This window comes from Phodopus roborovskii, unplaced genomic scaffold (genome assembly GCF_943737965.1).
Source record: "Phodopus roborovskii unplaced genomic scaffold, PHOROB, whole genome shotgun sequence".
Classification (NCBI taxonomy): domain Eukaryota; kingdom Metazoa; phylum Chordata; class Mammalia; order Rodentia; family Cricetidae; genus Phodopus; species Phodopus roborovskii.
In genome coordinates, this window is record NW_026126514.1 from 21459468 (window position 1) to 21707454 (window position 247987).

Consider the following 247987-nt stretch of genomic DNA (forward strand, 5'->3'; position numbering starts at 1 on the left):
CTTTTCTGTTATTGCTCAGGCAACCATTCCATGATAATACACACACCACTCATGTGGTGCATCATGAAACGAGCTAATCCTTTAGTGCATTGGAATGCTGGTCACAACGAAGCCATGGCCACTGAGCACTGGACATGGCCATTGAAAGCACCCCTATATCCTATTTTTATTTCACTTTGCCAAGTTCATGAAGCAAATTCCTCTTTCTCTCTCACTCTGGCTTTTCTTCCTGCCCCAGAGGAACGATGCTGTGGCTGTAATGTCTTCTAATGCACTATAAACGCGGTGATGAATTGGACACAGGCTGGCTTCTTCTGAGTGGGAGTCCATTATCCTGTCACAGCGTTCCTTTCCTGTAACTTAATTTTTATTGTAACAAATGACTAAGTACCGAAAAATGAAACACTGTGATAGGCCAAACTCAAGTGGCCTTCTGGTGGTAAGTGCAGTGGAGAGGCAATTGTTTACAGCTGCCTGCCACGGGGCTCTCTGCTGACATTCACTGCCCAAACTGGAGTTATCAAAAGCATTTCCTGGCTGTTTATGGAAGCCCCTCATTCACAGTGACTGACTGATGATATTATATAAAGTGCTTTGCAGATAAAGGCAACGCTAACGGAAGGAGGGAAGAGGCAGGTTCACAAACTTAACTTTGCCTTAGGATTACCTGGAGACATCTTTAAACTGAAACTCAGGGCCCAGCCTCCCACCAAAGGGCTCCCGTGTCACAGTATGCAGAGGTCTTGGAAGGACATTTTCAGCCATTGTCTCTGCTGATGGGTCGCTAAGATACTGAGGGACCTATTCATCTAGAGCTTCTGGTAATCTATCTTCTCCATAAATGTCCCCTGTCCACTTGACCCCTACTTTATAACAAAGCACTCCCTACCCCCCTCAATTCTTAGAAATTGAGTTGATTCCCTCAAATCCAAATTCCCATCAGAAGATGATCTAGTCTCCGTCAATCCATTCTCCCTTGGTTTGTTTTATAAAGTAACACGTCTAAAAGAGAAAAGCCATCTTCTTGGTGCCAGTGAGGACAATATCAACCCAGAAACCACATACCCCCAAATCCAGTAAGTTTGGTGTGTAATTAACTTAGAGCTCCTTCTGCATTAAAAGGCATAAAAGCCACCAAATTCCTGAAGTGAGTCTATGACCCAGGAAGGGCAAGGACCACTATCCTCAAAGAGTACAAACTCCGTGGAATTGCCTTCATTAATATGAACCTTCTGTATCAAAAGCTGGTCGGTTCAGAACCTGCATCAAAACTAAGTGGAAGGTGAGAACAGACTCCTTACTGAAAGTTATCCTCTGACCACATGAGCGTGAGCACCCTTACACACACACACACACACACACACACACACACTAAAAATTGAAAAAGGCTATAACTTTGTCACTAATTAATAATTTGTAATAGAACTTATCTCTGCCATTCTGAAATATTAGCATATTTTCTGATGTTTGTGATTTAACAAGTAGTATAGTTGTACTTCCCCAAAGGTATGAAGATTTTCATAAGAAACACTTAGGAGCAAAGAGACCCTCTGGGATTTGTGCCATGATTTAAAGGGAGGGACATTTTGGAAGCAGAATGGACTGAACCAATTCTAGGAGACCTAGGTATCTCTGCATTAGTTTATCATCCTATTAAACCTTTAGAAAGGGTGATTAGGACAGTGAAAATTGTCATTTCCTTTGGAACTTGAAGCTGGCATAGTTTTGAAATATTCCCAGATTCATCTAAATAAGGGCATAGCTACAGATTGCCATTATGAGAGTTTCCAACCATTAAACTTCCAGTTACTGATAGTTCAATACAACTCTTTCCCAACTCTATCATTTCACAAATCTAGAGGAGCAAGAAGGATGACCTCTCTCTCTCTCTCTCTACCTATCTCTATCTCTCTCACTCTGTGTGTGTGTGTGTGTGTGTGTGTGTGTGTGTGTGTGTGTGTGTGTGTGAGCTCAAGGCCAGCTTGGGCTTTATAGTGTAAACTTGAATGAATGAATGTACAAACCTTAGATCACCTGGTTTTCAAAGGAAAGGTAAACTTTGGAAATAATCATTGTTAGTAGTTACAAAATAATGGAAGACATGGCAAAGAAACATGAACTATTTTGCCAATACCTGATCAATTGTTGGTATTAGACAAGTATCTTCATGTGCTTCAGCCTAATCACAAGCCACGAGGTGTTAAACGGGTTAATGGGGTCTCAACTCATTGCCAACTAATTATCTTTAAGTTGTTGTCATCACTTACTAACTGTTATGCTCTTCTGCCAGCTCCACCACTGTGGAGGCCAACCCCAGAGTAATTGCCTCCAAACACCCCCCCACACACCAGCCCAGTGTTGCTCACCCCATTGCTGGGGGGTGGGGGGTGTTGAGGCTGAAATCACTGCTGTCACCAACACCTTTGCACACACAAACACACACACGCTTGCACGCAAAAAGCTTTTTAGGAACTTTCATCTTTTAAAAGGGCAGGAGAAAAATCAATAAAGTGCTGGCCTGGTCTGCAGGAGGGACGGGCTGAGGCAGCATGGGTGGCTGAGCTGTATGAGAAACAGATGTAAAGCTCCCTGGGACCAGGGCAGGCCATTGTCTTTACAACCAAATCAACCAGCCAATTGGAAGCAATTCATGTCCCTACCACCCTTCCCCAAGCGTTCCCCCCATCCTACCCGCCAAATGACAGTCCCATCTGGATGTTGAGCCCAGGAGCAAAAAGGGGCATCCACCCAACCAGAGAACCTATGATTTAAGTTCACACTTCACCCAAGCAGGATGCTTCACCGTGATTCATGTTGTGGTTTGAATCGGCAGGGAAGCTCTTGCTTGAACTTCTGGTTTTGTACATTCTGCCATCAGGCAAGTTGAAATTCATCTGTTGCCATTTATGTCCATTTTGTTTCAAAAGTTTTATTTTGCCTGGCCCAGGCATCCTTTTAGAGTTGGTTAAAAAATGTGGACCTGGCACAATGGGTACTTGTTGGTGTGGTCTCTTAACCACAGTTAGATCTTCCAGAGTTCAGGATGCCAAATGGCCCCTGTCACTTGGGAAAACTGGCGGTTTCTCATGAAAATAAACAGGCATCTGCTTCAGCAGCTCCACTCCTGGGCATTACCTAAGAGGAATGGAAAGATGTCTCCACAAAAGTAATTATGCAGGAGTGTTTGTTGCAGCATTACTCATAATAGCTCTGGAATTGGAAAACAAACAAATTATTCATCCAGGGGGGAAAGGGGAAATGGCAGATTGAACATTACTGTGTAAGACAGCTGCTCAGCAAGAAGAAGGAATGAGCTACTGACACAACACAATAGAGGGAATCCTTGAGACACTGGAAAGAATATTCTGTGATTCATTTCTACGAAGCCTGCTGGCACTCAGAGCTGGTCTGCAGTGAGAGAAGTCTGCAAGAACAGGGTTGACAGGGACAGGCATGAAGAAACTTTTGGGGATGGTGAGGATGTCCTGTGTCTGGGGGTGTGGAGATAGTGGGGTTAGTAATGTGCTTGCAGTACAAACTCAGTTACCTGGGTTTGATCCCTAGAACTCACATAAAAAGCAGGGCAGAGGGACATGTGTCTATCGTCCCAGCTGGGGATGGAGAAACAGAAATTCTGGGGCTCCCTGGGTAGCCAGCCTAGCCTAATTTGTCTTAGATCCCAGTGGGAGATACCAAACAAACAAACAAACAAACAAATAAATAAATAAATAAATAAACAAGGTGGATGGCATCTGAGGAACTATACCTGAGGTGGATCTCTGGCTTCCACATGTACATGTGTGGACTCACATGTATGTGAACAGGTACACACACACACACACACACACACACACACACACAGACACACACACACACACAGGAACGCACACACAGACACGTTCTGTATCGTATATGGAATGATGGCCAAGTTTTTAAACACAGTTTACAAAATACATCAAGCAGAACCCACAAGGTTTATTTATGGTATTATGTTGTATATATATCAAGGTAAAATAAAAATGTAGGTATCTGGGAAATACAATAGGAACAAATTGAGGAAGAAGAAGTCCAGCGATGGGAACGGGAAGCTGCTAAGAATGCGTGGGAAACTAAACTTACTAAGGAGGAGAACAGGCTAGAATGTGTGTAGAAATCCCTAGCCAGCTACCCGTGGCTGTGCTTGCAGTCATGATTGCTTACTGAGCACGAAGCACTGTTCTGACCACTCTAGCGCACGTTTTCTTGTTGACTCGCTTTGGACTAACTGCAGTCCATGTTCACGACACATGAACATCACCGACCCTTGAAAAGCCAGATTAATCAGTGTGTCCTCCAAGGCCTGTCATTCAGACACAAACACCTTGATTATAACCTGCTGCCACCCCGCTGTTTGATCCTCCCTTCCACTCTCTCATCTTCCTCCCTAAAGCCTGCGGATGGCTTATCTTTTAAACACAGGTGCGCGCGCGTGTGCGCATACATACACACACACACACACACACACACGTGCGCACACACGCACATGCGCACACACATGCATGCACACACACAGAGCAGGCGCTCAACCACTAAACTCCATACATGTCGCCATATCTGATCTTACGTATAATTTTATTGATGTCATATAAGCATAAAGCTCAATGTTATTTAGCTCGAAGTCTATGGTAAATGTTATGCATAATTTTTGGGGGGCTTGCTTCTTTTTCTTTAATATTATGTTGCTATGGTTTATGGAAGTTATTATGTATCTTTGTATCATTTAATCTTTCCTACAGACCTGTGAGACAGGTGTTATCCACATTCGTAGAAGCTGAAGTTGGGCCTCAAATAATTTAATTAATACTTTCAAGGACCGATAGCTAGGAAGGGACAGAAGGTTCAGCCCTAAAGCCCTTTACCAAGATGCTATGCTGTGCTCTCCTTTCTGTGGCGCCATTATCTGTGGAATATGCCTATCTATGTCTACCCACAGTTCTACACATTTGTGTGTAAACATAAAAGTCATCAGTGAATGCAGGTTATGAGTATGTGACAGAATCATCCAAGTCCATCTAATAACATAGAGGTCATCATACTCTGAGATATAATGATAAATGTGTGCATTAAACTTCAACTATTTATCCTCCTAAAAGTCAGACTATCCCAGCTCGAGTTGTCTTGGGGAAAGCCTTTGGAGGGTGTGTGTGTGTGTGTGTGTGTGTGTGTTCATGTACATTTTCTGGAGAGTGTCTCAGAACAGTATACTTATTTTATTTAATCTCATATACTAAAAGGGCAAATGCACAGACGTTGTTTAGCCAAGTCCTTGCTCCTCACCTTATAACTGTATACCAGAGGCCATGGAAACTGGATCACCCTCTCAGGATGCCATTACAGCCAAGCAGAATCTCATTAAAAATCAATTCCTTGGGTCCATAAAGCCAGTTTATTTTATCTTCCTGGAGTGCCTGCTGCTAGCAGTTACATAGTCCCATTGTGTGGCAATCTTGTCTGTTAAGGACATCGAACAAAACAGCTATTTAAAGATTTCCCATTTTATGTTAAACTTTATAATTTTACAGTAGTTTAAGTTTTCAGGGTTTGCTTTGGAGTTTCAGGTATCCTGTTACATGTGAGAAGTAACGTTGCCAGCCCCAGGGCCCTGTTAATTAAATATTTGCCTTTATAAACTAGATGCTGTCTGATGTGAAAGTGCAGGTTTTAATGGAACAGAGGGAGCTGCAGGGTTTAGAGAGTTTAATGTATCCCCCTCAACTTCCTGATGGCTAGGTGGCACCTAAGGTCTTCATCAGCAAGGACACAAAACTCAGGTAGAAAGCTTTCTTCTTTGTGGTGACTCAATCCAAGTATCTCTAAATGCCCTGGGGACCCATATGTATTGGCTACATTTTATAAATGGGGAGTTGAAAGCCCATAGAGATCCCATGACCTGTACAGGTCACACTCTGAATCAGCAACAGGGGCACAAGAAATTGGAGAGGCTACTCCGTCCACATCTGGAACCTTTTAACTCTCTCAAGCCCCTTCAGTGGGTTTAGAGGCTGGCAGATTTCAAAGGTCAGTGACCTTTTGGGATAGTGCCTGCCAATGAAACATACAGGCTTAAATTCCTTAGAGTTTGGCTGCTGGGCTCCATAATGCGGGGTCAGAGCTCGTGCTGGAAAACTCCGTGTTGTTTGTGTTGAGAGCAATGAGAGGTGGCAAAGGAAGGGTGGGTTGGGATGAGGTAGTAAGTCATTAAGGACAGGGCATACACCAAGGGCTCATTTCATGCCTCACGTAGTTGGCCGGCAAACGCATGTCATTTTTTTTTTTTAATGTCAAACTTCAATGTAACTTTTAAAAAGCCTTCAGTGGAAGGGCTGCAGGCATAACCTACTGGGTAAGAGTGCTTGCTCTGAGCTCAGGAGGACTTGAGTTCCACTCTTCATCATTCACATTAAAGCTGGCCATGGCTACACCTTCTGTAGCCTGTAACCCCAGTGTTGGGCACGGCTCCTGAGAACTTGCTGGCCAACCAGCTTAACCCAAGTGACAAGTTTCCAGTTCAGTGATGCACCCCATCTCAAGGCAATATAATCATATAGGAAGATGCCTGACATGCTTTTCTGTCCTCCTCATGTGTGTGGACATGGACACACACACACACAGACTCCTCAGTGGAAGGTAACAGCACTGCTCTTTGTTATGAACTCTTAAAAACTGACAAGTGCATTTCTCAAGAAACCGTTCCTGGAACAATGTCTCCAGGATGCCTCTGTAACATGTTAGGTCTGCAACAGGGCAGTTGACAGTAGCAGGGTCAAAAGGTGCTTGTTCAAGTAGAATTGTGTTCCACACACTTGCTTTCCTTCCTGGAGACTTACAATCATGCCATTACTTTAGCAAGTCTAAATAGTCCTGCATGGAAGAAACCTCCGGCCATGGACTTTGATGCAACAAAGCAAAAATAAAAGTAATCAAGATATTTCTGAGAAATGAGTAATCCTTTAATATTAAACTAAGGAAAAACAACTATATCAGCTATTCGAAGTTCTGTCTAAAGTGGAAGGCACAAAATTCTTCCAGTAGGAAGGAATCCAGTGGGTTGGACCAAGCCTCCGCATTTATAGAGAAGGAAGCATTGGACAACAAATAACTTGAGTAGGTCGCGTGGTCAGAAAGCAGGAGAAAATGGACTGTCTTTGGATTCTCTACTTCCTGAGCCAGTGTAGACTGCTCATCATTCTGCCACCTTTCATAGGGCCACATCCAGGAATCATCTATGAACGCAGACATGGTTGCCATGTGGTTGTTCTGTGCCAGTGTTTGCCTGAGGAAACACTAAGCCGGAGAGGAGGCCTCACATGGAGGTCCTCAGGAGAGCTCTTGAAACTTGAAAAAGGCAGGTTGGAGGGGGAGGGGCTTCAGGATGACTACAGAGTTGAGGAAAGTTACAAGGCGTAGGCAGAAATGACCAGATTCTGCAGCTGTATGAAGAAAATAGGACTTTTTTTTTGTTACTGGGACCCATGGTAGGCACTTCAGGAAGACTTGAAGGAAGAGACTTTCATGGAACTCTTTGGTCAGTGGCGGGACTCAAGTGAAGGCAAGTGGACACTTGCCTAACGAAAGGCCAAGGTAAGTCTCGTAAGAACGTGGACCTGGTCATCGCTCTGCATCCCGATGGTTATAACCCTGCTATCTCGCTACTAGTACATATCAAATACAATGGGCCCACATTTCCACCCAGGAGTTTGTGCATATGCGGAAACATCTGGGGTCCTTGAGCTTTGTTAAAATGCACCCTGGGGCAGGCAATCAGTGGGTAGAAACGATGTTTGATGGCAAAATGGAATAGAAGCCTGATTCGGTGAGCAGAGAGGCGGAGGGGAGTGGAAGGGGTACTTATCCAGGCCAGTCGAAGGAGAGGGAGCCTTTACTTGGAATCTTCCCTTGGTGATGTTTTATCACAGCGTGGTTTCCCGTCTTGGCTGAGAAATGAAGCTGGGAGGAACAGCCTGGCCCAGGATCAGCTCTGACACATTTACAATAATGGAAGACATCTTTCCCTCATAACTTGAAAAACATGAAAGCAGATATTGGCTCTGAGTATGTCTGATAGTCTAACTTTATTTCCTGTCAACAGAAATGTCTCTGATTTATATTGGATCGTCAACTTCACACACTCTTGTTCCACTCATATTGAGGACCCATAGAGAGATGTAATACGCGGGCCGTGATATATGCCTTTCCAGCGATGCTTTCTGGCCCAAAGGAGACCTTGGGGACTGGGAAAGACACCAGCGTTCTCACTCTGCTGACACTCAATCTTCCCATGCATCCTTTCGGTGAGGGACATCACCCGTGCTTCAGCTGAGCTCCGTGCTGGCTTTGATCTCTGAGCACCTAGTGTATCTGTCCCATGATGCACAAAGTTGGCTGGCCTGCATCCAGCAGTTGCAGGGAGATGCCGCCTGCTGGGGAGTTTATCCGCACTGGCATCTGGTGCGTTATTTTATCCTTCCAATATCTAGTACATCAGGGGAGAGAGTTCTGAAAATTTCATTTTCTCCTCAAAACTGATCGATGCTTTGGGCAGTGCAAATTGAGTGATGTGCTTTTTGGTTACTGCCTTTGTATGTCATCTGCCTTTTAATTCAGAGCCATCCTTCCCACTGCTCTGTTGTGATACTATGTGATGCATGGGGTCGAAGACGTCATCAGTCATAATGTGTGCCTTCACCGTATGTGCGGCTGAGAAAGAAAATGTTAACAATTAGAATACAACTCAGCCATTTCTTACATTTAAACTTTAGTGTTTTGCCCCCTTTAAAGGATCCGACTAGATTTATTTACAGAGTTCTTTTATGTATTAATACATTTTTGAAGACACAGAAAGGAAAAATAAACCAGTGGACACACCAAAGAGTCAGGAGGATCAGGAGTTCAAGGCCAGCCTTAACTAACTAGCAAAGTTCAAGGCTGGTCTGGGATATATGAGATTGTGTCAAAAGAAAAATATTTGAGAGGTGGTGGTGGTGGTGGTGCACACCTTTAATTCCAGTACTCAGGAGGTAAAGACGGGAGGATCTTTGTGAGTTCATGGACAGCTTAGTCTACAAATCGAGTTCCAGGACAGCCAGAACTACACAGAGAAACACTGTCTCAAAAACAACACCAACAACAAAAACCTGAAAGAAAAAGAAAGAAAAGAAAAATATGCATAGAGTAAATCGGCTTAAATTGGCTAAAGCTCTTCTGAAACACTGAGCCAAATGCTCTGAATCCTGTCAGTGAAAGAAGCTTCTGTGTCCATTTGATCGAGCACAATGCAATGTTTTGCCCCGATTCAGATGGTAGGGCACAGTATCAACTGTATTACTACTGTTGCCTGGCTGACAGTAAGTCTGGGTACTAATCCCCTGAGTGTGAGATGCCACGGATTAGGAGATGCCAAGAATTTAAGACATGCCTTGATGTTAAAGAAGTTAAAATGGGGGCGGGGAATGTGCACCTTGCAGGGATGAATATGGTTTGCTTGTGTGTTAGATCATGGTACCTGGTCCCCTCAACAAAAATTCAAAGTATGTTATAAAAATTTCTATTTCTTCACTTATAATTCCAACCTCAGAAAAATGTGTAAGGCTTAAAATCATTCCAGAATTATTCCAGAGACAATTGTTTTGATCACTTCAGCGTTAGCAATTTCTAGGACCCCAAGTGAGCAGACTCATGTCCCTTCTAATAAAAGGTCCCAGTGTTTCCTTTTGGAAAGAAACAGAGTTTAACATTCCATCGCACCGGGAGGCAAATTCATATGGCTCCTGGGAAGGCATCCGCCAATATTCATCAGTCTTTTATTTTAAAAGTGCAGTTTCTAATATAAAAAGGACTTACAGTTGGGCATGGTGGTATATGTTTGTAATCCCACTGCCCAGGAGGATGAAGCAGGAAAATTGCTACTCAAGGCCAGCCTTGGTTACATAGTAAGATGCTGTCTCAAAACCCAGAGGCTGCAGATTATGGATTAGTCCAGAGCACTTGTCTAGCATGTGCAGGGCCTAGGGTTCCACCCCTGGGATGCAGGGGGCAAGAGAGAGAAAGGGATATTTATTTTTCAAAATCATCTGGTAAGAGAACAGTAGTGGTGTTTCCCGTTCTTTGTGTCTATGCTTACAACAATCAAATGTCAAATGACTGGTACTTTCCCAGCATTAGAGTGCAAATCCACCCTTTGCAACATAGTTCTAAATCTTATTTATTCTGAAAAGAAAGTGTTTTAGAGGGAAAAAAAAGGTAGCAGACATTGAAGAAATAGTCTATATCATTTGAGTAAAAACTAAAGGCAAACATACATTGTATTTTTCAGCAAATTAATTGGAACACATAAAATTTACAGAATTATCATGCAGTTCATAAGTACTCATTTTATTTACCTTCAAGAATTTTACTTATTTATCTATCTATTGTTTATTTACTTTTTGTTTATTTATTTTTATTGGGAGGCATGTTTGTTCCACGGAGCATAAATGGAGGTCAGGGGACCACTTTGTGGAGCCTGTTCTCTCCTTCTATCTTTACAAAGGTTAGAGATCAAACACAGATCTCCAGGCTTGGGTGACCATCTCCTTTATCCCCTCTCTGAGCCATCTCGATAGCCTGTTTTATTTATTTTTTATTTTTTTTGAGACAGGGTTTCACTTTAGCCCAGGCTGATCTGGAACTCAGAGCACTCTTTCTGCCGTCATCTCCAAAGTTCTGAGATTACAGGTTGAGCTATCACATCCAACAGGGATTTTCATGTGTGCAGCTAATATTCACATGGACTTAAGGCAATCTAGTAAGAGCAGTGCTTTCCTGGCCTGACCGGTGGTTCCATCTACTTCCAGAAGAGGGCAGTAGTGCATATCTTTGGAACCTGATTCTTGGCGCGATGAGACATGCATGCCATAGAAATCTTAAACTAAGATCTGTCAGTTAGGTTCCAGTCTCAGTCCTGAGCGGGATCAGGGAGCCCGCACTCAGGTGACTAGAAGAGACCTGATGGCAAATTGAAGCTTTCTCTTCCAAGGTTTGCGATGTGCCTAGCAGCAAAATATGCAAGGACTTGGGCTGTGCAAAAAGAGCTGAGTTCCCTCCCTCCTCCTCTCTGAAGAAAGAAAAAGAGGAGGAGTCGGGCATCATCTGACGCAAAAGTCACCTGCCACACTAACACTGCCCAGGGCTTGGCTTCCTTCAGATGCCTTAGGCGTGCCAGCCTCGCCCTAGTGCCCAGCCTGGGTATGTCAACTTTCCATTGGAGTGCTCTGGGCAGAGATTCGCCTGTTTTTATTGTTCGATTTAAAGAAAATGCTGGATTAGTTCCCCCCCCCCCAAGTGTAACAAGGCACACAATGTTTATGGATGAATTATTGTAACTTTGTGTCCATAGCACTGAAAGTCACCTGGACATAGCCCGAGAGTGTAGTATTAGAAGCTTCATGAGTTTGTCATCAGCACTGAGTCAATCCTCCAGCGGTCACTGTTTTGCAGTACTACAGAGAGTGTGTGCTATATGGAACACTTAAGAAAGGAGGATTGGAATGGAGAGCTGTGTGCCCACCTCCCATACAGGCCCCTTTGTGTCTCGGGGTTTTTTTTTTTTTTTTTTTTTTTTCCTTATCTAAATCCATTGTTCTGTTAGCCTAGCTGTCTGCCTCTGTAATAAAATCACCCTGTCTACATTAGCTACACTAAATAGTAAGGCTTTCTACCTCCTTACTCTCGGGCCCCCTCCCACAATTCCTTTTTGTTCTTTTTCTTCTGTTGAATTAGTGTTGACATCTGTAATCAGTCACCATGAGCACAAAAATCAAAAGAAAAATAGACAGTGAGACCCTGAGTCCCTGAGTTGTCCCCTCAGCCTGAGGGCCCAATTTTAATCCTGGCCCCAGGCCACACTGCTTGAATCTGGTTGATTCACATCACATAACTTCAGCTTTCTCCTAGGTGCAAGAAGACTAGAGCAGTACCCATGTCCCAGGATTAACTGGGTGTCACAATGTGACAAGACAGGCAGCATGCTCAGAGAGTTGCCTAGGAACTTGATGACAAATGCCAGCTAATGGACTCCCAGGAGCCAGAGAGTTTCTGAAGTTCCCTGGGCTAGCTGGGATCCCTGCTTGTCTCTCAACTACCTTTGACCTTGGGCCAGTTTCTTTCTCCAAAGTTTTTGCTTTTGGATTAACAAAGGGGAGAAAACTTTGAACTTGTTGAGATCAAGCTGAAAACCAAGGCAGTTCACCTATCATGTTGTCTGGACATATTTCCCTGCAAGCTATTTAACTGAATTTAATGCTAAAAGGAAATTTTATCTTATTGCTGGGGTTTCGCCAACACTCATTGCTTAGCAGCCACAGAAACACTTGCCCAGAGCCTCTGGGAAAGAATTCTGAGATAGAGGGAAGCTTGGGAAGCCACTGTGGGATCTTGAGACTTTTCTTTGTTTTCCTCTTTTGATGGACTGAGGAGGAGAGGCCATTCCTCATTCTGAGGCCAAGGTCCCTTCCTAATTCATTGTTTTGGCTCCTCCATGGATTAGAAAAACTCCAAAGCCCTTTCTTAACTTGTTTTCCAGGATCAGAGGGAAGGTCTATGTAACAAAATTTTATAACTCCTTCCCAGAAACATATATTACTTTTAAAGCATAAAAATACCTTTTCCCTGTCTTGCATTATTCTTTTCCATGTACCATTTTCCTGATGTATTGAAGTGACATTCCATGGTTTTCGATGACTTGGAAGTTTATGACCCTTCTGTGGCAGATCAGACTAAACATAATTCGTTCATAACTACTTAGTGCTCAGGGAAATCAAGCCTGAACTTAAATAACTATGGTGTGACCTCTGTAGAGAATCATTTATAGTTTTAAAATTGCTATTGTGGAAATGCCAAGATGTGCCAAATGTTATAAACCAAACACCAGCAAGCAAACACCACAAGCTACTATTGTGTTTATTTTTGCCTTCCTTTTTGGGGAGTTCTCCATGATGCTATTTTTGTTTAAATGGATTCTGAGGTAATTTCCCAGCAGAGGAAAGCAGTGTTCCTTTTACATTTTATTATTAAATACTTCAGTAAGTAAAAAATTGTCCTTTATAAAGAAGCACCCCAGAAATGTAAATATTCCATTAACATACTGCAGTTTACCAGCGAAGACATGGGGTCCTTGTGAGCATAAAGGAACCATGCCACTATCAAGGCTAATGTAACCCATCTGCTGTTCATTTCAGCAAATTACTTTACAGAGGAAACCCTGACCAAACATTTAAGTTATCCAGATGAGAACTTTAAGCTTAGTGTTTCCTTGCTGTTCAGAATATGTGTGTGTCCACAGCACACTTAACCTTAAAATTTGCAATTTTTTTTACAGTGTCATTTCTGCATCTCGTTTGTTTCCTGAATTATGTCCAACACATTCAATTATAGGAAATGAAATGTTTCATGGTTGTAAAGTAATGGAATTATCAGTTTCCTCATTGTCATCTAACAACTATTTAAGGAGCCGTGTGTACTGGTCCAGGTACCAGGAATTGGCAATGAAAAATCGGAGGGAACAGGTTCTCGGCTTTCCCAGAGATAACAGCCTGAGTTGCACATGCAAAGGGCAACAACAGCCATCTTAGCAGAATGCTAAGTAAGAGTAGGCTGAGGGCAGGAAGTGGAAGAGACAAGGAAGGCTAGAATCTTGCGGGATGTTGGAAGCAAAGGACCTGAAGATCTAGAACAAAGCCAACTTTGAAGGCCTTGAAGAGCCCTCTGAGGATTTAGACTCCCTCCGGTACACAGTCATACCTGATTGTAAGCTGAAGCCTGACACTTGAGGTTTGTTATTGGGGCAGTGGCAGTAACAGGGAAAGTCAGCTGGACTCCTGATGGGGAGACTCCTCCAACTTCCAGATGAGAAACAACAAAGCCAGGCTGGGGCAGCAGTAAGAGATGGGCTTGACTAGCAGGGCCTTGGGGTACTGAAGCCACAGCATCTGGCAGCTGGAGAAAACAGAAACAAAGCAGCCAAGCAGGCAGTTCGGGTCTTTGACTAAGGGGGCACACCCATCAGGTTAAGTACCAGGAATGATCTTTGGAATCAGCAATGCCTTGTGCGGTGGTTTGAATAAGAATGGTCCTGGAGGCTCTTATGTTTGAGTGAGGGGTCCCGAGTGAGTGGAACTGTTTGGGAAGGATTAGTAATTGTGGTCTTGTTGGAGGAGGTGTGTCACTGGAGTGGGCTTTGAGGTTAAAAGCCCGTGCCATGCTCTGTCTTGCTTGCTGTCTCTCTCTGCCTCTTGCCTTTGAATCAGGATTTGAGCTCTCGGCTACTGCCTCAGCACCATGCCTGCTTGCCTGCTGCCGTGCGCCCCACCATAATTGGTCATGGGCTAACCTTCTGTAACTGTAAACAAGCCCTCAAACAAATGCTTTCTTCTATAAATTGCTTTGATCATGGTGTTTCTTCATAGCAATAGCAAAGTAGCTAAGACAGAGTACAAACTGCAGGAGATTGACCGTCAATTTGGCTCTGACACCCAGACAGGTGGACCTGGAGGACCTTCAGGTGTGTCTAAGATGTGGTTGGAAATGTGAGTTAGGAGAGAAGATAGGATTGGAGACAGGAGAGTTACCACTTATGTAGCGATCATTCAGTAATGTTTTAAAGATTCATGCAAAAGACCACATTATCTGGAAATTGTGTTGAAGTAATTGATAAGTCTTCAGCTTTAAAGACTTACAGGAAAAGATTAGGGTTTTAAATTCTATCACTCAGTCTTAGTGGGAAGTGTTGTGCCTCCTATTTTAGATGTGTTGACAGAAATGATGGACATTGGTCCAGTGATTAAAGCACTTTGTGAAAGAAAGATGACCCATGCAAATCCCAGGTGGATGTGGCAGCCTGCCTGAGATTTCAGACTCAGAAAGAGGACACAGGATGCAAGCTGGCTAACAAGACTAGTCATATCAGTGAGCTCTTGGTTTGATTGAGAACCCCTGCCTCAGTGAATAGAATGGGGGGACAGTGAATGAAGATTACCAACAACTTTGAGTTTTCCCATGTATGCACAAACACATGTAGCCCAAACTCAAAAACATACATATACACAGGCATGCATAACCCGAGTGCATAAACACATGAAGAAAAGAAAAAGAAAACAAAAATCAACGGGAAATGCCTTTATAGCTCATAACAAGAATGAATTTCTTTTTAAATGATGAAGTAGGATGGAGAATTCAGAAACAGATTGAGTGATCGGCCCATAACAAGACATTTGCATCATTTGGAAGAGCCAGAGGGCAGGGGGAAGGACCATGAGTTGTCATTTTCAGGGCAAGGCACAGCTATTGTAATTACAAACTCACAGCAGCACTGACAGCCAAGCATGGATGAGGAGAGGCCCAGGGTGCCTTAACCATCTATTTGCTGCCACAGATAAACCCATTAAGCTGCAATAGACATAAGCTGCAATAGACACTTCCAATTCAATGGTTACATGACAGCCCTGGCTAAATTAAATAGGTAACAAAACTAAGTTATGAACACAGGAAAAGTTCTGGTAGGAATGAGGGAGTGGGAGTCTGTAATAGGGATGGGAAAGAAATAAGAGAGGGTGTTGGAGAAAGTAATTAGAATATATATATATATATATATATATATATATATATATATATGAGAGAGAGAGAGAGAGTGTGTGTGTGTGTGTGTGTGTATGACATCATCTCACAACAAAATTAATTCCTTTAAATGGTGAAGCTGGGAAGTTGTTAAGACAAACCAGCAGATAAGGGTGCTGGCCACTAAGCCTGATGGTGAGTTTGAGCCCTAAGATTCACATAATAGAAAGATAGAATGGACTCCTGAGGTATGGAGAGATGGCTTAGCAGTTGCAAGCACTTGTTGTTCTTGTAGAGGACCCAGGTCCAATTCCTAGCACGCAAATGGTAGCTCATAACCATTGATAACTCCAGGCCCAGGAGATCTAATCTCTTCTCCTGACCTCAGGCACCAGCCATTGTACATGGTGCATATACACATATGCCAGCAAAACACTCATACACACACAATAAGATAATCTGAAAAAAAAAAAATGACTCCTGAAAGTTGTCCTCTAACTTTTACATGTATTGTGGATTGTGAACACTTGCTCTCGAGCATGTATCACACACACACACACACACACAAATAAATGGTGTGTGTGTGTGTGTGTGTGTGTGATTTGAGACAGGGTTTCTCTATATAACAGGCCTAGCTGTTCTGGAATTCACTTTGTAAACCAGGCTGGCCTCTCAAACTCAGAGATCTGTCTGCCTCTGCCTCCCAAGTGTTGGGATTAAAGTCGTGCGCCGCCACCACCATTCAGAAAATGTAATAATTTACAAAAATATTTAAGCAATCCATTTCAATGGCTGTCACAACTTCAGTCAGTATTAATCTTCTTTCTTTTGTTTCTAAGGAATACTACTTAAACTGTGTTTACACCTGTTTATTGTGTGCGGGTACACATGTACAAGGGCTCTGGTGTGGAGGACAGAGGACTTTAAGGTGTCAACTCTTTCCTTTCACTGTGTTGGTCCTGGAAATAAAATTCGGGTTGCCAGGCTTGGCAGCACGTGTCTTTACCTACGGAGATATGTATTTTTATAGAGTTTTGAACACAATAGAAAAATAAAATAGAAAGGAATCTATTTCTACCTTATTGGTCTTGATAGGTTAGTAGAAGCCCAGGCATTTTGATGGATAAGATGAACAAGGCCACACAGTGTTAAATACCTTGGGCTTCCAGAGCAAAGCCCTTTAAGAAGAACAAAATGTCATTATTAATGAACATCATTTACAGTTGTCACTAGTTATGGAAGGAGTCATTCACCATGGGAGCCTAGTGTGAGGAGTCAGTGTGGAGAGCACAACTATGAAGGCCCCTGACAACAATACCTTTGCTCCTAAAGAGAAGGTAAATTGCACTCTAATTGATTGACAAGACAAGGGTCTGGAAGACGGTGAGCCACTCTACTTCCATTGCATCTTCATAGAGTCCTGTCTCACTGAACACTTTTGTTTGTGCCTTTATTTCACAAAGTAGGTCAAAGTTTATTTCTAGTCCAACTGCTGAGGTTCACTCTTGTGCCTCACTCTTAGAAGACATACCTCAATTGGGAAACACACGATGATGCAATCAATTAGAATCTCGATACTGAACAAAAAAGCTACACACAGCACAGACCTGACAATTTTCTTTTAAACTTTCTGCTCTTTTGAAGTCTTAAGCACTAACAGCTAATTGTAATTTACAGTCTGAGCAAAATGCAGAGAAGCAGGACTGCTGTAATCACATTCTTTAATAACATTTCATACTAAAATTTAAAGGAGATTGCCATCTATCAAATTAAACAATAGTTGAAGACCGTGTATCCTAAACACAAGATGTTGATGTAGGTTCAAATGCTGTTTTAGGAAGTTAACAATCAAAGAGTAAGTTGATGTTGCCTGAATCTTACTCTGAAAGGTGATGTTCCAGCTACAATGTAACTCTGTTAATAACACGAGGCAAGTGACTGGCAGTGTGTGTGTGTGTGTGTGTGCCTTTAAGATCACAGTTCAAAAGAGCCAAGTAATGTGATAACAGAGAAAGACAAACACAACCTTTATTCTCTTCCAAAATCCTAAAAACAAGGCCTGGAACTACGATTTAATCACAGGACTTTAAGCTCCATGGTCTCACATTAAAATTTATAACAAAAGACTCGATGTTCTACAAATGATAGCAAAACACAGTTACCTTCAATTATATAGTGAGAAAAAAAAAGAGGTGGTCAACCAAGAATTCATCATAAATAAAACTTTCTAAAAGTACATGCAGTGATCAGCATTTCATATTCAAAAATCACAGTATGTGATCTGACATTAAATTTTATCACATTCAGAAGTCAGAAAGCCAGCACACTGAAATTACTAAAGAATTTTCTGATATACATTAAAATGAGACAAGATTATTTTAAGTCACCTTTGACCTGGACAATCTTAGACAGACATGCTGTGCACCCAAGACAAGTATCAACTACAAAGAATGAGGGAATGAATGGAAATTATTCAGTACAACTCAATCTTTGACTGCCATAAAAATAAAACATACTTCATGACCATGTACTACTGCCTTTGAGGAATGAAAGTATACCTACCCATAACCTGAAAATATCTGCACTGAGGAGCTAGGACCAGAGACCCTGACAAATACCAAGAAACTGTTTTCTTCAGGGAGCCTAGAAGATGGTATAATGAAACATTTTATTTTTAAGTTCTTTTACATTGTTGTTCCATAAAAGGAGGACTTTAACATTTTAAAAAGTCCCTTTATTGTACCTGTATTCATATAGCTTTATACTGTGGGCAATCAAATAAAATCAGCTGAATGATTTTAACATTAAGGCAGAAACAATCCTGAGTCTACTTTGCCTAGAAAAATATAACTCTTGGCATTCTTTAAACAGGATCACTAGACATGGATTTCATTTGTGACTACATTAAAACTGTGTTTAAGATAGTTCTTTGTGAAAATGATATGAATGAATTAAGCATTAAGCATAAAAAGAAAGAAAGAAAGGAAGAAAGAAAGAAAGAAAGGAAGGAAGGAAGGAAGGAAGGAAGGAAGGAAGAAAGAAAGAAAGAAAGAAAGAAAGAAAGAAAGAAAGAAAGAAAGAAAAAAAGATGAGGAGTCAAAAGAGCCTGAGCAAAGAGGCAAGAGACACTCAGGGTCCCAGGAAAACAGCTTGCGGCTAAGATCATTTGTAACTCAGTTTCTAAGGTTTGGACACTCCCCCCTGAGCCACGAGAACTGGCCTTGCATTTTCAAGTTTTTACAGTGTCTTGTGAAGTTTGCTTTTACATTCAGTTACGAGTTGGCACACTCCTGCCCTGCAGATCTGCATGCTAGTTTCCTAGAGTTAGCAATTATTCTCATTCATTCACAGAATGGAAGCTTCCTATGTGTTAAGACCAAACCGGAGTACTGTGATTGTCACTGTTCACGGTAACAGATTATTACTGGAAAAACCCGAGTGCTTCCTGGCTCAAGACTCCCAAATTCAAGGGCACAGAGGCTCTTCAGGAAAGGCAGACTCTTCAGTGAAGGCTGCCCACCCTGGCGTTCTTGGGTCAGAACCTGAGAGGCTCAATGCCTCTTCATCGACTTATATTTTAACAAATATGTTTCCCCACTCCTCCAAGTTTCTGTAGGCCATCAGTGGGTAACACTCTTCATCCCAGCCCTTTAGTAACCTACACATCCCTCCCAGAAATACATGTTACTGAAGGAACAGAATCTTAGACCAGAATTAGGATCCAACTGCTGGCTGCTGGTCCTAACTAGTTCCAGTCCAGGAATCTCCTGTGTCCTTTGCTCTGGAATGCTATAGACCTGACACGTCAACTCAGTAAGCCATGAGGGAGATGGGGAGAAATCATAAGATCTGGCACTCTACAGTTCAAATCCCAGCAGTGTCTTATCTCTAAGAGGAAGCGGGTTATTCCTTTCTCCAGGCCCTTTGCCCACATGAGACAATCGGTGAGCTTGAAGTTGTTGTGTTAAGGAGCAAAGGATCACCGCTGAAAGCGGCTTGGCCAAGAAGCAGGAGAAAGGGTCTTAGGGAAACAGCATCACTCGTCATCGTTGTCGTCGTCATCCTGGTCCTGGTAGCGAATGTAGACGACCAGCATGACAAAACCCATGAGGATGCAGAGGGAGCCAACGACCAGGTAGGCGATGCCCAGGAAAGGGTTCTTGCCACCCATCCATGAGATGTTGCTAAAGATGATGAGCTTATGGCCTCCGAAGGTGCGCACCGGGTAGTTGTAGGTGATGTTGACAATGTAGGCACCCCGGGGCAGGCCGGCCGAGTAGTTGCCCTGTCGGATGCGCGCGTACAGCTTGCGGAAGGTGGGTAGCGCGGCCGTGCGCATCCACACCACGAAGTCCTGGTTGATGAAGCCGGTGTTGTTAGGGTCCGGACTGAGCTCGTAAACCGGCCGGTGCCAGTTGGGCGGTGGCGCCGTGCCGCTGAAGGCCAGCTTCAGGCTGCCGTTCACCAGGGGCGGGTTGCGGAACTTGACGTGGTAGTCGGTCCACCAGGCGATGGCGGTGCGGTCGAGAGGCACCTCGAAGTAGGGTTCCCCGGGCCGACTCTGGTGCCACAGCGTGAAGGAGTCGTTGAAGAGGCTGTTGGCGATGGCGCCGCAGGGCGCGATGGGCAGGCCGGTGGCGCTGAGCTGGTAGGGGGCGCACTCGTTGGCGGGGTGGCGCAGCGCGCTGGCCAGGCCGCTGAGCTGCGCGTCGTCGCGGGACACTCCGTAGCGCCGGTTGTTCTGGTAGAAGTTGGACAGCTCGTAGTAGAGGTACACGGGGCCCGGGAAGAGCTCGGGCAGCGAGAAGTACCAGGAGCACGAACAGTTGGGTGGCGGCGCGCGGCCCTGGCCCTCGGCGGCGCACAGCGAGCAGTTGCCGGTGCCGGGGTTGCCGGTGTAGTCGTACTCCAGCTCCTTGATGCCGTTGGACGAGTAGAAGAGGCCCAGGCCCAGGCCGATGAAAGCCAGGCCGGCGCAGAAGAAGAGCGGCAGCGTGATGCCGGCAGAGAGCAGCGGCTGCCAGGCGGGGAGGCGCTGCTGCGTGAAGGCTGTGTTGTCCGGCTGGTGCGCGCCCCGCGCCGACGCGCTCCAGGTCATGGCTGGGTCTCAGTCCCGGGTGGGCGGCGGGGTCTCAGGCCGGGGCTCGCTCCCGCCTCCGCGCGCTCTCCCACTGGACGGCTGCTCCCCGGCCCCGCCTCCCGCCCGCGCAGGTGCGCCCGCCCCGCCTTCGGCGCAGGTGAGGTGGATCGCCAGGTGCCCGGGCGTCCGCCCAGACTCCTCAGTTCCGCCACCGCCCAGGTGACCCGAGACGGCTCCGCCCCTGTGCATGGCGCCCTTCCCAGGTGAGCAGGGCGGGCTTCCTCAACTCACCAGGCCGGCTCTGACTCCTGGGCCCTCTACGGACAGCGCTCCCCCCTCCTCAGCCCACCCCACCCCAATTCCACTGTGAGCGATGGGATCTGAGTAGCTCATAACTTTGCTCAGGTTCCTTTCTGCCTTCCACAGAGCCTGGGCCACTTTCTCCCAGTCACAAGCCTGCCTTAAACCTTAAGTTCCATCCCAGAGCTCACTCCAGGGTGGGGTTCGGTTGGCTTGATTATTTATTACCTTGTTAAGGTTGTTAATCCTCGCTATTTAAGGAAAAGCCGTAGTTGGTTTTCAGTTAGTTTTCAAGCACAAATTGTAGTGCCCTGGTTATTACATTATGGTAACTCTGTTTCAACACGGGTTCTTATTTCTCTCTCTCTATTGAAGGGACAGTCCTTTTCTAGCCAGAGGTTCCAGTCTGGCTTAATAACTATGAAAGGTGGAAAGTTCTGGAAAAGTTTGCAGCCTTTGAATGTCTTCTCCAGCTGGTGGCAGAAGGAGAGGAGAGGAAAATCAAGGAGAGGAAAAAATGCTGTGGGCTGCATGCGACTTTCTTTTCAGATTGCCTGCTTGACCAGCCTGATCCAAGGGGACCTAACTGATAGCCACAGTCAAGGTCGTTTGCCATGCTAGGCCTAAGCATGTTGACCTAGAAGGATTTATAAGCTACATAAAACTACTTAGCTCTTCGTGTCGCCTAAGATTCTGTTTTTGTTGTTTGTTTTGTTTCACTGGTTGTTAGAATACACAAGAGCCTATTTCTTGTATTCAGTTCTCCTCAGCTACTAAAGTACACTCACTTCTCCAGCTCATAAAGTGCAAAAATAACTTCAATGCCTTCTCCATCACACTTTCACACCTGTTTTACGTATTTCACTCAGTACTCATTCAAAATCCATTGAAACTTGGAAAAGTCAAAGTGCTTGCTAAAAATAGTTTTAAAAGCTGCCTTCCAAGTCTTCACCACTCTGCTGGACAGTGTAGAAGACAAAAGGAAGTTAGACCAAACTGAAGCCTTTGCAGTTCAATACGGCACTGTCCCCGGATGTTGTTGTTTGTTTTTGTTAACTTGGCACCAGCTAGAGTTATCTGAGAGGAAGGAACCACAGTTGACTCCATAAGACTGGCCTGTGGCAAACCTCTGGGGTCTTGTGTGGTTAATGGTTAACGTGGTTGTGCCACCTCTGGGCAGATAGTCTGGAATATATACAAAAAGAAAGGGAGCGAGCCCTCGGAAGCAAGGCAGTGAGCAGTGTCCCTTCCGCTTTGGTTCCCATCTCCAGGTTCCTGCCCTGCCTCCCTCTGATGGACTGTGATGTACAAGTGCATTGTGAAATAAGCCCTCCCTTCCCCAAGTTGCTGTTTGCCATGGTATTTTATCCCTGGAGTAGAAAACGAAGACAGGCACGTACTACTGAGGAGTAAGAATCAAAACAGCCAATAGCTAGTGTTAAGCTGTATGCAGGAGACTGACATTAAAACTAAAAAGCAAAATTACTTTAGCAGTGGAAGGTTGGTTTTGTTCTGTTGAGTGTACGTAGGTTGGAAGTGTTAGCTGTTGGAGAACACCGCAGAAGACCTAGCTGTCTTTAATTCTGCTTCCATCCCTTATCCCCTAAGAGAGGGCATTCCACACTCTCAACAGGTCAATAGTATGGGCTATTCTCCCTTACACTATTTTATTTTTTCTGACACAGAATAAGCAAATCTCTGTGACTTCCTGTGACTTCTTCCCACCCTTCTGTCTGATTCAGGCTGCAGGAAGGAATCCAGTTCTCATAACTTTATCTCATGGATCTTCGGTCTCCAACTGCATGGCCACCACACCCCTGCAAGCTCACTGGAGGAACTCAGGGCCCTTCCTCCACATCTCCTCCCTGGATGGCTCAAAGGCAATCCTTTACTCATTCTGCTGATCAAGGTGACAAGAACAGAAAGGGGAGAATATTTCAGGGCATAAAATGGCCAAAGAGATTGAACACAGCTGACAAGTCAAGTGAAATGGAGGATGGAAGGGAGTCATTGGCTTTGTTTCTGAGGTACCACTTCAGGGGTGGGAGAGAGGGGAAGTGGGCAGTGGGCAAAGGCAGCTCTTTAGATGTCTGTAAAGAGAGAAGAAAAGCCAGTGATAATGACCTAGAAGAACTTGGATCCTAAAGGGAAGACCTCTTTGTAGCTGACAGAAATAGCATGCTATTTTGGGGTAGGGGGAGATGATGGCCTACACAAGGTGTACTAAGGCTGTTGTAGGCTGTAGGTCCTGGGTCCAGGAAGCGAGTGCCTTGCTGGTTCTGAAACCAAAGGGTGGGAGGTAAGGACAGAGGAAGAATACAACTGTACTTTAGGCTCAGCAAGTTTTCATTTAAGAAGTCTTTGTAGCTAGAGCTGATGACACATGCTGTAGCCTCAGCATTGGAGAGGCTGGTGTAGAGTGGGCCCTGAGGCCAGGCATTCCTTTCTGTATAGGAAAAGGTGATATCAACTGCCTAGGAGAAGAAAGGGATGGCTGAAGGGGGGTTGAAGAGTTGGGTAGAGGGTGTCTGTTAGGACTACACGAAGAGATACCAGCCAGTGAATCTTGCAACTCAGGCTCAGGATAGCCCCAGTTTGAGCGGGTGATGGTGGTGGTGGTGGGTGGGTGGTGGTGGGGTGTTTATGGATAAATAGAAAAGAAAATGTTCAACATCTTATAATCCCCCATGGAGGGGCAGCCGAAGTGAATAGTCTTAGTATTTAAGAAGCACAGTAAAGAAAACCGAGCCAAGTTGGTGGTTCAGAGGAAGATGAAGGTCCAGGCCTGTGGGAAAAAACACTCTTAACAGGTTCCCCTGGGCTGGCAGTCCTAGGTGAAGTTAATGGGCCGACGGCAAGAAAGATGAGTAAGATTGCCTGTGTGAGGTGGGATATTGAAGACTAAGGGAAAGTGGTGCTGAGATCCATGTCTGCAAACTCAACCACGTTTAACTGGAAGACATTAAAGGAAAATAATTTTGTCTGTGCTGAATGTGTTCAGACATTTCTCATGTTCTTCCCTAGACAATATAGGACATTTCTAGTATTGCAAGAACTTTAGAGGTGGTTTAAAGTATTCAGCTGGCAGTATGTGTATGTTATATGCAAATACTATACCAGTTTATATTGGGTAATGAGCATCTGCAGATCTTGGCATCCTTCAGGGTTCCTGGAACCAGTGTCCCTAGGACTTGAAGGGATGGATGTCAATATGTGTCCTATTTCCTGTACCAGCTTGTGAATTCGGAGAGGCTATGTGCCCCTCAGAACTCATTGTATGACATAGGGTCTGGTCTTGGACCGTTCTTTTATTATACATTTTATTGTAATGTATTAAAAGCTGCTTGGTTCATGTGAACTCTTTAGTACCAATCATGTGAAGAAATGATTCATTCTGAATGATTCTTTATTGTATCAATCTTAAGAGAACTCAGAGGGGGAAAAAGGAATTTCATCTAAATACTCCTGAAATTATTTCATTCTTTCCTTCTCTTTTCTTGGTTTTAACCAAGTAAGCATTTAATTTTAATTGGTTGTAATTAGCATAAAGTAAAGTGTTACTCTACTTGCCAAATCACTGCCTTTTGGAATAAAATGAAATAGATCTTTTCTATGTTCCTTTGTGTTTTGTCTCCTTTACTGTCTTCTTTGCTTTTTTGATTCTATCAACCCTTTTCCAGCTTCTTTTTTCTCCATCCCTGGGGATGCAGCCCCAGGCTTGTTTGTCATTTTCCAGTAGTTCCATAATTCATAGGTCTGTCACCTTTAATTGTTCTCCTGTTGCTGAACATACAGACTTTTACTTTTTCAGCATTCCAAAGTATGTGGTAGTGAATTTTGCGTATAATTAAAAATATTTTCTAAAGTAAGAAATGGGCTTAAAATTCAAACTCTTAATATATGTACAGTAAGATTCTTTCAAATTGTCACACAATACATTTATTTTGCTACTTTAGCAAAATTTTGTCCTAAAAATCTATTTTTAACCAAGGGATATGTTTAGTCTGTGTTAATAAGCTGTCAGATACTGGGAGAGTCATATGATAATGGGAAAGAATGTTGGCCTGGCATTAAGGAAGTCCAGTTTTACTCTAAAGTGAGGAAATAACTGTGGTACTATAGTCAAGTTGCTTAATTTTTTTCTAGCCTTTTAATTGCTTACCTGTTTGAATGTATTTATCAAAATGATAGTTAATATGTATTTCTGTGAGATTTCTGTTCCTAATCATCTGTGCTGGCTAGTTTTATGTCAACTTGATACAAGCTAAAATCATCTAGGAGGAGGGAGCCTCAATTAAGAAAATACCTTCATAATATTGACCTGTAGGCAACCCTATAAGGCATTTTCTTTTTTATTATTTATTTATTTATCTTATTTTACATATTGATCCCAGTTCCCTCTCCCTCCATCCATTCCTCCCTTCCTCCCATTTTCCACCCTCTCATACCCCCCTCCCTCAACCACCCTCCCATTCAATTCCCCTCCCCACTCCACAGGGAGGGTGATGTATTAGGGCATTTTCTTAATTGGTGATTGATGGGGAAGGGTCCAGCCCATTGTAGGTAGTGCCATCCCTGTGCTGGTTGTCCTGGAGTCTATAAGGATGTAGGCTGAGCAAGCCAGTAAGCAGCACCCTCCATGGCCTCTGCATCAGCTCCAGCTTCCAGGTTCCTGCCCTCACTGCTTTTGATGAAAAACTGTTAAGTGGAATTGTAAGATAAATAAACTCTTTCCCCCACAAGTTGCTTCTGGTCATGGTGTTTCATCAGAGCAATAGGAACCCTGACTAGGACATCATCTTAAAAGGCCTCCATTACAATCACCCGTTGAATGAAAAAGCTACCAGTTATTGAGTATCTTCTGTAGGTCATCACACTTTAATTATTTCATCTATTTCAGAGCACAAACCAAAACCAGCATAATGACTAATGTGATGGAGATTGCCCAAGTTCTCACAGTACTAAGCAAGAGATAAAAGGTTCAAAGGTCACCTTAATTCTAGGGTCCTGAATTTCAACCACTACACTACAATACCTTGGCTTATTTTCTCCTAAAAGAACTCAGAAGACTCCAACTTTGAACAAGTTTGCAGTACTGCAAGTAAAAATTTAAACCCCAGAGATGACAGAATCATTCCATTTTATTTATGCAAGGAGTCCCAGAACATCGGAGTGGCCTTTATTTTTGTTTTTGCAAAGCCAACTTTTGCATATTTCTCTTGCTAAAGTAAAAATAACTTCACTTGTCTGGCTCTACTAAGGTCTTGCATGTATTTTATTTAATTCATGACTATTTATGTTACAGTAATGGAGTCTGGGTTTTTAATTGGTATTCCCTTATATAGGTTTATACTGCTTAAGATTGATGCCTATTACTCTGCCCATGGGGCAGCTTTTATTTAAAAGGAATCAAATTAAATTGCTTCATAAAATTACAGCATGTGTTCAGAAAAGTTTCTAAAATTCCATGTGTCTGGACTTCAATTTTCATTAAGAACGCATTCAGCAGCCTTCATTTTTTGAAATGTTATAGGGTAGTACCCCCTAGTGGAAGTTCTACAGAAACTGTAGTTAGCCAGCACGGAGGCAAAGGAGGTTCACACCACACACACACACACACACACACACACACACACACACACCCCTACACCTTGGGGGTAGTTCTTTATCAACAGAGTTACTGCAAAACAATGGAGGTCAAACAGTGAACTCTGAGTACAGTTGGGTGGGATGAACAGCAGGGGACAGTATAAGATGAAAATTAGGACCAAGATCAGGCACCAAAATGTCTTAAATGACAGACAGAGGCATTGAGTATGGAATGGCCAGATTAAAGGACAGCAGATTAACCGGCTAAAATGTGAATGGTCTCAAACTATGTAGAGAATTTGCCCATAGGGATAGTGCTTGGTGAATTGATAGGAGAGATTCCATATAAGGGAGGGGCCAGATCTGAATCAGAACGGAAACAGGTTGTCTTAGGTCTCAGGTAAGAGGGACTCAGCACTCATGGTGAGGACTGGAAATGGGAAGGGGACACCCAGACAGGACATCATCTGGAGAACCAGTCTGCAGAAGAGGCTGTCTCTTCGGCCATGCTGTTCCTGATGGAGTAAAACTTGCTAGTTTAGGGAAAGCATCACCTCCATGACTACAAGCTGGCTCTTTAACTCAATGCAGTGCCTATTGGAAAATTTAGTACTTCCCTATGTATCAGGAGTAAAAACATTAAACATTTTAAAGGTTTTCATCAGGTGGTGGTGGTGGTACAAATCTTTAATCCCAGCATGTTGTAGGCAGAGGCAGACAGATCTCTGAGTTTGAGGTCAGCCTGGTCTACAGAGTGAGTTCCAGGACAGCCAACACAAACAGCGCCCCTTACCAACAGGAAGTAGTTTGGAAAGAACGATGCCCAAATTCCCAAATATTGTCTATAAATGTTTGTTTTCATTTAAATGGACTTGGTTATATAAAATAAATAAAAAAAGACCAAATATTATGATGCTGATTCAATCCAGCAGTATATATCTTTAGTATTTTGTATTTGAGTAAAGCTTGTCTTCTCTATGTGGGTTATTCATGGTGCTTTATTTTATATTTTTAGTTTCTACTGTACGTTGTTTTTCTTCTCTATTAAGTTCACTCCCCCTCACCTCTCCCACCCCCCAATCTTACTCTGTAGCTTTGCCTGGCTTTGAACTTGTGGCACTGCCTGCCTTTGTCTCTGAGTTCTGGATGTTTTCTTACTGTTTGGGGATAGAATATGAGAAACCTCGATCGACTTATTTTCCAGTTCTGAATTATTCACTCTGGTGATTCTTTGAGATGATACACAACTGCTTGAGTGTTACAGAACCTAAGTGCATGTCCTCCAGAGGAGAAGGTATTCTTTTATTTTTAATTTTCTGTATAAGCAAAATACCTGGGCCCGCAAGTTCAGCATTGATGAAGGTGAGTGGTTCTTGCAGATATTGTAGTGTGGCGTGAACAAGCTGGGAAGTGATGGTAGTTCTGGCTGTCTTTACTAGGGAACCTGAGAGTGTGGGAGGCAGGGTGTAAGAGCTGACCAGACAGTAGAGTGGATGCGGAAGCTCAGTCTATGTAAGCAACACTGCCCGGTGTGCTGGATGCAGCCCTCCATGCACACTATGGCTTCTGGCTGCACCCCGGGTGATTGCCTGAAGTGTGAAAAAATCCTCTCCAGTGATGATTCCCTATAGTTCAGGTGAGGCTCTGGACCAGCAGGTCCCAGCATCTGTCCACTCTCCACAACTCTGAAGTTATGGTCAGTTGTGAGCCATCATTCTGATGTAGAAACTAAACCTGGATCCTCTGTAAGAGCAACAAGTGCTCTTCATTGCTGATCCCCCTTTCCAAGCCCTGCTTTTCAGATTTTAAACACTGTGAAGTAGCCCTGAGTGCCATGATTAAACATCTGTTAGGCTTTGGGACACAGTTGCTGTCAGGTCAGCTAGATCTTCTGCTGTGTGTTTAATAAGCAAGCAAGCCAGGGAGCTATTGACAAGTTCTTATTAAGTCTGTGTTACCAAACAAGGCATATGGTGGACAGAAGGTCTGGGCATGGTAGGTATGTCATGCTCAGGTTCTTCACAAAGAATAATCTGGGATTCTTCTAACAAGGAAATATACAATGAAGAACCTTAATACCTTTACCCTGCAAAAGTCTTAAGTCTCTTATATAAACACTTGCCTATTTAACCCATAAACTAGTATCAGTAAAGCTACCCATAGAATAAGACTATACCTAGGTGGTGTGTGTGTGTGTCTTTGTGAGTGTGTGTATATTTGAATGTAGTGTGTTTGTGTGTGTTAAGAAGTTGATGATTTTATTTAGAACTCTCAGCCCTTCTTTGTGAAAATAGATTAGAAAAGACTTATCTCTGTATTTCTTGTAATTGGAATTAGCACCATATCTGATCCATCAGTATTCTGATCCATGAAGTACATCTCTATTACATGCATGATTCTTTTAAGCTACTGGGGCTGGGGGCGGGGCTGGGTAATCTATATTGAGTTTGTGCATTGTCTTAGTTTGAGTTTTTATTGCTATGAAGAGACTCAATGTCTACAGCAACTCTTATAAATAAAAACATTTAATTGGGGTGGCTCTCTTACAGTTTGAGAGGTTCAGTCCATTATCATCATGGTGGGGAACATGGCATTGTGCAGGCAGACATGGTGCTGGAGAAAAGTCCTACATCTTGTAGGCAACAGGAAGTCAACTGAGACACTGGGCAGTATCCTGAGCATAGGAAACCTCAAAGCCCAACTCCACAGTGATCCACTTTTCTAACAAGAGCACACCCACTCCAACAAAGTCATACCTCCTAATAGTGCCACTCCCTATGAGAATATGGGGGCCATTTACATTCAAACCACCACATGTGTCTTGGTCTGTAACTGATTTCAATCCCCAGAATCAAAGAGTATGGAAAGATTGACTAAACAATGCAAACATTCTTAGCTTTTTTTTCTCTCTCTCATTAGATTGCTACACAAAGGTGACAGAGGATAATAATGAATGGTGGGTTAGCCTGGGGTTAGGGATAGCCTGGCACTAGCATCATGTAGAACACTGACCCCAGAGTCCTGGAACTAACACGTTAGTTAGAAAACTGCATGATCAATTGGCCATGCAGTAGAAAAAATGGGGTAGACAATCAAGAAGGAGGAATTTCTCATTAAAAATACAAACACCAAGATAGATGCCTTCCCTGTCTGTTTATGAAGCCATGGATGTTCCAATTCTGTGTTGAGAGTTGGGGAGGTGTGTATGTCTGGGGAGTTGTTATAGTTGTGACTCAAGTGTGAGAGTGGAAGGTTGTAAAGGGAATAGAATAATAATAATAATAAAAAACCCACAAGGTAATGCTCTTTGAACTCCCAGATGGCAATGGGAGGGCACACATGGACACATTACACATTTATATCATAAATAAATAATAACGTGTCAAGTTTCTGTTAGGACAAACCCCTCAGTGCCTGATTGTTTGTAACTGTATGGACTGACTTTCCCACCCTTGTAGAGGGCCTGTCAACTGTTGCCCCAAACAGAAACTGGTATCATGTGGCCCTTTTCACTCTACCCTAAATGACAGGAACAGCACACCAGAGCTTAAGAGTTTGGCAGGCTTGCAAGCAAGCACAACAGGAACAAAAAACAGGCTTGTGAAAGGCTGGACCTAGAACACCCCCACCCACCCACTTCAGAAGTGGAGAAAGTCCCATTTCTCCCCATTGCTTTCCTACTAGTATACATACTCCACCTCTGGCTATTCTTGGTATTACATCCTAACATTAGGGCAGCAGTGCGCCCTCTGCTGGCACATAGAAACAGGTACCACTAGCCCAAGGGACCAAATGACCCAGTTCCTCAAATACCTGAAGATAAAAAAAGACAAATGCAACCATTTTAGTGAGCTTGCTAAGATCATAGCTCTCTTTCAGAAGGGACTTGTGGGTGATTATAAATCTTTTCCAAGTTTTCAAAATGTGCCAGCTAGTATAGAAAGTGCTTAGAAATCTTGGTCTCTGGCTCACAAAGCATCCCTCTCTGCTAGTGAGCTGTGTGAAGGCATCTCCCACATAGCAGCCTGTCTCTGAACTGTGCTTCATTCCTGGGACAAACTTACCAAGACAGCCCTGCCTTTGTCAATGCCTGTTAGCAGTGTGGAAGATCTCCTTCCTTGGAGGTACAGGCATATTGATAATGAACTAGGAGGCCATCCCCAGTTCTGTTTACTTATATTGCCCTACTGAATGCCTGTATCTTGACCATGTTCTTAACACAGTGTTTGGTTGTAGATAAACATTGAAAATTACTCCCAAAGAAGTGTTTCAGACATGTCAGCATTTTAATGCTATCAGCCTACAAGCAACTTCTCCTTTTCATATCCGTCTGTATGTTCCAAGAAATAACTCAATGAACATGAATTCTTTCCAGGAACAGAGAACACAACAAAGATTTTTGTGTCTTAAGAAAACTTAACAGGAGACGAAAGCTGGTCTCGGGTGTGTCTTTAGAGACCTCTCCTGTTTGACAATGGCTCTCACGCCCTCTGAACGGAGTCCCTGAGGGGATTTAACCCCTACCCCTGTACAGGCACTACGTGCAAGCATGAAGATGGGAGTTTGCATTTCCAGAACACAAATAAAGTTGGGTGGGGTAGCACGTGCCTACCCAGAGATGGGAGACGGAGATGGAATTCTTGGCAGCTCCTGGCCTGATGGCCTGACGTATGTAGCAGTAAGCACGACGAGACCTGGCTGGAACAAGGTGGCAGGTGTTAACTCACACCTCAAGCTTCTGACTTCTACATACATGCTTTGGCGTGCGCGCACACACACACACACTCATATACACACATATTAAAACAATAAATGAATGGCTAAATACATAAATAAAAATTCCCCCCCCCCCCAGAACCAGAGTGGGAATAATAGTATTAATTCTTGGTCAGCTAGAGAATGAAGCCACTTAATTATGGTGGAAACTTAGCTTTTCTGCTCCCTTCCCTCTTTGATACAGTAAGGTGTCACGTGTCTGGCTAGCGTTAAATTCACTATGTAGCTAGAGCTAACCTTGAATTTCTGATCCTCCTGCCTCTGCTACCTGGGCGCTGGGATTACAGGTGTGCACCACTGTCCCTGGGTTATGTAGTGCTGAGGATCAACCCAAGTGTAATCTTGCATGTATTCACGTATGCATCTACCGACTGAACTACATCTCGGGAGACCTAAGCTTGAGAATGAAAAACTTTATTTTAATTTTCCTCAGAGGTGCTCGACAGAGTGTCAAGAACGCCCCCAAAGGATGGTAGTGAGGCTTAAGCAAGGCAGTGCAAGGCAGTGTATGTGTGTTTGTTACTTTTCTTGTGCATGTGATCAGGAAGGAGAGAGGTTGGCAGGGTCCCACGGGCACTGCAGCAGGAGCTCAAGGTGGCTGGTTACATAGTATCTGCACTCAGGAAGCAAAGAGAGGGCAGCAGCTCTGCTTCTAGAAGTCCACAACCTTCCAAATCAGCCACCAGCTAAACACTGTTAAGTATTCAAACGTGTGGGCCCATGGGGACATTTCAACCACAGCAAAGCCCAACTGAGAACATGTCAGCCTCCGCAGCATGCAGCCACAGTTCTTAACCTCATCCCCATCTCCTGCCACTCTGTGAAAATCATTGACTAAACCCTCAATAAATAACTTACTTTTAGCCTAAATTCTCCTCTGTCCCCCCTCCCCTCCCCACCCTCCCCTCCCCTCTCTTCCCATATGCCCCTCCTTTTCTTCTTGTGTTCTCTTTATTATTGTCTTGATTTTTTTTTCTTTTTTTACTTTCCCAGCATGGAACGCCCTTCACAAGTCTGATAAGCCTAGAAGTTAACTTAAGATATATTTTCGTTTGTGCACAAACATTCTACAAGGCGACACATGATTTACACTCATGTGTAGTCAAGAAGAACAAACAAACGAATATGCCAGGTTTGCACATCATATTTCAGGGGATTTTTGTTGATTTAAATACCTTATACCATGGAGGAGAGTCAAATGGCATACTTCATTTAAAAAAATTCTTTAAGATTAATTAAAAATTAATGATTTTTATTACTTCTCAGGTATACAATGTATTTTCATCAGATTCTCTCTCTCTCTCTCTCTCTCTCTCTCTCTCTCTCTCTCTCTAGGGTTTCCTCTGTAGCTTCGGCGCTTGTCCTTGAACTCACTTTGTAAACTAGGCTGGTGTCAAACTCACAGAGATCCACCTGTCTTTGCCCCCTGAGAGCTGGAATTAAAAGTGTGTGCCCACTACCTGGCCTCTTTACTCTTTTTTATATCCCTCCTAGAGCAGCATATGTTACATCAGTCTTATGTGAGGCTGTCAATTCATATAGAGTCTGAAACAAACGGTGTTAGAAGGGCAGAGATGACAATTTTGAGGGTGCCACTGAGCTAGGAGGCGAGTTTAGGGTTTTGTTCTTGGGAGGGCAAGGTTAGGTGCTTTTTAGGGCAGATTCGTGAAGACAGTGAACAGAAATGCCCTTCCCACCCCTTTACTATGTGGCTGTAATTTCTTTCCCTTGTGCCCCTTAAGTAGCATGTGTGAGGAATGGAAAATTCCTTTGACCCCAGGGCTGGGCTATGGAAGGGCCACAGGTTGCTGCTTTCCAAAAATAGACCCAGCAGAGATAAACTCATTAAATCACACTGTCATCCCCCTAGTCTCGAGGTGCTTCGGGGACTGTGGTGGCAATAATCATGGTGTGTGCAGAAGACAGGCCACATTTTTATCTTACAAATACTAAGATAAAGTTTCCTATGGAACTCTTTAACTTAACCACTCTTCAAAAAATGAAATGACCCTAGTTGAACATACTGTTTTATCCAAGGTATTGAGAATGATTGTATGATTTTTAAAAAGTATATAAAAGTTATAGCTTGATAGAAAGTCCTTCAACTTACAATGTGCCACAGAGTTACTGTGTATGTGGAGGGTAATCTGTCACCTACATGGCAGTGATTCTGAAAAAGGAAAAATTTTTGTCTACAAAATCAGTTAACTGAACAACTTTAAGACTTGAAATGTATTAGATTTTACTTTTATCAGTTTTGTTTTTTGTTTTTTGGATGCATCTTTCTCTTATGGCTTGTGACCATTAGATGGCGCTATGCATTTCTAAATATGAAAAGCGCTGGAAATTCTAGGCTGCGTGGGACTCATAGGCGTTATTAATGTTTTTGTGCTATTGTCTCAATGAAGATATAAACATTTTAACTTTAATATAAATATCCAGTATTTTATGCATATTTAACAGAAACCCAGAACAATCCCACAGTCTCAAATGAGGTTTAGAAAATCACATAGAAAATTATTTCCATGAGACACTAGAACAATGCCTCTCTAAGCCGCCTCCCTAGTCTCAGGACCTCGTGTCTCGTTCCCTCTCCTTCTGAGCCCCATGCTGGTGACTTTTTACAGATGTTGATAGTTTGCATTAGTTTAGCCAAATCCTGCCATTCTGAGGATTTTACTATTTGAAATGTCTACCTGCAAAGAGAGTGCAAATTCATTTACCGAGGATGTGAGGTGAAGTGTGAACTTTGGAAAACCTGACACTGGTTGACTTTGCGAGAAATTAACCCCCGGAGGTAGCTTCATTACTATCACCTGTAACCAGTTAATGGAAGATGCTGTAAGGAAGTTTCCCTCTAGACTTCATCCCCTAGGTACCAGCCTTACGATGCTGGGAGTGTCCCCTCCCCCCACATCCCAATTCTTGTCCCCATTCACTCCAGAGCTCCACACCAGATACATGGCCTCTCCTCCCACACCTCACTGAACATCGTCCTCTGCAGCCAGGACTGCAGAACCTCCTGGTGATGTTTCCCACTCTGTACCTTCAGTCCAAGTTTCCGACGCTTCCACTTAGAAGTCCCTGGGCATTCTGGAAGTTCAGTCATCTGAAATGAGACTCATGCCTGAGTCTCTGTGGGGGTGACAGTATTTCCCATGCAGCTGCCTTAGGCTGAGACCTGAGAGGTAAGCCCTACCTTCCTTCTATTCTTACCACAGTATGCACACTGTTCCAAGCCTGCTCACCGTTCAGCTCACCTGCTCTCCAGTTGTTGGCATTCACTACCCAGGTCACATCGATAGTAACTGGTCAAACATCTGGGGTTTGATCTTACAATACGCTGTAGCCAATGCGATCTTGGTATATATAATGTCTGGCACCTGACAAAAACCTCTGATGGCCTCTCACCTTCTGAAGTCAGATGTAAACTCCTTGATGCTAAGGTCCTGGGCCAGCCCTGTATCTCTGGCCCCGTCTCTTCTGTCTCTGTACTCTGTTGTAGGCCAGGCTTCTCCAGCACTTTCAAGCAGTTTGCTCTCTCCAGACTCTGCTCAGGTCTCCTGGTTTTCATTCCTACCTTCCCCTCCCTGCTCCATTTTCTGTAGAGAAGGGATCCTACCATGACCATCTCTACTTAGAGTGGGTTCTCAGAGGCCCTTGGGGCCCTCATCACACTATGCTGTAGCTGTTGGAGGCTGTTTATTCTTGTGATTAGAAGAAGCATATCTATCCTTCTTGCCATGTCTCCACCAATAGAACCCAGTGTTAAACATGCAGTAGGCACTAAGTAAATACTTGTTGTATGACTGAAGACCTGCCTATACTATCACCAGTCCACAAAGTCTCTTCTCTACTCATTAAAATATTTTATTTCATATTTGCAGTTCTGAGAACTTGAGGCCTTGCATATACTAGTCGAATCCCCCATCACTGAGCTACATGCCCAGTCCTTTACTCACTCTTTCTAAGCCAGGTCACCTGCCTTAGCTGACCCAGGAACACATGACTACATCTGTGATGGCTGTGGCACTTTCTAAGACCCAGTGGGAACACGTACTTTCTGTGGACACCCTGTAAACCCTCCCCTTGGCCTGCACAGCCTCCTCAACTGTTCTCTGATGGTGTTCACAGAACATTTTTTTTTCTGTTTCTAAGAATCATGCAGCAAATTGTGGTTAGGGCAAAATAAAGTTTTCACTTGGTTTGAGGGTTTAAGCTGGCACAAACCTTCCATTTTAGTGCTTGAAAACTATCTTATTTAGAGTTTAAGGGTTTGAAAACCTCAAACATTTACTTGAAAAAAAAATCTGGTGTGTTGGGTGCATTTGCTAGACTTTCAGGTGGGCACACTGACCTCATCAAAACCCCACGTTCTTGAATCAATTTGTCTTTAATAAGTGTAAAAACTTCATCGTGCAAGCACTACTGTATAAGCAATCTGCATGCATCAACTTCAAGAGAACCCCTTGAAGTAGGTGCTACCAACTGTCACTCACATGTCAGAGACAAGAAAGATAAGATGCAAAGAGGTTTATCAGCTTACCTAGCAATGAGGAGAGCATCTCAGTGTGGGCCGTGCAGTTGGCCTCCAAATCATAAGCCTCATCTGCCACACTCTTGTTATTCTGATGGGAGCTTTGGTCTCCTTTAATAAAACCTGTAGACCTATTTCAACATGTTGTTTGCTATCTGTGACTAAAAGGGAAGTCTGTGTCCACAAACCCCCTTCTTCTCTGCCTGCTCCCCCAGAGGAGCATCTATGTCCAGAGCCCTAGAGTAAACCTGCATCCATTGCTTCGCTCTCATCCTCGACTCAGCTTTCTTGAGGCAAGCACAGATTCTCTCCTCTTCACAAGTTGACAGCCATCTTCACTGCTGTTCCTGCTCATGTATTACTTGTAGCTAAGATGTGTGTATGTGTGCACATGTGCATGTAAGGTGCACATATGCATGTAAGTATATATGTGCATATGTATGCATAGTGAATGTATATGTGTATATGTATGAATGATTGCATGTGTGTATACATGTATGTATGTAATACGTATGCATGTATGTGTATGTATGCATGCATACATACATATATATGCTGAGATGTATGTAATATGTATGCATGTATGTGCATGTATGTATGCTGAGAAAGAGAACAGGGAGGCAGAGCTTACAACTTCTTGGTGGTTGCATATGGGTTACACTGGCTAGCTTTCCTGAGGTGTTGGAAATACTGTTAATCATACTGTTAATCTTTCAAAGAGCCAAGATTTTACCTGATTTCCTGCTCTTAATTATGTCCTCCCTCCCTTCTACTTATTTTGGGTTTAATTTGCTCTTTCCCATGGCTTTTAAGAGTGTTATTTTTCTCCAGTGTAAATGTAAATATTTAAATTTCCTTTTAAGTACTGTGTTATCTATATCCCAAATTTTGGTGTTTTTCCAAAATCACTTGTGACTTTTTTTTTTAAACTCAAGAGTTATAATCATGTTGGGAAATTTCCAAATATTTAGGAAGTTTTTTAAATATATATATATTTTGTTTTGTTTTTAAAGTTTTACCATGTTATGTTCATGTTTCAACACATGATACTGATAACCATCCCATATTCTTTGGGTAAGTGATTTAGTGAGAAGTCAGAGTAAAGCAAGAGAAAAATGAGTAGGAGAACATTTAGCATAACAGGAAATGCTAGCAGAGAGAAACCCAAGCTACAGAAATGAGCAGCACCACAAATAACTTTTTCCCCTATCAATGCATGTACATAAATACATGTGTGCACATACATATACACATGTACATACACACACACACACACACACACACCCCTAGTTGTTTAAAGGGTTTTTGCTCATGAAGAATTAAATATATGACAATAATGATAAGGACAGTTAATGAAATTATACTATTATGAAGTTCTTCAAAATTTTTTATAATGTTTATCTAGTGTATGCATACATGGATCACACTACACGGGGATGAGAGAGGCAAACCTGAAGAAGTTGGCTCTCTCCTCCACTATGTCAGTTCCGGGCATCAAACCCACAGCATTAGATTTGGAGGACAGCGTCTTTCTCCACTTCACCAACCCCAGCTATAATTTCTAAATTATTTATTTATTTAATTAATTAACTTTTTTACACTCTGGCTCAAGTTTCCTCTCCCTCCTCTCCTCACTAAATCACTTACCCAAAGATATCTTTTGTGATTTTCATTTAGAAATTATTTTATTTTTACAATGTGTGTGTGTGCATATACACGCAAGAATTCAGGTGCCCTCAGAGGAGCACAGGCCCATTGAACCCTTGGAGCTGGAGTTGAGAATGTTTGAGCCACTGGATGTGGTGCTGGGAACAGAATGTGGGTCCTCTGAAAGAGCACTATGCAATCGTAACCTCTGAGCCATCTCTCCAGACCTGTTTTCATTTCTGAATGATTTTTAAAATTCTGAATGGGAGTCTGGGCTGATAGCCATCCCATTCCATAAACTTTCCTCTATTTCTAATGAGATGAGAACTGCCACTCAGAGTATTGTCCTTCTCATCTCACCATTTACACTTTATCTTTGTGTTTTAGACTCTTGCCAATGATATAGTTAGGTGTAGATTTTTGTTGTTATTGCGTGTTTGTACTTATTCTGCCTGGGAGTTTGTGGACCCTGGCCTAGCCTCTCACATAGTTGGATCCATTGGCCTTTCCAGCCAGGCTCAGTATTCACTTGTTGAACATTTCTGTAGAAGACTTATAAAGACTGGATTTTTCTTGCCATCCTTTAAAATTTGTCAAGCTCTACTCCATTGGGCCTTTTTTAAAAATTACTTGTCAGGGCAGCCCTTTTTCGGGCTTTTTGTTCTTGCTTTTTGTTTTGGAGGCAAAATTTCACTATGTAGCTCACGCTAGCTTCAAACTTAAGATCTGTCCTAGTTAGGATTTCTATTGATGTGAATGACCATGGCAACTCTTATAAAGGAAAACAATTTAACTGAGGTGGCAGCTTACAGTTCAGAGGTTCAGTCCATTGTCACCATGGTGGGGAGCATGGTGCTGTGTAGGCAGACATGGTGTTGGCTACATCATGGAAGTGGTCTGAGTGTCACACTGAAGGAAGCTTGAGCAAAAGAGACCTCAGAGTCTACCCCACAGTGGCACACTTCCTCCAACAAAGCCACACCTACTCCAAAAGCCGCACCTCCTAATAGTGACATTCCCTGAGTTTATGGGGGCCAATTGCCTCCAAATTATCACAAGATCCTTCTGCGTCAGCCTCAAGAGTGCTGGGATTTCCCCCTCCTCCTCGTTCTCCTCATTTTCTTCCTCCACCTCTTTCTCTTTATCCTCATCTACTTCTTCTTCCTGTTCTACGTTATTGTTCCCTCTCCTCTTCCTCCTCCTCTTCCTCCCTCTCTCTTCATCACCTAATTCTGGGGATTTAACAAAAGGATTCATACATACAAAGCACACACTCTACTACCGAGCTACACCCTGACCCTGAAAGACCTTTATTTCACTTCTGTAGCAGGCCATTGCCTTCATGATTATTTTGTATTCTTAATCTGACCTTAATAATCATTAGTTTAGATATAGGAATACACCTCCATGGCAAAATGCTTTCTAGCATAGGTAGGCCCTGGGTTCAATCCCCGGGAACTAAAAATATTAGTTTACAGAAGTTCACTTAGATTATTGCAACTAATTTGTATAAATGATAACAATTAATAATTAACATAAATTATATCTGTGGAACTCTCTTAACCAAACAGTGAAAAACATTTGTCATGAGTTTAGTGCTAAGTTTGGGTGGAACAGTGTGTATTCTAGCGCGTTTCTATTTAAACATTGAGATAATAGGGCTGGGAAGATGGCCCGGTTGGGGAAGTGCTTGCTCTATAGTGTAAGGCCCTGAGTTTGGATCTAAAGCAGCCATGTAAAAGCCAGGCTTTGCCGTGCCTATCTATAACATGTCATAGTTACTCTTCTGTTGCTGTGACAGAACACCATGACCAAGTCAACTTATAAAAGAACATTTCATTTGGTGGCTCACAGTTCTAGAGGGTGAGAGTTTATGTCCATCATGGTGGTGGTGGGGGAGGTGGGCATGCAGCAGCCAGCAGGCAGGCATGGTGATTGAGCAGTGGCTAAGAGCTTACCTATGGTCCAGCACATGAGCCTACGGAGGCCATTGTCATTCAAACTCCCACACTGGGGGAAGCAGGGATAGCAGGAACACTGGGGCATGCTGGCCAGTCAGGTAGCCAAATGGATAAGTTCCAGGTTCAGGGAGAAACCCTGTCTCAAGCGAATGCCCATGTGCAGAGCAATAGGGCAGGACCCATTGTCAACCCCCAGTCTCCACAGGTGTATGTGAAGCTGAGCATTCGCACACACATTCAAAAAGTGAGATACAATAAAATTATAAGACAAATGTTCAGTATAAAATTTTGTTCTCTAATATAAAAAGAAACTGTTACTTTCTTTACAATAACAAAAATAATCCTTTTCACCATTAATAATTTGAATGATGTATCAAGAGAAAATGCCAGAAACAAACCTGCCCAACACTGCATGTTTTAAGAATGCTAATAAAAAACATTATGTTGTAACTTATGTGCTTTGCCTTATTGCATAACAAAGCATATCAAAGCAATGTAAACGATAATGCTGCTGCTGTATGAATCAATCGGCCATAAGGCCTGCTAGGTAGTGGCTTACTTGAGAGTAGAGTCTGGAGAGCTCAGGCTCCAAGTCCTAAGAACTCAGAGAAAGCCTAACAGTCAGCTTGACTAGTACTTGCCTTCCCATCCCATCTCCTGAGCACTGTAACAGTTTTGGTCTGGAGTTTGGTCAGCAAGTCTTCCCACACAATCTTTCTGTGTATTCTTAATTTTACTTTCTAGCTCATCTTCCTGCTGAAATACTGCATATAATGTGTATATATACATGTAATACACATATGTATATATACAGTAAACATTTAAGTATATTAAAAGATGTGGTAAATAGAAATATATTTTTAAAAATATAAATATGTATTCATGATTTATTAATTTTTATTTAATGTGTATTAGAGTTTTGCCTGTATAAGGGTGTTGAATCCCCTGGAACTGGAGTTATAGACAGTTGTGAGCTGCCATGTGGGTACCAGGAATTGAACCGTGGTCCTCTGGAAGAACAGCCAGTGCTCTTAACCACTGAGCCATCTCTCCAGCCCCATTTCAGAAATCTATTATCCCATGCTCTAACTTTCATGCCAATTATAACATCTCTGTATAATTATTAATAGGGACAAAAATGCAGCTATGCAAATTTTAACCTAAAAAATACAATCCTAACACACTGAATCTTTTGCCGCTGTCATGAAAACAGACCCAAACGGAAGAGAAACAGTGTGCATTTTTATGGACTCATAAACGCTGGAGCCATATCACTGCCTGCCATCGGTTATCTCAAATGGAATCCAAGCTTTTACAGTCATTTCCTAACTAATGCTGACAACCCCAGGTGTTTCCTGATTTCAGTTGTTCCGACTCCGAACAAAAAAAAAAGAGTAAGTCAGGGAAACGTGTAAAATTCCTTTGTGAGCTTCCTTTCTGTGTAGCAAGCCCATGTTTCAACTCAGTGTGCCGGGAGATTCTGTATCCCCGTGCCGTGTGTGGTCCTTGAGCTCGCGATGTCCCTTCCTCGTGATATGGACCAGCACTCTCTCCTCCCTGTTCTGTCCTGCCACTGCTTCATGCATGTCTCTGTAATTTGCCTTTGACTCACAATTGGTGAGTACCTTTGGAATACAGGATTTCAGCGCCTCCCATTGACTCGATGGGGCTCTTAATGGCTTTTAGTCTCATCAGAGGGTGCATGGTGTTCAACCTGCTGCAGCGAGGATGAGATGGGCAGTAGGAAAGAGTGGTCCCTGGAGGCAGGGTCTGTAGCACTCCCCATAAGGTTGCCTCCTTTAAATTGCCTCCAGTCTCTCACTTATGGAAAAGTGTGATTTGTCTAATTCAGCCAACAACTTTGGAGGACGCAAGCCTATGTGCTTGAATGTCATTGCGGCTGGTGTTCAGGAGGATCAGATGGCTTGTGAAACACTGTCCACAGTGCCAATTACTGGGTCATCCAACTCCCCATGCCACACCGAAAGTGTTGTCAGGAACGCCCTCCGAGTAGCTTCCCAGCTTCTGCGGCTAAAATTGATACTTCATAGCTGCAATTTTGCTATTGTTATGAATCGTAACGTAAATATTTGGTATTCAGGATATCTGATATACAACCCCTAGGAGATCAGGACCCACAAAACCCCAAAGGGCAAAAGCCTCAATTCTGAATTTTACCTATTTATTTAAGTTTGGTCAGGGTTTTTTATTGTTTGCTTGTTTTGTTTCTGATTACTTATTTTGTTTTTTAGACAAGGCTGGACTAGAACTCACAGAGATCACCTGCCTCAGTCTCCTGAATGCTGGGATTAAAGGTGTACACCACCATAAAGGCTTTGCTTGTTTTAGTTTGTGTGTGTGTGTGTGTGTGTGTGTGTGTGTGTGTGTGTGTGTGTGTGGTTTGCATGCATGCAGGTGCCTGCGGAAGCCAGAGAGGGGTTCAGATCCTCTGGAGCTGGAGCTGGACCACTCAATGTGGGACTGGGAAACATGTAGCTCTCTGGAAGAGAGTAGTAGATGCTCTTAACTACTGAGCCATCCTTCCAGCTACCCAACTGAAAGCTCCGAAGGAAGTGGCAGACAAGCAGGAATTTGGCCATAGGAATATGTATTGGCCAGTGATATAGGCTTTTTGTTGTTGCTATTGTTATTTCTCTTCCATGAGAAGGACAATTGGTGTTGATGTGAAATTTTCACGCTTAGGCAATATTTCAAGGGCAGGAGTCTGTTCCACACTCATATTATGAACTATACGCTCTGGGAACAGGGCTCAGTTTGAGTCTTCAATTACTAAAAACAAGATAATATTCAAGTTTTACCTAAAAGATAACAGGAAATGATTAAAAGTTAATGATCAAAGTTGGTCTTATTATGGCTTGTGTGCAGTTATAAAAATTTTAACATGAACTCCAAACCCTTTATTATGCTGCTAAAGTTTTCATTACAGGAAAAACACAAAACAGAGATAATTGAAGAAAATCCCTCTAGCAATGCAAACACTTACACAGTTAATTTCTGTTTACCAGGCACTGTTCCAAATGCATAGAATAACTTCTAGAGTAGATAGGAAAAGTAAGGTGCAGTAAAGAAACACAGAGCCTAAATTCTGGGTTACCAGAATCTACTCATGACCCATGACAACCATTGTTCACATTGAGGGCTACACCCTTCCAAAACTACAGCCACATATCACCTATACATATTTTCTGTCAAATAGGATTCCACTGGTTCATACCATTTGGTATGCTGTTTTGAACTACGTATGAAAAGAATTTAGGATAGCTAATGTAGTAAGGAAACAGTTGCGGCTACATCCTGGTGAAGGCTTTCAAATGAAGCTTACCCCATTCACATTCAAGTGACTTTGATGGGACAATCATCTGAATTGCTGGAAAATTTTTGTATGTTAAATTTTATCACTCTAAAATGGTTCAATAAAAGGTGTGTGTGTGTGTGTGTGTGTGTGTGTAGGTTCTTTTAAATGACCTAAAGGTAATTCTGGAGACCTTCACAATCCATGGATGATGGTGTTGGCCAGAATGGAATTAGTGATTATATGGAGAGGCAGAGTGGACCAGGGGAAAGCCAGTGAACAGTGAGGGTACTAGTAGAGTAGGTGAGCATTTTTCTTTCCCAAGTTTCTCACACAAGTGACACCAGCTAATAACCTGGTTGATACTTGTAGTTAATTACCACTTGGCTCCTTAATGGATCGGAACCAAACCAGACAAGTTAATGAAGTTAATGGGACAAGCTGACTATAGGCAGTATTAATAATAGGGTTAGAGAAAAATGATTACTATTTTAAGTCGTGTTCACTTGCTTCTTTCACAAATGCCTTTTTTATGTGATAAGAAAAACATTAAAAATGAAGGTATGCATAGTAAGTTTTAAATTTTAATTTTAAGGGAGATTCTTGCCTTACATGACAGGCTTTAAGTTTGGGGTGACTGCATGCAATTAGTTTTGAATCCCCTAAACTATTTATCTTTTTATTGTGTATGAAATATGTTTTCTTAATTGACAAAACTATAATCAGGCCTTTATGAGTCTGTTTCTCCATATACTATCATAAGGTTTTCTAGGGGCGACACCCAACCTCTAGAAACTCACAAAGATGATTCCAAATGTGACATTCTAATCTTGACAGACTCAGCTGGGTGAGTTATGTGAAGAAGTAAATCGATCACCAGAGAGATTTGCATTTTTTCTCTTAGGCACATGAGATATTTAGCCTTACTTGATTTCCCTGTTACGAAACTAGCAGAAGTGTTTTATGGGGCTACTGCTCTTGATCACTGGGCTAGGACACAGTACATAATGTCACGAGCTCGATTGTTCTTTACGGACTTGTTTAAGGGGCTGTTCTGCTCTCCCTCTGGGGACCCGTCTTCCTTGAGTGGGGTTTTAGGGCGCTTCCTTCAGTGTCCTCAGAGGATGTGGAGTCTGCCCCATCATTCAGGCCTTCTCCCTTCAACTTCCTTTACTGGTTTCCTTTTTCCTCAGGGACTGTTTATCCTTCACACACCCTGGTGGCCAACTGTCAGGACCCCGAGCTAACAAGTCCAAACCTCTCTGATCTCACTGTTCTGCCCAGTCTCCACTCTGCCCCAGTCATTCCCAGTACTCGCTGTCACATCCAGAGGCGTCACAATGACATAATCAGGTGTGGGTCTCTTTACTCATCCCCTGTAATTGTGCACCACTTTTCGATATGAGGCTAGTGTCATTCTCCCATTCTGAGAAGTTTTACCTTTTCTGTGAATTAGCTAGCGTTTTCTGTTCCTTTCGGAACACTCAGAAGTAGGACATCGTGGCCCTCTTATTCAGACGTACCTTTGCATGCTCGCAAGTGGATGCAGGCCAGCACTGCGTTGACCCCACTCCCATGCCACTGTGGAAAATCTCCTTCTTTTCCTTGAATTCAGAACCAGCAGTAGTTTTCCAACCTATTGGAATCACTCCAGCATGAGGCTTAGGCATGCATTTGAAAGAATGAAATGGGTCAAAACCCAGCTTAACTATATTAACTATGATCACATTCATATAAATCTTTTGACCCTGGATCCCCTTATTTGTGAAGCACCGAGTCCAAGAACACTGTTATTGTTGTCACTGGGATCAAGCAAATAAAGCTTGTCAAATGTCTTGTTAAAATGGTGGGTGCTCAATACATCATGTCAGGATAGCCAACATCATAGCCACGGTATAGCACCCACCCAGCAATGGATCATTCACTTTATGGGACTTGGTTTATCTTCAGAACCTTTTGAGATAAGTATATTTATTACTTGCTCTTAAGCATAACAATCTAACATCTGTCCTCATTTATTTTGCAATATAATATTTTATTATGTATATTTTGTGTGCTTTATAACTATTTACATTTCATAGTCCGGTTTTAAATGTTATTTACCCTGCTTTTTTTGTTAATTATATGTAGTTTTAATAGTTGCATGATAGTCCATTGAGTTGTTACTCTAGGATTTCCTTACACATCCAAGTGTCACTAGATGTTTGCAGTAGCAGAGCCAGCTTTGAGTCTGTTGAGGCTCACTGTTAGATTGCTCCCTACAGGTTCTGACATCTGAGAGTAACATGAGGTAAGTTTTGGCCTGGCTGTGACATTTACTAAGGCATTGTGAGAAACTTTCCTTAAGGAATCAGAAAATTGGCAGTGATTCAATCAACCAAGCAGCTCACAGGAAAAAAAAAAATCATCAAAACAAGTGTGCTAGGAATCACATACAGAGGAACTCAGTTACCATGTGGCTAAGGAGAAAGCACTAACAGTTACAGGAAAAGGACCTTCCAGCTTACAAAGCTGGGGCAGCACAGATTTCAACGTGGCCACACAGACAGGGCTCTATTGCTTTATTGCATTATATATTTGTAGTGATCTGGGTGGGTTACACACATCAAGGGCTTCCTGATTGCCCCGCCTTCCTTCCACATCAGGGCCAGATCTGGAGAACAGCTGTTATACAGGTGAGGCTTGGGTTAATAGACAGTCCTCTCTAATGGAGATCTTCCATCTGTCTAGTGTCTCCTGGAAGGCACACATCTTCCTGGAGGTTGACTTGAAGATGCTGGTGCGGAAAACCTTTGTTCTGCCAGGGCTGCTAAGCTGTGACTCTGGGAAGCTGGAGCGGTTGGTGGCTATCTCCATTGGTCATACAGAAGAAGCCAGCTACTGGAGGAGGAAGTCAGGAAGGCAATAAGAGAAGAAAAGGCAATGGAGTGGTTCGTGCCTTTAATCTCAGTACTCTGGAGGCAGAGGATGGTGGATCTCTGTGAGCTCAAGGCCAGCCTGGTCTATGTAGAAAGTCCCAGGCCAGCCAGGGCTACACAGAGAGACCCTGTCTGAAAATGAGGGAGAGAGAGGGAGGAAAGACACAGCACGTGGTGAGAGAGTCTAAGAAGGTAAGGAAGCCCGTGAGTGCCCTGAGAGACAGTCTGGCTAACACCAGAGGTGACCTACACTTTGCCTGTGGCTTTTTTTTTTCTTTTTGATCTAACTATCTTACTCTAATACCTGACTTTAATCAGACTATTTTAGCCAGCAGACTAAAACACAAACACAGATGTTTCTGTGCCTCTTGAGCCAATGTCTGGCTGTGTTCACCAGGCTGGCCTCGAACTTGGGTTTAGGTCATCCTTCCACCTCAGCCTTCTCTCAGCTGGGTCTAGAGGCACAAGCGACCACACGTGCTCAGCTGGCTACTTCCTTTAAAGCAAGGCCCATCCAGGAGGGCTGGGTGCTCTCTCTCACCTTGTCTTGCTACGCATTCTCCCAGAGCCCTCTCCAAATTCTCTCCTCTTCCGTGCACTCTCTCCTCATTCTGACCGAATCTTGTGGTGTCATCTCAGCATCTTCATGTCTTCATCTCCCCCCACCCCACCTCAACCCCCTTTGGATGGTCTTCTGTTGCCTTCCCTCCACAGAACCAGCGGTTTCCAAACCCCTGTCCATTGCCAGAACCACAGGGCACCTTTACTCCGGGCTTATGTAAGCCTGGCATCATTTGACCTACCTGAACACTCCTCTCTGCTTGAACCCTTTTTCCTGTCCACGACACGCTCTTGCCCCCCCCCCCTTGATGCCTGCTTCTCAGCACCCCTGCCTGCTTCTCCTCCACCTATACATACCGGGGTTTCTGCATAGCTCTGCCTTTGCTCCTCTTATTTCTCTTGCTCCATTCTAATTGTCTTTTCCCTGTCGCAGAGCCTCACCCAGCATTGTAGCTTCCATTACTATCTATATACCTCAGCTCCCAAATTTATGTCTCTAGCCCAGACTGTCCCTTGGAGTGTCACAACTGCCTAGCCAATTGCCCAGTTTCAGATTTCCACTTAAATGTATCAAACATACATCAAACTTGACAAGTTTCAAATTGAACTCTTCATCTCCTCCCACAAATCTTTTTTTTTTTTTTTTTTTCCTCTCCAGCAATGTTTCTTAACTCCTTAATGGCTCCCCAATGGACCCAGCAGCTTAAGCTGCATTCTGCAAGTCACGCCAGATGCTTACCTGTCCTCATTCCCTCTGTTTAATCTAGCTCCCAAACCTGTCAACTTTACTTCCTTAATACTTCTCCAATTCATCTATTTATCTCCATCTCCATTAACACCAGAAAATCCCAGTCAACAGCAACCCCCTCACAGGATCCCTCACCATCCAGGTTGATCTTCCAATATATTGGCCACACAGCCCAAGAAACAGTTTTAAAACATAAATCTTGTCAGCCCTGACTCTTCCCTTGCCACCACTGCACCGGGGGCTTCTAAGGTCACCCACGGGGGATGTCTACAGACTATCTCCTGACTCCCCTCCCCCAGTCTGTAGGTGTGACCACCGTTCACCGTTTCACCATAATCTTACCTATTTGAGCCTCACCTTTCCGGTCTCCAGTTTGACAGTCCTCTCTGTTCTCAGTTTCACCATAATCTTACCTATTTGAGCCTCACCTTTCCGGTCTCCAGTTTGACAGTCCTCTCTGTTCTCAGATACTTCAAACCCAATCCTGCCACTGCTTACTTTCCTACAGGGACCACATGGCGCAGGGCCCTCCGCCTTCTCCGTCTCTACACTTGCCACTTATGCTGTTTTGTATTTGTTGTTTGCAGGCCTGGCCCCACAGGAGTAGCAGGCACATGGCTGTCCTGCCCCTGCCCACTCTGGTGCCTGATAAGGTGACCACGAATGTCTGGCTTTCCTCCAACCCGAACCCCAGGTCAGCTGTGTGGATCCCTTCCCATGCTGACAAAGCCAAACAGCAGCAAATCCTTGAGTGGTTCTCAAGGCGAGCCAGCTCTTTGGGGGAGGTGACAGAGTTGACTCACTAGGTAGACTTGACCTCTTCCCTAGGAGTCCCTCCAGCATTTGCTAGCATACTTTACAGACCTCTGCCTGAACCGAAGTGACCTGCTACATCCTTGTCCCACTCTTTCAGGAAGCTTTGGTATTTCCAAGAGAGGCCCTTCCCATCAGCCTATTGTTCTTGCTTCCACACTATCCTGTGAAGCTCTTACTGGTGAGGCCTCAGTTCACCAATGTGAAATGGCCCAGAACCTTCTCAAGGAGCCAGTCCAGGTTCTAGAAAGGGGGGGAGGGGGGCTACAAAGACCAACTTGTTTCATAAGAACCAGTAGGGTGGGGATGTCATTAAGTATCTTAGGAATGGCCTAGACTTTATGGAAGGCAAATTGGTTGTGGCTGGCCTTCGGGGAGCAAGCTTTGTGGCAGAATGGATTAGACCAAAAGGTGCTCCTAGTGGACAAACCCAGCAGAAGCCAGGAGATGAGCATGTTCGGAGTCTGCCCACTCCGACAGTAATAACCTAAAGCATTCCTAGAAGAGGTAGATTCAAAGGTCTCCGTGCATCAGGGTGGTGCTTGTGAACACTTTCTGTCCTTACGATGCAGGACCGGGTGGACCAGTAACCACTTCTCTCGGAGGAAGGGACTTATTACACCCTGGCCATGTCTGTCTCCAGCAGAACCAACCTTTCCTGCTCTTTGCGCAGTGACACACCTCTCCGAGGAAGGAGGAGTACGGGATTTCCATCATTATCATTGCCCTATTAAAAAAAAACACATACACACACACACACACAAACAAAACAATTAATTACTCTCTGCAGGAAAGGCGCATAAACAGGATGAGTGTAAACTGAATCGTGGGGTGAGCCATCCCTGTAAAGATTAGGGTACCTCCCCATCATGTACCCGCCTCCAGGTCACGGCTTAGGGTGGGAGGTAGGCTCCCTGCTGCTGATCTTCCGCATCCTCCGGCTTGTCAACTCTCTGGGTCTGTCTGCCACGCCTCAGGTGTTTGCAGGCGGCGGACCACGAATCCTTTCTTTTTGTCTAGCCTCTCAGAGCAGCCCCCAGACCGAAACTCACCTCCAACCTGGCAGCCAGGAGCCGAGATCCAAGAGCACTCACGGCCTGGGCTGCCCGCAGGGGGCGAGGGCCTCCTCCACCGGGTCTTACGCACCCACCTCGTAAGACCCGGCTGCCTGCGGCGCGCCACGCCCCCGGGGTCCGGAAGGCGCAGCAGCTCGCTCCGGGCTTCTGAGAACTTGGAGCCTGGTGGCGCGCTGCTCGGCCGGGGATGCGGCGGCGGCTGCTTCCTGGTTCGCAGCTCGCCGAGTGGGGGAGAGCGTGAGCCCGCGGAGGCGGGGGCAGGAGGAGCGGGCGGAGGCGGGGGCAGAGACGCCAAGGCTGGAGCTAGCCGGACGGGTCGCTCCTGCTCTCCGGGCGGACGATCTGCCGGGCCCCGGAGAAGAGGCGAGCCCCGCGCGATCCAGACAGACGGTCGGGAGCCCATCAGCCCGCCGAGGGCTCGGAGCCCGGCTCCCCTCCTTTCCACCTCGGGAGAAAGGGCGGGAGGGAAGGAGGGGAGGGGAAGGTTCTTCGGAGGAGGCGGAATGGCCGGTCGCGGGGGGCTCGGGCGCTGCTTCTCCCGGGAGCTGCCTCCACGCCTGTGGCTGCGGCGAGGGCTGCCCTGAGTCCCGGCTCCCCGCTCTCCGGTGCCAGCTAGCGAGGCCCCCACGGGGCTCCGGCAGCAGCGCCGGCATGTCGTCTGGCACAATGAAGTTCAATGGCTATCTGAGGGTCCGCATCGGAGAGGCTGTGGGGCTGCAGCCCACCCGCTGGTCCCTGCGGCACTCGCTCTTCAAAAAGGGCCACCAGCTGCTGGACCCCTACCTGACGGTGAGCGTGGACCAAGTGCGCGTGGGCCAGACCAGCACCAAGCAAAAGACCAACAAACCCACCTACAACGAGGAGTTCTGCGCCAATGTCACCGACGGCGGCCACCTGGAGCTAGCCGTTTTCCACGAGACACCCCTGGGTTATGACCACTTTGTGGCCAACTGCACGCTGCAGTTCCAGGAGCTGTTGCGCACGGCGGGCACCTCGGACACCTTCGAGGGCTGGGTGAGTAGCGATCGTCTCGCCCCTTCATGTCTGCGGGACCTTTCCTCCTTTTGTTTGTTTGTTTGTTTGTTTTTTAAACTCACCAGGGTCCAGCTTTCTCATCGCTCCGCCGCAGAGGGAATTCCCTCTAGACTTTGGTCCTTTCCCAGGTGACCTGCACTGTTGGCGGGATAGCCGTGCTGTGGGTGTGTGCGGGCACAGGTGTGACTCTGGAAAGCCGGTGTTGGCACCAGCGTCTTTGTTAACCTGGACTTTGTGCGGAGGGGAAAGCCTGGCAGCGATGCAGAGCACCATCCTCCTCCTTCTCGTCCTTCCCTCAGAGTAGGGGGCTTAGGAATCTGAACTCTCAGCTCAGGGGTAGACATTAAAGACAGGGGTGATAAGAAAGTGAAATGGTTTGAGTAAAGTGCTTCAAGCACTTCTTAGGAGAACGCCATACATTCTCGCGAGCATTATTCATAGTGTTTATGGATGCATGTTGGTTCAGCCACACAGACGTGCACACGTGTTTCAGCATGCACATCCATTACATCCCAGAGGTACAAAAGCTACACTGGCAGTGATCAGAATGAGTGCATGGCTTTGCACCCTGGCAGACTTTTGTTTAGCTTTTTTTTCCGGGGGTGGGGTGAAATTTCGCAGTGTTTGCTATGAAGTTTAGTCAGCCTGGGGTGCACGAGGGCTGCAATAGTGTTTCCAAACTGTGCCTCTGAGAAGAGGTGGCCAGAGCACCTTAGGTTCGGTTGTCCTCCTTCAGCGATAACATGTAGCTGCTCGCAACTTCTTACAGGCCCTGGCTGTTCCCATAGGTCCCTGGAGACAGAATTTCTACTGTAAATTTCTAGAGTACCTCACACAGTGCCAAACACCCTTATTTCTTAATCCTCCTCACTCTGCCTTTGTGATGTGATGCTGGTTATTGTACTCACTCTGAGGTGCTGAGATAATTACAATGAGGTGGTCTGGCAAAGTGTAGTATGCCCTAAAGACTCTTAAGTTTAATGATGGTCTCAGTTCTGACAGGAGTGGTTTTGGAAGCCGAGGTGAATCGGTATTCAAAATCTGCTTGAAATTCTCTAGTGGTGGAACAAGATGGATAGTGACAGAGATTCATTGAGATATGTATTTTATGCTTTGGGGTGTTGTTAATTTTTACCATATGTTCTGTAATAGCACCAAAGGCCTGAAAGGCTTTGTCCTTTAAATGGAAGTTAAGGGGAAAAAAAAAAATCCATGTTTTTTTTTTTTTTAACCTCAGTTTTCAAATTATGGGGTTAATTTCACCTCAGCCTAACTTTCTTTTTGGAATTTAGTCCTGGGCTAGACAGGACCCGATAAAATACAGTTAAAAAGTAACTTGGTTGTTGGTTTAAGGCAGGGTCTTCCACAGTAGCTCAGGCTGGCTTGAATTTGGGACAATACATTTGCCTCTGCTTCCCAAATAAGTTTATATGTTGTCTGTAAGTTTCTGGATATGGAATCGAATTGAGCATGGGAATTTTGAACTAGTGTTTGGTTAAGAGTTAGGCTGGGCAAATCTCTAGAGGAATTAGGTGCTGGAGTTTGGTGGTACAGGCTGGCCATCAGCCATGATAAGCATGGCTTAATGGAGACAGCCCAGATTAGCCTGCAGGTTTGAGTCCCGTGGGAGCTTTTAAACACCTCTGCTTTTAAATATGCTAGATAGGGACCTCTGGTTACAGACTTCCTAGGTGACAGGAAAAGTAGTTAAGTTCGAGAACATAGAGCAGAAATGAAGACTTAGGCATGAGGCTGTGATAAACCCTCAGTGTAGGGTTAGCGAACGAGGAGGAGCATAGAGCTGTTTATTGTTGCAGGGGATGAATGAAGATTTAAATGTGAATTAAAGTTCAACACCTATATTTGCTTAAAACTATGCCTAGACGTTTAACGGGACCCACTGATAGCATTCATGGAAAACGTCAATGATAAGATAGGGCCAGCATTTAAAAGACCAGTGGTTTGCCATGAATATCTTATATTCACTTAGATGGCGATATGTATGTATGTTCTAAGAGTTTTGAAACTTAGGATAGACTGACTAGAATGTTTCTTTTCTTGTCAAAAAAATAGATGAGGGAGCTGGAGGGATGGTTAAGATCTGTTCTTCCAGAGGGCCTGGGTTCAATTTCCAGCACCCACTTGGAACACTTGTCTCTAACTCCAGTTTCAGGGGAGCTAACACCCATGGCAAAACACCAATGTGCATAAAAATAAAATAAAACATCTTTAAAGGAAAAAATACATGGAACTATGTGGAATGTATTCTTCAAAATTATCTTTTATGGACAGTAGAAATATCTACGTTTGCCCATCAAATTCAAATGTGTAATTTGTTCACCATTCAAGTGAAAGAATAAAAATTATTCTGGTTGCAAGTAGAACTACAAATTTCTGACCTAAAAAAAAAAAATCTAGCAACTGTTGGATCATAAGAACGTTTACTATAAAACAGTTTTTCCCATTAGAATCACCCAAGAAACCTATGCTTCACTGCCCTAGATACTTTCCAAGTACCAAGAAGGTAACCAGTAATACTGACTTTATTATGGCCTTATTGGTGTTGTACACCTGGTGCCTATCCCGGTGTCTGACGAGGGATTTTTATTAACTGTATGGTCATTTCACTCAGTATATATAAGATAAATGAAAGTGGTAAGATACAGGTAAATTAAATGGAGATCAATCATACCAGGCACTGAGATTAGTAAGACCTCAAATCTCAGATCTGTGTTTTCACCTTGAACCCAAAGAGCAAATTGAGCTAAGAGTAAGGAAGTTGGTAAAGATAACCGAAATTGGCCAAGTAGAAAACAGGAACTCAATAGAGAAAAAGCAGAGTTTTTCTCTTTTTCAGTTGATAAGCCTCAAGCTATAATGGTGAAGATGAGAGCATGCAGGACATAAGTTACCACCGATCGGAATGGAATGAGAACATCACTACAGAGCCTGCCAACATTATAAAGGCAGATACACGTGTGTTATACACAGGGTTATGTCAGCGAGCACTGCAGTTCAGATGAAATTCATAGGTTGCTTTAAAATACATAAACTGCCCAATTCTTTTCGAATAACTTAAGTGGTTTTATAACCATTAAACTAATTGTGTTTATAGTTAGAAGTCTTCAACAATACAATTCAGTGTCCCAGATGGCTTTAATAATAACTTATATTATGTACTTAAGGATGCATTATTATCTGTTTTATACAGGTCCTTTCAGAAAATAGAAGAGACTGAAATGTCTTAATTCATTATTTGAAACAACTCCAAAGCACAATGAAAGCATTCCAAACCAAGACAGCTGCAGGCAGGTATCATCCTTCATGACCTTAGATGCAAAAGCTTTCAATTGTAGTCAGTTAAATCAAACAGCATAGCAAGCAGATAGTACACTGTAACCAAGTGAAGGTTATATACAGGACTATAAGGCTGATTAAGTGTTTGTAGAACTACCCGTGCATTCCTTGTGTGGACAGTGTCAAAGTGAAGGCTTGTATGATCACCTCAATAGATAGAGAAAAAGAACCATCCATTCAGGATAAAGTTTCTCAGCAAGTTAGAAACAGGAAGAAACATCTTCACCCCTATAAAGGCCATCTATGCAAACAGTCTTAGTGGTGATAAGAGTGAATAATATTCCCCTATGATCAGGAATAAGACAAGGGCATTGCTTGATCTGCTTTTTCCACACTGTCCAAGAGTACAACAAGGAAGTTTAAAAAAAAAAAAAAAACCAAAAAAAGTGTACGGATCACAGAGGAAGAAGTAAAACAATCTTTATTTGCAGACAAAAAAAGAAAAAAAAAGTTTAGCAAGTTTGTATGATCCAAACTAATGTACAAAAACCAATTGTATTTCTATATTATTAGTAGTGAACAACTGGAAACTGAAATTAAAAATACCACATGTAAGAAAATTGAAGATGAAATTGGATGAATTAGAATAGATGCGAGACTTTTTCAGTGAAAATGATAAAACATTGCTGAAATAAAGATCTAAGTAAATGGAGAGTATGATGTATTCATGACTGGAAGGGTTCTGAATTATTAAGAATTCTCTTCTTCCAAAATATCCAGTAGATTTAAAGCAGTCTCATGATCTCAGGAAGGCTTGTCGTAGAAATTGATAGACTGATACTAATTTATATAGGGATATAAAGGACTTATATTGGTCTAAGAATTATTTTTAAAAAGAACACATTAAAGGATTTGCACTATCTGATTTTAGAGTTTATTGTAGTATATAGACCTAATGTAAGAGCCTGTCAGATTTCCGTAAAAAAAATTATAGCAGAAAAGCCTTAATAATTTCAAGTTCATCACAAAAAAGACGAAGGGAAGATATCAATCCTAAAGCCCCAATTATTGAAAAGATAAAGCTGTATAAAACTAAAGAAAAATTACTTCTTAAAAGATGTCCAAGACTATGAAAACATGAGCCAGTGCCTGGGAGTAAATAATTACATAACATGAATTAGGCAAAGCACTTGCAACAATAACTGTAAAATATTGACAGCAATCAGAAAATCCCAATTTGTGCAATTAAAAAGTGGGTCATACATAGTATTTGAATAAGTACCTCTGTAGGAAATAGCATATCGTAATATACTCCATCATCTGAATCACTAAGGAAATGCAAATGAAAACAAAACACAACAAAACATGAGTATGTTCCCACTGGAAAGGCCATGCCCATAGCAAGTGTAGGTTAGGAAGGGGCAGCTGTTACCAATGTCAAATACCGAAGCTTGGAAAACAGTATGGCTGTCTTTTAAAACAGGCAACATGTACTTATTGTATGCTTTATCTACCCTTAGATGTTTAGCAAGAGAGATAAAACCATTCATAATAAGACTTGTACGTGGTCATTCACAGTAGTTTCGTCTGCGATGGCCCCCAAACTGGAAACTCGTAGGCAGCAAACAGGAACACTGAAGTAAATTGTAGTGTATCCAAACCAATGAAGACTGACAAATCAGTGAACTAGGCAGCAACATGGCTGAATCTCCAGGGAATGCTGCTCTGTGGGTCGGCTAGACTAACTTCTCTCACACCCACCCTCCCCCAAAAGAACACACAGTCAACGATTCCATTTATGCAAAGTTCTGGAAAGTGAAATTAAGTCCATGGTGGCAGGAAGTACATCCCTGGGTATCTGGGCAAGATAGACTATAATGGAGGCACAGGTGAATTAATTATTTATTATATGGACAGCGATGGTGAGTTCACACTTAACCTAAATACGCCAAAGCTTATCAAGTACTTCACTCGACAGATGTGCCCCATATTATATTTCAGTCATCCTTCTGGAAGACCGCAGAAAAACACCCAAGATTTATCGTTTTTATATTTTGCTGAAAGCGTAAGAAGGGTGCTAATGATGATGGAATTGAGCCAGTTCTGACTCTGGGAAACAGCATTGCTTCCTCGGAGCAGGAGCCTAGAAAACCAAAGCTTAATAAGACAAATTTATTTAATTAATTTCTGAGTTTTTAGACAGTTTCATTTTATAAATTGTCACTCCAGTACTTTTTTTTTTTTTTTTTTTCTGCTTCTTCTAGAACTTGTTTGTTTTGTATAATTTCTTGGACTTCAAAATATACAAAGTTTGCTTCCGGGCACTGTCCACTGCCCCGCCCCCCCCATGTATTTGCTTTTGTTTTCTGATATCTAAGACTTGATGCTGGGTGTAGAGAACTCGAAGGAGGCAGGAGGGGCTGGAGGCTGCGTCATGGAAAGACCTTGGCACCCCCTCAGGAAGGAAGGACCTGCTTGGCGGGATCCCAGGCTGTTTTCCTGTTCAACCTCCTGAAGACATTCTGTTCTGTGTGGCCATGAAGGGTGGCTTTCCCAGTTTCTCTCCGAGATACCCGTTTGATAGTCTTCTCCGGTGAAGCCGCCTGGTTACCTGTGAGCAATCATTGATCGTCTTTTCACTTGATTGCTGGATCCAGCGGCATGAATTTTTTACACCCCAATTTTTCTATATTTTTCTGCCACTGGGTTTATTCTCTTTTGTACTTTGTAGTGCAGTTATTCATTCTCATGATTGATTTTTTTTTCTCCCTTCTAGCCAGCTCTAAGGAGTGTCTAACACTGATTACGTGCAGTGTTTTAGGGGAATGTGTTTTCAAATCTCTAGGGAGGTCTGTTCCAGTGTCTGCATTAGCTGTCTAGTCCTTCCATTCCGTTGGAAGATGAATTTGCTCTGGGAGGGCTGGCTGCTTTGTCATGCCGGTTATGGCTCAGATGGATGGATATCTACCCTTCTGAGGAACATATTCCCTGTCGGGTTGTTTTGTCACCCTTAATTGTACTACTCTTATCACTCTCTAAGAACATCTTGTCAATCAATTCATTATACCCCCTCCTTTTCAGTATTGGGAATTGAACCCAGGGTTTCACCCAGACTAGCCAAATTATCAGTCACTGAGCTACACCGCTAGTCCCCGTCCCCCCTGTCTGTCTATAGAGCATAAACTCTTGGGAAGCAGGGTACTATTCTAACCCCAGTGCTGTGAATAGTTTGTGGTATGTGACACTGGGTATTTACCCCCCCCCAAAAGCCCAAAAAACCCAAATATATAAAAAAGGAAATTTCATGTATGTATTTTGATTATTTCTTTTTCTTTAAACATGTCATCCATCTTTTAAGCCAATTGGTGCTGTACCTGTTTATGAATGGCATACCCACGTGAGCTTGAAAGATTGGGTTGGATGTTCATGCCCATGGAATATGTTTGTAGAATGGGAAATGCTATGCATGGTGGGCTGCCTAGTTTTCTGGTATAGGAGGGCCCTAGTTTTATAAGAAAATGAGCCAGCAGGAAGAGTGCCCCCATGGCCTGTGCATCAGGTCCTGCCTCCATCTTTCTGCTTTGACTTCCCTCAGTGATGGACTGTTGCCTGCAATATGAAACAAAACCTTTCCTCCCCGGGTTGCTTTTAGTCATGGTCTTTATTACAGCAACAGAAAGCAAACAAACACAGATGGAAAATGCCTTGCTTCATTCATTCTTAAGAGTGTGGATTTTGCATTGGTAATGCCTCGTAGTTTTTGAGCCCAGTGTTAAATCTGGAGGCATACATAAGAAGTGCATATCTGCAGATATAGAGCTCTGAAGATTGGTGGGAGAGCTCCTGAGGTTGGTGGGTGGAGCCCGAACCGTTGCCTTGTGTAGTGTGGTATCTAGAGAGCATCTGGAAAAAAGACTAGCGGTGGCAGAAGTGGGCACATTTTTTTATGAGGTGGGCAGCAGTTAGAGTAAGGGAAGTACCTGGTGTCTTCTGTAATTTTGTTTTCTTTTTTATGCAACATGGTAGTTGGCTATCATGTCCCCCTTGTGGTTAAGTTCCCTCGTGTATTAGAACAAAAGAGAAAATGGAGCCCAAGTAGTAACAGTCTCTTGACCACTGCTTTCCATTCTTACTGTCATAATATCCAGAGTGGCCTTTCTCAGTTGCCACCTAGAAACTTAAAACTCTTCCTTGGTTTCTCAAGCCAGATTGAAGAAGCCTAAAGTATGTAAGTTGGTTTGGGCTGTGCCCCTTCGTTTTGTGGCTGTTTCCCCCTTGAGCCAGGAGTCTCCCCGCTCCGGCCCACACTCTAGAGAGTGTGACCCCTTCAGCTCTGCATAGATCATTCAGTGTGCTAATTCCTAACCATGCTTCAGGTCTCATCGCAGACACTACTGTCTTAGAGAACCTTCTCCAACCTGCCCAGTTCTGGTTCATTGCTCCTTCAATACCCCCTTGGCTTCAAGGTCATAGTGGGCAAGGGACTAAGCATCTTCTTTGATCTTGAGGTAGCTGGTGGACACATTTCTATCTGAAATGTCAAGGCCCAGCTGGGCATACCCACCACGGAGGGAGAGCTCTGAGCTCTGCTTAAGAGTCAGAGGGTGAAACAGACAAGGCCCATTCCTGCTTTGCTTGCATGACAGAAAAATCTTCCCTCAAAAGGAACAAGAATGCTTGACCCGATGATGCTCTCCAGGTGACATCACAGGTGAAAGGCCTTCAGTACCTCTGACCCCTCAGAGGTGTTTCCATCTTTGGAAACTGTGGGAAGGAATTCAGTTCTGTTATCTGTAGATAACCCAGTACTTCTGACTCCCACAGACAGAAAAGCAGTCAGTGCTGTATCTGAATCCTAAAGGACCCCATGTTCTGTGTGCATCTTTAGAGAGTTCTAGCGGTTGAGCTGAAAAATCACCTGGCTCAGGACTACCACAGGGAGCCTGGCAGCTGCCGGGCCTGCAGATGTACTCACAAATGTTTTTACACAGAAACGGAAGCCATTTAGCTCTGTGACACTCCAGTTTGCCATGGACTCCGCCACTCCCTGTTACGAAAGCAGCCCTTTGACTTGGTGCCTTCTCAGTGCTGGGAGGGTTTGAGTTTGAGACACTGTAGCCTATATCTTTATTTTCAGGATGTGGGGGCCAAAATTCCAGTCCAAGCATTACTGTTGCTGTGGCCCACAGGAAGTGTGTCACACAGACTTGCACGAGTCAATATCTGTATGCTCTGCATGCGTACAGAGATGTACTTACTTAGATTTATTAAGATATTTATTAATTTATAAATATGCTACATCTGTATTTATCTAGAGACCTCTTTAGATCTGAAGAGTTGTGTCCTGTTCAAGGAAGCTGGCTACCTAGTAATTATGTTGGGAAATTAGTATTGTATGAACTACCCCATTAGAAGACTCTTCATTTTATTATGTTATAGTGTGCAGGAATGAACCCAGTGTTTGCACTTACTAGGCAAGCACCACTTTGTATTTTAGTCCACAGCTTATGGCATAAATGAGGACTGTGCTGTAACAGGAGTCAGGAGAACTGGGCTCAGCGTGTGACTTTGTCCCTTGTCAGCTGGGATCTCAGGCATGTCTCTGCTTATCAGAGTGTCAGCTTTCTGGCTCCTATCACCAGAGGATTGCACCAGGCTATCCCTGAGGACCCTTCCATCTGTATAGCCTCTGCCTTCATGCTTTAGGCAATTATGTCATTTACTCCCTTTAGAGGTAGCTGGGTTGGTTTTAAGCAGTCGATATGAATTATGTCTCATCAAAGTTAGTGATTCCTAAGAATTAAATTGGCCCCAAATCTAAGTTGCTCAAGTTTGGAGAGGATTTAGCTTGTGTGTGGATGATGTTGGTGTTATTTCCTTGGCTTAAAATCAGACTGGAGTAATTATGGTAAGGCCTTCTTTCAGGTCATGTGGTTGTATTTCTTAATTTACACTAATGCTCTTCTTGCTCTATGGGGCCATTGTAATTATGTCCCTGTTATTGTGTGTGTGTGAGAGAGAGAGAGACAGAGACAGAGACACACTGACCACAAAGACAAAGAGAAACAGAGGGATGGAGGGAGCAAGAGAGGGAGGGAGGGAAGACAGATTTTGATAGAAGTCACTCTCATTAGCAGGGTAATTAAAGCTTTGTAGCCTCAAAGTGTCTGTAGCCACCAGTCTGTATATCCTCCCTAGGTGATGACAAATATGATAAATCACTTGCAGGACAAATGCTTTAATTAGATGAAGGAAGGAGCCCAAGGGTATTGGCTGTCACAGCACTGCAGTGCTGCGTTGAAGAATTTTGTAAGGCAGGAAGTGTTTGTTGAGTACCACCCAAAAGGTTCCATCACAGTTAGGGTGCCAGGTCTGCTTCTGTAGGACCTCACGAACCAGAGCCCTGGCTGTCAGAGCGCAGGAACTTGTGTGGTAGAAAGACCCTTCATAGACGACTCACCAGAAGTGCTTTTACTATTTGCTGCCTTCTTGTAAGTTCCTTTGGTTTTGTGTTTCGCCCTTGTGCACATTTGACCTCACAAGCAGCGGAATGCTTAATGGGTTACCAGCAGTGTTTGGTTTGTGCTTGTGGTTAAAATGGAAGAAATTTGCCAGAGGATAGAACCATGGTTAACACGAGCCCCTCATAATTGCATTAATAAGTCGCGAGTCATTTGGGGGCCAGTGTGAGCATGTTCTGTATCCAGCCCTGTGAACTTAATTTCAGACCCAGGCTTCATTCTCTGCATAAACTAAAAACACAGGCTGTGTTTTCATTTTTAAGTCGTGTTTGTCCCATGGTCAGGCACAGTGCTGTCCCTGCATGCCTGTAGCACTTACCTCGGATTCCTTGCTGGACTTTGCCTTTGTTGCCTGTGACGTCAGAGGCGCACGGATGGATTGAGTGCTGTCTCTTGTCTAGCCTCTGACTTTTGCAGTTCCATTGAGCGATGAACACTATGCTCTACTGTGCCCCCTGGAGACCCATCTACCAGTCAATGCTCGGGCTGGATTCGGGCTTGATTCGGGCTTTGAAGTTCTTCTCGGAAGAGCACCTAAATAGTCATGTATGTGTTAGCATGGTTTCTAAATGAAAAGTTCATTTATTCACCAGGCTCTCAGACAGGTCAACACGTTTGTCTGTGTGCCATGGTGGCTGGAAGAGTTGAAGGCAGGGTTTAGATTTAGCTCAGAAATCATTTCAGTGCCATGGTTGGTAAAACCATGTACTCTGTTTCTAGAAAAATATGGTGTGCTTTTTTTCTGAGCACATTCTGGGAATAATGTCACCTGATTAGTGGCCCCATGATTCCTAACTTTGGATAGACAATGCCAGGTAAAAACACCCAATTGAAATGTATCATCACAACTCAGGCTTTTGTTAATCCTGACTCCCAGGGTGTGGCTCTAGTGTTCTTTTCCCTTGTGTTGGAAGACACCTCCACTCCTATTAACTTTAGGAGACGGTTGGGCACTTTAAAAAAAAGAGGGAAGGCTGTGCTTTAAAAGCTGTTTTCCCTTAGTTCTGGCTCCTGGTGGACTATAGTAGATAATAGCCAGCTTTAGGACCTATTTGGTCATGTTATTTAAGTATTTTCAAAAGCCCCCGTATTTGAAGGGGAGCTTTGAGGTTTGCAACAGATAAAAAGTATATATAAAAAAAGTAAAACTAGGACATGTTGAGTGACCTTGGTTTGGTATCTTCTGAAAAATCTAAACTTTCCCCTGTGAGATGAAATAGGGTTTGTCTGTTCTGTAGCTTTGCTTAAACCATTTGCATTCTTTGGGAGCTGTAACAGCATTGTGGTGTATGGATGTCAGTGCAATCAGTGGCGTGGGTGGCAAGTTTGCATTTCTCTTACCTTTGGAGTTGGGGGTCTTCTATAGCCTTGGTCCCTTAAACCCAGCAAGATGAGGTTGGGAATTGAACTGACTGGACATCATCTGGGAAGCCCTCCCCTAGCTAGTGGGAGGCCACAAGAATCTGGCCTTCTGCACTTTAGGCTAACATTCTTTCTTTGCTGCACCTAGTGTGGGAAGAGGCAGCATGAATGCTCAGTCACTCACAGGTGTTTGCCAGGCACTACTATGTGCCCACGTGTGTTCCAGGGAGGCCATATGGCAGTGTATACATGACCCAGAACTGTTAGCTCATGAGGCTGCTGCCTGGACAGAGAGAGGTCAATAGTAGGAAAGGAGCTCAGTTGGTAGAAGTTGCCTAGCAGGCAGGTAGCCCCAGATTGGATCCCAAACACAGCAGAAGCTAGGTATGGTGGTATATGCCTGTATCCCAATCCTTGGGAGGTAGAGCCAGAGGGATCAGAAATTCAAGGTCATCTTCAGCTTTATAGTGAGTTTGAGTCCAGTCTGGGTTATAGGAGTCTCAGTGTCAAAAAACAAACAAACACACACACACACACACACACAAACAAGAAAACGCAAGGGAGCAAATGGCTAAGAGATAACAAATTGTACAGAGGCTTTAAGTGGGGAAGTTAAAACAGGGTGGTATTAAATGAGAGAGTCAGGGCTGCTTGGCCCAGAGTAGTCAGAGGAGAGCACACTGCACAAGGGGACAACTCAGTCATGACCAATGACAAAAACAAGCAGCCGTGTGAAGGTTAGAGGAAGGGTCCCAGGCAGAGACAGAGCAGCCTGGTGTATGAGACCCAGTTCAGGATGGTGGAGATACAGCCAGGCAGCTCAGAGCCACTGTCTAACACTGCCGCTTTAGGTGATAAGGGACAAGACCCTTCCCTCTCTGGCTGTGAACTTTCTTCTCAGGAGAGGGATGCTAACTAATGCTGGCATCCTGTAGGTTTGGTGTCAGGGTGAGATGTCACATCATACCTCAAACATGCCCAGCACAAAGAAGGACCCCAGGGAACAATCGCTTCACTAGCTTTTAATCTAAGAAAAGAAATCACACTGGCCAACCAAAGTTGCTCAGAGGGTTGCTTTTAGGACTTTCTCAAGGCGGCCATGAGAAAGTTTCCCAGGCCTGGGGTTGGGGGTGGGGTGCAGCCTTGTGGTTGTTTCTCAGAGGACATCACAAAAGCCTCTGTTTATCAAGCCCAAGGATCTGCTCCCTCCGTGTACCTGCTTCACAGTACCATGATCACTGAGGGCCAAGAGATGTGGTGGAGAAAGAAGCGAGAGTTGAACTTTGTTCTACATTTTAAATTTTCTCATTGATTTGTTTTTCTTCTGTGAACTCATAGATATTAATGGAAGGCTTTCATAATGTAAAGGGATAAGATACTTGTATTACAGTGGTACAATTGATAGGGCCCTAAGGTGGTTGTTTTTTTTTTTTAATAAAACTAAATTTATAGATGAGAATTAATTAACATAAATAAGATTCTTATTAAGAATAGCTACATATAGTTTATTCTTGCTTACATTTGAAAGTTTGCTTACTTGGTTGGTTATAACTTTATGATTCATCTCTGGGTAATCTTGAATGGTTTTGGGTAAGGTCAATTTTTCTATAATAGTTCCCTTAACAATTTCTGACCTCCCCCTGAAACAACCAGTTTGTTTGTGTTGAGTATAAAAAGACACATGAACATTTGCCTGAGTCACATAAGTTGGGATGCAGCATCTTTGTGGAGTAATTAACACAGAGATGCAGGCTTTGAGGACTCTTATCAGACAGCTGCCGCCTGTAGCAGTGCATCATCCAAGTGTGATGCTTGGGTTTCATCCAGATGCAGGTTCCACTGTTAGTTCTGTTGAAAACAGTTTACGTATTTACACAAAATTTTAGTGTTACAAGGGAGTTTTGAGTGCTTTCTATTTGAGGTTGAGTAATAGAAATCAATAGGAACCCCTAGCTATCTCTAGAAGGAAAGATGGCTTCCTAGGGATGTGGGGTAAATTCTGTACAAGTCCACTCAGAATTCTTGCAAGGACTATGGGAAAACAAAGTTCCCATTGCATATATCTACACAGCTGGCCCAAATGAGTTGATGGAAAGCTGTCAATGGAGTCTTTAGGTTTAATTATTTAGTATTGGACATATTGAAGGCTCAGAGTTAGTATAAATCCACAAGCCAGGAAGCAATAAAGGTCGCAATATTTAGTTGCAGAAGCCTGAAGGAGCCCTTTGAAAAGCTGAAGCAAACATTTTTATTGTTGCAATTAAGGGGAGTGATTCTAAACAACGTCTTCCAATTGGCAATAAAAGATATTTCTTTTGATTCAAGTCTGAAGTCTAATATTCATCCGGCTGCATTGTTAAGTCATGCTTTCAAGGAGGAATTTAAAAAGTGGGCCATTTGAATGTGGGTTTATGGATGAACTCAAGGACACTGAGAGTGCCGATTGGGTTTCAGAAAATTTGAAATACTTTTAGTCCTCATTTCGAATATGATTATCTGTACTTTTGTCTGTTTTCCGGACACTTGTTTTGGGTCTTCAGTGTTTCTGTTGATTTTATATTAGCATTTTCTGAGCTTTCCTTCTTTAACATTTCAGAACAAAAGTTCATTTGCTCCCCAGTAGGACACAATAAGGTTTAGATTTGGTGGAGTTGTTCAGAAGTCTCTGTGAGTGGATTGAGTTCCGTCCCTGCTGGGCCTCTTGGCTTCTTATCATTCGTGTCCTGTACCTGGATTGTGGATATATTGATTTGCTGTGGCGCTGCTGGGGCAGATGTCTGGGGTGAATGAGAATGTGTTTGTGGCTCCTTGCCCTGATGTTGGTCGATGACCCTGCTATTTTCAGACCCCAAGCAGTGCTCTCTGTGTGAACACTGGGGACCCTCAGCCTCCTCTCAGCATCTGGTAAAGTGCCTTTACGTGGTAAGGTTCTGCAAAGAATTGCAGAAGGAAAAAAATCCTCACTGCTCTCAATTCTTGCATCCAAATGGAGACTTAAGCGTCTTTCAGATGTAGACATTAGTGTTGTTTGGAGGCGGGGCATGTGTGATGTCCTAAGAAGCCTGGGGAATAGCTCATAGAGAGTTATGTCTGTGTAAATAAGTACAAATGGTGCATGAAAAAACTTGCTAAATTCCTGGTCCTCCAATAAAATGTTAATAACTTCAATTTGAGTAATAGGATATAGATTTCAAGCCGGGAAAAGTTGAGAGGTTAAACATAGCCCATTGCATCAGATATCTAGAACATATAATACACACACACACACACACACACACACGCCTCATGAGAACAGGACACCCGTGAGAGGCATAAGCTACACGGAGGTACAGCTGTGAAGCGGTGGTCTCCATCTAAACTTGTGGTCCTTAAGCTATTCTTGTCTCCCAGATCTTCTGAAGCTGCTGCCTCTCTACTCCAGTTTGCCTTTTCCTTCAGAACCAAGTTTTTCAAGGGTCATTTGACACCATTTGTTATAATTTGGCTCTGTAGGATTTATTTATATAAAATTTTGATTTATTCATTTTTAAATAATGTTAGGGTGTTCTTTTAGACAGGGTCTTGCTGTATAGCACTTATTGTCAAAACACTGGCTGTGTGGCTTCTAGACTGGCCTCACATTTGCAGCCTGGGGTAACAGTTGTACATCACTCATTGTGACTCACAATTTTTTCTTAAAATAGAAAAGAAAAAAAATATAATGATCCTGCAAAGTAATTCCTGTCAAGAAGTCACATGAACCTTTTCACCAGGATTCTTTCCATTGTCACTGTTTAACAAGTGTGAAACTTACATTCATTCATTTATTTATTTCGTACGTATGTGTGTGCTTGTGTGGATACCTGTGTGTCAAGGATTTTGTTTATGTGTATCATTGTGTGTGTCACCTGAGTGTTATGGTGCATGTGCATGTCAGATGGAAATATGTGGGAATGCATTCTCTCCTTTCATTCTGTGAGTCTCAGGGATTGAATTCAGGTCCTTGGGCCTGGTGGCAAGTATCTACCCACTGACTCATGTTAACAGTTTCGAAGGGAACGTGTGTGTGTGTGTGTGTGTGTGTGTGTGTGTGTGTGTGTGTGTGTGTGGGGTCAGGTCAAAAGGAAGAAACTGCACCAGAGAACTGGAAGACATAGTTGTCTCCCTTCAGCTCAAGCTCCTTGCTTACTGGCCAGCTTTCCTCAGGCTTAGGCAGGCCCTTCATTTCTTGACCTTTCTCTTAACCAGGCCACTCACAGTTCAGGGAGGTTCCAGACTAGAGTCAGAGGTCACACAGGGGAGAATGGTCTCTTTCCCAGCGCTCAGGTTCCCTGTAGGGAAGTGTGTTAGTGTTCCAAGAAGGCTGGAGCCCACAGGGCCAACACCCTGGCTGACCTGCAGACCCTACCCTGTGGCAGACTTGCTTTCATTTGCTGGCAGTCCTGGGGTGGGCCATCTTCCTCTCCTGGGCAAACCCTCCCCCATTGCTTTGTGGGATCCCTCTGTGTTCTGTCTGGACTGAGCGCCCCCCTTCCCTTCCCTTCCTTTCTAAGCATATCCAGGCCACCAAACAGCCTCCCTGGCTTTAGCTGAACAAGTGAGCCAGCCCTGTCTAGGCCGGGCTTGCTGCCTTTCTGAGGTGGGCTACAGTGTGTCTCCATCCTTCCCCCAAGGAGACACTACCTTAAAGAGCCATCTCTGTATTACTTCCCTGCAGTACTCAGTCTTCCCTTGGATGAGGTGTGAGGTCGGTGTGAGGTCTCTGCTCCGGCAGAGCCCACGCGTGCCCACAGCCTCCTGTCGGTTGCTACTTCTTCCAAGTCTTGGTGGCTGCTCCTTTCTCTTTTGGGTTCTTTGAGGTTTTTATTATTTATTTATTTATTTATTTATTTATTTATTTATTTATTTATTTGCTTCTGTGTTTCTCCAGTACTTATTGCTAGGGTGCTTTTCTCCTTATTTCCTATTGCACCTTTCCCATCACCCATCAGACATCCTAAGTACCGATGCTCCCTGGGGTTTTACTCTGTCTTACACATTCCGAGGGTGTCATCTGTTAGGCCCTTCATTGTATTGCCGTTGCCCCAGGGACTTCAAAAGCCCCCTGTCCCATCTTTTCTCACTGAATGTGACTGCTGCTCCTAGACATGAGAAGGTGCAGAGAGGGCAAAGGGCTTTGTATTCTTTCTTCTTTGACTCCTAACAGGCACCTGCATTTCCCACCCGAGGCAGGACAAGAGCAGACCACTCTGGGGTCTAATGCGCTTCTGCGCAGGCCCACTTGGGTACACTTTGAACACCTCCAACTCAGCATGTCTGTGATTAAACACCCATGCACACTGCATGCTTAGCCTGCTCCTCTGCCCATTTCCCATCAGAACCCACTTACCTCATTCCAGTCACCTGGGTGTCACTGTGTATGTTTCCTTTCCCCACACCTTCCCTCAGTTCACTTTATGGACAGATTCGGATGAATTAGATTGCAAACTATTTCCCGTGTAAAATTCCCTTTCCTGCGAGCATCATACTTTTTTTTCTCCCTCATATCCTCATCACCTGTGTGGATTATTGATGAACCATAGAAATGATCCCCAAACATATTGTCTTTGTGTGGATGATTGAAATTGACTTAGAACTGTTCTTCATCAAGAAGCTTTCAACACTAACCACTTGTGCTGGAGATCTTCTTGCTTGCCTTCTCTCCCCCCTAGCCCCCGGAAGTTCAGGCTGCTGGGGAAGATCCCTATAGGCTGGCCCTCAACACCTCTCTTCCACCTCCCACTTGTCCAACTTCCCAGTTCATAAGCAGATTAGCTTTTGTTGCCTCTGCTCATGTTTTGTCCACTTCATTTTTAGTAACTATTGGAGGAGGAGGGCAGGGGACTTGTATAACTGTTAGATGGGGCAAGGGAGGTTCTGTAGGAAAAGGTGTCACTCTCTATGTAACACCCAGAGGCAAGCCTGAGCATGCAAATACATCTCAACATGTGCCTTAGTTCTTAGGCCAGTGTTCTCTGGGGAGCCCGAGGAGGTTGTGCTATGGTTGGGGGACGGCACAGGCCCATAATGTCATCATAGGGGACTGAGTTCAGGATAGAATCATCTATAGAGAAATAGGGGATTGTGACCTTGAGCACCCAGGGAGGACTTCTTGGAAGAAGTGGGTCCTGGAGTCTTGTATGTGTGTGGTGGGGGCGCGGTTGGTATTAATCAGGCGGAAGGTGGTACACGCACCTTTCCTCCTCTTCATCTCGAGGATTTGAATTTGTTACCGGAATTTAGCCCGTCTTTCTTTTCATCAGACTGGCACTAGCTGAGCATGTTTAGAAAGTAAATGTGCCTCGGTCACACTGTTGGTAGGAGGAACTAGCTTCCCGAAGGCACAAGTTTGGCCTCTGACACAGCTGCCCCTCTGGCTACACTGAGTTCATGTTGGTTGGACTGGATACCTTGAAGGGAGGCATGAGAAAGGGTTTTCTGCTTTTGCCGCTGGAGTTGGCAGAAGTCTGTGGGAGACCTGTGGGTAGTCTTCTGGGGCTGAAAGCCCTGATACCTACCTCTGTAGTGCAGCTTGGCTATGTTATGGGAGGAGCAGGGGAGAGTCCAGCTGTTCTGAAAGGGACTGCCAAACTCATTTGCAAGTGATGGAAGGCCCATTTTAACCTAAGCTAGTAATTAAAGGCACATGGAAGGATGGTGAAGGTGGGGTACACTTTTTAAAACATATAATGGTACTCTCCTTATTCATGTGAATGTTGATGGCTGTGGCTTGTCATTTCCTGGTATCAGAAAAGGCTTGGAGAGCTACTCTTGGATTTTGAGTTGATCAGTAAACATTTTTCCAGAGCTCTGAAGATGCCAGAATGTGTCCCACCTATCTTTAGGCTTTGTCCTTCAGTTAATGACAGACTTTTTATCTCTGCCTATGGGCAGTTAATGCTTGGCTTAGTTGGAATCTGAGTTACTGGTTCTAGACCTGCCTTTCTGTCGGGCTTTATTCCTTCCTATTGTTGGGGCGAAGCCTTTGTTTTTAGTTTTTTTTTTTTTTTCTTCAAAGACCCAACTTGATCAGAAGTACTGCAATGTAAGTGTTTCCACAGGAACTTTGCCCTTGTCAGGGTCACTGTTGTGGCTGTGCACAGAACCCACAGGGCGGAGGCGTCACAGTCCCCGACGAAAATATAACAGATCTTTCCATTCCTCAGTGTGAATTTTCCAGTGGGTTCTGGATCCACCGTGGTGTCGCAAAGCCCAGGGTTTACCTGTTACCACATGAGGACTGATGAGGGGAGGTCCTTAATGGTTCATTGAAGATTACCATCTAGAAAGATGGCTTCACGTTCCTTTCCCAGTGAGGGTCACATGAGGCACATAAGGGCTGTGCAGCGTCCTCCTCCACACAGCCAGGGAGCTTCGGCCCTGGAGAAGGGGGCTTTGTCCCAGTTTCTCTGTGAACCAGACACTGTTCTAAGTGAGGTTCTTTTATTCCCCCTTTGTCCCTGCTTTGATACACTTACCATGGTTTACTTTTTCCTACTGCTTGCAACGTAGCCTGGATACTACTCAACTCTTTTTTTATTATTGTTATTGTTGTTATTATTAGCAGGTTCTCCCATGTGCAGACTGGCCAACAAACTGTAATCCTCCTGCTTCAGCCTCCCAAATGCTGAGCTTGCAGCCCCATGCCTGTAGTTGGTGTTTACCAGTAATTGCTGTGAAGGGGTTGCCAAAATGACCTGGTTTGGGGCTTGATAAATCCAAGGACTGGCTTGGAGCCTAGAGCACTGCCAGGAGAAGGGCTTAATGCAACCTCAATTAAGAAATGTCTCAAACAGTTTTAGCCTGAGTGAGAGCTCGGATCTTAAAAGGTCAGGCCTTTGGGGTAATGGTGACTGTGTTGGTTTTGTAAACTCAACACCTGGAAGTGAGGAAATCTCAGCTGAGAAAAAACGCCTCCATGGGATTGTCTGTAGGCAAGCCTGTGGGGGACCTTTTCCGGATTAGTGGTTAGTTTGGGAGAGCCCAGGCCACCGGACAGTGTCACCTCTGTAGAAGTGGTCCTGGGATGTATAAAAAGAGCAGGCTGAACGAGCCAGGGAAGCAGATGGGTGAGCTGCACTCCTCCATGACTTCGGCTCCAATTCCTGCCTCTAGGCTCCTGCTGTATCTCCTGCCCTTAGTTTCCTCCGTGATTGACTGACAGGGAAGCACAAGATGAAATAAGCTGGTTCCTCCCTAAGTTGCTTTTGGTCATGGCGTTTATCACAACAAGAAAAACCACAGTAGGACAGTGGCCAGCAAATAGGACACTGGACTGGATAGGGAAGACTTACCAGTTGATTCTCTCATAAAACAATGCAAGGATTAAACTGTTAGGTTCCATTTGTTCTGGGGCAGAGATAAAACAAGGAGTAGAGAAGGCAGGGTGGATGACAGATTTCTTTATACCCTTCCCTTCCATCAAACATAATGTGAGAGTTAAAATTTAGCCTTTTGTCATTAAGCAATATTTTGAGTAATGTTTCATTATATAACATCCTGTGACACACTGCAAAAATGTAAAATTTTGTCTAAAAATATATATGAGTACAGAGAAGTTTTAAAGCATGTTGTCTATGACTTTGTCAAGCTGGAGTGAATAGAATTGCTCTGAAGAGCAAGAAACTCATCCAGGATAGTCAGAACAAAGGCTTTCTAGGTGTGTCTCTTATGTGTGCAAGTCTAGTCTGGGCTGTTGGCCTTTCTGAGGTCCAGGACCTTGACAGCCAGTTGTCAAGTGTGAGTCCTGTGCCCCCAGAACCTTGACATCATACCACACAGGACCTACAGACCCTGGTGGGTGTTTTCCCAATGGAGTGTTTTCCAGCGAGCCCTGCCCCTACCCCCAAATGGTGAGAATACCACCCCAATGCCTTAGAGCCTGCCGTTGAAGGGTGGTAACTCGTGTGTTCTAATGTGGTTGAAGAGTGTTGGAGATGGGAGAGCAATAGCTTGATTTCACAGGGCTAGTGAACTGGCCAAGACTTTTATTGAGAGCCACTGCCACAGCCCTTGTTTATGATGCTGGATGTGTACCAAGAGAGGGAAATAAATGTCACCTAGCATGACCAGGCCCATGAGAAGCAGGGCGGAGGTTTCCGCTAGATGGTACCTGGCGTTTCTCAGCCACACTGGTACAGATGTGTCCTATGAAGGAAGAAAAGGCAAGCCTGAGGTTCACTGTGTACCAAGTGTCCCCATGAAATAACCGAAGCTACTGGTGTGACATACTGAAAACAGATGTTAGTGGCAAATTTATAGCTCCTGCCTCTTCCCCTTCTCCCCTTTTATTTGTTCAAGAGCTTCATGTTTATGAAAAACTTACTGAGGGATAAAAAGCGAGTGGGTCTCATGGAGTAAGTGCTGGGGGGTGCCTTGTGAGCAGGCCACAGAACCTGCTGTGGGTGTGGCCTGCTGTGGGACCATCAAACAGCTGTAGGTACAGCCCAGCCCGTAGAACTGGTTTGCTTGTGAATGAGATGACTAGGATGCTCTTATGACCCCTGACCTTTGCTGGGGTGCTTCTTCTTTCTCCCATGGCCTGCCTGTGTGGCCAGGCACTTTCAGTAAGCTGGAGGAACCTTGGTGGCCACTCGGGACTAAGTTTACTTTTGTTGTTGATGTTTGGTTGGTTTTTAATATGGGGAGCTCTTGGGTGAGTGGCTGAGGCTAGACTGCTGGTTTCTCAGTTTCCTACTTGAGTGACCTTATGAAGCTGGCTAAGAGGACGTCTTTCTATTTCTGTCCCAACAGTAGGCCCAGTGCTCACGTGCCTTCAGTTCCCTTTTCTAGTCTGTTTCCCAACTAATCATTTCCCTCTTTCCACTGTTTCTAGGGTGCCGTGTGCTGAATTATTCACACAAATGGCCTTCCATCAAGTGCCCTTCCAGGAGCTTTGTTAGTGACAATTCTCAGGAGTCTCTGTGACTGCTGTCCCTTTGAAGCTAGAAGAAACCAATGCTCCCAAGTCACTTGTATTCATTTCTACAGCCATTAGTGTACTTGGTTTGTCTGGGCTGTGTAGGCTTAGACTACAATGGGGTGGGGGGGGGGAAGAGAGAGAGAGACAGAGAGAGAGAGAAAGAGAGAGGTGCACCATTTGTAGCCTTTGTCCATGCAGAGAGCACACCTTTCAGTATTTGTGTAAGGATAAGCCACAGATTAATGGACCATGGTGGAGAAACCACTACAAATTGTGCATGTTGAAGAGGAGACACATCTGGCAGTTGCCTCTGCCTTGGAACTCTGCAGTGTTGGAAGAGAGGAGAGAAGAGATGAATGGAGGGGGTGGGATGGGGTAGGATAGTCTGCCATGGTGGTAGCTTCTTGGGGGAAGATTAATTAGGTGTCAGGCTAAGTGCTTCACATGCATTAACTCATCTAATCCTCATGGTTCCTTGGAGACCTATAGATCATATTATAATCCTCCTCTCCGCAAGGCAGCTGAGGCCCAGGGAGGTTAAGATACTTGTCCCAAGGACTGGAGAGATGGCTTATGGTTAAAATGCCTGCTGGGCAAGCGTGAGGATCCAAGGTTGAGTTTCCAGCTCTCTTAAGAGCCAAGTGTACTGGTGTATGTCTATAACCCTGAGCTGGGGGACAGAGACAAGGAGGCTCTTAAGGCTCACTTGCTAAGTAGCAAAACTGGTGAGTTCCCATTTCAGTTAGGGATTCTGCCTCACAAAAGGAGGGGAGCAGGTGGAGAAAGACTGACATCAAGATTCCGTGTGTGTGTGTGTGTGTGTGTGTGTGTGTGTGTGTGTGTGTGAGTGTGAGCGCGCACGCGTGTGTGTGTGTGTCTGTGTGAATGCACACAGACACACATACACTCACGCATGCAGACATGCACACTCTACACTTACACAAACAATATTCCTGCTCCAGAAATGGGACATCTGAACTGTCCACTGCACTGCGAACTCCTGAGTATTTGCCTTTTAAGGTTACACCCCGGGGCTAGTTTGAAGGATGGGTCCGCAGATAGAAAGGTCACACCGTACATGTCCCGTACATGCCTCTGTAATGATGATTGGACAGAGCTGGAATTGACGTGCCTGTTGTTTAAGAAAAATTTGGCAGAATGGTGCCCAGGCTTTCTTAACAATTTAAAACAGAGTATAACACAAACTAAATTAACTTAGGGTTTACCTCCTCTTAACACTGGGCTGGAACATTACCTGTCTACCCACCTACCCACGCCCCCACCTACACACCTTCCTACCCACTTACCCAACCCCCACCCACCTACCCACCTACCCAACCCCCACCACCTACCTACCCACTTACCCCCCATCTTCCCACCTGTCTATCTACCTATCTACCCACCTTTCTTTCTTTTCTTTTTCCTTTTATTTTTGAGACAAGGTCTTACTATATAGTCCTGCCTGGCTTGGAATCATATATATATATATATATATATATATATCAATCAGGCTGGCCTTGAACTCACAGCCATCCACGGCTTCTGCCTCCTCAGTGCTGGTAGGTATTAAAGGTGTGCACTACCACCCTGAGCAACATTTCTATTTTTAATTTTTTTTTTTTGAGACAAAGTATTGTTATGTAGCCTCGGCTGGCCTTGAGCTCACTGTGTTAGCCCATAATCCTCCAAATGCACCCTTCTCTTGGCCCAGTTTCCCGAGTGTTGGGATTCCAGGCTTACATCACCATTTCTGGCTTGGTTTCATTCTTTTTTAATCAGACAATGGGTGGGTAAAGTCAGGGTTGACTGTATCGGCACCAGCGGTTGTGTGGAGTGTGGAGTGAGCTGCACAAACAGTAACCCGAGGTGGTGTGGAATTTCCCCACCTGCACTACTGGGCTGTTTTATTCTTTGGAACTATTTCAAAATTAACTGTCGTTTTGCCAAGAGGCTCACCACTTCTGTTGTTGTTTGGTGATGGAGACTAAAGCTAGGGCTTTGTGTATGCTAAACCCACACAGCACTGACCTATAGCCCAGTCCCAGGTCCTGGCTGGAGCAGGTATCTATCTGTCCTGGCTTATGCTGGCCATAGTGATGAGGAAATGCAGAAGCAGGTGCATGCTCACTTCGGTGGCTCAGAGATTTGAATTGTGTATTGCAGGGCTTCACGCTGAGCCCAGTGAAGGAGGAGGGCTTTGTCAGCAACAGCGATGAGAAGCAGGCAGCTACCTCTGCCTGCTTGTGGTTTGTGAACTTGTTCTGTCAATGTGGGCTTGATTTCAAGTCTTCCTGCAGCCCCATGACTTCACCCAAACAGCCGTTATGAAGACGCATCTTTAAGTGACTTGCTTCTCAGCCCTCACCTTTTCTTCCTGACCTTAGCTGGGGTTGTGGATGTCTCCCGTTCACAAATCATTGTCAGCGTTGTCTAGGCATGCATGGCTTGGGAGTTTAGCTTCTTCCTTTGGCTGCTCCCTTCTTTGCAACCGGCTCACAGATCATTGTGTCTTTCTGTGGCTGGTCAGCGATAGCCTGAGGACCAGGGACCGATGGCAAGAGGAACCGAGGGTGGACAATTTGGTTTGGACAATGTCATCTCATTTCATTGCCTTTGTGCCAGACTAAAGTGGGGAAATACGTCCTGGTGGGATTACGAAATGCCTTTTCTTTTTATCTCCTTGTTTTCCTTGGGATGGTGGGATGGGCTGTTGTGGTTTTAAGCAGACTCTGTGTGGTGATGTTACTCTGATTGTCTTCAGGACTCTGTGGAGTATAACTTAGTGCATGTTTCTATACCTTCTTTGGTTGTCTAGGGATCCCTGTTGACAGCCAGCCCTGCCTTGCTGGTCTTAATGTGCTGTTTCTGGGGCTGATGATGTTGGAACATCTATAGTTGATCTCCAAGCCTCCATTTTTGTGGAGCTCTGTACTCTGGCTCAGTCTCACCGACCTGGAAATAGTGGTTAGTACCAACAGAAGGTGAGACAGAAGACACCTGCTGTGAGTTCTTGAGGAGGTGCTGGGTCACTGTCATTATATCTAGGCCTCTGTGCCAATCTCTGATTTATATGCCAGAGGCCTAGAAGCACTCATGACCTCCCTAGCACTTCAGACTGGCAGAGGATGCTGACATTAAAGCTGCTTTCTTCCTTTAGCGTTGTTCATTCAGTCAGCAAGGGAGGAGACAACTGCTTTTGCTGAAATAGAAAGGGAGAGAGGGCCCCGGTTTTCCAGGGAGCAGGTGAACTAACTCTTTAATGAGCGTGGCTGAGGCAGTGGGATGGGGGGGGGTAGTTTATAGGCCTGGAAGGAGCGTGTTTCATTTGGGTTCTCAAAGTTGATTCATCTAGGGCCAAGAGAGCTAAGGAGCCCACAGGGGAATGCCCAGGTCCTTCCTGTTCCTCCCTCAGAGAAGGCTCCTCTGTAGTTCATGTGATTGGCAGCCCTCTGTCTCTGTCAGCATCATGCCTTCACAGGGCCTCCTGTGAGGCTACATTCCTGGTAGAGGGCATGTCTCCGTGGGGTGTGTCCCAGCCAGAGCAGGCGTCTGACTGCCCGTGTGGTCCAGGTTTACTTGCTTTTGAGATCTGTTGCTGGAAAGAATAATTTGAATGACTAGAATGGGTTGGGTGGGTGAGAAATATGCCATTTCAACCACAAGTGGCCTGACAGGGTCTGATGACTGATGCAGGGGAACCATGTCTCTGCCTCTGATGCTGGCCTTGGAAGCAGAACACCTTTTTCCTGTCTTCTTTCCTCCTCCTCTTCCTCCCCCTCTGTATGCAGACCGGAGGGAAGGTGGGTGCAGGCTTCTCTAGTTCTTTCTGGGCCCCCATAAAAAGGCAGAAGTTTTATTGGCAGCTTCTTAATTGTAGTTGGCTGTGAGGAGATGGGCTGGGCACCAGCTCTGGTATTTGACTTCTGACCTTTGCTTCTTTATGCTTACCCATCCTCCAGGCTCAGTTAGTCAGCCCTCAGCTCCCACCATCCATTGCACCTTATGGTTGTGTAGCAATGAGCTCTATTTGGTTTGCAGTATTTACATGTTGATTTCTCACTCAGCCCATGACTGTCAACTTTGTGAAGGCTAGGGCACAGTCCCTCAGGAGCCTCTGTACCTGTGTTCCCAGCATAGTGCTCCGCCCACAGTAGGTACTTAGCGTTTCTTGTGTCTGTTACTGTTTGTTGCTGACTGACAGTGTTTCTTTCTGAAGCCAGGGTCCAGCTTAAATGGAATCTTCCTGAGAGGATTGATGAGATGGGTTTTGCTCTTTAAATTGGAGGCTTGAGCCCCCTAAGAAATAGTTTGTTTGCATAGCTCTTTACGGAGTTTGAATGTTTATTCTGTTTCGTGTGCACTTTCTGCTTTGAACCCCATAGTGCCTTTCTGAGTTCTGTCACTGACTTTATGCTCAGAGAAACAGGATGTTGTGCAGGTAACTTAAGAACAGAGCTGGGGCCTGGTGAGTGATCTCAGATTTCAGATGCAGTTGGCCTTTCCCCTATCTTATGCTTCCTTTCATACTTGTTGAGTACCTACTGTGTGCCCATTTTTATCTTTATCTCCCACTAGTTCTGTTGAGGTAGGTATTATGATTTTACAGGTGGGGATTTACAAACTCAGAGAGTAACTTTTTAGGGATGCACAATAGTGTGTCTGATATGTCCTCAAATATTGGAGCTGGGTGCGTCAGAGGCAGAGGCTGGGACAGTAGCCAGCGTTTGTGTGGACCTTTGCGTACGTCCGCTTGCTTGCTTTCCTTGTCACTCCTATCCCTATTGTCTTTTCCCGTTCTTTCATTTTTTCTCTCCCTTCCCACCTCTCCTCCAGCCTCTCCAGGGCTCAGGGTGAGATGCTAACCTGTCCAAAGGTCACCAGTTGTTGGCTGCCACTCATCCGGAAGCACACCCACCAGCTTATCTGCCTGCCTTGTCCCCTTGTCTGTACACACACTACACAAAAATGCAGAGGCAGGAACCACCAGGTCCTGAGATCTGGAGATGTTTGTGGAGATGAGCCCCAGTCGCCTTGTAAAGGTCAGCCGGTGTGCCTCTTCAGTACTGCTCTAGACACCCAGACCATCTCATTACCCGGAAGAACCATTCTGCAACCACATCTCACCCCCGTCACTGACTCACCAGCAGCCCACCTAACAAATATCCCTTCCTATCTGGTGGATACAGGTCCAGTGGGTAACCCCACTTCTCTGCCTACACCAGTCCATTCGGGGTGCTTGGCAGTGCTGGACTGAGCCCTCGGAAAAGAAGGCAAGAAGGAGGCTGGTCAGTTCCCTTTCATGGGACAAGACAGGGCCATGTGGTCATCAGAAGTGTTGTAGCTATTCTTTAAAATGCCTTCTCTTATGTCATCGCTCATCTGTCTCAGACAGGTGCTACACATCTCTAGTAACGGTGTGATTTTGGATCTCAGAGTGCTGGGAATCTGGCCTTTGGGATTTGAGACTAGCAATAATTTCTGTGAGGGCTGTAGGTTATTTTTGGTCCTCCGTGGGCCAGCCAGCATGGCCCGAGATGAAGAAATGAGCCACTGACTGCTTCCTCTTCCTGCTGCTTGCTGGAGTTACCACTTTGCTTGGCATGGTAGGGTCCCAAGGTATGATTTTCACCCCTTCAGCCAGTTTGCCCACATTATGTCCTGCTTGTTTAGGAAGGGGCAGAGCTGCCCGGAAGTGATTCTCAATTAAAAATAAAGTGTTGTGATGATGATTCTGCCCCTCCCCTCCTTCTTTACTAACGGAACTACACTGAAACAGAGGTACATCACCCTGATTTATTTCCTCTTTCTTGGAGAGGGGATGAGAAATGCTGGATTCTGGAGCCATGTTTTTAAGTCTTTCTTCTCTTGTTTGGCATTTTTGGCTAAGGTCCTACTGTAGAGTTGAATGGCCTGCCTTTCCCTCTCTCTGAGCAAGAAAGCCTTGGGAAGGAGAGCATAAGCCTTAGGAAGGACAGGAGCAGGCACATAGACAAGTCACCATTATCTGTCTTCTCTCTGATTTTCCATGTTCTGGAGTTTGGAACTTGGATTCACACGGGACTTACCATACATGAATGAAAACACATTGGCTATCTGTGAAGTTTGGGGGACCATGGTTCCTCAGCCCAGGTGGGCCAACTTTTCCACTAACAGCTTGGCAAATAGTGGGTGCCTCACAGAGACAGCTGCTGCTGCAGCTTTCAGTCTGTGCTGTCAGACCACAGGGCCTGAGAGCAGCTGCAGAGCTTGGTGTGAGGAGCTGGGACGTGGGACTCTTGCAGTCTGAGGTCAGCTCCGAGGGTCCCCAGAGCCTGTCCGAAGCTCATCTAAAAGTGCAAGAGCCCCACCTCCAACTCTTCCTGCAGGCATAAGCATGTCACTCTCCAGTATGACAGAAGCAGACTAAATAAAGGCCTTTTTAAACCAGGTAAGGTGGCACATGCTGTCATCCCAACACCCAGGAAGCAGAAGCAAGAGGATTGTTACAAATTCAAGACCAGCCTGGTCTACAGAGAGAGTTCCAGGCTGACAAGGTCTACAGAGTGAGACTGTGGGAGAGAGAGAGAGAGAGAGAGAGAGAGAGAGAGAGAGAGAGAGAGAGAGAGAGAGAGAGAGAGAGAGAGAGAAAGCAAGAAATATGCAGAATTATATTTAACAAATCTATAGTAGTGCTTACATTAGGGTATCAAGGTATTTTCTCAAAATTTTAGAATTCTGTAAGAGAGTTATACTTTTAATGGATTTTTCTTGATTGCATTAGGGGAAAATGTCTGACAGTAAATTAAAATGTCAGTGATGGAAAAGAATTGTATCCTTTGGAATGTGGGAAGTAAGGTATCACTCAGTCCTTGATGTTCTATTCTAGATCTTAGGCTAGTTACATTCAGGATCACCAGCAGGAAGCCAGAGGCAGCAATCAAAATACAATGTAGCGATCAGTTATGAAACTGTAAGGTGTTTCTGAAGTAATGTTGCACTTATTTTTAAGAATTATTTTAAGGGTATATTTATTTATTTTATGTGTATGTGTGTTTTGCCTGCATGTATGTGTCTAGACTCTGTGTCTAGAGGTCAGAAGAAGGCATTGGATACTCTGGAACTAGATTTAGAGATGGCTGTGAGCTGGGAACCAAACCCAGGTCTTCAGCAAGAGCAACCAGGGCTTGAACCTTTTCTTCCAGTGTTGACTTCTAATGGGGCCTGGAAAGTGAGTGAAGGTAGGCTGAATGGGCTCTCTTTGAATTTGAATGGATGAATACCTTCAAAATGGAAGGGGCTAGCAATTTTATGAGTAGAATATAAGCAAGATGGTTAATTGTGTATTTTCATAAGTCAGGACATAGAGATCTGAAATAGTCTAGTCTCTACACTTCTCTGTTTTTCTCATTATAATACCCACCTTGGTTTACCCACATAACTGTGTGGCCACTGTTTTGCATGACGGCTGCATATATTTCACACAGTGCTTTACATAACTTGCTGTGTTTTGTTATTGTTTCTTTCTCTGTGTTACAGATAGCACCTCCCTCAACCTGTAATTCTTTTCTATTCTCTTTTGTTTCTGTAGCTTGGGTGGTTTTCTTTTTTCTTTTTCTTTTTTTTTTGGGGGGGGGGCGGGGGTTGAGACAGGATTTCTCTGTTTTGCTTTGGAGCCTGTTCTGGAACTCAGGCTGACCTCCAACTCACAGAGATCCTCCTGCCTCTGCCTCCTGGGTGCTGGGACTGAAGATGTACGCCACCAATGCCTGGCTAGGGTGGTTTTAAGGAAGATTTTTCTGACTCCATTGAGAACTTCCACCTTTCTTCCAACAGCATCAGTTGAGTGTCTGCTTGCAGTGAGTTCTGGAGGTGTAGAGGTGGATTTTAGAGCCCAGATGCACAAGCTGTGTGTGTGTGTCCTGGAAGCCTCTCCTTTCTCCTGCCACTCACTGGACTGGCTGAGCTCTTACTTCTGCTTGCCTATGACTATCAAAGCACTACAACATTTTCTTTTCCCACAGTACTCTGGGATCACTTGCTGCAGCTCTGCTGTCCTTTCAGACTCTAAATACTGAGAGCAGGAATGTGTCTGATTGGTTGCCCCTTTAATGCCTAGCATGTCATACCTGGCATATAGTAGGCCGTGAAATTAAATAGACAAGTATTTTGATGTGATTCCAGCTTTGGGAAACTTAGAAGGCTAGAGGTGAGCAATGGGCTGGATTGACATCTCAATGTTGCATATGTGGCCTACAGAAAATGGAAAATAAACACTTTTCCAGCTATTCCCTGTTCTTCTTTACAGCTAGGTCCCTGGAAGACTCCATTCCATCCTGTCATGTAACACCTGTGACTGCATAGCTCACCTGAAGCCAATTCTTCTCATGCCATAGATACGGTTTTTCTGTGTGCATCCACTCATGAGTCATTGCCCCGAGCGCTATGGACACTCACCTTTGTTGCTTTGTCTACATCAAGGGTTTCTTGTTTTTTCTTTTAATAGGTAATCATTTTTTTTCAACTCTTTCTTTTCTTTTCTTTTCTTTTTTCTTTTTTTTTTTTTTTTTTTTTTTTGGCTGGGCCTAGTCTAGTCTTCATGACTCTTTAAAATCTTAATTCTGAAGAAAAGATTGATGTCCTCTCCAGTAGTACCCATTCAGAGTTCTGTGGAAGAGGGATGCTAAAACGTAGGTTCAGGAGACTTTGAAGATTCAGTTTTTATATATGTCATAAATTGTATGTTAGATCAAATAGAGAAGTTTTAAAAGATGATCATCAATTAAATATTTAAGTTATGTGATCCAAGCTGTTCTTATATTTTACACACACACATACACACATATACGTGTGTGTGTTTGTGTGTGTGTGTGGTGTCTATGGAAGATTTTTGTGGTCTTATAATGAAAGCTGAAAATCTTGATCCCTTTTGCTTTGACTTATGGGCTGTTTCCTGGGTGGCCTCAGCATCCATTTCTTGCCACCAGACGGCGGGGGGGGGGGGGGGCAACATCGTTAGTATTGCTCTGTCATGATTTTAATTTTTGCTAACTGGACATCTAGGTGAGCACCATTAAACACTTGCCCAACCCAGTGTGAGTTTAGAAGGGCCACTTGTGAGAGCAGTTGTCTCCAGCCCATAAGGCTCAGATGAAGTCTCCTGTAATCACAGATCTTCTATAGGATAGAAACTGGCAGGTGACTCACAAGGGGCGGACACCTGGAGCTCAGCCTGAGGGGAGGGTAGTCTTTCCGGTTGGTCTGCAGCACATTGCTAGCCACCTTTTTGAAGCATGCAGAGAACCTGAAGAGCAGGAAGTGCTAGTCAGACTGCGGAGCACTTGGCATTCCTTCATGGAAAGATGACAGCTCACACAGGGCGAAAGAGGAAGTGGGAGTGTAGCTGAGGGGCATGGAACAGGAGGGTGAGCTGACATTTCCATTGTTTTGCCGGCTGCACAGTCTTGTGAGGTGGGTTGTCTGCAGGTGGGGGGCTGGGAGGAACCCGAATCTGGAGGCAAGCATTTCCATTGTTGCTGGTCCCCAGGTGGATGTCCTATTGACCTTCCACGGAGGAGGGACTGGTATCCATTTCATTCCAGATTTTTTTGTGGTTACTGGTATTCCCCTCACACTGACCCCTGGACTCACTTTTGAGAACCAAGATTCTCCTATGCCAAATTGCCATGCAATCCAGAAGCCAAGAGACAGAAGGCTTCCACAGGCCATTTCTAGCTTTGTCACTGACTACTTCATGCTCTCTCTCTCTCTCTCTCTCTCTCTCTCTCTCTCTCTCTCTCTCTCTCTCTCTCTCTCTCTCACACACACACACACACACACACTTATTTATTCTGCACACGTGGAGTTCAGAGGACAGCTTGTAGGAGTTGTCTCCCTCCCTCAGTGTAGGTTGAGCTCAGGCTTTCATGTTTTAAGGCAAGTGCTTTCACTGCCTGGGCCTTCTTACCAGCCCACCACTGGTGTGGTTTGAGAGTCAGTTGATTTTTTTGTCTCATAGGCTCACACAGCAGGAGTCAAAGTATTTAACTGCCGGGTGTGTGTGTGTGTGTGTGTGTGTGTGTGTGTGTGTGTGTGTGTGTTGGTTCCGCACTTTATTAGGGCTGTTCTGGGACAGTTGCAGGGGGAAAGGACGTTATCTTCCTTGGTTCTGTTTCGATGGCTGGAGCCCGCTCTCTCTGAGGGGTGCTGTCAGTGCGCAGCCAGTGGTGAGCAGACTGGAAAGTGGAGGACCTCCAGTCCTGTGACACACCTACCAGCGCACCTGCCCATCCTTGGACAGCATGCTGAAGTCAGGACTGCTTCCTCCCTACTGGGTATCAGGCTGCACTGGGCAGGAGGGTGTGGCCCTCTCCTCCTCTTTGTTCCATCAAGTGTTTACTTCACACAGCTGCCCTTCTCCTTCAAGTCTCTCCAACCCCCCGACTTCACAGATGACTTTGCATCTAACTTTATCGAGACACCTGAGAATGGTTACGTGGCGTGGCCTCCAGTCTCCCATTTGGTGCCTACAAACTTATGTGTAATCCCAGTCACCACTGTCTGGTTTTCTCCAGAGATGGCCCATCTGCTTGGCTGTCTCCTACACCTTGCTGTATTAGTCAGTGTTTCTTCCTTGGCCATAAAATGGTTGGTGTTTCCCATCTCTGCATGTCTCATGCCCAGCACTTGCCTAACCCAGTGGATATGCTGCAGCCCTTGTTGTACCAGTCAATATGGCCTGCCGACTGTTAGCTCTTGCAGAGTCTTGACTCATCCCGTGGACATGCTTCTTTCTTGCTGTCTCTCTGCCCAGCATTGCCTTGGCGGGGTTCTAGTTCTTTGCCCATACACCATTTTTGAGTTTAGTTCAGGGAAGGTTACTTTTCCCATGCACCCTAAGGTTTGGAACTTCATCTGTTTCCTGGGTCTTCATGGCCATGCACAGGCTGATGGTCCCATGTGTCTCCTGGCTTTGGAGCCTGGAGTCCAGCCGTCTGTTGGTTACAATGATGGTATCTGAATAGGCTTCAGGAGCTGTCCAGGTTTGGAACGCGTCACCGTTCCTCCCAGCCCTGTCTGTCTGCTGGGTTTAGATTGCGTTGCAATGGTTCTTACTCAGAACTAGATCTGAATGGTGGCTCTTACTAAATGTCTGATCTTGAGCAAGGCTTTTATTTTCAAAGTTTCAGTGTCTTGCATTTAAATTTTTAAAAATTATTATTAGTGGTGTGTGTGTGTGTGTGTGTGTGTGTGTTTGTGTAGGAGGATGTGTTCCTGTGGGATTGTACATGTGCCATGGCATGTGTATGTAGGTCAGAGGACTTCTTCTATCTTTACGTAGGTCCTAGAATCAAACTCTCAGGTCAGCAGGCAAATGCCTTTTCCCTTTGAGGTGTGTCCTAGGGTCTCTTTGAAATAGGGATGACACTATCTACCTCACAAGTAGCCATAAGGCATTTGTACAATGCCTAGTGCAGGGTGAGAGTGTGATACAGGTGTGTGGCTCCTGGCTGTATGCTTTTTCAGTTAGCCCCATTCACAGAGTCATCAAAGCTAATAATCCGGGAGTCATCCCTAATGCCTGTTTTCTTTTGCTCCCACATCCATCCGGTCACCTGGGGTAGCAGATTATAATTACAGTTCATTTCCTAGTTCTGGAAACTTCTCAGGTCTCTCTTTTTTTGGTTCCCATTGTAGCATCTGGGTGCAGGCCCTTGTTACTGATCTCTGTGATGAAGTCAGTCTCCTGCTTCTCTTGACTTCTGTAAATCTCCTCTTTAGTATGCTACCAGGCAGCCCCCCCCCCTTCTGAAGGCCAAGTTCTTTGAGCCGGCATTGTAATCTCTCTCCTCACCACTCCCTGACTCCTCATTTGTACTTGAGCAACAATTCCTGCATTTCCCACTCTTCGGCCGGCTTCCCACCTTGGGGAGCCTCAGGGGTTGGAAAGCCCCCTTCCTGATTTCACCATATTAATTCCTCATTCTGAAGACTCAGTTCAGATGTTACCTCCTCCTTCTCTGATTCTTCAGGGAGAGCTCAGATCACCCCTCACAGAGAGAGGTCTGTCATTCTCTGGGCTCATGAACTTACCGTTATTGTATCAAAATATGTTTATGTGCCCTTTCTCCCAACATCTAAATCAAAAAAACAAAAACAAAAACAACAACCAAAAAACAACCCCACCCAAAACAATAACAACAACAGCAAAAAAACAAAACAAAACAAAACAAACAAACAAAAAAAAACCACCAGGAACTGAGCTCCTCAACTTAGTATGTCCAACTTCATGATTGACACATAGAGGGTACCAATGAGATGTCTGGTAAATGAATTCTGGATGACATTGGTTTCTGAGGCAGGGGCTGGATCTTGATAGTTTCAGGCTGTGCTTGGAACATCCATAACTGAAGCTAACATTCCAGTACTCCTTCTATTGGCTCTCCAGTCCTAAAGCCTGACACTGAGATTGTCAATCTAGCGATGTCAGAGTGATCCTGAGAATTATTCATAAGCAAAATAAAATATTTCATATTGTAGGTTTGTTTCTTAGTTCCCCCCTCCCTTTTTTTCCCTTCAGGACACTATTTTAGGACTCTGGCAAGGTTAACTTATTCTATTTGTATAAGAAATTCCATGATCGATCCCATAGGTAAAATTTTACTGACCAGGGTTGAACTACATTGGAACCTCTTTCCCAGAACTTTCCAGAGATGTGAAGTAGACTGATTTACATGAGAGACAGCCTGCGACCTGACTTTCTATTTTTAAAAGGTGAAGAATGAGCCCCTAGAAGCTGTGGAGGTTTTAGAATTGTGCTGCTCAGTATTGTGGCCATATGTGGCTGTTTCAGTTTGAATTGAGGTAAAATGAAGCAAAATGAGAAACTGCCATTGCAAGTCGTCCTCTGTGTCCACACATGGGTGGCAGCAGCCATTTTGGATGTCTCAGATGTAGAACATATCCATCAGTTCAGAGTGTTCAGTCAGCCACAGCTTGGGATGTGAGGATCTTGGCAGATAATTCTGGAGCCACCTTACCACAGTGGGAGTTTCTCAGAGCCACGGCACAAGAATTCTTCCAGGGAACACCATATAGTTACTAAATCATTTTATATGGCATTGGATTACTATGCCTTGTGATCATCTTTAGGGACAGCAATGTTCAGAAAGAAATGAACATGGCATTCATCATGTAGTGTTGTCTGCTTGGAAAATGCTTTCTTATACAACTCAGAGGGGAAGGAGGGATGCAAATCTAGCAAATGGAATTGTTTTTCTCTGTTTTTCATTATCATAAAAACTCAGAGGCTAAAATGATGCCTGGAACTAAACATTTACATTTCTTTTTTAAAAGCCACGTGTGTTTTCCTTGGACAAAATGATTGGTATTGTTGTATGCTATGGAAACACGACTTTACAAATTATCATCAAAAGAAAGGCAACAGCTTCAGCCTCCCTTTGCTTCCCAATTGCCTTACCCATATGGCTTCCAGGGCCGGAGGATCAAGAAGCAAGCAAAGGCTTATTGCAGCTGGAACCATGTCAGGATGTTCTTGCTATTGCAATTGGCAGCATCATGGACACACCAGAATCTTTTATTGTGGGGCAGCATTTTTTTTTTCCACACCAAATATCGTGAGTACCAGTGCCTGAGAGGAACAGGGGGATTGCAACACCCAGAATAAGAATGGCGGACCTTCGCATTCAGCTAATCTTCTCCTCCCCACACATACAAATAAACAAGTATTTGTTTAAAAACAATCATTTTAGTACCATGCTCCACACATGGTCACTTGTGCACATGCCTGCGCACGCTCACACACACATACACACTTGCTTGGTGTGTGTGCCTGGCATTGTACAGGCACATGTGTGGAGGTCAGAGGACAACTTTCGGAGTCGCTTCTCACCTTCCACATAGTTCAGGTAGGGTTTTTGCTTGTTGTTTCTCCTGAATCCTCCAGGCTGGCTGGTCTCAGGACTCTCCTGTCTCCTTCTGTTTCGGCATGGGTGCTGGCATTTGGAAGCCCGCCACCACATCTAGTTTTTTATGTGGGTCCTTGGGGTTAAACTCAGATCGTGTCCAGCTGGTGCCAGTAGTATTTTCACCTGCGGAGCCCTCTCGCCAGTCCCTCAAAGGTTTACTCACAGAAGGCAAAGCCTTTGATGATTGGAATATCCTTACTGTTTTGGGTAATATCAGTTGCTGAGTTCACCCATGCCTATGGAAAAATCACAGATTGCTTTGGGTTTGACTGTCCAGTGTTTGTTGCTTATCTACTTTACTACAGATTTGCATGGTCATGTATCATGTGGCTGTACCACAGAAGAAATGGGATAGGCCAGTGTGCCTCTCGAGATCAGTTTGCAACCATCAAAGCAAACGAAAGTGAGGTTCCTTTTTCTTGAATGCCTGTGCCACTTGGGTCAGTGTAATGGAAGACACACGTTTCGTGAGAGCTCCGTGATCCATCGATAGCCCTCTTTCATCTGATACTGTTAGTCCCTGGGTGAGAGGACTAGTAAGGAGAAGCATCAGTCTTAGAGAAGCAGGGTCTCCTAGAATGAGAGACATCCCATAGACAGGTGGTGTCAGTATTGCCTTCCTGTGATGAGTGTCATTAAGTTCAATCCCAAGACAGCCCGAATTCCCTGTGAAAACCTGGGCAGCCAGAACAAAACTTGTGGAGCAGTCATCTTGCTGGAGTGTTGGATAATGAGCAGGGCTGATTCTGATGAGGAGCAGGTAAGACGGGAAGTCCACTTGTGCCCTGCAATTTTCTTCTCTGTTGCCTACCCCTTCCCCTGGTCACAATGGCCCCATTTCACTCTCCTGATGTCTATAGTTACTCCAGGCTGTGTACTCACATCTGTAGGAACGTCCAATAAGAAAGGGTGCGAGACATCTTACGAATGTGGGTTATCTCAACATGATCTTTTCTGGTTCCATCCATTTGCCTACAAAGTCCACGGTTTCTTTGTTTGTTTCTTTTTCAAATGAGTATCCCATTGTGTATGGGCCACATTTTCATTATTTAGTCATCAGCTGGAGGATGTTTAGTTTGTGTCCATCCCCTAGCTGTTAGGAATAGAGCAACGATGAACTTGGCTGGTCAAGTATCTGTAGAGTAGGACGGCAAGTCCTTTAAGTGAATGCCAAAGAATGGTATTGCTGGGTAGTCTGGTGGATTTATTTTTAGCTTTTTGATAATTCTCCACACTGATTTCCATAGTGGCTGCACCTGTTTGGGATCCCAGCAGCAATGAACGAGGGTGCCTCCTGCAACCCTTTATTTCCCTAAATACTTGGGATGATGTGTGTGTGGTTTTTGTTTGTTTGTTTGTTTGTTTTGTTTTGTTTTTGAGAACTCTTTGTTTGGATCACAGGCCCATTATGGAAAAAATGGGGTGGTGGTGGCATACTCTAATTAGTAAGAACAATGGGAGATAAGTGTAGCATAAGGAAAAATAAGGGTAAAACATGTCAGAGTGTCTAAAAAAATCATAAGGAATCATATTATTAACTACCTAAAAATATGTATAATACATGTAAGTTGATATATAAATATATATCTACAATTTAAGTGAAAAATTTCCCATCTGGACTGACAATGCTGCCCCCCAAGAGCCACAGATTCTCTAACGAAAACCTCAACAGTGAGCATGAGAAGCCCTCTTGAGTTTTTAGTTAGGGTTGTCCAAGAGACTCTCAAAACATAAGCTATTGCTATTGTCCTTGTTCTTTCCCCCCCTGAGGTGGAAGGTAAGTCCCTCTTTCAGAAGACACCATGCACTTCAGACACAGGGCACAGAGGACCAGCTTTAGTGTTACCAGAAGGCACCATGCAGTCTTCCAAAGGAGGGAGGCAACCAACAGTGTCACTCGGCTGTGATGCCTCTGAACCACAGCAGTGACCAGCGTAACATGCTAATCCTGAAAGGTGTGGTAGGTAGCCAACAGCTCTCTAACTGAACTTCAGTTTGAGGCCCACCCAACAAGGAGGACATCATGCCTGGTGCGGAGGACCTAGACAACTACTCCTGCATAGGGCTAGTGAAGTTCTGGATCTTGGAGGAGATCCTACAAATGTCACTTTACCAGCCAACACAATTCCCAATGACATTCTAAATATTCATCTTTATGCCTGCAGACACCCTCATCAAAGACATCTCCTCTGCTATGAAGACCATTAGAAGAAAACCATAGCCAATCAAGATGCAGAATTGTGCAGCCAAGTCCCACCTCATGACACAACTCCTGCACCTCAGGGGTCATTGCAGATGAGGGGACAGAAAAAGTGTAAGAGCCAGAGGAACAGGAGGGTTTCTGTGAGGTTGTGTCTCCTAGAAATGTTAGAGAAGCTACAACCAGGAAGTTTCACCAGCTTGGCTGTCTAAACATGACCCGAACAAGGATAAAACCGGTGGGGATGCTAATGTGGAAAGGAGAAAACTCATGAGATCTCAACTATAGGCAAAGAACTGTAGGTAAATAGGGATGCCGAGAGTGGGAGAAATAGTCTTCCCCAGGGAAGAGCACACACAGTTTCCTAGTAAGTGGTCAGCCCTGAAAATATATACATGTAAATAACACGTGGACTGAGCAGTTTGTATTTATGTATGTAGGAACGCGTGCGCGCGCGTGTGTGTGAATGAAATAATGTTGGAAGAAAAAGAGGCCGTGAATTTGAAAGAGAGCAAGGGGCAGTGAACATGGGGTGGTTTGGACGAAGGAAAGAGAGGGGAATATATTCTTTACTGAGAGAGGCGGCATTGTGGGCAAGAGAACAGCCCATATGGAGCTGATGGACCACTCAGTGTGCTTGCCAGTGCAAGCATCTTAATGCTAATGGAGTATAAAGCATGCGTGGGGGTTTGGGAACTATGTAAGGGAGTGATGTAGGTGGGGGCATGGCTGGGAAGGTCAAGGTGTGTGCTATGAGGTCTCAGAGTGAGAACCACCGAAGAATTTTAACCAGGTCTCCCTTTGGGATGGGTTGCCATGAAGTTCAATGGGTCATAGATCTGAGGCTTGATGGCAGGAAGCTATTGGTGTAATAGGCCAGATGTGAGAAGATCATACATGCAGGAAAGTGGTGAAGGAGAAAGTGCGAGAGAAGATGGGTTTTATAAAGTGTCCGGGATGTGTAACTGGTCAAGTGTCTATAGGCATTGATGGGAAAGACACCAGAGTGACTCCTCAGGTCCTGGTGTGAATATGGACTTAGAGTCTGTGTAGGAGGAGAGATGGGTATGGGGGCCACGGTAATGAATGATTCTTTTGAAGGACCCATTGCACAGTTGAATGAATCTGAACCTTTGAGAAGATGGGGATGGACATCAATGGGACCACTTGTGTAGTTTAATGTTAGAGAATGCTAAGAGTTAAGGAGTAGACAGAGAACAGAGTCACGGGGGATATGTAACAAGAGTGGAGGGGTGAGTGGGAGAAGACTCCCAGAAAATACTCAGAGGAAGTATTGGGGTGAAGGTAGAGTGCATGGTGTCACAGGTACTGGGAAGAAATGGTTTTCAAAGATCTGGAGTTGAGACAGTCAGCCCCAAGTCAGCTTTACTGTGTCCTAGCAAGTATAGTGGGGTAGAGGCCTTGAAGACAGTGTCCACAGTAGTCTTGGAAGGAAGAGGGAGGTGAGTGAGGTGATGAGAGGAAAGCAAAAGAGAGCTGAAGAGATGCTGAGACCCAATGGAGGAGTTGAAACTGCGGGTTTGGGGCTGGAGAGATGTTACAATTCACAAAATGGGGACATTGAGGACTTTAATACAAAGAGTGCACATAAAAACCAAAATCAAACCATACCAAACCAAACGAGGTGTTCTTGTGCTTGCTTGCAGTACCAGTGCCAGCAAGGTAGAAACAGGCAAAACCTAGGGCTGGCCAGCTAACAGTCTGGCCAAATTCTCAAACAGGAAACTCGAGGTAGAGAGTCAACTAAGGGAGATACCTGAGGCTGACCTCTGGCCTTCACAGGTGTAAGCACACTCCTGTGTGTATCCTTGTCACACCATATGCACACATGGAATGTGAATATTCATACACACACGTGCACACACAAACTCAGATACATGTACACACACACACACACACACACACACACCATAGAATGGCTCAGGTACGTGACTTTAGGTTGTAGAGTCATCTGAGCTGAGGCAACAGATGATAAGATTGGCCCTGGGTAAAATTTTACCAGTTAGATGTGGCTGAAAGGCAAGACCAGAGAGAGAGGGCAGGGAGGAGTGGGTATGTAGGAGTGAATTTGAAAATAAAAGGACCCGTGGCCAAAAAGGGCCTATAGAACTAACAGAACACAGTTCCTCAACTCAGCCAAAGTCAGGTGTAACAGGAGAGAGGAAGGAGGCTGTCAAGGGATGTAGGTTTCTGGACACAGACATTCCAGGGTATGGCCTTGGGAGTAAGTGACAGATGTGGCCTGGAAGTAAAGACCTGTGGACTGGAGATCAGCGCCAGGGAAAATGACAGAAAGGGAACTTTTGTTCACCACTCACCGACATTGAATTCCACGGCTGGTTGTGTAGAGTAAGAGACTTCATTTGGATGGTTTGGGTTAGTGTGTTTCCATAGGTCTCACACGCTTGGAGCTGTCCTTTGGGATACAGAGGCAGGTCTAGGATAGCACCTTGGAAGACTCCTGTCCATTTGTGTAAGGTATGGAAAAAAGTCGGAGTTCCTGAGTCTTTTAGGAGGGAAAGTTTTGACAATGCAATGGGTATAATTTATGGTATTGTTTCATATGTTCACATTTTGCTTTTCAGTAATTTCATTCTGTTTGCAATTTAGTTTAGAAAGTTGGCTCTGGGAAGTATATTATTATTATTATTATTGTGGTTTTTCAAGATAGGATCTCTCTGTGTCAACCAGGCTGGCTTAAGCTCGGTGATTCACCTGCCTCTACTTCCCCAGTGCTGGAATTAAAGGCATGTGCCATCATGCCTGGCTGGGCAACGTAGTTAAAGCTCTCTTTTAGTTTAGTAAAAGGGATGGGAAGGGATGCATAGTTCACCCACTTCCCTAGATAATGTATTACTAACAGAAGTCACTGAAAATTGTAAAGTCTGTTTTAGCATTTTCCAGTGCTGGGGTAGGCAGTGGAGAAAGGCTGAATTATGTACATTTCTGTGTATTTCCACTTAAAGTTTCCATGTGTTTCTCCTTTTATTTATTTTTTAAGCTTAAGGCACCCATGTCTTCTAAGATGAAAACCAAAACAAATCATATTAGCATGTATTTTGTCATTTCTTATGACGCATCAAGTAGTGAGGACACACCGGTGAATAATCTCATTTCTGGCTCTTGGAGAACTTCAAACTGAGTCGAAGAAGCAGGATCCAAACACAGGATTACATAGGTAGTCTTACATGATTTAGTCATGCAGGCATACCCAGAGCAAGACACGTGTAAGGGGTCAGCAGGCAAGGTTCCCGTGGGGCGGTACACAGTGCAGGAAAGTGGCGATGACTGAAAGATGAAAACATAAAAAGTTATAGAGAGACCAAAGCCTGGGCATTACCACACCCTTGTTCTGCAGCTCCCACCTTGCCTTTTTGCCTCAATTTCTCAACCTGTAGCAGGCTGTCTGTGTTAGCTGATGAAACTGATTGCAAAGCTCTTTACAAATGAGGCCTGGTCCTCCCGACCTGTGTAGGAGTAGCATTTGCACACTTTGAAGGTGTGTGACGTTTTCAGTGAATAGGATTTTATTTCTGTTGTTCAGGTTCACCGAGTAAGATATAAAGTAACTATATGGCCGTATGACATCTCCTTTCCTACTTTCCTAATGAGAGGAGACTCATAAAACTGAAGAAACATCAAATGAAAAATGTAATATTAAACAAACAAACAAACAAAAACCGAAGGAACTTTAGCTGGGCTGTTAGATTAGGAAGATCATTCTCATGGTTTTGTATCCTTTTATATTTCTTTATTTAAGAAAAGGTCACAGTGACTAAGGAAACAACACAGAAAGGAAATCCAGGCTTCAGAGGAAAGGATTCTTTGACTTTGCCTGTTGACCTGGCCCTCCTTCAGGAAGCCAGCGGGAATAGATTGTAGGTTGGCTGATCATCACTTTTTGTGGGAAGCTCAGCTTGGCATCAGGTACTTTGGAGGCAATAGCTCAGAGTTCACAGTTTCTTGGGTGTGAGGAGAGAGGAGCCAGTCGTTGCAACCTTACATTAATGTTTTGAGAATATGAATGGTATTCATTAGGCAAGGAAGCTTGTATCCAGACTTGGTAATTAGTGCAAATCCTTATGCAAGCAATATTCTTCACCAGCCATGTTTCAAGGTGTGTGTGTGTGTGTGTGTGTGTGTGTGTGTGTGTGTGTGTGGAGTGTGTATGTGTGTCTGTGTGTACTAACCTCAGTTGCCAAAGGATCTGAGGCACTTGAGGCTCTTGCAGCTCCTTAATGCTGTTAAAAGTTGGAAAACAGTTCCCCAGATCTCCCCAGCCTTGGAACTGCTGAGAATGCCTGTCAGGACTCTTACTCCTGGCATCTTCTCAGCTTTAATGCAGCAGTAAGGGCACTAAACTTGAGGTTTGGGAAGCGGTGCTTTTGATTGTAGAGAACTTTGTTGATGTGTCCACTTTCTGACGTATCCCATTGCTTCTGGAACAATGAGAGCTTTCCCCAATGTCAGCACAGCAGAGACCTAGAGCTTGAGAGACAGTAGAAAGTATGGCAATAAGAAAAGAGGGGAAAGAGAGAGGAGAGAGGGGAGAGAGAGACGAAGACAGTGTGAATTATGTCTGTAGAGAAGAGTGGAATCAGTAGCTAATGCTCAAAGGGACCTAGGCCCACCTCTTCCCCAGTCTAAACTATTCACATGACAGCATCTTCAAGGGACATGGTACCCAAGAAACCAGTAGGAGATGCTGCTGCCCCAGGAGAGAGAGGGAGAGACCCCGTGCATCAGATGTTAGCTATGTTGTAGCAGTCACAGAGGTTCATCCAGGGTGAGGTCACATGGGTGAGGTCACAGTGCGAGAGGCACACCCAGCTATGCTGCCATTTGGTTCCGCTCTCCTCCCCGGATTTCCCTGTTTTTAGCATCCAGCATGGTATCTGGTGCATAGTGTGTACTGGATGAATAGCTGGATGAATGAGTGTTGATGCCAACTCCTTAACTCTGGCCTAGTTGAAGGGCCCGTGACCTGGAATCAGTTAGAAAGAATGTGATCTTCCCGGAGATGAATTAAGCCCTGTTTGTAACTTTGTGATTGACAGTAAATATTGTGTCTCCAGGTAGACAATAGGTCCTTGACCTGGAAGGCTTGGAAGAGCTTCCAGGTGTGTGTGACCCTTATGAAAATGGTGTGTTAGGCCTGGATTTCCCAGGTGAAAAGTCGGATGAGAAAAACTACATTGGTGGGGATCAGTTTTCCTAGGTTATCTGGGGCCATTGGGCATGGCAGCAACCTCTAATGCAATCTCTGCTGCAGATTCCAGACCCCAGCAGCCCACCATTAGCCTTTGCTTACCCATTACCAGCAATTGAAAGAGAGAAACAGGCTTTCTGAGATGGCTGGCCTTTGAGCCTTGTGTGTTTCTCAACAAAAGTAAAGGCCTGCTCCCTGATGTCTGTGGGATCCTGTGTGATGTCCGTGGCAGGCATACTTCTCCCATCCGATCTGTAAGAACAAGGGAAGAAACAGGAACTGCCGGTGTTTCGCCGCCGTTCAGCAGACACTGATGCTTGTGAAAAGTCAGCCGCCCAGGCCAGGGGTCAGAGGACTTAGGGGTGATGAGCGCACTGGCAACTGTACCCTCCTGAGGGAGCCTCCCATCTGTAAAGCTGGGCTGGTACTAATTTTATCTCCTTCCTGAACTGTGGAGCTAAAACTGCAGGGCCGCTGCCGAAAACTTTGTGCAAATTTTATTATTATTTTAAAAATTCAGGACAGGAAGATGTTTGATCATAGTGTCATTTTCCTCCAACTGAAACAAATTCATGGAAACCTTCACAGCCTTTCAAAAATGACGTTCTGTGTTCTGTATTTGCTTATAGGTACCCCAAATGGTGGGCAATCGCTGGTTATTGTTGCATGGATGTCCATACATGCACATATTTATCCATTATCCAGAAAATGTCCTGAAGCCTGTTGGCATGTGACAAGCCCTGGGAGACATGGATCGCACAGCCTGTACGACCCTTACACAGCCCAGCTGGGCCTCAGGTTCCCTGGCTTTGGCTTTGTGGAGCAGCTTTGCCCTCATTATGCTGTAGAATGAACTAGGATCTGCTGAGGGGATAAAAACCCTGGGGCAGTGTTGGGATGTTTCTGGACAGGTGTGTAACCAACCTCTGCTTTAAGCCTTGTGAAGATAAAGCAAGTCAGGGGTCCTCTGTGCAGCTGGCACAGCAATCATTTGCAGGATTTGTTACACTGGCGGCTGGCTCTCACCTGGAGCTCTGAGGCTGTGTATTTTTTTTGGCAGGTTGCCAGGAGGTGCCCATCCTGCTGGCCTTGAGAGCATACGTGGAGAACCACTACACTAGAAACAGCTTTGTAAAGTGAAGGGCCTTGGGAATATTCCTCCTGAGAAATTAGTCCCTTTTCCCTTTGCTTTAGAATTCAGAATTCACATTTGTGGCTCAACCGTAATCCAGTTTAAACTGTTTGTGTTTTAATTTGCTCTCCTGTTTCATTTCCCCTGTTTCAATTTTTCACATGTTTATTGTAATTGTATTACATATACTCCTGCATATTGAGTCCATTTTGTAGACTGCAGTACATAATACAAATATTATTTCAGTCAGTGTTATTTTCCAGGGCATTTGGTTTTTACATTAACACTAACTTTGGTAGGGTTGACAATCACCTGAGGAATCTGTTCACTGGGATGCTGCTTTATGAGGCCTGGTGTGGGTGATCCACAGCCTTAGTCTGTCCAGCAGGAGATTCTAGCCCAGGGGAGCTAGGTGGGCAAAGTTTTGACAGTCCTTACTCTCCAAATATTGGGGAAAAGAATAAAAGGCCGGGACTGAGTTGGAAACATTGCACCATGATTACTTTTGGATACGGCACTGTGGTTACGATTTTTCCACCGCCTTTGCACAAATCAGACAGTGTAATGTGCATGGTGTCATCCCCATTACTCAGCCTTAGCTGCAGAAACGTTACTCATGGTGTTAGATCTCGGTTGGCAGTTTGTAGCTGTGCTGCTGATTCTCTGTCCCCGACCGCACCCCAGCCCCACCCCAGGTCACATCTTCCCTACCCCCTCTATGTACCGCTTGCCCTTCTGCTTTCAGTCTGAGGAAGGAACTTCATCAATCTTGTCCGAGAACGATCCCGAGAAAGAAGTTATTTTGGAAAATGTGTTGGGTGCTCCTCCCCAAGGCTGTCCCTCCTTAGGAGTGTGAAGTGACTAGCATTTCATGTGGCCTTTGCTCAGCTTGGGATGCTGATGCCTGGCCAGCAGTGGGAAGATGGGCAAGGAACACCTGAACACGTGGCGATGTGACATGTACAGTTGGAAAGGTCCAGTTTTCTTTTGCATTGCTGCCTCTGGCTTTCTTTCCACCCATCTGGTGATGGTATCAGGTTGAACGCCTGTAGTGATCAATAACTAATTGGTAGTGATTGATGACTAATGGAGAGTTAAGTTTCTCTGAGGTTTACTTAGGTTTAGAACTGGGTGGGGGCAGTTTTTAGTTAAAAGTCACATTTCTTAAGTAGGTGCACATTGTAGAATAGATTTGGAGTTTACAGAACAGTTGGGAAGATGACACAGAATTTCATGTCACCCAGAATTCCACGTCGTCACACTGCTTTCTCTATGACTAGTGTCTTCCTGTGATGTGTCTCACCATTTATGAACCAATAACGGTACTTGCACTAATTAAATCCCATAGTTTCTCTGCTTTCCTTACATTTTACTTTAATGTCCCTTTCTGCATCAGAACCCCCTAGGATGCTGTAGTTTCTCAGGCTTTCATAGGCTTGGGTGTGCTTCCCAAATTATGAAATACTACCCAGGTATTTTGTTCAGTATCTTTCATTGGTTTGCTTCGTGTTTCTTTTGGATCTAGGGTTTGGGAAGAAAGACAACAGGGCCTGAGTGACAGATCTGATGACATCACAGTGTGCTAATGTACTGCCCTGTACATACACACATTCCCTGTACATACGCTCTTCCATGTACATGCTAATGCAGTGAGTGTACATACATACATTCACCCTGCCTGTTGTCACTGATGTGCATCTTGCTCTCCTGGCTGCAGTGGTGTTTGATGGGCATTTCCTATGGTTATTTTCACCACCCCATCTGTATTGTAGACTTTGAAAGGAAGTCACTATGCTCAGTCCACATTTAGGCTGTGGAAATTATGCTTCACTTCCTTGGCAGGATAATACATTTATAAGTAAGTTATTTAGAATTCTAATCTCTTTCCTTTTTTCCTCACTTATTTATTAATTGAACTTTTTTGTGTTTATGCACACACACACACACACACACACAGAGTCATGTATGAGTGCAAGTATGGAGGCCAGAGAGTGTTGTAACGTCTTCCTCCATCACGTTCCACCTTGTATATCGAGGCAGGGTTCTCAATGAAATCCAGAGCTCACCAGTTCAGCTAGTCTACCTAGATAGCTTGTTCCAGGAATCCCCTGTCTCTGTCTCTTGAATTCTGGGGTTACAGGTAGGCTTCAGGCATTTTTGTGGGTGCTAGGGATCCGAACTCCAGTCCGCATGCTTGTAAGGTAAGTACTTTAGCCAGTGAGCCACCTCCCAAGCTCTTATTCAGTAATTTGTGTCAGTATGACAGTCAACTGTACACGTTCCCAGTGTTGACCTGGGGAGCTTTGCCAGCTGGCTTCATTCTTAGCGGCGGGCATCTTGTCACGGTGAGAGTGTTGCTGTAGTGTAGTTTGTTTTTCAAGCATGTGTTTGTTTTCTCTGGTTCCATATTTATGTAGATGCTGGCAATCAAATAGGTCATTGGTTGCTTCATGTTGACTTGTTTTTGCTCCTTCTTAGAATCACCCATTTCTTCAAGTGACCTTGGTGTTCTTTTCTTGGAGAGTGGTATCAAACTCTAAGTCCCAGTTATTGGGGATCATGCTTGTAAGTCTTCTCAGCCAACAAACTGTGGAAATTCATGTCTCCTAACCCTTGCATATATGCTCATCTATTAAGAATTTCTATGTGTCCATCTGCATGGACTGTGTTCAGTGTGCGTTCCTACTTTATCTCTAACTCTAGTATGGTACCACATGGATTATTCTAGCCTTTCTCCCCTGCCTGCCTGGCTCTCACTACCATCATCCAATCACTTCTGGAATTGTTAAGCAATGTTTCTCAAGAAACAACATACCAGCTATTGTTCAGCACTTGTGTTGAATTCTTTTACATTTATTCTGAGTTTCTACATTGTCCTAAATTTACATAGGCCAGACTGCCCCTGCCCCCCCCTTCACTTGCTTCAGTGATGTGTGCATGTGTGTGTGGTGTGTGTGTGTGTGTGTGTGTGTGTGTATGTGATGTGTGCATGTGTTTGTGGTGTGTGTGTATGTGATGTGTGTGTGTGTGATATGGATGTGTGTGATGTGTGTGTATGTGATGTGTGCATGTGTTTGTGGTGTGTGTGTGTGATATGGATGTGTGTGTATGTGATGTGTGCATGTGTGTGTGTGATGTGTGCGTGTGTGATGCGAGTGTGTGATGTGTGTGCGATGTATGTGATGTATGTGTGTGATGTGGATGTGTGTGGTGTGTGTGTGTCTAATGTGTGTGTTGTAATGTGTGTGTGTGGAGGTTAGGGTCATGTGGGGTTTGTTTTCTCATTGCACCTTTATGTGGGTACCAGGGATCTTATCAGGTCGTCAGGTCTGTAGAGAAAGCATCTTTACCCACTGACTCATCTCACACGTCTTCTTAGATTTCATTTTAATTGGCTGCATTCACTGTGATGTAAAGTTGACAGATTTTGACAAATGTTATAGTATCATTCAGCATAGCTTCTCTGCCCCTCCAAAACAACAAAACAAAACAACAACAAAAAAACAGCTCCCTGCACAAATGGCCTCATGCCATCATTTGGCTTAACTGTCCAGTTGAATCTTGCTAGACAATCGCATATGAAAGTAGTTCTGGTTATAATTCCAACCAATTTTCAGAAACTTCCCTGATGGCAGTCAGCTGGCTGAAAACCTAGCTGGGTTGAAGCTGTGGTTGTGAAACTAGTTTCCCCCAAACATGCAGAAGGTGGTATATGGTAAGAAATCAGTAAAAGGGACAAGTGGATTTGATGAAACTTTCGTCTGACAAACAGTAATGAAGAGATTCATTAAAGAGTCACAAACGTGTTAGAATTCCAGGCACAGGGTGGTGGGGATGGTAGTGAGGCCTTAAAATCCAAACTACTTCAACCTGCCACCAACCAATTCAGGCGCTCACCTCCGGATGCTGGGCCATGTGGGGACAATACACTACTTCACTCCGAAGGCGATTGTGAAGATAAGTAAAAGAATATGTGTGAAGCATCTTAGGGCCCCACAGGAGACACAGAACTCTTGTGGACACCGTTTTTTCTCATTCGCTGGGCCTGTTCTCTCCCAGTCTCTCTCTCAGATTCATTATGGTTCCTGAGTCACTGTTCTTAAAACTGTATAATCTGTCTTTGGAGTCAACTGTTCTGCACTTCGCCTGCCCTTTTAGGGATGGCTCTTAGAACTCTCTCAGTTTCAGGCCCCGTTTCTCTCTGCCATGCATTTCCGTGTAATGATCTCCTTATACAATCAGTACATTTGAAAACCAGGGTCATCCCAAATTAGTTACCCTTCTAGAATCTTCCAGGGTAGACTTATCCTCTTTCAGATACTGGAGCCCTTTCCATCGCTTTGTCACCAAGTTCTCCCAGTACCTGCTCTGGTCTCTCCTACAGTCCAGCATGTTCCTCTCTTGACTTTCTCTCTAGACTGTTGCTTAGGGTGTTGTTAGTCTAATATTTTGAAATTAGCTTTTCAACTCTTAACCTGGTATCAAAAACTTTTAACCTAACACTTCCAAGTTTATCTACTGACATCATAAGACTTCACAGGGTTCAGTATTCCTTGCTGCATAAAGGAACCTCTCCCCCAGGCCTGCTGGAGATGAGGTAGGTTTTATGAATGGAGTCCCCATCTCCCATGTCAAATCTTCACTGTGCTTTGTGGCATTTGGCCTCTCCCTTTCTCTGAGGTCTCATGGCGCCAGATTTTCCACCCCTTAAAGAAGCATCTCCTCTGGTTCTGTCTTCTCCATGGATTTCTTTACCCCCTTTCCTGTCACCCCTTCTGAAGGGTTTTATGAATGTTAGTGATTACCTTTTGAGAAAGAGTCCCAAATACTATAATCTCCTGGCTTATCTCCACTCCACATTTTGCCTTTATTTCTAACTTCTTACCAGTTGTTTCTATTTCAGGACTTTTGTATCCAAACTTAAACTCATTTCCTTCCTTTCCCCCAGAATTCCCTGGGTGATTAATGGAAACAGAGTTTGGAAAGGGGTGTGTGTGTGTGTGTGTGTGTGTGTGTGTGTGTGTGTGTGTGTGTGTGTGCGTGTATAAAGGAGGCAGATGGTAAATATTTTTGGCTTTGTGGGCAATAACATCTTTGTCATAACTATAGTCATGTGTTACCTAATGATGGGATACACCCTGAGAAATATATTGTTACGCATTTTTGTCATAGAACATCATAAAAGGCAGTTACACAAACCTAGGTGATGAGGGTTATCGCCTCACCTGTCCTCCTAATGCTATCCAGAGACCCAAGAGATAGAAGGGTACAAGCAGCTGCAACATGGCAAGCTGTTTTACAGTCAGGTTGTTTTTTGTAAGTAGGAGTATATTTCCAAACAATGACAAGCATACTATAGGAATGCACAATCCAGTGACCTCATTGTCTGTTATCAAGTGTTACCTGTAAGACGTAATTGCACATGTTGTACTCTTATATCACTGATAGCACAGCATCTCCACAGACCCATAATGCCATATGCTGAGTCATCACCACCCCTAAGATGTCACTGAGTGATAGGAGCTCTTTGGTTTTATTATTGTCCGGCAGGACCACTGTCATCTCAGCAGCCTGTCCTTGGAAAATGTCATCATATGGTGCATGACTATAATCATGGCTGCCTTCAGAGCAAAGACACTCATAGACAATCTGAGACTAAGAAAGGTGTGGCTGTGTTTCAATAAAACTTGACTTAAAAAAAATTAGATGTTGAAACTGGCCCCAGGGCACCATTTACTGACATTTCTTCTGGGTCATTCAACCCAAGATTCAACCCCTTTGGCCTTTTTGTTCTCTTCACATGCTTTTCATTGGTTGCACTATTCTGAAATCATCCATATTTCTAGACCGGGACTTGCTATTGGCTATTTAGCAGATAACCCCACCCCTCCACCTGGTGATCTTCATCATTTTACCCGGTGCTGACTCCTGGTTCCCCCTTGGCCTTCCTCATGGGGTTGAAATCACCTGGGTGCTGCTATTCCTTTCTTTTCTTTTCCTTCTCTTGAATACCCCCTCCAAGCCCCATCTAGCGTGTGGTCTCATGTTGGCTCTGCATTCTCACCACAGGGTCCTGACTCTTGCACTGACCTTGCACTCCTAACTTGCCTTTGGGTCTCAGTGTAGGTGCCACTTCCCAGGAAGAACATTCTGGTGACCTTGTGCTCTCCATTCTCTTGGTCTGAGTAGAAATCATCATGTGTCTGACACTTATGCAGTTGGGACTGTGCCAGGATTGTTGTGTGTGTCATGTCATCCCTTCCGCCCTCTCCCAAGCTTCCAGAATAGTTAAGGACAGCCCATGGATGTTCAGTCAACAGAGGTAACTAAATTCTTTCTTCTAGCCCTGTTCACTCCAATGGAGCTCCTGGCTCAGTCAGTGGGATTAAGAATTGTCTCTGGTCCTGAGCATGCTATCACCTTTACATGGCATGTCTGGATGTTGCTCCCTCCTGGGTGTTCTTTTTCCCCCATTCTGATGCAGACTTAGTTCAGGTCAACAAGCATCCTTCACTATGACACTAAGATCTTTTTAATATGTATTCACCACCACCATCATCTTTCTGCTTTCAACACCCACATCCTGCGTGGCATATAAAGATGATACTATGACTTTGTTGATTGAAGCCTCTCAGCATGTCCCTGTCACCCCAGGGTCAGGGCCAGCCTCTAGCATGTCACTAGGTCATATTGGTCCTCGGTCCTGTTTCTGACCTCACTTGAACAGCCTGCATTTAACCATGAGTAACTCCTGATCAGTCCTCTGCATCTGTACCTGCGTGCCTGTCCCCTGCCACCTTGAAAACAGCTAGCAGAATTTCTAGGCACGTTCCCATCTCTTGTGGGATTTCCATTTCTCTTCCTCTAGAAAACCAAAGGGAGTAAAGATTTCATAAAATAGCTGCTGAGGTAGATATTTGAGCTTTTTAATGTGCTCTTAGATTGAGTCTTCCAAAGATACCCAGTGAATGAGCCATTAAGTAGACAGCCATCTAAAACACCTTGGCATGCTTAGATTTTTCTCTAATTATTTTCTTGATTTTGCTGGGGCCTTATAAGAATAAACAGCATAGAATAATTGTGATATTATTTATATCATTTTAAAATACCCAACATCTCCAGATTAAAATGTTAGTCTGGGGGTGTAGCACAAGGGAATAATTATTAATAATTATTTCACTGTGATATCATAGCCTAATATTTCTTTTTTTCCTGTGGCAAATACCTTTAAAAAAAAGGGGTCCAGTTCTAAACCCACAAATATAGTAGAAGAGCAGGCATGGGTGCATTCCTCCCCCCAATCAGGGCCATGGAGACACCCATCCCTTCCATCCGTTTGGGAAGGCCCCACCCAAAAGAAGAAGAAAAAAAAGACCTATCCAAAATACCAGAAAAGAGATGTGATGGATTCGTGCAGAAGTGTTCTTCTTCATGGGAGATCATGCATTCCTCCCCCCAATCAGGGTCATGGAGACACTCATCCCTTCCATCCGTTTGGGAAGGCCCCACCCAAAAGAAGAAGAAAAAAAAGACCTATCCAAAATACCAGAAAAGAGACGTGATGGAGTCGTGCAGAAGTGTTCTTCTTCATGGGAGATCTGCAGTAGGGAGAGTGTATAAAGCTAGTTCCCCTCTCCTATCCTGGTGTCTGCCCAGGTGTGAGCTCTTGAGGTGACTAGCTGGAGCAGAATAGCAGCCTGACACTCTTTCTGGTTTCAAGAGTGGAGACAGCATTTGACCTTTTTAGACTTGGCCTACTCTTTTTGGTCCCTCAGGGACACCATAAGCCCTGACTGCCCAGGTGAACCAGGGACATCCTCCCAGAGCCTCCATCCTTATTCGAAAGGGCTGCAGCATTGAATAGCCATGGATTCATGGGGAAGAATTGTAGAAGAAAGTTTTTGAAAACCAGAATGTGACTGTTTAATTTACATTTTCAGTCCCTCCAATGGTAGAGCCAGAATTGAAATGAGTGCACACGTGCACACACATACCACCACAGCATAAAATGGGTCATTTATGCCTTTAGTCCTCTGTTTGGAAGAGAGGGGGGAAAAATCACTTTCTGGTCTTCAGAGGTATCATCCAGTGTTGCTTATTGATTCTTGACTTCCTATTGTGTGAAAGAAACTTTGAAAAACTGATTTGTGTTTGTATGTGAAACAGTTCTTTTCTTCCAGAAGACAAACTTTTCATGTGAAAGGGTAGGGGAAACGAGCCTGAGCTGTAAGGAATCTCAAATTTAAATTTCTACTGACTCTGTGTGTTTAGCTGCTGGGAGTGACTGTGTGAGAGTTGTTTTGAGCCTTCAAAACATTTGTATTTTAGAAACAGAAGTGTTACCAGTCTCCAAATGTCTTTGCAAGTTTTAGAGCAGAATCCAGTGTTAGTGGGATGAGAAATGACCAACGGTTTCATCACTAAAGTAGCAGAAGTATTTCCTTTCATTTTAAATCAGTCATTTTTTTTTTAACGGTCATTGTTTTCTAGTAGTTTTCCATCGGTGGTCCTCTTTGTGTGCTTTCTGCACATAAAACTGAGTCTGAGCGCTGTGGAGACAACAGAAGGGAGCAGGCTCATGGTGTTTGCCTCAGCCGTCCCCCTTCCCCGCTGGAAATCCTTCTATTGGAGGGGTGTGTCTTGTCCTTGAAGCATGTGGTGCTGACTCGGGCTCCACAGCCACTACCTAACGGGACCTGAGCTACCCATCACTTCTCACCCATCCCAGTGTATATGTGCCTTCTCCTGAGCAGCTACTGCTCACATCAGGAGCTAGGGGGCAAGGCCATCATGCTGACTCCACCCCTCTGTTCTTGTGAGTAAGGGGGCAAGGCTAGAAAACTGGGGTGGGAAGAGGGTGACAAGCACCTTCAGGTGATGATGACATAAATCTTGCTGGGGTTCCAGGGAGTCCCTGATGCGGCGACCTCATGTGCAGGCTGGCATCGAGTTGAGCAGGAGGCAGGCACACAGAAGCATGGAGGGAGGCTGGTGAGGCAGCAGCGGGGATCTGTCCAGGATTTAAATCTTGACTTGGGGCCTTCCATGCTTGTGTGACTTTGGCTAGTTCTGAAACTCCATTGTGACTCCATCTTTCCTTCTGTTTAATGGGCATAGTGGCACTCAGCCTGCAGATGGTCAAGGTGAGAGATAATGATGGTCAGGGGTTTAGTACGGACAGGCGGAGTTCAAGAGGAAGCTGTCCTATTTTATTAGAGAGCACAGGAGCCCATCTCCTTATGGCTCACTGATGCAGTCCTGTAAGAATTGAAACCCTCATTGTAAGCTTGCTGATTTAGTCTTAGGGAAACGATGAGATGCTTCACCAATCTCAGGTACCTTTGTCGTTAGTGCGAGAACTTAAAAAGCAATAAAAAGGGCCACCTAGCCAATAATTTAATGTATACAGACCTTCTTCTCATAGATGTCTCTCATGCAGCCTGCAGGCACCCTAAACCTTTTGCTCAAATCAAAGCCTTCCCCTTTTTAATATGCCAGATTCCTCTGCTTAAACCAGGCTGAGATGAATATTGAAGACATGGCAGTTTCCTGCCTGTGATCAATTCTAATGCCTTTTGTGAAAGGAAATGATTGTAAGTTATTATCAGTTAATTAAATGAGTGTTTCCCTTGAGTCGTGCGCACAGGCTTTTAGTCAAGTCTGTTTAGAATCATGGAACATTAGGGCTAGGAGGATTCTGAGAGAACACCTCATGGAGGCTGAGCCAGGGATGAAAGTGACAATTTCTGCAAAGTGATGCCATTGTGGCACAGACATTGGCTAAGGGTGAGGGGGTGGGATGCTGACAGAGTGTAAATAACTAAGTGGTGGGCCATATACCCCAATATGTCTGAAGGACTGTTATTATTATTTTTACATTTATTCATTTGTTTGGGTGTGTGTGTGTGTGTGTGTTGCAGACATAGAGAGTTAAGAAGTCAGTTTGCAGGAGTTGGTGCTCTCCTTCTACCATGTGGATTCTGGGATCAAATTCATATTGTTAGGTTTGTCCAAGTGCCTTTGCCATCTGAGCCATCTGGCTGGCTGTTACCTTTTTAAAACAAACAAACAAACAAACAAACAAACACAAAGCTCTGTGTTTTGTGCTACATTACAGATTATCATTCCTATTTTATAGGCAAGGTCAAGTGGCCTTCCTTTCAAGCTTACTATACCAAATCAATCAGTATTTATTTACATCAAATCAATCGGTATTTATTTACACCAAATCAATCAGTATTTGTTGAGTAGGTCCGTGGTTCGAGGAATTCTGCTGAGCTTCTTGGAGAAGAAAGTGTCAGGAGCTTCCTGAATCGAACCTGCCAACTTATTTTATTGTGCTGAGATACAGATGTATGGAAATTTAGCAATTATTCAAGGAGATGAATGGCTGTTAAGATAGCAGTTAAGATCAGAATTTAAGATGGTAGGATCTGGGTGAGTGTCAGGGTCTCTCTGGGAACCTGACAGTTGTGCCTCGCCCCTGCTCCTGGCCATGCTTCTCCTCCACAGGTGTGCCTTGTGGGCCATCCCAGCTACAACCTTACTCTGGGAAATCCTGAGCATCTGGCAATGACCCCAGGCTGGGAGGTGTGAACAGATGGATGAACAGGTGAACCGAAGAAACAGAGGCTTCCCAAGTCTCACATAGCAGCAGCAAGGGTGTGGCTGTGTAATGGATGGAGGGGACAGGCATGACTTGAAGAGCAGGTTCACAGGATGGAATTTGCAAAGAGGGGTTTGGGAAGGTTAGAGGCAAAGCAAAGGAAACCCATGCATTCTTGAAAGCCTATAGGACGATGGTGTTTTTAGTCTGAAGGGCCCAGGAAGGTAGGGGATGCTGAGAGGCACTGTGGAAAGGGTTCTTGGATAGTCAGGTGTAGACATTCTTTGCTTGCTTTGTGTGAGTGTGTGTGTGTGTTTTGGAGAGGGTGCTCACATCTGGAAGACAAAGAATCCTGTGGATCCTGTGGAAATGGGATGATCCATTGCTGTATAGGTTGAAAAGACAGATTCGCAGGGTATGCCAAGCTAGAGTGGCTCCATCATGTTTAGTTTGGGAGTTTGGAAGAATGAAAGATTTAGTAATTCTGTGGCACCTGGACACTTGGATGATCGTGGAATCAGAGCCACTAAAGTTGTTAGATTTCACCTAACTCAGGATTCCCAGGTGATGGTTCAAGCCTTTCAGAACTTTGAAAAGCACCAGATGCCTCCTGCTCATCTCCCTGAGCTAATTCAGTCTACACGTTGTTAGCGGGGTTGTGGTGTTTGTGTATTTAACACTTCTCCCTGGGTCTCTCAGGGATGTTGAATGGCTTATCCAGGGTCACAGACAGAGAGGACATATCTATCTATGGAGTCCAATTCCCTACTGGCATTGCTCCTAGACAGATGCAGAGGATCCATTAGGATGGGGAGGTGAGGTATTAGAACAACATGGATTCCTGCAGATACAACCTACATATGTCTTTTCAAAGGAGGATATAGAAATGGCCAAAATGCACAGTGCTGCTACCAAGGACATACAAATCAAAGCCACAGTGAAATATCATTTCACTCCAGTCAGAGCAGTTATTACAAAAACAAAACAATTACAGGAGCTAAGGAAGAGTGAGGAGGGCCTTGAAAGAGTGAGATCCAGGAGCCATGGTCCCCGAGAGAGTCTGGAAGGAGACTGCCAACAAGACAAAATCCAACAGAAAAATCACCTGTGATGAACATACTTGTGCTTGGATGATGAAGATGGACTAGCCTTTGGATTTGATAGGAGGCTGTAAGAGCTATTTAAATGATGGAGGGAAGCAGACCATCACATTATAACAGATAGTATGCAGAAGGGATGTATTAGCTAAACTTTTGGTTTATTCACTTCTTATGACGTGAGTATGACTTTTGGGCGTGAGTGGTGGAAAATTCCATTCAAAGTGGCTGCATAGTGATAAAGGGGTTTATGAATTCAAACAATGGGAAACTCAAGAAGACTAGAGCATGACAGGAGCCACATGTTGAAATGATGTTCTCAAAACTTGGTCTCCTTCTGCCTCTAACTCTCTCCTCTAGTTTTGTGTGATATCAAGGGTGCCAGATACTTCGAAGCTGATGTCCCAGAGTGAAGTTAAGCAGGAAGTGAGACATTGTCTCTTCTTGCGTATCTGGAATTCCTCTTCGGATCTACTTGAACTAGCAGTGACCAAGAGGAGAGAATTACATTGCACCAATAGCCAGATACAGCGATGGTGTCAGTTCTAGGCTGGTGTATTAGTTACGTATTGCTCTTGTAGACTATATGGCAGAAACAGCTACAAGATGCAAGGGGTTATTTTGGTTCACAGTCCATCGTGGTGGGGGAATTCATGGCTGCAGGAAGCTTGAGGCAGCATATCCCATTACATCTGCAGGCATGGGACATGAAGTGATAAACCTCTATGTCAGCTAGTTTTTTTTTTTATTTTGTTTTTCTTTTATCCCCTCTTTCTTTAGTCCAGGACACCAGCCAAGGGAATGGTACAGCCCACATTTATGACGGGCCTTCCCACCTCAGTTAACCTAGTCTAGACAGTTCCTCACAGATCTGCCTATAGGCTTGTTCTCTTTACTGAATCTCAATCATGTCAAATTGACATTGTGAACTGTCACAGTCTGTCATTGTGGTAGTAGGGACTTGTGCTCTGATTGACTACTCCTAGGTTACAAGTGCACTCTGTAATTGGGGCAGGGTCCTAGCTGAACCAAAGGTCAAGAGCTTCTCTGAATGTTGTAGTGTGTATCATGGTCTGGAGAGACAGTTCCCACTAGAACTGCTGAGGACAGAGTGGAAATTATTGATCTCATTATATTTCTGCGCACCGAGAGCTTCCTGTGAAGTACAGGAATAAAACAGGCCTGTTGTTGATGTAGGCAGTCAGCTCTCAAAGGGGATGTGGAAGCAAACACCAGGAATGAGTGACAATAGCTAATCTATCTTACTAGCTCTAAGACCCTGCTTCTTTATTACACAGTAAAACCAAGTACATTCTTACATGTGCATCAAAATACAAACAAAAATTGCATGGTATTGGGGCTTGGGAAGATGGCTCAATCCACAAAGTACCTGATTCACAAATATGAGGGCCTGAACTTGGACTCCCAGCACCACATAAACGTTTCTATGCATCTAGAGAGGGCAGAGACAGGCGGGCTCTTGGAGATCATTGGCCAGGTATGAGCCCCACGTTCTGTCATTCAGTGTGAGACCATCTCTCAAAAAATAAGGTGGAGAGCAGGAAGGCTCCCCATGTTGACCTCTGACCTCCACATATACATGCATGCATGTATACACTTATGCACATATGTACACACAGAGGATCGTGTATACACAATGTTTTACAAGGCAGTGCTTTTCTTTACCCCCTTGCCGTGTTTCCGTTTCCTGTTCTGTTTGATTCTGCTTAAAAATCCCTGCCATGTACAATCTACTAACTCTTTTTCCAATCCCTAGGACTAAGCCTTAGCCTGTGGTTTGAAACCCTGCGCTGTGTCCCCTGTCCTAGCACATGTGCTTCAGATGGACAAGGCTTGAAGATGGGGCTTGAATCTGGCCTCTCATGGAGGCAACGATGAAGGGGGAAAGCGAGGAGGCGAGTCTGTTCTGTGCGTGAGAGCACCCGGTTCTAGGTGGTGTGGTCTCCTGACATCTGCCAGAGAGCTCCCAGCCCATTGGGATAAGGTGGCCATGTTTGTGGGCCCTCTGGGCATTGTTGGCACAGGCTCACATGCTGGTTGTGGGTGTAGGATGGCAGAGGTGGCCTGGCAGTCTGTCTGTCCGCAGGCTGTCAGTTGGCTGCTCCAGTACTAGCAGCGGTTTTGTGCTGTGTGGTTGAGTGAGTGTATGCATTCTTTGTCAAGGCCTTTCTGCCGAAGGTGAGGGAGTGGCTTTTAAAAATAACATCTTTTTGACTTGAAACAAGTCAAGGCGGAGAGTGGAGACAATTAGGTACTGACATCCTGTTTAGTCATCTCTCCAGAGATGGTTATTTTCAGAACCACTTGGTAGAGGCTCACAAGTTGTGTCAAGGTAGTTAACAAGACATTGTAAGTTAGTGTTCCTACACTATACCAGCAGGTTGAATTGAGCATGGAAGTGATTTACAATGTGGTCATCTCACTGGGCACAGATTCTGTGCAGAGAAAGGCTGAGTTTAAGGAATGGCTGCCACAGTTTAGAGGCAAAGCCTCTAGGCAATACAAAGTGGTCACATTGTATCATGTATGTAATTTGAGTGTGGTGTAAGAATAAAGTATATACAGTAATGACTTAGAGAAGACCAGTCCATTTTGAGGGATCTTTGTTTACCTGTAGATACAATAAAAGCAATGAGTAGCCCTGTTAAGGCCTATGATGGGAGGGGGCCCATAAATACCTCATGCTATTCCCGGATCTCTCAGGAAATAGGGAAGCTCTGGTGGTGGAGGACAGGGGCCCCCTGTTATGTCATGCAGTTTGCAGCTTATTTAAAGTGCTGTTCTGCTCCCAGAGGTCATCGTGTCTACACTTGGCTGGACCTTCTTCTTGTAGGTGAAAGGTCAAAGACAGAAGCGGGGGCCATGAGCTGAATTGGAAGGTTTTATTTGAGGACATTTGTAAATGCACACATTTTAATTCGCAAGCATCTCATGTTGCAGGGTTTTGAAATGTGAGTGGACAGTGAGTTTAGCATCCTATAGGAAGAGGTCAGAGCCTGCCAGCTCAGGTACAGGGAGATGCAGCAGGTCTGCAGGGCAGGATTCCATCTGTGAGGGATTTTAGAATATAGTCTCAATGTCTCAGCTGATAGATACCGTCAAGGCTGCTGAGCAGACAAAGGTAACTGGTCCTTGTCATAAACTCTACTGGTCAAAACAGGCAGAGACTCTTTGTACATTTTACTCCATTCAACTAGACCTTTGGAGTTGACTCAGTCACATTTGCTCATCGTCTTGTAGGTCGCCATTGTTCCTCCAGCTCACTTACTTGTCATGTGGTTTAATTGCTTCTACTAGAGATGCGTATAAGATATGGTGGCTCCAAAGGAAGAAGCAAGTGCATGCTTGGTCCTGTGCATCAAGCAATGCAGACGAGGGAGAGGAGGCGCTTCAAGAGGAAGCTTCTGAGTAGACTGTTTCCAGGCTTCACTGTTTCGCAAGATTTCACTCATTTCTTCGCCTCTCTACTGTGCAATGAAAGGTTTAGATTCAGTTTGTGCCTGTGATTTATGCATGTAGGCCTCTCTGTAAAGAATTATTCAAGATCCACAAAAAAAAAAAAAAAACAAGTTCAATATTAAAATATAATGTGCTTTGTTTTTTTCTTTTTCTAGGTGGATCTGGAGCCTGAGGGGAAAGTGTTTGTGGTAATAACCCTAACAGGGAGTTTTACTGAAGGTAAGAATGATTTTTGAGTGGTTTCTGGTGTATGTGTAGTTTTGGTCCATAATTAAGAGGAATGTCTATCAGTGGAAATTACAATGGGAACATTAAACTCCTGTTTGAACTCTGCTGCTCAGAAGTCTGCTGGTTCAGATTGCCAAGTTAAATGTCTTTGGTAGATCTGTCTCTCTTGGTTTTGTTACACACTCACTGACTTTTTGTTCACTGCGGGATTGCCTTGTTTCTTTTGAGTCATACCTATTACATTCTACTTCAGAGTCCTGGTTTTGTGCCAGGTTTTAGTTTGCCTCTAAAATAAGTTTGAGGATCCTGTTCTCTTTTTCATAATCTCCACTTTATTCTTGTCCCTTAAGAGAGTCTGTGCTTTAGTTGATGCTACCAGACTGCCCCCTGCAACCAAAAACCATTTTTGAAAATATCAAGGCAAAAATTATCTTTGGTGAAATGAAAGATCCAATGTGAGCAATTTGGTCTTCCAAATGATTCAGTAAATAACCCAGGACATCAGCTCTGGAGTCCAAGATGCAAAGCCATTCTGCTCTTCCGAGGGTTCCCTTGTGCTTTCCATTGGTTACTCCTGCTGCCCAGGGAGATAACTACCATCCTTTCTCACTCCATTCTAGAATGAGTGTAAATGGAATTGTATAGCATGTTATTTTGGGCATTTAGTTCCTTTTGCTTAGCATCATTTCTGAATGATTCATTCAAACATTGTATACATCAGTATTTTTATCATTGTTGTTAATCATATTTCATTACATAAGTCCAGCACCCGTTTGTTTAGACATCGGGGTTTCCCTGCCATCATCTATTATGAATAGTGCTTCTGTAGACATCCTCAAATGTAAGTTTTGTGAATGCACACTTGTCATTGCTGTAGGCAAATTGCTAAGAGTGGAATTGCTAGGTCTTAGAGTGACTGGTTTTGTGAACCTCACAGATGCTTTTCTGAAGTGGTCCTATTTTGTTACGCCCTCACTAGCAATCTATGAGTATTCTAGGCACTCCGTGCTCTTCCCAACTTGGTGTAATCATTCTCTTTAACCTTAAATTCTCTGGTTTAATGCTCTTTTGTGGCTATCATATGCATTCTGCTGATGTTGAGAATTTCTCATGTGTGTATTGGCCGTTTATATTTCTTTTATAGATGTGTTACCTTAAGTTTTTTGCCCTATCCTCTACACATTGTAAACTACTTACGATTTTTCTTTTATGCTAAGGATTAAGCCCAGGGTCTCATGCTCGTTAGCCAGAGCACTCCACCATGGAGGCAATCGTCAGCCCCACGTTAGATGAAAATGCTGAGTGCCTTTTTACTACAGTTGACTGGAGTTCTTGTGTTTTCTGAATGGGAAGCCTGTGTGAAAATACACAAGTGTTTGTCCCAGTGCCTCTTGTCTTCTTACTGGGGATTGCAATCGGGGTCTTGTGTGTGCTCTGCAAGCGACCTCCGCTCAGCTCATGCTTAGCCCTCTTTTGCCTTCCCTTTTTGAGATGGGATCTCACTAAGTTGCCCAGGTACACCTTTAACCTTGCCGTCCATCTGCCTCAGCCGGCTAAGCGTTTCATTTAGGTTTTTACATTATTTTAGAATTTGAAAGTCTTTAGTTATGGTAAAGCTCAATGTGTCAGCGTCATCTTCCATAATTTGTACATTTTGTGTCTTCTTTATGGAGTCTGTCGTGTGTGTGGGGGGGTGTTCACAGAGATAGTCACACGATTTATTTTGGAATCTTGAAGTTTCATTTTCACATTGCAGTCAACGTGTTACCTTACTGTCCATGATGTAACAGGAATTCAGAGCGTATTTACAGATACCAATCTTGTTATAGGACCACTTGTAGTAAAAGCCTCCCATTCCCATCGAACAACCACAGAACTTCACTTGATCACATGGATGGGCCTGTGTCTGTGTTATCTATTCTGTCATGTTGATCTGGTTGTTTGTCTTTGGTTAATACCACACCGCCCCTCCCCCACTGTCCATTTGTAGTAAGACTCAGGCTTAAGCAGTGTGAGCAGCCAAGCTTTGCTCTTGTTTTCTTCTTATTTAAGCTTATGTTAGCTATTCTCAGCATTTTGGATTTTGATGTCAGCTTTAGCATCAGCTCATTGCTTCCACACAAGAGCCTCCTAGAGTTTGAAATGAAATTGGGTTCATTCTCTAGCTCAACCTGAGCAAATTTGGCAGCTTACTCATTATAAATGTCATGAAATCAATGAACATGGTACATATCTCCACACAATGGCTTTGGGTGCTGCTCAGCAGTATAATTAGAAGGATCAGTATTTTATAATTTTCAATATAGAGTTTGCTCATGCTTTAAACTTTTTTTATTGCTAACTACTTGCAGGAAATGGTATTCTGAGGATTTCATTTTAAAAATAGTGTATAGAAAAGTGTGGATCTTTTCGGACATTGGCTTTATATGCTGTGGCCTTATTACTATTACTAAATTCACACTGCTTCTAATAGCTGTGTTTGTGTTGTAACCATGTTGTCTGTGAACAAACACAAGTTCATACGGTTATGCCATTTTAAATGCCTCTTTGTATCTCAAAGCCAATGAAACCTTGTCTTATACCTACTCTTTCTAAGGAGGAAGGACTTGCCATCCTCCTGCCCCAGCCTGCCAAGTAGTTAGAGGTAAAGGCATGCACCATCGTAATCGTATTTCCCTTTTCTTAAAATGGCAAAATGAAGCCCTTTCTAGTTCTTGTTTATATTTTAGCTCCTTAAAAAAAACTTTTTTTTTTTTTTTTTTTTTTTTTTTTTTAAAGAAGGAGTGCCTGTTAAATTCTGGAAAGTGCTTTTTCTTACTGAAAGTGTCCTATACGGGCCTTCTTGTATTCCTCCTTCTCTCTCTTTCTTTCTTTCTTTTTTTTTTTTTTTTCTAGAAAGTAGTTGCATCATTGGCTGATCCCCTTGAAGGCATAGACTCTTTCAAAACTGGAACTGTTCCATTTTTTCTTAGTCCAGAATAACTTTTATAGTCATAGGGCAAATTGCTCACTCACCAAGCACAGCCAATCTGGTCAGTCTGGTGATTCATTGAAAATCCCAAGGATTTTTTAAGTTCTTTTAACTTTTTAATGTTTCAGCTCCCGTATTTTAAGGACATTTTGGGTCTCCCTTGTACATACACAGTTAAGGAAGATGTTGACAGATTGAAGTTGTCTCTGTGGATCTGTCCTTTCTATTATTGCCTCACTGTCTGGTCATCTGGTGGCCCTGAATTTTACCATTCCATTCCTCAAGCTGATGTAACTGTGGCTTCTTTGTAGCTTGGGAGAATAATCTAGAGAAATGCTTATAAACATGGCCCACTACAGTTCCCTTCTCTCTGGTGTCTGATTCTCTTTAGTTCTGCCTGGTTTTGATTGTTTTTTGGTTATTCTATTTTCTTTACTTTTTCTTCTTAAGCAGTCTTTAATGAAAGCTGTGTATGAGACGCCCCTACTCCTGCATCTTCTCAATCATTTCTTCCTTGCATTTGCCCTTCTCCTTTCCTACTTGTCGAGACTTGGCTTTCCTCTCCAGGATCTTGCGGTCTTTGTCCAGCTTTAGCCTGGTGATACCCACCTTGCCGGGGTGGATGCCCACGTCGACAGTTGTGCCGTTAGCCTTTTCTCATTCCTCTTGTTTGGTGTAGATGACGCATTTCTTCCTGTACACCTGGGCCACTTTGCCAGTCTGCTGACCTTTGTAGTGTCCTCAGACAACCTGAACTTCATCATCATTTCAAATGGACATAGAACAAACATTGTACTTCTGTCTTAGCTCTTTGGAAAGAGGGGAAGACATGATTTCCCTCCGAATGTGAGAAGGTGCATTGAAATGCTGTTTGTGGTTCTTGCTTTCGTCAGAAGTCATGAAGGGATTGAACTTCATTTTAGCCATGACAATCCACTGAACACTCCTGCTTCTTCTATTTTCGACCAGCTATTTTAATGAACCAGCTAGTTCATTACAAGATTTTTCTACCGTTATTAAAATCCTATGGAGTTTTTTAAGGATGTAGGTTGTTTGCATATTTGGCGTTGACGTTTTGCAAATAGATTCCAGTAGCTTTGTGAAGCTGTGTTCTCCCTTCCTTTCTACCAACTAGTCTTGCTCATATGGAGAAATGGTCATAGGTTACGGTTTGCACTATGTTGGCTCAGTCCATTAAATGACATACATACAAAAATCACCCAGATGACAGTTTGAAGGTTTTCTGTTTGTCCTCAGAAATTTTCTTTTGCTTTATCTGGGGACAAACGAATTTAGTCTTTGCTCAGGGGGATAAAATTAATGCAGTATTACATGCACCAGCCGTGGTACAGAGAAACCCAGCAGCAAGAAAAGAGGCCAGAAGGGGATTGGGTGAGATTCTGAAAGTGTGCTGTCACCTTCCTGCATTGCTGGAGGGATGGATGCTATGGCAGGCCTGACTGTGCTGCAGACATTGTGGGGCATTTTTGAGGTCCACACTAGGTCTCTTGGACTAGATGCTACAAAGATGTATCTTTCTTAATTGTGCTGACCCAAGGAAACCTGATAAGTTTTAGTGATAAGAAGGAAGATATGGCAGATTATTTAGGGATGAGTTCTGTTAGGTCATAGCAATCTTATTCTGCTTGGAGCTGACCCTATGTCCATCTTTGGCAACCATATATATCTCCCTTTAAACTAGTCTTTCTTTCTCCCCGACTGCAGTAGGAGTACGGATAGCTGCTGCTGAGGAAGCCAGTAGTTCACAGACTAATGACGCTGTGCCAACAGAGCTTGCTCACTTGGGCCTCTACCCCAGGTGTGTTTTGCACATGACAAACAGACTTTAATGTTGAAACTTTAGGAGCAGCAGCATCTATGTGTGGGGTTTATTTTGGGACCTTAGCTCTGTTTTGTTCCTATGGGAGCAATGTCTTCTCAGTTTGAGTCCTACACTAGGAGTCAGGTTGAGCTTTCATGTGGCCTTTGTCTTGAGTGCAGTTCTCTCAATGCAGAGGATGGGATTCATACTCTCTCTCACTCGGTCACACTGTCTCCCAGTCCCCCTCCATCTTTCCTCTCTTCTTTTTCTCTCCTCTTTATCCTCCACTCCTAGACAAAACACATACCACATCTGTGGCAAGAGCCTGCACTTGACTCTAAGAGCATGTCTGTGGCTTGGCATTGCTCCCACAAACCCCCTTGTGTTATCCCAGAGACAGCATGGCGCATGTCGTGGGGAGGTGCTGAAGGCGGAGGCATGCCGATGGGGGATATAAAAAGAGACTTGGGACAGGACAGTCCCGTCTGCCACTGCCAGTGTAACTGTTAAACAGTTCATTCTCTGAGGGGTGCCACATTAGTAAATTTCAGAATCGCGCACTCCCTCTAGAATTGGAAGTGATGATGGGGTACCGGGGGATTCTGTTTGTGTATGCGCAGCATGTGTGCAACATGTGTGTGCATGCATGTGTGAGTGTGTGCACTTGCATGCAGAGGCCAGAGCTTGATGCAGGGTGTCTTTTTCTAAACACTCTTCACCTTGCTTTTGTGAGACAGTCTCTTAACTGAGGCTGGAGCTCATTGATTCAGCTAGACTGGCTAGCCAGCAAGCCTAAGGATCCTTCCATCTGCCTCTCCAGTCCTGGGATTCCAGGCATGCACCCCTGCTTCTGGAGTTTTTAAAACCGTGGGTGATGGGGATGGGAAGCCCCTCGTGTTTGTACATCAAGCACTTTACCAAATGATTGTCTCCCCAGCCCCTGGGGAAGAACTTAAGCAGAGAGAAGCACGACCTGATTTGGTGTCAGTTGTTTTAAAGGCTTGGGGGAGGGGGGAGAATGCTAAGTTGCAAGAGCTCAGAATGTAGAGAGCCATGAGGAGAGTATAAGGGAAACCTATGGACTTGAGCAAAGTTGGAATATGAGCAGACAGAGAGAATAGGTACCACTGAGCCATGTATGGAAGTAAAATCACCAGGACTTGGCAACTCACCTAGTGCAGGGATGAAGGAAGAGTCCGGAGAGTTGCTCGGATGGTAACTGGGATGGGTCGTTGCTAGGGTAGAAACATCAGACGGAGGATAATGTATGTAGGCTTGGGCAGGTGGAGTTTGAAGTGTTTGGGAGCAGTCCAGGAAGAGATGTCCTAGTTGAAGTGCAAACCGAAGTCTGAGCTTTGGGCAAATGCTGCTTCTGGACTGAATGCCAAGTGCCAGGTGGAACTGAGGAACACGGATGGGAGGGACCAGTGAGAGGAGGTAGAGAGCCAGGCCCGGTCAGCATTGCAGCTCTGTGGAACGTCAGCAGTTAGAGACCTACAGTGTGCCAAATCAACGCAAACTCTGTTGAGGATTTACTTATTGACCGCTCATCTTACTAACGTATTCCTTGCTGAAGTAATAATATTGGGAAGCTTCCCGTATCCTAGGCAGTTTCTCAAGATCACATAACATATTCCAGGTCAGCATGAGCATGCCTGAAAATGAAGAGTGAACAAAGAATGCAAATGAGAGACTTTATAAACTGCTGCTTGCCTTGGGGCTAAAAGTAGTTTCTTCGGTAAAATAGATTTTTAAGAAAAAGTCTAGAAACCATTGCTTCATGGAAGTCATTAGGTCAGGTCTGGAACAGAAGCAGCTCACGATTGAGGAAGGTTTACCCTTTGGGTGAGAAGCAGAATCCCTTAGTGCTGAGTGAGGGACATGGCTGAATACATTGCTGTTGTGAAAAGGCTCTTTTATGTCAGCGTTTGACTGGTATTTCTGGAGCTCATGGTCTAATCCAGCTGGATTTTAATAGATGTTAGATGCTGTATTGAGTCTGAATGGATGGTTATCACAGTGTTCAACTGGGTTTCACTTAGAGCCAAGTATCCAAAGAGAATGTCGAAGTAAAGGAAAGTGACAGAAATGTGTCAGATTAAATATGTAGCTGCTTTATTTGGAAGGGAACCAACAGAAATAAAGTATGATATCCCTTCACTCAAGCACAGGGTGAGATGATATTGTAGTATCCTTACATTATTGGAAAATATGGAGTGATGTTATATGATTTGGAGAGATTGTGGGTTTCTTTGAACTCATTGTTCTCAACCATAGATGTTTGGCATACAGTGTGAAAACCCGACTTTGCATGCCATCTGATGGATGCCCATGCCATCAGTGAGGAGGGAGACTGGCCTTGAGTCTAGCCAGGCTTCCATATCCAATCATAGGTTCCAAAGGACAGGAGAAGATCTTAAATGCCACCATGGATATAGCCAGAAAAATCCATAGTAAGGACATTTTAAAGAAGGAGAGGTTTGGTTTCTTTGGTCACAAATTGAAAGAGAAAAGAGTCAAAATAATAGAAAAGAGACATTTTAATCAGGTGTAATGTATGGCTCATTTTCATAGGTGGGATTATATGGGATTGTTAACATTATTTTGGTGTGATTTGTGGCATTGTAGTTGTTTAAGATATAATGAGCATCTATTAGAAATTCATATTTATTTATGAGATGTTGCAACATTTGTGGTTTGTGGTAGGGTGAACCATGAATCCATTGACTGACTGATTGATTGATTCTGTGTGTGTGTGTGCTTGTACAGTTTAGAGGTCAGTGTTGAGTGTCTTCCTTTCTCACTCACACTGTCTACCTTACTTTTTGAAGTTAGTCTCATCAAACCCGGGCTCACCAATTCAGTAGGACTATAGCTCCTAAGTGAACTCCCCTGTTTCTGTTGCTCTTGGTTTTACTATTTGACTCTTTGGCTGTTTTGTTCTTTGGGGGCCCACCACACAGCTTGCAAATAAATAACACATGGAGGCTTATTTTTACTTATAATTGCCCAGCCTTAGCTTGCCCTGTGTTTTGCCAGCTCTTCTTATCTTATCTTAAATTATCCCATCCACCTTTCCCTCTAGGCTTTATCGTTTTCGTCTATAAATCTTACTTTCACCATTACTCCATGGCTAGCTGGGTGACTGAGTGACTGACCCCTCATGTCCTCCTCCTCTTGTTCTTTCCTTTTCTTTCCTTGTTTCTCCTTCTGTTTATTCTCTCTGCCAGCCCCGTCTATCCTTTCTCTTGCCTCGCTATTGGCCGTTCAGCTCCTTTTTAGACCATCAAGTGTTTCAGACAGGCAAAGAATCACAGCTTCACAGGGTCAAACAAATGCAATGCAAACAAAAGCAACAAATCTTTATATCATTAGACAAATGCTCCTCAGCATAAACAAGTGTAACACACCTTAAAATAATATTCCATAACGCACTTCCCCTGAAGGCTGCAGGTGGGCACCACCACGCCTGGCTCTTTAGGCTGGTGCTTGGGATCTGAACTCAGGGCTTCACCGTGAACTGTAATCCCTTCATCAACCAAGCCAACTCCCAAGTCCCTGCAAATTGATTATTGGCTCTACTTAGTAATTACATATTGCACGTGGTCTCTTACGCTGTCCAGTCTAATTTTACATGTTTTTGCAGTTGTCATTAGTAAGAAAGTGAAAAAGTAAAATAAAATGAAATAAGGAAATACTTACCTTTGAAGCAAACAAATACCAAAAAAAAAAAAAAAAAAAACCAACCAACCAAACAAACAAACAAAAACCCAAAAACCAGAATCTGGGTTGCTTGGATGACATTACGATGATGCCTTTAATTTTGAAAACATGTGATGCCTTTTCTCTATAAATTGAAGCTAGGGAATGGTATTTCGAGGGAGGCTATTTTATTCTTAATTCTCAATTTTTTATGTGTTATGAAAAGGCACATTAAAAATTGAAATGTCTTAAGGACTTGAGAAAGATTTTTAATATGCCCACGTATTAAGCTCTGAGTCAAAAGCTGCAGGTAGGAAGGGGGTGAGGAAGAGTGTCCCATCTGTCATGCAATCTCATGCATCATGAGTGACAGGTGGACCAGCTCCCAACAGTTACGTAACGTTGTGCAGTTGCAAAGCTGCATATGAGATTTCCTGAGTGAGATCAGGGAAATCAAAAGAATTAATGATACTAGAAGTATTTTTATAACGGTAGAATGACAGAGGTTCCTCAGTAGTTACTTATTCTCTGGTTTTACAAAGCATAAGTGAAAACACTCCATTCTGTGCCAGTCTCGGGGAAGATGCAACAAAACAAACTCCCAACACACTTGTTGGCTGTGGATTTGAAGCTTGCTTAGGGAAAAGGGGAGGGTGTGTCTTTTGCTTGACTCATTACTTGGAAATGACACATTTCTCAGGGAGGGAGCAGACACTGGAGGGTAGTAACCTCTCTCACAGGCAGTGTGCTAGAATGCAGGGCAAGATTCTGACCACAGCTCTTGCCTCAGCTTCTAGCTCATGTTTCCTGCCTCAAACCACTGCTGTATGATTGTGAGACTCTGTCTGCTCAGACAGTGTGACCAATGGACGGAGAAGTCAGATCTGAAGTGTGAGGCTGCTTTGAAGCTGCAGCCCACTGTTTCACACTCCTCCATGTAATGTTTCTCACACCTGCCGTTCTTAAAGGAAAAATGGTTAGCTTTGCTTGTAGTTGATTTGTCATCTTTGGAGCCCTATGATGACTGCTTGGCTTAGACTGTTTTTGAAAACTAGCTTTAAAATGTAGTCATCGTGTGTGTTGCATTAGTCGTGGGAATGGGTGAATACTTAGTATTCTTGCAAGTCGGAGCAGTCCTGGGGACTGCCGTTGGAAATGAATACCAAGAGAAGATAGGGTAGAGGGACTGTGGAAGTCAGGGAAGAGGAACCAGAAAGGGAAGGGTGACACTGGCTTCTCTGCTTCATAGCTTCTGGCATATTTATGGCACACCTTCTGGGGACTGGAAGTGCCACGCCCACACTAGAATGCAGCTTGCTTCTTTGTTCCTTCTGGTGGCAGGGTAGCCTCTTACCCAAGTCAAGGAGTCCCTTGCCATCCCATACGTTATCTCGTTTGCTCCCAACAAATCCGTGCGGCTGGTGTGATTCTCAGTGTGCAAAAGTTGAGACAGTCTGAAGACACTGATTTTTCTAGGACCCACTGGAAAATAAATGTCAGAGCCAAATTCCGGTAAGAGTTAGTCCAAGATCTTTTTAGGGTACCCATCTGTCCAGAGCTGGGAAGCCTGGGGTTGAGGGATTGCATCTAATCCTCCTCTTGTTTCTTTGTAATATGGTGGGGGTGAGAGAGAGAGAGAGAGAGAGAGAGAGAGAGAGAGAGAGAGACAGAGAGAGAGAGGAGAAGGAGAGGGAGGGGAGAGGGAACCCATGATAATGAAGTTTATTTAAAAAGACAGGGCCCTCATGACCAGTTCACCTCCCGTTGCTCCACATGCCAACACTTGCATCAAGGGTTGTGTTGTTCTTCACATATGAACTTCTGGGAGCACATTAATACCCCAACCCAGCACTAGAATGCTCTTTCTTTCTTCTGCATTGGAGGAGGCTTTGGTGGTGGCATAGGACCACCCTCTCTACAGTCCTGGTTTTGCGATGCTTCCCCTGGGCTTCTCCTTTGACCTGACTATCCACCTTCACCTGGCAAGGTGATTTCTGCAGACTCAGGGCCTATGTCCCCGGCTTCTGACAGACTGGGGTTAAGATTTACCCAAGCTGACTGCCATCATGGGACCAGCAGAATCCCTTAATGGAGACCAGAAGCTAGAACTAAGAGAAAAATGAAAATAAAACAAATGAGCCCAGGTTAGGGCATAATGGCTGTATCAGCTTTCTTACACCCCCATACTTTACCTACAGTTTGTTTACTGTTTTTAAATAAGTTATCAAATGATGACACACACACACACACACCCAGACCCAAGAAAGTTCTGAGGGTGATCACAAAGGTCTCATTATTTTCTCTTTAATGGCCCTGACCGCTCGTTATCTTGCTGATGAAAGTGGGGTAAATGTCCGTGGCCCCAGTGCAAATCTTACCTGAGGCTGGACAGCTGTCAGCGTGTTCCTCATTGTCACACATTGCCGGGGACAGGCAGACTAGTTCCACCGGGCCATTGATGAAGTCGTCATTAGTAATGTTTGTAAGGTTTCTCTGGGGCAGAAGGGGAAGTGTGTGTGAGGACATTTGGGGGTGCAGGCAGTACCACTGCATCTCAAAGAAAACCCTTGCGCAATGAAGTTGTTCCTGGCCACGCTGTTCTGTGGAGGGAACATCATTTCTACATTGGAAGAATGACAGGCAAACTGTAGTAATGGAACTTGGCAATTTGTAAAATATTTTACTAAAAAAAAAAAAAATAAATAAAATTAAAAAATGAGAGGACAATCGCAAATGTTTAGTGCTAGTGGTCAAAACAAAAACCTTTGCCTGTAATTAGGCTTTTGGAGTATGTATCTCTGCCATTGTGGACTCGACAGCTTCTCAATACTTAATGTCTTTTTTTCATGAGTGTGCTGTTTATAGTAATTCAAAATTGTGAGTTTTGAAATTGTATGATGAAATGCATCAACTTTTGGAAGAGCTACACGACCCAGTAAACACATATTTTCAAAATGACCAGTACAAGATGTTCCAATACCGCGATCATGATGAAGCTGTAAGGTAGACTAATGGGTTCTAGCCTTACATCTCACACTGGAGCTAATGTTCAAGACACATCATTTGTTGAATTTTGATGGATCAAAAAAAAAATTCCATAATTGGATGGAAAGGCTATGTAAATGGGTTCTCATTCAACTGTCCTCTACGTGAGGCTGGATTTTACTTATTCTTTAACTAGAACAATGCCACCGTGGATAAAGTACAGAACCAGATGCGAGAAGGTTCTTAAAAGCTGTTGCTTTTAAGTCAGAAGTCAACTAAGTTTTTAAATTACAAAACAATGTGATCATTTAACTTTTGTTTCATTTTGCAATACCTAGTTGCCTTTTAAAATGTGATGTTACTAGGGAATGGATTGGTCATTACTGTTTTAAGTAAAGGAAGAAATGTTTAAATTTATCAGTTTGATCTCTAATTTGGCCATATTTATCTATCTACACAATGTGAAACTCTTTCAGCACCCAGTAACTTTAAGGACGATAAAAGGGTCCTCAAACCAAAAAGAAAGAGGCTTTTAGAATTTCTATGTCAATTTCTCCAAAAGCTCAACAATTGGGAGAGGACACTGACAGATGTTTGTTTATGCCATATTGAGGACTAAGGACCGTTAGATGATGTAAGCAATAGAATTAATTAATCATGTTTGGTTTTGTTTGTTTGTTTTCAGTGTCCTTGGGTGGGCTCAAACTTGTGTTTTTAAAACTATGCTGTTTTGTCATTGTTATTACCATGAGGTATACATCTTTTCGGCCAGCTACACTGATGAGCCTACTCTCAGAAAATTTAGGCCAGGAATGATAGAGTTGTCCAGGCTTGGTGGTTGTACGTAGCACCATGCTGACTGTTTAATTTGGGAAGATCAAGGCAGCCCTGGTACTTCTGAGAGGATGGTTGGATCTCTGAGAGCTAAGAGCTACCCCCAGAAACAGCACTGATGTGGGAACCTTGTTCTGTGCGTGTGCGTTTGTGTGTGTGTGTGTGTGTGTGTGTGTGTGTGTGTGTGCGAGCACGCGCATGCGTGTAGAGGCCACCCACTTGTTAACTGTAAGCTCTTTCTGAATCAGAGCTCTTACAAAACAGTTCTACTAATTTAAGGCTGATCTTTCTTTATTGAAATTGCCTGACGTCAGATTCCGTCAGTGGAAAAAGAGTTAAGTAGGACAGAATTTATTTAATTTTTCAACATTTATTCTAATTGTATTTCAAGCAGCTCCTTTTCTTTCTGCCCATGTTAAAATGAACAGGACAGCTGCATCTCCATTCTCTTGGTGGGTTGCATGGATGTGATGTGGGTTACCTGTCAGTGGCAGGTAGAAGGCATTCCTCTCCCCTTTCCCCTTCCCTACCCTACTTTATCTTAAGCATCATGACTCATCCTGGATTCTGAGACTTGTGCTCTGGGTCTCTAGTGAGTGTTGGATGACACCAGCAAACACTGGCCTAGTGTCTTAGGGTTGTAGCACCCTGTGTGTGCACGCCAGAGATTGCCTTAGATATTGTATGTGACACCTCAGCACTCACTTTATGCAGGAGAAAACAGTTGCTGCCTATATGAATTTATATTTGGCTGGCTGCACAGTATTCAGGAAATAAGTAGTACTTTTGAATGACTGCCGGTCCAATCTTGTTGATCAAGAAGAGGGTCTATTTATCTACCCACCTATCCATCCATATACAAAGTACTTATATATAAAATTATGTAAAGGATGCATTTGTGGTTTATATATATATATATATATATATTCTACTTTATAACAATACTGCTTTGTTCTCAGAGAACTCAAACTCTGGTGTGCAGTGGGGACTCAAACAATCAGGCATTTTAAGATCATATAATTTCCTTGATCTGTGGAAAGGCAGAGTCGGGAACCATGGTGGGGGTTTCGTGTGTGCTGCTCTGCTCAGGTGGTCAGGGAAGGTGCAGAGTGTCGCTTGAGCCATTGAAGGAAGGGAGGAAGCGAGCAGTCTGTGAAACAGGAGACAGGGAACAAGAAGAGTGTAAACCCTCAGAAGGAATGTGTCCTTGAGTGGGAGCAGCAGCAGGGAGAGGAATGAGGGTAAAGCCCCAGGCCTGAAGTGTTTTGTGAGTTGTGGTTGTTGGCACAAGGTCAGTAGTCTGCTAATGCTACTTCCATCTTCAAGAGCATTCCCATGTCACTTAAATGTAGCTCCCTGCAGCATGATGCAGCGCCCATTGGACCAGCTGAGCATCCTCCTGCAACTCAGGGTAGAGGCCTGGAGAGCAGAGTGTGTCCTTCCCCTCCCCCTGGCAGTGAATTCCTGTATGTTGCTAAAGCAAAACTGATTCTAAGTGCATCATGAGAACTTTCTCAAACTGCAGATTCTATACTGGGTTTTCATTGTTCCAAGCTACACTGGAAGCCATCTAACCACTCAAAGTTATTAACTTCATTACAGCATACTAACCATTCAAAGTTGAGTTTGTGTTGAACTTGAATCCCGAGAAATGTAGCAAGTCTGTGCACTGCTCAGTGTAATTAGCTGTGATTTAGTTGGAGTTATGGCTCGTTAAAAAATGACTTATTTATGCACTTCACCCTTCAAAAACACAGGCCAGAAAATTTAGGCTGGAGCCTCTATTCTTAACTCCGAGTGAGCCATCATTTGTTGTACAGTTTAATAGATGTTGGTGGCACATCTTTCCCCGGAAGGCCTATAGCTGTAAACAGGCTGAAGCCTGGCGTGGAGACACTCAGTATGTACCTTTGGGAGCTTAATTCTTCCTGCATATTGATGAAACTTACTGTCACCCTGAGTCCTTAGGCATAGCACTTACCAAGCACTGAAAACAGGAACCTCCAAAGTATGAAATAGCAAGAAAGTGACGGGTTCACTTGAAATTTGGCGAAAAAACAAAACAAACAAACAAGCAAACAAACAAACAACAACAACAACAAAAAAAAAACGCCCAGATTCTCAGACTAAATCAAAATCTTTGAATAAGAAATGAAGGCAGCCAGTTAGAGCAAGGCATCACTGACTGATTCTTGACCTTCTTAGGATTCTTCCATTGTGTGCTAAGTCATCTAATTTGATCAAGGTGACAGTTGAAAAGCCACTCAGGGAAACACAGAGCATAGAGGAGTGGATTGCTTTTCTGGTTTTTTTTTTTTTTTTTGAGACAGAGGTCTATGTCTCTCTCTCTCTTTGTCTCTCGCTGTCTCTCTCTGTATCAGAGCCCTAGCTGTCCTGGAACTTGCTTTGTAGACAAGGCTGGCTTCAAATTCACAAAAGTCTGCCTGCCTCTGCCTCTCTGCCTCTCTGCCTCTCTGCCTCTGCCTCTGCCTCTGCCTCTGCCTCTGCCTCTGCCTAAAGGCTGGTATAGTCTTAAGAGTTGATCAATGGAGCAGGCCTACGGCTTAGTGGATTAAGCCTGAAGACCTGAGTTCCCTCCTGGCCCACATGGAGGAAGAAGTGGCACTGGGGGCTAACAGCCTTGGCAATGCCTGCAAAGTCAGTGCTGCTGTGGGGACTCAGTCCAGCCTTGGAGTGTGAGTGCAGGCTAGACCTGAGACAGCTTATAGGTTCTTCCCTTTCTTAAAGGAACAGAACCAGGCAAAGGCAATGTTGAGTGATTCCAGTTAAAATACCTCAAAGGTTTTTATAGTACACACCCTAGAAACAGGTATGATTGGCACCCTGTCTTGAAAAATAGCAAAAACCATGAAAGTCTGTTTCTTCCACCCTGCATTTGTCAGTGTTCTGATTGGAATGGCACCTGCGTGCTAATTCTTAGAAGCAAGAATGGATGGAATAACTCAGTGTGCACCTCTCTGTGATTTGAAAGCATGACGGCATCGCGCTGACTTTCTCAGCACCGTCCTGAAGAGGGTTAGGTTTGCAGGATTGTCTCAGGAGGTCAGTGTTCCCAGCTCCATAAGTGTCCTTGCTGATGGGCCCAGTGCCTCAGATTGGCTTTGCGATGATCAGAGTGACTACAAAGTCAGTTTTGTGACCTCTTGCACTGAATACAAGATCTCACCTATAGAGCTTTACTTTGCAGAGACTTTTATGGGGGTATGTCTCATTCTGAGAAAGAGGGAGCAGCTGTGCTTACATGGTGGGCCTGGATAGGGAGGCCTTCCTCATTAAGGGATGCTGGAGAAAGGACTGACTTAAAAGTGGTCAGCGTGTTCATCGGTGACCCCCTTTATGCTCTGACCATGTAATTTTCTATTTAAATCTCCCTATTGGAGATGTTTTGGTAATGAATACTTAGATTGTGAGTTCAGGTGTTTCTATGAGCAATAATTGATTTCGTATGAATAACATAAGGACTCTACAATATGTGGCAAGTCTGTAGTGTCTATTCTGTGAGAGAAAGTGCATGTCTAGTTAACACCATCTCATCTCCTGGATCCTAAGGATCCCTTGAGCCAAAGGAGCATATGGTAGTTTCTGAAACACATAAGACTATCCCCTCTGATCATGGGCTTTTTAAAACATGCATGCATGAAGACTAAAGCTTACTCTGGAAGGGAACCACTATTTAATGAAAATGTCTCGTAAATGACATCTCAGTCGGGACTCTGACATTTTCCCTTCCGTAGGGGGAGCTGAGGGACACTCGGCCTCTGTTGTGGAAGGATCCCACTCAAGAGTATCTGTCTTGTCATTATTTTCTAAAACTCTTCCTTGAGTGTTCTTTGAAACCCTATCTTTCTACATTCTTCATGCTCATGCTTGCTCTTTGCCTCCTTGAGTGCTTGGATGTACCCTAAGTGCAATCTGTATGACGCTGTCTATCTGATATGCAGGCCATTGACTATCTTAGCCTTTTATTGCTTTGATAAAACTCTATGACCAAAGACAACTTGGGAAGGGGAGGGTTTATTTATTCTTATGCTTTCACATCACAGTCTGTCACTGATGGAAGTCAGGGTAGGAACTCAAGGCAAGAACAAAAGCAGAAGCTGTGGATGAATGAATGTTCTTACTTTCTTGCTCCTTGTGGCTTGCTCAGCCTGCTTTCTTAAACAATTCAGGGCCACCTGTCCAGGAGTGGCACTGCCCTCTGTGGTATGGGCCCTCCACATCAATTATTAGTCAAGGCTCTAACCCCACAGTCTTGCCTACAGGCCAGTGTTATGTAGGCATTTTCTCATTGCAGTTCCCTCTTCTCAGATAACGCTAGTTTGTATCAGGTTGACGTAAAAATAGCCAGAACAACTGATTCTGTCTTTTTGGCTGTAGTCTGTCTGTTGTCAGGGATGGTCAAATACCCATGGGCTGAAGATCTACCTTGCTTTGTATAGAGTGACGGTTTTCCCACTTGAACTCTTCAGAAAGGGCCAGGCTTTGCAGTGCACATCCCCAGAAATCCCTGCTGTCTGTATTCCCTTCACACCCCCATGCCTCCATCTTTGACCTCAATTCGTTCTGAATATGAACATGTATACCACGTAGTCACTGGGCTGTGGGGGAGCATTTAGTGGGAAAGATGCCATCTTGGCTAGAGTCAATCTAAAAACACATCCCTTATCTTATAGAAATATTTCCCTTTCATCATTCAGTCCCCAACCTTCTCAGAAGTACCTTCCTTTCCAGTTTGGGATAGTATAGTCTCACTACTCTGAGGGGCTTTTTTGAGCGGAAGAATTGAAAATGAAATCTCTTTCATTTTTGTTTGTTTGATTTCAGAAAAGAAATCCTGCTTTCAGGTGGGTCTTTTAAAATCAGTTTGCTTTTAGACATATTAATGATGGCTGCAGTGTGATGGGCTCAAAAGAGCTAATTGCTAACTTTTTACTTAATAGCGACAATCCCTTTCCCATGGATGGCTGCCATGGGGGGTGTCTCTGCCATGCTGGAGATGTGCGGTGGGTGGTTGGAAGCCACTAGCTTTAGGTCAGCCCTGCCACATGCACTTAACTAGCTGAGTGACTTTAAGCAATGGTTGCCCTGTGAATCTACTGTGATACCTACCCGCAGGATTGCTGTGAAGGTTTCAGGAGATTATACACACAAGCACACACCCGAAGTGTTTCATTAGGGTCTGATGCAGCCTATGGACCCACCCACTTTTAAGGAAACCCATTTACTTCCAGGTTCTTGGTGGTGAATCATGTAAAAGGCACTGGGAAATAATGTGATTACATAAGCCCTGTTTCTCAGCCATTGTTTCAAATTCTAGGCAGCAACTGAATGTCACAGGATGTATGTCATAGTGGGGTGGGGATGGCACAGGAAGGATTCATTCTCATTTGCCTTGCCAGTTGCTAGCTCTCTGGCTTTCAGGGAACATGTATTGACCCTGAATCGACCCATCAGACCTAGTGCCCACCCTCACTTTTCCTGAGGCACTGCCTGAGGGTCCGCTAATGCACAGGCTGCTAGCTGTCTTCTGGGGACCAGCTCTACTCTGGGTGGTGATGGAGATGTGTAGGCTCACCATAGGTGTAGACATCTTCAGTGTTTTGTCTGCTTGAAGGAGTATTCCAGGCGTCAGCTTTGTAGTGAGTAGACAGTCAGTGTTGTCAACCAGGGAGTTGCTCTTTGGAGTCTCTTTGCAAAGCAGCCTCACACTGGCTGCTCCCTCTAGTATAAAGGAATACAGTGTGTACCTTCTCCCTGGGGCTCTGTTAAGATGAATATATCCATCACTATTTACAAGACATTTCTGAGTCCCAGAAACAAAAGTTGCCTTAAGAGATTGAATGTGGCCAGACTGTGGTAGTGGCCATTTACCTGGTTATTGATTGACAAATCAATGGAATTGATTCATTCCTTGTGGATTATTTTTAAGCCTTTGGTCTTCCACAGATATTTGCCTTCATGTATTAAATAGATCTCATTTATAAAGTAAATGCAGTGAGTTTGTGGTTTTAGCCTGACAGGCTTGGTTGTCTCTGAGTCACAGATAGCATCTTTCTTTTGAGTCCACAAGCTTGCTGGCTCATTTTGTTTAAGGCTTAACCATCACTCTGGCCCTTTGTAAATGAAAGGGGGTAAAACGTTCAAATGAAAATGCATAGAAGAATCCAGTAGTTGCGTGATGAATTAGTCCACACTGTGCATATTTTGTGGGCAAAATTGTAATTTTATTACATGCAAAAGTGGAAATGTGCCTGGCAAGATGTTCCTTTCTAATCTGTCTGTGTTTTGAGGGTGTAGGTTCATTTCTATGCAATGATGGAGGTTAGGCTCAGTGTCAGCAGCAAACAAATCTCACGAAAGTGTGTCCAAGGCTTTTTTCTTCGAGGGCTGCTGGGAAGTCCTGCTGCCAGGAGAGAATGGAGTCCAGCTCAGGGGGTTTGTTCCTTGTTTGCAGCAGCGTTTTCAGCCCGTGGAGTACCGTGGAGGGGACTCTTGAGACTGAATTTCTCCTCCCCAGTGGATTCTTGGAAGCCATGTTTCCTTTATCTGAGAGCTTCCGTTTGCTAGTTCAAAGACAAGAGTCAACTGTGGTCAGTGTGTCTGTCCTTTTCATCTGGTTGTGGAAGACACAGATGAGTACAGATGTGATGGCCAGCTCTCTTCGGTGGCCACCCTCCTCCTCACTACTTCCATCAACCTGCACTTGTGACTCTGACTGGTGTACCTGGCTAAGTCTAAACCACATGGCGTCCTGGAACTGGCTGGGAAGAGCACAACCAGATACATTTCGGAAGTGAAGAGTGACAGCCAAGATACAGAGAAGGGATGGGATGCGGTGGACTCTTCTATCACTTGGGTGTTAGAATCTTTAAGTCTCCTGATGAAAATAGCAGCAGAGCCCAGCAGGGACAGTGTTCCGGTGACCTCAGACACAGGCACCATGTGACTGACAGGATATCTTGACTAAGTAGGGTTTATTCATTGCTCTTTGTTCCTGTCCTGCCATCTTAAGTGACCAACCTAGCAGGCTGTCAGTGGTTGTTTAGTATGAAATAGAGTAATTCTCCTCTCCCCGCCATCTCTGTCTTACACACAGAGACACGTACACCACATACAGACAGACACAGACACACACACACACACACACACACACACACACACACACACACACACCCTGGGAATCCCTTACTTCCAAAGGATCAGTGGATAGTAGTGGAAGGGTAACAATTCAGGATGCCTCTTTCAACCAATAAAACCTGCTAGGCTGGTGGGATAGGTAGTCCTCATAACATCTAAGGAGGCTTTTACTGTTACTCAAGATTCTGTAACAGGGATAGAATTTACTCAGCCCTAACAAACAAAATATGAATAAGCGAAATCAAATAAGGATTTGCAATACACTAGATACCAGGTAAGAGAAATGAAAAAACAAGCCATATAAAGTTTGTGTTTGAAAAATGCCTTCAACCTGGCAGTGATGGCACACACCTTTAATCCTAGCACCTGGGAAGCAGAGGCAGGTGGATCTCTGGGTTTGAGGCCAGCTTGGTCTATAGAGAGAGTTCCAGGGCAGCCAAGTCTGCATAGAGAAAGACTGTCTCAAAAACCACCACCAACAACAAACCAAACAAACAAAAACCAAAGAAAAAACAAAGAAGGCTTGAACTAGGTCTATAGCATGTTGACATATTACTAGACTAGAATGTGTTAGGCTGTATGTTTGGCTCCCAGAAACACACACAAAATAAATACAGAGGCAGGGCCTTTGAGTGGTTATCCAGCCATGTTGTAAGCCTGTGCTGAGTTTTCAGGGGGGTTCTTGGATGCTCTGGCCTGGGAGAGACACTAGGATAAGAGGGCCAGAGACACAGCTGTATAGAGAGGAGGGAGAGCCTTTCCCTCCCTCCCCTCCCACCGTCTTCCTCTCCCTCCTCTCCTATGATGGGTTCTCACACAGCCCTGGTTGACCTCTGATTCACTATGTAGCCGGGTATGACCATGAATGAATACTAGTGCCTCCATTTCTCAAGTGCCTGGATTACCGGTGTGCCGCCACACCTGGCTTCATGCAATGCTAGGCACCGGAGCCCAGCTTTGTGTGTGGTAGACAGTACTGTCTGAGCCAAGCTGCATTTCTACTACTCAGATGCTGGGAATTTACAAAGCACCCCCTTGGGGTTTCTGAGTACTGAGCAGGGTGAGAAAACTACGAGACTGTAGGGGAAAAAATCATCTGAAAGGATCAGAAATGATTTTGTCTGGTGCCCACACAGGACCAGAAATGATACTGATGCTTACCAACAAGACTGCAGATCTCAAGAAAGAGGCTTAGAACACAGGGTAGGGCACTAGGCACTGTAAGGAGTTTCGGTTTTTCCTCCCGCCGCCAGTCTTGTCCCGCCGCCGCGCCAGCCCCAAATAATACACAGAGACTCTGTATTAGATATTATACTGTTGGCCAGTTACTACTTTCTTATCAGCTAGCTCTGTCTTAAGTATTAACCCATTTGTGTTAATTTATGTATTTCCATGTGGTCTTCTTACCGGGAGCTGGCTACCGCAAACAGCTCTCTCCAGACTCTCCATCTTGACTCCTCCTTACTACTTCCTCTTCCTCCTTGTCTCCTAGTCCCTCCTATCTTCCTTTCCTATTGGCCAACAGTGCTTTATTATTAACCAGTATGAGAAACATATACAGAATGACATCTCCCATCAAGGCACTGAGAACATAGACAGGTCTTACCTCCCTGATGAAAAGTAACTAGCCCAGAGTGAATTATGCTGTGTTCACATGATGTTTTTAGTTGTAAGCCTAGCCTTTAATGGCAGAACCCTCTCTCCACCAGATCTTAAAAGCAAGATCTGATAGTATCAAGCTATTTCCAAGTATCTTAACTGGGTTACTGATGAGGCTGAAAATGTACTATGGAACTGTCTAGCACTAAGTAGGCAAAATTCACAATGTCTGACATCAAGTCAAAAATTGCCAGGCAAAGAAGCAAGAAACTATTACCCATAATGAGAGCAATTCCTTTGAAACTGACCCAGAATGCAGACATTAGAATCAATCGATCAGACAGTTAACATAATTATAACTGCATTCCCTGTGTTTAAAATGCTAGTTGCAGCTGGATGGTGGTGGCATACACCTTTAATCCCAGTACTCAAGAGTCATAGACAGGCAGATCTCAGTGAGTTCAAGGCCAGCCAGAGCTGTTGCCTAACAGGCCTGGTAAACCTGTGTGTTTCATTGGTTGAAAGAGGCAGCCTGAATCACACACCCTGAGGTACCACATTCCACATCAGTTCTCCTTGTGAACCTGGGTTCCTCCGCCTCACATCCCTCCCAGCCATCATTTCCCTCCCTTGGCAATGCCTTCCCTCACTCTGTGTCTGTCCTTGCTTCCTTCTGGGATGCCCAAGCTTGAACCCAAGCATTTCCCCACTCACATCGTTTGTCTTTCCAGCTAAATCAAGGGCAATCTGAGGTCAGTGTTGATTGAAAACCCTGTACCCCTCCCCTCCCTAACATGGTGATATCTGTCAAATGAGGCAACGAGAAGGCGGAGGAGAAATGGCCCCCATCGTTCCCCCTTTTAGTAAGCGGCCGCCGTGACCCCCACCCCCATTCCTGCCATGTCATCTTCTCAGAGGTTGTGTAATCTGGAGATTTTGTTCAGCCGTCCACTTTCAGCAAGACAAGCGCTGAGAAAGAGTTGGTTTTGAATGAGTTGTGTAAGCATCAGGGAAGACATGGCCTGGGGTGTTTATGGGACTCACTTTAGACTATGCTATGCGGACTCGTTCCTTCTCGTTGGTTAACAGATCCCTTAACACCGTACTGGGTGAGCTCCAGCACTTTCCTGTCACCCTCATCTAAAATAAAAACTATTTTAATTGTAGTAGAGTATGCAGAACATAAAGTATGCATAGAGTATGCAGAACATACCTACCATCTTCTAAACGTATATGTCAGCAAATTTAAGATCAGCCACCACCGCTCTATCTCCTGAGCTCTTTTCCTGCTGCGAAACTGAATCTGAGTGTCCTCTGTCCCCTGACAGCCACCTTGTTGCTTTCTGTCTCTTACAGTGTCACTATTCTAAGTGCCTCATGTAAGTGCCATCCGACAGTTCATTTTTCCCCCCAGGCTTCTTTCCCCTTCACATGGTATATTCATTCACAGGTCAGCCACAATATAATATGTGTCAGGATTTTGTTCTTTTTATTTTTTAAACCCAAAGATATCCATTGTCACTATATAATTTTACTTGCCTAGTCTTCTGCCAGCAGGCATTTGAGTTACTCACCATCAGTTTTAAAATATTCTCATATTATTAAGAGTGAGCCTTGTGCATTTTGAAAAGTTGCTATGGAGTAAATGGAGACTCACCTGAGGCTTTGTCCTAAGATAGGGTTCCACCTCCCCATTTCCCATATTCCCCGCCCCCCCCCATTGCCCCAGGGTTCTCCCTCCACCTCAGGTAGGGGAGAGAGTATTTCTCTCCTAAAGCAGAACAGATACCCCTTTCCGTCTCAGGCACATTCTGAAAATACCAGTAGAAGTGGTGGTGTGGACAGAGGTCTCCTCTCCAAGAAGGCCCCAGAGGAGACAGCGCTGAGAGCTTGTATTGTGGGGTATGAAAAAAATTCTGGGACAACAGGAGAATTTCACCCAATATTCTGTAATTTAATTCAAAAGGACCCAGTGGCTCCCTCTACCCCTGTAGAGCTGCACAGAGATTCTGTCTTCCTCCTGTCTTTCCCCTTTTCCATGTGCTTCATACTGGAAAATAGAGTGTTGGATTAGAAACCCTTTGTTAATCTCTGCAGCTGACGCAGAGGCCAGCCTCTTCCTTTCGCACAGGCTACTTTGAAAGGGCTTGCTTCAGGCTCTCTGAACCCTACATTGCTTTAAGGAATAGAATCTTTATTGTGCGCGTGCTCTCTCTCTCTCTCTCTCTCTCTCTCTCTCTCTCTCTCTCTCTCTCTCTCTCTGATTTCTCATTGTCAGTGAGTGGAAAGTGCTTCATTTGTAAGGCTGTTGGTGCAGCAAGAGCTGGCTTTGGGTTTTTTTGAACCCCTTGCTTGGGAAGACCACTGCTAAATTCCCCAGATCCTCTCAGAAGTGTTGTACTTTGCATCTTTCTTTACTGCCAATAGTATACTTAACCTAGGAACAGAATTCAGGAAGGAAAGTAACGGGGGCTAAAAAATCATCAGACTGGGGCTGGAGAGATGGCTCAATGAGTAAGAGCACTGGCTGCTCTTCTTGAGGACTCGGGTTTGATTCCCAGCACTCACATGGCAGCTCACAACCATCTGTAACTCTAGTTCCAGGGGATCTGGTGCCTTCTTTCGGTCTCTGTGGGCACCTGGTGCCCACACATACGTGCAAGCCAAACACCTGTACACATGACATTTTTTAAAATTATGAAATCATATAAGTACTAGCTGTGTTGATGCTTGATTGACTGAGATAGTCACAGGTTTTCATGAGGCGTTCTCCCCCTGTCTCAGGGGAGGCGGGGAGGGAGGGAAGAACAGTGCCAGTGAGGAGAAAAAGGCAGAGGAGGAAGGGAACAGTTACCTTGTGTCTGATAGGCCAAGATCACTCATTCCTTCAATGTTATGTCTTCATGTGCCAATACTGTGGCATTAGCTTATGTCCTGGAGATAAAACGATGAATGTGACAGTGTTTGTGTTTTTAGAATATTCACCCAGTCAAGAAGAAGTAATCTCAATACTTTCGTGCATGCTGTGTAGTGATTACTATACCTGTAGAGTAACCATGGCCTTGACAGACTTGACAGACCTGGTGAGCACATCTGGTAGGAAGGGCTTTGTGAGTGCAGCTTGTGCATGCGGGTTTCCTGTACATGCTTTTAAGTACTGATGTGGAAGCCGCACCGGCATTGCGTCTCTGCTGAGCGTGTGAAGTCAAGGCCATTTGACCCACTGATTAAACTTGAAAAGGGAGAGTGTGTCTTCTGCCTCCTCAAAGGCGGCTGTTTATTGAATCTCTCCACCCTGTGATTGTTTTACATATGGAATGCTTCCTGGAGAAAGGTCTAACATCTGCACAGGTCTATCCTGTTCTCTGGCTGTGTTTACTGAAGTGACTCCTGGACTTGTGTTCATACACTGTAGGCTTCACGTACAGTGTGAGTGAGGACTGGGCATGCGGCATAGAGGGAGTAGATCACACTCTGAAGCATATTTTGTGTTTGACAGATCATATTCTTATTCCCCATGATGTGGGCATTCGTTTAGATCGTCATTGACAAGTGTGTCAGCATTTCTATTTCAAAAAGCTCACAGTCATGAGAGGAAGGTCATTAAATAGATTAGCCATTAAATGATGGATAATGGTTAACGCACACAGAGCTTGGAGGTCCCTGGTAGAATCCAGGTATGGGAGATGGAGCAGGGCTTATGGAGATGTGCTGTGGAACCATGCATACTGCCTCAAGACAGCCTAACCACATGGAGCCTTGCTTCCTGTTACCAAGAGGTATGACAGAGAATCTCAGGGTTGTGGGAGGGGGGGCGTCTGTGAATGGGGGCTCCAGCTGTATTCCTCCTCTTGGCCCCAGAATCAAAATTCCTTTTGTGTTTTTACTTTTGGTACCGAAAGTACATGGGACTCACTGGAATTAGTAAACAGTAAATAGCAATGACTGGAAAAAAAAAAAAAATCTCTTGGAGACAAGAGAGCAAGGACATTAACACTGAAGCCCAGGCCGTGTTCCATCTTGGAGCTAGGCTCCACCTCTTCCTAAATTCCTATTGTGGCTTCAAATGAGGGGCCATTGTTCACTTTCCTTCCTAAAAGAAGCAGTATATTTAACTTCTGGCCCTCTGCCTGACTGATAGCGAGCTGCTGAGCTCTACGAAGGCAACACCCATGGCTTCCCATCTGCACAAACATGCCGCCCCATCTGCCTTCCTGGCACTGGTTGATTTTCAAGGCCCGTAGCTGGAGGTCTGCTGCTGTGTGCTCCAAGGAGGCTACAGGGCCCTTGATTCCCAACCTCTGGTGAATACAGTGGGGGGAAAAGAGGCAGACTTTTAGTTCTTTCTAACAACCTTTGATTCCGATTAGAAAGCCAACGTCTGATGTGAAAATCTGTGCTATTTTAAGCCTTCGAAGCACACCACAAAGGGCAGACACTCTGTTGAATAGTTTGAGTCCATGCAGGTGTCCTGGAGCAGACGTTTTCATTTATTTTTAAGAGCAAATACTTCTCCCTCAAAATGAAAACTACACAGTCCAAGGGCTGCAGGGTTTCTCACCTTCGCCTCCCTTGCCGGTAGGGACAGGGTAACTCACTGCCTGCGGGACTGTGCGCTGCATAGTAGGGTGCCTAGCAGCCTCCCTGGTCTCTGCCCACTAGATGCCAATAGATTGTGACAATCAGAAAATGTTTCTAAATGTGATTAAAAATTCCCCTGAAAGATCACAAAGTCATTCCTGCTTGACACCCGATACAATATGGCTCATGAAACCGATTTTCAAAATGAAGGAAGCCATATGTTAGTGGTGGGGTTAGGCCCCACCTGAGAGCTCTGCCTAGGGTTCCCTAATGGGTGATGCAGAGAGCTCTGGGTGTCCTAGAGCGGGGCAGATTATAGCTGTTAAAACCCGAGGTATAGAGAGCCTGTTGCAGACAAAGCGAAAGGACTGAGTTAGGTAGATGCACAGGTGGATTGAACTCCTGCACAGTAGACACTTTATTTAGTCCACCCAGGAATACATAAACAGAGAAGCGACTGGGTGATGTCTGCCAGGCTCCATAGGCATTGTGGCTTAGCTTCCACAATTTCCCTTTCCTCTTTTCTTCCCCCAGTGTTGTGCATGAGTGATCCCTCCCTCTCCACCCCCCCCCCCCCGTGACCATGTATGTGTGTGTGCCATGATGGGCAGTCCCTTCCCTATGTCTTGGATTGCAGAGAAGTTGCTTACTTGGATGGCTTGGGTTGGAATGCAGGCCAAAGACCTGCCCTTCCCTCACCTCCAAACACAGCTCCCTTTGGCCCTTAATGGACGGAGATGCAAGTATGCAGCAAAGCCTTGTCTGAGATTTGAAGTCATTCGATTAGTTTAAATCTCTGGTGAGGATTGTTGCTATAGGATAAGTTATACAACCCAGGGAGCTGAAATGACACTCAACAAAGGTTATTACTGCTTCTGCTAGGTTTTAGTAGACATTATCTAATAGTTAGGTTTATGAATGACAAAGTGTATAAATGTATATGTATACCTCTATCTATCTATCTATCTATCTATCTATCTATCTATCTATATCTGTCTGTCTATCTATCTATCTATCTATCTATCTATCTATCTATCTATCTATCGTTCCCAGATGCTTCTCTTGTCCATGATTTCCTAGTAAGTGACTGCATTTCCTTGGGTTTGCATATGAATCACCTCTTATCATCAAAATATACAGCTAGTTTTAGGCACCATTAATAGAAGTACAACGACCAAACATTATTAAATTGAATAGAAAGCTGAGTGTAGCCGGATAGTGCTGTGATTTGGGAGGCTGAGGCAGAAGGATTGAAAATTTAGAGCCATTGTGGGCTGCATAATGAGGTTTTGTATAAAAAGCAAAGATTGATCCATGTTTGGTGGCACATGCCCTTAATCCCACCACTGGGGAAGCATGGCAGGTAGATCTCTGTGGTTTGAGGCCAGTCTACACCTTGAGTTCCAGGCAGCAAGGACCATATAGTTTAAAACATAGCAAAACAAAACAAAAACAAGGACTGAATGTGTTTGATTGGAGTTGCAGAAACTATCCCTACATTTTTCTTAACTTAATGCATGTGAAAGCAATTTACATATTATAATATTGCCTTACTGGCCCAAAGCAGCCTTTGATAATGGTCTTTCCTTGGCCCCATCTTGCCAGAACTTGGAGAATAAGGTGAGATGGCTGTAGAGAGCTGTCAGATCCTCTCTGTGACCTGTGAGGTCTCACGCTTCTCTCTCTGGTCTCAGTCTGGAACTGGCTTGTTTTAAAACCTCATTTCTTCCTGTCTACCATACACTCTGCAGTCGAGTCATAGCAAAAGACATAAATGGAGCTGAGTGTGTCAGGCTCTTTTACACTCCTATTTCCTGGTTCATGCAAGCATGGGTTTGTTTGTCCGTCCATCCATCCATCCATCCATCCATCCACTGCCGCATTCATTCTCATATATTCTGTGGACTCCAATGATGCATTTGTCTGCTCCTTACTTCTAGTCTAAGGAGCAACGTATGCCCTTGTTTGAGGGCAGTGGCCTTGTTCCTGGGGAAGCTGTGAGGAGGGCAGACAAACCCCAGGGCTTCTTTGAGAGAGTGGGAGAGTAAGGAGGGTGAGGATAGCAGTGGTCAGAGCTGATATGGACTCCAGGCCTGGCAGGAAGGGAAGAGAAATAAGGTTTGATTACAAGGCCAGCTGCAGATGTTCAGTTATGTAGATTTTTGCCCAAGTCCCGAAAGGAAGCGTTTGGTGTGGGAGCTTGGCAGGGTACAGATCTCTGGAAAGCCCTTTTGGGATTTTACTGTTCCTATGGACACCCCAAAGCTTTAGTTCAGACATCACCAACTCCACATGTGTTGGGGATTCCTGGACAAACTTGGGCTCCTTTTCATGTCTCCTAGCACCCTGGACATGTAGACTAGAGATAAGACAACAGTGGCTTTTGTACTTTATCTGTGTACTGACTTGTGTGTTCTTCCCCCTGGACCACAGGTTCTCAGGATGTAGGCTGCAGATTCACACCCCAACTCTCCTGGCTCAGTGAGAGGTTGAGTCTGGGGGTCTCTGCTGTGTAACAGGCAGAAGTATGACAGTAAACTTATTGATGGAGGGCTATTGATGGAAGTTCCGTTTTTAACACGTGTGTGTGTGTGTGTTTGTGTGTGTGCGCACACACACAAACACACACACGGTGTACATGCTCACAAACACTCATATGTTTTCCCCTATTCATACATCAAATGTATTTTTGATGTATAAGGTATGTATGTACGTGGTATGCATTTGCCAGGCTACAAAGAATGTGGGTAAGAAGTTGCCTACACCTGTTTGTGAAAGTGTGTCAATGCCTGAACTAAAGCTCACAGATGGTTCCAGTGCCAGACCCATTGTTGCCAGTCAAGATGGCTCTCGGGAAACAAGCAGTCCCCCTTGAATCCAGGGACACAGAAATGGGATAAGAACTCTTGAAGTTGCATTTTTAGTTTTTAGAAGCACTTAAGTATAATCTGTAAGGACTACGGTTTTTCTGCCCGCCGCCTGTTCTTGTTCCGCCGCCACGTCAGCCCCAAATAATACACAGAGACTCTGTATTAGATATTATACTGTTGGCCAGTTACTACTTTCTTATCAGCTAGCTCTGTCTTAAGTATTAACCCATTTGTGTTAATCTATGTATTTCCACGTGGTCTTCTTACCGGGAGCCGGCTGCTACATACTGCTCTCTCCAGACTCTCCATCTTGACTCCTCCTTACTACTTCCTATTTCCTCCTTGTCTCCTAGTCCCTCCTATCTTCCTTTCCTATTGGCCAACAGTGCTTTATTATTAACCAGTATGAGAAACATATATACATAATGGCATCTCCCATCAATAATCTAGAAAGACCATAAAACGTAGGTCTTGCCTGCAGGAGTATTGGCATGTTGGAGGTCTAAAGACAACAATAACAGGCAACTGAACACATGTAGAATGGGGAGGCTGCATGGAGCACTGGGCACGGGAGGGCATTAGAACTGAGATGCGACATGGGAGGAAAGGGAGGCAGTGAGAATGGCTATGAAGCTCTTCAGAGACTGCTGGCTGAGGGTTGGCTTTGGGAAGGTGAGAAGCCGTGCCTGGTGAGTGTGGCATGAGGTGGGCATTAAGCAGTGAACACACCACAAATTCGAGGTTGTCCTTTAGAAGGGGGTGCGGGGCTAGGTTCAGAAGGACCTCCCTTGTCTTAGTTAAGTTTCTATTGAGCAACTTAGAGAAGAAACAGTTTATTTGGGGCTTACCGTTTCAGAGGGTGAGAGTCCATGACCATCATGGTGGGGAGCATGGCAGTGGGCAGAGACAGGCAGGCAGGCATGGTGTTAGAACAGTAGCTGAGAGATTGCATCTTGAGACATAACCATGAGGCAGAGAGAGAGAGAGAGAGAGAGAGAGAGAGAGAGAGAGAGATCAAAGCCCATCCCAGTGACACACCTCTCCCAACAAGTACACACCTCCTAATCCTTCCCAAACAGTTCTATTAACTGGGCACCAAGTAATCAAACATATGCGCCTACGGGGGTCATTGTCATTTGTAACACCACAGGCCTTAAATGAAAGGCTACATGGACCACATTCGGGAATTTAAACCTATTGTCCTCGATCCTGGATCCAGGCACTTAGTTTTTCATCTAAGCAGTCACCATGTGCTCCTCTTTCTGGAGAGGCCACCCTTGACTCACTCCCAGGCCAATGGAAAACAGCCTGTGGTGCAGCCTGGGGCCCTTTCATTGGTTTTTTTCTTGTTCAGAGGAATTTTACATTTCTCTGCGTGCACACACGCTGTCACACTGACACAGTCCCTGTTGGGCAGTGTGTTGTCTAGCACCTTTCATGAAGACATTCAGACAGACAAAAAACTGTGATCCCCTTAGTTATTGATTCAAATGACAGCTCCCCGGTCACCAGACACATGGCTGAGATAAAGCTCCCAGACTGCACCCAAAGCTGCAGAAGCAAGGCTAGGTTGTTCTTTCACCCAGACTGTTTGCATTAGGGGCCACCTCTGAATAGCTTTTTCATTACACATGAATACCTTTTTCATTACACACTTTATCTCGGGGAAGTCCTAAAGGTTGGCTGTGAAGAGTCCAGTTGTGTTTTATGTTTGCAGCAGGTAGGGAAGGATGAGAGCCCCTGTCACTTCTCCTGTCTTGGGTGGAAAGTAGGTTCTGTTCAGAATATCTTATCCTCAGTGGCAGTGTGAAGCCAGGCACCCCGTATCTTTGTTCACAGAGGAGTTTTATCACAAGAAAACATGGAAAGTTTTGTGTGAAGGAATTGACCTCTTGCACCTCTCGTGAGTTAGGGCACGCCTCTGAGGGAAGAGGATGGGGAAGTAGGGACGTGCAGCCCTTGCAGAGAGCAGTGGCAGCTTCCCTCTGGAAGTCCTGTCTTATCACCGGACTGCAGCAGATGCAGGAGAGTACAACCCTCCTTTGCTTTGGATTTGAGCAGAGAGTGCTGGTGATGGCTGAGTCCTCAAAAAGTCGCTTCATATATGATCTGCTGAATCTTGACATCTGTGTGGATCTCAGACTTTTCCCTGAAACGCTTCATGTCTCAGTGTCCAGGCTTAGTTTGAACAAGTGAAAAGCTCTGGTGTCTGTGAGTCACAGAACACAGTCCCTATCCGTGTGCTTCTGACAGTCAACGAGTGCCGACATGACTTCGTTAAAAATCTTTTTACTTCCTACCTTGCTTTTTTCCTACGTGTCTTTAAACCCCCCCCCCCTTTTTTTTTTTTTTGGCTTAGATATTTTAAGGGACTCTGAATGCTGTGGTCCATATCCCATTATGATAGTCAAGGCCAAAGGTTAAAGCTATGTTCTTTTTATTTTTAAACACAGGGCCTCATGCACATTAGGGAGGCACTCTCCCACTGAGCTATATTCCCTGCCCTCTTTTTACATTTGATTTTGACGCATGCGCGGCTAAGTCACCTTTGCTGACCTTGAACCCACAGCATTGCTCAGGCAGGCCTTGAGCTTGCCCTCTTTATATAGAGTGAGAGGATAGGAAGCCATGTACTTTTGTCCCGACCTGCAAGACATAAGAAAACAAAACCTTTAAAAACAAAAGACACATAAAACACTTAGGCACCCGAATGTGTGTTGAAGAGTGTGTGTGTGTGTGTGGGGGGGTGTACAGAAGCCTGCCCCAGCACCCCTAAGAATTGGGATTCATGGAGGCCTCTGCCACCAAGCTCAGCTAAAATGAGGTTTTTAAAGGAAGCAGAGCTAAAGCAAGATGGAATTATCTCTTAGTTATTTTAGAGACCCCTCCAGTTTTTTATACATGTTTCCAGTTGGTCTGGTGAACAGAAGGAAACACAAAAAGCTCCATCCCTTAAGTCTACCTAACTTCTTGTTCAGTGCAAACACTAAACTGAAGGTGAGCTCGAGGGCCAGGAATCGCAGTCACTTCCATGCCCTTTTCATGTGATGACCATGTTTACATTAAGTCTGTAAGCTTTGAGTGACAGCTCACATAGACGCTTGTAGAACCGAGCCTGCTCTGTTTCTCACGGTGGCGCGAATGGTGAGTGTTTGTGAATGCTTGACACTGAGAGGGCCTGCATTCCTCTGCTGTTTTTGATCTTTGTCATCAAAGGTGAAGTTGAGTATTTTTTTTTTTAAGTCAGTCTGTACAATAGCTCAGTGACTCCTTCCAAAACAAAGGCGAGCAGGCACGCCCAGGGTTCCTCCTTGCAGAGCCTCGGGGAGTCCTGGAATGTGTGTTCCTGGACTCTGCCACAGTTGACTAGCTATGGTGACAGTTGCTAAAATCGGGGCTGTTTCAGTTCATTAAGAACTTGACAATGAGTATAACAAGACTCGTCCTAAAGAGGCCAGGGAAAGAGAAAGGCTGTACTTGTGTGTGCCAGAACTGTCAGTTTTGCATTTGAGCTGTGTTATCTTAACTGGAAGTTTTATAAAAAGAAAATGTTAAAGAAATGTAGTTTTCTATATATTTTGGCCTAAATAATCTTATATTCATGAGATTTTAAAATGCAGTGTAGGTTTTATTTCTTCCCCTCCATGCATAAATGAAAAGTAGAGATGCGGTCTCATTTTTCTGTGACCTTCTTTGCTTTTAATCTGTGTCTTGCCTAGTTCCATGAATTCCATGGAACCAATGTGAAGGCTTCTTCTTCTCTGAATCAGAAAAAAATACTTAGTAGATTCTTAAAAAAAAAAAAAAAAAAAAAAGTGCACGAGAGAATCATGGTTCAAATGAGAGAGATAGCCATTTTCTCCCTGTAATGAAGAACTATGAATCATTATTGGGCAGTCCTAATTAAGAACATAGTAAGTCAAAGAGACTCAAACACTGAATCTTGGTGAGATGGGGACGCACTGGAGTTTTTCATATGATCAGTGAGGTTGCAAAATGGTACAACCGTTGTGCAAAATAGTGCAGCGGTTTCTCCCAGAAGCAAGCGTAGATGGGCCCTGTGAACCAGAAATTCTTTTCTTACGCATTTACCTAAGAAAAATGGAAGCCAATCCCCTTGAATTGGAAAATGCCGAACCATGGTATACTTTGGAGCAACCAACAGAGTGAAAGCATAGAGAATCCATTTGAATTTGGCATCTGGAATGGTTTCCTCACTGTGGTTCAGAGAGGGCTTTCAGATAGAACGTGACCCTCTCTTCTCAGCTCTGCACAAAACAATGTTTACACGATAAGTAAATATTGTTTATCGGTTTATTTAAAAACTCTGCTATGCAGTCAATACAGATATGATACTGCTATCTATATTCTTCTGGTGAAACTGATGTTTCCCCAGCCTATGGTCACATCCGTTCCTTCCTAGTATTATTTTCTGCTGTTGAGGCGGCCACTCTGCATTTCTTTTGTTTAGTCTTTGCCTTACATGCTCCTTCATCCTTTGCTTTCTCCTCTCCTGCCTTTGCTTTAGGCCTGTGTCTTATAAGTAAAAAGAAAATTACATTGGGGTTCTTCCTAACCTGATAATTTACCAATTCTGTTTCCCTCATATCTGCTGGTTGTAAAATAGAACCTCTGTAAGTGGTTATGCTTGGAATCTTAGTATGTGTGTAATGAGTTCTATGTTCAGTGCTGCTTGCCCCACTTAGAACACTCCAAGGAGCTTAGCATGCCTCTAACCCCAGTCACCTTTCTCCTGGCTTACACACAATTGTTTGATACTTTAAGTTTTAACTTTTGTCTTTTGAATTCTCATTAGAGTATAATTGCTAACTTTTTTCTGTCATCACTTACATCTACCTACATGCTTATACTTTTTAGATCAGCTTATTTGTAGGAGCATAGACCCTTGCTGACGCTCTCCCTTCTTTAAAGCATTCGCTTTGTGTTTGCATCATGAAGGTATTTGGTCTTGAGCCATCTTTGTTTTGTCCTCATTCTCAGAAGCTAGTTTTTCTAGTTACACAGACTCTTAAGAATGAGGAAAAACAGCCATTGATCACTTAGCTCAGCCTTTCATTTCTGGAGAAACTTGCTACTCAGCCCAGAGGTAACAGGTGGCTTGTATAGGGTCCCTTCTGCCCACAGGATAAAGGGCAGTTTCTTAGCTTTATCCTGCATGTTGCCTCTGTCCAACTTTGTATCTTCATACCAGGACTTTCAACCCAATGGGATCATGTCTCAGGGTATCTATTGCTATGATAAAATGCCATGACCCAAAAGAAACAGGGAGGGGAAAGGTCTGTTTCATCTTATAGCTTGCAGTCCACCATCCAGGGAAGTCAGGGGAGGAACTGAAACAGACGCTTGCTCCTTGTGTCTTGCTCAGCTTGATTTCTTGCACCATCCAGTACAACCCTCCCAGGGGTGGCACTACCCCCCCCACCCCAGCGAGCTGGACCCACCCACACCAATTATCAATCAAGAAAGTGCACTATAAACTTGTCTACAGTCAGATCTTTTGAGCACATTTTCTCAATTGAGAGTCCCTCTTTCCAAATGACTCTAGCTTGTGTCAAGTTGACATAAAACTTACCAGGATGGATCGATTGCGTTAGCAGTTGGTTTTCTAGCTACTTTCCAAGGTATATGTCCCTAGGTGTTGGTCCCCCTTTCTACCATCTGTCTGTTTATCTTGATCTGAGCCCTCTCTTCAGTCGTGCCGGCTACTGGACCCCTTCCTGTCTCTCTTACACTTGTAGGTGGCACCGAGCTTTGAGTATGCAAGGTGCTTCCTGTCCCTTGCATAGTTTACACATCTCCAAACAGGATGTAGTAGATCCAGGTTCTCCTCTGAGGTCAATGACCTCTCCAGTCTTGGGTAGTTAGTTAGGTTTGGAGTACTAGGTACGAGTTTCTTTTTATTGATGGGCCTTAAGTCAAATTTAGATAGCTGTTGGTTACCCCCAAGGTAATACACTATCTCTTGAGGCCATCGGCTGTGGTTTGTAGGCTTGTAGGCTTTACAGATGGGTAGGAATAGTCACTGCTATTCTCCCTCGGCAGCTGTGTAGCTCCTTCAGACACTATGAGGGCTAAAGTCCTCAAAACTTTTTTTTTTAAAGACAGGATTTCTCCGTGTAGCTTTGGAGCTCATCCTGGAACTAACTCTGTAGACCAGGCTGGCCTAGAACTGCCTCCTGAGTGCTGGGATTTAAAGGCATGTGCCACCATCTCCTGGCTCAACCCTCTTACTCAATGCCTCAGATTGAGTTAAGGTAATAACAGAAAAGGAATATTTTCAATGAATTTTAGTAGGATCCATTTCTGGTAGGGGAAGGTTGATAGCGCTGGGTCATGGAGGAGGGAATTTCTTCCCAAGCACCTACTTTCATTAGAAATTAAATGCCTGTCCCTGTCAACTGTTTGTTTATACCACAAACCCAAATGAAGGCATGCCTAATTTTTGAAATCTTTTAAATTTTAATTTTGTTCTTGTTTAATTCAAGGAATAATATAATTGTTAAGCAATAGCAAATGACCCAAATTGGCAGCCAAGATGTATGCCTTTAATCTGTTAGCTTCTGAGAGGGAATGGCCAAATAATATAAATGGCATTAGATTAAAGGAAGCGTCTTTTTACCCCCCCTTTTTTATTATTAAAACAATGCAACCAGTGTTTAAATCCTTCACGAGTATTGCAGGGAATTTGACCATGTGATGAAGGCATCTCACCTCCAATGTAAGGCTTTGTATCATGTGATTCCGGTGAACGGGGCAGGTTTTAAAAATTCACGGTGGTCCAGCCACACAACAGAGGGGAGCTGCTGTCACCCCAACAATGCCAGTGAAGAAGGAAGTGACTAGGCAGCCTTTTCCATGGCTGATACTCAGTAGGTTTGGTAAATCATCCACCCAGAACTTGGAAGCTTTGAAAGGCCCTTGGGAAGCTACAAGTGGAAGAGAGGCGGGAGGAGTTGAGAGGGAAATGGAATAAGCCAGATGAAGCGGCAGGAAACACATGTTTATCTGGAAAAGTTTTTGGTCGGACACTTTGTTTGTGTAAGAATTGTGTGTGTGTGTGTGAGGAAGGAAGACCAACCTGGGCCTGGAGGCTGCGGTAGGAGTGGAAGGAGCAGGCTTGAAGCATGAAGAACAGATTCCCAGCGAGAAGCCCAGCTTCCCCAGGGACGGGGTCTGCCCATGCTATTGGGTCACTTCAGCATTGTGATGTGTGTTTGTTCTCTGAGAGGTAGTAGCAAAATGGTAGCTTTCGTATTACTATCAGCCGATTTTAGAAAGATATGGAGAGATTTTCGGGGTTAAAAACGTACTTGGCAAAGCACCTCGGGGAGTGTGACACCATTAATTTAAGACTGTGTGTCTATGTCATGTATGTATTTGACATGATTACCAAGGCATTCGGTGGCTATTTGTGTAATAAAAATTGGGATGACATTTTAAAATTTTTATATCTTATTTGTCTTCATTTCAGAAGAGGGCATCAGATGCCTTGTAACAGGACTTACAGGGAGCTGTGAACCACTGTATAGGTGCTAGGAATTGAACCCAGGTCCTTTGCAAAAGCAGCTAGTGCTCTTAATGGTTGAGCCATCTCTCCTGCCCCAAAGGTGTTGTTTAGGCAACTTTTTCTTCATTTGTTTGATTTTTAGACGGGGGCTCACTGTGTAGCACTGGCTGTCCTGGAAGTCACTATGTAGACCAGGTTGGCTTTGAATCTGCCTGCTTCCGCCTCACAAGTGCTGGGATTAAAGGAGTGCACCACCACACCTGACTGTAGGATGATTTTTTAATAGTTTCTGAACCATGTGCAATTCCCATAGTGATCATGTATTGTCTTTCTAAACAAGAATAGCAAGAACGAACAAAGAATGATTTGCTGCAACATTTGCAGCCGTATAATGGCCGCACTGATCCTTTACATGATGCTAAAAGGTTGACAGGACAGGCAGGAGCTTGTGAAGGGTTATTTTCTCTCAGTGAAGTTTTGTGATGAAAGACAAGAAAAACATCAGGTAATTGGAAAATGCTTACATTTTGAGCAAATAAAACCAACGTACATAGTCTAAATTGAGCCCTGGGGTGACAGTACTATACTATTTTGAGATACTTTTTAGATAAGGACACTGAACATAATGATGAGATGTGTCCCCAAATGAGCCATCCCAGACTTGATGGAAGAGGAACACTCCCCCTCCCATTCTGAAACCTAGTGGTAATCCAGTGAGAATCTTCACTTTTAAATAAGGATGCTGGAGAAGGAGTAGCAATAGATTTTCTTATGGGTGAGATCACTTGAGGGAAAAAGAAATATTTGTAGAATCACAGCAAGAAGGTAGGAACTTTTTTTTTTTTAACAGTTTCTTACAAAAGAGAACTGTAGGATTCTCACAAGTGATAATAAAAGACAGAAAGGAATGTATGTGGTTAAATTATTTGTGAGGAAAACAGTGGGCATCATAATAATAATTGAAAATTATTATTGGAAAATGTTCTGCTCCAGTTTCATTCTACAAAGAGTTTAAAGAAGCATATTAGAAATGCACATAAATTATATATGTACAATATATACTATACATGTATATAAAACACACTACACATGCATATCTGTATATGAAGATATGAATGCATGCATATGTATGAATACATATAATATGTATGATAGAGGAGCATAAATAGGAAATCAGGCCTAGGATAACAATTTTTCCCTGGATATTCTGCCCATATGCCTGCCCTCCCACCAGAAGAAACTGCAAATGCTGGGAAGTCAGTGGGCTCCCAGTGCCAGGTGGCAACTGGAGGGCAGAAACCTAGTTTCTTCATCCCTTGCTCATACTCTGCCTATTCCTTGAGATTCCCCTCAAAGCTCTAAGCCTCATTTGCCCATGATGGAATCTGTTAGTAGAATTGTACTTTGTGCCTCCCTCCCCTTCCCCTGCTAAAGGCTGCAGTCTTCTGTTGTTTCTGGGAATTATTTCCCGAGTGACCTCCAGTTGACTCTCCATACTTGCAGGAGATGATTGGCTTTAGGATCCCTAACAGATACTGAGATCTATGTGACAACTAAGTCTCTGTATATGAAGTGCATAGCATTTGTACATCCTGCATATTTTAAATAATGTCTAGATTACATATAATACCAAATACAATGCAAGAAAAAAAAAAAAGGGATGCACTTGTTGCACTATGATAAAAGAGGATGTGTTTGTTCAGTAGAGATGCGTTTTAAGAACTATTCTTGATCTGAGATGGTTTGAATTCGTGGAAGTGGAAAGCACAGCCACTTGTTATTTAAGCCCTTGTCTCAAGCTCTGCACCCAGAAGAACCCATATGATGGTGTATACTGACAAAACAGAGCAAGTACAAGCAAACAGCAAAAAAGAGAAGACTCTGAAGACAGGGCTTGAGCCTTCGGGAGACTCCAAGACAACGGCACTGTTGCTACTGAGGACAACGTCAGTGTGGAGGAAAGTTCAGTCCCGTGAATATTCAGTTTTAGGAAACTTAAGGATCTATGGCAGAAATGCTAAGAAGCCACTGAGAAGGAGGAGCAAAAGCTGTGCGTTTGGGAATTGCCAGTATGTAGGCAATTATGAGATGTCAAGAGAATGGACAGTGCATGAGTCAATACAGAGATGAAGGGACATCCAGAAAGCCCAGAAGGATGGTTTCCAAAGAGGGTTGGGACAAGCACACATGAGAAGAATCGGTGGGAGATAAGAACCAATGAAGGAGATTAAGACTTCTTCTAGAAGTCCTGAGAAGGAGAGAGCTTATATTTTAGAGTTCTCTCAGATCCCTGAGGTGAGGAAGGAAAGGAGGTGATGGGAAGCGGGTGGGAGGCTGAGAGGCTTTCCCATGGCTCGCAGTGGAACTTTGGTGCCATTTCAGAGAGTCACAGTCCTGTTGAGACCTGCTTCCTGCTAGCAAGGGATGCTGGAGTGACAGTGCGTCCACTCAACCTTCATGGTTTGTGAGACCCACCAGTCCAACTCAGGAGAGACAGTCTAGTAATGAGCTGCTTCCTGCTCCTCCCTTTGCATTGGTAGCTGGCCTGTTCAACTCTCAGAATGCTGGGTCTTTATGTGGACCAGTTTTTCTCAGAGGGATCCAGATCCGTGGGAAGCCTGGATGCTACTATAGAGATAGCGCTCTGGATACAGTGAGTCTAATGGCCTCGTCTGAATTTGCAAGTTGCTATCAGCCATACAAATTAAACTCTTGTTTAAAGATCCTATACTTTTTAAATACCTCCTTCGGGTATTTGCTGCTGTGTTGAAGGTCATAAACTGTCATGGCACTGGCAAAAGTCCCTGGAATCTGGGCACTACCTTAAATCGGCAAATTCTCCTTCCTTCCCTCCAAACACCTGCCATTCCCAGCACCTTTAAGCAGCACAGTGGAGGACAAGATCTGCATCTCCTGTGATTTCTTCACTTAGCACCTGCCAAGGGCTCCCACCCATGGGTGGTGTACTCACTGAAGTGTGTGCTCCATGCACATCTAGTCTTTCTCTGTTCATATCATTGTTGCCTCAAACAGGGATCAGCTATATTCATCTTTTCCTGCACCATCCTTCCCATAAACAGCTTTGTGATCAGGCAGTGGCTGATTCTGTGTGTTTGATAACACGAAGGAAGATTCCCCTGTGTGTTGTCTCATTGTCTTGCAGAAATGTCTTGGGAACATGTGATACATTCTGGTTCTTTCAATGGCTAGTTACTTGGTTAACTAGTCAGCTCTAAGGTTTTCTTATTTGTTTTGCTCATAATCGCCCCCCCCCCATATACCAAAACCAACTCTCTCTACAGGATGAAAAAAGACACTGCTTAGTATTACTCAGTAGTTTGACAGCAGTAAACAGAGCCTGGCTTCTTTGCTGGTGTCATTGGCTGCTTGACCCCACTTAACCTTCCTGTTAGTCCCTGAGTTTCCAGAAAGCATATTATTTCCCAGGGATAGCAGGAGACTCACGGTGGGAATGAAGAGTACACAAAGAGAAAGTTAGGGATGTGAGCATTGCTCTTGCCTTGTATCAATGCTCCTGGAGTATTCTCAAATAAAATAGCAAATCCGGTTGGCGAAACAAGGAACTTCTGAGGGTGCAGAAGTTACCTGTTTTGAGGTGAAATTAAAGCCAGTTTGAAGAGATGTCAGAGCCCCATGCTGCTCCTGCGCAGCCTCGTGTGATGTAAGTTTCAGGGCAGAACAACTTTTTGCAAATGAGCCCTTACCATGGGATTGCATGGTGACTCCTAGTTGTGTGAGCATTCAGAAATTCTCAGAGTAAGTGTGTGGGTTCACAGTCAGGTTTGCAACACTGAATTTTTGTCAAGAAAGGATCCATTTCATTACACTAATCACAAGCAACTCCTGGAGGGATGTATCAGGCCTGCAAGGCTGCTGACCTCTGGAGACCGGAATGTGCATTTCCTTGCTGGGGCTCAGAGCCAGCTTCCTATTTATTTAAGAGGCCCTGGGCACCTTGGGAGCCAAGCAGAAGTTGTGATGCAAGTTGTAGCTGCAGAGCATGTTAGGGTTGCCCAACGTGTCTGACTAAAATATGGTTTGAAAGATTTCTCAAAGCTCTGGTGATGTAAGCCACAAAAGGATTAGGTAGTCTTTTATAGTTCTTTAAATTCCAACCTATGTAAACAGAAAGCTGGTGCAAACAGTGAGGAAGAGCTGACCTCTGACCTGAGGCTATGAAGTGGGGTGCAAGTCTGCAGTGGAGTGAACAGAACACAGTGAGGAAGTTCCCTCTCCTCTTCCTGTTCATAGCATCAGTCAAGAGAATGGTGACAGTGAGTGACGCTGTGGGTAATGCAGACTTCAGAGGGTTTTTTTTTTTTTTTTTGGTTTGGTTTTTCTGAGGATAGCCCTAGCTGTCCTGGGACTCACTCTGTAGACCAGGCTGGCCTTGAACTCACAGAGATCTGCCTGTCTTTGCCTCCCGAGTGCTGGGATTAAAGGCATGTGTCAACACCATCCAGGTGACTTCAGAGTTTTTATGTGGCCAAATACCTTGCAAATTCCCAGGCGTGTGTGAGTGTGTGTGTGTGTGTGTGTGTGCGCGCGCGCGCGCGCGCACGCGCACGCGCACACATGAGTATACACATGCACATTTGCTTTCTGTGTATGCGTGAAGTGTTCAGGACCTGCAGAAACCTGGCTCGCAGGGTTGGGTATAGAAGAGATTGGGATCCACTCCTAGGCTGCTGTAGTACAGGCAGGGAGCATGTTCCTGAGGATCTGATGGAGGCTGCTGGGTTCTGAGGCAGGTGGGGTAAAGATAAGTCTAATTGGAAAACAAAAGGTATTGTGGAAAGGATGGAAGACCAGAGCAGAGTAAAGAACAAATACAAGTAGATTCTGGTAAGATTTCCTGGTTAGAAGAAATCGGCAAAATTCATAGTTCACACTACCACTCTGCAAGTAGCCATAGAGGAAACAAAAAAAGGATTTAATCATAAAATATTAAAAATGCAAGCAAGCTGACCTTTTAGCCAATCTTTGTAGTATTAAAGGAGTAAACGAGTAGGTTCTTGGTAATTAGACTCCTACAGAGAATCTAATTTGTATTTAGGTGTGGTAAGTGTTTAGTAATTCAACACACATCCTGCTTTGTCCGTGACTGAGCTGTGTCTAGGCTAATGGCTAGACATGTGGTGATATCCTCAACCTCATTTTGTTGTCTGCCAACCAGGGAACTTTAGAACCTGTTCACTTGGGGGTTCCTGAGTGACTTTTGGTGGTATGCTGGGGAAGGGCAGGGGGCAATAGGGTGACTTTGTCCAACATCATAGGAACCTGGCAGGAATATTGATTATGGCACAATCCTCACAGGGTGCAGGACATGGTATAATTTATCTTCTTTTTTATTATTATTTTTTCTTATTTTACATATGGATGCCAGTTCCCTCTCCCTCCGTCCCTCCCTCCTGACAATGGAACCAGGATGCATCCCTGGTGAACGAAAGGACTTTGGGAGCATATTTTATCTTCTTGAGACAGAAAACGTGAGAAAGAAATTAGGTGGTATGGCACAGAGACTGCAAATTCCTCATCCACAGGGCGAACCGGATATAATTTTAACTGTGTCAGAGCCTCTGAATTCTCTGGCCTCTTAGCCAGATTCATTTGGACTCTTCTTGTATTTTCTGCTTTGGGCTTTCTAATTCAGACCCTGCTTCCCCCTGTGTTTTGCTAGTGTAGATCAACTGTACACAATAGGGGGGAGGTTCCTTGTGCTTTTTCCATACATGAATAGAAGAGACTTGGCTTACATGGACCCCTCAGTTATCCACACTCGTCTCTTTCAGTGTCCCTTTGCTTTCGTGCTTGTTTAGATTGTTTTAAATTTAAGAACTATTTAAATGTAGGCTCTTGCTTTGTTGATAGCCCTCAGTGCTCTTGGCTCAGTCTCCTGGGTACCTGAGACCATAGGTATGCCATTGCACCTAGCTGATCCTGCTTCTATTGGAAAAGAATGCAGTAGTTGATACCCAGATAGCATATATGTTCGTGTGTGTGTGTGTGTGTGTGTGTGTGTGTGTGTGTGTGTGTGTGTGTACACATATAAAAACCCTTCAACTTGATTGCTAAATGTAGGGAAATGTATATTTAAACTTTGACAGATGTTAGTCTCCCTGGATATTCCTGAAATCACTTCAGTTCTTCAAATGCTATGATGTGTTGCTTTGTGCTGAGTGTTTGAGTGTGGGCCTCATCAACCCTTACCAGCCAGAACTAGGAAAATGGTGCCTGTATGTAGGAATCCTGAGGCTTGGCATCAAGAACATCCCACAAGTCCTTGCCTGGTCTGGGTCCCAACTTAACCTCCTGCAAGCCACTTTCAACACAGGCACAATTCTCTTCTTATGTATAAATTTGAAAGGTAGAATGTGATTTAGCTTTGTTCTGAAGTGCCTATCTTACATAGGACTCATGTATTGACATGTTTACTGGCTATTCACACAGTTTTTAAATTGTCTTTTAAAACTTTTTAAACACACACACACACACACACACACACACACACACACGAACATATATGCTATCTGGGTATCAACTACTGCATTCTTTTCCAATAGAAGCAGGGTCAGCTAGGTGCAATGGCATACCTATGGTCTCAGGTACCCAGGAGACTGAGCCAAGAGCACTGAGGGCTATCAACAAAGCAAGAGCCTGAATTGTTCACTTATTTCTTTTACTGGTTCCTTCTATCCCCTTCCTCGATCTATCTCTTAGTCCCTCCATTGCTCTCTCCCTCCCCTCTCTCTTCCCTCCTCCCCCTCCCCCTTTCTTCCTTCCTCCTTTCCTTCTCCAGGGTCTAGGTATTCTAGCCAAGTGCTTTACCACCTGCTGTATCTCTAGTCTTCATTTGTACTTCTTACTTTGAGGTAGGACTCACTAAGTCGCCCAGAATTGTCTTGAATTTACCTAGTTTCCTAGGCTGGTCTTGAACTTGTGATCCTCCTGGCTCAGCCTCCCAATTAGCTAGATTTCAGGCCTGTGCATGGTGACAGGCTGATTTCAACATGTCCCAAGTAATAAACACTCTGCCGAGTATTGCAAATCCCCTTTCTGGTTTGCTTCTATCAGCTTTCTGCTTTGTGTGTTTTGCCAAGCAGAAGTTCATATTTATAAGTGTGAGTCTGTTCATCTTTTATAGCATTGGGGTTTTGCTACCCTTCTTCCAACCTAGGAGTGTAATATTTTTCTGTGCTTTTCTTATTTTTCTACAATTTCTCAATAAGATGGACCTGATTGGTTTTTGTGAAGTCAGCACAAACCTAGACATATCAAGGAAGAGGGAATCATAATTGAAAAGATGCCCCCATAGGGCAAGTTTATAGAGCATCTTCCTGAATCATGACTGATGTGGGAGGGCCCAGCCTGCTGTGGGTTGTGGCACCCCTGGACAGATGGTCCTAGGTGGTGTAGGAAAGCAGGCTGAGGAATAAGCAGTACTCCTCCATGGCCTCTGCTTCAGCTCCCACTTCCAGGTTCCTGCCCTGTTTGAGTTCCTGCCCTGATTCCCCTTAGTGATGGAGTGTGTGTGACCTGAGAGTTATACGCTGGAGTAAACCTCTTTCTCCCCAAGCTGTTTTATCACAACAGACAACATCCTAACTAAGACAGATTACCCTGGAAATCGAGTGCAAAGCTGCAGCCAGATAGCAAATTCTGCTGTTTTGCTACACAGAGAGTGATTGAAGTTAATGATATTGCATCATATTAACTAAATAGCTATAAGGAAGGGTTTTGAATGTTCTCATCATGAAGAAATAATAACTGTTAGAGATGATGGGCAATCTATTCATACTGTATCAAGCAGTTCACAATGAATAAATAAATATCTTGGAGCATTGGTCTATACTCCATAAAGTTGCTCAGTTATTATCTGTCGATCTTCGATTTCTTCTAGACTTAAAAATTATTACTAATTATTCTCACATAGTTCCTTACACTTTCTTTATACTGGTGATTTACTTAAAAAGCATCCTGAGGAAGTAAGCTTTGCTCCACTCATCCCAAGTCTTTGGGTGTGTTGGGGAAAGCCTTGTATAACGATGTGAAAGACAAAACTGGCCATCTTTAGCTATTACCCAGGTTTTGAGGTCTTCAGACTAGGAGCCACTGTTTTTAAACACCAGATTAGAAATTTTTGAACCCACCTCAGGTTACTGTCCCCTAATCAAGATTAAAAGAGGTGGTTTTGTGCTGTCCATGTTTGGGCAGCTCCCTCGGCCAGTTAATGTGAACACCAGAAGTGAAGGATTAACTTTTACCAGCCAGCACTTTTAGCTCATGGCTGGATCTGAGGTACCAGACATCTATATGAGGAGTATAAGACCATGCATAGGATCCTTGGGAAACTCCGGTTTGTGCTGGGGGGGGGGGGGAGGGGTTAGCCCAAGATAGACCATGTTCAACAGGCAATAGTATTTCAGGAAGTCACATGGGTCTAACCTTAAAAAGTAAGAGTTCTGACAAGGCTTCCAGTGCGTCCTGTGATTCCCAGCTACTCAGGAAGCTGAGGCAGGAGAATCAACAACTCAAGGTCTTCCTGGGCTTCAGGAGGTGACCCTGTCTCTAAATAAAATAAAGTAGGAGAGAGGCTGAGTAATCTTATCGGCAGAGTGCTTGCCAAGCATGCGTGAGACCCTGGATTCAACCCAGTATCACAAAGATGAATGAACAAACAATCCTAGGGTTATTAGAAAAACATGTTTTCTAAGACATTTTCAATCTTGAAGAAAGAAAAAATATATTTATTCTGATTCATTACAGATTTTTATGTATGATACTATCTATGTGGTTTTACGTATTTTTATGTATGATATTGCCTGTGTGGTGCATATACTTCAGATTGTATGTACCTGTGTGCATAGGTACACACACATATGTGCATGTGAAGGTCAGAGGTCAACATTGGGTATCTTCCTCTGTTACCACCTTAAATTTTGAGAGTGTCTCTCACTGAACCTGAAGCACACAGATTGGCTAAACTGTTAGCCAAGGAGCCCCGGAGTTCCCCCTGTCTCTGTTCCTGCTCCTCCAGACCTGAGATTACAGGCCCACGTCAGCATGCCCGTTTTCTTTAAGTAGGTTTGGGGGATTTGAACTAAGGTCCTGATGTTTGTGTGACAGGTACTTTCCAAGTCATATTCTCAGCCCATTTTTCTTTCTTACCCACAGCCACTCTCCAGAGAGACCGCATCTTCAAACATTTTACCAGGAAGCGCCAAAGGGCTATGCGAAGGCGAGTCCATCAGGTCAACGGACATAAGTTTATGGCCACGTACCTGAGGCAGCCCACCTACTGTTCTCACTGCCGGGAATTCATCTGGTAAGACACTTCCCTCCAGACCCCAACCCCTGGCTGTGAGAGGGTTCCTTGGCTTCTGTCTGGCTTCAGGAGAAAACATATAGATGAGGAGGGATATTCTTGGGATCTGATTTTTGTCTCCTCTGTTAGTCTGTTGACCCTCTTAATCCCACTGCTAAGACATAACAACAAAACTAAATAATTTATGGATCCAAATGTTAGATATCATTTCTTACACTGGTAACTTCATTGAAGGTACTGATGAATCCCAAGTATGAACCAGAGAGGAGAAACAAGTCAACTGATAAATTAGAAAACCTGGCTGGGGAGAAAGGAAAATTAACAGTATTACCTGGAAGAAGGCGTGGCTCGTGGGATGAGTTATGGGAAATAATTGTTGTCAGTAGTGTCCAGACACATGGCATATAGTGTAAGGTCATAGCCTTTAGTGGTCCCATACCACAATCTGACTTCCAGCAATTGAGAAGTAATGTAATTAGTAATGAAACTCTAAAGACTTGGGGCAATGTCTTACAAGATGTTAAACTGAGCAAGCAGCTTATAGCAGAAAATAAATGTAAGCAATAGTTACTTTCAGTGAGAGTCAAGGTTAAGCACACTTATGGCATTTGTAAATAGAATTACTCCCTTCCCTGCCCCTGCACCCTCCCTCCCCTGCCCCTGCTCCCATAGAACATTTATCAGAGAAAGACATATATCAAGCTATGGGCAGACAGGAGTTGATGGTAACACTTCTGCCCCCCTGTGGACTCCAGAGGGAGATGTAGGGACAAGACAAGGAGAGTGCTGGGGCTTGGTAGCTGCAGTGTGTGTGTGTGTGTGTGTGTGTGTGTCTGTCTGTCTGTCTGTCTGACTGTCTGCATGTGTTTACTGCTATATCGTATGTGAGAGAAACAGCGAGGAGATGGAGACGTTCCTGGCTGAGTTCAGCCTCCTACACATGGTTGGTCTTCACTAAGGATTTAGGAGACAGCTGATGGTAGGTGGAACGGGATCCTTCATCACCTACCTCTCATATCACCAGGAACACTCTAATCCATCAGCTGATGTTCTTTGTGCCTACTGGTAGTAAACAAGGGCTCAGAGCAGCACAGTGTCTATGTGATGTTTTTCATAAGGGACCAGAGAACACAATTCATCTTGAGAACTGTAACTATAGATGTTATTATTGAACTATTTGACTAACATTAGTTCCCCCCCCCCTTTTGTCTTAAACAGGGGAGTCTTTGGGAAACAGGGTTATCAATGCCAAGGTAAGAAAACATTCACAACCATGTTTAATGGTGTTCCTTTGTGAAAATATGATAATGCCAAGAGAAAACAGGCACATCCCATCAATACTGTGATAACTCTCCACAAGTCACATGGTGCCAGTGTAGCAGCAACTCCAGTCCTTATCAGACCCTGGATATTTTGACAGTAGAGACGGGATATGTTCATTTCTAAAGCAAGGTCACTGGGAAGAGTGCTGCTGCTTAAAGTTTGCCTCTTCAGTAACATGACAGGTCTAAGAAGTAGCACCAGTGTGCGAGCCTGCCCTTGAGTCTTGAAGATAAGCGTGCGGTTTTCACATTGCACTGTTGGCAGGGTGAGATGTGGAATGCTGATTGATGTGCTTATGTCACCTGTATAGGGAATGGATGCTATTATCCAAGTTAGCTCTATTTGTTAGCTTTCTGTTTCAGAAACAAAAAACAAACCAAAATGAGGGGCTGGAGAGATGGTTCAGTGGTTAAGAACACTTATTGCTCTTGCAGAGGACCTCAGGGTTCATTTCCCAGCCCACACATGGCTACTCATAGTGTGCAACTCCAGTTTAGAGGTCTGATGCCCTCTCCTGGCCTCCATGGGGACTGCATGCATGTGCGGCACAGATACACACAGGCCCATAAACATAAAATAAAAATGAAATTAAAAATTCAAACGGGCTATTAGCATTACCGGGCCATGGTCTTGATCCCTAGCGCAATCAACCAACCAACCAATCAATCAACCAATCAAGTGAGATTTTTACAATTAAATACCTCATTTTCACAGTTCTAAGGTAAAATCGGTTACATACTAGGATTCTTGCAGACTTAGAAAAAGGTAAAATGGAAGTGTGACAAAAGCTTCCTCCTGGGTGGGTCAGTGTGGGTTGGGTCCACTTGGCCTCCCATGGGGCTCCCCTTGCTGTTGGCCCGCGTGTTGTCAGGCTGGGCATTCTGACTTGGGGTGACATAGGGACACATATCCTTCAGTGGTAGTCCACATATAAGTAAGAAGACCCTCTTTCTGGTTCGGAGGAGGCGATGTAGTGTGTTTTCCACTTAGGAGAGCTGATTGAGACACACTCTTGAGGCTAATTTTTATTTTTATGTGTGAAAAATTCCACTGAATTCTCCAAGTTAGGAAAAATGAGCATGTAATTAATATAGCAGTTGTAACTGACCTACACACCGCAAATTCAGTCCTAACGGAGAAGACAGCTCCCAATTTAGGTTGACACCACCTTTTGGCCTGGACACTAGAGATTGAGAAGCTCTAGATATATAAGGGTATAGTTTACAGATTAAACTATATGACCCAAAGGTTTGTTGTTTCTTTTTCTCTCAGCATAGGGCTAAGGCAGTGGTTCTTAACCTGTGGCTCACGACCCCTTTAGGGGTTGCATATCAGGTATTGACATTATGATTCATAACAGTAGCAAAATTATATTTTGAAGTAGCAATGAAAGTAATTTTATGGTTGGGGCTGCCACAACACGAGGAATTGTATTAAAGGGTCGCAGCGTTAGGAAGGTTGTGAGCCCCTGTGCTAGGGCACTTGATGGCTGACTTTCGGGGCTACCTGGTCTTTAAAGAGCAGGAAAGAACATTAATTAGGAGGCATGAGAAGTTTTTGTTTACATCTCACTGAAGGACAGAAAAACACTTACCTGGTCGGAGAGCAGTAATCTGAGCCAACCCTCATCAGAGCACAGGATGGGTGTTTCAGACAAAGCAGGCTTGAGGGGAGGAAACCTTCAGAGCTAGAAAGGCCACTGTGTAGTAATAACAGGGCCAGTTCTCCAGAAAGACATGCCTCTGTTAACGTGCACAAACCTAACAATGGAAAGCAAAGCACACCAGACAAGGCCCTGGACTACGAGGGAAATGGACAGGCCTCCTGAGAAACAGCAGGGCTTTGGGTGACCTAAACAGCACTGATATAACATGATCACACTAACCCTCATGGAATGCACCAGCCAGCAGTAGCAGATGGCACATTCGTCCCAGGCCACATTTACCAACACAAACCACATTCTGGACCCAAAACTACTTTAACAAACATGGGAAGAAACAGACAACACGAGAGCCATGTTGTCTATGCAGCCAGTGGCTCAGCAGGTGGAGATTCTCCTGTGCCACCCGAGAGCCTGAGGTTGATCCCTGGGTCCCACAAGGTGGCAGGGGAGATCCAGAGCTGTCCTCTGGTCCACACATGCATACACACACACACACACACACACACACACACACACATTCATATTCATAGATACACACACTCATACATTTGCAGACACATATACACACACTAGCTCACACAGATACATATTCAGACGCACACATGCTCACTAATACATACATGCTCATATACTCATTCATTAATATACACACACAAAACATGTTTATACACTCACACACACAGGCTCCCTCTCTCACATACATACACACAACACTTTCTCTTTCATTCTCTTCTCTCTGTGTGTCTCTATCTTTCTGTCTCTTTTTCTCTCTGTCTCTCACACACACACATTTTAACAACAAAAAACAAAAGAACCATCCTATAAATTCACAATGGGATTAAATTGAAACCAATAGCAGAAAGATACCTGAAAAACCTTCATTATTTGAAAAGAAAACACTGCATTCAAGGTGTCACAGGAGGCAAAGAAAGCTTATAAGAACAAAAAACAAAAAAAAAAAAAAACAAAAACAAAAACTTTGCATTAAATAAAAATAAAGATATAAAAACAGGTGAGGCCTAGTGAAAATCACAGTCAAATGGAAAATTTATATCATTACATGTACTTAGTGTACTAGTCCGAGTCCTAAATATTCAGGAAGTTGGTTGAGCCATTCTGCAAATGTTTTTTGAATTGCCCACCGAGAGAGGGGTAGTGTAGATCTAGAAAGGGACAAATAGAGAATATTTTTTTTTGGGGGGGGGTGAGATATTCTTTGAGTTTTATTTTATTATAAACATTAGCTGCCGGGTAAGTAGGCTATCTTAGAGACAGAGAAGGAACACTGTTCTAGAAAGATCTTACACTTCAGTTTTTATCGAAGCCAGTGGGTGTCATAGAAGGATAATGTTAAGTAGCATGGTGGCCTCAATGGGCGCCTGGAACCTGGCTGGGTTTGAACACTGTCGACGGCAGTGAGAATGGCGTTGGAGGTACTCAGTCGCGGGCAGATGTGACTAGGGTCATACTGTGACAAGATGGCTCTGAGGGTGGGAGGGAGCAGCTTAGGACAGGATGGCAGACAGGTTGACCTCAAGCAAAGGTCTTGCTAGGGTGGTGCCAGTAGATGCAGGAAGGATGAGAGCACTAGCTGCCAGGGTGTGGCCAGACAGCCAAGTCAAGCCACTGGCATGTGCCGCTCTCATTGACTGCTGCACTGGCTGTCCTGGGAGCTCCTGAAATGTGTAATTGCTGGATTTAATTTCCTAGTGTGCACCTGCGTCGTCCATAAACGCTGCCATCATCTAATTGTTACAGCCTGCACTTGCCAAAACAATATTAACAAAGTGGATGCCAAGGTAAGGGACTGCTGGTCTGCTGATTAAGTACCCATTCACCGCCCCCCCCCCCCCGTGTGCTCTCATCCTCTCCCGACTTCCCCTGTCTGTCTGCCTCACTGTCACCCCTTCCCCTCCCCTCCCATATCCCTGCTCTTTTGTAGTGTGACCTCACCTTGTGTATTAGTGACTTCGCCTCGCTGTGACGGAATGCCTACCTATAACTAACAGGGGTTAAGATTTATTTTGTCTCATGGTGTCTGTCCACTGTTTCAGACTATCAGAATGGGGAGGGCTATATGGAGCAGAATAGTTCTTAGCAGGGTGGAGAGGAAGCTGAGCCTGGAACTTAGGGTGGGGTATAAACTGCAAAGTGCTGCCACCAAGAATGGCTTAAAGAAAACAAACAAACCTAGATCCCACCTCCTAGTAACTCTGTAGCCACGCTGAATGGCACCACTGGCTAGGGACCCTTTGCCTTCTGGACACAAGCCTGTGAGGTAGTTATTGTTCAGAACACAACACCTTGCAAGGACCCGATCGGTGGTCAGCTGAGCAAAGCTGCGTAAACCACTGGCACCGTTGTACAGAGCACTCCGGTGGAGAGAAAGAGACCACGCTTGGACAAGCACCTGGATTGGAATGCTGAGTCTGGCTTCCAGTGGTGATCTTCTGTCAGATCAGGCCCAATCCACAGCCTCTCTGTGCATCATCAGCCTGAAACATCTATGCCTCACTCATGCATACTTGCAGCAGTTAAACGGAACTGACAAGTGTATTAACTGAAAATAATGCTTGCTAAGCAAAGAGACCCTGGGCCCCCTTCAGCTTCATAGGGACTCCAGGGAAATGTCTATGTGTGTAAAGCCCCCATTGTGCTTGTGCCCTGGGATGGGCACACGTTCTAAATTCGGGAGGGAGAAAGCAGGGGGAGTGTTGTTGGCACTTAGTGGATTTGCGGACGCTTGGGAAAGTCCAAGTTGGGGACAGGTGACAGCACACATGCAGTACAGGGAACTCACAGAAGGATGTGAACTGAAGCTCATAACAGAAAGAGGCCCGGACAGTCCATAGAGGAGCGGTCATTGTCTTGCGCTTTGTCATGGTGCACCTGTAGTTTTGGCTTCAAACTGTGAGGCTGATCGTAGAGCCTATGGCGAGGAGGTACATGAGAAATGTCACATGAGGAAAAACCTTTAAGTCTTCACTCCCATTGTCTAAATGCAAATGCCAGATGAAGGCTGGAAGGGCTGAATGAGGTGGCCACTGCAGGGTCACTTTGGGATGGTTTCATTCTGTGACCCCATGTCTTCTGAATGACACAGTTTCTAGAATTCAGAGAGAACTGTGATCTGAATATAAAAAATGAGAGGAAAATTTAAATTTCTGTTTTTGTCTCCAAGTGGTAAATGGTCTAACCCACACCTGTATCCCAGTCCTGTCTTGTTCATGAACAAAATGTGCTAAGGCTTGAATAGCCAGAGCTGAGCATAGTAGAATAATATACCCAGCTCAGGTATCATCTCGATTCTTGGCATTGTGCTGTGCTTCTGTTCCAGTTATTACCAAAGATGTCCTATGATAGCTGAGCTGTTCTTCTCTTCCTCCAGATTGCAGAGCAGAGGTTCGGAATCAACATCCCACACAAGTTCAGCATCCACAACTACAAGGTGCCCACATTCTGCGATCACTGCGGCTCCTTGCTCTGGGGGATAATGCGACAAGGACTTCAGTGTAAAAGTAAGATTCAGAGGCGCTGCCTTCCTACTTCTCCATGGCAACATCATACTAGAAGCTTGTGGAGTTCTGCAGGCTCAGAATCTGGCCGAGGGCTGATACTTTCCGTATCAACATCTGAGTTGTGTTATTTATGTATCATTCGTTGGACGTATAGTAAATGTTAAAAGAGTGGAATCTGATCCCTAAAATAATATTAGAAGATTAAATTAGATGTGAAATCTAGTGATCTACCATGCTGGTTGTTATGTGTTTGTTGCTGAGTGTAGACTGAGCATTGTGTGTTTAAAAGGCACTTGAAAGAGACATTGGAGGAAGTGTGGGGAAGGTGGATGGCCAAAGAGACGGTTCAGGTTCTAGGTAGGAAACGGCTCTCACCAGAAGCAGGCAGCTGTTGGATTGTCTCTGTAGCAGGAACTGTGTGGGTGGGCTGCAAGAACTGTGTGATGTGACTGAAGGAGCAGGTAGGGCAAAGAGGGAAGCTTTGATGGTAGCTGGCACCTTTCCAACTCTACCCAGCGCTGTTCAGAGCTCTTGCCTTTTCACACGCTCTGAGTGGGGTGGAGGCCAACCCCTGTCGTGTTACGGGTTGTACAGCTCCTGGCCTAGAGCTCATCTCCCATTAACGTGTGATTATCTGGCTGTCTTGGGGGTGCACCTGAAGCCTTATCTGACGTGCACACTGCAACGACAACTTCTGAGTTTGTCACGGGGGAAGCATGCTTTATGAAAAAGCGTGCCACGTCAAGCAGAGCAAGGCCCGTAGCTCAAGCGTCATTAGCTTCGTGGGAAACTGAGAGATGCACACTGGGATAGTCAAGCTGCATCTGTCAGTGAGGCCCTGTGGGCCACACACCGCTAATCCAGGGAACCGATACAGGAGCATCCGGGGTTGGTCTGTATAGTGAGGTCCAGGGAAGCCTGGGGTAGAGGCTTCAGCTGAGCCCCGGCTTCACGCAGGCCTGATGGTCTCAGGAAATAGTTTGCTCCCATTTCTGACCAGTGTACATATCCATGCAAGGGACTCATTTACGCTCCTCTGTCCCTAGGTGCCTGAGAGCAGCATACCTCCAATGACTTGGCTTTTATTATCACAGGGTTTTTCTAAAAGGTCATTTTAGTGTGCATCTCTCAGTTTCCCATGAAGCTAATGAAGCTTGAGCTTCGGGCCTTGCTCTGCTTGATGTGGCACGCTTTATCATAAAGCAAGCTTCCCCCATGACAAACTCAGTCCCCATAAAGCTCAGTTTGTGCTGTGCTTCCAAAGATGGACCGACCCCATCAAAGAGGCATCTGTGGCACATGGCTTCAGCCGGGCCTTCCACCAGTGAGACCCAGAGAGGCATTTATTTCTGCTGGTTAAACCTTAGAGCCTTCATGAGCACACGAAGTGCTCAGCCTGCTTTGCTCGCTTCTCCAAATGTCATTTACCCTGACCTTCAAGCACTTTAAAGGGTGATTTTTTTTTCTTCCCCTACTTAACAGTAAGAACCACAGCCCTCCGGATATGCTTTGTGGGCTAGGAGTGACACCCAACCACAACAGTACCCAGCAAGAAGCCATGCAAAGCTCTCTCTAACCTTGTTTGAGCAGTGACCTAGCTGTGGCATGTGCATGGCTGCTTTTTATTTCACTGTTGATCGAGTCAGGTGGCATGATTCTTTGTTATCTAATCACCTGTGATTGTCATCATGATGAACATTTTAATCTTTATATTGTATCTTGCTGCCAAGGCAAGCAAGATGACTCTAACCCATCAAGCCATAGTAAAGAGAATTGAAATCTGTTATTTGAAATCTGCTATTCTTTAATATGCTAGGATTTCTGCTTCTGCACAAATCAGAACTAGATAAAATGCCAGGGGTTGTTCTGAGTGTGAGTTTAATTTTGTGAGATGACATCGTCAGCCTGTAGAATTCTGCTGCCGCGGTCCTTGGGTTATTAATGTTCTCTGCAGCATGTGGTGACTTTTGTTTTGTTTTTGTTTTGTGACTCTGGACTCTGTTTTCTCCCCTGCAGTATGTAAAATGAATGTACATATTCGATGTCAGGCCAATGTGGCCCCAAACTGTGGGGTGAATGCGGTGGAGCTTGCCAAGACCCTGGCAGGCATGGGTCTCCAACCTGGAAACATTTCTCCAACCTCGGTAAGCCCGTTGCCTTTGCTTGTCTGTTGTAAGCTATTCAGGCGCGATGAGCGTGTACAGGGAGCATAACCTCAGCAAATGCACTGAACAGGTCTCCTGCACCCAGAAAAGCATCTCCCTCCCATCTATCTGCAGTATGGCAAGAAACAGTGAGCATGCACATATATCAGGAAGCAAGAGAAAGGAGTTTCCCCTCCCTTAAAATCAGCTTCCCATCAGTTTCAGATGCCTAGGGTGTCCCCTGGCTGGTGACCAAGCTGGACAATTGGCCAGTAGCCACAGGCCTCAGCTTCCTTATCTCCAAAGGGATTGAAGGTGATGATACCTGCGGTTTCCCACTTCCTCCTTACGTTCTGCAGCTGACAGCTCCTTCTTCTGGACGCTTGGGAATGGGTGGAGTGGTTCAGTTGCCCTGGCTGTGGTATGGTCCTGCAGTCTCCCTAAGTGACATGCAACTGATGTTGTTCCTCAGAGCTTTGGCTGCTTCCCAGTTCTTACTTCTGCCTTTCTGGCCTGTGTCTGTAGTGGTCTGGGGAAGAGCCCTGGCTGGATGGCTGTGAGACCTGAGAGGGGGAGTTTGAGAGCTAGTTCAAGCAAGCCCTAGACCCACCATGAAGTCGCATCTGAGTACTCTGGAAGGGTGCCCATGGCCGCTTGGCTGTGAGACGTGAAAGGGGGGAGTCCAATCACTCCCAGGTTCTTGCTAACATGGAAGGCGGCAGCAACTCTACTGTTTCATGTGGAGATCAGGAGCTCGCACTGACAGTGGGCTTCAGGAAGGCACTGGGGAAGTACACCTCTCTGCCTGCCTGTGGTAGGCAGGTAGGATGCTAAAGTGATAAGGTGGGGGATGATCCCAATGCATAGAATGGCTGGTACTGAGACTCTGGCTGAAATATGGCGGCAGGCTGTGTGACTCAGTCCCAGAATGGGCAATGCCTCCTTGTCTCTCAAACCAAGAACCTTCCATGCTGTGGTACTTAATAGTGAGGAAACCAGATTTACCTGTCAACAGCACATCATTAAAAAGAGAGAATTACAAGTAAGCAAAGAGAAAAGTGGGTTTTAAAAATTAAGGAATGCTGGCTCTTGAGTTTTTAGCTCTAATCAAGAATTTGGGTTGAGGAAGTAAAATTTGAGCTGGGGCCATTTTTATACTTTTGACAACTTTACAAGAAGGAGTGGAGATCTGGAAAGCCAACTGCATTTTAAATATAATCCATTTTATTGTATTGTTATCTCTGTCTTGAAGGTTAAGGCTGAGACATAGTTGGTTGATTTTCAACATTGCTTACAAGTCCCATTAGGGCTTAGAGCCTAGGCACATCCTTTAAAACTAGATTCATTAAGAACTTATAAATCCATGTTCTCTAGCTCAATGGTAGAGTACTTCTCTAGTAAGCATGAAGCCTTGGGGTCTATTCACAGTACCAAAGCAAACAAATAAACAAACAAAAACAGCCTCCTTGGGCTGGAGAGATGGCTCAGCAGTTAAGAGCTAGTACTGTTCTTGAGGGGGCCAGAGTCCAGTTCCCAACACCCATATCAGGTGGTACACAACTACCTAACTCCAACTTCAGGGGAGGCCAAACCCTCCTGTGGCCTCCATGACACCTGCCCATGTGTGCACCTGCCCACACAGAGGCACATACACAGTTTAAAATAATAAAAATAAATATTTTTAGAAGCAGCCTTGTGTTCTCAAAAGGCACTTAAAGATGTAAGAAATAAATATGACCATTTAAAAATAATACCATGTGCAACAAGACTAATTTAGCCATATTTTTTAATTTAGTATGAAAATATGTGTGTATACAATGTTTTAAAAATGTATGATGAGAGAAGGCTAGTGAGATTTTAGATATTTAACATTTACCCATCATAATTCTTGTCATTCCTATTTTACATTGAATTTTATTTACATAATTTAAGTTTTTGTATTAAAAAAACAAAACAAAACAAAACAAAAAAAAAAAAAAAAAAAAAAACACGTGCTTGTCCTGCTGCTGTGACTCTCTGAGCAACCATGAAACCTCCCTTTGCATGAAATGGCCACTAGGTGGCGCTCCTGCATTGACTGCTCTGTGGAGAAGCCATTGTGGAAGAAACCACAGTGACCCAAGACATTGGCATCTTCATTTGTGCACAAACTTGGACGCATTCTCCACACAGCAGGGCGTGCATACACACCAGAAGCGCATGGTGAGGTGGTTTTGAGTTGGAGAAGCGGAACATCTTGCCCAGGACTGATTTCCTCACATGCTAGGTAGAGGCTGAGACTGCTCACCGCTAGGAAAGGCTCCCTATCCACACTGGCCTTGTGCTCACGGTAATTTCTGCATTTCTCCTCCTTGCAGAAGCTCATTTCCAGATCGACATTAAGACGGCAGGGAAAGGAGGGTTCCAAAGAAGGAAATGGGATTGGTGTCAATTCTTCGAGCAGATTCGGCATCGACAACTTCGAGTTCATCCGGGTGCTGGGGAAGGGGAGCTTCGGGAAAGTGAGTCTGGGCTTTGACCGACTAGACTGAAGTAGCAAGCATGCTGTCTGTCTGTCTGTCTGTCTGTCTGTCTGTCTGTCTGTCTCTCTCTCTCTCTCTCTCTGTGTGTGTGTGTGTGTGTGTGTGTGTGCTGTTTGTGTGTGTACATGTATGTACGTGGACCAGTCCTTCTCACGTGGACCCACACCCTCAACCCTCGTGTGTGCCTCACGCTCCCTCCTGCCTCTCTAGGTGATGCTCGCCAGGATAAAGGAAACAGGAGAACTGTACGCTGTGAAGGTGCTGAAGAAGGATGTGATCCTACAGGATGACGATGTGGAGTGCACCATGACTGAGAAGAGGATCCTGTCCTTGGCCCGCAACCACCCCTTCCTCACCCAGCTCTTCTGCTGCTTTCAGACTCCCGTGAGTATGACTGGTGCTCCCTGCCTCACAGCCTCCTGTCGTAAAGAGCTGAGACAACAGTGAGATGTGACAATGTCAAGAAACTGTGTGGAGTGTGCTCTCAAGACATTGGCCATTTTTGATGACCTGGGCAGACCCCTTCCTTAGTGCTGTCCCATAGAAGGGTCATCTCAAAGGTTGTGTGCCCTGATATTGAAAAGGTTGCCTTCAGAGGTGAATTTCCTATAGCAGAGAAATTACAAAAGTCTAAGAGGAAAGTGAATGTCATGGTTCATCTTGGTGAATTTGGCTATAGTTTTCCTATATTCAGGATAGGCTTGGCCCTGAGTGAAAGAGTTGAGAAGGACCTAGAAACATCACCTGGTCTTGAATCGTCTGAAGACCATGCTCTTGACCTTAAATACCCTTTGGTCTAGTACCTTGGACTAGCCTTGGGATTTGACTCTGCTTGCAATGTTTTAAGAGTAGCAATGCAGAAAGCTTTTTGCTGCAATGTGTTGCTAGAGTTCTGTTGTCCCACCAGGACCCACCGCCCTTCTCAGCTCCAGATAAACACATGGACACTATATTAGTTGTAAAGCTGTTGGCCGTTCTCTAGGGCTTCTTACTGTATAGCTCTGTCTTAATTATTTAACCCACTTCTATTAATCTAAGTATTTCCACATGGTCTTATCTTACTGAAGAAGAGTGCAGACCTGTTACTCCTTCCTTGGCTACATGGCATTTCCTCATGGTCCTTCTCTGCCTACCTTTCCCAGAATTCTACTCGTCTCCTAGCCCCAGCTATCTTCCTGGTTCTATTGGTCAAACGATGTTTTATTCATCAACCAATAAAGGAAACATATACTCAGAAGGACATCCCCCATCAAGAATGTTAAGCTAATGGTAGTTTAAACAAAAAAAAAAAAAAACAAAAAAACAGGGTGGTCTTGGTTCATTTGGATAATTGTTCTTGTCAATCCAGGCAATGTGAAGTCTGGAGGTGATCCCTGGGGTTAGATTCATTGTTTAGCACTGTTAGACATGCCTTCTACTTGTTGACTTGGAGTATTTGTTTCACCTTTACATATCCCACTTTGATGGAACAGCATCCAAAACTGAGGCAAATGGGTCTCGTGGACCACTCTCCTTTCTTAGTCTTGGGTCATCTTTTTAGCTTCAGGAGCTGGAGAGGAGATGCCTCCCAAAGATGAGCCGATGTATCGTGACTGTCTTACACTAACTAACTTAGGTTCATTCTCTGGACCACAACATTCTGCTGCCTGATTAGAGTTGGGTCCATAATGGAGCTTCTCTGTCAGTGAAGAGGGAAGGTGACCTCTATGAAGGCACCTGGGTTCTAACAAATGAGTCAGAATTTTCCTGCTGTCTGGGAGACGGAGCCCTGGGCATGGCCCTCAGCTGTGCCGTCAGGAAACCTGAGGTGCTGTGGGAACACACAGGGGCGTCCCACCTGACTAGACATGGGAATTAACACCTAAGCTGAGGCCAGAAGTGAGACTTTGGATTTGTTGGGAAAAACGGTGCTCCCCACAGTGTGCAAACAGCTTCCACAGAGCTTGGGCTGAGGTGGAGGAGCATCCAGTGTGAACAAAGCCAGCACAGTGTGACACTCTGATGGAGGAGGGCCTGCCTGCAGCTGGACCGGTGAAGGGAAGCAGGAGGAGATGGGGGTGCAGGAGAGAGCCACAGAGAAACTGGAGTGGAGGGATGGCAGGCCAGGCTGCCATCTTCTTACACTAGGTGGCACACACATCCTCTGAGTGTCTTTGTACTGGCACAGAAAGCCTTTCAAGGAAATTTTTGGCACATGACAACATTATATGAACATCACCCTTTAAAAAACACAAACTGGGGCCTGAGAGATGGCTCAGCGTTAAAGGCTAGGCTCACAACCAAAAATAAAAAATACAAAGAGGCTGGAGAGAATGATCAACCATTTAGAGCACTGGTTGCGCTTCTAGGGAACACAGGTTCAGTTTCCAGCAGCCACGTATGTGGTGCCTAACAACTGTCTGTAACTCCAGTTCCAGGGGTACTGAGACACTCTTCTGGCCTCTGTGGGAACCAGCCAAGCATGTAGCGCACCCATATAAATGCAAGCAAAACACCTATACACATAAAATAATTAAAAAAATATACAAACAGTACTATATGACTATGATTGCACTAATTTTTAAGCGCAATAACAGTAAATCTTGGAAATTTGTTTAGTATTTATATACATCTAGCTGCTTCATTTTTATTTGTATAGTGTTTTATGTTAAAAACATACTGTGCCAAGCATGGTGGAGTATGTCATTAATCCCAGCACTCAGGATGCAGGGGAAGGCGGATCTCTGTGGTTTCAAGGCCAACCAGGCCAGACAAGATTATATATTTAGATTTTAGCTAACATATATTAGCTAATTTATTATATATAACATATAATTACATAATGTAATATGCAATATATAATTTATCTATTTAATCTATTTAATTTATATTTAATTGCCTACCTACTCTTTTACTTCAACCTATCTTGCAATGAATGCCCTTATACGTCTACCTTTGCATGTTTACAGAGCATTTTGTGGTCTGCCCTCGAGGCATTGTGCTGATAGCTTTGCATCTGCTGTCTTATTTACTCTATGCAGTGACCCTATGCAGTGATAATGTTTTAGAGGGCATAGGGGTTCCTAACTTAGCAGCTGGAGTTTGCATTAGCATTGGTGGCCCTTTCCTACTGAAGGTCTGATGTTTGGCCACAAGGTGGCAGTTGTGACTGCAAAGTAGTCTTGATTTCTCCACCAGAACAGTGACACCCAGGAACATTTTGAAAGGGTGTGGATTACTTGCTATCTCCAAAACAAAGACCGGGGGTAGGGGTGGGGCTCCCAACCTCCTCCAGGTTAAAGGATGAAAGGGGTGAAGCTGACCAAGAACTAAATGAGTTCTGCACTTGGTCACTGGGAGACAGAGTCTCCCATTTCACCCTCTAGGGGTTCCGGTGCTGAACTTCCTTCCATCTGCAGGAAATCCTCAGGGTCTATCCCTACTCACTGTAACACCTGGTGTAAAGGCCTGAAAATAGTAGTCACTTTAAGGAATGACAAGGTTAGGTGACTCTCTAGCTACTTGACTCTGCAAGCCATGGCCCCTCCTCTCAACCGCTCAGCAGAGAGCTCAGGTCCCTAGCCTCAAGCTGTCTGCCAAATGCCTTCTCACTTGTGGGGAGGGGGTCCTTGCTCGATAATGTGACTTCCTGTCCCTCATGGCCCTATGGAATGCCTTCAAATTTTGTATATAGGTTTAGGAATCAATAAACTTTTCTGTCAAAATCTCTCCATAAACATTATTGCTTATAAGTGTAGAAAAAGGTTAGAATTCTCAAACCTGATAGCATCGTGCTTTTGAACACTTGGTGAATAATAAGCTTTTATTGAGGAGAGCTGTAGGATCTGCTGGTTTTATTTTTCATTGTCTAGCTAAGAGAAACAGTATAAGGATGAAATAGATGTATGCAAGGCCACTTAATTTGAGGCGATAAGATGCAGTGGGTAAAGGCACTTGCCATGGAGCCCTGACGACCTGGAATTGATCCCTGGGGCCTACATAGTGGAAGGAGAAAACTGATTCCCTGAAGTTGTTCTCTGACCCCCACACATGTGCTGTGACATACATGTGTACACACACACACACACACACACACACACACACAAATACTTTTAAAAGATGCTTAATTTTTAAAGATGGTTAATATATGATTAGTCCATTGCTAAGGTTATTCGACTGAAAGCTTCTGGGTCATTACATCCTCAGTCCTGGTACTCATCTCTGTTCTCCCTGCTCATATGAGTTATTTAGATTTGATTTTCTGTACCAGGTTTGTATCACTTAATTTTCTCCAGATCCGTCTGGAGACGGGGTCTCCTCGTGTTTTAAGGTTGAATGATATTGCTATCCCATTGTATGTCTATCCCACACTTTCCGAGTCTGTTCATCCACGTCTTTCGTCGTTCATCCATACCCTGCAGTGAGTGGGGCATGCGATTCTCTCTTCATACGCTGCCTTCATTGTCCTGGGATGCACGCTGGGCTAATGGAATTGTTGCATCATAATTTTTGAGGTATCTTCATACAGTTTTGGCAGCGGCTGACTGACACACAATCCCTCCACCAGTGTGCACGGTAACTCGTTCCTTCCCACTGTTGCCAAGACTCGATTCCATTCATCCTTTTGAGAAAGTTCTGGTGTGGAAGAAGTGGTATCCCAGTGTGGCTGCAATTGTATGCATTTCTCTGATGGTCAGTGGTGGCAAGCATTTTTGTTTCATGCATCTATTGACCATTGATAGTTCTTCTTTTGGGGAAATATCTATTTAGGTCCCTTTGTTTTAGATTTTTGAAGTTGTTTTCTTACCATTTGAGTTAAGTTGAAACAACTTGAGCTTTCAGCAAAGGGAGTACACTTAAATAATGTACTAATTGAAGAGGATTTCCTTTGGGGGGGGTATGATAGCACATACCTGAGTCCCAGACAGGGCATGTGAGGTAGCATCTCTTGAGTTTGTGAGTTCTAGACCTGTCTGGCCAGGTTTTTTTGGGTTTTTTGTTTGTTTGTTTTTTAAGTACTTTGTGTCAGACATTGTCATAAGCATCTGACATACATGATTAATGGAATGTTGTTGTCATCACATAAAATAGATTCAGTTATTATCTTTGCTTTGTTGGTTGTCCAGGGAAACATGGAAATAGTAAGAACACTCTCTCCAAATGCAACACTTATAGGAAACTACAGAACTAGAAGGTTCCAGGAAAGAATACAGAATTTACAGAGATGAGTGGCTTGAATCCACACCAAGTTCTGATCAAGACAGTGAACTGACCCCACAAATGCGCCAACAGGAAAAGATGTCAAGAATCTTAACAGGGCTGCCGTTGAATGGTAGAATTTCTGGGGAAGTACATATTTTTTCAAATGTGTGTTATGCTTTGTTTTAAACAACAGAGAAAGTGAGAATAAGACATTGTTTAGCAAGGAGACTAGGAACCTAGGTCTCAAATCTACAGTCCTTTGAAGTTGATTCCCATCCAGGTTCTTTCATATTCATTAGTGGCTGTCAGCCTTCTGGCATTTATGGCCTAGAATGGAGACCCCCCGCTGCCTTCCTTCCGCAGGCTTAGACCACTTGAGTAGAGGGATCTCTGCTGAGGCCAGGGAGGGACCGCTGAGCTACTGAGCTGAGAGGGGCCAATAGGTAGGGGTAAGAAAGGGCAGGAAGGGGGAGTGGCTGAGTCAATATTGGTCGTTTTAGTCTTTGTTCAGAGACCCAATTTCAGAGCAGGGGTTCTGCTTTGAAAGCACCCTGTGCCCAGCACCTGGAACACGGCTACACTGAGGTCCCTCCTCACTCCTTAGGGGTTTAGCTCTGTTTGCATCAGCTTCTCTGTTGGTTATAGACCACAGAGGTTCCCAGAACCAGGAGGGACAGGACCGGCTCTTTGCTGTAGATGTCCTCAGAGAGCATAGGCCTGCTCCGCAGGCCAGCCCTGCAGATGGCGCTCTTGGCAGCCCAGCAGGATCCGCTGCTCTTCGCCTGTGGGTTAGCACAGCCAAGGCCTGATCTTGGAAGGTGTGATTGTTTAGAGTCTGTGTGCATAGGCACATGATGCTCTTAGCCGACTCCAAGTATGCCAGGGGAGTCACTCTGCAACAGGAGGGTAAGGGAGCGTTGCTTTCTCCATATTTTTCTCTCTGTTATTGTCTTTAGTTGTTAGTAAAGCACTGTGTGTAAATGAGAGGAAGGAGTTACTCTTCCACACTCCCCCCCGCTTCTGTTCCTTACTGCTGCCTCAGAGAGTGCACCCTGCTATTCAATAAATACCTGTCGGGTATTTATCTTGCAATAGTCAAGACGATATCCAAAACGGTTTGGATGGCTGAGGTCCAAAGAGGTTAAAAAGTCTGTCCTTGGTCACAAAGCAAGAGCCAATATGTGCGTTCTTGACTGGATTATGCCGCTCTGTGCCATATCTGTTACACTGTAGCAAGAAATCGCCCCTCCCCTCAGTGTCTACACAGAGAAGAATGTATCTCTGTGCTCTTACACCACACGTGTTTTCTGGCCTTTGTGAAACACCTGAGGATATCCCTTCTGATCTTTCTGGAACTAGGTTTCCTCCTTTCCCTGAGCAATAACTAACTGCTTCACATGCCATTTGGTCGGCTTATGGGTCATTTGCTGTAGTTTGCCTTTGGCTCAGATGAAAATAGAAAGCAAACTAGAACACAGTATTGGGTGGGAGCTGCTTGCTCCCTGCCCACCAGCGTGTTCCATCTTTCTTTTAGGTCGGTAGCTATGGAGACAGGTCCACAGACCCGATTAATGTATCTGCACCATACTGCACGCCAGGCAGACCCCCTCAACTGATAGCCTCTGGGGACAGCATACAGAGGCCACCTTCGGGCACAGGATTTGGGCATCTGTCCTCTGAGGCTACCAGGCCTCCAACTTCCTGTGGGTAAACAGGGTCTTGAACGTGAAAGGGAAAAAAGAGTGAGAAGGTCCAGCCGTTCCTCTGCTCCTGCCTCTGGCCGCGTCTGCAGGATGCTTGGTGTGACTAGAGCTGCAAACCACTGTTGTTGAGGTTGCTTAACTGTAACTGGTTTGTTTATGGCTGTCACCAACACCAACAACCCAGAGGTTAAGCAGCCCCAGCAATTTCACATCTGGAAAGATGTTTTGTGGCACTGTGTGTCATTCCCTTTGATGTCCCCAGTCTTCACCAGAGTTAGCCTCAGCCACGTGTGCTCACAGTGACTGGAAGTATTGGAGCTGGTGATTGCATACTTACGGTTTTCGCTTACCACAGTGAGTCAAGTTGCCGGTCCCCCAGTCCCCATCTCCCCTCCCCCATCTTCAACAGTGTCCTTGGAAGTTCAAGCGCCAAGGCTGGCTGGAGCTGAAAAGAAGGTGGTCTGGTAAACGGTCAGCCCTTCCTCTTGGTCTGGAGAGAAACTGGCATACATGGAGTGGTGGTGGGAGGTTGAGCTCGTTTGCTAAGTGTGGATAGTTGACCTTGAACTCTGGATCCTGGGGAACTTCTGAGCCATGTGTTAGGCTTTCTGCCAAAGTTCATCCAGGGTAGCTGTGAGACCCAAACCAACTAACACCATAGTTCCTGCATTGCCTGCTGATGCCCCTGGGAAGCTGTGTGGGTTCCCACCTTGACTGATGTGACTGTCCCGGCAGGGTCTGAAGCTATCTGTAGCTGGACTGAGTCCACCCCAACCTGCAGACAGTGATGCGGTTGTAAAAACCCAACCATCTTGGGCAGAAACCAGAGCCTACGATGTGCTCTAGGTTTGAAATAGTTGAGTTTCTTGTAAATAATTCATTGCTGGTTAGAACTTGGTTATGTCTGTCTCCCCTGGGTCCCAGAAACAGTCAGTGCTTCTCATGAGTAAAAACAGCCTTGTTGCATGTTAGCTTGTGGCACAAGGCAGGAAAGTGTTTATTCATTCAGACCACGAATATGGAGTGTCTGTGGCATGAAGCCTGACTTTCAGCCCTGAGGACACAGCAGGCCACAAAGATCAGGCTCTGCCTTCATATAGCTGGCCTGGGCAGCTAAGGGCCCAAAGCTGTCCTATGTGGGTGGACTCAGCAGGTGACCAGCCATCCATGGGAGGCTATTCTTAGATTTCTACTGGCCAGGCTCAGTGTAGCCACCTACTTGGAAGAAAGACTAGCAGTGCTTAATGCTGTATTTGCATGTCCGGGGCACGCACGCTTATTTTTATGTAGGGTGGAGTGAATTTGGGTTCTGCTGATGATTATTAGGGAGGGTTGATTCAAGCTCCACATCAGCTCCGGCTAGTGTTTGGTGCTGTATTGCTCCATCACACAGGCAGGAGGCAGAATGGGAAGAGCCTTAGTTCATGTCCCGTTCACCCAGATGCATGTGTGGTCTTCTCGTACCAACATCTCCTGCTCCAGGCCGCAGGGACATTTGTCTATCTCTTTGCTCACCTGCATCTAACCTCATGAGCCATCGAGACACTTTGTACCACTCTTGTCTAAGACTCTTTCCTGTTTCCTGCTGTCAGTTAGCACTGACTGCCCTGTCTCACCGCTCTATTCCTGTGTTCTAGAAAGATCAGTTTGCCCTTTCTTCCCTGTAGTTCCAACCGGGGCCTTTCTGCTTCTCAGCTTGCAGTGTGTTTGTTCAGTAGAAGAGCCCACTGTACTGTGAGCTCATTCCTTCGTGCCTACGTTGGCTCTGTGGAGGCTCTGTTGGCGTTGTGGAGGGAGTGTTGGAACTCTGTCCAGAGCCTCTCCAATTCATCCTCAAGGCGTAAGGCATTTTAAGGGTTAAATGATGGACTATATAGTTCCCCATCCAAACAGGACTGCCATTCGGCTGCCTCCACTTCCAACCATGCGTTCTTATTTCCATTTCTTTGCATTGTTCCTTGGGAAGCCATTCTGACGTTTTCTAGCTCTGTTAACTCCCTCCCACCCTAGGCAGCACAGAACCATTTCTCTTTTTGGTGACGTGAAGCAGGGACAAGCCACTGTCCATCACCTCTATACCAACATCCATCTGCTGATGGTAAAGCTGCTTAGCATGAGTTAGACACAATCAGGAGACACTGCTAATAGGGTAGAGTTGTCCCACAAGCCTGGTTAAAGTCCCTCTTCCGGAAGCCTATAGGATGTGGGCCTGACGTTTACCTGATTACTTCCTCTTTATTTGGACTTTCAGACAGATCTGCAGAGAAAGTTCCTTTTCACATTGCTCAGAGCGTCACTCCATCACATGACCCATCTCAGGGCTGGCCTACTATCATTGTTTGCAGTGACCATACGATCCTTACTCAAACAGCGCCATGCCGTGTGGCGTGTCCTCTTTTGACACATGGTGGAATAAACCTCTCCTGGAGGGCTGTGCATCCTAGGCCATCCAGCAGCGTCCTTGCTACCCACTCACTAGGTATCAGTTGTGCCCATGAGCTATTGCCAGGTGTTCCCTGAAGAATCTGCTTTGGCTGAAAACTGTGGCCTCTCATGACTATCAAATAATCTATCCTCAGTGTCTAGCTACACGGGCTAAAACTATTTCCTAGAGAGGAAGCAAAGTGTGTCAGACTGTCCTTATAAAAGAGTACATGGGCCAGCAAGATGGCTCAGTGGGTAAAGGTGCTGACTACCAGGCCCAGCTATGCAAGTTCAGCCCAGAAAGCTGCATGGTGGAGGGTAGAAGTTGTCCTCTGACTGCCATCTAGGAGCCACGACATGCACCTGCCCACACCTACACGAATACACACAAATCAATATGATTTTAATCATGTTATTCTGTGTTTATGGAGAGACTGGGGAAGAGGTGATAGCTCCTTACAGCTGTCAGTGTCTACACAGTGGCGCTTGTGGGGACAGGACTCCTGGACTGGGGGACAGCGCAGGTGTGCAGGGTTTGTTCCGCGTGTGAGGATCTGACTGGCTCTCTACTGTCTCTTTGTAGCCTAGAAGTCTGCTGCACAGCAAGGCAGAGATGTGGGGTGCTGGCGGCACCAAGGAGCCAAATATGAGTTCACCGTGTGTGAGTTTTAAGTGGGTTACGTCAACACAAAGTGGGAGAAACACACAGCTTCTCTTGCTTTGCTATTTAATCATGATACTTTCGCTTTATCAATACTGCATCGAACCAATACTTTTTATGAAAGCTGCCATCTCTACTGGGGCCCCACAGTGAGGCCTGTCTATGAGTCAGACCCTGTCCTGTACAGGGCACACAAAGCTGGATTTCATAAACTGATAATCTAACCTTTAGAAAGATTTCCCAGCTGATATGGAAATAGCTGCTACTGACAATTTGAGTGTGTTTTGAGGGAAAGCAAACTTGTGGTTTCCTTTTCGACCCAGGGCAGTGATCTCAGAAGTAGACTGGCGAGACAGCACCTTTGAGGGTTGGCTGCAGTTCCAACTGTTGGGGAGCTTAGGGAACTGCACTGGGGGAAATCAGGAAATAGTTCAGATGGGAGAGTGGGTCTCCAGGACACTTGATCTAGTAGAAGCTGCAATATAAAGTTCTCCACTCCCTGCTTATGGAGACAGAAAAGCAGTGAGCTACAGAGAGAAGTCTCTCTGGGGGCAGAGACGGGTGGGAAGCTGGAGGAAGGAAGGCTTAGATATGCCTTCCCTAGAAGAAACTCAAATGCTAAGAACTCAGGTCACCAAAGAACGGAGGTGTTTCTTGGGTCTGGCAGAAAGTGGTGGGGGTTTCTGTCTTCATTGTGCGGCTTTTGCAGGGCCTGCTCAGCTCCATCCACTTATCTGGGGGTTTCCTAGGGACTTCACAGCGTCCTCTCCTCCTTCTAATCTGTTTATAGCCCTTCTAATCTGTTTACACCAACTATCCTTCATCAGATGAGAGCTGTGCTCTTAATTATCCCCCCCCCTTGCTGTGACAAATTAGCTGATGAAAGCCACTTGAGGAAGGCTTTGTTTGGCTCACAGTTTGAAGGTACAGTCCCCCTCCCCTCGAGGGGGAAGTCATGGCAGCAGGGACTGGAAGCAGCTGGTCATATGACATTCTCAGCCAGGAGAATGAGGTGAACACTAGCACCCAGCTTGCTTTCCCTATTCTATACGGGTGGGGACCCCACCCTGTGGGATGGGACCACATTTAGGGTGAGTCCACCTATGTCCATTGACCTAATCTAGAAAGTCCCTTATAAGTTTGTGTTGTAGGTGGTTATAGACCCTGTCAAGGTGCTTCCTTGTCTGCCCCACAGGCTGGTCAGGATTCATGATAAAACATGGCTGTAACAAGTCCCTAGCCACCAGGGACAAACACACTTGCCTTCGGGGTTGTGAATCCCCAAGTTCAAAGTTCAAGTCCCTAAAGTTCTGTTTGCCACATAAGAACCCGTCAGAGAAGACTGTCCAGATAAGATGTATCTTGTCTGCAGGGCCTCACAAGGGGGATGCTAGGTGAGTGAATTAACTCCTGGCATCCTATAGGGTGTGCAGGATGACTAAATAAATAAATAAATAAAGCCATTAGACTCCATCTCAGTGTTTCTTCTGTGAAGCCTTCGCAATCATTCTTAATGTGGTTAAATTCAAGTGGTTTCCAGTTCGAGCATGGTGCAATCAGGTTTCCTCACAAGGGTGCTTTCCACCGTGACCTCTTTGACGTCAGTAACTGCTTCCTGTTGATGTGAACTCTCTATTCACTCTGCTGACGACTTGGTCAGCGAAACATAATGAAACAGTTGGGACTTAAGAGCCGGTCAGCGTGGTGCCGTCTGTTCCCAGAGATCCCCTTCTTGTCCACCGCTTTTAATAGCATTCTGCAGTTTTCAATGTGGGGCTTGCCATTCACACAGAAATACTCCCCAGCAGCTCTCAGAATTTGATGAGTGTAGATAGGGCTTCCAATTCAACCGTGCCTTGAATCACTATCTAAATTATTCATAACCATAAATGTAATTGCTATTCTTCGAATTTTTTCTCCATCTTCACTGTGGCCAATGTGCCGTAACTGTTTCTTACAAAAACATTTCATTCCCAAAACAGCCTATCTATCTGCAAATGAAACATATTCGTAAATCAAAAGGATTATGTAGTCTAGTTTCAAACAGAGAAAAACCTTTCTTAATGTGGTTATAAGGATGAGTAAATGCTGCTGGACAGGAAAGGGTTACTATGTTAGACTGCAAAGTCTAAAGTAACATATTGCAGTCCACAGGGAAGCACCTTTGTTTCATAATAACTGTTTTAAAACCCATAATGCTGAGCATCAGAATCTTTATTTGATGTTAGAAAATGAGGAAACTGAATGGGACTGAGTGCTTGGCCAGTATCTTTGGTTATCAACCCAGTTTTAGGGACCCCTTAAAAATACTTCTTACAATGAAAAGCCCCTACCTCGTTGGGATCATTGCCATGTGGCACTAGGAAATGCTTTTGTACCTCAGCAGCTGGGCTTGAGGGTGTGTGTGTGTGGGGGGGGGGACTTTTGTCTCCTTAGACCTGCTAGACTTTGGGTTGGCCTTAAACTAGCTATGTAGTTGAGGGTGGCCTTGAACTCCTGATTTTTCCTACCTCCCAAGGGCTGAGATTATAGTCATGAGTAGCCACACTACAAGGAGGTGCTCTAGATTCTTGTCCTACACTGGGGGGTCAAGGAGCCATTGCAGCTTTTATTAGTTGGCAAGCACACACTTCTATTTCTCTCTCTCTCTCTCTCTCTCTCTCTCTCTCTCTCTCTCTCTCTGTGTGTGTGTGTGTGTGTGTGTGTGTGTGTGTGTCTGTTTCTCCCCCTTCTCTGTGTCTGTGTTTTCTCTCTCTCTCTCTCTCTCTCTCTCTCTCTCTCTCTCTCTGTGTGTGTGTGTGTGTGTCTGTCTGTCTGTCTGTTTCTCCCCCTTCTCTGTGTCTGTGTTCTCTCTCTCTCTCTCTCTCTCTCTCTCTGTGTGTGTGTGTGTGTGTGTGTCTGTCTGTCTGCTTCTCCCCCTTCTCTGTGTCTGTGTTCTCTCTCTCTATCTCTCTCTCTCTCTCTGTGTGTGTGTGTGTGTGCGCGCGTGCGTGCGCACGTTGCATATAATGGGTAGCTTCTGGGTAAGCTACATACAGTTCTAGCCACAGGTCCACCATGGCTGAAGGTTATGATAATGGCGTGATAATAACAAGAGTTGCTATCATGTTTTGAGCACTTTCTGTAGGTCAAACACTTGTTAAAATTCCTGACATAACACAGTTAGTCCTTGCAAACCTTGAGTTTAGTCATCTTGCCATCCCCATTTCACAAAGTGAGTTGAGAAAGGGAGGGAGAGAGGGAGAGAATTAAAGAAAGGGGGAGAGAGAGAGTATGAGAATAAAGTACACCAGGAGCTGCCTGTGCCTACTGAGAATTCTGGGTCCACAACTCAGGTGTAATTACTGGGTAGTGTTCCTGTGAGTGACACCAAGGGCTTCATCCTGGGAACAGTGTCTGCTGGATTTAGCTTTGTTGTCTACTAGTAAGTTCTTCTTGTTGGGATTCTTTTGAAAGATCCTGGCACTGTGAGGCTCTTTGCTTCATTCTTTACCGAGCATCGACCCATCCATCTACCCATCCATGTGTCTACCCAGGTGTACTATTCTGTTGTACTGAGGAATTTCATGTGTACATTATAGAAGCAGCCTCGGCTCCCCAAGTCGAATTTCCTCAGTTCTCACAGATCAGATTGAATTAAAACTCCTCATTTGAGTTTGACTGTCCTGGGAAAGAGACTGTGGAAAAGTAGTCTCCTTCCAATTAGTCAAGTACTGGAGGTGTAGCCGTCGCCTGCACCACCCCAGAGCAGTCTTTGAGAAGGGTATTACCACCCCTGAACAGATACCCCCAAAGGTGTCCTCCACAGTCTCCTTGTGATCACACTCCTTATGTGCAATCACTCCACCACTTGGCCCATCTTAGTGGAGCTCTACCATGTAGCTAGGCTTTGCCTCATCTACCCGCATATCAGTTTCAACTTCCAGGAGCCACCTATAAAGGGAACTCTAAGAAGTGTCTCCTACTGACAGCCACTGGCAGTTAGGAAGATGTGTTTATCTCTCGCTCCCAGAGAGCCAGGGCAGAAAGCTGGCACAGGACTCAGTGGGTTAATGAACCCGGGGAAGATGACGACAGAAGTTTTATTGTTGCCATGCACCAGCTCCTTGAACTCCGTGTCTGTAACTAATACAGGGCGTGGGGACAAAGGGATTTCTGAGGTGCCTTTGTTCCCCCAGGTGTTCATCATCCCATGCTGATGGCTTGCATTTGTGGTTAGTTGAATCAGAGACCAGAGAGAGGCACACAGGATAGACAAAGGGTTTGGCTTTGGAGATGAAGCTCAACCAGGCTCAGTTTCCTACCCCACAGGTCAGGGCAAACCTGCCTTTAAGGAGCCAAAGCCATAGCTGAAGCTCTGCAGAGGTTCAGGCTCAGCTTCTAGGAAACTGGATATTAGGAATCCTGAGCCTGCGGTGTGGACAGATTTTGAGCACAGAAGAATCCCCTGGCTGTCTGCCTGGTTAGGATTAGCAGAGCCTTCCCTGCCCCAGAAGTGATTCACAGCCACCTTAATCCATCATAAGGTCCCTCCCTAATGCAGGATTCCCCAAAAGGACTTCATCTTGTTTCACAGCATGGTGCATTGTGCAAGTAACCCTTGGGACTAGTTCTTGATCAACACAGATGCTAAGAGAACTTGTAGGCAAGAGGTTATCGCTTGCCTCCTTTCAGAACCTAGCATACAGACCTCTTCTGTGATGTGGTCTTCACCCCATGTGAAGGCTTCCTGGACATCAGCACTTCATACCAAAGGAATAAGATTTCTCTGGGGTGATTTGGTTTGTTACTAGTGTTTTATTATACATGACATATGCCAGTGTTCACTGGGGGCTTGTCAAACCTTAACCCATAGAGCTAACATGTTTTATCCCAGGCACTGGGCGTAAAATTCTAATGCAGTAGATGGATGATCGTGTTTATTGGGAGAAGTTGAGGACCCTGCAGTTCTCAGTTGTGGGTGACCTAGGATGAGGTCAAACACTTCCCAAACTTGCCTCTTGCTTCTACCAAGGCTTTGTTGTAAGTCCATAAGCCTGGAGACAGAGGGCTCAGCAGCTTTAGCACTTAGCCACCTGTATTCTTCCTGGTGTCAGACCTGGTCACCGTTCAGTCCATCCATACATCCTCTTTCCATCCTTCTTTAGCCTGACCTGTTCTTTTTTTTACCTTCTGAACTGGGGAATCATCTCTTCTCAAGAGCTTTCTACAAATCCCCCCAGCCTCCAAGCTCTCGTCTCTTCATCCCCAGGACCACATTGGACCCTTCTGCCACCTTTACCACCCTGGCTGGTATGCTCCATCTACACATTCGTGAGCAGGTGCGGGCCCACATCTGCTTCAGGATACATGGGCCCTGCCCGGGGCCTGGAGTTGTGTGTGTGCCTAGTAAATGGGGATTCTTGTCCAGAAGACAGCAAGAAGGTCTCAGAGAGCTTGAGGAGATGCTGTGTACTCAGCCACTCTTAAGATACAACCCACAGCCAGTTGGCTCTGGGTTGGGATGCCATTCCAAATAAGCATGACGCAGCAGTGATGCCGTGAGAGAAAGGGTGGTTATTGATGACCCCCAGCAACAGAGAGCAGGGTGTGGAGGTTCTGTAGCCACTTCCACTTCCCACCACCTAGATGCAGGATAGCTTTAAAATGACACATTGTCCAATATGTTTTCTTCCTGCTTTCAAACCCCAGTAAGAAAAATACGGAGGCTTTAGAAACCTTCAAGCATCCTGAGAAGTAGAAGGGGATGTCACTCCGGTCTAAAGCTGATGTTTGTCATTACATGGCCTTTTTTTGCGGGGGGGGGGGGGGGGTCTTTTCTCTGGCTATAACTGAAAGCGTTCTACATGTCCATATTCTTCTCTGAGCAGAAAATGTTGTTACCAATGCAGTGGCTGCATCAGAGTCTGTGTACCGCACCCTTGCCACCGGGTGAAATGCTCCATAAAGTTTTATTTCTGATGGTGTCCCATCTCTCACCCCATACCCTCCTCCGCTCAGGCTCTGTTAATGAACAGGTCTCTTTGTAAACAGCGGAGAGTTTTGTGATTTGCCTTCTCCTTTGCAATGGCATTTCTTGGGGAGACTGCAGTGGGGCATTCTCTCCCTCTTTAGTAGCCATTTTACAACAGGGTCAGTAAAAGTTCAGGTTTCTCGAGGTTGCTTTGCAGTAAGAAATAAAACATGTTGCTTGTTGGCAAATATAGGGTTGTGCCTTGTCACGTGACTTGAGGTCTTTGGTAGGATGGCTCTTGACTTCCTTTCGTCCTAGTTGCCCCTCCTCAACCTTCCTTCCTGCTTTGAGAGCTGACTGCAGCCCAGGGGCTGTGAGTGGTACCCTGCTTTCTAGGTCGGTGTCAGAGATATAATAGAAGTAAGTGAGGTTCTGAATGGAAAGAAACAAGAACACTGAACAAAACATTCCGTTTTAAATCTAAAGACCCGTCTCCAGACACAGACGTGGAGAAAGTGCCAGAGTCTGTAGGTTGAGATTCTCTCCAAACCGGGATGCTGGGGGTGGAGCCAAGATGGAGGAAAAAGAGAAAGACCCAAAGGCAGCATGTCATTTATCCTAGGGCCCAGCTTTGTAGATTTTAGATATGAGAAAAGATATTGTGTGTGGAAGATACTTCCCTCTTAATGCCTTTATCTTTTGATGGTCACGGCTGCCTTGGAAACTCTTGCCAAGGACTCTGACCTACGGCCACCTCAGAATGGCCGCTTGCCTATGGACTCACTTCCAGTGATGGGATGTTCAGAGCAACTAGAACTCGAGTTCACCAGAAGCATAAAGTTGCTCTAAGTGTTCAGGAGCACTGAAGGGTGACTTTTCCTCTTAGTCTTCAGTAGACCCCTGAGGCTAACCCTCCAGATTAGATTTATATTAGCATAACAACTTCCTGTGCAGAATTGCTAACCCTCCACTGAACCCATTTGCTAACATTGTCCATCCACAAGACTCCTGCCCATAGAATATAGGACAGCCATTTCTCGTCGCAACCCATCCACCCCATCCTGCCTTTCCCTTTGTCACTAAAGCTCAGATGAGGGCCCTTAGCTTAGTCACAGGAATTACTATATTTGTATAGTCTTCCCTTGGGCTATGGGGAAACCTGAAGAACTGAGTTGATGATAGGTTGGTTTGTTTGTTTGTTTTTTTAAATGAACTTTGCCTTTTGTTGTCACTCTTGAATTCATGTTTCTAACTGATAGAAACAGATGTAGTACACACACACACACACACACACACACACACAGGGTTGATTCCCTCCCCTTGAGGTTTTATTTACTATAGTAAGTAGGAGGTCAGGGGTCACACTGCCCTGATAGAGATCAGTTTGGTATGCAGCACCAATGCACTGGGAAGTGGGCCAAAGCCAGACTCCCCACCATTGTTCAGACCAGCCACCCAGAGCAAAGTTGGTAGCATCTCAAACCCTAAGTAAAGGCGGGTTCTTGCATGTATATGTCCTTTGGTAAAACACCAGTTTGGCCACACACTGACGGCCCACATCCCCACCACCAGAAAGGGCAGCACCTGCTCTGAGGGATGGAGCTCACCGGCAGGCCTTGCCTCACAGGACTCTTGTTCAGGCGCCTCTCTAACCCCACCCACCCACGCAGGTGTCAAATGTCCCTACTTCCTTCGCAGCTTTACCGGAACGTGTAGATTTTTGTTTATGTTTAAGAACCCTGTGTTTCTTGTACCAGCCTTTCTAAGGTGAAACCATATCTGCCTTATGTCAATGAGCCTCTTTGTTGGGGACCCAGCACCCCATTCAGGGCTCAGGGGAGGAGGTGAGGAAATCCACTGATGGTAGACATCCTTAGACACAGCCTTTTACCCTGTGTGTCTCAGCAGGTTGCTTGCTAGATGGACCTTTCCTTCATGAAGCAGTCTTATGGCCCATGAGTCCTCAGTGCATAGCCTGTATAGTCCCTAGGCTGCTGCAGAGAAACCTTTGTTAGGAGTCCATTTTCTTTGCCTGTTGAGAGTCACTGCAGATGGGACCTCCTCTGTGCTTTGCATCCTCTTCACTTGCGTGACCTTTGATGGAGGAATTTATAACAGAGCCTTGTAAGGAGTACGGTTTTTCCACCCGCCGCTGGTCTTGTCCCGCAGCCGCGCCAGCCCCAAATAATACACAGAGACTCTGTATTTGATATTATGCTGTTGGCCAGTTACTTGTTTCTTATAGGCTAGCTCTGTTTTAAGTATTAACCCATTTCTATGTATTTCCATGTGGTCTTACCAGCGAGAGGCGGCTGGCCGTTCTGCATTCTACAGACTCTCCATCTTGGCTCCTTACTCCTACTTCCTATTTCCTCCTTGTCTCCTAGTCCCTCCTATCTTCCTTTCCCATTGGCCAACAGTGCTTTATTCATTAACCAGTATGAGAAACATATATACAGAATGACATCTCCCATCAGAGCCTGCCCATGTGGCTGAGTTCTCTAAAGGAGTTTACCCTTTTATTTTATTCCTGCTCATTTGTGAGGAATGAAGAAGCCCCCTATCCAGTGTCCTTCACTCTGTCATTTACCCTGTATGCTCCAACGAAGACATTTGCCAGAGGACTTACTGCGCACGCTCTCTTCCCTTATGGGATCTTTCATGTATCAGAATGGAATGAGAACCAAGGTCGCTTGATGTTTTCCATATGCAGAAAGTCAAGGTTGTGCAGAACTACCTAAAGGGGATTTCCATGGCCTTCTTCCCTGTGGGGTCGAGGACCTGACCTGTAGGAGTGTCCTCCTCTCCCAGACAGCAGTCTGCTCGTTTCGTGGAGCACGATGCTGGTGAACCAGCAATAGGCTAACCACTTCCCATGTGTTTCATCTAGGATCGCCTGTTCTTTGTCATGGAGTTTGTGAATGGAGGTGACCTCATGTTCCACATTCAGAAGTCCCGTCGTTTTGATGAAGCCCGTGCTCGCTTCTATGCCGCAGAGATCATTTCTGCACTCATGTTCCTCCACGAAAAAGGCATCATCTACCGGTGAGTTTGGGTCCTGGGTGCCTCTTTGGATTCACCTCCTGCCTGGCTCCTCGTTTGGCCCGTGCTTCTATTTCTTATGATCATCAACTAGAGACCTCAGCAATGACATCCACAGAAGGCCCAGGTATTCATTACAGTTAACACAGAGAGGAACCCTGTCTCTGAACTAAAATGTTGAGCATGTTTGAATTCCAGAGAGATTAATATTCATGTATTGGTTCAGCCAAGCCCTGGATAGTGCTGGACTCATTGCTGTGCACGCTCTCTCTCTCTCTCTCTCTCTCTCTCTCTCTCTCTCTCTCTGTGTGTGTGTGTGTGTGTGTGTGTGTGTGTGTGTTCTAATATTTGAAGTGAGTTGGTCAGTATAGACCCATTCTATTTTAAGAATCTGCGACTGAGCCAAGCCGTGGCTGACTCTGTGAAGATAACCCTCTCAGACACTGCCCACCTCTTTTCTCAAGGACAGGATCAAGGGTATTAAGGGCCTGGCTGGATCAGACACTTGTGTAATCTGAACTTAGTTGGGTGTGGCTTTGCTCTGTGAACCCATGGTAGGATCACCCCTGGCAGCACTGCTCCTTTGACTAGAGAGTCACGAGGAATTTGCGTGCAAATCATTTCTGTGTTGGGTCCACAGCAGATTGTTTCGTGCTTGAGTCACTGTTCTCTGCCATTCTCCCCTTCTAGAAAACTAGGTCAACATCTCCGAATCCCACCTCCTGGGATCTCCCTTACTCCTCGGCATTTCTTATTAGCAGACTTGCAAATGCCCCAAATAGCTTTCCTTTGGCCTAGAGTTGTTTGATCTTACCTCACTTCTATTAGGATGCATTTCTGTATTTGGTTTCTTTCCTCTGCCTGTAATAAGAAATATCTCTCAGGAGAAAGGTGAGAGTCAAATTCAGCGTGTCTGTTTTTGCTTTGTCATCTAATAGTGTTATTCTTTCTATGGAGAAGCAGGTTCACTCACTCTTCATTTGCTTGACTGTGAAGATGGCTACACGTTATTTTTAAAGCCCGTGTTACATTAAGGAAGGGCCAGGCGCAGAAATGCTCAGGACGTGTGTAACTTTCACATGAGATTTTGGTGCTGAGCCCTCCCTAGAACTTTTTGTTTGTTTGTTTGTTTGTTTGTTTTTGTTTTTTTTTTGAGACAGGGTTTCTCTGTGGCTTTGGATCCTGTTCTGGAACTAGCTCTATAGACCAGGCTGGCCTCGAACTCACAGAGATTCTTTCTCCCGAGTGCTGGGATTAATGGCGTGTGCCACAGTCTTTCCCCAGAATTTTATAGTCACTTCCTTTGCTTATTCAGATACCACTCTCCTATTGTCACTAGAGAGTGGCCATTGTCCCTTATTCTTTTTCTAAAGCTGTTTGGAGGACTCGGGGTTTCCAGCTGTTTGGACTTACCTGCCACCTGCATGCATGCAGGCTCCCACTTCTCATAGGAAACTCTGGGCCTTTTCGCCTCCTCTGAGCAGCCCTTAGAGACCACTTAGTGTTCAGTGGCCCTCAACTCACTGCCAAAGGACATGAACATAATGATGAGCAAAAGCAAAATTTTTCCTGAAGGAGGATGTGCCCAATGATGGAGAAAGTTGTCTGTCCGGTGATCACAGGCACAGAAGTGGCAAGTGTGTGTGGCCAGTGCTGTGACGCAGGGAAATGCAGTGCTTCGGCAGAGACTTTCTCTAGGTGATGGATGTGGCTAGGGAGAGCTGTAAGATCTTCTTAAGGAAGTGACTTAGGCAGGAAGAACACCAAATGCTGATGCCCAGTGGCAGGAAGAATGGCAAGTCCTTAGGGCTTTTAAGAGACTTTCTGTAGCGAAAACCAGTGAGGCATATTTTCCCACAGTTAGCACGCCATTATCCACAGTCATCTGATGGCTTTAACATTTTATTAGATATACTTCATAAATAGTTTATTTGAGAGTTAGGTAAGCTGGTCATGTTGCTAATCCCTGGAGGAACCATTCAGTCACTGTGAGTTTCCTTCATCCGTGTCTTGGTGTTTATACCCAACAGTGGGATTATTAAATTTTTGAAACAGTAGAGGCCTCAAAGATTACCCAAGGCAATTTCTTTTTCACAGATGAAGAAACTCAGGCCTCAAATATCCAACCAGCAAACTGTTTCTCACAGTAGAGTTTCTGTCAGGATGCTCCACCTGCAATTTGTAGTCTGTCTTCAGAAGAATTGAAAATATGATTAGTCTTCAACGTCCTGATGATTGAAGAGTTGATTGGGCGTTTTGAGGCATTCATCACAGTTTGCTCTATTTCACTGAGGAAAATCCAGTCAAAGCAAGAATATGTTAGTTGACACAGTGTCGAGCATTGTGTAAGGAGGAGGTACACATCTGAAAATGGAATAGAACTCTGCTCTTTGAGTTTTTTTTTTTTTTTTTTTTTTTTTTTTTTTTTTGGTAGACTGAGATGGATAATCCACAGACCACTAATGGCAGATGGATTCCAAAACTGGAGCATGCCCAGGATGTTAGCTATTATGTGTAGGTTTTCCCACCAGCCTGGCCCCATAGCCGCACCAGCCCCAAATAACACACAGAGACGCTGTGTTAGATATAATTCTGTTGGCCTGTTACTAGTTTCTTATCAGCCAGGTCTGTCTTAAATATTAACCCATTTCTATTAATCTGAGTACTTCCACGTGGTCTCATCTTACTGGAGAGAGAGCCCAGCGGCATACTACCTTGTAGGTCCTGCATCTTGAAACTCCTCCCTACTCCTTCCTCTCCCCTCCTAGTCTCCTAGTCCCACCTATCTTGCTTTCCTATTGGCCAACAGTGCTTTATTCATTAACCAATAAGAGAAATATATTTACGGAATGACATCTCCCATCAGTTAGCTACCTTTTTTTTTTTTTTTTTGCATTGACAAAATAAAATAAAATAAATAAATAAATAGAAAAAAGAAAGGAAGAAAGAATAGCAATGTAAGAGAAGAAGAATTTTGAGTTCCTGGTTAGTTTTAGACCATCATGGTGGCAGGAAGGTATGGCAGGATTCATGCCAGCTTAGTCTGGGTGGTGGCAGCTTGCCTAGTGGTTTGTTCATATTCTGGCAGATCACAAGGTAGAATGCTTGCTTTAGCCATTAGCGCCTACCTCTTGCCAGCCACTTTTGTTAGTTAAGCCACATGTTTCCAAAGGTCCCACAACCTAGAGACCAGGAGGTCCACTGAATGCGTGAGCCTGTTGGCATTTTGCATTTGCCCTCGAGTGCTACCCAAGGCATTTCAAGAATGCAGAGAATGGCCTTTCAATGTAAGACATTCAGACAAATGGAGTAAGTGAGGTCTGAGCTGAGTGTGGGAAGTTAAAACTGAACAAAGATAAGGCTACTTGGTTGTGCAAAGGGGCCACACTGGAGCAAAGCAGAGATGCACAAAGGTGGCGGGAACCAGATAAGCAGAACTGAGAACTAAAAGAACTATGGTTAGTACCAAAGCCTAAAGGTTGATGCAGGGGAAGACGAGGTTCCACGAGGGCAGTTGGAATGAGTTGTAAAGGGCTTGAAATGCTCGACTTCTGCATCACGTAGGATTTGGCACTATTATCAGTCACAGGAGTCCTGGAAATGGCAACTACTTAAGCCATATAGAAATGTATTTGTCTTGTAAAAGCTCAAGGACCAGGTCTGCCATGGATGCTCCATGTAGTCCCGTGGAACCTGGAGGTCTGTGTTTCTTGTTCTGACAACTCATGGCCACTTCCTAGTCTAAGGTGATTGACGATGGTCCAGGGATTGCCTCTGACTTTGAATTCCAAACAGTCAGAAGGGCTGAAGGGCACTGCTCCCAACTGTGTAAGCTCCCTTCTTGAAGGTATAGATAATGCTTAGCATGGAGTTTGCTGGAACTTAGTCATATGGCTACCCCAGCTACAATGAAAGCTGGGAAATACAGTATAATGTTCCAAGGAATCATTTCTAGCTAAAGACCAGGCTCTTGTTGTTAGGCAGGGAGACAGTAGTTATGTAGTGAGAAACAGTATCAGACATATTCTCTTCCAGGCAGTTTGAGTTGGCCAGTTTGCATGATATGAGTTCATTTTGATTTCACATGCTGTCAGGGGATAGTGGCCCATGCGGACATGTGCATGGTGAGTGGCAACCCAGGTGAATTTCCATGTGAGCCAGTTACAGTGTTCCTTGTAGATGGATAATTATGGCCCAAACCGTAGGATCAGACAGCGGAGAACATAAAGGTAAAGGCTGTCTGTCACTGAGTAGAACAACCAGGACTTAGGGTTAGACCCAAAATAAAGGTACCAGAGTATCCCCAAGTGTTGAGATGGGTAGTTGAGTGACCAGTGATACCAAGAGCTAGGCAAGAGGGAAGATGCAAGGCAGAGGGGAACATGAGGAGCTTTAGAAATGCATTGCGCATGTGAGAGTTTCTCCATGGAGATGAGCTATGGCGGTGCTTCTCAACCTTCCTAACGCGGTGACCCTTTAATACAGTCCCTCATGTCGTGGTGACCCCCAACCATAAAACTGTTTTCATTGCCACATCATAACTGCAATTTTGCTACTGTTATGATTGTAATGTCAATGTTTTAAAAGACAGGGATTTTCCAAAGGGGTTGCAACCTACAGATTGAGAAACACTGTATTATGGGTAAGTGGGTAGCCTGAAGCCAAGAAAGAAAATGGGATGGAATTAAATATTCCAGTGTCATTGGCACATAGCTATTAGCTCAAATCATGAAACCAGTGGGAACAAGTGGACCAAGGACAGAATCTTGGGGAGCAGCTCCCATTTGAAATCTGCCTAAATATGGCCACAGGGCTGAACTATGGCTATCCTGTGGCATTTACAGTAAATGCCCCCCAAATGGAATTTCCGTGGAAAATACGGTGCCATAAAAGAGTAGAAAAATAATCTTTCATTGTGAAGTTGTTGAGATCATACATATATTCTTTCTGCTAAGGGAGCGAGTTGGATGATTTTCTGTGAACCCAACCCTGGTTCTGGAGATGTGGGCAAGCAGTGAAGCTCTGAGTCTTTTTACCCATTGTCCCTGTGGAGGGGAAGTGGGAACCTGTGGTGCCTGCCCTATCAGGAAGGACAGTGCTTTTGCATGGGAGTCACCAGGTGGCCGGGTTCCTTCCACTTATACTGAAATGATGCTTAAGAAGCTGCTGCTGAGATGGGGGAGTTCTCCAGACAAATGGGGTTTGTTATTAAAATCAGCCCTTTGAAGAGCACTGCTTCTCCCCATCCCCTCCGAAATTCTTTTCCTTTGCATCTCAGTACCATTTTGGAATGACAAGGTTCTTATCTCCTTGTCATGCATTTGTTACAAACCCTTGAGGTGATTTTCTGGAGAGCTTATTGGGCCAGGGGAACAGGTTGAAGAGCCTGAAGATATGAGTCATGCTTTTTGTTTAAACAATAAGGGCCTCTAATTTTGTCTCAAAAAGAGCAGTTGAACTCTTTTTGTTAGTTTACCCCTTCTGGTAGTGAAACAAAATTTGAGGAGATATTCAAGGACCTTTCTAGACCAAATGTAGACTGAATATCCATCCCGAAGGCTCAACCCCAGTAAGCTGGGTCCTCAGGACACAGCTTAATGCCAGAACAAAACATAAGCCCTGGGACACTTAATTGTTTTGTGTACCTCATTCATTTAATCACAGTAGCAGCCCTGGCATGCCGTGTCAACAATAGCTTGGTTATTTGTAAGTAATTGATAAATGTGCTAATCGGTTTCCCTGGCTAATGAAACCAGACCACCAATTTTGCTCCTTTTCCTACCAAATTGACCACAAAACACATTTTCCATTGTGTTTACTGACAGCTTGGATTTATCTGCTAAGCAATAAAAATGCAGCAGGTTGACCTTTCTGTACTGGCTGAACACCACCATTTGTCAAAAGCAATTGAACTGGACAGTTCAACACATGTCTCAACTGCCTCCCCTACTCAGTTTTGTGCCTGGCTCCTGGGGGATCAAAGGAGGATAAAGATGAGTTGCTCTCCAACCGGGGCCGTTCTTGCCCTCAGCTAACACTTGATAACTGTCTATGGTGTTCCAAACAAGGCTCTACACGCTGAGAAAATATAGGAAATAAAATGGGCAGCTGTCCTTCACCCTCAGAGAGCTTAAATTCTAGCACACATAGACAAACAAATTAAAAGTCTGTCATGTTGAAATGATAAACTCTTTGAAGGAAAAGCTTGTTAATGGAAGGATAGACTCAGCAACATTGATTTTGCAGGGAGGGTCCAGAAAAACTTCTTGGGTAATGGACATTTTAGCAAGTGGAAGATAGGTGGCACACAAGGGGTTCTAAGTGCACATCTGTTGGAAGCACATCCCTGATGAATCGAGGGAGGGAGGAGGAGCTGGGTGTGGTCAGGGATGCTGTCACAGAGGGGCTGGATCAGCATGGAAACCATCATTTCTCTTGTAAGGAGACACTTCCCTGTAAGATGGTTTTTATTCATTTAGTTCTAATTCCATATAACTACTGTACAAGGTAAGCGATGCCATCGTTTTTCACCAGATGAGGAACTCTCAGGCTGTGGGAAGTAAATTGGTAGTGACTGTTCAGTGTCACAGCCGGTGTGTCAAAACTCTGCAAGGCCCCATAATGACACCTTTTGAATCCTTTTGATGTAAGTTCCCTGGGTCTATAAGCCCCAAGTATGGATTTGCTTTTTTCTCTGTCTTTGCCTTCCCTCTCCTTTTACCAGCCTTACCTCTATTAATCATTTCTATGTCACCTTAGTTTTCACCAGCACTGAATTTTCCTGGCTCCAAGCACCCTCAGGTTTAGGGTACCCCATGGCAACCTACCATGCTCTCCTTTGGCATTGTGCCCCTCAGCAATAAGATACTTCTCTTTTTTTAAAGATTTATTTAACTTTACTTTTACATTTATATGTGTGGGTGTTTTGTGCACCACATGCATTCCTGGTACCCAAGGAGGCCAGAGGAAGGCATTGGATGCCCCTGGAACTGGAGTTAACAAATGTTCATGAGCCATCATGTGGGTGCTGGGTATTGAGCCCCCATCCTCTGGAAGAGCAGCCAGTGCCCTGAACCTCTGAGCCATTTCTCCACCAACCCCTACCTGGGCCTCATATTAAGGATAGGGACTGTGGCTCTTTAGCCAAAGTACCTAGGAAGGTGACAAGAACTTTAGATGTTTGTGAGTGTCATAGATCTGATCAAGCTTCTAACCTAACCATATTCTTCTGTTTTAAGGCAGCAGTCAGGGTTGAGACTATACTATCTATGATTACCATCATTTATTGATCATCCACAATGAGCCAGCCTTCATTCTAAGCTGTATAAATGACTCCATTATTTCCTATACCATCAATTAATGGCATTCATTACTTTACACTGATCCAAATCCATAATTTTTATCAGGATTCAAAGTATGTGCTTGTTTTTTAATAAATAAAAGCCTTCAGAGAATTTTGTCTACTAAAAGGAACGTTTAATAATATTTCTCAAATATATGGTTTTTGTGTTTTAAAGTTTACTGTTTTATTTTGTATGTATGGGTGTTTACCTGCACATATAAATGTGTACTCCATGCATGCCTGGTGCCCGAAGAGGCTAAAAGAAGGAACTGGATCCCCTGAAACTGGGTTCATGAGCTGTCTTGTGGATGTTGAAAACTGAACTCAAGAGCTCTGCAAGTACAAGTATTCATAACTACTGAGCCATTTCTCTAGCCCTCAAAGTATAGTTTTAATTTTCCAATAATTCCAAAATAGGGGTGGTGATTTTGATGAGAATGTATTTGTGACACCCATTATAAAAAGCATTTTCCCCTTCTTACACTGATGGTCACTGCCCAGATTCTTCTACATATTCCCACCATTGGTGACTTTGGTACACAGCATTTCTGATAGACACATGAACTTTTTTTTTTTTTTTTTTTTTTTTTTTTTGCACGGGACCGTGCCAAGTTCTCAGAGTTACATTAGCTCTGTATATTATGCTCAGAAGGGTTCTTTCTCTTTCCTGATAAAAATGAAGGGAAAACATCAAGGTGCGTTGTAAAGTGGATATTCTCTGTATTTTCATTTAGCCTGTCTGTGTCCTTCTCATGCAACTTCTAGGAAGTCTGGCAGGGTCCCCTTTCTTCAATTACATGTATATTGTTGAATATCATTAACTCTTGAATGTTGTCAGGGAAGCATGTCTTCAAATTAGGCTGCATTAAAATATCAGGCACATACCTTTAATCCCAGCACTCAGGAGGCAGAGGCGAGTTCAAAGCCAGCCTAGTCTACATAGTGAGTTCGAGGATAGCCAGGGCTGTGTGGAGAAACCCTGTCTCAAAATTCCAAAACCAAAACCAAACAAAAAGTTTTTTGCAGTAAATACATGTCTATATTTAGATCTATATTTTCCCACTGAGTTTTTATTGTTATCGCTTGGTTTTGTGAGATGGAGTCTGGCTTCGTAGCTTAGTCTGTCCTGGAACTCATTGTGTAGCCCAGACTGACTGTGAATTCATCTTCCTGCATCAGCCTCCTGAGTGTTTGGAACCCAGGCATGCACTGCTGCCCCCAGCTTTGTAGTTTATTTGCTAAATGAACTTGGGTTGACGAGATGGCTCAGTGGATGGAAATCATGGTTAACAGGCATAAGCAAATCCCCACCTACACACAGTAGACTGGTCATAATAAATACAAGTTTTTAACTGTGAGGATTGTATCTGTGAGTTCATTACAACAGTGATCCTAAAAATAAGGGAATACTTCTAAAGCAAAGGTGTTAAAGCATGAAATAAACTTATCCTTGCTTTTCTGGTTATAAGAGAAGCATGGTAATAATTATTGAAATTTGGCATATAAAAAGTGAAATAGCTTACAATTCTATATAAATAACCATTTTTCTTAGAAATATCTCCCCAGAGTATTTTAGTGGGTTTACTTTCTTTGAATGGGGCCATTTTTTAAAATGAGGTCCTATACTATACAGCAGTACACTGAACATAAAGTAATTCCTTGGTATTCTATCAACTGGTGACAATGTAATTATCTTGGTTTGTGGAAGGACAAACTAAGTTCAGACAGTGATGAAACTGCTGAGTGATGCACCACTCAGCCTGGGTCCCTTTCTTGAAGCAATGTGTGACAATAAGCTTTTTAACCACTTATTTTTTTCCTTGTTTGTATCATAGCCATTTTGTTTTATCATGGGACTCATGTACATCAGCTCTTAAACCAACGTTAAGTAATACATTTTGGTGCATGAACACATTGTATAAACAGTGTTCCAAATAATACTTCCAGAAAGGTTCCAAGTGACCTTTCAGCTATTCCCCAGACACCCCTATAGGCACCTAGGGAGTCTATACAGATGTGATATGATGTGGACATCTGGTACTTCAAAACTGTAGAGGGACCCATAGGCCTTTTCTTAATGGTGTCCTTGAGAGTATAAAAGGATGTTTTGTTTTGGGATTTTAAATTGTTGTTGTTGTTGTTGTTGTTGTTATTATTATTATTATTATTATTGTGTGGGATATGTGAGAGAGGGCATGCACATGCCAACACACACATGTGGAAGTCTTAGAACAACTCTGGGAAATCTCTCTTCTGCTGCCATGGGACCCACGGATGTAACTGAGGCCTTTGGGCCTATTTAGTAAGTGCTTTTATCCTTGGAGGTGTCTTGCTGGTCCAAGGATGTATTGGGGGGGGGTTGGCTGGTTGGTTTTTGTTTTATTTTGGTTTTTGAGACAGTGTCTCACTGTGTAGCCCTGGCTGGTCTGAAACTTGCTATGTAGACTAGGCTGTACCTGAACTCACAGAGATCTGCTGCCTCTGCCTCCACAGCGCTGGAAATAAAGGAACACATATTCTGGCATACTCCAAAGGATGGGTTTTTAAAGGGACTTTGTAAAGGTGGCTGTGAACAAAAGAAACCACAAAAATCAAAAGCCCCCTTCTCAGTACTGTCTGCAGTCGAACTGTCCCTCAAGGGTCATCACCCACCCATCAGCCATGGGGGTCTGAATGTGCGAGACAACATAGGTGGCTATTTTAAACTTTGCTTTTTTGTGCTCTTCGGCTATTCAGTAGTGGACGATGAAGCAGTATTGAGACTTGAATAAAGCTTTGGAAGCAAGCTCAAATTTGAAACCTCCACAATATACTAGATTTATGATACCAGCTAAAACCTTAATTTATAACTTCATAATCTGCAACATGGGTCTAAGAATGTGTCCTACCCCGTGGGCTATTGTGAAAATCGAGTCCTGTTCATTCTAGTATCAGCTAATGGTCACATGTGAATTAGCATGGACATACTGAAAGAATGATCACTGTACATAAAGGAAAGAATAAAGCTTTATACAGTTGATACAGGTGTTAGCTCTAGTAATTTGTCTTTGACAATTCAATGGGGGAAGAGAAAGCTAAATCGTATTCTTTGTGCTCATTTTAATCATATATACATATATGAACAGCAGAAACCATTTATACACGTGTTTGCAGGGAGAAATGTGTAGAAAACCAGAAGGAAAAAAGCCTAATAGTTTGGAATGTGGTGTATGGTTATTAATTGTGTATTTTATATTATTTTATTTTCTCACTGGTTGAGATGGGAATATGTTTAGTTTTTCATTGTTGTTGTTTTGTTCGCTTCTGTTTTTGTTTGTTTGTTTGTTTGTTTGTTTTTTAGCCAGGAGTAGAAAGTAGGCAGAACAGTGAGATGCTCTTAGGCCTGGGGAGAGTGGGCGTGTCCAGGGGAAGATGGACAGAATGCCCTCATACTGCCTCCCAATTATCACTCTGACTTAAGGCTGCATTCTAGGCTGTTTCTTTCTTGCTCGTTTTCATTCAGTGTCAGGTATTATGTAGTTACTGGTACAGGGCATAGCAATATTTTTTCATTTCTGTTTTACTCCTGGCCACATTTATCTAACAGAAGTTACTGGGAGAGAGGAGTGTCAGGAAGATTGATGAGTTACGGTCCCTCTATTGATTGGAGAGCAACATCAGCCAAGCTTGTAATCCCAGCTACTCAACAGGCTGAAATTGGGCAGGTGCAAATGTAAGGCTAGCCTTGGCTACAGTGAGAGTTAAGTCTGATTAACATAGGGAGACTCTGTCTCAAAATTAAAAAGGAAAGTTTTAAAGGACTAGGAGTCTGGCTCAGAGTTAGAGCCCTTGCCTAGCATGTGTAAGGCCCCAGGTTCAATTCCCAGTCCTACCCCATCCTTCAATAAATACCATTTTAATATAAGGTTAAAACAGACATTATGCATAGACACGACCAAAAAGGGACCACTTGTTAGCTACTGTAAAAGTAATACTCCCTTGTACTCCTGTGCACAATTCTCCGGTTCCTTTTCCTCCTGCTTGTATGTGCTCCTGGAAATGCTCTGTGCATATACAGACTGTGTGTTTGAATGTGTTTCTGTCAAAAAGCAAATGGTGGCCTATCCTACTTGTACAGAAGTTGTTCCCCGGTCTCTAAAGAGATGGAACCTAAACTTTTACAGGAAGGCGAGGCGAGCCACCTCTTCTCTATGAAGAGTCTGAAAGTGTCCGAGCACTGGAAGAATTCTGTCTGTGTTGGAGAAACTGCAGGGTTTTTCTCATTCTGCAGCAGGCTTATGAAAGCTTATTTTGGCAGCATAGCAGCAAAGCTGTCTTCTCCATGGGGAGGAGTTGCGTCCATCACTATTTGTAACCTGGCTTAGGAATAGCAGTGTGCACTTCCCACTGGCAGACAGTGGCATGCAGCAGTGGAAACTGTTTGTCTGCAGGACACCAAGTCCAAATCCTGTCAAGGGGGAACAAACCAAGAACTAGCTCCTGCTCTGGAGAAAAGGTGGGAACAGTCAGAAGTGCCAACCCCAGCCCCAGATTTTGTAGTGGAGTAAGTAAGAAAGGGCATAAAAGTTCTGGAGGATTCCAGAAGTGTGCTATCTGCCCCTCCCTAGCTCACTGGGTGAGGATTTTAGCACACCTTTGATGAAGAAATGGGAGTGAGGAATTGAGTGAGGCAGGTGACTCTTGAGTCACTGAATTCCTTTCTTTATAGAGCCTGCCATGGAGTCCTTCCTGAGGGACCCAAAGCTCATATGTAGTTGGAGAGAGAGAGAGAGAGAGAGAGAGAGAGAGAGAGAGAGAGAGAGAGAGAGAGAGAGAGAGAGAGAGAGAGACAGACAGACAGACAGAGAGAGGAAAGAGACAGAGAGAAAGAGACAGACAGACAGAGGAGAGAGAGGGAGAACGAGAGAGGAGGAGAGAGATAGAGAGAGAGGGAAGAGGGAGGGAGAGAGAGACAGACAGACAGGAGAAAGAGGGAGAAAGAGAGAAGGAGGGAGAGACAGACAGACAGAGGGGAGGGAGGGAGAGAGAGAGAGAGAGAGAGAGAGAGAGAGAGAGAGAGAGAGAGTCTGGGAAAGAAGACAACATGCAAGGCAGAAAAGCAGGCCTTTGTTTAAAGAAAACGTAGTCCCACACAGACAGAATTGAGACAGACGTTGGTGTGAAATTAGCTTGCAAAGCTAGGGAAATGTTGACAGGCCTGGACTGTAACTGCCAATGCTGCCTGCCGGGTTCTTTACTTCCCTGAGACATGACAATGGTGACCCAACACGTTGGCCTAAGGAACACCGAGCTTTTACTGTCTCCTCTGTGAATGCGTTCAAACATGCCAGAGGCCGTCCCAGTTTCCTTCTGACTGATTTATGTGTGTGTTTGTGGTGCCCCCCACCCCCCGCAAGAATCTGCCTGAGTAATTCGGAAGATGAAAACATAACACAACAGACATATAAGTAAGAGAAGTGAGCTGAGCTGCTCCTCCTCTGCCGGGAAGCCGCCCACAGGCCGGAGGCTTCTGTGGGGTCTTTGTTTCTCCTCTCCCTCTGCAGGCCCTCAGCCACCCTCCACAGCTTATTCCTGCAAAGTAGAAAGTGAACCCTCACAGGCCAGGTTCCCAGCATTTCCTGGCATTTCAGCATCGGCAGTTGGCTTGGGAAAAACTGAAGTGTTTTATGGCCTGGGAGACTGAAGCAGGATGGTAGTGTGTTTCCCAGCCAGTGCCTCTGGGGGCTGCTGACCTTCCTTCAGACTGTCCCAGCCACTGTCAACGCTGATGTTCAGGTTTTATAAAAAGACAGAGCCGAGGCTCACTGCCCTCATCCAGGAAGAGTGTCCTGCGCTATACTTTGCGGCTTTGCTCCTGCAGTTTGGGTGCTGGGACTCAAACCCATGCTAAGCACATGCTAACTAAGCACATGTTCTACAAGTGAACTATACCTTGGCCTGTACACTTTTGTTTTGTTTTTCTGAAACAGAAAACTTGCTGTTAGCAGCTCAAAATACTAGACTTCATGAGAATTAATTCTCGGGGTTAAAATGTGTCAGAGTTCAGGAGGAGAGCAAATTACAAACCAACCTATTCAATACAAGAATCAAGCAGCGCCTCTAGTGTTGAATGAGTTTGTATTAGCTTACCCAGTGAAGAGACAGGTCAGACCCCACGGCTGTCATTTGTTCAGAGCAGTCCCAACGTCACCCTCAGAGCCCCATTTCAGACAGGACATTTGCCATGATTTTGATCTGTGTCTACAGATCCACAGGTGTGATGGCTTGACTGTGTTTGCATGAAGTATAAATTATCCTTGCTCATGACTTTGAGTTCATTTATTCATCTAGTCATCTACCCATTCACCCAACAGTATTCACTGACACCTACTGTGTCCTTGGGAATATGATAGTGAACAAGACAGGCCATCTCCTCACTTTAGAAAGTGTAAATCCTTGCATAAAACAATAAAGAAGTAAAGATAATTACCAGCATAGAAAGCAATAAGGTTTTTTTTTTATTGTTTATAATCTTACTTCCTAGAGCTGAAAAGGAGAAAGAGACAGAAGAGCTCCATGTCTATCATTATTGAATGTCTAATGTGCTAAAATACCACAGGCTGATGTGTATTAATTCTCACAAGCCTAAAGAGTGGGAAGTCTGAGATCAAGTCACTGATGTCTGGTGGAATCTTCTTTTCCCTTGTATAGGAGTGAAGCAGCCAGTGACCTGTCTCACTACAGTTTCTTTCCTAAGGGCACCATATATGAGTCCCCCCATAACCTCATCACTTCCCAAATGCCACACCTCAAAATACACAGTAAGTCTAGTCTTCTCTTGTGAATTTTGAGGGATGAAAGCACTCACTCTGTAGCTGTATTTCACTTGGAGTCTCCTGTCTTCAAAATAGAGACTGGTGAGGATTCCACAGTAACACAGTTAACCATGAAGAACTCTGTATTGGGCCGGTGAGGTGACTCAGCCTATAACCCTGACCACCTGAGTTCCTTTCCCAGGACCCCATGGGAGATGCAGAGACCTGAATCCTGCAAGGTGTCCTCTGACCTCCATGTGCATTTTACACATGTACTTGAGAGCGCGCATGCACGCGTGCGCACACACACACACACACACAGCATAATAATTTATATAAGAACTTACATACTATTCAGTTAAAGAAGGAGCCTATATCTGGCACAACAAGAAGTATTTATAAGTTACATTTGCTTCTGGCCATTAATTCACGTCCTCCAAATCCCCAGAGCTCTTGGGTTTGCCAAGCCTGGTTCCATTTTGAATTTCAGTAGCTCTCCTGAGAGTTTCTCAGAAACTAGGGCAGTGCTCGAATTTTCCATCCATAGTGAGTTTTTTTCCCACCTAGTTGGAACTCTCTCCCAGTGTTTGGACAGAAAGACGGTGCTCAAGAGAGCCAGTTGTCGGAATGACGGGATCCTGTCTTTCCTCATGGAGTATCTACGCCTAGGGAGTGGCTTCATATACCACAGCCTGGGCCAGGGTAGTGATGTCACCATCCCCATCCAGGGACTTGGGCTCCTAACCTGCATTACTGCTTTGCTCTAGCTGAGTTTGCAATTCCTGGACTCCTGGGTGAGCCCTCTCCAGAAAAGTTCTTACCCATGTTTCCTTAGCAAACTCACTGGCCCACCACCACACACAAAGCTTCTTCTCACTGTCAACAAACTGACAGAGAAGCAGCTTCCATCCCCTTCACAGCCTCAGTGGAGAAACAAGGAGGCTTCCTTAACTGCCCGGTAGCCCTTATTCTCAGGCTAAGAGGAGAAAAGAAAGATATGGGGAGGGAGAGCCTCCCCTTTGTCATACAGTGGATCTTCCTGAATAGGCATTTGATGAAATAGTTCCGCAGTAATGCAGTAGGAAAGTTCCTATGGGTGATGGCCTTTCGAGGACAGGGGCCTCCTACACAGCCCTGGTGTTCAAACGGAAAACACACACACACACACACACACACACACACACACACACACACACACACACACACGTACTGCCTACATATCCCTGCTAAAGTTTCCTTTCCTGTGACACCAGAAACACAGAAATTGCGGGGGGGGGGGGTGGGATGGGGAGGGGGTAAACCACAGTAGACTAGGGGCTTTTGCATAGCACAGGAAACAATCACCCTTGTGCTATGTGGATGAGGTTTGTCCCCTCCAAAACTTGTGTTGGAATTTGATCTCTGATGTAGCAATGTTGAAAGACTCTAAGAAATGATTAGGCTAGGTGTGGCGCACACACCTTCAGTCCTGGCACTCAGGAGACGGAGGTAAATGAGTTCCAGGGTAGTAGGTCTGTGTAGTGAGCTCCAGTCTAGTCAGGGTTACATAGTAAGACCTTGTCTCAAAGAGATGTGGGGGAGGTTGTAGGCCAAAAAGAGAGGTTAAGGAGTTCCTAATGGACTGAATTAGTTGTTGAAGGAACAAGAGTGACCCCTTGTACTCCTGCCTCTTCTGCACCTGGCATCTGGGTGTCTGCTTTTCTGCGGTGTCATGGGAGCACAAGGGCCCTGCCCGTGAGTCTGTTCAGTCTTACACTTTCAGCTTCACAATCACAGGCTGAATAAACTCCTTTCTTTCATACCTTGTGTAGTCACAGCTAATCTGTTAAAGCAACAAAGAGTAGACTAAAACGTCTACATTCCTGTGTTCATTGTATCGCTATCCATGACAACCAAAATATGGGAATATCCTAAATGTCCATCAACAAATGAATGAAGAAAATTTGTCATGGAACATGACTTAGAAGAAGGAAGTACTGCCATTCATAGCAGTGACGATTGTCCTAGCAGTTATGGCACTAAATTAAACAAATTGTACAAAAGGGACAAGTAGCATGATTTCCTTCAAGTGTGTAATCCAAAAGAGTCAGACTCATAAAAGCGGAGTAGAATGGTGGTTGCCGCTGTGTAGAGGGAGGTGCCGAACAAAGCTTTCAAGGTTTCAGTAATAGGAGATAAATACGTTCTAGAAATCTGTTCTACAACACAGGGATTACAGTGAACAATGTGTGGTCTATTTCAGTTTGCTTAAGAGGGTACATCTTCTATCAAGTACTCTAAGCACAAAAGGAGGGGAACGGCAGGAAATTTTGGAGATAATGGGCATTTAATGCATCACTGATTGCAATGATGGGTACTTATATCCAAACATACCAAGTTGTATGTGCTTAAGTATTTGCATCTCTTTGTGTCAATCATACCTCAACGACTTTGGGGAAAAAAAAAACACTCCTCTTTGGCGCCTCATTTTTTTGACAGTCATTGACAAGAGGAATGTGTTGAAAACCACTGTGTCCCCGTGATTCTGAGAAATCAAGTCACAGATGCTGATGGCTTTGCAGAATAATAGCACTGGCAGCTGACAAAACCTTTGAACTTCCTTATTGCAGAGGTATTAAGGAAACGGAGAAAGCAGAAGCATTAGAAGTATGGCGGCATAGATTGGAGTTGTGTTTCTACCTAGGTAGTGGGTAGTGTTTCCTCTTGAAGAACACTGATGGAAGGTAGCTCTGTCACTGACGTTATCAAGACCATCCAAGAAACAGTGAAAGAGAAGATGGACCCTCGACAGCCGAGTGTCTCACCAGCGGGCTAAACACACTTCCCTTTTTGATGAGGCATCAGTCTTCCGCAGAAGGACGCTGAGAGCTGCTGGTGTCAAGCAGCCTTTGTCACTGCCTCAGGGGAGCGAAGCTGGCAGAGTCCCTTCCAGCTTCTGTCTTGGCAGGCTTGTGTTCAGGATCATTTCTTTCCCAGAAACTGGGGAATTTGATCTAAGATAAAAATGGGCTTAGTTTTTCCCATGTTACTGAGGTAGAGATGAAAATGCTGATAATGGTTAGCTTGTCTTGCTTAAGGGTTACCATATGGGTATATTTTTACAAATGAGACCTTCTTAGCATGGGAGGTAGACTGTGGGTCTGCAGACCTGTGCAGAGATGGCAGAGACTCTGGGAAGATGCCCCTGACTGATCAATCCATGTTTGTGGTTTAACTGTTCTCTTCATTTGGACCCGTTGCCTTGTGCTTTGCACACTTGCTTGGCTGGTGCTTCACACAAATGCAGACTAGATCTTGGTTCAATCAGCCATAGTCCTTGTTTAACCATGAAGGAAGTTTCTCTACCATGCCATTATGAGAATCAATAAGTTCTGAGCATCTGTTATATATTGTGGTTGCTTTTGAAACTTAAAAGACAAATTAATTAGGACCTTTTGTCTATTGGGGCTTACACACACACACACACACTCACACACACACACACACACATGTATGTCAGTGGTATAAGACACAGCACTCTAAAGGCTCAAAGTAAAATGCAAGTCGTTCAACAAGAGTGCCAAAAAGACAATTGCTTGGGAGGCCTTGAAGAAGGGATGCCACTGAAACCTGTTTCAAAGTAGGGAGCATCTGCCAGGTAGGTAGAACAGGAGGGACAGAGGCATGGAAACTAAGAAATTGTGAAGACTCAGTGTGACTCACGTGACAAGGATTGGAGCCTAGGAAAGGGCCTGGAAGAACTGACAGCTGAGGGAGACTGAGGTGAGATCATGGGCAGTTTGGAATCAAGGCTAGAAAGTTTCAGTTTTCCGTGCCTGTCGGTGGACGCCATCAGAGGTTTGAGGGAAAAGACTACCAGGAGCCAGTCAAGCATCCAGGCAAACAATCACAGCCTGAAGCAAGTCAGTGGGGAGAGAAAGACAGGGGTGTTGGCACAGCACAGGGAGAGTGGGCAGGACCGGAGACCTGGAGGTGGGGACAGAGAGTGAGGACAAGGATGGGAGACGTGAAAGGTGGCCCAAGATTTCCTGTGAAGAACTCTTAACTTTTCCCTGACTAACCACAGCCACAGGGTGGCTTTTACTTCAGTTTTTTTTTTTTTTTTTTTTTTTTGTGTGTGTGTGTGTGTGTGTGTTGTGTGTGTGTGTGTGTGTGTGTGTGTGTGTGTGTGTGTGTGTGTGTGTGTGTTTGGGAAATCAAGGCAGCCCTAGTAGCTATTCCCAGAAAGCAGTTGGAAATGCAGACAGCATCCCCCAAAAGAGGTACCAGGGTAGAGGTTTGCATCCAAGAACCGTCTGCCCATGTGATGTTTAAACTCATGGGATTCAAATATGCAGGTAGAAAACCATGGGTGACTGTGCATGGGAAGGTGGACCCTGGACAGAAGAGCCTGAGGAGCATCCCCCATCATGCTCAGGGTATATTTGCATAATGGTTTTGAGTCTTCTAGCAGATGGCAGGTGTTCATCTTGAGAAAGAAGAGCCTTTTTCAAATTTGCACAAAGGCGCCATATGGTCTGGCAGGAATGATGGAAGTAGATGTAGACAAGGACCAAGAACAGAACCTCCTAGAGAACCACCCACCCTGCCAGGGAGGGCAGGGAGAAGGAGATACACACTTAGAAGTGGTTAGGGACTTAAATTGGATTATTGTGTTTGGTTGTCACCACAGGTAGCTCTCATTCACTTCTTGCTTAGTGACTCGGGTACCTTCAGCATCACCCCCTTTCCCAGACAGGATGTGTTTGCCTTGATACCAGCAGATGGGCTGGCAACCCATCTCTGCTTGGCTAGGATGCAGAATTGTCACACTTGTGGTTGTATGTGCTTTGAAAGTCAGTGCTAGGCAGGTGACCGACATCTCAGTGAATAGTTGTCTCTGCTCAGTGACAATGGTGGTACCTGCCAGCCGAGCAAGGGAACCGGTATTCATCCCATCACACATTCGGGCTGTAGACAACCAAGATTCAAGCAGGGTCAAGTTCCAGCCCAGAGCAGGAGGAACTTTTGGATACCCTCAAGTCCTTCCTTCTTTGGGCCAGGCAGGGTTGGGGAAAATGTCTTGCTCTGATGGCTGCATAAGGAAGAAAAGAGTTCCTTAGAACAATGGCTTGGAAGCTATCCTGGGTTCCTCCTGGCTTAACTACCAAAGCTCACAGCCTCCCCCGTATGTGCTGGTTAAGACACTAGAAATTGTCTTGCAGAAGAGAAAGCATGTTTCTGCCCTGGCACGTGATTATCTGCCCACACAGACCTGTCCCAGCTGCCTCTGGCCATTCTGACCTCGTTTGCATGGGTGGAAAGTTACAGGAGTGAGGAGGAGGTGAAGGCACCGCCTTCCCGGCCAGGAATGTGCTCACCTGACCCAAAGCGCCATGTGTCAGCGGGATCCAAGCCAGTCCAGGGAAACATCAGAATGACTGTGCAACTCAGTGAAACGTGTCAGTCTGAGTGGGTGGGGCTCTGCCATATTGGTTTCCTAAGTCAGGTAGGCAATGCTTTACCCATGAAATATTTCAAAATACGAGATTCAGAGTTGGCTCTGTGCTCCTAACCTTGAGTAGAAAACCGAGTCCCTTCTGGTATTTTGGTTTTGACTACCTGAGGGCCCTTTTTTGAAATGTAAGTGGCCTGACTTTTCCTGACTATATGGACAGGAAGCTCTGCAGGAGCTCTGAGAGGGGCTCTATCCTGTAAGTGGATTGGTGGTCTTGTGGTACGCATGTGTGCGTATATACACGTGTATGTGACACTGGGGCTGTGTGGCTTCCTACACCACTATTTTTCAAATTAAAAATACTATTGTGTGTGAACATGATGTGTGTGTGGTGGGGCATGCATGTCATGGAATATGTGTGGAGTCTCCTTGCTCCCTTTTGTGGGCTTCTGGGATTGAACTCCTGTCTTTGGACCTGAGCACTTTAATTCATAGAACAGAATTCCATCTTTTTAAATTTTATTTGAGAAAAGGTCTCTCTCTGAACTTGGAACTTGCTGATTCTGCTTGGCTTCATGGCTGGTGAGCACAAGGGATACACCCGTCTCTGCCCCAGCCCTGCCCACCAGCACTGGGGTTACAGACATCAGCCCGCCCGATTTATTTTAACCTTGGTGATTAGGATGAAGATCAGGTCCTCATGCTCATGTGCCCGGTAATGACTAAGGGCATCTCCCAAGACCCCCATAGCATCTTTTTTGAAGAAAGGATTCTAAAGCATGAGTCACTTTTCTATGATATTGGAGCGGAGATCTAGGAGAGGAACCCAAGGCAGGAGTTCTGGAGCTCTGTTCCCAAACGGCCTCTCCTGGAAAACTCAGGAAAATAGCTGATTTCCAGGGGAATTAATTTATTAACTTTGAACAAGAAATTAATTCCATATGATAGGAACCATGTTCTTTGGTTTGGGCTTAAAGGATTTTCTGCCCTTCTAAACAGTTTTCAATGCACTTCTATTGCTTTGGAGTTTTCCATGAAATGCCTTAGCCAGTCTCATCAAATGAGCCTTTCAACTTGATGAAGGACTCCAGGACTCTCGTTACTCCTTTTCTTCCTGAACTGACCTTTTAATTTTATGCAAGATGCACAAGGGCAATTTGTCTTGTCTGGTTCTAATAGCACATTGCTGTAAGGGTGGTTAATCACAGGCACACACATTAGTCACTGGTGGTTGTATGCACAGGCTCGATTTTTCTTACATTAACCGGAAAGCCAGAGAGAGGGAGAGAGAGAGGCGGAGGGAGAGAAGGAGGGAAAGAGGGAGGGAGAGAACAGTGTGGCTGGATGGTACAGAAAGGGTTATATCCATCAGATGTAGGGAATGCTGTGGTCATTGCTCCCTCCCTCCAGGACCTCCTGTGTAAGGAACATTAGCGAGATGTCAGGGGTAGATACACAGCTTGTAGTAAGGATCCCATATGGAAGGGGCATGGGAAGGGAACACAAACACATTTTAGATGAAGAACCTATTCAGTTTACTGAGAGCAGCACCTTGTTTGGGGACTAGAGAGCTGAGAAGTAAGCTTGAGAACGGTGTAAGAGTGCAGAAAAGCCTCGGTGCTGACAGGAGAGGCAGTGGACTTCTCCTAGGAAAGGCTGCAAGAGGCTCCGGAAGGAAAGAAGCGGACGTGAAGACAGGCCTTGTCATTCTGGGAGAGAACCAGAAGGGAGGCCAAGCCCTTCCACCCACCTGCAGCATAGGCTGGGTTTTTGTTGTTGTTGTTTCCTGCAATCCATTTAGCGTTATGACTTTGAGTAAAATATAATAAACGTAAATTGCTAGGAAAATGAAGCTTCAAACTAGTACATGAGCTAGAAGCCAAGGGCTGGAGACAGCTCAACAGCTAAGAGCACCTGCTGCTCTCCCAAAGGACCTGAGTTTGATTGCTTTCTATGGGCACCTGCCCTCCAGTGCACATATCTACACACACACTCCACAATTTTAAAAGCATATCTTAAAATAGGAGTTCAAATCTTATTAGACTCAACAGCAGCTATGCAATCACTGGCTAATAGTTGCAAAAGTCCCCACATGCTCGCCCTCCCCTGTCACCTCACCACTGGCCAGAAGCAGTTTGCAGACCAGTCCATGGCTCACACTTGAAGTAACATTGTTCTTTGGCAAGGACAAGCTGTGATAGTACAAAGGCCTCATGGGAGGCTGTCTGTGGTGCTCTTCAAGGTCATGGACAGCAGACCAAAGAACCTTGGGGATAAAGACAAGGCCAGAGGGACATCTATGGCTGGCGATAGGGGACTGTGAACTCCAAAGCTTTCCAGGAGCTGCTTACAGTCCCAGACATTTGAGGGAGGTCAGAGCTGTATCCAGAAGGACAGCTGACAGAGCATAGCGAGGGGGTGAGGCAGATGGGGTGTGATGGGGCTAAACAGAGGCGCAGCAAGTACTTCAGTGGAAAGAGGGTGCCTGATTCTAAGTGTAATTGAGGATAAGTCAGTTATTAGTGATTGGCTGGGTGTTTGAAGTGGGAGGGGAGACAATCCCATCATTTTACAATCAAGAAAACAGGCCCAGAGGTGTGACAGGGCTGTGGCCAGATACTCTTTCTGTCTCAGGACAAGTGTTTTGTCCCTTGGCTATCGTGAGACCTTATAACCAGGTATAACCTAAGCCCTCCAGCTTGTCTACCCTGGTGCCACCCACTGGCTGGCTTCTCTGTACCCTCTACTCATGGTCAATGTTTCAATGATAGCAACCACTCCAGGAGTTCGCTGCATCTGGTAGGAACCAGTTAAACTCACATTAATCCTGCTTAGGTACTCTAATGGAATTTTAATACCCTTCTTTTAAAAGAACAAAGATTATTCTCACCTCTAAACCAAATAATGCATTTAATCTTTTCTGGTCTCTCTTATTACTGAGTTGGCTGTAGACACTGGTTGTGACATATTAATGTCTAGAATGGGACAGGTTTACAAATGTGTTCGAAGCCTTAAGAGATTCCTGGGGCGCTGTCCCAGTCTTAGGCCATCAACAAAGGAGGGAACCCTAATAAGCCATGGCATCTTGACAGTGGGTCCAGTGACCTAACAGAGCTCGAGTCTTCCCAGCTTTCCAACAGTCGTCACACCCCTTCTAATCCAGCCTCACCTGGAGTCTTAGGTTAAACCATTCTAGATGGCTAAAGAGAAGAGTTGCCATCCAGCTGGGGGGCCTACGCATATAAAATATCATTAGACACCAAAGGAAGCTCAAAAAAAAAAGTCAAAAATGAGGGGGGGGGTCTTGTCGGGGAGATCACAAAATCTCATAAGAACAGCTTAAGACAGAGTTTTGGAATTCCTGCCCTCTACCTGCCCCCTCCTCAGATTCCATGCATCCTTTGGCATTCCCTGGTAAAGAAACATAAACATCAGTGATGTGAAAACATACAGTGAAAAGTGTTAACAGATTTAGACATACCTGAGTGTACAAAGTGGATAACGCACAACAAAGGAGGTAGCCTTTGAAAGTCCTGGGATCATTGCCGCATTGAATCTGTCCAGCTGGTATCTGCTGTTGGGCTTGCGTCCAAAATCAATTAGGCCATGAGAGCAGATAAGGGTTTGGTGTTGGAGGCCAACTTGGTTTGATTACATTGTAGTGTTCAAACATAAGAAGTCTCCAAAAATATACTCCTTGGCAAGCATGTGCTTGTATTTTGGGGGATATCATTTCTATAGAGTGGAAATAAAGTTCTCCAGTCTCAGTGGTGTTAGGATAGCAGCAAAAGCCCGTGAGGACCCCCCCCCCAGCAGTTTACCTAAAAGTACTGGTGGTAACTAGCTGACCTCCAGCAGTTCAGGATGAGCTAAGTACATTCTGGCACCACACCAACCTGATTGGAGACTTTAATGCCTTTCTTAATGCTTCACAATTCTGTCTCAGTACTCATGCAGACTGAGGTATTGTGGCTGGCTGATGGGGTTTAACCATTTCTGGAAATATGCTGACACTGGGTCTTTGTCTCCTTAACACACTGGAAACAAAAACAAAACAAAACGTTATTTCTAAAAACAAGACATTCATACAGAGCCAAGAATGTCCTGCATCAACAGTCCTAAGCCTTCCTCACTCAGCTGAAGAGGTATTTCATCTCAGATGGATGAGCAGGAAGCCACTGCTTAGAGATCACTGCCAAGGTCAAGCCAGCTGGCGTTAGCCAAGCACCTACTGTGTGTGGCAGGAACGTGGGAGATGCCTGAGTACTTTGAGCCGGTCCAGGCTGCACAAAGAGAAGAGTGTGATGCTGGGGTGGTTAGACAGTTCCCAAGCCGTGCATTTTTTCTGCATTAAGAATGACACCTTTGAGTAGGAATCATTCAGGAAGTCTTCCTAGAGGAGACAAGTTTGAGTTTATAGGGAAACAAAAACTTGGATCTAGAAAAGGAACTGAGCCAAGAGCAGCTGGGGCCACGGTGAGCTAAGGTCTAAAGGTGGGAATCCTGAGATGTGTTAAAGGAACTGTGGTTTGGGATGCACACATTAATTGTGTGAGGAATATATAAGTCCCCCTAAAGCACCTCTGTATGTAATAAACGCCAGGTGATAGAATCCGTGCCTCTTTAATACATCCATTAATAATTAATATGGGGTTTTAAGTTATACTCACTTCACTACTCCAGCAGAATCTAGGCTCAGGTCCCTGCAACCTTACAACTTGCAACTGAAATTTCCCCCTTATCTTTTTTCTATGTCCATGTCCTTCTTCTTTGTGGTACAGAATTCCATCCTTAGCAGTGATACAACACTGTCTGTCATCTTAGACCCCAATTACCAGGAAGTGTAAAATATATATCCCCTCTCTGATTGAGAAATAATTACAGGAATTGACAAATAGGATTCCATGGGATTAAAAGCTTCTTCACAGAAAGAAGAAGTCAGCAGAGTGAGGAAACGGTGTACACAATGGAAGTTAATCTTTGACCATTATGACCCAACAAGAGATTAATGCCTACAGTCTATAGAGAACTCCCCTCCAAAAAAAAGAAAATCAAGCCTTCAGATCATTCAGTCAATGAATGGGCTAACCAGTTGAATGAGACATAGCTCCAGTGATAGAGTGCACACCTAGTATGCAAGAAGTCCTGGGCTCAGTCCCACACTGTATAACTAGATGCCTCAGTGTCATTCTCAGTGAGTTTGGGGCTAGCCTGGACCACATGAGACCCTGAGGGAAGGAAGGAAGGGAGGGAGGGAGGGAGGGAAGGAGGGAGGGAGGGAAGGAAAGAGGGAGAGAAGGAGAGAAAAACATGTTACTTGAAAAAAATCTTTAACTTTTTTGGTCATTAAGGAAATGACAAATAACACTACATTGAGCTGATTCCATCATACTACAGTAGGAATAGCTACCATTGAGAAAGTAAACAACAACAGATGTTGGCAAGAATGTGGGGAGAGATGAACCACTGATGCTAGAAGAATAAAACTGGTACAGCCGCTGTGGAAATCAGTGTGGAGATGTTTCGACTAAACTAAAAATAGAACTACCACATGACCCAGCTGTGCCACTCCTGGTAAACATGTGAAGGGAGCTAAGTCCGTATGTGATTCACATAGCCCAGAAGAGGAAGCTGCCTAGACAGCCGTGGAGAGATGAGCAGTTACATAAAAAGTGGTACCTCCACATAAGAGTTTCATTCCGCTGCGATGGAGAATGACATGGGGTCATTTACAGGAAAGCAGGTGGAACCTGAGAGTGAACATGTCAAGCCAAATAAGCCTGATTCAGAAAAACGTATGTCAGGGTTCCTTTCGTGCGAAGAACCTAGGTTTAAATATAAGTATTAATATGCGAAAATACGAGGGGTTATTGGAGAGAGGGGGGGGCCTGGAGGGAAGAATGGGACAAAAGAAGGTAATGGGTGGAAGAAAGATAAAATGGCACATTTTTCTCACATGTGGAATTTGGACTTAAGCATATGTACGTATGACATATGCATGTGTGATATAAAGACAAAAAGGACTGCTTCAGGGAAGAGGAAGAAGGCCAGAGGGAAGGGAGAGGACAGAGGGCGTGACATGATCAGGGCCAAAGATTTAAGTGTAAAAATGTGATGAAGTTCATTGTGTCATGCACTACAAACGGTAATGGGGAGAAAAGAAATAAAAATCATTGCATCCACTCATGAAATGATCAAAGAATAAAAAGTCCTATGTTAATGTTTCTGTGGAACCTCCCATTTGTGAAAAGATGTTAACCTTCCTTAGAGGTGTGCATGTGGACCAATAGTGTCTCTATTAAGTTACTCGATGACATCCTGGGTTGGTGACTATTTAGACTACAGTCTATTAACTATAACCTTGCAAGCTTGGTACTTGCATAAAGAAACTGAAGTACTGAGGAGACTAACCAAACTCAACTGACTGTGTGAAGATTATTCCGGCGTCATAGGCGAGAAAGACATCTCTGCTCACTGCTGCTGTTTAGAGGCAGGCAGTGGAGTCTGAATTGAAACCAAGACAGTAGCTAAAAAGTAAAAATGTGCCTGCTGATTTCTATGAGCTACTAAGGTCTGGGAAATGATGACATCTCAAATGTAGGCATTTACTGCAGTTTTTTTTTTAAAGTTAAAGAATGCTTTGACAGAACTGGACACATTCTTTGACTAGTACTCCCCACATATAAAAACTCAGATATTTAAGGAATAAACAGCTAACTGGCTCTTTGGGGGAAACTGGGCTCTTTGCACAACCAAGTGCTGGAAAGACAGTGACTCAGAAAGTGTTAAGTTTCCCGGAGGGAATGTCTTTGGGGAAAATTCAGTGTCTTCTGTTCATTTCGCTTTGATGGGAGGCCGCCATTAGCCAATGTCTTAAGTGCACCCCCCCACCCCGTGTCCTTACTCTGGAGATGACCTGAGAAAAATAGAGGAACTGCAGGGTGACCTTGGAGTCTATAATCCACTTAGAGTAAGCAGAATTTTTTATTTTTAGGCAAAACACAGAGGACAAAGGGATACTGACTATAATCCAGAACTAAAATGTGAAGTGTTGAATTCCCGGGACTTGGGAGTGTTCCTGAACTACAGATTTCCTCTTGGGCACCCCAGACTTGTGTTTAGATGGGTCAGGCTTATTCTGATGGGGATGGCAGGTAACCAGAAGAGGTCCTGCTGAAGCAGCCTAGGTGTGGTATAGTTGGAGGAATGCTTCTCCCTCTTTTCCTATATTACATAAGTCAGCGTTAATGCTGGCAAAGCGTTATGTTCAGCCCATTGCAAAAAGCACTCAGTATATCCCCTCCAGAGGCTGGCCCTATAGAGTCTTCCCACTTCCCAAAGAACACACATCCCTTTTTGCACTATATAAGGCCCACAGGATTAGACAGAAAATGGCTGCCCTTCTTCTGCTTGCTTTCTCAAAGCTAAAGAGAACTTCTAACCCTGGCCCGGAAAAGCCATGGCTGTCTCCCATCAACTGAACATCTTCAGAGAATCTGCACTGGTGCTGACCAGGTCTGTGCTTTCTTGGCAGACAAGCCCTGTGTGTCCGTTACTACGAATGGATCATGGAGGAGATAGGCCAAAATACCACCGCACCCTCCACTTATTTTTTAAATTAATTTTATCGTGCGTATTTGATACTAAACATCAGGGTGTTATAGAATGTTTATAGACAGTTAAACACTTACAGTGAAGTACATTAACATACAGTAACAGGAAACTAACTTTTCTTTTCTAACAAGAGCAGCTAATATCTAGTTCTTGAACAACACCCCACCAAATCTAATACATTTTGATTAGTTGTAGATCTTATATGTATCTACCCATGTTCTTTATCAACAACCCAGTTGTGTGGCTCATTCCAATCATCAAGAAAGCCACAGCATCTGTCGCTTGCTAATAACAGTAATAATGCTAGAATTTACCTATAGAGCTTGGATGCCCTCCAGCATTTATTGTTTCTGTTAGGCCTGAGAAATAGTTCAGTTGGTAAAGGGTTTACTGTACAAGCATTGAAGCCTGAGCTCAATGCCTCCAAGCCCCACAGAAATAGCCAGATGTGTTGGTGTGTGCTTGTAATGACAGTTATGGGGGAGGGGTGGAGTAAAGAGAGGTGCAGGTGAGAGACCTTGTCTCAAGAAAGTGAAGCAGAGCTCCCCTGGGGAGTTATACTTGAGGTTGGCATCTGGCTGGCCATCACACACACATACCCACCCATGCAAACAGGTGTACACACACACACACACACACACACACACACACACACACACACACACACACACACGGATTTTGTTTCTTTTGTTTTCAGTACTGAGAATTGAAATCCTAGGGTCCTGTGCATGCTAGGTAAGCCCCCTTGTCACTGAGCTGCATTCCCCAGTCCTACTCATACTTTTCATTTGGAGACAGGGTCTCCTTAAGTTGCCCAGGCTGCGCTTGAACTTTGTGATCTTCCTGTCTGCCTCCCACCACCATGCCCAGCTGCAGAGTTCCTCCTATGAATCCTTTTCTCAGTGTGGGTGCCATGTTTCCAGGGTGAACCCGGGTGTGCCCCGGGTGATCTGTCCCTGATCATCTCTACTCTAAAGACTCTAGGTTCTCAGAGCCCCTCCACCCCCTAGGTCTACGCTCTTGTCTTTTGGGAAATTCACTGTAAGAAAATGTTTGCTTTGTTGAATTTCTGTGGCCTGGAAGTACAGCCACACATACGTGGTTTTTCTGTGCATCAGCTCTACTTAACTTTCTGTACTAGGGGAATCCAAGGAATGGAGTTTGTAAGCCCCTTGATCTTCAAAATAGCAAGCCCAAGTGTAGTATCAGTCCCTTTCTGTGTCATTAGAGCTAGGCTCAGCAGCCAGGAGGCCCCTTGCCACCCATGAGCAAACACTTCCCAGAGTCTGCCTGAACCTCCTGACCACTCTGCTCCATGCCGAGCTTGTCTACAAATTAGACACTGCCAGGTGTCACCTAAGAGGCCTCTTGGCAAGGAGAGTCAAGAAGGAGGTTTTCTTGGCAAGTACAAAAAACAAGTATTGTAAAGAGCTACTAAATAAATTTGTGTTGGTTTAGCCAGGGAATTTCAGCCCTGGGGGGAGTGGGGAGGGGGTAGAGGGATATGGAATGCTAAAAAACATTTTTTAAGTCTCAACTGTCACCCTGATGGCTCATTCGTCTATCAAAAAAAAAAAAAAAAAAAAAAAATCTGTGACTATAGACACTTGTAAAGTGGTATCTCAAATTTAAGTTGGTTCCCTGTATACACAGCGGAAAAGATGCCAGCACACTGCCTGCCTATCGGAGGAGTTGGATTCTTATGACTGGATGGAGACCAACACTGAGTCTATAGGAATTCATTTGTGAGTCCCTGGCCCTGTTTTAAAGAGGGTGTAGAAACACGACTCATGCAGAAGCCACGTTCATGATTTCCTATCCCGTGTAGCTGTTGGAAGGAGGCTGGAAGAGGCAGCAGGGAAAGAACCAGGGCTGGGTGAAAATGTCTGACGTCGTTTATTAGAAGAGGAGGTTTGCATTCATAACCGTGCATGACCACATCTCACGATCCCCCTGACAAGGAGATATTTTCATAGAGACAAAGCCTAAGACCTCGCGAATGGTTAGGAATATTGATCCTGAGGGGCCTCCTCTCCACACTTTATTTGGTTCAGGCCAGGGACACGTGTGGGGCTATAGAAAACAGTCAACACCCACGATGACCGTGTATACCGTGGGCACTGGGTGTGTCGGTGCTAAGAGGGTGAACCTATGACAACAGATTCAGAATCCTGACAACCACAAAACTGCAGGGAGATAGCGTCTTAAAAATATTCCTTTGTAGGCTTTCCCGAATGGGACCCTTAACACAGTGGGCATTTTCCCTTTAGCCCCATATGAGAAATTGTGGCCCTAAGTAGCACAGAAGTGGGGAAAAGATGAAAGTCAGTGCATGATGTAACACAAGGCCCTGAAAGGAATTCAGAATAAAGGAAAACAAATATTCTTGAGTATATAGGAAGTAGGTTTCTAATCTTTCTCTTTTATCGCCCCTTTCCTCCCATGTCCTTTCTTCCTAAAACGCCCACGATCATAACATAATTAAGAGCTTGTTGAAAGTGTAATTTTATATCCTGTCCTTACACTTACATCAGGCGGTAGCTATTTTACAGAACCCAGAAGCTATGTATAAGGCGTGCAAAGATCTGACTACATAAAGATACGAAAGTGACCATACACAAGACTTAAAAAACAAGCTAGACAGCAGTGCTTACCACCAATATAACCAAATTATTGCTATCCACAATACATAAAGAACATCTTAACATAGTCCCAAAGATAAACAACTCAGGTTATTAAGTGAATAAAACATGGATAAGCAAGAAAAATTAGTCAGTCAGTAAATATTATTCAAACCCCTGTACTTTGACATGCTGTTTCTATATGAAAATATTACCTTCAATACTCAGTGTGTAAGTAATGTCCTTAGCACCATGGTCTCAAGAAGCAAAAATAAATGTTTATACAAAAGAGTTCCATTCTGGTTTCCCTGTAGAGCAAATGATGCAAGCCCGTCATGTCATGGAGAGTGAGACAGCAGCATAACTTGTATGAATCCCTCCCGGACATTAGTTGAATGAGAAAAACAGATCACTTTGGGATTCCATGCTAACAAAGCCTGCGGAGGAAATGGCTATAGGAATATGAAGCCATCAGGGCTGGAGAGATGACTCGGCTGTTAAAGGCTAGGCTCACAATCAGAAATATAGGAATATGAAACCATCACCCTTCCCCCATGATTTTTTTCAGGAACCGAAATGTTTGAAAATCAGAAAATAAAAAAAAAAATGTTTTCAAAAGGCATAGAAATCCTGCTCTGCATTTTTAGTTTTACAAAACTGGCAATTTTCACAAAATTCGGTAATAAAATATTATTTAGCCACTCCACTATTAATAATATACAGTATGTTAGCTTGTTTGCAGGTATTGTTACTAAACATGATGAAGGAACAAACATCTTTGTGAAATAAAATATGTCTGTCTGTGGTCACAATGAGCAACAACACCATTTAGTGGCTGTGAATGTAGATTCAGAAATCTTTTTTGTTGTTTTGGGTTAGTGTCTCCACTTTAGGCTTTTTGGCTTTGTTTTGATTTGTAGTTGCTTTTTTATTTTATTTTATTTTTTTGAAGCTGGTCTCAAATGATAGGCATTCTTTCTGCCACAGCGTCCCAAGTGTGAGGACTATAGATGTGTGGCACCATAACGGCTGGTATCTTAACAGGACTCTAAACAGCCCGCATACAGGCGGAGCACTGGACCCCACGGCCCAAATGTCAGTGGTGCTCCTCACGCTAGCTACAGTCCCTCACGAAGATTAGTGGTCTCGGTGTGAAACAAGGGCAGACACATCTCCACTGAGAACACGTCCCTTCGTTTTCCTGTGTCCTCTTACTTCATACTTCTCCCCGGTGAGTGAGTTCATCCACTCAAAGACAGTGACAAACTCCTTCCTCCAGCATTCGCCATGTGCTTTAGGGGTCTTAAAAAAAAATAACCATTTCCAAAACAGATCCCGTGAATCGGTACGAGCTGCCATCTCCTCTGCATTTGTTCCTGTATCCCTCCACTGCAAAACTCATTCCTCTTCTACATACACAGTTGTTCCAAGTTTACTCAGCTCTCTGTACCCACTACCCCAACTCTAATCCACGCCATCGTTACTTCCTTTCCTTTTGACATCCCGATCCCTTCCTCACTGATTTCTTTAGGTTTACTCTCAGTCTCTCCAATCCACATTTAAGATCGTAATCCATGTTTGAGATTGTGAAATACCAACCCTGTACCACCTGTGTTCTGTGCTGGCTCTGAGTAATTTCTTCTCTTACTCTTGGGTAAAGATTCAATCCTCTCCGGACCCTAGCTCATCTGGCTCGTGGGATCTCATGATTTCTTCATGCCCAGTCTGCTTCCCAAGATTCCAGGCACACTCATCTGTATTGTTTGGTTATGCCAAGCAACCCCCCCCCACTTCCTCGAGTTCTTCCCACCCTTGCTTCCATGCCTTCCCCACCACACTTGGTTAATAGCCTTCACAGCTCAGCTCCTGTCCCTCTCCTCCTCTTTCACACTTCTGTGTTTCCCTCCAGCTCTTGAATCACACTTCATAATTAGAATCGTACTTGTCCGTTATCTGATGGTCTGCCTCTCTCACCAGGTGTGAGGAGAGTGGTGCTCTTTGCTTGCTGTTGCATTCAGAGCCCCTTGCATATTGCTTGGCTACTGGACAATGTTCAGAGATTTGGTGGGTGGGTGAAGGGATGGCCATCTGATATTAGATGACACATGATAGGCACTCCCATCTAGTGCAGGCTGAAACCCCAGTAACCTCAGTTTCAAAAGTTTCTCATCAAGTCAACACAGCAATCTTGCTTTAAAAGTTTTCAAAGCTAAAGTCAGACACCCAAAACTCAGCCAACCCTAACAAGCTTTGTTTTGAAATTAAGATAATAACCCAACAACTCGGCAAACACCAGTTGTTAACACCAGCATGGCAGCCTCTCCTCCTCAGAAAAGGGTACTAGATCGTTTTCTGCATATTGAACAGTAAGAAAATATTGCTATGCACCCTCAAGCTTGGATGATCTGAAGCCCATTGAACTCTTTCCCTCTGCACAAGCCAAAAAGCCAGAAGGATGTCTGCAGAATGTTAATGGTACATTTTACACTGATGTGAATAAAACAGCCACTTTGTCATCTCAGAATATTGATCGATTCTTTCAGATCATTCTTAATTTCAACAAGCAGTGTCTTCTCAGGAACAGTCTCCTAGGAGGGGACCAGTGGTCCTTTACACAGAAGGGAATGGTCCTGAGTTTCAGTCCTGTCCTTCCCCCCGACTAGCTGGGGAATCATGGGGTAAAGCCTACTTCAAAGGGCTGTTTTGAGGATAAAATAAGTTAACATATAAAGCACATAGCATTTGATGGGCATTTAATATATGCTGTTACTGATATCTTACACACACACACACACACACACACACACACACACACACACACACACGCACGCACGCATGCACCAAATAACAAAAAGCAGAACATTGATGGACAATTCGCTATCAATTATTTTAAGATAACTCAATGTTTTGTTTTAATAAATAATCATCTTTCTGATTCAGATAATAGAATACAGATGAGTCAAGTTCATGTATTGGATTTGCTTCATGATAATCAGAAAAGAGATGGGCCAGCTAGGGAGTGAGGAGATGCAAAATGGGACAAGATGGGGCCTGTCACCAAGAGCTGCTGCTGGTGAATTATGAGGTTGGAGTTGTATCATACCCTATACTCTGTCTGTATTTGACAATTTCATCAACAAATAGAAAGAACACATTGCAAACAGTGAATATACACTGACTGTGAATAGCCTCCTAAATTCATTCTTATTCCTTACTTCCTTTATTTCCTTTGGAGGGACATCTGAGTCTAGTGAACTCGGCACCATTCTGTTTTATTTCTCTGGGGGATAGCTCAGGGTGCAAACAAAATAAATCCAATTTCTGAATCTTCTTTGTCCTCAGCTACTTGGGAATTCTCTCTGAAACTACTGTGGGCATTTTAAGTAACCCTGCTTACCCAGCAAGAACAATGTACCTTTCAGGCAAGTTGGGAGGATAAAATAACTCTGCCTCCCTGCCTTTGCATGCCAGACAAAAGCCTGGGCTATTAAATACCAGTGCTCAGTGAGCTAATGACTGGTGAACTGGCATTGTGTGCTTGGCATCTTCGGATCTCAGCCTCTGCCCTGTGTGAACTTGTAATCATCATGTAGCTGTGTTAAGTTTGGCTGTTGTGTTACATGTTGACATCTGAAGCTGAGGAAGCTCCAAAGCCAAAAACTGACCTTTGCAGATTGCAGGTTCAAGTCAGAAGCCATAGAGTAATCATAGAATAATTTGTTTTTGTTTTTTGTTTGTTTGTTTTGTTTTACATTTACTCTCCTCGGTCCAATAAAAGTATGGTTGATTCCCATACTGAGTCATGGCTCAGTAGCCTTGGGTTTGTTTGACTACCTTCTTAATGTTAAACTCTTCCCTCTGGATGCAAGCCAGCAGAGAGACAATTGCTACACTCCCCCTACCAACCCCCACCCTCCCCACTCCGGGGCCCTGAGATCCTGAGATTCTCCTTCCAGATCAATTTCCTTTCTACAGTTTCACTCAGAAGAGGGATTTGAACTTTGGCTTCAGGTTTCTTACTTTCCCTCTGGACTTTATCTCAAGGTGTGTGACACATGGTCATGTAGCTTGAGTTCTTCAGAACAAGGGTCTCAGTCAGATTTGTGGAACGCCCATCCTTCCTTAAAAATAAGCCAGGCTCTGAATTGCTCAGGGCAGCCCCTGTTAGGCATCTGGGATCCATCCATTTCCCTATTTGGCACCTGCTACTGGACTGAACTAAACCTGGAAAGGAGTAAGGCTTGGGTCTTGCTAAAGTAAAGGAGGGTGCATGACAGAGCCTTCTAGAAGCCAGCACAGGGGTGCTGCAATAAAAGTCTGAACTGAGTAGTCTAAAGACAGAGCTGGCATTAGTATGTCTATCTCGAGATAGCAAGACAGACTTCATAGTGGACATATGAGCTGTTTGAGCCCAGAGCAGGGCAGATTTCATATTATGCTATTAATTGAATCTTCTTGGAATCCCAGTGTGAGTTTTTTTTTTTTTTTTTTTGCATTATTAGATAGCACCTGATATAAAAACCCACCACAGCATTTTCCTCAGGCCTCACACAGTCCTAAAAATGCCTAAAATTAGACTGAAATGTCAGGTTGAAGCTGTGTAACCTGCCTTTGTGGCCTGGGGCATCTTATGACCAGAATGAGTCACATCCCTTGTGCCACTCAGGTGTGTCGCCCCAAAGCTGTCCCTGGTCTCGCTGTGCGGAGGAGAGTGCCATTGAGGGCTGGCAAACTGATGACAGAGCACGTTTCTCTCCTTAACCTGCTACCCATGACAGCTGCTGAGTAATAAGCAATGAAGCCTCCTCCTACCTGGGACGTTCACCAAGCCCTCTTAAGCAATCAGCTTGACTGTAAAAGACCGTTGTGGGTCTCTGTCGGCACTTGTTGCTGTTGCCCAAGATCCTTTTCGAGACTTCAGCAGGCCTAACGGCTTCGGGAAAGCTCAGAAACCCAATAACCTTCTTTGGAAATGTAAGTGAGCGTGTTCAAAGCTCAGGCCCGCATTACTTGGCTGGTGCGTGGTGTGACTACAGCCAGCCTTGCTGGCCCAGTCTTGTAGCCTTGCTGTCTCTAAGTACATTCGTTCTGATCTCTACTCAGCAAGTGGATGCCTCCCTAGAATTTTGTTGTTGATCTCACAGGAGCCAGGTGACAGTTGTTAAAGGGGCCTCCTGTGTCGGGAACCACCATGGACAGCTGGGAGAGGACCATGTGCCTGGCAGTGGTCCTCTCTGTGACAAAACTATATCCTCTTCTCTCCTCCTGTCCCGTAGTGCTCCTGTGAGTCCAGTATGTACTCACACTGCTGTGCTCATGTTTTGGGCACTGGGGATGGGAGGGGGGGCACAGAGAGGAGATAGCAATGGTAACCACAGCCGACTGAAAACAGCTTCTGTGCAAGGAGATTTCTGTGTGAAACAGGCTTGGTGGTTTAGAGGCAGAGAGAGCTTGCCTCACCAAGGTGGCACATAGATAGATACTCAGCACACCTGGACCTGTCCCTGACCCTGGAGACGGCTGTCAGGAACACAGGAGCAGAAGGAAGGGCCTGCACCAAGGAAGCGCTGCTGTGCTCGCCGCAAAGCATTCTTGGAAAATGGGGCTTCATTTTCATTCCTGGGAAATTTCCATTGACCACTGTTGTAAGATCTACCAGCTAGGCTGTGCCAACACACGGGGAACACAGCTGGCTGTGCCAGTTCTGTCTTCCTCTCCCTCTTGAGCCACAACATGATCCAGGCTGGCCAGGGACCAGCCTTTTTCCTTAGACCTCCCAACCCAGCAGCCTCTTCTGAGATCAGGGATAGGGAAACAGACCCATGGGGACCCTGACCAACCTACTTGGAGTGTAAGATACTAGAGAGCCATCAGCTCCACATACTGAAGATACTACAGTAAGGGGGACACCGTGGCTCCCAAACCAAGTGGCCCAAAGCTAGAACAGTTGCACTAACTGGCAGTTAGCTGCCTATCGCCAGCTATAGGAAATCTCCAGGTCGCCCAGCATCCCTATTGATATGCTGCCTTCCTTCCACTGACAGGCCTGTGGCTTGCCTCGGAGCACATCAATCCTTTAAAAAGTGAAACATGGGCATCTCTCACATGCCCTTTGCTATGCCTGGGTGGCAGGAGCCCGTGATGGTCGGTTTCCTCCCCAGCCTTTGCTAGTTGCAGCCTTCCTTGGTGACAGCGCCCAGGCTGTGGCTAGTGATTGACAGCTGGATGCTAGAGCCTGTACCAGAAGCTGTGTTAGAACACAGTCACCTTTGGCCTGCTGATAACTGATGTCAGCCTGTAGACGAGACATGTGTCTGCCAACACTAAAGCTTGTTTTATTTTGTTTTTACCAAATAATGCACTTCTCTGTAGTGTCGTCTTCTCTAAGAGGTTAGGAGAAGGAAAGAGAGGGCCTTTATCTGAGATCCCCAATGCCTAGGCCTTCTGTGGCCCGGGGTGTCCTCACACAGACCCTGTTCTGTCTGTTTCCTTTTCCTGAACCCTCTGACTAAGCCGCAACCTGGGGGGGGGTGTCTTCCTGCTGTTTCCTGGGTCCCCTCATCTGCAGCCCTTGCTGATTTCACTTCACAAACCCTCTGCTTGCTTTGCCCCCCTCCACTCCCTCACCCACCCCTCCCCCAGGACTGGCTGTTTCATCCCACCACCTGGTTAAGGTTGTCAACCTCTCCCTAGACATTCCAACTGCCCCTAGCCGATTTCTTCCTGTTGTGCAGAGAACCTGTTGCTCCCTAAGGAGACGGCTGCTTCCATTCGACATACGAACTAAATAGCAAACTTCCTTGATGTGGCACTAGCTTCAAAGACCTGGCTTTCTCTCCAGCCCATGGTATTTCCCCATGCTGGCTGGACTTCAGCGTACGGCCTTCTCAAGCCACTTGCTTGTCCATACCTCCTTGCTTGCCACTGGGCACCTGCTCAGTCCATCTGCCACCACAACCGTCTCACGTCCTCCTCCAAGACCAGGAAACTCTGGCTCAGTTTCTTCTCTTGGGAAGATTTACCTCTTCCCTCCTGTTGGAAGGAATTCATTTTCTGACTCATTGCTCTCACAATAGTGGGTTTCTATTTCTGTTGTGTCCCTGATATTGTATAGTGATTTTTAAAAATTTGTGTATATATGACATGCACCCTCCCTTTTTCCCTCCCCCCAACTGTATGTTTAACAAATATTTAATTTCTTAAAGACCCAGTGCTATGTGTAATAGTGGTGCAAGCTCACCAGATCCCTTTCTGCATGGGGCTGAAAGGTCCTGCTGCATGGTACGCTCCTTCTGAACATTTTCAAGACATGTATACCCATGGCTGGCAATAAATTCACTATGTTGCCTAATCTGGCTTCAAACTCTAAACCTCCCTGCCTTATCCTGCAGGGTACAGGAATTACAGGTGTGCACCATACATGGCTATGATCATCCAAACTCTGAATGCTTGTCACAGCCCCTGGCACATAACTGCCACTTGTCCCCGCGAATAACCACTGAATGAACAGTGATGGCCACAAATGGGTACCAGTGTGGAAGGCGGAGTGTCAGTGGGTGGATTTCATATGGATATGCAAAGTTCCTGGAAAGCCTTGAAAAGTCTCATTCTGTTCTTGATACCTAAAAGGTGGCCTCCTTTCTTCTAGGTGCTCGGCCCGTTCATGGGAACTCATCTTCTAGGGTCCCTGAGGCATGTTCTAAGAGTTGGTGTACTTTTTTTTTTTTTTTAATTCCAGTAACCCAAAGAAGTTTGTTCAGAAATGTTCTAGAATGTTCAGAAAGTCCATGTAGCCACCGTGGCCTGGCTGCCTGTCTCATGTTGTTCCTGATTTCTTTCAGAGACTTGAAACTGGACAATGTGCTATTGGACCATGAAGGTCACTGTAAACTGGCCGACTTTGGAATGTGCAAGGAGGGGATCTGTAATGGAGTCACCACAGCCACCTTCTGCGGCACACCTGACTATATTGCTCCAGAGGTAAGTGCACCTGTTTGGTATGGCTTTCGAAATCTGAGCTCTGCTTGGCCCTGAATGGAAATATGACCAGCTGTTATTAGGTGCTGTGGCTTCATGGGCAGCACCGAAACTAACGCCCCCAGGCTTGCATACAGCAGGTCACAAATGTCCACAATTTGTCTGAATCAGAATTTTAAAATATTACAAAATTTTCAATTGACTCTGGCATGGCTTTTTATTCTACTCTTTAATCTCTACCTGGTGATTTAATTCTAGCTCCTGCAGCAATCTACAGGGAAGTAGTTGTATCTCTTCCATACAGATGAATGAACCTAGAGTCCTTTCCCCCTCTGCATGGGATATTTCCAAGCCATTCCTGTTTTGAATATGTATATGTCATTGTCTTACAAATCACAAATTCTAGACCACTTAGAAGAGAAGGTTCCTAAACTCATGCTCTGTAGAAGTGAATGAAACATACAGGCCAGCACAGGAGACTTGATTTTCTTTTGTTTTGCTCTTAGTCTGTAGATACTCACACTGTGTGCTTTGTACAGATCCTGCAGGAGATGCTGTATGGACCTGCAGTAGACTGGTGGGCCATGGGTGTGTTGCTCTATGAGATGCTGTGCGGTCACGCACCCTTTGAGGCAGAGAATGAAGACGATCTCTTCGAGGCCATTCTAAATGATGAAGTTGTCTACCCTACCTGGCTCCACGAAGATGCTACAGGGATCCTCAAATCTGTAAGTCTGACTTACCCAACCAGCTTCCAGCCTATTACAAATGAGCTGGCCTCATGGGCCTCTTGTGTCTTTTATAAATATCTTCTGTTAGGACATTGCCACCACTGACTTAAATTTTGTGTTTCAGTCTGGAGAAGCATGATTTTCTCTCAGGCTGTCTTCCTCTTTCATCATTAATTATGGGACAACTTCAATATCAACTGGCAATAGGGAGTAGCTAGGTTGAGTCTAAGTGGAATGAGACACCTCCTTCATGTTGTCAGGCCACACCAGGGTCAAGCGAGAGTCAACCTGTTGGCAATATCCAAGGCCCAGGACAGAAGATACTTCCTCTTAGAGATGATGGAGGAGGAGGAGGGTGATTCAAAACCTCCCTAGATCTCTGGGTCACCATGTCAGCTTTTTATGCAAGACCAAATGCCAAACTCAAGTTTCTGGCATAACATGATGAGGTATCATCATGAGAAATTCTTCTTTTGTTGTTAATACCTTAAGCTGCTATGCCCCATGCCTTTCTTTGAAGTAAGAAAGAACATGGATTTAATGCCCTTAGATTGAATAAAACAGTGTATGTGACTCTGTAACCATATTAGTTGAGTTCAAAACTCATATTGTCACCTACTATACTCAGAGGAGATGTGAAAATGAATTTTAAATTGTACGTTTTAGTGAAAATTAGGGCAAAGCAGCCTCCGTTGAATAATATCTATGGGATGTCTATGTATTTCTATCCCATGACTGTTATCCTGAGCTTATATTTCTTTCATTTAATTTTATGATCTTAGATATTCTTTATATGGGTTTAAAACCAAAAATTAAGTTTGGTAAATATTAGCTGCCATATGAAGGTCTTGTCACACACACACACACACACACACACACACACACACACACATACCCATTGAGAAAACACTAATATATAGAAGTTAAAAAAATGCTTTGGGGTTCTACCAAATCTCTTCAGTTTAGCTTGATTTTCGTAAGAATAATCTATTTAAATAGTTGGAAATCTTAGAGCGAGGAGAGGAAGAACGTGGCTTTTATAATTTTGAGTGAAAAGTCAGGGGGAAGGGCTTATCTCTGCAGAGTCATGCCATGAAGTTTCTAACTTCCTGGAAGGAGGTGGACTCACCTGGGTTGGCAAAGCTAACCTCGATTAGAGGCTGTGGTGACATCTCCTCGCCTTTGCTGCGGAGCAAAGCCTGCTTGGCACTGTTACCTTCCCAGTGCTGTGACCCAGTTCCTTGTGATTTTCAAGGCATCCTGTGCCTGCCCTGCGTCCCACAGCAGCCACCATCTTCCTACTAATGGCTTTTCATGGAGCCTGTGCCGTATCCAATTACTGCAGCTACTTTCATGCTTTTATTATTTAATAAAAGAAAGACCCAAGCATTTGAAATGAAAAAAGAAAAAGCTAGTTCATGGTTCATGCTATAAAGGCCACTGCGCTACCACTGAGGGCAGGAGACAAATATCGCAGATCTAGGAAGCATTTGGAGCCCCCCTTGCTTTCTGACTAGATGGCTCTTGCATCTGGTTCTCTGAATTGTTTCTCTCACCCTTTCAGAAGTTCCCAATCTTATCTTGGTGTCTGGGGTCCTCTTGAAACTGTTCCTTCAGCTGAATCGGAGGCTACCCATCACCTTCTTAGCCAAACTTCCTGGGTGGTACCAAGAGTGGTACCCAGAGAGGCTAAGAGTCCCATAGAATTATTAAGATTGATTATCCTTTAAAAAAAAAACTCAATATAAGTAAGCTGCAAATATTTTCTGTAACTATCCTTTGTCATCAGGGACATCTTCACAGACTCTTTCTGACAGCAACCCCCTCCAGTATCCCTGTTAGCTTCAGGGATGCAGACTGGGGTGTCCCCTCTCCTTGTGGACTGTGAATCTGTCACCCTCTCTTTGCCCTTTCTCTGACACCAGTTACTTGGTTGGCTGAAGGCAGCACCTCAGATCACATCCATCCACTCCTTGGGGGTGTCACCTCCATAGGGAAGAGCAGGGACCCGGGCTGACAACGGCAGGCCTGCGTCCTAGCTGTTCCTTTCTGGTGATGTGGTCTTGGTGAATCTCCGAGTCCTCGAGTGTAAAAATGGAGCTGATGAAATGGAACTCATAGGGCTCCTGCTAGGGTTAAATCTGGTGCTACATGGAAACCTTCCAGGCACACGGCAAGCATGCTCCTATTCACACCTTCAAAGAATCTGATCTCAAAGCAACTGTAAAAACACCTGAAAGTTGTCAAACAAAAATTACTCAAAAAAAAAAAAAAATCACTAGGAGAATTTCTGGGGCTATTTTATATGTTTTAGTCTCCCTGCCCAAAACTGAGAAACCTAAATGCTACAATCGAGAACACAACACGGGGCTAGATTTTACAGAGGGTTGAAGCTTTTAAATGGAAAAGTAGCCATGAAAATCTCTTGAGAACACTTAGGAAATGTAAATCAGGAAAGCTGGGCTTAGTGGCCCACGTCTGTAATTCTGCATTCTGGAGACAGAGGCAGGAGGATCTGTATAAATTCAAAGCCAGCTTGATTTACATGGAGAGATCCTGTCCAAAAATAAAAAAAAAAAAGAAAGAAAGAAAAACCATTGGGGAATGAAGAAGAGGAAGACAAAGAGGGAGAAAGAAGAAGAGAAGAGTTCTGAATTAGGGCAGATCTGGGCTCTTCCCATGGCTGGCAGGCCATGTGACCTTGCTCAAAGGCTATAACTCAGCAAGGCCTCAGTCTCCTGACATTGTGACCTCAGGACATTTACCCTGTAAGATCCTGTGGGGTTGCTAGAAGAGCTTCTCAGCAGAGTGTGTGCCCAGGAAGGAATCTCCACTACATACCCCACAAGTGTTCTACCACTGTATCCACAAGATGATTTTAGACTGGGAAGATTGTGACTTTGCTGGGATTCCAGGACGGTTTGAATATCAACTCAAGCATCATAGGCCATTCCGACAGCTTCCTAACTCTCATCACATTCTGGCTTAATTAAGCTATGGGAATTCCTTTACTACTGCACAAAGCTTTGGAGATGGTTACATTTGATCCCCTTATTTTGTAGATGAGAGAAGGAAGAAGCCCAGAGAAATATGTCCCACTAGAGGCCACATAATACATTACTCAAACAAATGAAACCTCCCTGGATTGTTGATGAGGGTGTAAAAAGATACAGCCAGTGTAAAAAATGATGGCAGGCAGTTCCCCAAGAGATTAAAGGTAGAATTACTGTTTGAATCAGAGGTTGGACTTCTGAACACTGAAGCCAGGACTCATTCATAGTAGCATTATTCACAATATCAAAGTTAAACCAACCCTAAAATTTATTAGTAAACAATAAAAATGTGGAATATGCACGCAGCGAAATATATTCAGATTTAAAAAGTGATTTTTGATACATACTGTAACCTGGGAAAATCCTGAATACATTATGCTGAGGGAAATAAGCCAAAATAAAAGGGCAAAGATTATGTGATTTTGCTTTTACACAAAGCACCTAAAACAGTGCAGTTCACACAAACAGCCAAGAGGGCATGGTTGCAGGGAGCTGGAGAAAGGAAGAGTGTGTGCAGCATGGGGAAGATGTAGGCTTACAGGTTGAGAGAATGAAACATCCAGGAGAGGGTTGTAACACATAATGCACCCTGACCACATTCACTTCCAAGGCCTACCACCCCCCTTGAGACCTCCTCTAAGAAGAAAAGAAAAGGAAAGAAAAGAAGCATCAAATCTAACTTGTGTTGCCCATATAAGCACTGGAGCATGGTCAGACTCCCAGTGGCCAGTCCCTTAAAGAAGACTGAGTCCTTCTCCACCCCTACCTCAATATGAAATCTTTCTGGAAGACAAGCTCCCCCTCTGCCTGGTGCCCTTTCCTTCTCCCAGCATGCCATTACTGGAGTAATTCCCATTTCTTTGGGGTGCATTGTTTCTATGGTCTGATAATTGGATGGAAAGACACAAGGGCCTCTGTAGAACATCTCCTTTTTTGTGGATCATCTTGTGACTCACTGAGATTTCCTTGTGATTTTTTTTTTTTTTTTTTTTTTTTTTTTTTTAGAGGTATGATCAGGGCTGTGCCTGGAATGAGTTTCACGTGCAATTGTTTTATTTGTAAAAGACTGTTTGAATCCCCTCTTTTAAAAATGGAAGACATCACTATTATTCACTGTCTGTGGAAACTTCACAACTCTTCATTTGTGTATCTAACACAGAATTGCTAAAAGCCTCAGCCAGTGCTTCATCAGTATCGAGTCAGTGAATCTCTTGCCTTTGAGTGGAGAAGGGATAGTCCTTACTCAGTGTCTTTGTAAGAGTGAATTGTTGGCAGGACAGGTTTCAGTCTCTTTTGACTTGTAATCCAACATCAATTCTTGCACCTTTTCTCCCCGCCATTGTCTCTTCTACTCCACTCCTGACCCTGGCCACCCTCAAGGTGGTGGATATTTGAAACCCTCATACATGGCTAAGTATAGGGCTAGGAAAGTGGGTTTCCTTGTAGGAACATCTCTCATGGAGCATAGAATTGGAGAAATAGAAGACACAGAGTTTTAGTCAGAAAAACCTACTTAAGAAAAACATACCTACTGATCACTACACTTAAAATTAACCCTTTTCGCTCCTTTGTCCTTTTTGTTGTTGCTTTTGTTTTAACTGTATCTGCTGAACATGTGAGATGGTGTGGTGGTTTGCATGTAATTGGCCCCCATAGGCTCATAGGGAGTGGCACTATTAGGAGGCGTGGCCTCGCTGAAGTAGGTAAGGCCTTGTTGGAGGAAGAGTCACTGTGGAGGTGGGCTTTGAGGTCTCCTGTGCTCAAAATACCTAGTGTCTCAGTTCACTTCCTGTGGCCTTTGGATCAAGATGTAGGACTCAGCTCCAGCACCATGTCTGTCTGTATGCTGCCATGTCCGGCCATGATGACAGACTAAACCTCTGAAACTGCCAGCCAGCCACAATTAAGAATTGTCATGGTCATAGTGTCTCTTCACAGCAATAGAAACCCTAACTAAAACAGATGGCTTAGCAAGTCAGTAAAAGGCATTTGCCTCCATGCCTGATGACCAAAGTTTGATCCCCAGGACCTACAATGGTGATAGGAGAGAGCCAAGTCTCACAAGTTATCCTTTGACCTCTTCACGTGCCACCATGATACACGCATGTGCATGCAACACATAATTACATAAGTGTAATACATTTAAAGTGGATCTGGTGAACACACGGGCATGCTCCAAACATCCCACCCCACCCTGTCCCTCAATGAATAGATCATTAAAATTGGCAGAAGTCTACAAGTTAACAAGAGATGTTCAATGACATGTGTACAAAAAACAGATATAGGCTTCCTAGATTGCTGGCCTTAAAGGTCTGTTGTTGTTTAAGTTTGTCCATGCTTTTAAAATAAACACATTATTCTGTGGGTACCACATTATCGTGTTACCAACACTCACCCTGAATTGTGCCAAAATGTTGATAATTATGTCCAGTACACAAAATGCATAGTTTGCATTGTGTTTTCCGTTTCACATGAGCTTTGCCTATCTACTTCCAGAAAGGAAGTATCCTTAAGGAGCCCCAGAATTAAGAGGGGAAGCCCAGCTCAGGGGTGCTGAGTCAGCACCTGTGAAGGATCACCTGACTACATGGTAACTCCGATGCAGTCAGCACCCTGCCAATGAGCTCATGCAGGTGTTAGCTAAGTGCTGAAAGGAGGTTCAGCATTCTCCTGAGTCACCCCTGTCAGTTATGGAGGCATTATTCTAATCTTGGCATGGGCAGGAGGCTATAAAGTGCTTTTGTTCCCAAGCTTTACAGAAATTACAGTGTGTACATGTGTGGGTTTATCTGTCATTGATATGATCAGATTTCATCATGCGTGCATTGTGTGCAGAATCCCTGCTGGCCTCTGTCACAAAGAGGGGAACCACAGTGAATTCTGGGATCCTTCCCTGCTATGAGTGAAGTCCTGTCTGTGGCCAGGCTGCTGACTGGGGAGCATTGACAGTTACCTTCTTCTCCTTTCCCATTGCCTCTCTTAGTGGAGGTTGGGTGGCTCAAGGCAGTGGCAGACAGGGATCCGCCAGCAGAGAAGAAGGGAAGACGAGAATAATGGCTTGTAGGGCTCCAATTGCAGACCACCAGAGCTGGGTTTTTTTCCAAGTACTGTTATGCAGAACACCCCAAAAATGTCAAAAGAGAGAGGGGTGGTCAGCATGCAACCAGATGAGCTCTTCTTCAGGGCTGGAATTTCTAAATGAAGAAGTGATGTATCCGCAGCTTTTCGTGGAAGTTTCTGGTGGGATTGACACTTCCTAGAAGCAACCCATTGACTCACATCAAGGAAAACATGGCAGGCACCAGAGACTTTGTAAAGTTTTTTTTTTGGTTTTGTTTTGTTTTCAACTTCCTTCCACTTTGTAGAACGTTCATTTCCTGAGAACAGGGGCTGCTGTGTTTTATTTGCAAAAGGTTGTATGAAGGATTTCCTGTCTTTGTTGTCTTTTGTTTTCAACTGGACTTTTCACACCACAGGTCTCTTTAATCAGCTGTCAAAAGTTTTGGGACACGAGACTGGGGACTCTATGTGGCTGTTGCTGGCCTGGCTCTATGTGTCAGAAGCACTTTCTAAGTTGGGAAATTTCTGAACAGAAGCAGGATCCTTGATCCTTGGTCATATCCATCCATCCATCCATCCATCTTTGGTATCCAAACTACAACTAACAATCAACTGCAAAAATTCGATCTGTGGTAGCTGGTAAGGAATATGCACAGGGGGAGAGTACTGACCTGAGTTTCATGGGAGGAAATATAGGGCATTCAGTCATGTGCCCTCCAAAAAGCCTTCTCTCACCCTCCCTTTTTTTTTTTTTTACAGTAGCAGATCTTTTATTTAAATATTTATTTTACATTCCAACTGCAGTTTCATCTCTCTCCTCTCCTTCCCGTCCCTCCCCCACCTCCCTTCTGTTTTTGCCCCATTTACTCCTCTATTTCTATTCAGAAAATGGCAGACCTCCCATGGGTAATGACAAAACATGGTACATGTTTCAGTAGCAGTCACATATATATATATATATATATATATATATATATATATAATTATTTATTTATACTTTATGTATGAGTGTTTTGCATGTATACCAGCATGCCAGAAGTGGGCAGAAGATCCTTTTATAGATGGTGTGAACTTTGGTTTCTGGGAATTGAACTTAGGACCTCTGGCAGCCATTGCTCTTAACCGCTGAGCCATCCCTCCAGGTCCTATAGTAGCAACTCTTGAGGGTGGTACCCAAATAAAAATATCTGTGTGGCTTGGGCAGGTGGCATAACAGCATCATGGAAACCTGCTTTTCCTTTTCCTTGCACACTTGAAAGAAAAAAAAAAAAAAAAGAACATGAAGTTGAGTGGTTAGGGGGATGTGGGAAAATGGAAAGAGTTGGGGGAGGAGAAGAATATGATCAAAATATACTTTAGAATTCTAATAAAAGTGAAAGAAACTTACTGCCTCGTTGCACTTTGCTTGAGCCTGGTTCCCAGAACATTGGCCGACTGAGATAATGAACATAACCACAAGCATATGACACCAGGGTTCCATCTCCATCTCTGACCTTTATCTGTCCCAACCAACACAAACACGTGGCCCCAGTGAAGTTCCTAAAATGGCTTAGGATTCTGGAAAAGCTGTGTTTACAAAACACAGGGCAGGCAGGGAGCTCTACAAGGGTTCGATGTGGGCACGTGCCCATGCAGGGGCTGCTGCGTTCAGATCGCAGCATTGGAGGCACAGTCAACGTTCCTGCCCTATTGTGGGGACAGGAAGAAGGCAGGGCACTGATTGTACCAGATTTTGATAAGAGGAAATAAAGCAGAGTGCACTGTGCCTCTGGGGAAAGTTCACAGAATATCCTGGTAGGTCAGTCAGTCGGTTGTAACCTGCCACTTGATACATTCTGGAGTACCCACTCCTTTAGCCTTCGGGGAATTGTAACAGAATTTCTTTTTCTTTTTTATACAAAGTAAGTAGCATTTACTATTTTATACAAAGTAAGTAGCTAAGGAAATACAGTCATCTTCAAAGTGCCAGCTCTTTTCCTCCAGAATGTCAGCAAATGGGAGAAGACAAGAAAGGGGAAGATTATAGACTCTAATACTGACACAGACCATAGGACGCAACGTTGCTTCCTACCCAGCACCATAAATATCAATGTAAAGTATAAAGACAGAGCATTATTCTGGTTCAGACATCTCCCATGGAAGGCCTGTTCCCACAAAAAAAAAAAAAAAAAAAAAAAAAAGCCCTCTGTCACCTAATGGCATCGAGGAAGAAAGCAGAGGAGAGAAAGAAAGGAAAGAGAAAATGGGGATCTTTTCTTAAAACTTATTTTGCCTTCCTTATGATATATTCCCTCTTCTGTCTCCCATCTAAACTGCCTGTCTCTGGCCAACAACCCCCAGACATTTGAAAATATGGACATGCCCCTTTATCATCTCTAATACATCAACCTTTAGTTTCTTGTAAAAACTATCAGATGGTCAAACTGAAAGACACTTCCGGTTTTTAGAGAAGTAATGGCTTTGCTTCCCTCTGGCATTCCATCCTCTTACTGTGTTACACATCTCAGCCACTTCTGCCTCTGCCTTCTGTGCAAAGCTGGCATCAACACCAGGTCGCCTTAGTGTCTGTCCTCTTTCATGCTGCCTCATCCCCTAACTTACACACCCATTCTTGTTCCTCTGTGACCACAGCTCTGAGGTGGACAGTGTTCTCAGCATAGGTCATTCCAAGCTGTGTGTCCCCCAGCTTCAACACCGTGAAGGGGTATGAAAGGACAAAGTTGGCAGCTGTACTTTCCAACTGGGTCAGGCTCTTCTAGCGTCAGAAGCAGAAGGTATGTGCCAGCAGCACGCATACACTGGGCACATTTTGCCAGCCTCTGGGTGGCCTTCAGGCTGTGTGCCCATAATGAGGTTGGCCATCGTGGCAGGGAGCCAACCTCTGTTTTAACATCCTGTGTTCTTTCTCTGTCTTAACTTCCCTAGAACTCTCTTTAAAGCCATGAAATGCCTTCCTCCTGGTTCAGAGTGGCTCCCTGGAATACTGATAGGAGAGTCTTACGGCTTGATTTCCTTCCCTTCTGGCTTGGCAGCAATAGCTGCCAGGTCTGTCTGCCTTTTGTTTAAGGTCCTGAAATGGAATGAAAGGAGAAGGTCATTCTGTTTGCCCAACAGCCAAATCTAGCTATTAACTAGAACACACAGTGTTTTCTGACTCCTGGGAGAGAATGCTATTGTCTAGTTGCTCAGTTTATCTAACTAGCCCTCTTCCTAAGAAATCAGACATTTTGAAAGAGGATAATAATTATTGTTACTGCTTATGCTTTAATGGATTCCAAAGTGCCTTTGCATCTGGTGTCTCAGGTCTCAGTATGAGGGCTAGTTTAAACTCTGCCAGCCAGGACAGCTCCACACTAACTCCTGCACAGATGTGTTCAGTCTTGGATCAGACAGCACATTGACAAAAAGCTCCATTTGTCCCTGTTGTCCTTCCTTGGCATCCCCTTCATGCTGGTGCAGTGGATGAAATTGCACATTAGGTCCTGAGGAGTTAAACTCTTGTTTTAAATTTGACTCAGAAAAGATTTGTTGTCAAGCTTGTTTTTCAAAGAACACTCCCAATGCTCCACAATTGACGTCTGGGACGGTGAGAGCAGAAAAGTGTTTTGTTCTCTCATCCTGGCTGCAAAAGGGAATAATAGACAGACCAGACAAGCCTCAGGGTCAAGGTGGACCTGTGACTTTAGTTTCTTCTCTTGGAGGCTTGGAGTAGAACAAAATGGGACTGCAGAGGATTTGAAACTAGACTCCCATCTGATATCCCTTGAGGACTTCTTTGTGACAGGCACTTCACACAGATAATGTCATGTGCTATTGTAATGCATACAAAGTGCAGAGAAATCCCCATTTTATAGCCGAGGCATCTGCGGTCCAGAGAAGCTAAAATGCATTCAGGGCCACTCAGTTCCACAGGCTAGAGCTATGTACACATGCAAGGCATGAACAGCAAAGCCTAGCCAGTTGTCCTCTGCAGTCCACTTCGTGTATCCTTCCTACTCTGCAGACATTCTCTCAGGACATGCTTTAACAAACCTGGCCAGCATCATTCAGTACACCTCACCATGAGCTGCCCTCTCCTGTAGTCTTTGTCAGTGGCCTGGAGCTTCCCAGTCTATCCACTTTCCTTAAGGAATGCAGGATGAGTCTGGGACTCCACCCCTGCCCCCACCAACCTACCCCAGCCTCTCCACAGTGACATTTAAATTTGGATGGAACCAGCTCCTCCTAGGCTCCTCACTCACTCTCCGAAGTTTATGCAGTGCTTTTGTTGGCCCTATGAACCATCTGCTTCCTTTGGTAAATGTGTGTGCAGAGTCTCCTGCAGCCACATGCTTTGGCTTCTTGGCAAACTTTCCCATTTGGACCATCGTCAGGGAGGTCAGTGGAGGTAAGGGAGGTATTTTAAGAACGGCCTTACACATGGACTGTTAACTTGTTTGAGTTAACGTTTGAGTCCATTAGAGACATGAACAATTTGGGGATGTTTTCTTTGTACTAGGACATGTAGGCTGTCACCATTCGAGGTAGTAGGGCTAAGGTTTTCAGAGACGCTCGGTTTGCAGTCCAGGATGGCCAATCCTTCCAGCCTCTAGCTCTGCCTCAAGCAGAGCATTGCTATGGCCCCCATCAGGCCTAAGACTGGTAGTTCTGTGTGTCTGGAGAGAGTAGTTACATAGGGGCTGTAATCTACTCCCCCCAAAGTCTTATCCCTTAGTGCCCACCCCATTACCTCCTCTTTACAATGGTTCCTGTCTTAATAGTCAACCCTCTCTGGCTTCTTCTTGTCCAGTTCCTGTCTCCTGTCACCCTGGATTCTCCCCCATCTAAGAATGAGTCTTACTGGTATTCAGTAGCCCATGCTAGCCTCAAACTTGCAGCATTCCTCCTGCCCAACAGCCCTCCTGAGTGCTGGGAATTAGAAGCATGGGTCGCCATGGCCAGGTAGAACTTTCTTTTTCCTCTATCCCAGGGGTCAGAAGCCATGAAAGTTGGCAAGTGACACTAGCCTCATGTGAGGCAGTATGTGCGACCACCTGGGGGTCTCATGCCCATCACTGATCCTCAGGCCACTCCCCCAAAGGGTTGCAAGCTCAAGGGTTGAAAGTACTCCATGTCCCAACATGGCTTTCGTGTAATATGACATTCCCTGCTTTTTAAACGATAATTGGAACTCGTTTAAGTCACACAATGTGGATTGAATAAAATGGCCTCATTCTGTTCATTCGCCCATCCTTCTCTCTCTCTCCCTCTCAACCTTTCGCCAGGCTTGCCTGCCTTCCCAGCTGCAACCCTTTGTCCTCACATGCCACTGCGAGATCTAACCCCAGCCTGCACCCCACATAGACATGGTTAGTTGTCTCTCTGTGGGTGCGTTATATCTCAGATACGAACCTGAGCATGTCAGTCACTCAGATTTGGCAAGACATTAGCATCCTTAATTAAACTAAACAATAAACAAAGAGGTTCTCCAAAGATCTACCCCTCGTCAGGAGCTGTCGTGGCAATGGTATTATCCATGTCAGCATGTAAACCAGGAGCATATTGCAGGAGGTTGGCGTGGGGGGTGGGGTTGGTGGCCAAAGGAGGAGCACTCCATAAGCCACACTCTTAAGCTTTACAATCGGTGACAGGGATGTTACCAGTACAGAATTGGAAGCACTTGTTGGGCAGACATCCTTGTGCAAGGCTGTGGCATGTGTGCAAAGACATGTGTATCTAGCAGAGTCTTCTGGAACAGTTCTTGCTATGAGCGGCCACGAAAAGCCTCACCTCCTTCACAGCCTCCCCGCTTTATTAAGGTTTGACACAAGTGACTCCGTTCTGATTCTGACAACTTCCATAATCTTAAGGAATACTTGTTCCTGTGTTTGTTCCCCTGATGACTGCTGTTGGTGCCGCCACTAACAATGATGCTGGAGGACCTGGTACTCTATTGCACTGCTCCGTCACATAGCCTGGGGAGATGCTGTGACTTTAGACCCTGTCCTTTCACTTAGCCTTAGACATGTTTCGTCTTTAAAAACTTTCTAAAAGTTGTTCCCAGCTCTTCATCCCCCTTCCCTACGAGCACTGTAGTTTCTGAACTTGCCTGTCCTTCCAACTGTTTGTCTCAGCCCCATAACGATGCTCAACACTCCCAGTCCTTCCTTGTTCATCACACTCACGGTGGCCAGACTTCTTGCCCCCTCATACCCTTCAGCTAGGTCAGACTCACTGCCAGCACACTTCCCTAGCCATCCCCATGTGTGAGCTGGCCAAGGCTATACGAGCTTCTCTTGGCTCTCCAGGTGTATGCATCTGGGTGTGTACACTGACTATGTGATCAGACATGATTCTCTCCTTCTTTCTTTCATACATGGATCCTGCCAGGCTTCTTTGTCTCGTTGAATGCCACCTCTTCCATGATGCTGTTACTCACTTTCCTACCACCAACCCCAGTGCTGTTTGCCCAAGCATCCTCCAAGCTCTCGCAGCTCTTTGTCTTTGTTTCTTTTCTGCGCACCCAGTGTGCGTTATAGTTTGCTTGCCTTTTCCCTTGATGTGCACCTTGATGGAAGGATGGTACCTTTGTCCCCAGCACACCCCCAAGCTTAGTGCACTGCTCTGCATTCACCAGATAACATAGAGACTTTGTAAGTGTAATGGAGGATTCCTCTCTTTTTGTTTAGTTGAAATCACTTTTTGATAATTTCTCAAGTATCACGTTTCCCTACTCCCATCCCTTCTTCCCCCTCTAAAACCTCCCATATTCCCTCACACTCCCTCTCACATTCGTGACCTTTTCTTTAATTAGTATCGTTACACACACACACCACATAATTAAAAATAAAATATATTTTCAAAAAATCTAAATCAATATTACTCAAAAAGATTGATTAGAATCCCAAGAGAAGGTGTCCAACAGCAATGGGTCATCCTGTCTCAATACTAGAGGTGTGCTCTTCAAAAGAGTCACCTCTGGGAATTTGTCTGCTCATCCTCAGACAATGCTGCTTCCACACTTCCCCGTGGAAGTTCAGATTCAGTGCCAGGGGCAGGGAACAATGGACCAAGTCAGACAGCAATGCTTCTACTGCCCTGGCATCTAGAGTCCTGCACTGACCCCTTTTTCCAGAAGAACAAGTTGTACCCACACATTCACAAGATGTCCTCTGCTCCCATCACTCGCCTGGGAATTTCCCACAAGTCATCCAAACCATCTGGATCTTTTTTTTTCTGATCTTTATTTCTCAATTTCTTTTTCTTTTTTAATTTCATTATTAGTTGTTAATGAGCTTTTAGAATTGCTACTGCATGTCCATCAGGGACTGTACCCACAAACATTCCCTACTTTCTCTCTCTCTCTCTCTTTCTTTCTCTCTCTCTCTCTCTCTCTAAGATCACAGACAGTATGGACTCCTTGCCCTTCTATAACAAAGTAATTGATATGTATTTCTGAAATCCACAATGACCCCTGAAAATGCCTGGGGTAGATAGGTATTAAGTACTGTACTTAGACCTATGTCTATTTGAAAGCTTATTTTATTTTGGGTCCTACCTCCAATCCAATAGACCTCCAATCCCTAGACCCCCTAATTTTTTGTCACTTGAAGAAAGGAGAAGCCATTAAACCGCATCAGTATCTTCATTTTTTGCTGGCTCCCCCCCCCCCATCTGACACAATTTTTTTTTTTTTTTTTTTTTTTTTTTTAGCATTTTGCAAAGTAGATGCTATGGGGTTGCTGTTTCCTGAGGATATTTTGCCTCCTTGTTCTTGCTTGAACCAACACTGGGAACATCATGTGGCTTCCTGACATGACCCAGGTGTCACCATCTTCTGTGTCTGCATCAGCAACAAGATTGTCTTAGAAAAAACTTGAAATTAACTCAGTAAATTCAACTCCAGACAGTTTCTATAAACACAGCATCACTTTCGTTTTGTGTTCACAAAGTCAAACTTGAAAAAGATACCTGGGGACTGTCAAAACTTGTTGTTAGTCTGTTTATAGATAACTTGGTTTAGAATTCAGAGGTGTATGTAGCTCAGTGGTAGGGTACTTGTTTCACCTGGGTTTTGATCCCCAGCACTGGAAATTAAGGTTGGAAGAAACACAAAGAAACTTAAAGTAACTCGATTTAAATAAAACCACCAGCTTTTTGCTTTGTTTGTTTCCCATGGTTCTGAGATGGGATTTGGCACCTTGTCATGCAGGTAAAAATTCTACTGTTCTGTTTTTGAGACAAGGTCTTACTCTATAGCACCGACTGACTTAAAAATTTACCACCTTCCTACCTGTCTCCAAATGGGGTTACAGGCATGTGCTATCACCATGACCACCGAAACAAAACTCTTCATTCAAGTTCAGCATTTTGTTTTGTTTTGTTATTGTTTGTTGTTTTAAATGCAAAATCACTTGAAATTAAAAATGATATTCTAGCCCTGAAAGGTGAATTATTCTCTGAGTCCTTCATTAGGAAATGATCAAAACACCAAGACCATTTATAAGAAGCAGAGGAGTTGGCCCCAAATGTCTAGAAGCTGAGCACCAAGAATGTCTCCCAGTTTATATGAAGATGGAAGATTTGTGTACAAACGGCACTTAAATGTGTGGCTTTTTTTTTTTTTTTTCTTTTTTAAGCTTTCCATCTCTATAGTCACGTATTCTCAGTCTATAAACCCATTTCAAAACAGATGAGGGGCATCTTGAATGCAAGAAATATTCATCTTGAACTATAGTATTTTAGCCGTAGAAAACCAAGCAAGCAGCCCACTTTCCCGGCCTAGAACTAGACATGGAAGTTTTTAGAATTTGTTCCCTTGCTGCCGTTTTAGAGAATTCAACAATGACTCTCACTTTTCTCTGTGGTCTTAGGAGAGACCAGGAACCCTGGCCAGCCCTGTGGGTCTCAGAACAATGGCCTAGCTGTTCCTAAAAGTAGCCACATTCAGAATCTGCTTGCTGTCCACAAGGAAAGGCACACTAATTCACAAGAAGCTGCCGTTCTCTACAGAGGAAAGAAAAACACCTGGTATTTACAGAAAAGAAAATTGGACCCTTCAGCCTTCTTTTCGTGGCTGTGCCTGAAATGGCAGTGGGGAAGGCCAAAAATCCACTCAGGCAGTCTCTACTTTAAGACATGATTCATACTGCCTGTGCTGCCCAGGATGGAAAATCCAGCTAGTGCAGCAAGAGCGGCCAAAAAACCTCCCGGGAGCTCCCTTGCCAGGTCTGCTGCCTGCTGCCTTGCCATGCAGCTACATATGAATGAATGAATGAATGAATGAATGAATGAATGAATGAATGAATGACTCTCTCTTTCTTGCTCTCTCTTAGTTCATGACCAAGAACCCCACCATGCGCTTGGGCAGCCTGGCTCAGGGAGGTGAACACGAGATCTTGAGGCATCCTTTCTTTAAGGAAATCAACTGGGCCCAGTTGAACCATCGCCAGCTAGAACCGCCCTTCCGACCCAGAATCGTGAGTCTCTAGGCCATTGTAATAGATTCTCCCTTTTCTCCAGATGACCAAGGTCCATGAAAAAGCTGATGTCTCCCATGGGACGACAGAGTAAAGGCTTGCCAGCCCCTCCTGCAGAGACGCTGTCTCTCCATGTGTTGATTGCTTCTCACAAAGTTTCCACCTCTTGCTTGCCATACCTCTACCCTCCCTTAACTTAAAATATACCAGCATTTAATATGCCCTAAGCTGTTTTAAGTCGCCCTAGACTCTAGGGCCTAGAGGAGTTGAACTGACTGGTAAGTCATTATTCCTAGCCAATTTTCTCATGCTTCTTGGGTCATCATCTCTGCCTTTCCCAAGCTCTAAGAAAATAAAGGAGGTTCAAGGTACCCTTCCGCTGAACCTAGCTCCTTGGCTTGTCAATAACTACTGTGACAAAGGACTTAGGCCAGATAGGCAGAGCCCCTTTGGAGAAATGCTGAAGATACCAGCAGTACCAATCTAAGCCACAGAGCCTGAGAGTGGCCCACCTCAGAACCTTTGAGCTGAGCTGTGCGTACATGCCTCCAGCGTAGGAGAACAGATAAGCTGGGCTCAAAGAGATCAAGACTGTCAGGGAGGAGACATGGTCTGAAGGTGGGAAAAGAAGTGTCCTTGAGTCACGTGAGAGAAGCTGGGAGTTCTAACCATGATTAAGAAGAAAGAGACCTCTTCAGCATCAGTTTATAAAGACAGAGTGAGCGTAGTCTGCGCCAGCCTGTCAGGCTTTGGGTGCCCAGCAGTCAGGGAACCCACCAGCTCCAGCCCAGCAGGGTATATTGTTTCTGAACAGTAACAGGATACGCACTTCTGTGAAATCACTTCGTATGCAAACAGTAAATGAGGAGAGCATGAGTCTATTCAGCTTCTGGACAGATGGAAGCGGGCATGCCCCCTCAGTGAGGCCTGTTGGGAAGTAGTACCTCAGTGAAATAGAGGGTCATGGGTGAGTGAGTGAGCAAGCCTCCCAGTCTAAGGCTGTCCCACTTGGCAGGACTTGGTGACTAGAGGGCAGGACATGGGATGAGTGACTTGGAGGTTGGCAAAGGCCCTAATAATTCACACGTGGTAGAATGGCCATAGAGTGCTGCTTAGTCACAGCGATTAGAACCATAAATGATGCTGCTGACTGGAGCCGAGGAGCAATTCTCTGAACTCCTTGGATGGGCAGAGTCCCACAAGAGAAGTGAACACCCCAGGTACATACAGTTTGACCATTGTTCCTTTTTTTCTCTTCCAACAGAAATCTCGAGAAGATGTCAGCAATTTTGACCCAGACTTCATAAAAGAAGAGCCAGTTTTAACTCCAATCGATGAGGGACATCTTCCTATGATTAACCAGGATGAGTTTAGGAACTTTTCCTACGTGTCACCGGAATTGCAGCCATAGCCTTATGGGAAATGAGAATCATGGCTGAATGTGAATTTTTTTTTCTGGGAATTTCTTTTGTGGGAATTCCTTAGAGCATCCGCCTTAGAACACCACCTTCACCTTCAAGGAGCAAAAGTTCACAAGTCCTCGAAGGGTAGAGCCTCGAGAGAGCCACTCTCTCGAGTCCCGAGGAGCCATGGTACATCCCTGTAATTGAGACTGAGATGAGAAGTTACAAAGATGTGCAGTGCTCAATCCATGGGTCTACACGGCTATGTCAGGCTTGGAGGGAAATGACAGAAACCTAAAAGAGAGATGGTGGGAAGAAGACTATGAGTGAGTCCAAGAAACTATGAGCCAAACAGGCTTTTTTACTTCAAGAGACAAATCTAGACATTCTGTGGACCACTTTATACTCTTCTTTAAGCTAATGTGGCAGTCTGGAAAAGACTGCATGCTAGTGAAGAATGTAGAGGTCTCTCTAGGGAAAGGAATGGCATTCCAAGCAGAATGACTTACTCTGAAGAAACAAATGATGGGTTGTCGTCCTTCAATCTCCCAACCTAAAACCCGGTCTTGAGAAGGAGGTTGGGCATCATGACAGCTGTCAGTATCTTGAGTCTCTCACTCTTCCTTTCAATGACTAGCTATTTATTGAGTGACACACAAGACGGTGCCATGACCAGCAGTAGTGTGTGCAGTGCAGTCACCTTCGCGATGCTTCTCTTCATTCTGGGGTCCGCTGAACGGTGTTTGCGTTCTGTGAAAGGCCTCTTCACTTTGCATAGGTCTGTCGTCGTGTCTCCACGTGCTCTCTTGTTCATAGAAAGGCCACTACCGCAGTAGTACAGCCAGCAAGCTGGCTTCTGTTGCATGCTGCCTGCCAACTGGTGGGATCTAATCTCGCCCACAGCATTGCAGGCTGACTCACTGGTGAAGATTTATACACCACATCCATGAACATGTGTGTGGCTCATTCACTGGGAGTCAAGTAATGTTTTCAGAGACAAAGAAGGTTATTTGATATACACATTAATAACTAAAAGTGGATCTTGTAAATGAGGATGGCAACAAAGGCGTAACTTTTCCTGTGTAACCATATATACAGTTGAAAAAATTTATCTGGCTGGAAATAAAGGCATTTTGTAGCAAAAAGGAAACCATGTGTAAAGAATGATTTGCTCCCTCTCCCACTCAGAGAATAGATTTCTAATCAAGCTAGGAAGCTTTTCACAGTTGTTAGAACACAAGACTGTGGGCAAACTCCTGAGAGGAGGCATTGACATAGCTTTTTCTACCCCTGAGGAGGGTGTGGTCTAGCTCACTGATCCATACCTCTAACTGAATCAAGGCAGTGGCTTCTGGGTATTGCAGCAAACTAACCCTCGAAATCTCAGTGGCTAGACACGGTCATTTATCACACACATATTACATGTCTGTGGCTCTCTATCTTCTAATTGTGCCCTCTAGAAAGTAGAGCTCCTAAGGTCCACAGAACAAGAAGAGATACGGAGGAGATGCTTGCTGTTTAACCACCTCCTCAGAAAAACATGTAACCTCTCTTCTCATTTGACTGATGCCAGATCATGGCATCCTTAAAAAATACAAACAGCCTAAGAGAATTATGAAACAGCTGAGCCAGTAGCATAGGCTCTATCATGGGTTCTTTTTGGCATTCCAGGATTAAAAAAAAATTACTTCTACATGAATAGAAAAGCTATGAGCCTTCCTGCAGATTTGTTTAGCACAGTTCAGTAGCTCTTGTCTGTGTCTGTGTGGTGGGCAGGAGTAAAAACTGTAATCATCTTACAACTGAGATCAGAAATGCTCAGTGAAGTGGAGTTTATTGGTTTCCCCAGAGTCTTGATTTTGGTAATGGATGGACCTAGAACCCCGGCTCTGCTGGGAAAGCGGGTTGGGTTCATTCTGGCTTGGGGCTTTTTTGCCTTTATATCTAACATTCATTATGATTGGTGTAAGGAATAAGGTTTTTCCTGCCGGCCTGCACCCACCGCGGTGCCAGCCCCAAATAATACACAGACATGTTGTATTTGATATAATTCTTGTTACTTGTTTCCTATTGGCTAGCTCTGTCTTAATTATTAACCCATTTCTATTAATTTAAGTACTTCCACATGGTCTCATCTTACCGGAGGGGGCCGGCGGTTCTGCTCTCTTCATGTGGACTCTTCTGGAATACTCCTTGTCTCCTAGTCCTACCTATCTTGCTTTACTATTGGCCAGCATTCATTAACCAATAAGAGAAACATATTTACAGAATGGCATCTCCCATCAGATTGGTTTATGTCAAACCAGATGAACAAATTTTAACTGCATGTAATTATTTATTCAATGTTCCTATGAAGCAAGTACTCTTAACTGTACAGATAGGGAAACTGAGGCACAGGGCAATTTCTTTCTTTCTTTTTCTCATAGCTTGTCCAAAGTCACACAACAAAAGCATCTTAGGATCAAGATGGGGACCAATCAGTTGTTTTTTTTTTTTTTTTTTTCCAAAGTCCTTGTCTTTAGCCCAAATTAATAAGGCTTTCCAATTAAAACCAGTTCTATTTCCCTACATTTGTGGGGTTCTGAAAGCAGTTAAAAGGGTGTAGTCTGGGGTTGACTGGGAGCAGGAAATAAGCTGCCAGTTGACAGGAAGGTGTTAGTCATCTCCTGTGCAAACTTACAGATCTGCAGGGGAGATGGCTTAATTTGCAATCAGGGCAGAGCTCCTCACCCCTGATTCAAGGAACTGGGACAGGCCAGGGTGATGCAATAGTGTCTCTGATTTCCCCATCTTCCGGAAAAAAGGGAAAAAGAAGTGGTCTGGGTCACACCGGGTCTTATAAACTCCCTTTGAACCCCTGCGGTAATCTCTGAGCTTCAGTAGTTACAGTCCTCTCCTTCTCTTGGAGGTCTGTCTGTGTTTTAGTGACTCCTGACCTCCCTCCTGACTGGGCTTGAGCATCAGGCACAGTAGCATCAGGAAGACCGGTGTGTTACAGCCACCTGGCTGCCTGTGGCAGTTGCACAATTACAGCCACGAACCCAATGTGACTTTACTGCAAAAGCAAGAGCAGGAGTTGAAACACTAACTGCCACATGTTGGTCTTCACTGGGTATAAAATGCCTTCAATATCCCAGTCACACATTCATCCTTCATCGCTTCCCAAGGCAGCAGCCTAGACCTTTTCCCTTTATTTTCAGTTTTGCCATCATGATTGCATCATCTGGCAGTGTTGGCCTGAGCCAACCAGCCGTCTGGGATGCCCTGGCTTACTGGCACACCAGCTCATATAATCCCTCCCTTTATATCATCTGAAGATAAGAGTCTGCTCCAACCTCAGACATCTGTGCAGGAAATGAGCCCACTAGTCATAGGTTCTTCTGGAAATGAGCCCTGTGATCACAGGTTCCTCTGGGCTGGGCTGCAGGTTGGAAGACCAAACCAGAACATAGCTGCAGACAGAACTCTGTTGTCTGTTTCTTCCTGTGTTGAATTTGAACCAAAGCTGAGGGTGTGCCTGGGTGTCACCTTGTCGCCACCCCACCTCTACTCCTGATCAGTTGTCTTTCCCTTCTCCTGCCCTCTCCTCTGCTCTCCTCCTCTTGGTTTTCAGAGCGGGCTACACAGCCAGTTTCCCAATTGAAGTGTCTTTAAGGCTTCATCTGTGCGTTTATTCTGAAGGTTCCTTCATCAGCCACCCTTCCCGTGGATTCTGCCTCTGTCATCACACGGTGGACTCCTGCCCCAGCACAGACTAGCTAGGAAGGCTACTTCTCTCTGCCATGTGAGGCCAGGGGCCTCAGTGGAGATAGAGCTGAGCCCACACTCTCCTGGGGTGTTCTTAAGCAACGTGAGATATTTCTCCAGTGTTCTTGTCTATGGGGGCACAGATGACAGCAGCTGCCTGCCTCCTGTGAAGGCCTCGGGAATAGATGTGAAGCATTTAGTCAGTACTTAGAAAGTGCTCAGGGTCAGCTATCATCGCTAGCAGCTGGCCTGCAGAGCTTGTGATGTCCATCAGGAAATGGAAGGAGGGACACCTGTGCTCTTCATGCCCATCTCCTGTAGACTGAATCACCTTAAGGGGATTCAGCTCTTCTGCTTGACTGCAGAGCCTCCCCAGGTGACAACTTTCTGGGGAGTTTCGAATGAAGCCCAGTTGGTATACAGGATCAATTCAAAGTTTCAGACATAGCTCACTTTAAAATAGCCAGAACAAGACATGCTCATGGTTTTCCTCAGTGGCTTTTTCTCTCTGGTAAGACAGGAATTCTTTTTGCCCTATTAGATTTAACTATGAGGTTCATTTAATTCACTTCTGACCAATAGCACAAGGACCATACCCATCCTGGATACCTACTGGGCAACCTACGGATGGCTGTTCAGCACGCTGTGGGACCAGTGTCCAGAAACAAAGGCATAGTCAAGATGTTCAGTAAGTCTTGCCATGTCCAAGAGTCTGAAGCCAATGGCAGAACCCATAGCCTCTTCCCTTTAAGCAAGCTGTCTGAAGATGCATTGTGTCACAAGAGTCTCCATAAATATGGAGACTCTTCTGAACACAGCCCTAAATGTCCCTGCCACATGTCACCTACCCTTCCAGGTCCCCACAATTGCTTGTGTCATGCCACCGAGGCAGTTAGTTCCTAGCTGACAGTGACTTCATTCTTCCAGCAGCATGAACCACAACTAGAAGAATCTGGTGAGACAGAGAAGGCTGTGCTAGCACCAAGTGTGGACAGGTTCGAGTGGGTTGCCAGAGGTCAGGCAATCTTTAGAGACATTTCAAATTTAGAAACCAGGGAAAGTCATTTGACCAGACAGTGCCCAAAATACCCTGGGTGACCTCTCACAGCCTTGAGCTCTGCTGGCTAAAGGTAAGCAAGGGACTATGCTCTGTGAGCCTCTCTATCCTCATTGATAATTTCCCTGTCATACATCCACTACAATTTGCTCCTTGTCCATCTCTGGGCAACTTTATCCCTTAACTCATCTCCACATGCACTCTGTGCTCTCCTAGACTCAAGATTCTTTTTAGACACACACAGATCGTCCATTCTCATGGTCACGTGCTCACCAGTACCTCTTACCCAGTTGCCTTTCCTATTTCCCATGGTTACCCATACACAAAAAAAGAGTTAAAAAGTTAAGAAGATCGCAGGAAGCTTAAGTTGTTGCTAGAAGAGACGGTGGGACTCCAATATGCTTGCTCTTCCTCTAAGGCAGTGTTAACATGTGGGTCATGACCCCTTTGGGGTCGAGCAACCCTTTTACAGGGGTCACCTAAGACCATCAGAAAACATAGAAATCTACATTATGATTCATAACAGTAGCAAAAATATGGTTATGAAGTAGCCACAAGAATAATTTTACAGTTGGGGGTCACCACAACATGAAGAACTGTATTAAAGGATCATGGCATTAGGGAGGTTGAGAACCACTGCTCTACACAAAGGATTTTCCCCTAAGAAGAGGGTGGAGTACTCACTGATAAACCATAGCCCAGGGACTGGATTCTATGAGGTGTTCAGGAGGATGTTGCCAAAATTGCAAGACAAGAAATATTTCAATGACGTCACTGAAACCCTGGAAGAGATGTTGGTCAGTAGGAACTATTTCAAAAGCCATGTTTCTGTATGTCTTTATTGTGGTAGAGAGGGCGGTATGATGCACTCCACAGTGAAATTGTGGAGGTCATAGGACGCTTGTGGGAGCTAGTTCTCTGCTTCCACCATGTGAGCTCTGAGGATCAAACTCTGGTCATCAGGCTTGGCCCCAGACACTTTTATTGCCTGAGACATGTCAATGGCCCTAATCTTGTTTCCTTTTTTCTTTTGTGACTCCTGGTCTGCTTGGTCAAGGATGAGTGGTATGTTTCCTGTGGTTGAATTTTAACAACATATGTAACCAAGTCTCAACTCATTTCCTTGGGGCCAGTGTGGGTTAGAAGAGCAATGGTACCCTATGTGTGCTGATTAACAAGTTAATACCAGTCTGAAGCAGTGATCCTGCAGCCGTGAGACAGCCCTGCTCCCCTTGGATTAAGACAAATTTCAGTCCTTCCTTTAACTTTCCTTGAGACTTCAAACAAACCTTCAATATTATAAATTAGATTACAGTCTCCCAAGTCTCTCTCTCTCTCTCTCTCTCTCTCTCTCTATATATATATATATATATATATGTATATATATATACATATATACGTATATATGTATATATACATACATACATACATACATACATACATACATACATATGAAACTCTCTGTAACTCTCCAAGAGAGTTGATGCCAAGAATTCATGCTGAGCTCTGGCCTTGCAGCCCTTCCTGCTTGCAGACAGGTTATAGTCCAAGCCTTAGCAGGCACGACAAGCCAGACTAGATCCCACTACTCACTCAGGGAAACCTATAAAAATAAGAACCCAGCTTTGTCCTGGGGATCTGAAAGCTCTTTCCTCCATGATACCCATGCTAACGAGGCTCCTCATTTGGAGTCTGAAAGGAATGCACTCTCCATGGAAGGCTCCATCATGCTGCCTATGGCACGATGCCCTGTGTCTTCTAATGCTCTCCCCAGCCAGTCATGTGGCTCTTTCTCTAATAATGTGCCCCTGGAGGGCAATCCCATGTCAGCCCCTTTCCAAACACTTGCTGTTTTAAATTATAACAATAACTAAACACAACAATGAAATGGCATAATAAAGTACTATTTTGTTTCAACATCTTTCCAGGAGATTCTGATACAAGAGCCAATGAACTTAGAGAGCCACTCATCCATTAAACTGGAAGCCATTGAGTACTTACTATAGTCCAGGTATAATAAGCTAGTCGCTGGAAAACCTAGAATGACTCAAAATAATAAAACAAACAGAAAAAAACCTCCCAAGATCCCTGTATTCCTGGCCACAAAGCAACCATAAGTATGGCATATTATAACAGTTTTAAGATTCCGTATTATTTTTATTTATGGGCACATGTCTCTTGTATTTATGTGCATGTGTGTGCAGGTGTCCACAGAGGCCAGAAGACAGCAGTGGATTCCCCTACAGCTGGAGTCACAAACACTTGTGAGCAGTCTGACGTGGGTGCTGGGAACTGAACGGTCTTCTGTAAGACCATCACGTGCTCTTAACCATTGAGTCAGGCTTTCAGCCCCCAAATTATATTCTTTACCCAAGCCTACTAAACAGCAAGGCAGCTTTGTTTAGATGGTTGCCTCTATCTTGTCCTAATCTAGCTTCTTCAGATACAAATGCGCGATATATTCTGTGCTGGAGACAGTCTAACAAATAAGCATGAGCTATATTTGGATCTGAAAAGGTTCATCTTGGGAAAAGATGGTAGCCATAGGACTTGACAGCACAAACAAAATAATTGGGAAAATATTACTAATATTTTATCTGCCTATTTCTAAGGAACAACAAAGGCAAGATTCTCATTGTTGCTACCAATGAGAGCTCTAATGGAACCTGTGGCTACCAAATAAAAACTAGCAGGCGGTCCTCCAGAGTGGCACATATTGTGTCTCCAAAGAGACAGAGGGTGAACTCCACTGAGCATTGCCTTGGTTTGACTATGTCTAGAAAAGTGAAGTCCATTCTAGCTGCCATAAGGGAGGAAGATGGAGCTGGATCATGTCCCAGCAGAGTGAGCTGATTGACAGCAAAAACCACAAACAGTAAGAGCTAAGTAGGGTTAACCTCAGAAGAGAGGCAAGCTGGCATCACAACCACCTAATGAAGTGCTACTTGATTTAGGAAGGAGCTGTTCCCCGGTAAGTCCATTGTGGATTGAAATTATCCCAAGTACAAAGTGCATGTAAGCCAGCTAACTTACCAAACATCACAGCTCTGCACTCCGCTTAAAGCATTGACGGACCACATGACTGACAATGGCAGCTCCATTCCATTGCCCAGCATCTTAAAAAA

General features: G+C 44.5%; 3 protein-coding genes and 1 pseudogene across 3 annotated transcripts; 1 reads left to right on the top strand and 3 right to left on the bottom strand.

The window, feature by feature from the left end:
* Positions 1 to 17630: 17630 nt before the first annotated feature.
* Tmem30b (transmembrane protein 30B) lies at positions 17631 to 20845 on the bottom strand. The gene has a single exon (XM_051195993.1). It carries the CDS (start codon positions 20723 to 20725, stop codon positions 19664 to 19666), a length of 1062 nt encoding a protein of 353 aa, XP_051051950.1. The 5' UTR covers positions 20726 to 20845; the 3' UTR covers positions 17631 to 19663.
* A 24532-nt stretch (positions 20846 to 45377) lies between these two features.
* Positions 45378 to 49599, bottom strand: LOC127230690 (translation initiation factor IF-2-like). The gene is made up of 3 exons (XM_051195995.1): positions 48923 to 49599; positions 48524 to 48597; positions 45378 to 45710 (listed from the first exon to the last, which is right to left on the bottom strand). Exon 1 carries the CDS (start codon positions 49597 to 49599, stop codon positions 49009 to 49011), a length of 591 nt encoding a protein of 196 aa, XP_051051952.1. The 3' UTR covers positions 45378 to 45710; positions 48524 to 48597; positions 48923 to 49008.
* Prkch (protein kinase C eta) lies at positions 49598 to 241208 on the top strand. Its single transcript, XM_051195994.1, has 14 exons — positions 49598 to 49960; positions 108966 to 109029; positions 154284 to 154434; positions 155653 to 155687; positions 159131 to 159219; positions 160809 to 160938; positions 162955 to 163082; positions 165440 to 165583; positions 165815 to 165988; positions 184417 to 184571; positions 222218 to 222356; positions 222893 to 223081; positions 238512 to 238655; positions 239920 to 241208. Exons 1-14 carry the CDS (start codon positions 49598 to 49600, stop codon positions 240064 to 240066), a joined length of 2052 nt encoding a protein of 683 aa, XP_051051951.1. The 3' UTR covers positions 240067 to 241208.
* Positions 112465 to 112927, bottom strand: LOC127230691 (60S ribosomal protein L26-like 1; annotated as a pseudogene).
* Positions 241209 to 247987: the final 6779 nt, after the last annotated feature.

Excerpts from the sequence above, each read along its gene's own strand:
- Tmem30b (XM_051195993.1), bottom strand. The coding sequence starts at position 20,725 with ATGACCTGGAGCGCGTCGGCGCGGGGCGCGCACCAGCCGGACAACACA.
- LOC127230690 (XM_051195995.1), bottom strand. The coding sequence starts at position 49,599 with ATGCCGGCGCTGCTGCCGGAGCCCCGTGGGGGCCTCGCTAGCTGGCAC.
- Prkch (XM_051195994.1), top strand. The coding sequence starts at position 49,598 with ATGTCGTCTGGCACAATGAAGTTCAATGGCTATCTGAGGGTCCGCATC. Across the intron at positions 165,584-165,814 it reads GGAAGGGGAGCTTCGGGAAA|GTGATGCTCGCCAGGATAAA; the intron begins GTGAGTCTGGGC and ends CTGCCTCTCTAG. Across the intron at positions 222,357-222,892 it reads CTGACTATATTGCTCCAGAG|ATCCTGCAGGAGATGCTGTA; the intron begins GTAAGTGCACCT and ends TGCTTTGTACAG.